At 42.4% G+C, this 284554-nt stretch overlaps 11 protein-coding genes and 1 non-coding gene across 22 annotated transcripts; 7 read left to right on the top strand and 5 right to left on the bottom strand.

Moving 5' to 3' along the window:
• Positions 1 to 10803: 10803 nt before the first annotated feature.
• On the bottom strand, positions 10804 to 35134 carry RRP12 (ribosomal RNA processing 12 homolog). The gene is made up of 34 exons (XM_074233220.1): positions 34895 to 35134; positions 31677 to 31906; positions 29853 to 29936; positions 29407 to 29483; positions 27693 to 27798; positions 27317 to 27433; positions 26647 to 26785; positions 26298 to 26425; positions 24844 to 24942; positions 23769 to 23860; positions 23040 to 23151; positions 22706 to 22803; positions 21836 to 21950; positions 21074 to 21216; positions 20688 to 20809; positions 20532 to 20596; positions 20275 to 20437; positions 19757 to 19911; positions 19370 to 19437; positions 18995 to 19088; positions 18203 to 18361; positions 17973 to 18053; positions 17756 to 17861; positions 17327 to 17434; positions 16897 to 17054; positions 15945 to 16036; positions 15625 to 15774; positions 15364 to 15530; positions 15007 to 15123; positions 14781 to 14830; positions 13840 to 13912; positions 12023 to 12084; positions 11552 to 11634; positions 10804 to 11365 (listed from the first exon to the last, which is right to left on the bottom strand). Exons 1-34 carry the CDS (start codon positions 35031 to 35033, stop codon positions 11263 to 11265), a joined length of 3855 nt encoding a protein of 1284 aa, XP_074089321.1. The 5' UTR covers positions 35034 to 35134; the 3' UTR covers positions 10804 to 11262.
• Positions 35135 to 59660: 24526 nt separating this feature from the next.
• On the top strand, positions 59661 to 59768 carry LOC141523112 (U6 spliceosomal RNA). Its single transcript, XR_012478329.1, has one exon. It is a non-coding gene; the product is annotated as a U6 spliceosomal RNA (small nuclear RNA).
• Positions 59769 to 74309: 14541 nt separating this feature from the next.
• On the top strand, positions 74310 to 82162 carry PGAM1 (phosphoglycerate mutase 1). The gene is made up of 4 exons (XM_074233214.1): positions 74310 to 74570; positions 78619 to 78893; positions 80220 to 80400; positions 81883 to 82162. The coding sequence occupies exons 1-4, from the start codon at positions 74432 to 74434 to the stop codon at positions 82050 to 82052; spliced, it is 765 nt and encodes a 254-aa protein (XP_074089315.1). The 5' UTR covers positions 74310 to 74431; the 3' UTR covers positions 82053 to 82162.
• A 3254-nt stretch (positions 82163 to 85416) lies between these two features.
• EXOSC1 (exosome component 1) lies at positions 85417 to 91046 on the bottom strand. 4 transcript variants are annotated; one of them, XM_074233216.1, is made up of 8 exons: positions 90825 to 91032; positions 90641 to 90756; positions 90407 to 90481; positions 88869 to 88957; positions 87815 to 87848; positions 86473 to 86523; positions 86232 to 86316; positions 85417 to 85854 (listed from the first exon to the last, which is right to left on the bottom strand). In XM_074233216.1, the coding sequence occupies exons 1-8, from the start codon at positions 90901 to 90903 to the stop codon at positions 85745 to 85747; spliced, it is 639 nt and encodes a 212-aa protein (XP_074089317.1). In that variant the 5' UTR covers positions 90904 to 91032; the 3' UTR covers positions 85417 to 85744. The 4 variants fall into 4 exon arrangements, with proteins under 4 accessions (XP_074089317.1, XP_074089318.1, XP_074089319.1 ...); XM_074233217.1 differs by having other exon boundaries at positions 85417 to 85851; positions 90825 to 91027; XM_074233218.1 differs by lacking the exon at positions 86473 to 86523 and having other exon boundaries at positions 90825 to 91046.
• Positions 90634 to 100494, top strand: ZDHHC16 (zDHHC palmitoyltransferase 16). Of its 3 annotated transcripts, XM_074233211.1 has the most exons (10): positions 90634 to 91230; positions 94412 to 94660; positions 94848 to 95131; positions 95301 to 95329; positions 96120 to 96253; positions 96436 to 96483; positions 97341 to 97426; positions 98624 to 98747; positions 98897 to 98967; positions 99488 to 100494. In XM_074233211.1, the coding sequence occupies exons 2-10, from the start codon at positions 94418 to 94420 to the stop codon at positions 99600 to 99602; spliced, it is 1134 nt and encodes a 377-aa protein (XP_074089312.1). In that variant the 5' UTR covers positions 90634 to 91230; positions 94412 to 94417; the 3' UTR covers positions 99603 to 100494. The 3 variants fall into 3 exon arrangements, with proteins under 3 accessions (XP_074089312.1, XP_074089314.1, XP_074089313.1); XM_074233213.1 differs by lacking the exon at positions 96436 to 96483 and having other exon boundaries at positions 99488 to 100134; XM_074233212.1 differs by lacking the exon at positions 90634 to 91230 and having other exon boundaries at positions 94387 to 94660.
• On the bottom strand, positions 100285 to 124076 carry MMS19 (MMS19 homolog, cytosolic iron-sulfur assembly component). Of its 2 annotated transcripts, XM_074233208.1 has the most exons (31): positions 123885 to 124076; positions 113895 to 113943; positions 112552 to 112652; positions 111654 to 111739; positions 111298 to 111372; positions 110601 to 110670; positions 110059 to 110187; positions 109623 to 109684; positions 108958 to 109044; positions 108472 to 108546; positions 108077 to 108154; positions 107263 to 107401; positions 106904 to 107058; positions 106658 to 106736; positions 106314 to 106439; positions 106108 to 106189; positions 105476 to 105573; positions 105145 to 105294; positions 104722 to 104874; positions 103837 to 103936; positions 103546 to 103648; positions 103372 to 103440; positions 103059 to 103185; positions 102368 to 102468; positions 102172 to 102228; positions 101882 to 102068; positions 101638 to 101720; positions 101374 to 101538; positions 101231 to 101290; positions 100815 to 100915; positions 100285 to 100719 (listed from the first exon to the last, which is right to left on the bottom strand). In XM_074233208.1, the coding sequence occupies exons 1-31, from the start codon at positions 123973 to 123975 to the stop codon at positions 100692 to 100694; spliced, it is 3066 nt and encodes a 1021-aa protein (XP_074089309.1). In that variant the 5' UTR covers positions 123976 to 124076; the 3' UTR covers positions 100285 to 100691. The 2 variants fall into 2 exon arrangements, with proteins under 2 accessions (XP_074089309.1, XP_074089310.1); XM_074233209.1 differs by lacking the exon at positions 123885 to 124076 and having other exon boundaries at positions 112592 to 112652.
• Positions 124077 to 124324: 248 nt separating this feature from the next.
• On the top strand, positions 124325 to 178743 carry UBTD1 (ubiquitin domain containing 1). Its single transcript, XM_074233215.1, has 3 exons — positions 124325 to 124861; positions 177110 to 177337; positions 177570 to 178743. The coding sequence occupies exons 1-3, from the start codon at positions 124792 to 124794 to the stop codon at positions 177953 to 177955; spliced, it is 684 nt and encodes a 227-aa protein (XP_074089316.1). The 5' UTR covers positions 124325 to 124791; the 3' UTR covers positions 177956 to 178743.
• An 88-nt stretch (positions 178744 to 178831) lies between these two features.
• ANKRD2 (ankyrin repeat domain 2) lies at positions 178832 to 190046 on the top strand. Its single transcript, XM_074233210.1, has 9 exons — positions 178832 to 179837; positions 184043 to 184153; positions 184868 to 185026; positions 185468 to 185575; positions 187394 to 187492; positions 187846 to 187944; positions 188668 to 188766; positions 189012 to 189110; positions 189617 to 190046. Exons 1-9 carry the CDS (start codon positions 179625 to 179627, stop codon positions 189794 to 189796), a joined length of 1167 nt encoding a protein of 388 aa, XP_074089311.1. The 5' UTR covers positions 178832 to 179624; the 3' UTR covers positions 189797 to 190046.
• A 2535-nt stretch (positions 190047 to 192581) lies between these two features.
• On the top strand, positions 192582 to 227863 carry HOGA1 (4-hydroxy-2-oxoglutarate aldolase 1). The gene is made up of 7 exons (XM_074233203.1): positions 192582 to 193242; positions 214985 to 215113; positions 215487 to 215614; positions 215920 to 216054; positions 216891 to 216987; positions 219703 to 219836; positions 222569 to 227863. The coding sequence occupies exons 1-7, from the start codon at positions 193023 to 193025 to the stop codon at positions 222716 to 222718; spliced, it is 993 nt and encodes a 330-aa protein (XP_074089304.1). The 5' UTR covers positions 192582 to 193022; the 3' UTR covers positions 222719 to 227863.
• Positions 223761 to 233644, bottom strand: MORN4 (MORN repeat containing 4). Of its 4 annotated transcripts, XM_074233205.1 has the most exons (6): positions 233498 to 233644; positions 232569 to 232676; positions 227455 to 227593; positions 226217 to 226331; positions 225704 to 225813; positions 223761 to 225416 (listed from the first exon to the last, which is right to left on the bottom strand). In XM_074233205.1, the coding sequence occupies exons 3-6, from the start codon at positions 227519 to 227521 to the stop codon at positions 225268 to 225270; spliced, it is 441 nt and encodes a 146-aa protein (XP_074089306.1). In that variant the 5' UTR covers positions 227522 to 227593; positions 232569 to 232676; positions 233498 to 233644; the 3' UTR covers positions 223761 to 225267. The 4 variants fall into 4 exon arrangements, with proteins under 4 accessions (XP_074089306.1, XP_074089305.1, XP_074089307.1 ...); XM_074233204.1 differs by lacking the exon at positions 232569 to 232676; XM_074233206.1 differs by lacking the exons at positions 232569 to 232676; positions 233498 to 233644 and adding an exon at positions 233298 to 233452.
• Positions 233645 to 239341: 5697 nt separating this feature from the next.
• On the top strand, positions 239342 to 261966 carry PI4K2A (phosphatidylinositol 4-kinase type 2 alpha). Its single transcript, XM_074233200.1, has 9 exons — positions 239342 to 239838; positions 245099 to 245299; positions 248513 to 248644; positions 249116 to 249269; positions 250149 to 250210; positions 252141 to 252240; positions 252789 to 252922; positions 253475 to 253534; positions 254977 to 261966. Exons 1-9 carry the CDS (start codon positions 239386 to 239388, stop codon positions 255136 to 255138), a joined length of 1458 nt encoding a protein of 485 aa, XP_074089301.1. The 5' UTR covers positions 239342 to 239385; the 3' UTR covers positions 255139 to 261966.
• AVPI1 (arginine vasopressin induced 1) lies at positions 256491 to 267847 on the bottom strand. Of its 2 annotated transcripts, XM_074233201.1 has the most exons (4): positions 267696 to 267847; positions 267061 to 267123; positions 260652 to 260939; positions 256492 to 259535 (listed from the first exon to the last, which is right to left on the bottom strand). In XM_074233201.1, the coding sequence occupies exons 3-4, from the start codon at positions 260927 to 260929 to the stop codon at positions 259379 to 259381; spliced, it is 435 nt and encodes a 144-aa protein (XP_074089302.1). In that variant the 5' UTR covers positions 260930 to 260939; positions 267061 to 267123; positions 267696 to 267847; the 3' UTR covers positions 256492 to 259378. The 2 variants fall into 2 exon arrangements, with proteins under 2 accessions (XP_074089303.1, XP_074089302.1); XM_074233202.1 differs by lacking the exons at positions 267061 to 267123; positions 267696 to 267847 and having other exon boundaries at positions 256491 to 259535; positions 260652 to 260935.
• Between the last annotated feature and the right edge of the window lie 16707 nt (positions 267848 to 284554).

Here is a 284554-nt window from a genome sequence, read left to right as displayed (position 1 = left end):
AAAATGATGATCAAATGAAATATTTGTAAAGCCTAGTTTAGCACAATGTCTGGCTTAACATTGTTCCCTCTCTGTTCCCCCTTCACCCAGATTCTGTGACCTTCCTAGAATCTCAAATCAGATTCAAATCCAGGTTTTCCTGAGGCTGAGCTCTCTGCTCAATTCACCTTCCCTCCACCAGCCTCTTAAATCTCCAAAGATAGTTGATATCTATGTTTTCACAGATATGGATAAAATTGATCTCCAGCTCCCTAGGAGCAATTAACAAATACATTTATATCCTAGGAAACTATGTCAACAGTTGAGGCCTTCACTCCCGAGTCAATTAAATCTCAAAGACAACGTTCATGCTTTTTCATGGAGAAAATAGCCTTGCCTATGGGAAAAAGGTAGTATTCCTACCACACAAAAGTGATTGTATTTTAGTAGGATCTTGCTAGAAGAAAATAACAAGAAAGTCCAAAAGCAGTCTCCAAAACTTCATTTAGACTTTCTCTATCAAGAGTCTGCTCCTTCTGAGTGGATATGACCACTTGGGAGGGGACAGCTGTCACTGAATTCCTTCCTTTAGGAGGCATCAAAGAGACAACTTCAATACATGTGCCAGAAAAGGGGCAGCTAGGGGTGCCTAGAATAAGTGTCTGGCCTCAGACACTATCTGTGTGATCCTGGACAAGTCATTTAACCTTGTTTACCTCAATATCCTCATCTGTAAAATAAGCTAGAGAAGAAAATGTCAAGAAAAGCCCACATCGGGTCACAAAGAATTGACATGACTGGAAAATGACTAAAGCAACAAATGTACCAGGAGCTGGGAATTTAAAGTCAGAAACTGAAATAGTTCCTGCCCTCAAGGAGCTTTCATTCAAATCAACAAATTTATCCGGAGCAGTCCCTAGTTACCAGAATCTTAACCAGATGTCTGGAAAACTTAATCTGATGACTTCATAGGCTTCTTAATAAGGGACCAGTGGACAGGTGCACTCTCCACAGAGCAAGTCATTCAAGTCTTAACTTAAAGTTCATCAGGTCCCAATTGAAAGTCTTCCTTCTCTCCAAGCTCATAAAGTTGATTTGGGAGGAATGTTCTCACTCAGACCTACTTATTAATCAATAAATACCTAATAATAGAAGAACTCCAAGTTATCATTATCAAAAATTTGCTAAATACTTCCCTAGATCCCTGATCTCATCAATGTGGGTATTACAAAAGAGCTTATCAAAACCCACTCACAGCCTCATCCTGTACAATTTTTATTCAGATTTCCTTGAAGTCCAGTAAAATGCTATATAGATGTCAGTCATTTTTTCTAAGATATTATACAAGGTGCTAGGAGTTCAAATTAAAAAAATTAACCAAAAAAAGATTATCTTCCTGCTCCAATTAGCTTAATTTAGAAGGGAGGATCAGACATTTTTACAAATAAGTCTGAACAGGATATAGAATGGGACAGAGACTACAGACAGATGCATATAAAATGCCTTAAGAAAAATGTGAGCAAAGAGAGACTATGCTCAAGCTGAGATTATCAGAGAAGAATTCAAGGAGGTGGCACCTGAACTGGGCCATTAAAAAGAAAGATTTTTTTCAAGGTAATGGGGTTAAGTGGCTTGCCCAAGGCCGCACAGCTAGGTAATTATTAAGTGTCTGAGGTCGGATTTGAACTCAGGAACTCCTGACTCCAGGGCCGGTGCTCTATTCACTGTGCCACCTAGCTGCCCCAAGAAAGAGATTTTAACAAGCACAGATGAGGTGGGAATGCAGTTTTGCAGAGAAGTTGACAGGCACAAATCTATTAGATGACGGAGGGGCAGGATGAAATAGGAGAGTACCCTGGTTGAGTTGGAAAATAAAGGTCAGGAGGGTGGGTCATTTGCATGGAAAACCAAGTCAAAAATAGAGCTGCCATTTTCAGAGGGGTACATGAAAAAGAATACTTGTGTGAAGTGTGGAGGTTAGATTAGAGACACATTGGACTGGAAGGAAACAAGACAGTTAAAAGTCTATTAGGTCACATTTATTTGAAATTTATTGTGGCATATGGTATAAGACAGATTTGGGTGTAGAATGGGGCATTACTGTCAGATGTGGTCACTTTTTCAGTTGGGTTTTGTTCAAATTTTTGTTAAAGAGGACATATTTTTCTTTTGTTAAAATTTTTCTTTGTTACAGAGAAGGATGGTAAATTGGTAAGTGGTTCTGAGTTTATACTAAATTTAAATAAATGTTCCTAATTGGGCGAGAGGATACTACTTTAATAATCTAGATAAGAAGAGAAGGATTGAACTAGAATGGTAGTATATTGATGGTGGGAAGAAGGGGATGGATGCCAGAGGGAGAACTGACAGGGCTTGGCAATCAATTAGATATGTGGGGGGCAGGGGGAAGTCAACTAAGGCTTGAATCTGGGAACTGGGGAAAAGAAAGTGGTACTATAAGCATTAATTAAGCATTAATGAATAAGCATTAATTAAGCACTTTTATTTTTGTAAAGCACTATGGTAATGACAGATAGAAAAAACTCTCATTCTTAAGGGGGAGATATGGGAAGTTTCACTGGCTATCACATGGTTATTAGTGCAGATAGGAAGGCCTCTTTTTTAATGTTGTTTCCATGGAAAAAATCACATTTGTCTCTGATATTGAATCATTTCACAGTGTCAAGGACTTTGATGATGAGGATTTTCTTTTCTGAGGCTTCCGTAACCATGAAGAAGCAATTGCTGGGTCACATCTCCATAGAGACCACTTCCTGGGAGGATGGTTGCCAGGGCTGAGCTGGGATTCAGGGTCCAAGGCTACTTCCGATGGGGTCTGAAGGGAAGTGGTGGAGGTGGTAAAATAGTTTGCCTGTCTAGTACACAAATGAATGAAGCATTTATTAATCACCATGTGCAAAAACACTGTACCAAATACTGAGACTGAATATTGGAAAAAGCCTCTGGTCTCACAAAGCTTATATCCTAAAGCTCCTATGGAAGATTCTGGTTATAAATTGGATGGAAAAATTCCCTAGTCCTTAGAGCACAATAAGCTAATGGTGAAGCTGCCTCTTTAATGTCATTATGACTAAGAAAACGATATCAGTGTTTGATTGAGCCATTTGACAATGCCAAAGACTTGGGGGACATAGGTACTGCCCCCTGACTTTTAGGGTACCCTTCTGCTTTTCAGTTACATCTTGACCACCTCTAGGATGTTGGCAGTCATGGGGCTGCTGGCCTCCTCGCAGTAATTGCCGATAACCAAGAGAGTCGAGCTGGGAGAGTTTGGGGGGCATTGGTGTAATTTGTGACTCTTTGGTTTACCTATTCATTTAGTGGCAGCTGATCAGTGGATGATGTTGGCGTTGGTGTAGAAGGTTGGCTCTTTCCCATCAGGGACTGCTCCTCACATTGTGATGGATGTGGAGGCTAGACTAGAAGCAATTGCATCATCCACAGAAATAGGAAGTTGGGAGGAAGGGCAGGTTTAAGGGACAGTCAAAAACCATAGTGTTGGGGCAGCTAGGTGGCACAGTGGATGAAGCACCGGCCTTGGAGTCAGGAGTACCTGGGTTCAAATCCGGTCTCAGACACTTAATGATTACTTAGCTGTGTGGCCTTGGGCAAGCCGCTTAACCCCATTTGCCTTGCAAAAAAAAAAAACCATAGTGTTTAAGCTTGGATTTTGTTCAGAAGCCTTCATGTATTTCTCTTTGCAATATTTAAAGGAAATGAGCTGTATAACTCATATCAATTTACTTACCTTCTCAAAGAGGAAGGGGAAGTGAGAAGGAAAAGAATTTGAAACTCAAAATTTTTTAAAAAATGTTAATATTGTTTTTACATGTAATTGGGAAAATAATAAGATATTAAATTTAAAGGAAATATATAAGTAGAAATGCTTTTTTTTGAGACAAGCACCACAGTACCAGGCTCAAAATTTGAGGAACACACCCAAATACTTTATTAAGCACAGGGGAGGGGCAGCTAGGTAGTGAAGTGGATAGAGCACCTGCCCTGGAGTCAGGAGTACCTGAGTTCAAATCCAGCCTCAGACAATTAATCATTACCTAGCTGTGTGGCCTTGGGCAAGCCACTTAACCCCACTGCCTTGCCAAAAAAACAAACAAACAAAAAAAAACCCTAAAAAAAAAGCATAGGGGAATGCTATGCCTTCTAAACTGTCAGTCACAATATACATAAAACACTAAATTTATTTGGTTGAAGGAGAGGAAGAATCTAAGACCTGAGTTCAAATTTTGCCTCAGATGCTTACTTGATATATGACCCTGGATCTCAGTTTCCTCATTTGTAAAAGAAGGGGTTTGGATGTGATGACCTTTAAGTTCCCTTTGAGCTCTACATCTGTGGTCACTGCTGCTTACCAGAGCTGGTAAATATTTCTCTAATTCACAAATGGGATAACGTACAGAAATCCCTTTGCAATCCTTAAAATATATCAGAACATCCACTATTTGGGATTATTGTTTTCGTTTTTCTACCTTTGATGATGGAACCAAAGGAAAAGATATCATCACAGCCTCAAGGTGAGGAAAGAATCAAGGAGGAGTTGGCACTTGAACTGGTCATCAAAAGAAACAGATTATAATTAACTGAGATGAGGTGACAATCTGTTTAAAGCATAGAAGTTGGCAGGCACAAATAGACTAGACACAAGAGGGGCAGGATGGGGGGTATGCCCTGGTTGAGTTGAAACCAGATAAATTTTTGCAGTTTTTTTGAGTTTGCAAAGCACCTTACATCAGCTTATCTCACTGGTCCACACAACAATCCTCTGAGGTAGGGATTGTTACTATTCTCACCCTACAGATGAAACATATTTAGAGGATATATGTCAATATATGTCAGAGGCAGAATTCAAGCTTAGGTCTTCCCGACTCCAAGTCCAGTATTCTTTCCACTGGATCACCTTGGGGTATCTAATTAAGTGCAATGTCATTTCAGTTGCCATATATTATCACCATTCTCATAAAACCACTATTTGGTAAATCTGACTTTTAAATAGAGTAGGCATCCAGGACCTGCTTGGATCTTTTGGAGAACATTTGACAACCAAATTTACTTAAAACCTTTTGTGATACTGGTATTAGGAGAGTTCCTTGTTACTCACCTTGGGCTCTGCTAGGCTTTTTCAGCAGGTTTCCCATTTTGAGCTTCCCAATACAAAAGTGTGAAAGCTGAGGCATGGAGTAATACTAGGCTGGATCTTCCAATAAACATGAACGTTTTGTCTTGGTTTGGCCTTTGGATGGTAGGATTTTTGAGCTGGTTAAGGATATCAGAAAACTATAGCTCTATTCTCTCATTTTCTGTGCCCAGAAGTAACAAAGTTGGGATTTGAACCCAGGTGCTTTGGGCTCTGATCTTGATACACCATGATGAACCCTAGCTAGCTAACCTAGTTAGCTAAAGGTCTGTAATCCGAACCTTTCAATAACAGTCTAGGCAGAGTCTAATGCGCTCAACCCTCACCTGTACAAGCCCTATATTAAGGGTCTTGTCAGTGTGGCCTTTATTATGAATAGCACTGTCAGTGATAATGATGTTTGTCCTTCATTTCCCAAGATTATGACTGCCATCAAAGGCAGATGAATTGGATTTGCGTGAAGGTGTGCTGTGCTGAGGCACCAGCCTCACTTTCTCCTCCAGAGCCAGATATGAATCAGGATGACTGGAGATGGATGCAAGGTCATCAAGGTTAAGTGACTTCCCCCAGGTCACACAGCTAGTAAGTTTCTGAGGCTGGATTTGAACTCAGGTTTTCCTGACTTCAGAGTCAGTGCTCTACCCATTGCACCATCTAGCTGACCAGATAACTGTCAAAATGATATCTAAGAGGGGCGGCTAGATGGCCCAGTGGATAAAGCACCAGTCCTGGAGTCAGGAGTCCCTGAGTTCAAATCTGCCCTCAAACACTTAATAATTACCTAGCTGTGTGGCCTTGGGCAAGCCACTTAACCCCATTTGCCTTGCAAAAACCTAAAAAAAAAATGATATCTAAGACCTTTGTTTAACACCATATTCTCACCCCTCTACTCTCTTCTCCAACCCTCACAATTTAGTTTCTGGCCCCCATATTCCCCCTGAAATTGCTCTTTCTCCAAGGTCACCATGGCTATTCAGGTTGCTAAGCCTAGTGGGCTTATTTTGTCCTCATCCTTTTTGACCCCTCTGTACCTTTCGACCACCACCTTTGTCTTCCTTTGTGGTTCTCTCACCGCCCCCCCATTTTCAAGCTGATAGCCAAGGCCTACCAATTTTACCTTCCCAACATTTCTTGAATAGACCACCTCCCCTTCTCTCCTCTTGACATTTCTATCACCCTGGTGCAAGACCCTCATCACCTGCTACCTGGACAATTGCCGGTGGAACTGCCTGCCTCAAGTCTCTCCCTGCTCTAAGCCATTTTTCCATTCAGCTACTAAAGTGATTTTCCTAAAGCACAGGCCTGCTTACATACATTACCTCTTCCACTTAAACTTTAGTGTCTATCTACTGCCTCTGGGATCAAACACATGTTATTTGGCATTCAGAGCCCTTCATAATCCAGCCCCCTCCTCCCTTTCCAATCCTCTTACAACCTTATTTCCCAATGCTACTTTCTGATCCAGTAACATTGGTCTCCTGGCTATTTCACAGACAAGAAACGCCATCTCTCAGTTCCAACTATTTTCTCTGGCTGTCCTCCAGTGTTCTCCCTCAAATCTTACTATTGACCTCCCTGACTTCCTTTAAGTGCCAACTAAAATCCCATCTTTTATAAGAAGCCTTCCCTATCCCCTCCTAATTCTAATGCCTTTCCTCTGATAATTATTTACTATGTATCTTGTATATAGCTTGCTTTGTCTGTATTTGTTTGCAAGTTGTCCTCCCCACTAGATAAGGGCAGGGACTGTCTTTTGTCTTTTTTTTTAAATCCAGCGCTTCACACAATACAGCTTAGTAAATACTGATTAGATGGTCCTTGTTTGACTCTTCCCTTTTTTTCTTTTGGTGGTGAATGTATGTTGTTCCTGTTCAGTTATTCCAGTCATCTCCAACTCTTCATGACCATTTGGGGTTTTCCTGGCAATGATACTGGAGTGATTTGCCATTTCTTTCTCTTGCTCATTTTACAGATGGGGAAACTGAGGCAAACGGGGTTAAGTGACTTGCCCAGGTCACACAGCTAGTAGGTGTTTGAGGCCCACCATGAGTCCATACCTGGTGTTCTGAAGAGCCACCCAGCTGTCCCTATTTCTATGCAGATGACACCCAAATCTACATATCTCACACTCATAAATAAACATTGATTAGGCTCCTCCCAAGGAGCTAGGCATTAAAGAGACAAAAGTAAATACAAGAGACAGAGTAGAACTGAATTTCATTGGGAGAACATGGGTAACTAGATGGATCAAGACTTTGGAGAGAAGTGCATTCTAGGTACCCGGGGCAGGCCTCGGTTAAGGCAGAGGTAAAATTGTGTATGGGGAATGATCCATAGGCCATTGGGCTAGAATACAGACTGGGTAAAGGACCGTAATATCTAATAATAGGTCTGGAGAGGTAAATTACGAGTTTGAATTTTACCTTATATCTAAGAGCAAGCTACAGAAACTTACTGAGGAGGGGTGTGACATGTCACAGGTGCATGAACAGGACAATTTGGAGGGGCAAATGAAGGTGCCTGATCTGGAGCTGGCTCAACCCTGTGCTATGGGAAGGGCAGCCCAGCCAGTCACGGAGGATCCTATGTGTCCTCTATCTATTCTCTTCATTGCCATTGTTTTGTCTCCTGTTTCAAGTTTTGTACCTATGGCTCTAGACTTTGTTCTTGCCCTGAGAAGATTCAGCTAGTTCCCAAAGGCTGAACAATCCTACCTAGATGAGGAGCATGGCTTGCTTTCACAGATGTACTCCACAAAAGCACTATGCTTAATAGAAAAGGAATAAAGGATTGTGTCCCAGCTGCCCTGGCTGCTAAACAGGCTTTGCACATGTGACAAGAATATACTGCCAGGGTAAAGAGCTCACAGCCAAATGACCAACATCCATGCCAACTACAATAATGTAACCGGAGACAACTTTAAACAACAAAACCTGGGGCAAATGAAAAGGATGATGTTGGTCCTAAGTTGTTAAAACTTCAAGCATACATCCTTCCTTCCTTCCTGTTAACAAACAGTTAACCTCAAAAGTGAAACGTGGTCTATCAGTCTATCATTTTCCCCCTTTTTTGTCTTGTCACAACAAAGACTTCCCAAAAAGTTCCCTTGTCAAAATACATTCTCAGACAAAAATTCTTATTGGAAACAAAGAGGAACATGTTCTTAGTAATAATAGAAACATTAACTACTTATCGCATGTGCTCTTGTTTTGTGGCCTCCTGAAAGTCCCTTCTCAATGATCTAGTGTCCAATAAAGCTGAAAACATAAATTACCTAGGAAAAAACTTCCCTTATGGTAAGAACTGCTGGGAAAAATGAAGCCTCATAGAAATCAGAAATCATCTTTTTTACACCAAATTCCACAAAATCAAAATATACATGACCTGAATATTGAGGATATTGTAAAACATTAAGAAGAGATGATCATATTACCTTTAACAGCTATAACTGTATTCTTAGCCAAAACAGGGACAGAGACAATTACAAAAGACAAAATAGATAATTTATTACACAAAACTTTAAAGGTTCTGCACAAATACAAATTTTAATAACCATAATTTCCTTCAGTATCCCTCTGCCATCCCCTCCCATAGCCATGTTCTGCAGAAGTAATCAACACATCAAAAAAAAAAAAAAGACCCCAAATACAATACTTGCTGAACTCTCACCTCTGCAAAGGGATAGGATGTCTTTTTATATCTCTTCTTTAAAACCATATTTATTCTTTTTCATTTTGCCACATTTAGCTTTGATTTCTTTTCATTTATGGTATTATTGTTGTTTATACTTTTTTTTTGGTGCTGGTCCCTTTCTTCAATCTGTATTTATTTATGTGGCTCTCCCCATGCTTCTCTGTACTTAACAGACATAGTTTCTTACAACACAGTAATATTCCATTACATTCATGCACTACTATTTATTTAGCCGTTCCCCAATCCATGGGCACCTTAACTTTGGGGGAAATTTTTTTTAACTTTCATCAGGAGGTGAGATCTTAGACAAATGGCAACAGAAATATAAAATATCAAGTCACTCCCAACAGATGAGTGGTCAAAGGATGTGAGCAGTTGTCAAAGAATTAATTATTAACAATTAATTATATGAAAGAATATTCCAAATCATATATTCAAACAAATCAATAAAGCATATGAAAAAATCTTGAAGTTTTACCTCACATGTCCATCACTCAGGCAAACAATAAAAGATGAGAATAGTTAACATTTGAGAGGTTATGGAAAGACAAGCGCATTGATACATTATTGATGGAATTGTAAATTAGTACAACCTATTCTGGAAATTAAGAATTCTGCAAATAAAGCTATTAAAATGTCTATATCCTTTGATCTAGAGACATCAGAAAGTCACTCAAAAAGGTCCCATAACCAGTAAATTATTTATAGTAGTGCTTTATGTGGTAGTAGTATGGTAGTATTGTGGTATATGAATAGAATATTACTGTACTGTAAGAAATGACAAACATGATAAATACACATAAGTACAGAAGATTTGTGACTGATAATCTAAGCAATGCAAAGACACTATAAAAAATTATGAATATTGCTATGAACATATTTATACATATATTTTACCACTGTCAATCCTTCCTTGTGACATAGTCCCTGTGGAACTTTTGCTCAAACAGCCTCGACAATTTTATAACATTCTTCCAGAATTCCAAAGTATCTACCAGAATAGCTGAACTATTTCATCAGCAACAAATCAGTGTACCCACCTTCCCAGAGGTACTCAATTTAGAGTCTGAAAGATCCAAGTTCAAATCTGGCCTCAGAACTTACTATTGATGTGTCCCTGGGCAAGTCATCTGACCTGTGTTTGCCTCGGTTTTGTCATCTGTAAAATGACAAAGTAGGCCCGACCCTCTGGGTGGTTTTAAGGATGGCACAGTGACTGGCATACCTGCAGCATTATATACATACTATCTGCTATTAGAGTTCACTGATCTAATGACCCTGATGAGGGGATTACAATTACTAGGATGTGCTCATCGGTTCTAATCTGTCCAGGCACCAGTGTTATTTTATGTCAGAGGACCAGACTGGCTAAGGCCAAGCCCTGCTTCTTTCTATTCTTTTGCTATTCTTGACCTTTTTAATCTTCCAAATGAATTTTTAAATTATTTTATCTAGGACGGCTAGGTGGCGCAGTGGATAAAGCACCAGCCCTGGAGTCAGAAGTACCTGGGTTCAAATCCGGTCTCAGACACTTAATATTAGCTAGAGCTGTGTGGCCTTGGGCAAGGCACTTAACCCCATTTGTCTTACAAAAAAAAAAACCTAAAAAAAAATAAAAAATAAATTATTTTATCTAATTCTAAAAATAATTCCCCTAGGAAGACTGGTACATACAGTACATACAAGTCTGAGTCTTTCTCTAGTTATCTACTATTTTTTATTGTTGTTCAGAACTGCTTTGTAGTTGTAGTTAAGACCATTCTTTATCTACATGGTTTAATTCCCAGATGCCTCATGTGTCCTTTCTTAAATGACTTTTTTCTTTCTTCCTCCTGCAATTCCTTCTAGATGGTTTTAACTGTCCTCTGAGAATGAAAGCACAGTTGGGCTGTATTTGCGTCAAAATAAACAAAAATATTCATGAATAAAAAAAAATGAAGCAATTCTTAACAAGGGTATTCAGCAAACCCAAGTTTAATGCACATCAGTGCAGGGGAATACACTCTTCTGGTCAATGAGTGACCAGCAAAGCAGATGTATGTGTACATGCACACAGATACAGACAGACAGACAGACAGACACACACACACACACACCAGCAAAGCAGATGTACACACACACACACACACACACACACAGCTGAGGCCTCCCTGGCATCATCTTCTGTAGCCAGGGTCCGTGGCTCTTTATATAATATAGAGTCCCCTAGGCAGAGAACACTCAGATGAGGATTCCTCCAGAGCTCACACCCTCACAGGTCCCAGGCCCCCTTAGGCCTTGGTAAATCTCTGAAACAGCCTCTAGTCCTGTAGATCACTCAAATCATTTTCCTGGTTCTTTGGCACTTTAAAGTCATGAGCACTCCGGCAGGCAGCTCAAAACAAGGATTGGGACAGCAACCCCTGGGATCTGGGACTTTAGGCTCGATGCTGCTTCTTCCGGTTCTTGTGCCCAGCCTGGGCCCCACGTTGGGCAGCTTTCACCAGGCCCTTAAACTGCCCTTGCATCTTTGCCTTCTTCCTGTAAAACCAACATTATATAAATAAGTTCCTCACTCTCTGCTGAAATAATCTGGTTGTTCCCTGTCTTCCTCCTATTACCAAAGTTTTTGGAGACAAAAGCAAAGACTCCACCCAGGGGCTTGAGCCATGATCTGCACTGCTCCATATCCTTACCTACTCACCCAATCTGGCTGCTGGGCCATACCTGTGATTGAGCTTGGCTCTGTTGAGGGGGATGTAGGCATAGGGGTCAAGGCGACCTTTCTTTTTCACATCACCTCTTCCTTTCTGCTCAGCCAGAGAAAAGTAGAAATTGAGGGTTAATCAGTCCACAGCCCCCTTTTAGCCTTGCCCTACCCTCCCACCCGCCTCCAGGACTTAGAAGGCACAGTCAATGTTTTACCTTTTGTCTGGAATGACCTCCTCAGCTAGACAAACAGGCCCTCTCTTTTTATTTGTTCCAGGATTCGAAAGCCCTTCTCCTCCCAGTCTCCCTCTACTCCTACTCACTGGTTAAGTAAACTGCTCTTAGGAAGCTGGTCCCAAAACAAAATCTGGCATTCCCCCTTTCCACTCTTGAACCCTGGTAAGTGCCTCTCTCCAAGCAAGGTAATAAAGGCCAATGATACAAGAAGATAAAAATCATTCCAAGAAAGGAATTTCACATGACTCTTACCTTAGCCTTAAAATCAGCCCCAGGTTTTTTGGCTAGTGGGCGGTGGATTCCAGAACCTCCAGCTAGAAAGAGAACAATAGCAGAAGCTTAGTTCAGGAGAAGGTGCCTATTGAGGGCTCAGCACAAGTAGCAGTGACCACTCTGCCCCTAAAAAGCAAGGATGAATAATATGGCTCAACAGGGGGAGAGGTAGGAGGTAGACAGTTGTTGGTTGACTTGGAACCACCATTTTCACAACTGGTTCTTTTCAACATCAACAAAAGCCAAAAACCCAAAACACCTGCCATTGATGGAGAAATTGATTTTTTGCCCTCTCCAATAATCTGAGTAATACCAGTAACTTGCATCTGTACGAAGCCTCGGTTTCAAAAGCACAGGCAGTCTAGAGAAAGAATTATGGACTATGTAATTTTACTATCTCATACTTTATTTTTCTTCCTTAAGGATATGATTTCTGTCATCACATTCAACTGAGATCAATGTACAACATGGAACCAATATAAAGACTAACAGAATGCCTTCTGTGGGAGTGGGAGGAGGGAAGCAAGAATGGGGGAAAAACTGTAAAACTCAAAATAAATAAAATATTTCTTAAAAAAAAAAAGCAGAGGCAGCTGGTGACACAGAGGATAAAGCATAAGGAGGGTCAGAGATCAAATCTGGCCTCTGAAGCTTACCAGCTGTGTGACCCTGGGCAAGTTACTGCCACCCATGTCCTCAGCTGAAACAGGCCCTCCCAGGCTGTGATCAGGCACAGTGCCAACCCCACCAAGTTCCTGCCTGGCCTGCCCCCTCCCATCAGAGGGCCTGGCTGTAGTCCTAGCTTGGCCTCAGCTTCTCCCATAATTATCCAGGGTCCGGTCACTGGCTCAGCACAGCTCATCTACTTTCTAAAAACTCAAGATCACTCTGCCATCCTACCTGCCCCGTCCCCACACGGGCACACACTTCCCAGAAGCCCTGCCATCACAGATTAGGAACCTCTGCTGATCATTCCTAAAGGGTCAGGAGTCAATCTCTAGCTTGCCTCTGAAAACATACCAGGGTCCTCAGTTGAGAGATTGTCCCTCATTCTGGTCCCAAGTCAACCTCACTTGACAAAAGGAAAAAAGTCCCAAGAAGGAGGTGACTCTAGTTTTCTTGACTCAGTAATAACTTTCTAATGGTTATTTTCAAGTCCTATTTCTGCTTTGCCATGAGGCTATTAAGAAACAAGAATAGGGACAGCTAGGTGGCACAATGGATAGAGCACCACCCTGGAGTCAGGAGTACCTGAGTTCAAATCCAGCCTCAGACACTTAATAATTACCTAGTTGTGTAGCCTTGGGCAAGCCACTTAATCCCATTACCTTGAAAAAAAAAACCTAAAAAGTAAAAAAAATAAGAAGAATAAAGCATCTGGAAATTCTAACTTCAGGTGGTGAGAAAGCAAAATGCAAACAATTACAATCACCAGTGCTCTCAACAGGCCTGCACCAGAGCTGGTGAGCTCTCACCCTGGGCCTCTTCCTCTAGAGTGGGTCTACAGCTGGAAGGGGACAACCTACTACCCAAAGGTGTGCCATGAAGGGTGGCTTTCACTCCTAGAAGCCTGGGTCATTAACAAGACATGGCAAGAATCAGCCCAACTCTTCCTAGGGTAGTCTAAGAATGCTGTGATCAACTTCAGCACGAACAGAGGGTTTGGTATGAAAAGTCCCCATCCTCTCCCTCTGTGTATCCTGCAGTCTTTCCCCTATCCCCAGTATCTGTGCCTCACTTCTCTCACTGGGGACCTGATCTTGTCCATGGTCGGGGCAGGGGCAGGATTTCCTCACCTTTGTACTGGGATGGGGACTCTGATTCTTCATCATCACGGTCCTGCCAGAGCTTGAGTTTTCGGGCTTTTTTCTGTGAAGAGATAAGATAACCAGAATAGGCACTTACCACAAGGGAACTAGGGTCTCTTGTCTGGTGGGCAACAAGCATTTCCTAGATGCTCCTGCTGGGCCTGGCCTGTGCTAAGCACTGGAAATACAAAGAAAGGAAAAATAGAGTCCCTACCTTCAGTCTGCTGGGAGATTAGGTGAACCCCCACTCACAACACAAGAATCTACCATGAAAAAGGAAGGGAACCTCAGAGAGGGGGAACTCTCAGGAAGAGAGGGGTTTTTGAAGTGTCTCTTACAGAGTGGTGGCTCCCAACTTTTGGGCTTGGAATCCAGAAAAAGCAAACATCTCCTGCAGACAATACACACACACACACACTTTCACATGTTATGCAGGTGCCTCTGTGATCTATCCATGTACAGGTATGGCTGAGTTTCAGCAGCCCCATCCCCACACAGGTGCACACTTCCCAGAAGCCCTGCCATCACTGGGGCTCTATGAGATTTTGACACCACAGATTAGGAACCTCTGCCGATCATTCCTAAAGGGTCAGGGGTCAATCTCTATCTTGCCTCTGAAAACACACCTCAGTTCGGAGGTTGTCCCTCCTTCCACAAGGCAGTTGATCCAAATGCTGAGAGGATTGTTCAGTGGAATGGGGATTGGATTGGGAGTCAGGGCCCTGGGTTTGAATCCCTGGTTCTCTGACATTCTCTTGGAGCAGCAGCCATCACAGGACTGAGTGTCATATGATGCTAAGCTGCTGCCCCTGGCTGATCCTGCTACAGACTCTTCCCCACTGAGCCAAGACCAAGCTTCAAAGCAGACCTTTTGCCCAAATATTAGGTAGAAATTCAAGGTGCCCTGATCCCCAGGGGGCAATACTCACACTCAAGGTGCACACTTCTTGCTTGAGGTCAGGCAACTCCTCCTCTACACCTGTGGCTCAGGAAACAAGCAGCATCTCAGGGCAGGGACGCCTTGAGGCCTTGCCCTGGCTGAGCAGCCCCCCCACCCCCGCACCATCCTGGTCTCCAGAGAACAGGGGCCTTCCCATGGGAAAGGATACTCAGTTGCCCATTCAGGAGGGGTGTTGGGGCGGATCTCCCACACACCTTTGGCACCGTCTCCCTCCTCCTGCTCTTCACCCTCAAGGATGATGAGGCGCCCATCTGCGCTGAGTTTAAAGTCATGGTCCTTCCTCCTCTTCAAGCTCACCTTTGGCTGTGTGGCTTAGGGGGGAGAAGGGGAGGCATGAAGAGAGAAGTCTCTTCCCAGGAATCACCACTTCACAACACACCTTCATTCCCCAGGTGAGGTATCACACAGGAGAGGTCCCTAGTCCACACGGCAGGATCTGCCCAGGGCTTTTCCAGCATTGTCAGGGGAGCGATGGACACCAGACAGGAAGTGCCTCCACTCAAGGACAGGGTCACCTCCTGAACCCCCCAGCAGCCAGGCCCTCTCCTTACCCAGGACTCGCTGGGACACTTTGGGATCCAAGAAGTTGAGAGGTTCATCCCCATCACCCTCTTTCAGCCATGCCCTGCTCTTCTGTCGTGCCAACTTCTGATCCTTGCCCCTGGCTGGCTTCTCAGTCTCCTCCTCTTCCTCTGAGTCAGCCAAAATCTCTTCGATGCTGGACAAAGAGGGAAGGAAGGAGTGCCCCACCTTCTACCTAGAGCTGGGGGCAGCATCCCAGGGAGGAGAGCAACGTTGGGGTGTGGGCTTACCTGTCTCCTCTGACCTGAGGAGATTCATCTTCCTCTCCCTCTAATGCCTGCTGCAAGGCCCGCTGTTTCTTGGAACGGGCTTCTGCTTTGCGGATGTTCACCAAGACTTTGTGATAGTCCTCAGGGAGCAACCCCTTCACCAGCTCAAATCTAAGGGTGTAAAGGAAGGAATATCAGCCAGTCTCCATCTGGAGGCAACAAGGGACCAGCCCAAAAGCAGAACCACATCTATTTCCCCCATCCTCAGATGTGGACAGCAAATCTACTTCCCAAGAAATCCCCTTTAAGTTTCTTCTTCCAACTCATCCATCTTTACTGACCCAAATTTGCGGATAAATTTAGTAAACAGGTTCCTGAGCTTCATTCGGAAATGGCGGCGCATGTCATCCATCAGGTTCCCGATAGCTTCCATCTGTTACAGTGGAAACATCAGGTTACAGGGCAGGCAGCAAGCCAAGAAGCTGTCTCTGACCAAAGCAGGGAAGACTGCAAGCAGATGCTTCTGGGCCACCCATGTTCCTAATTCTTGGACCCTTGCCCAATGGCCCAAATAATGGTGCCCTTTAATCTGCTGTTACACATCCATCGAAAACAGGCCCAATTAAGGATGACCTGCTGCCTCAGTGGGCTTGGAAGAGGCCCCAAGGCAGCCTCCAAAGAGTTTTCTTCCCATTTTCCCTGAAGAGTTCTCTCTCTCCTCCACGAAGACTGCCCCACAGCCAGCTTATCCTTTTTAGCATACCTATTGTGTCCAGGGGGCAGGGACTGTCTCATGCTTTTGCAACCCTTGTAGATGGTGCCTAGCACAAGGCTCAACACACCATGCCCACCTAGTAGGAATCTGGTGAACTGACTTGACTTAGCAAGGGTCCAGAGAGAAGACAGAAGTGAGTGAGTGAGATTCAGGAGAACCAAGGTCTAGGCCTGTGTTATTCAAACCAACCCTTGGGCCTGGCACACCCATTTCTAAGAGAAGATCAATTTGTTCTGGGCCTCATATTCTGCCATCTTGTGATGAGGTGGGGGCAGTGGAAGAAGGGGACATGAGATGCCTGATGAAGGCTGGGCAGTCCAGGGACCAAACACAGGATGATACTTCAGGATCTTCTCCAGCACCAGGAGGTGCTGGATACCTAGAGCAACTGTCTGGTGCTAGGGAGAGCAGAGTGACTTGAATGATCCCTTGGGGAGCTTTTAGGGAGGCCAGGACTCCAAGGCTGGGTTTATGGCTTGCCCCAAACAGACCACCATGATGCCTGGGCTGACACCTACCATTAGCTGCAGGTGCCTAGCCAGATGGGTCATATCCATAACCAGCAGCACCACCTTTATGAAGCCCAGAGCAGACTTGACCACATCACGGGTACGGGAGGCCAGAAGCAGGCAGACATTTTTCAGCAACTCCTCTACGGTGTCTGTTCCCATCAGACCTGCAGCGAAGGCACCATCTACATGTCAGTGATCTTTCCGACTCCCAAGCAGCTCCATTCCCCACTCTACCCATCATCCCCCACCTCTGCTATGGAGAGAATGGAGAAAAGAAAATGTGAACCATTTGGAAAAACAACAGGCAGAAGCCAGGCTCATTCTGAATGAAGCAGAGGTTACTGTGATAGACAAATTCTCCCCACCTCTCCCCTTTCCTTGCTTCTACTTGCTATTATATCTCTCAACAACACCCACCAGAAAGAAGAGCTCTTACCTTTAAACTCAAAAAGAAGGTGGGTGAGAGCCAGGATGCTGCAGCTGATCATGGTGACAGAGCCTGCGAGGCCAGGGTAGATCAGGAGCAAGTACCTCTGCAAAGCAGCTGTGCAACAGAAACCAGAGTGGAAGCATTCTCCATGGGAGGCCAGACTTTCCTCCTTCCTGTCCAGGTCTCACCATGGACCAAAAGGCAAGCCTTCAGATGAAGGAATTTGGGCAAGAAAATGGCCTTAGGTCAGGGAGGACACTCTGAGGGAATAGAGGGAAGAGGACACCTGGCTGCCCTGTTTTCCACAAGAGCTGGGAGTTCAGGTGAGTTTCCAAAAATGATATCCAAGGAAAAACGAAGATGCTTTTCAACTGCTCCCAGATGAGCCAATAAGCCCAGATCCCCTCTGGACCTAGCTAGTGGGGCCTTGCTCACCTTCTTGGTTAGAGTCAAATCGAAGGAAAGCACGTCCCATCTCTACCAGCAGCACAAAGGCATTCTTTCGAGCTCCAACTGACACCTCCTTGGTGCAGAGGATTACCTGCGGCAGACACCCCCAGATCAGTCCCCTGCCACCACATCGACCTGGGCCTAGCCTCCTACTAGTCCAGGCTCCAGGGTCAACCCTCCCCACAATTCTTCCCTGCCCTACCTCAGGAACCAGGGCAGTGATAAACTCTTCATGTTCCGCTGTCAGTTTCTTTATAATATGAATCAGGCACTTCAAACGGGGCTGGAGGGAGGCAATTTGTAGGGGGGGTGTGGGGGTTTGGTCTTGTCCCCAGTTTCCATACAATGGCTTCCTTTAAAGGAATGGCCCTCCCGCACCCCAACAGAACCTTGTCCCTTCCCATCTCTGCTGGATGCCCCTGACCATCTCACCCTCTTGGCGGGGGAGGCAGTATTCCGAAGGGAGTCCAGGAGGGTTTTCTTCAGGTCACCCAGGTGGCTCTGAACAAAGCTTTCTCCAGGACCTTCCGGGCTGGCACACACCTCCTCCAGCACCCTGTAGGCCTTTTTCTGCATCGTGTGCTCCTTACTCTAAGCAGAATGGATGAGAATCAGGAATAAGAAACATTCCCCAGTTTGTTCAGATAATGCGTTACTGGATCATAAATGTCAAGATGCAATAAATCCAGTAGAATAGTGGAATTCTAGTATGGAGTCGTGCAGAATAAAGAAAACGAGCCAAAAACATGAAACGACTATATTACTGAGGAAAAAAAGAAGAGAAGAAAATCTGGGTCAAATACAATGTACAATACTGACACCACTCTACCCCAAGTCTTCCTTTCTGCTAACAACCACTAACTGCTCAGTCTCCTGATGCCATCAGTCATAGTCATAGTAATCGGCAACATTATCGTCACTGTTTTCAGGAAACATACTTTTCAGGGGAATCTAAGCATTGCAAACGTCTACGGTGTCAAAACAGAGTAATGAAAAGGCCAGACTTCATGTTGACTCTATGGCACAGTTTAATTTGCTGCTCTCTTCCTTCTCATGGAAATTCTTCATCTCTCAAGACTCAAGCACAGTTGGGAAGGGGAGGGTGCTTGGATAGGAGGGTGTTTTCCAATACCTCATTTCCTGCCCAAGCATGGTCTAGGGGACTACTGCACCTCATCTCTCCTGACTCTACCATCTTTCATAAAGAATACTACAGAAGCTCACCTCTAGATAGGGACAGATTGTACGGTACAGCTTGCTGATAGAAGCTTCATCAGCATGGGGTGCCATGGCCACAATCAAGTCCAAGATAGAATGCCTGTCAGACAAGAAAAGATACATTTAGGCTTTAATTTGGGGGTAGCTGATGTGGTGGCAGAGGGAGGGAAGGAATGACCCATGACCACTTGACAGTGTTGGTCCACCATGGCTCCCAACCCAAGTGGCCCTGTCTCACTGCTTCAAATTGCAGGAAAAGCAACCCCAAGATACCTCCATAGAACAAGCCTCCTCTAGCTTCCACCTCCTGGAGACCCTGAGGAAGGAGATCCATTGCTATCACCCCAGACTAGCAAAGAGAATGCCTTTCAGTACAATTACCTGGTGAAGTCTGAGCTGGCAGGGTCAAGCACTTTCTCACTGGCTTTCTCCAGGAATCCATTCACCAGCTGCAGATCCATAGAGAAATAAAATATCGAGGGGTCAGGGTTTCTAACCCCCATCTCTAAACCCCAAGTCTAGACTTGAGTCTAGACTGAGATTATCTACTTGCAGCCTCTACCCCAAAAGCTTTGCAAGCAAAACACACTGAAGAGTCTAGCCTAGCAATGTCACTAACCTTCTCTGCCCATGGGGCAAGGGCCCCTACAGCATGACTACAGTTTCTGGCTTCTGAATTGCCCCCCTGCCTCTAGGCATTTCCCCTCTTCTCTTTCCTCCAGTTTGTCCACCCAGGCTTCCAAGGTCCATCCTTCACCCCAAGCTCACCTCTGGCTCTGTGACAGTGAGGTAAGTTTTAATGGTGTCCAGCACAGCCCGCCGGGGAGCAGTGCTTTCCCCATCTGCCAGTGGCTGCCCATATACATTAAATAGGATTGGTAGAAAATTCTTGGCAAAGCGTCTGACTTCAGCACGATCCACTTCTGCTCCAGAAAACATCACAAGCCCAAAAAGGGAAAAGGAGGAGCTTGGTTAACCTCAGAAACTTGTTAGATTAGTGCTGAAGTCCCTCCAAGTAGCCCAAGGCCCTCTCCTCCAGAGACAAAAAATAGTCCAAGGCAGGTTGACTAGCCATGAGCCCAAGTGCTCCATTACTCTGGTCACTGCATTTTGCTGATTACCCAAATATCAACAGACTGACTAAATGAACTGCTGGGGAGTGGTCAATCACATGTGGCAGACAGGGCACAAAGATACTAAGTCGACCTCAGGCCTTTCCCCTCTCCCCTACCCTGGGAGGAGAAGGGCCAGAAAGAGTCACTGGCTTTAGCAAGATAGCACCATACCTGCCTCACAGCCCTTGGTGATCAGTGTCCGTAATGCCTGGCACACTGTGAGCCGCAGATCTGGACGTTCACTGATGGCTGTGCCCAGAGTCTTTGCGATCCCTTTGAAAGAGGTAGCCACATCAGTGGGCTTTGTACAGAATCCAGGCAACAGGGTCCACATCTAGGGAGCAGAAAGGGAAACAGTGTGTCAGACTCGGAATGGCTCCTCTTGCCTCCCTGACCCCCCCAATCTGGCAGAAGTGCTTGCACCTCACCTGCCACTGAAGAGTCTCATAGATTTTGGACTCCATGGTTCTCCCCTCCTGAGCTAGTTCTGAAGCTGCAGCAGGAAACACGGAGACTGTGGTTCTGATTGGCCCTTCCAAACCTATCAGATAACCCAACCTGCCCTCAGAGAGAAGTCCTAGTACCTCTGTTCTTCAGTGTGGCAGCCAGGGGCAAGAAGTAGCTCGTGAAGAAGCCTAGCCGTGTGTTATGGACATGATCACGAATGACAGGCAGTAGCCAGCTCCGAGGAAATTCCAAATTCTCTCTAGGGAGAGAAAGACACCCCCCCCCCCCGACAATGACATGAAAGACTGCCAGGAAGTTGGCAGAAAATAGAACAGATACCTGGGTCTCCAGGTGAGACTGTCATGGCCAATGGCCAATTAATTAGTGTCTCTTTGAGGGAAAGGGTAGTAGGATGCCTAGAGACAGAGATGAGCATCTTCCCTTGCTAGGTACAGAGCCACCTCCCACAGAATGAGTGCCCTGCTCAACACCAGCCTCCTTTATTTCCAAGGTCCATACTTACTCAAAGCCATCGATCTCTAAAGGCACAGCTTGAAGAACAACCTCAGGGCCCATGCTGGTCACTGCTGCTCCCACGGCCTGATCCAGAGCCATTGTGTGAGGGAAGTGCGGGGACAGGCGCAAGTCGCATAGGGACTGAAGACACTTGAAAAAGAGGTAAATTAAAGGGAAGAGACCCATCACTAAGGCCGCCAAGAAAACCCTGCTCCAAGCAGCTGTGGAGAGGGTCACTGCCACGCCTACCCAGCCAAATACTGGCAGCCCATGCATGGGAACCTACGAGGGGGTGCTGCTGCCCACCAGGTTCCTTTTTTTCTTCTAACTGGTGCTTTATGGGGAGCTTGTCTCCTGGTAACTGGAATGGCCTAGATTAATATTACACACCTTAAAAAATCCACCCCATGATTCCCCAGAGAAACTGCCCCATGCAGATAGCTCTCAGAGGCCAGGTTCCCATTCCCCCTTACAAGGTTTTCCTGCAAGTTCCCTAAACTTTGATCCATATCAGGCAACCTGGTGGCAGTCAAGGTCCCCTGCCAAGCAACCTAATGAGTTTCCATACCCGAGGGACTCTGTTAGAACATCTGTTTTCTGAGACATGTCAAAGTCATCAGGTCAAAAACTCAAAGATAACATTCTTGATGTCTCTTCTCCTTTTGTGTCCTCATTATATGGACAAATGACCCAAGTCTCCCTATCTCCCACATATAATTGAAACACAGCAGCCCAGAGAGCCTTCTTGGTCTACATGTAGCCAACTCACTTTCCTCATGATGATGTGAGCCTGTTTCCCACAGGCCTCAAAGAAGACATGCAACAGTTGCAACACCAGATCCCATACCGCGTGAAACTTGTACGTCAGACCTTCTTCCACAGCCCTACCAATGAGAGAGCAACTTCTCAGGCAAGTGATCAGTAGGTATCACAGACAAGCTGGTCAGGATGAGGAGGGGCTCTCACAGGGTCCAGGAGATGGGCCCGAGAAGAAGACACCATTCAAAAGGAAAGCAACAACATCCATCCTGACCCACAATCTCTATCTATTCTACTAATGTTAAGTTCAGAATTTAAAAATACTAAGAGGCTATGTTCTGATTTCCAAAGCCTGTTTAAAGAAGGATTTAGGGTCAATGGCTTTATTGCCAGAGTGTCTTAGCAATGTGGCATTTTTTCCAGAAAAACTAGACTTAAGTTAGACCATCTGATGAAGTTAGAAGAAGGAAAGGAGAACACTTGAGAAAAATCTAATATAAATTAATCTCTGAGATGTCAATTAACCAAATGGACCAATGGTTAAAAAAAAAAAAGATTCTGAGGATCCTAAATCATGAAATGAAACACATCAAGTATCCCAATGTTCTGGATTTCCTCTCTCTCTTTGGCCAGTTTATGGCCAGGGTATTGAAAGAGGAGGGAGGATAGCCAATGTGGTTGCATGTACCATCAAATGTATGCTATCTCTAATGTTGAGGAAAGGGAGGGAGATGTGGTAAAAGGATAGATCCAGAGCCGGATGGGACAAACACTCCTTGAATAGTCCTGTGGGTTCACAGTTAAGACCCAAGTTGTAAAAAGTTTCTCTATAAAACATCCCTGTACTCTCAGGTGACCCCATTCTATCCTGTGTTCTCACCTGAACATCTTGGCAATGTACAGTGGGGACCCTGAGGCAGAAGAGGACACTGGGCCAATGTCAGCCATCTGGGGAGCAATACACTCTGTGAGGAGCACCTGGAGGAGGGGGAGTTAAGAAGTCAGTCAGCAGATATCTGTGAACAGAACTCTCCTTCCTTGCAATATGCCCACCTCCCTTGAAGGCAAACCTTCCATCCTAATGCTTCCCCAGCTTAGGCAGAAAGGTTATTACACATTATAGCCATGAACTACCCCAAAGTGGGCAGAGTCCTGACCAGAGCAGAGGGCTCTGGGTTACAGAGACTTCTTCCCTGGTCAGCAGCACAAAATACCTTGAGGCTCTGGGAGGCAGCTGTTGCCACCTGTGCATGTGGTGAAAGAAGACAATTCATGGCAGCCCCAAAAAATCGAGGTAAATGCCCCATACCAAGGTCCCGCTGCAACCTGAAAAGACAAAGTTTCTAAGTCCTCTAAGGATCCAGGATTCCTTAAGCAAAAAAAAAATCAGAGGATTGGAAGAAAAGTCAAGAAATTTTCTAAGCTAATGTAACTTCTTTCCTTCTTTTCCCCTTCTTGAATACTTGAAAAAAATCCTACATTTCCAGAACTTGAAACCTCAAAGGGACCTTAAACAATCCAACTCAACCCTTTCAATTCAATAAGTCAAGCAAATCGACATCCAGAAAGTAAGTAACTTTGTCAAAAGGTCCATCCTTCCTGGGTGACCCAAGCAGGTGCAGAACACCGTCTAGGCTCTTCTCACTGCCTCATTGTAAGCTGACTCTCCATTTCCCTAAGATATTTAGTGTGGAAGGTATCTGATACAGACAGAATGAGATTTGACAATTTGTCTCTTCCTCTTCAACTGCTGGACACCATTTAACTGATTTGTCTTTTCTTTGCTCCAACTGCTTCCTCCCAACCTCCCAAGGAAAAAAAACCAGAAAAGAAAAAAAGAACACATAAGCCATGAAGCCACCATGATTGTCTTTGGTCCAAGAGAGATAGTCAAATGTTCAACCTCCTGGGAAACATTCCTGGGTAGAAGTCCCCAAGCCTACCTGACCAGATTAGCATGGGCCTTCTCCATGACCATAAGCCAAGCAAGCAGAGGCTGTAAGTCATTCTCACTGGGAATGTAGTCATAAAGAGCCTAGAGGTGGAAAGATGAGGATAAAACCAAGGAAATAAGCCTCTGAGCACAAATTCAATACCAGCAAAAGCTACACCAAACTAATCCTCCTCTCCCTGAGCTAACAGTTGCTATTCTCGAGTATGGCTATGAACCAAAGCAAGTCCAAGGGCCTGCTGAAGACAACCTGGGGCTATTCTAGGTCTGGTCAAGTACCAACTGGCCACTGGGCACAGAGGGTTTCTTAATTAGATTGCACAAATTTTAGTCTCAGGAAACCAAACACAGGTCTGAATAAAACTAATAGATTACATTTATTTCTCTGTACATTACCCACTTTAAAGCATAACTTTAAATCTTTGGTTTGCAAAGAGAAGCTTCATTTAAAAGCTTTTTTTATGTATATAATTGACCAGATATCTTGAGGGAACTTTTCCAAGTAGAAACTCATTTTCTATTTTTTGTTATGGTCAGAATTTAACATCAATACAATGTCTTCGAGGTTCTTTTGGGTTCTGGCTATTGCAGTGTTCCTGCATGAAAATTAGGCTACCTCCAATTTAGTATACCACACAGAACTCCCAGATTCAAGAGGATCTCCTATATTTTCTCTTTCCATCTGAAGGTCTCATAACCAGGCTGGATACTCTAATCCTTCAGGAAAACATGCTGTCCATGTTTCTCTCTAAAGGGCTCTTTCTGGTCCTCTGATGACACCAGAGCTTCACTCCTAGTACAAGGCTGGCCCTGACTGTACCTTCTATGCCCTCTTCCCCTCCTCAAGAGGGTAGGGGATGTTTTGTGCTTCCTTGTGTGCCAGCCTTTTCCTGGATAGTTGGAACCAGTCAAATGTGCCTTTCACTCTTCAGGACTGGAAGACCCTCCACCACTTAGTTGTTCCTCTTCTCAATAATGCAATCTGCTGGGCAAGCCCCCTTTCTCTGCAGAACCCTTTCAGAGTGATAGTGCTCCCACCCACCCCACCACCTCCCCCCAAGCCTCACCGTGATAATCTGGGCATTGAGTTCTGCTGAAAGGGTGTCAGAACTGGGTTTGGCATGGAAGAGACCGTGAAAAGCTTGCATGGCACAGGCAGTCACCAGCTGGGGAGAACATACGAAGTCAATCTCCAATAGTCAGGGGACTATTGAGAAACAAGTAATACAAGAAAAGTAAGGGGTGGACAGGCAAATATAGGCCAGGCACAGATCTGGGACCTCACTCCAGCTAACTGACCCTTCCATTCAGCCCAAACACATACAATTTGGGCACATCAGTAGGACCAGTTTCCTGAACCCCCAGAGATGTTTTCCTTACAGACAGAGGAAGTCATTATAAAAATCATACAACTGAGTTACAGGGATATTTATGGCATTTTAGCATCACCAGCCTGACTTTTCCAATAATCCTACACAAAGAGATGAGAGAAATCAGTCTGAATTCTGTAATCAGAAATGAGGGGAAGCCTCAGGTCTACCAAGTTTGCATACTACTTTGAACAAGAATGTTTCCTGAACTCTGATTGTGAAGCAGAACCCCAAAATCTCAGGCCTGAAAGGCCCCCAGAGATACTGAGTAAGATCCATATTTCTGTGTCCTAGTAGTCGTGGAGTCTTTGCCCGACTACCTCCACTTCTTAATGATATGTTACTGTGGGTCAAAAAGAAGTCTAATTTGATCATTCCATCAGTACATCAATCAGGGACAGTTTTGGGCTATCTGAGATGGAGAATACCATCTGTATCCAGAGAAAGAATTGTGGAATTTGAACAAAGACCAAAGACCTTTAACTTAAAAAAAAAAAACCCGTTATCTTATGTAATTTTAATATATCTTATACTGTATTTTTCTTCCTTAAGGATATGATTTTTCTCTCATCACATTCAATTTAGATCAATGTATACCATGGAAACAATGTATAGACTGGCAAATTGCCTTGGGGGGTAGTGGGAAACAAGATTAGGGGAAAAATTGTAAAACTCAAAATAAATAAAATCTTTGGGGGGGAAAAAAGAAGTCTAATTACTTTCCACAATTTAAAACCTTGAATACCACTATGCTATTCCACTACCATCTCTTTCATTTCCAGGCATGATAATCCCAGAATTCCCTTAGTTGAACCTCCACTGGCACTACTGTCAAGGTTCTTCATTATTCTTGGTGAAGAAATCTTGGACAGAGACAGCTAGGTAGTGCAGTGGACAGAGCACTGGCCCTGGAGTCAGGAGGACCTGAATTCAAATCTAACCTCAGACACTTAAAAATTAGTTAGCTGTGTGACCTTGGGCAAGTCACTTAACCCCCACTGTCTTGCAAAAAAAAAAAAAAAAGAAGTAAAACAAGAAAGAAATCTTGGATAAGAAGTCAAAGACCAGAACCAGGGGATCCTGAGGGAACTCCACTCGGGCCAGTTCTTCTGGCCCCCTGACCTAGGTCCACCCTGGCTGGGTGTTCTTACCACATGGCTGAGAGTCATGACCCTCAGCAATGTTTCACTGCAACTCTTCACCATGGCCACTGGGAAACATGGCAGCAACTCAGTGAGCAGTGTGAGCACATGCAAGGTGGTGGTGGCTTCTTTGGAGCCTAGAAAAGAAAAAGTAGCATCACACACATTCACACTTATATACACAAGCTCCTTCTCTTGCTTTCTCTCTCCCTTCCACACATCCCCCCCCCCCACCCAGGTCACTCAATTCCCTGAATCCAAGCAGATAGAGAGACATGCTACAAAAGATGGCACTGCCTTGTCACCCAGGCCTCAGATCCCCTAGACACATGGCCTTTCCTAGATTTCGCTGCTCTACCTCCAGACTTCTCTATCTCCTGGATACAGAATTTGGCAGTGGAGAGAGCAGCTGGGTGATGTGTGGGGGGCTTATCTCCAAAGAGGAATTCACTGCCCTTGAGGACAGAGCACACCCCGTGCTGGGCTGCCTTCCGGACCTGTAAAACAGGAACAGTGTGGGGGAAGTAGATTAGTGTGCATGGTCCCTCCCTTCGAGAAGCTAACAACCTCAAAGTACACTGTACAAAAGGAATTCAGGGAAGGTGCTCTGAGAACCAGCATCATTTCAGCAGAGACACTACTCACAAATCCCTAGGAATACCCTACAGACATCTATAATGTCCCCACTGAACAATCTTTTCAGTTTTCATACTTCCCAAATTTCAAGTAGAACTAGTCCTCTGTGCATCCCTGGAGACTGCTTGGGTAATGCAATGGGTCCTGTTTCCATATCACAAAATATTAAATTGTCTCCCATTCTTATTTAATTAAAAAAAAAAAAGCCCAGCTCAATTAAACATGATCTCCAAAGGAGGTTCTAAAGATGCACAGAGAATTCTCCACTATTCCCAATTCTAATCAGTTGCACTTCCAAAAATCCCAAGCTCAAGTCCCAGTCCCATGCTTCTGAGACCAGGTGAACTTTGAGAGAATTTCCACATCACCACTTCCCATCCCAAGAGGCTCACCTTGGGTTTAGCATGAACAACAAAGCTCAGCAGCCCATGATACACCTGGTGGGTGACAGGGTAGCTCCAGGCTGTCAGGTCTTGCTTTCTTAAGAGAGTAGCCAGGCAGGACAGAATCTGGTAAAGATACAACATTAGTACCACCCAACCAGTCATATAAAAGAATACCCTAATCCACACAGAAAGTACTGCTCTAGGGCTCTTGAGAGACCCAAATAGGAAATGAATATCAAAGCTTTCAATCCCAGAGAAACAAAGGATCAAATTCCTCTCTTAAACTCCTCACACCTCTACTTTCATATTATACACACTCTATCTGCTATCTCCTCAAAGGCAAAATCCCCTATAGAGAATGAATGATAGCTGGAAAACTCACCCATCGGAGTGCTGCTGTAAAGCCAGCATTGGCCTGAGCTGACAGAACATCCATAAAAGCTTTGGAGGTATCAGAGAACTTCTTAATGAGCACAGGGCTGGGAACACTAAAGAGAGGGGAGCACAGAACAAGTGTTAGCTGAACCTTCTGAGTCCAAGGTCCATTCCATTCATAACCATTATAAATGTATATATGTATGTGTATGTGTGTGTGTGTGTGTATATTATCAATAAATCAACTAAATTTTATTAGCATCTAATTTAAATAAAATTGATTTCAATTAATAAAGTGTAACAATTTTTTAGTCACTAATGTCCACTGGATCTTGGCTTGTACATTTTCATTAACTTTTTCTCATACACTTACAATTAGTGTGGACTATATTTTTTGGCAGGGTTTCCTCACTTTGCAACACTAGTTCTTTACCTATTTTTGGTACTCATATTTGTGAGTTTTAATTGCATCACAATAGTTCATTACTTTTGGGTACCACAATTTATTTAACCACTCCCCTATTATTACCCATTTAACCAATCTCTAATTTTTATTACATACAATGTTACTAGGAATACTGTTGAACAAAGCTTTCTTTCTTCCTTTTTTTTTTTGGCTATGCTAACTTTTGATGTTTATATCCTAGCCTGAATTTAATTAGGTCAAATGGTATGGAGGTATGATTACTTTTGTAACTTTTACTGTGCACTAATGACTCCTCTACAAAAATATGCTGCACATTTTTAATTCCACCAGTAATAAATGACTTGGTCTGTTAGCTTTAATGATTTTTGCCAATTTGATGAGGTATAAGGAGATAACCCTCATTTGTATGGATTCGTATCTTTATTAGTGAAGATAAGCATTCTTTGGAGCCATCAATGACAATTTATCTCCTCTTTCAAAAATTGTCTATTCATATCCTTTGCCCATTTAATCAAGCTTAAGTGGCAGTTATTGCAATGCCTTTTCAAATTCCTTAAATCTGAAATGTCAGGTTTACAATCTGTCATATTTTGTTATATGTAATTTCCCTCAGTATCATTTTTCTCTTTTTTATGTTGTACACAAATTTAACATCATCAAATACATCAACCTTTTTCCTAATTCTTTCCATTTCTAGAATTTAAAAAAAAATTCATCTCCCCTCCACAACTAAAGTTATCATTATATTCGATTTCAATTCATTTTTTAAAAATCTATTTTCTGCTTATTTGTTAGTCAGCTGGAAATCACTAGAGTGAATGGTAATCATTTTCCCACTTATATGCCAATTACTTTTCCCAAGGACATTTGTTTGCTATTTTTCATTTTAATTCTGTTATTTCCTATTCACTTACCAAACCACTACTCTTGTGTATATATAATAATTTACCTAGCTACCTGGATCATCTATTCAATTCCATGTTCTGTTTCTGCTTTATTGTCTAAAACCAGGTAATTTTGATTATCACCTCCAGGCTTAATTCTTCATCTAACTTTAGGATTCTTAGTGGCAACAAAATGTTCCTCTTAGCCATCCCTGCCCCACCCCACCCCCATGCCATAGAGGTCTCATTTTGGAACCCAATCTTCACCCAAGCTACCAATATCCAATCTTCCCTACCCTAGAGTTCATGAAAGCACTGGACCCAACACTGTGATATGAGAAGTCTCCCTCAACCCATCTCTGCCTTCAGTCTCCAGAAATCTGAAGATTAGGAAAGGAGCTCAGACTCACCGCTTCAAAACCAGATTCAGCAAATAAACCACAGCAGCCAGAGATTCTGTTGACTCCACGGCTTCCATTGTTGTCATCTGAGGCACAAAGAAAAAAAGGAAATGGAATACACACACATATATGTATATGTATGGGGTGAGAAGGAATAGATGAAGAGAAAGCCATAACATGCCACAGTTAGTATTTAGCAGTTCTTATTCTTGGAGAGCTCCAGGGCTTAGTGGCATCCCAGCTTTGGGGAAGAGAGAATATGGCAAAAGGTTTTTATTTTTAAACAACCTGGTAAACACTATCAACTCCATTGGACAACACTGCCCTTTGTTGTTTTTATATTTCAAGACCTCTGCTAGACTACATCTTTTGAATCTGTTCTGTTAAGGAGTATGTGGGACTCAGCCAGGGCTGAAAATACAGCCAGAGCTTCTATTCCATTATCCTAAACTTACCAGTGCAGCAAAATATTCTGTTTCAGTTTCCTTTCCTCCCTGGGAACGAATCACTTCTGTGACAGCAGCCAGGACTGCACAGATCTAGGGGAGAGAGAAGGGATCTGTGAACCAGAAACCAGCATATCACATCAAAAACATTTCTCCCTCCTGAACTTAATAATTAACTTTTTCCCTTTCTAATAATATTTTATTATTTTCCCAATCGCCTGTCAAATCAATTTTTAGCATTCATTTTTACAATGAGTTCCAAATTTTTCTCCCTCCCTCTTCTCTTCAGAAAATGGTAAGCAATTTGATACAGGTTATACATGTGCTATCATGTAAAATATATTTCCATATGAGTCACAATTGTGAAAGAAGAGTAAAAGAAAAAACATGAAAAACAAAGTAAGTTGAAAACAGATGTTTTAATCTGCATTCAGAATCCATCACTTAGATATGGATAAGCACTTTCCTTTGTGAGTCCTTGTATTTGCCTTGGATCATTGTGTTGCTAAGAGCTGGGTCATTTTCACGTTTGCTGTTACAGTCTACAGTGTTTTCCTAGTTCTGCTCATTTCACTTTGCATAAGTTTGTACAAGATTTTTCAGGTTTTTCTGAAATCTGTCTATTCATCATTTCTTATTGCACACAAGTATTCTACTATATTCATATACCACAGTTTTTTTCAGTCTCAAATGACGGGCGTTCCCTCTATTTCCAATATTTTGCCACAATGAAAAGGGTTGCTACAAATATGTTTTCATATGTAGGTCTTTCCCCCTTTTTAAATATCTTTGGGATACAGACCAGTAGTAGTGGTGGTTGTTTGTCTCTCTTTCTCAAATAGGATCATGACATCAGGGAGATGGCGCCATGACATGCAAGTGAACAGGATTTAAGTGAGGAAGGACTGTGCAAAGTCAATGAGCCTCACTTTCTCCTCAGGTATCACCTGGGTTCAATGGCAAGATATAGATCAGGATGCCTGGAGATGGTTCTGAATGCAGTGAGAGAACTTTGTCTTTTTAAGCTAGGATCTTTACTAGGTCTCAGTTTGACTCAGGCAACTCCATTTAGTAATTAAGGTTAAGTAAGATATGAGCCAGAGAATGCCCTTTTTTACATAGAAAAAAAAATCAATCAGTGAGGGGAAGATCTGGATGATTCTGGTCAAAATATAAACAATTGCTATTTATATTTACTCTGAGCCAATCAGGGCCTCAAACAATGACCTAGATCTTAAAAGGGATGTATTGTTGTACACCTAGGTAGTGCACTGGAAAGAGCACCAGCCCTAGAGTCAGGAGGACCTGAGTTCAAATCTGACCTCAGACACCTGACATTTACTAGTTATGTGACCCTAAGGAAGTCACTTCATCTTGTCACATATCTAGAGTCATCTCTGGCCCTCCTAATCCTTTTATCTGGTCATCTGGTCACTGGACTCAAATGACTGTGAAGGAAAAAGTACAGCTGGTGACTTAGCCCAGTGTTCCCCCCTTCTCACTCAAATCTAATTCATTTGTCAAACCTGTCACCTTCATCTCCAGGATGTCAGGGTCTTTTTTGAGAATGAAGGACAAACTAATTGTTAGCCAATAAATAAGTATTATTGCTGGATCAAAAGGTATGCAGTTTAGATGCCCTATGGGAATAGCTCTGCTCCAAATTGTTTTATAGAATGATTGGATCAGTTCACAACTCCACCAGCAGTACATTAGTGTTGGACAAATCAATTTGTACCCAAGCTTAATAATCACTTGATATCAAGGTCTGGGGCTGAGTTTTAGAAATCAAACAAGGTCCACACAGCATCTCAAGAAGCCCTTAACTCATACCTCTTTGTGAGCAGCAGAGTTAGACTCCCAAAAGCGCTGCACCTTGCTGAAGGTGACATTGGTACAGTCAGAAAGGCCACTCAGGAAGGTGCCTGAAGATTTCTCAGAGAGTGTTGGACCAGCTTCATCTTCAATGAGGGACTGAGCCTTCTCTCCTCTGGCCATCGGCAGAGGTCCAGTTTGTAGCTCATTATGCAATTTGAGGGCATCAATGGTTAGATCACTTTTTTCTGAGAAAAACAGGCATAGAACTAATCCTCAGGACAGAGGTCATTGGGTTTTCTTTAATCTCTATCTATAAACATAATCCTATCTATAAACATAATTAAAAATGTTCCATCAACAATGCCAAAGTTACTGAGTTTCTCTTCTTTACCAAACTCTCTTCAAGTATGGCTCCATTTGCTGTGTCTATTTCCTCACTATTTACTTCTTCATTTCCTGAAACCTTAACTTCTTTTACCACTATCCTATTGAAACAGCTTGGAAGCCACTAATGAAAACTACACTAAAGTTATTCTTGTCTTGACAAATCCAATTAGTCTTACTCTAATCTTCCTCCTTTTTTTTTTAAAGTTTTTGCAAGGCAAACAGGGTTAAGTGGCTTGCCCAAGGCCACACAGCTAGGTAATTATTAAGTGTCTGAGACCAGATTTGAACCCAGGTACTCCTGACTCCAGGGCTGGTGTTTTATCTACTGCGACACCTAGCCGCCCCTAATCTTTCACTTTCTTAAGCTCTCAGAGGCATCTTGCTCAACTGATTGTTCTTCTGGAAAATGGCTCCTCTTTCCAGATATCCTACATATAGACAATTCCCTAAGATTTGCTTATGCTCCCCATTTCTTTTTATACTCTCTCCTTTGGAAATCCATTCAACTCCAATGGCTTCCATATACACTTCTATTCAGCTCTATCTCCATCCCCATTCTCTTCTGGATCCTGGATCCTACCTATCCTGTATCCAGTCTCTGCCTGGATGTCCCACATAGTCAACACTCAAAATTGAAAGCTACTCCTCCTCCCCGAACCAGCTGCTACAATTCCTTTTAATAAAGGGCATTGTTAAATTCCAAACTTAGGGATTATCCTTGACTTCCCTCCCCCTTCCCCTTGCCACCTATATCCAACCAGTCACCAAGTCTTGGCTAGTCTATCTCTAAAGCATCTCTTGTATAGGTCCCCATTTCACCTTGGCACTTCTTGCTTTTTGCACTAGGAAAAGTAATGAAGTCAACTCTCTTATTCATAAGAGGATGCTTCAAACAATCACTCTAATGCTCCCCTCACCATTCTGGTGACTCCCAGATCAAAACATCCCTCCTAGCCCCACTTCCCTATATGTTACCTTCCCCTATTAGAATGTAAGTCCCTAGAGGGCAGGAATTGTCCTGCTTTTTTTTTTTGTATTCCCAGCATTTTATTCATTCCACAGGTTTTCACAGGTTTTCCCCTGGCTTAGAAGCTATCATTTCCTGAACTGTACCTTCAAAAATGCCTCCAGTTATTAGAACCCTCCTTTCCCTTAAAATTACTTTGTAAAATTCTTATTTATCAATCTATGGCCCAGAAAGTAAATTATTTGAGAGCAGAGTTTTTGTTGTTTATCCAGGAAAGTTTAATGAATGACAGGCACAATTATTTCTTCAATCATCCAAGCTAAAAATTTTACCTTCAAGGAATTTTTGATTCTTCCAATCCCTAATTCAGGAGTTCTTAATCTGGAGTCCAATTATTTGTGTTTTTAAAAAGTATTGTAGGGGCAGCTAGGTGGCACAGTGGATAGAGCACTGGCCTTGGAGTCAGGAGTACCTGGGTTCAAATCCGGCCTCAGACACTTAATAATTACCTAGCTGTGGGGCCTTGGGCAAGCCACTTAATGCCATTTGCCATGGAAAAACCTAAAAACAGTATTGTGTGTTATTTTAACATAATCACTTTCCTTTGTAATCCTTAGTGCCTTAATCACTTTAAAATGTTATTAAGTTTCAGCAAATTGTCAATAGGTCCACATGACACAAACACAAAAAATTCAGATCCCTGGCTCAAATAAGTTGCCAGAATCCTGTCAATTCTATGTTTACATTTTCTATCCCTTTCTCCCTTTCCAGCTATTCTATGGGAGACCCTCATTAACTTAGCTGACCTATTCCAATAGGTTTCCCAGTCCCTAGTTTCCCCCTTTAATTCATTCACAACCAGATTATTTTTCTAAAGCACAGCTTTGATGGCACATACCATCCAACAACCGACTGCCTACCACCTCCCAAATAAATCCCAACTCCCTGACCTTGCCTTCAAAGCTCACTGTTCTCTGATCCCAGTTCACCTTTCCTGCCTTACTTCTCCATTATTATTGACCCTGTTCCTACTCTATGTGCTTCACTCAAACTGATCACTCCAAAATTTCCACTTTCCCCAATTTTATCTGGCCCAAAAGTTGTCATCTGCACTCCTCCTCTAATCTCCTCTCCACCACTCCAATACTTTCCTGCTGTCACGACATTGTTTAATAAAACAAAGCTGAAAATGCCCACTTTTCCTCCCCACCTTCCCGCATTGAATCCATTCAGAAGACTCAAGGGCCACTTCCCTCCAGGCAGAACAACCCCATCATTTCAAGCAATAACAGCACCAATCTGTAAAATGTCTACTGTCTGCAACAATCAGGGACAATCTGGGGCTGTCTGCAATGGAGAATACCATCTGTATCCAGATAAAGAACCGTGGAGTTTGAACAAATTTTAATTTAGGAAAAAACCCTGCTATCTTACTGTCTAATCTTGTTATCTCTTATGCTTCATTTTTCTTCCTTAAGGATGTGATTTCTCTCTCATCACACTCAATTTGGATCAATGTATACCATGGAAACAAGGTAAAGATTTACAGATTGCTTTCCGTGGGGGGGAGGGTAAGATGAGGAGTAAATTGTAAAACTCTAAATAAAATCTTTAATCAAAAAAAATTTCTACTGTCAAAAGAAATTCTTTACGTTTTTTTTAAAGCTCTTTCTTAAAAGCTTACACAGCTGCAACAGGCTATTGCTTACTTTCCTACTCTTCTTCCTCCCTCCATCCCCCTTTCTCGCTGCGTCACAGCTGAAGGCCTCCCGGGCTCCCCCGCGGGGTCCTCATCTTCCTCGGCCCCTCCTCAGAAGGAGCAAGTGAAAGCCCCCGCCTCCGGGTCACCCCTCCCCCGCCCGGCGGGCCGGGCCGCTACCTGAGGGCCGGCTGAAGAAGCGGCTGCGCGCGGCCTGCCGGTGCCGCCGGCCTTCGGGATTGGAATCGCTGCTGTGGCCCTTCTTCCAGCGCTTCAGCTTGGTGGAGGCGCCAGACGGCAGCTTCCCAGACCGCCCCATGGCTGGGGGCTGTCGGCGGCCGCGACCCCCCGATCCGCTCCCGCCGCTCGCGGCTCTCGGGGTCACCCGGCAGCGCACGCAGAACCCACGTGCGGCTCCGAGCGTCGCACTTCCGCTTCCGGCCAGTCACTTCCGGCTCCCTTTCCCCGGTTACCAAGGAGAAACTTGTCAACATCCGGTTTCTCTTAGGGAAGCCACGGAACGGAGATCTCCGACTCAGCGCGCACTTTTCGAAACTGGAAGATTCCAGGGAGTTTTTGTTCTTGTAATGTATATCTATCGAGACCGTGTTAGAAATGAAAAAAATGGTTTGTTGCTGTTGAGTCGTCCGCACCAATATTTGTGTACACTATTCACCTGACTTTTCACCTCTGAGGGGAGGGGGGTAGAAAGGGAAGGTGGAAGGAAATTACGTAACTTAAAAATATGCACATGCATGTGGATGAATGTTGAAAAACTTTCATGACATGTAATAGGAAAAATAAAATAATTTTAAAAAGATACCGGATTGGTTCGCCATTTTCTTCTCCAGTTTATTTTACTGATGAGGAGACTGAGACAAACTGAGTTAAGTGATTTATCCAGGGTCACACATCTGGGAAGTGTCCAGGGTCAGAATTGAACTCAGGAAGATGAGTCTTCCTATCCACAGTGCCACCTAGCTAGATAACATTGGGAGAGAGGGAAGGACTGGAAATCTAATTTTATTTAGTTAAATAATTACCAATTGCATGTAAAAATTTTTAATTTTGAATTCCAAATTCTCTCTCTATCTCTCCCTCCTACCCTTTCCCCAAACTTGAGAAGGCAGACAGTATGATGTTTATTATTATATATATATGTACATATATATATATAATTTTATTTTCTCTTAATTTTACCTTAAAAATAATTTTTGGGGGCGGCTAGGTGGCGCAGTGGATAGAGCACCGGCACTGGAGTCAAATCTGAGTTCAAATCTGGACTCAGACACTTAATAATGATCTAGCTGTGTGGCCTTGGGCAAGACACTTAACCCCATTTGCCTTGCAAAAACTAAAAAAAAAAAAAAATTAAAATTTTGTGCTCCAAATTCTCTTCTTGCCTCCTTCCTCTTCCTTAAGGAAGCAAACAATTTGCTGTAGATTATACAATGACATAAGGCTTTAATGGGGAAAAAAAGAGTGGCATTGTGTTTTTACTTAATTTTGCAAATCTATTTTTTCAAATATCTATATTCAATCTAGTTTCTTTATGTTGTTTTATTGGGTTTTTTTTTTAAGGTTTTTGCAAGGCAAATGGGATTAAGTGGCTTGCCCAAGGCCACACAGCTAGGTAATAAGTGTCTGAACTCAGGTACTCCTGACTCCAGGGCTGGTGCTCTATCTGCACCACCTAGCTGCCCTGTAACATAATATTTTAATGGGGGAAAAGAGTGGTATTGTTTTTTTTTTTTTACTTAATTTTACAAATCTTTTTTTTTTCAAATATCTATCTCTATATTCAATCTGGTTTCATTATGTTGTTTTAGTTGAAGTATGTGAAGAAAAACTGGCCTCACAAATAGGTAGTTGGAAATGGGAGGAATATTCCAATAGATGAATAACATCTTAGTATTATCATGAAGTAGTTTTGACCTTAGGGATTCCTTGAAAAGGGTGTCTGGGATTCAGAAGGAATCCTGGGACCACACTTTGAAAACTGTTGATTCTGGTAGCCTCCATTGCAATGTCTCCTACTACCCAATTAATCTTCCATATTTCCTTTTAGTAACTGCTAGCTATGGCAAGGTCCATTGAGTTTAGCTCCCTGAATCCCAGCAGTCTCCAAGACATAAAACCATTTAATGTCAGACCTGAAAGGAAGGATGTCGGACGCCATCATTTCACAAGTGAGAAACTGAGGCTCAGAGAACAAATGATTGGCCCCATATTTACACAGATACTTTGTAGCAGATTTAGGACTGAGGATAGTAACTTTACAATTTACTTCACAACAAGCCTATTTTATAGAAGGGGAAACAAATAAGGCAAAGTTGATTTGCTCAAGACAAGGAGTGAACCAAGTTTTCCTTTCCTTTTTTTTAAAGGCAATGGGGTTAAGTGACTTGCCCAAGGTCATACAGCTAAGTCATTATTAAGTGTCTGAGGTCACATTTGACTCAGGTCCTCCTGACTCCAGTGCTGGTGCTCTATCTTCGCCCCAGTTTTGTTTTAATTAATTTTTTTTCATTTAACAAGCATTTGCCCTTTCTCCCTATTCTTTCTTCCTTCCCACGAGGCAGGAAAATCCACTAGATTTTCTGACTCATTACACCCAATATATGAGTAGGAGGAGATCATCTACCTCACAGGATTGTTTCAAGGAAATGTGATCATGTTGTTTTGCAACCCTTAAAGCATTATATAAATATGAGCTATTATTTTCACCTCATTTGGATGCCACAACCTGGGAGTGTCCCTGATTGAGGGGACATTTGTTGGTGGAGTGAGATGTTGTAATATCAGAGCAAAGTACCAGATGGGTAGGTGTTGTGATACAGTGTAAAGAGCCCTGAACTCTAGTAACCAGGAACCTGGGTTCTTATTTTATCTCTGAGATTAACTATTAGCTTTATAACCTTAGGCAAGTCACTTAGATGCAGGTTTCAATTACTTCATGTGTAAAACTGTTTTGAAAATCTCCTGTTTCAAAATACATGTTAAAAAAATAGTCACAGAACTTTAAAGCTAGTTTCATCTTGGATAAGAAAGGAAAGAACCTTATGTTAGTCTCTTAAGCATAGTCACTCATCTTTTAAAGGCAATCCTTTAAAAAAAGGAGAGGAACCCAATTTTTAATATATTCAGTGCAAAATAAAGATAGCTTTGGTAAATTTTGGTAAATTTGGTAAAAACACGCTTGGTGCCAACTTTTTATTGTGTAACAAGCAAATTGTGAGATACTGTGATATAGTTTTTGGTATTGTTTGTCCTTCATTATCAAAGAGGACCCTGATATCAAAAAAGTGATGCTATTATGTGGGATAAGAATCCACTTAAAAAAAATAGAGACTTCTCTGAGCAAAAAGGAAAGTTTATTTTGACTTTTCTAGAGCAAAGGGCATACTCCAAGTCTCACAAAGGTAGTGAAGATCAAAGAGCTGCCCTGAGGTGACAGTTAAGCAAAATTATTTGGCCAAGCACAATTACCCCCTTCTTAGCCCCCTCTCTTCCAACCTGATTGGCTAAGGTTTTCAGAGTTACAATCTTTACACAAAAAATCTACCTAGCAACAGGGAAGGATAAAAGGTTTTCATAAAATATTACCTCACCATCCAGATGGCAAGGGTATCAGAAGAAGATTCCTAATGACCTTCTGTTAAATGAATTAATGTCGGAGCAGCTAGGTGGCGCAGTGGATAAAGCACAGGTCCTGGAGTCAGGAGTACCTGGGCTCAAATCCTACCTCAGACACTTAATAATTACCTAGCTGTGTGGCCTTGGGCAAGCCACTTAACCCCGTTTGCCTTGCAAAAACCTAAAAAAACAAACAAACAAATAAATGAATTAATGTCTGAGTATGTAAAGTGTTCTAAGGGACTCTACTAGCACTTATCAAATAAGAAAAGACAGGCTACTGTTCTCACAGTTCATTATCAAACAGGTGGCTAACTAAGACTGCAAGGTCTCTTCTCTGGAAGTATTCCACTATTTCCCTGCTTAACAGAATCAGGAGGATGTCTGACTGGGAATACAAGGCCTCTCTCCCTCTTCTAAGAATAGTCCCTGAGAGGACTTCATTGTGAATATTAACTCACCATGCTATGCACATGAATTGGATTTAAATGAGGAAGGGTTAGGCAAATTCACCAACCGTCACTTTCTCCTCCAGAGCCACTTGGGTTCAGTGGTCAGATATAAATGGGATGACTGGAGATGGCCATGGATGGGAAGCAATCTGGGTTAAGTGATTTGCCTAAGGTCACACAGCTAGTAAATGGCAAATGTCTGAGGTCAAATTTGAACTCAGGCCCTCCTGACTCCAGAGCTGGTAAACCATCCACTGCATCACCTAACTGCAAGATATAGATCAGAATGACTGGAGATGGCCCTGGATGCAGTGAGATACCTTGGCCTTTTTAAACTAAGGGTTTTTTTGAGGTCTCGGTTTGACTAAAGCAACTTCATTCAGTGATCAAAGCTAGGTAACAAATAAGGCCAAAAATGACCTTTTAACTAGTCAAAAAAATCAAATTTTTGGTAGAGATACAATAAAGGAATGCCTTGCTTTATATGATGGATGTATTTATATTCCTTTAAAAATTCTCTTATGTAAATTGAATCTTTTAAAATGTCATATGTTCCTTATAATTAGACATTTTAGATGAAACTTTTTGTAAAGTGAATACCAATGAATGTAACCTCTATAAAGATGATCAGAATTGTTCATTTAGCAGCTTCTGTATTTCCTCAACATGTTCATCAAACCCATCTTGGCATTTGTGAGTGTTCTGCCCCAGAGAAGCAAATGCAGTACACCAGATCTCTGAAAGCTGCCCACTCTTTTTCTGTTCCACTGTTGCCAACTCTGCATTGGCTCAGTTTTCCCTACAAGTTAGCAACAAACTGTTCCCTGATCAGAGAGACACACTATAACCTCTTGACACTGATTCTTCTAGTGGTCACTTTGCTTTCAGGAAAAATTGAATGTGAATATTTAACTTAGAGAGGATATGTCTGTGATCAGTCCTGTTCTCTGCACCACACATTGCCTTTGTCATTCTCACATCCTGTCTGTCTCTTCTCTTTACAATCACATAGTCTATTAGATGCTAATGAGGGTTTGACCAGGAAGTTTTATTGACTTTAGGTAAACAGAAGACAGTATTTGTGAAGAGAAAGTCATGAGATGCACAAGTCTTTGGTAGTAGATGACCATTACTGTTGCTGAACCCCATTCCTCCCAAGGACTCCCTGCCATGTCTGGTAATCTGAGCCTGCTCTGGCATTAAAGTCACCCAGAATTTGGTACATTGGTACATTGGTACATGTACTGTTGGTGCTTTTGGTACATTAATGATAAAGGGTCTCCAGGTCTTCATAAAATTTTTCTTTAACTTCATCAGTGTTTGTCATGGTGGGAGCATAGGCACTGATGATGGTGGCGTAGTATTCAATGAGGATGAAGAGGTCAGCTACTGCATTGTTGGCAAATTCTTTAACTTGAAGTCTACAAGCCAAGACCAGAGATGAGGGAGTGTTGGTTCATGATCTTCTGTTTGCAGATGATTGTGCACTTAGTGCAGCCTCTGAAGCTGAGAGACAACAAAACATGGATCGATTCTCTGCTGCTTATGCTAATTTTGGTCTAACAATACCAAGAGAACCCAGGTGTTCCATCAGCCATCATCACACCATCCATGTATGGAACCATCGATTACAGCAAATAGAGAAGTTTTAAGTACTGTGGACAAATTCACTTACTTTGGCAGTGTCCTTTCCAGGGAGGCACACATTGACAGTGAGGTTGACACATACATTGCCAGACCTAGCTCAGTATTTGGAAGGCTCCAAAAGAAAGTGTGGGAAAGAAGAGGTATTAGACTGACTGCCCAACTAAAGTCCACCAAACCACTGTACTGACCTCATTGCTATATGCCTGTGAAACCTGGACAGTCTACCAGTGCCACATAATGAATCACTTCCATTCAAATGTCTTGGGAAGATTCTGAAGATCACCTGGCAGGAAAGGATGCCAGACACTGAGGTTCTTTCTCAAGCTAAACTTGCCAAGCTTTCCAACAATACTACAGAGAGTGAAATTATGATGGGCTGGACACATTGTTAGAATGCCAGATTACTTGCCAAAAGCGTATTTTATAGAGAATTCACACAGGACAAGTATTTACATGAGGGTCAGAATAAGTGATACTGAGACACCCTGAAGGTCTCATTGAAGAACTTTAGAATTGATTGTGCAGCATGGGAGATACTGGCACAGGACCACCCAGTTTGGCATGTCCACATGTGAGAGGGGGCTGCACTTTATGAGGAAGGCAGAACTGAAGCAGCTCAAAGGAAACATGACATATGTAAGTTTAGAGTCCCCACCCCAGGTGTTCATGTGGACTATTTGTGCCCAACCTATGGTAGTACATTTCGAGCTCATATTGGTTTGATCAGCCACAATTGGACACACTGTAATTTGTCTCAAACCTAGTGATGTCATTTTGGATTTCTTTGATAACAAAGAACAAGAACTAATCAAATGGTGCCTTTCATGTAACTCTTTGGGGATAACAGAACATCTATGAGTAATTGGTCTCTTTGAAAGAAGAAATCAGTAGTCAGCTAGTTTTTGTAACTAACTTGAGATTACAACTGGTTACAGCATTGTCATCCTGCAGTTCACAAATGCAAGTATTTATTTCTACTTTATAGATGGGCAAAGAGGTTCATATATATCAGAGATATTAAAAACCTGTTTCCTTAAACCATATTGTAGCTTTATTGGACATCTGGGAAATAAAACAGACTATTTCTATCCATAACTCCAGTACTTTTAAATAACCCTGATAAATGTGTTTACTGAACGGGTTATTGCTTGTACAATGATACATCAATTAACACATTAGGTCATTCATCCCATAGGATTAAAGTGTCACTACCAGTTTTGTGTGGCAGCTAAGCCCATGGACCCTGAAGACTCAAAGAGCCCAGAGGAAGAGGAGGGGGTGGAATTTTGTCCTTCCAGTTATTCTTTATTTTGTTACAGAGCTCCTATAAGTAATGGTTTCCCACTTTTTTCACTTCTTGAACCCTTTATTTTTAGGTTTTTTCAAAGCAATGAGGTTAAGGGACTTGCCCAAAGTCACACAGCTAGGTAATTATTGTCTGAGGTCGGATTTGAACTCGGTCCTCCTGACTCCAGGACTGATGCTCTAGTCTCTGTGCTGCCCCTCACTGCATCACCTAGATGCCCCTTTCAACAACAGAAATGAGTTGTAAACCCTTTGGATAGCTTAATCTACATATAGGTTGCACAGTGGATAGAATACTGGATTTGAAATAAGAAAGATCTGAGTTCAAATGTCACTTACTGGGGTGACTAGGTGGTGAAGTGGATAAAGCACCAGCCTTGGAGTCAGGAGTACCTGGGTTCAAACCTGGTCTCAGACACTTAATAATTACCTAGCCATGTGGCCTTGGGCCACTTAACCCCATTTGCCTTGCAAAAACCTAAAAAAAAAATTGTCACTTACTAATTGTGTGACCTTGGACAAGTCACTTAACCTCTCTTTTGCTTGATTTCTTTAAATCTGGGTCATCTGTTACTCTCCCTATACCTAAGCTATTCTTAGAGAAAGGACATCATCATTTTGATTAAGATTTAAAACACATGATAGGAGCAGCTAGGTGGCACAGTGGATAGACCACAGGCCCTGGAGTCAGGAGTACCTGAGTTCAAATCCGACTTCAGACACTTAATAATTACTTAACTGTAATTAGTACCTAACCTTACTTACCTTGGGCAAGACCCCATTGCCTTAAAAAAACCTAAAATAAAATATACTGAGAACCATTTTCTGGTTTCCCTCTTAATTCTAGTGTCTTCTATCTGCTCATTATTTCTTATTTATCATGAATATCATTACATCTTATTTACAATATAATGATAGGTTAGACTATGACTGTCTCACTAATCATTTGGTGTTCAGTGTGCCTCGATGACTCATTTCCCCATTTCTCAAACCCTTATGGAGGTTTGGACAACCTGCTTCAGGACTAAGAAGCCCTTTGAAATACCTGAAATTGGGGGCAGCTAGGTGGCGTAGTGGATAAAACACAGGCCTTGGAGTCAGGAGTACCTGGGTTTAAATCTGGTCTCAGACACTTAATAATGACCTAGCTGTGTGGCCTTGGGCAAGCCACTTAACTCCATTTGCCTTGCAAAAAAAAAAAAAAAAGAAGAAATACCTGAAATACTGTTATTCCAGGGACTAACAATACCAGTCCACAAAACTTGTACTTCCAAAAATCGTTCTCTTTTTTTTGAAATTTCTTAAAATTTGCATTTTTAAAGTACCTTCTGTTTGTCCTCCTTCTTTCTGCATCCTGTTTTTCCTACCCCTTGATCCTTTTTCCCCCCTAAATTCCTAGTACTAGGTGGTGCAATTAGTAGAGTGTTGGACCTAGAATGAAGAAGACCTGAGTTCAAATTTAACCTCTGAGATATTCTCTGAATGATCCTGGGCAAATCTGTCTGCCTCAGTATCTTCAACTGTAAAATAGAAATGGTAATAACTGAACAACAGACCACCCAGTGGGGATGTTTTGAGGATCAAATGACATAATATTTTAAAGTGCTAGCACATAGTAGATGTTTAATAACTGCCTGTTTTGTTTCCTTCCTGTTTTGAGGCTTCAGAAGGCTGAAAGAACTGAGTCAAGAGTTTGCTCTTTTTCTCAACATAGTGTTTTCAGATTTGGAAAATACTGACCTTGTTTTTAGTTTTCTTTATATAGGCAACTCGATGGCTCAGTGCCAGCCCTGAAGTTTAGGAGAACCTAAGTCCAAATTCAGCTTCAGATTTACTTAATAGTTGTATGCCCCTGGGCATACACTTAACCCTGATTGCCTCATATCCAGGGTTGTCTTCATTCTTTCTAATTCATATCTGTCCACTGGAGCTAGATGACTCTAGAGGAGAAAGTGAAACTGGTGACTTAGCACAGTGCCCCCTCACTGAAATCCAGTTCACATGGTTGTCATGGCATCACCTCCCTGATATCATGGTTTTCTTTGAGGACAAAGGATAAACATCATCATCCTAGGTGTTTAGCACAGTCAGAACTCAATAAATGCCTGTGGACTAATTAATCTAGTACACATACCCCCTGTTTTTACAGAAGAGAATGTCCTGTGGCCAACCTTGAGGAAAGGGGAGGACCAGGGGTGTCCTCTTGTTTATTCCTGTTGATTAAAATAGAAAGTACAAGCTGTAATGGAGAAAAGTTCTAAAGAACAGACAGGAAAGAGCAGACAAACTTTTCCAGATGAAATGGAAATATTACTCTATAGCTTCAAGTGATAGAAAATGTGATACTTCCTTTTCCTGGTTTTAATTTACTGAAAATAGAAATATTAGAAATAATAGAAAATAACTATGAATGTGTTCAGGAAAATGTCAGGAAAGTAACTGAGCAAGAAGAACAATCAGCTATAATGGGGTAAACTTATTTAGGTCTCCAGGGGGTAGGGTGCCAAGTCCTAGTCTTCAATGTTGCCACTAGGATCTGAGAGGAGAAAATCTTGGATTTGACCAAGGATTGACATTAAAGCTCTTTACCTGTTGAGAGAAAAAGAAACATGCATACACTCGGGTGGGGGTACTAGCAGGACTAGCAGAGCCATTTATTGTAAGTATCAAAAAGTTCTTGAAGCAGAAAACCACAAAATTAGCATACAGGATAAAAACAATGATGTAACTATTTTGGGCAGGATGGAACTCAGGTCAAGAAGTTCTGGAACAGGGCTATCAAGAAGTTGAGGCTGTGAATGATGCAGTTATGTTATCAAATCCGAATTCCGTGGAAAGCCTTCAGGTTCTGGGGTGGCTAGGTGGCATAATGGATAAAGCACCGGCCTGGGAGTCAGGAGTACCTGGGTTCAAATCTGGTCTCAGACACTTAATAATGACCTAGCTGTGTGGCCTTGGGCAAGCCACTTAACCCCATTTGCCTTGCAAAAACCTAAAAAAAAATAGCCTTCAGATTCAAGGGTCACCAAAGCTTAGGTCATTTAGTCATAACTGACTTCTGACCCAGACTTGCTTGAGTAGCTCTCAACATTTACCTTCTGAACAAAGAAAACCAGGATATTGTTAATGCCATGTAAATGCTAAATAATCATAACCATATAGTGCTGTAATACCAGGATTCTGATGACAGGATGGATGGCATTTGTTCTCAGGAATCTGAGAAGGTTAAAAACCTGTGAGAAACTATTTGGTCTTCTCCAGTCCTATAGTTACATTGTCTTGTTGACAGGAACAGATAATCTCCATTTGGATGGTTAATTGAGTATAAGGAATTTTAGGACTATCACCCCTCATTAGTAGTATAATCCCAGAGTTTACTCTTTTTTGCTTTCCCTGGACTAGAATATAAAACTTCTGCTTTCAGTGGTTCTGTAAATAGGCAACCCAAATGGACAAAGGACAAATTTCAGGAAATGGAGCCCACTCTGCTACACACAGGTGATACCTGATAAGCAAGTCACATCAACTCTCTCCCTAAAATACTTTTAATTATAACTGATGATCTTCTGATCCTGTATATGGTTTCCATAAATTTGGCCAATTTATTTATGGAGCTATTTAGAGCTTTAAGCTGAGACATCAAGGAAATCCTTCTTTGTTCATAAAGCAGGAAGATTTATTGATATATATATATATATGTATAATTCATAGAACAACATTCACCCAAGTCAAAGAGAAAGTATTACAAGCAGCCAGAAGGACACAATTCAAATATCATGTAATTGCAGTCCAGTCAAGATCACACAGGACTTAGCAGCAACTACATTAAGGGCTTGTAGGGCTTGGAATAATATTCCGCAAGGCAAAAGAATTTGGAATGCAACTGAGAATCAACTACCCAGCAAAACTGAACATCTTTCAATGAACCAGGGGAATTTTATTTGTTTCTGTTGAAATGAACAGGGCTGAACAGAAAGTTTGACCTTCAAATACAGGACTCAGGTGAAGCATAAAGAGTGGAGGAGAAGGGTAAAATATGAGGGACTTAATGCATAAACTGCATGTATTCCTGCATAGAAAAATGATACTGATAATATTCATATGAAACTTCTCACCTAATAGAGCAGGTAGAAGGAGCTTATACAGATGAAACACAGGAGAGAGCTGAATTTGAAGATATAATATAGTGTAAAAATGGAGTAAATGGCTAAAAGGGAAATATACCAGGAGTGAGAGAAAGGAGAGGTGGAATCAGCTAAGATATTTCATATGAAAGTTTTTTTATTGCAATGATATGGAAGGGGGGAGGTGAGGAGGAATGAGGGAACCTTTGCTCTTATCAGAGGTGGGTAGGAGAGGAAACAGCATATATATATACTCAATGGGGTATAGACATCTAGAGTAAAAAGGAGAGAAGGGGGAAAGGGGGAAGGGGGGGATGGAGGTGATGGAGGAGAGGGTGGACCGTCGGGGAGAGTGGTCAGATATAACACATTTTCTTTTTTACTTCTTGCAAGGGGCTGGGATTGGGTGACCTGTCCAGGACCACAGGGTCTAGTGTTTGCTGAGTCTCAGGGGTCTCTTAGCCCCAGGGCCAGTGATCAGTCCACTGCACCACTCAGCTACCCTACAGCACATTTTAGAAGAAGGACAGAGTGAAAGGAGAGAGAAAATATAGTATATGGTAGTGGGGAGGTATGAATGGAGGGAGTTGTGATCGGCAATGGCAAGGGTGGAAAAATATGGAAGTAGCTTTTGTGATGGATTTATCATAAAGAAGGTGATCCACCTGAGACAGAGCTGGTGGTGTTGGAACACAGACTGAAGCACATTTTTTTCTCTTTTACTTTATTTCTCATGAGGGTCTATATTTTTTGGGGGGAGGGGTATTATGTTTACTCTTAAACAAGAATATTTAGTAATGTATAAAAAAAATCACCTGTACAAAAATAAAAAAAAAGAATAGCATTCACATGGTAATACATATATATATATATACATACATATACACACACACACACACACACACACACACACACACAAACACACTATTGCCATCACATTCATCATGACAACCACAACTCAAGTTAGCTCAAACGCATACAGCTCTTTGATGTTTTTTTGGTTTAGCCTCCTGAAATTGGTTTTATAGAGCACAGGAGCTAAAAGGACTTTGTAACTTTAAACCAGAGACTTGCTAGGTTTTTATTTACCTTTATTAGGACTTAAGAATTATAACCTCTGATATATCTAAAGAGTTGTCAAGAGAAAAGGTCATTGGATTTGATAATTTAGAGATCATTGCTAGCTTTGGAAAAAGCACTTTTAGTTGAATAATGAGGTCAGAAACCAGACTATAGATGAGAGGAAAGGAAGTGGAGGAATAAATTGACCTTCTCAAGGGCCAAAAAAGGGAGTAAAACAGTGGGACAAAAGATGGGAGGATGGCTCAGATGAGGGTTTTTTGAGATCAGGGGAGATATGGGCATGTTTTTAGGCAGTAGGGAAGCAAACAGTAGACAGGGAAGATATTGAAGTGATGGAGTGAACAATCTGCTTAAGAAGAAGGGATGAAATGAGATTACTTGTACATGTAGAACAGTTTACCTTGGGTAGGAGAAGGGCTACCTCACTGTGAAACAGGAGTAAAGGAATAGATAGTAGCAAAAAGCATCTAGATGTGAGATGAAGAAGAAAGTAAATGACCTCAATTTTTTCAATGAAATGGCAGCATTCTCGGCTCAGAAGGTAAGAGCAGAGGGAGCTATTTGTGATTCAAAGAGGGATGAAAAGATTTGGAAAAACCACTGAACTGAGTAAGATAGTAGGCCAATTAGAAGAGGACCCAGTTGAGAGTATGCACCTAAGTCTGAAATAGATTCACTCAGCATGATTTTGTGATTTCTCTTCCTCTTCATTTTGTAGCAAATGAATGGATGGCCAGAATAATCAAGAGCAGAATCTTGATAGGATGAGATCAGTGATAGGACAAGAATACAAGGGACTCAAGAGGGCAGTGTAGAGTTGAACTGGCTCACCAAGGAGTCAAAATGGGGAAGAGAGAAGAATATAGCCAATGCAATGATAGTTGCAGAGGCTGAGCTTGGAAGTAACAATGAGAAACAAAGAAAATCCCAACTTCCTCACTTTGGGGCAATCAGTGGAAGCATAATCAGTACCAGAAAGGGTAGTTAGAAAGTTGTGTCATCAGGAGGAAACCAATTCTCAGTGAGAATCAGAAGATGCAAGAGAGTCCAGTAGAAAGTGGGTAGCGTAGAGGGGCGGTTAGGTGGCGCAGTGGATAAAGCACTGGCCCTGGAGTCAGGAGTACCTGGGTTCAAATCCGGTCTCAGACAATTAATAATTACCTAGTTGTGTGGCCTTGGGCAAGCCACTTAACCACACTGCCTAGCAACCTAAAAAAAAAAAGAGTGGGTAGCTTTAGAGTGGGACCTTGATAGGGTTGGATAGTTGGATGGGGGTGGGGGGTGAGAATAAGAAAGTGGTTGCTGAGGGATAAATAATGACAGCTGGAAGTGCAGAAAGGATGAGATGAAGAGGCTATGACTGGGTGGGAGTTTGTTAATCATTGATTAATGGGTTCAGGCAGGATATTAATATTACTAGGGGTTCAGTCTCAGAGTACTCTCATGGTGATAGGCAACTGAGGGGAGAGTATACACTGAATGTATTTGTGAGAATTTGAAAAAGGTTAATGAGGGTAAGGGATGCCATATGATAATTGTTCTTATTCCACCACTTTATTACATGCCATTGCTTTGAGCTAAGTATCGTCTACTATCTGACTGTTAAAAGAAATTCTCTGGTGAGCTTTTAGGAATTTTAGAGGTGCTGATCCACATGGTATCCTAGATCCTATGAAAGTAGTCACTGAGCCTGCAAAACTGTGACTGCCAAGTTGAAAAGGAAGCTCAACAGGGGCTGCTATAGAGAATCACAACCCAGTGGGAAAATAGAACTGTTTATAAACAGTTATAACTACTAAAGAGAATAGGAAAAAATATTGTAGTAGATGATGATAAATGGCATGGTGACCTTAGATTCATGCAAGAATTGTGTAACACTCATATAATACATCCTGAGCTCATGACAAAGGTAAGACTAATGTTTCATTGATAAACAACAACACTGAGGCAGGTGCTACAGCTGCTTAGACCACGAGTGGTAGTCTAAGAAGTTCCAATTTGCTCACCAAGACATGTACTCAACTTCCTTTTAAATGAGAACACAAAGTCCAGGTTTTCAACTACTCTAGGATATGACATATAAAAATTTCTGACAATAATTCATATTATGTGCTGAATAAAGTGAACAGAACCAGGAGAACATTGTACACAATAACAGCAGACTTGTGTGATGATCTATGATAGACTCATTTCTTCTCAGTAATGTAGTGATCAAAGACAATTCTAAAAGACTTATGTTGGAAAATGCTATCCACATCCAGAGAAAGAACTATGGAGTCTAAATGCAAATCAAAGCCTCCCTTCACTTTTTTATTTATTTATGTATTTATAGGGGGTTTTTTTGCAAGGCAAATGGGGTTAAGTGGCTTGCCCAAGGCCACACAGCTAGGTAATTATTGTCTGAGGTCCCATTTGAACCCAGGTACTCCTGATTCCAGGGCCTATGCTCTATCCACTGCACCACCTAGCTGCCCCCTACATTCACTTTTTAAAATAATTATTTCTTGATTTTTCTTTCTCGTGGTTTTTCCCCTTTTCTGATTCTTCTTTCACAGCATGACTATGATCTAATATGCGAATTTGTTTAACCAAATTGTAAATGTATTGGGGCGGCTAGGTGGTACAGTGGATAAAGCATAGGCCCTGGAATCAGGAGTACCTGGGTTCAAATGGGACCTCAGACAATAATTACCTAGCTGTGTGGCCTTGGGCAAGCCACTTAACCCCATTTGCCTTGCCAAAAATCTAAAAAACAAAAAACAAATTATAAATGTATAATATATATTATAATACACATAATACAAATAATTATAATATACATTATAATAGAAATATAAAAATATAATGAAAAAATAATACTAACTTACATCATGATTTGCTTGGTTTCTCATTAAGATCCTAATCACTTTTTCATCTCTATGTGATTCCAAAGGACTGTTTATTCACTCATGGATTAAATGTACACTTGCTAAAGCTAACTTTGATATCTTTGAACAACTCACTTTACTAGTTTGTCTCTAGTTTTCTTCTCTGATAAATTTTATTAATTGTAAATAATCGAGTCTTCTGCTTTTCAGATAGTTTTAGTTCCTATAATAATAGGTTATTATTTCTCTGGGCACTTAGGACCAAGAAAAATAGATACCTTTGAAATCATTCAGTCTAATCTCTCATTTTACACTTAAGTAGATTCAATCTCAGAGCAGAGATATGATTTGCCCAATGCGTCAGTAAAGTCTCAGTCAGTAAAAATTTGAATTCCTGTCCTCTGACTCCAAACCCAACATACTTTCTGCTTTATAACAATGAACAAGGCTAATATTACCAGCTTTGATTCTAGAGACATTCTTCTGCTCTTAGATGGTCTGAAATCTCAACTCTTTCTACCCCACAATTTTCTATGCTAGTGTTTGAATCTACACATGGAAAAGGGGGGAGGAAGATGTTCCTAGAATCACTTGGGGGCCTGGCTGGCATGGTTTAATGAATAGTGTGATCTGGAGCCTCCTCTTCCCCATTCTCTGCACTTCAAAATACCTTTCTAACATCTCCTCCTCTTCTGTCTCTAATGAAAAGTTTAGCCTTCATTTTGCCAAGGTCAAATCATCTATTTGTACCCTTGATCTTATTCTTTACTGTTTTCTCCAGAAATTTCTCCCTTCTTATTCTGTCTCCCTTTCTAATCTTCCATTTCTTTTTATTCATTGGCTCCTTCACATCTATCTAAGAACCTGATCTCCCCCATCTTCAAGAATATTTTGCTTGGTCCAGCCATTTCTCTCAAGCTATCTTCCTATAACTCTTCTGAATGGTACAGTCAAACTCTTTGGAAGTAGAATGTGTACTTACTGTCCATTTCCTGGGCTATCAACTCCTTTTAGTTTGGTTTCTTATCTCATGATTTAACTGAAGCTGCTTTCTTCAAGGTTGTATCAGTATCTCTAGCATCTAATAGTAGGCACTAAACTAATTAATGTGGGTTGAGTTGAACTAATGAACTCTAGCTGTGAGATAAGAGTCTTATTACACAATCTCAAAGTGCCTGAAAGAGAGAAGATAGCTGATTGATGGAAAGCCAGATGCCATCAGATAATTAAAAGATTAAAAAAACTCTGAATCTAATAAGTTACACCAGAAATCGACTTGGACCCAACAAAGACAATGCATTGTCATCACTAGCAACCTCCAAGGGAACTGGTTGAACCACTGAGTGAACAAGTTCACAAAAATATACAAGACAAAGGAAATGGACCCAGGGAAGGTCTCATCATCTGATTACAGCCAGATACTTACTTTTGGAGAAGTTCCAATATGGAAATTCCAGTGAAGATAAGATAGAAAACCTAGATATACCACTAGAGAATGTGGAAATGCAGCAAAATTACACTGACCTGCAAAAAAACAGCTTCCTTGAACAGGAGAGACTAGGTCTGGGGGGTGGGGGGTGGCCACCTTTATAACTGCTCCACTGGAGACCTTGGGGAAAGAGGCCAAATATGGCGCCAACCCTTCATGTTGGGCAGATCCTATCCTTTGGAGCATTCATGGAAAGATATGCATAATCACAAGGAATAAGATGGTATCTAAACTAAATACAAGTGATTATGAATTCAATGAAGGAGGTATGTGTTGTAGCATCATTCTAAGAAGAAAACAAAGCCATCACCAGACCCCTTGTGCCCTAGTAACCTTTCGTTTCTATAGATATTTCTGTAGCTCAGTTATTTCATTATTTTAGGGCAATCTCATGAATTCTCACATAGGGGGAAAAAAGAAACTTATCTAACCAATGACAAGAGTAGACAGAGTCGTAGTTTTGAAGTCCAGGATTCAAATTCCACCCCCACCCTCTTATTAACTGTTTGACTTTAGACTAGTCATTGATTCTCTCTGGACCTCAGTCTCCTCATCTGTAAAATGAGGAAAGTCCTCCCGTATTCTTGTTAGAGCAGGGCAAATTGCCTTGGCAATTCTAAAAGTTGCAATGGCGCTTTCTTGTCACCAGAGGGCAATCTTTCTGCATTATAAATGTTCAGGAAATCATAAGTATTTAAAAGATTCCGAATTGTGGATGGTGACTTTGTAGCCAGAGGAGTTATCATGTGGGCTCTAATACAGCATCAATCTTTCGGTCCTTTTACCTGGCCCCAGGGATTGACTGCTCTCAAAATAAAAGTCTGTACCAACCTAGAAGATCCATTATCATGAATGGTTTAAACACACACAGAAATACACAGACACAAACACACCTGCACAAATGTACAAATATATAGGCCGGCATGGATATATATATATATATATATATATATATATATATGGAGAGAGAGACAGACAGACAGACATTGTTTCATTTGAAATTTAACAAAGGGGTAAACTGAGCAGCTCCCTGAGCTAGATATTATTTATTATTATTATTATAAATAGTATATATTAAATATATGATGATAAAGGATAGGTCTAATAGCCCTAACTCTGGCAAGAGACTTCCAATTGAGATTGCTATACATTTTTATAAGCGTAGAACAAAGAACAGAACAAATTATTTAATTAGCCAGCATCACATAGATGAAAAATCATTCTTACCTGCATCTAAGAAAGTGGATGTAACCCCTATGTGCCTTAAGAATCATTTCTCATTATCTCTGAGGGAATATTGTTCAGATGTCAGACTCTTCATGACTCTATTTGGGGTTTTCTTGGCAAAGATACTGGATGCCATTTCCTTCTCCAGTTCATTTTACAGATAAGGAAACTAAGGCAGAGTTAAATGGCTTGTCCAGAGCCACATAACTAGTAAGTTTCTCAGGTTTTAAAACCTTTTCTGTTTCATCTGCTAGCCTTCCTTTGTTGTCTACAGCTTCTGCAAAACTCTCAAAAAATTCCCATTTAATTTGTAATGCCAACCCATGATATATCGAAAACTTAATTGGGAAAGTCATAATGTGGAAGGGTTTATTGTACTGACGACTAGAGAAATTCAATAAAACTACCTGAATTGTTAAGGATGGGACAAGTTCAGGTTATCTGAGTCTGTTGGCCCTTGCCACAGACCCTGAAAAAGATGCTGAGATAATGTTTTATTGTTGTACTGAAGAAGGTTTTTTAAAATTTTATTTATTTAAGGCAATAGGATTAAGTGACTTGCCCTAGGTCACACAGCTAGGCAATTATTAACTGTCCGAGCTTGGATTTGACCTCAGGTACTCCTGACTCCAGGGTTGGTGCTTTATTCACTGAACCACCTAACTACCCTGAACAATTTTCTTTAACTAGTAGCACTGTACCCTTGGTACCTAACATTAGAGTGTGTGTAATGGGGTTTGGACTTTAGCACACCTGAGCTTCTCCTCCCAAATCTCAAAGAAGATTCTTCAGATTTAAAGTATAAAACCAAATATAAAATGGAGGATAACATAGCGACACACACACACACACACACACACACACACACACACACACACACACACACACACACCCCCCATATATTTTCACTGAACTCATAAAAATGTAGCTATCTTTTATTTTATTTTATTTTATTTTATACATAAAAACTTTCTTCTTTGAAGGGGTCCACAGGCTTCACCAGATTGCCAAAGGGATCCAGGTTACATAAGAAAAGGTGAATTGGTGCAGATGAAGAGCAGATCTCTCCTCTAGTGCAGACCTTTGGTTGACAGATATTGCCTGGTTTTACTATAAACTCAATGCTACGGAATGGAAATAAGAAGAATGCTAACTATGCCTGTCTACTTATCTCCTAGGTCTTTTTATTTTATTTTTTTAATTTTTGCAAGGCAATGGGATTAAGTGACTTTCCCAAGGTCAAATAGCTAGGTAATTATTAAGTATCTAAGACCAGATTTGAACTCAGGTCCTCTGTGCCACCTAACTGCACCCCCCCCCATCTTTCTTTCTCAGAGCTAGTCCACATCAAGAGTTCTTATTTGGTTAGTGAATAAATTTGGGAAGGTCACACTCTTAGATAAGAAAAAAAATTCATCTTTATTTTTACTAATCTCTAATTAAAATTTATCGTATCTTTCATTTATGATCATAGGTAACAAACATTCTTCTGAGAAGAGGGCCATGGTTGCCACTAGATTGCTGAAGGGATCTATCACATGTAAAGATTAAGAAACCCTTGTCTTTTTTTTTAATTAATTTTTTTCAAGAACCCCAAGTCTTAATCAAAGTCTTGGCAAGAAACACCTAGGAAAGGGAAGTTAGGTAGTGAAATGGATAGAGCACTGGCCCTGGAGGAAAGAAGGACCTGAGTTCAAATCTTACCTCAGACACTTAATAATTGCCTAGCTGTGTGACCAAAGTCACTCAACTCTACTACCTTGCAAAGAAAAAAAAAAAGAATAAGGTTCATAAAGAGAGTTTTATACATTCCAAGAGATTAAAAACCAGAAATAGCTTACAGAGAACAACCAGACAGGATATAATTCAGAGAGGTAAAGTTGCAGTTAATTCCTCTGAATTATTTAAGGCTTTCCAGATAAGTCACACTTTGCCTTTGTAGTTAAAACAAAGGAGTATTCCAAGCTTAAAATAACATTCCAAATTGCTAAAATCACTTTGCAGTCTTTTTCCAGGTATGACTTACTACTTTAATTAAGTATTGAGAATCAGATCTTTTTAGTTCTTTATCGTCCCTAAACCATTAGCCTTGCTTCCAGCCTGGCCCCTATGATTATCCTCAGTGAGATATTAGCCTAATGGAATATGGGTATCACTTCCTTGACCACCAACATTGTCTGCCAAGTGACTGCTTCCAGTGATCAAGACCTAAAAGCCTCATGGGCAGTAATGACCTCCCTCCCACAAACCTTTCTGTTAGTCCCGCACTATAAACATACTCCAGAGGATTAACCTTTGGGGAGTTGTGAGGCCTGTCAACGGCCTCTGCAGGTGCTGAAGCCCTGCCTCCTCACCAGCCCCAATTACTAAGGAAAAATGTTTTCATTACCAAAATCCTTGGCTTTTTCAAATAGTTCAGTGTAACAATTCTTTCATATATCTCTAACCCATAATATAGTTGGCCTGCATTGTTGAAAAATTGACCTGTGCCACTTAATTGTTCATAATATGTGGTGGCATTGGGACCTTGTGCATGCCTCAAAACCATCTGTCTACATTGTTTTATAAACTCTGTCATCCAAAAGACAGATTATCCAGGTGACAAACATGCCCTAATTATCTGCTTCCAATCATTAGGTGTTAATATAGAGTATGCAAGAGTATCCAATTGTAGCCGAACAACAGGTCATCTTGGCCCATACTCCCCCACTGCCTTCTTTAAATCTCTGACTGCTTTTATATCTAGTGGTTTAAGTCTTCTCCTAAAAGTTTCCTGGAAAAGTTTCCTGGATTTAAAAGGTTCTGGCTCCTCAATAACAGGATGTGACTGAAACTCAGTTCCTAGATCCATCAAACTGTCTCCCTGATCTCTTGCCCTTTCAATGGCCTTTTTGTAATACTGAAGTTTTTATTTCTTCTGCCTCAGGCCATAGAAGTGAATACACTTTCCCTTTATCTTCCCTTTCCTCCACATCTCCTAGTTTCAGCTTCCTTCATATCAGTCCCATCTGAAGTGTATCTGCTGGTCCTTATCCCAGACTCCACTCAGATAGCTCTGCCTTCCTGTCCCTGTTCAGGTGCCATTTGTTTTGTTCCTGTTAGACTAACTGCTCAGGATGTGTTAGGTTCCTGCCGGCTAGCCTATCCTTACCCAGAGGAACATTGAAGGGGTGGGAGACAAGGAAGATCTCCTAGAACTCCCTTTATTCACCAGAATACAAGTGCTTAAATATCCTTCTCAGTCCCTGGTCCACTCCCACTCCTGTGGCACTCTTCAATCAACCAGTAAAATAGTGCTCCAGTACTTGAGGACACCAGATGATGAAAGTTTACAGTACTACCACACACAGCAGTCCCTTACAACTCTATACAAAGGAACTCAATTATGTTGAAAACACTGGTCCTAGACCTGCTGTTTTTGTTGTACAGTCATTTCAGTTGTGTCCAACTCTTTTGTAACCCCATTTGGGATTTCTTTGACAAAGGTACTGGAATCATAGGCTATTTCCTTCTCCAACTCATTTAAAAGATGAGGAAACTGAATCAAAGTGACTTGCCCAGGGGTTACAGAGCTAGTGAGTGTCTGAGGTCAGATTTGAACTCAGGAAGATGAGTCTGGTGTTCTGTGCATTATGGCACCACCCATACTTATTGTAGTATTTTTCATTTCAACAAATTTTTCTAACTCTAATATTTGAGAAGGACATTGGTGCTGTTCTGACACAATTTTCTCAGGATAATGAAGCTTTTCTCCTCTGATATTCAAAGACTTATTTGTTTGATATAGTGGAGCTTATTGGATGAGTTAATATCTGAAGGCCTCATTTTGAAGACTTAGATTTCCCAATGAGTAGCTGTCTTGAAGAGGTTTCTGAATCTCTCTAAGCCTCAGTTTTCTTATCTATAAAAAGGAGAATCATGATATTCCTTCTGCTCACTGATTAGGTTATTGTGAAACTCAGAGGATCAGTTTGATCAACTTTTTTTTCTTTTTGGTTTTTGCAAGTCAGTGGGGTTAAGTGACTTGCCCATAGTCACACAACTAGGTAATTTATTTTCTGAGGCCGCATTTGAACTCAGATCCTCTTGACTCCAGGGTGGTGCTCTATTCATTTTGCCACCTAGCTGCCCCCAGTTTGATCGATTCTTGATCAAAAGCAGTAAACACTTTTTAAGTACCTTTTAAGTTTTAGGCCCTTTGAAAGCACTGAGGATAAAAAAAGAGGCAAAAGAAAGTTCCTGCCCTCAAGGAACTTACAATCTAAAGGGGGAGACAACATGAAGATATATGCAAAAATATTTTGTGACTATAAAACATTACATAGATGTAATTGCCATCATTCAATACACATACTACTTCCTCTTTGTTTGGGAGAAGAGGCTGTGGCTCAATTTCCTCTCCTTTTTCACAACAGCACCTGCTGCTGACAGCCCCAACCTCCCATCTTTATACTAAGAAAATTCTTTGTTGCCTTTTTTCATATTATTCCTAAATATCTTCTATTTGAACTTGTCAAATGATATTGTTAAAACTCTGGGGATGTTTTTCATCATTACATACATAAGAAACCTGAGACACAAAACACCAAGGCATATTTTAAAAAGTGACTTGTCCAAAGGTCTGCCTTAAGCTAAAGGAAAAAAGAAATGACACAGTTCAGTCCATTTCAAAGACTTACAAAAGATTCATTGTTATTGTTCATTTTCTTGTGTTCTTCAGTCAAATGAGTTCCAAAATCCTAATGGCCTATGTATTTCTTCCTTCAATTCCCTTTTGAATTCATGTCTTTCAATAGTATCCTTTTAAAAAAATGTCTAGGGTTTAGATTCCAGTACAAGACCAAGTTAAATTTCCCTAGCAGGTATTCTTAACCTTAAACTCCTTTCTTTCTTCCTTCCTTCCTTCCTTCCTTCCTTCCTTCCTTTCTTTCTTTCTTTTTGAAAAGCAGTAGCTAAGTGACTTGCCCAGGGTCACACAGGTAGGTAATTATTAAGTGTATTAGGTCAAATTTGAACTCAGGTCCTCTTGACTCCAGGACCGGTGCTTTGTCCACTGTGCCACCTAGCTACTCCCTTAAACTCCTTTTAAAAATATTTTATATCTATATATTATATAATTATTTTTCTTTATAATATTATTTATTTTATTTCATTTTATGTACTTAAGAACATTATTCTTAAAAAGGGTCCATAGATTCCCTCAGACTGCCAAACAGGGCTTGTGACTCAAGAAAAAAATGGTTAAAATCGGGGCAGCTAGGTGGCGCAGTGGCTAGAGCATCGGCCATGGAGTCAAGAGTACCTGAGTTCAAATGTGATCTCAGACACTTAATAATTACCTGGCTGTGTGGCCCTGGGCAAGCCACTTAACCCCATTGCCTTGCAAAAACTTAAAAAAAAATAATGTAAGGATTGGAAACAATCTCCCTCCCAAAGCAGGAATTCCTCACCTATGGTCGTCTAACCTTTGCCAGAACATTTCCAGTGATGGAGAGTTTACTACCCCAAACAGCAAACACTTTTTATCATTTTTTGATTGCAGTAACTGCTAGAAAATGCTTCCTAAGATTTATATGAAAAGCAAAACCAAGAGAACAATTTATGCAAGGACATAAGCATTGTAAACAGAAACAACTTTGAACAAATTAAGAACTCTGATAAATGTGATGATCAACCCCAATTTCTTTGGACCAATGAGGAAGGATTATTTTCTACATCCTGATAGAGACACATAGATTTTTAGACATAGTCCATGTGGGAATTTGTTTTGCTTTACTATACATATTTGTCACAAGAGTTTTATTATCCTTTTTTTTCCCATTGGAAGAGAGAAAGGAGGGAAAGAAAGTATATGCTTGTTAATTGAAAAAAAAAAGAAAAGAAAAGAGAGTATTTCCTTATATTGAGTTCAAACCTGCCTCCTAGTTCCAGTTCTGCTAATTGGAGCTCCACAGCATAAATCTTTTTTTACTTTTAGAGCATAACTATACAAGCATTTTTGATATACTCATTTTCCTTCATTAATCTTAAATAGTTTAAACATTCCCAATTCTTTCAACTATTCATATGATATTGTTTGAAGTCTTCCTGCCATCCTAGTTGTCTTTCTCGGCATGAATACCAGTTTGTTAATATCGCTTTAAAATACGGTCCCCCAAACTGAATGTAATACTATAAATGTGGACCAATGTAGTATACAACAGGACTATTATGCCCTTTTTTCTGAACACTAGTTCGGTCAATTCAGTTCAGGATTATATTAACTTTTTGAAGAAACAAAACATTTCATTGATCCATATTGAACTTACAATCATTAAAAATTAAATTTAAACCCCAAGTCTTTTTCCCTATGATCTTCTATTAAGATATATCTTCTTCATTATACCTATGCAGTTGATTAATTTTTTTATTTTATCTTAATTTTTTATTAAAGATTTTGTTTATTTTGACTTTTTTTAATTTTAAATGATTTAAAAATTTTTTTATTTAAGGGAATGGGGTGAAGTGACATGCCCAAGGTGACACAGCTAGACAATTATTAAGTATCTGAGGCTGGATTTGGGCTCAGATCCTCCTGACTTCAGGGCCAGTGCTCTGTTATACTACATAGCTGTCCCTGATTTCCTAAAAATAAATATAAAACTTTCTCTATCTATTGTTTTAAAATATAATTTGTTAGATTTGGATCATTTTTTTCCAGTCTCTTGAGAAGGTTTTGGATCTTGATTTTTGTCATATTAGTTAACCCTATTATCTTTGTGTTATTTATAAATTAAAAGAAATAACTTGGGGCCCCTAGGTGGTGCAGTAAACAGAACACCTGCCCTGGAGTCAGGAGTACCTGAGTTCAAATTTGACCTCAGACAATTAATGATTACCTAGCTGTGTGGCCTTGGGCAAACCACTTAACCCCACTTGCCTTGCAAAAACTTAAAAAAAAATAATGTAAGGACTGGAAGCAATCCCTCCCAAAGCAGGAATCCTTCACTTATGGTCATCTAACCTTTGCCAGAACATTTCCAGGGATGGAGAGTTTACTAGAAAAACAAAGAAGAAAAACAAACCAAAAAAAAAAAACAAAACTCAAATATCTCTAGTAGAATCATTGGTAAAGTACTTGCTTTGGCAGCACATACTAAAATTCGAAGGATACAGAGAAGATTAGCATGGCCCCTGAGCAAGGATGACACGCAAATTCGTGAAAAATCATTGGTAAAAATTTTTGATGTGAAACAAGCTTTAATTCTTCCAGGTTTTATATAAATCCATTAATATTATTTGGGTAATGGTTATTCAACTAGTTATGAATCCATCTAATTGGACTAGCATTCAGTCAACATTTCTCCATCTTATCTATAAGGATATCATGAGAAACATTGCAAAATAAGTGCCTCACTAAAATTAGATGTCTTGTGTTTATAACATTCCTCTGATCTCTTTGTTCAGTTCTTGGTGCCATATTTTAAGATGGATATTAGACGGATTCCAGAGGAAGGCAACTAGAATGGCAGGAGAACTTGAAGCAATATTACATTGAGCAGAATCAGGAGAATATTATACACAGTAGCAGCAACATTTTCAATGATCAACTATGATTGACTTAGCTCCTCTCAGCAATACAATTATCCTAGGCAATTCCAAAAAAAAAAAAGGAAACAAAAAATGAAGCAAAAACAAAAAACATATGTTGAAAACTATCTTTACATGTAATTGGAAAAATTAAAATTCTATTTACATGAAAAAATAAAGTTACATAAAGAATAGTTGAAGGAACTGGGAATGTTTAGCTTAGTAAGAGAAGACTTGGAGAGAGAGACATGTGATAGGTATTTTCTGACTAGGAGCAGCTACATGGTGCAGTGGATAGAGCACTGATCTTGGAATCAGGACAGGACTTTGAATTTAGTTTCAGATATTTACTAGCTGTGTAATCCTGGGCAAGTCACTTCACCCTGATTGCCTTTCCTCCAGGGCCATCTCTAGTCATCCTCATTCATATCTGACCACTGGACCCAGATGACTCTGGAGGAGAAAGTGAGGCTGGTGACCTAGCACAGCACCCCTTCACTCAAATCCAATTCATGGGCTTGTCATGGCATCACCTCCATGATGTTGTGGACTTCTTCAAAAATGAAGGACAAAGGGGCAGCTAGGTGGTGCAGTGGATAGAGCACTGGCCCTGGAGTCAGAAGTACCTGAGTTCAAATCCAACCTCAGACACAATAATTACCTAGCTGTGTGGCCTTGGGCAAACCACTTAACCCCATTGCCTTGCAAAACAAAAACAAAAAACAAACAAACAAAAAAATGAAGGACAACTAAAAAAAAGCTCAACCATTTCTGACTGAATTTGAGGCTAGTTTAGAATGACTATTTTCAAACTGTCCATTGGTCAATCAATAAACATTTATTAAGTGTCTACTATGTGCCAAAGTGTCAGTCTAACAATACCCTAGTCTTCCAAAGGAGGAGATTGACACCCCAGGGAAACGCAGTGATTTGACAGAGATGACACTAATACTAAATTTGTAAGATCCAGGAATCCTGTATGAAGTGGAAATCTTAATGCCAAGAATGAATAAAGAGAGAATCTTTCAAACTTCAAGACTCAGAGGTGAATATAGCACCTGTCCAGGAAATAGGAGAGTCAAGGAACTTAAGAGAACTCCTGGGAACTAAGACCAGAGAAAAATTAGAGTAGAGATGTTTATCAGTGGCCTGAGGAAAACCTTTGCATGGGGCTGTGAGATATGAGTAAAAATATTGGAGGATCTATTCAGGAGGCATCTAGCTGTGGACTTTAAGAAATAGCTAGAGGGAAAGCTAGGTGGCACAATGGAGTCAGGTAAACCTAAATTCAAATTCAACCTCTGTCAACTTAATACTTATTTAGCAGTGTAACCTTGGGCAAGTCACTTAACCCCATTGCTTTGCAAAAATAAAAAAAAAAAGAAAAGAAACAGCTGGAAAATTTCAAACATTCTAAGAACATCTTATCCTGACTTCAGAAAAAAATGAAGCAGTAGAATTCATTGAACCACATTGGTAACAAAGCACTGGAGTGCTAATGGAAAAAACGATGATTGAGAACTGGAGCAATAAATTAGAATTTCAGGACAGAGTCTATAGAGTGAGGATGGCTGGTGGGGGAGAAACAAGGAACAGAGTTATCTCTCAGGGAGGAAATGTGGGGGAGTAGCCATTGTAATGGCTTAAAAGAGGAAGTTAAGCCCTGTCAGGGTTCCCATCCAGAGTTACACTAGAAAACACATGGACTTGGACAAGTCTGGTCCACTGGAGAAAGAGGACTCTAGAACTCTCAAACTCAACAATTCCTGAATGATTTCGCTTTGCTGAGGGTCCCTCCAAAAATAAAAGTATAAAGAAAGAGTAATATCCAGACCTCTGGGCAGGATACAAAAGTCTACTAGAAAAGGGAGGGAGTTTCTTAACTGGTTGTCACAGTAGATTTCAAAAGGTGTACCCCTAGTTTTAACCAGGTATGCCTTAATTTATATAAAATTTATATTTGCAAATATTCAGGTATGCTTTTGTTCCTCATTATAGGGATTCATCCTTTACCATGAACAGAAAAAGTTTGAGAACCATTGTTCTACTGGCTTGGGGATAAGTCTTTTCTATGTTCTTGTTCTTTAGTGTTTAAGTAAAACCTATTCCATGCTGATGCCAAGGTGATAGGATCTACAGAGAGCTGTGATCAGTGCTTTCCTGGTTTGTGCTCTTTTCCACTCAGCTGATGGCCACCTACTGGGTTAGAGTCATAAGTTAATATTTCCAGGTTTCATTTGAATTGAAACAGAGGAGCCAGAGAGAAAAAACAGGTCTCCAAAGAGACTTTGGACATTTGTATTAGGAGAGAGCTTCTGATTCAAAGCTTATAAGGATAATAGCAGTCTAATTTATTATTAAAATTTCATATAATCACCATCTTATGCTATAATATTGCTCTAGTTAGTTTTTCAAATCTTGTAAAAAACCTTTTGTTTGTTGTTATTTGATTGAAAGAATGTATATTTTTAATCCTAGTCTTAAAATCCTGCAAAGAATGAGTTTTGAGGCATATAGGACAGTTTTGATATAACTCTACAAAAAAAAATATAATAGATTAGGTGACTGAGGTGGCCAAGAAAGTATCATCCAGAATTGGTAACACAGGAGATGCATAATGACAAGGGTGCCCCTAATTCTTTAAATTAAAATAAAAAAATAATTACTAAAAATTCATAAAACTGATGGAGCCAAGATGGCTGAATAAAGGTAGGGCCTTCCTTAAGCTCTCCCAAATTTTCCTCCAAGGAATTTTTTTTTTAGGTTTTTGCAAGGCAAAGGGGTTAAGTGGCTTGCCCAAGGCCACACAGCTAGGTAATTATTAAGTGTCAGACTGGACTTGAACCCAGGTACTCCTCACTCCAAGGACGTTGCTTTATCCATTAGCCACCTAGTCGCCCCTATAGGAGACCTTTTGCTGGCCCTGGGTGCAAGACTACTGTGTTGCTCATATGTTATTTGTAGTTATAGTCCCAGGGTTAGGAAGAGCACTAGCATATAGAGCAGGAGTATCTGATCTTTTAGCTCTCTAGGCTACTTTGACCAACAAAAACTTTACTACATACAGAATTCAATACTCATCATGAATAGAATGTAATCCACACCATCAAGGAGTACAAGAACTCAAGCTGTCCTGAATGGAACCAGAGGGCAGCTGAAGCCTGGGGCTGTAGATTGGACATACCTGAAGACAGTGTAAGGGAGCAGGGATCCTAATCACAGTTTCCTAGTGGAAAAGAGCACAGACCAGGAAAGCACTGATCACAGCTCTCTCTGTAGATCATATCACCTTGGAAATACTGAAAATTTACAGATCCCCAGAACTAGCTCTGAAAATAGCCGCATGAAAGACCTGAAGCTTGGGGCAATATCTCCTCTACTCTTAACAACAGAGTCCAACTTTAATTAACATAATGTTAAAAATCAAGAAATAGAATAGAAAAAAATGAGCAAACAAAATTAGAATGTGACCATAAAATGTTATTGTGGTGACAGGGAAGGTCAAAACACAAAGTCAGAAGACTACATAGTTTAAAAAAAGAATCGTGCAAAAGCTCAAAGAAAAATGTGAATTGATCTCAGGCTCAAAAAAATTCTTGGAAGAGCTCAAAAAGGATTTTACAAATCAAATAAGGCTAGAAGAAAGATTGGAGAAATAAATGAGAGTGGTGCATGAGAATCTTGAAAAAGTCAACAGCTGGGTAAAAAGAGGCACAAAAAATACTGAAGAAAATAACTTAGAACAGATAGTTAAAAAAAGGCACAGAAATCTACTGAAGAGAATTCCTTAAAAAGCAGAATTGACCAACTGGAAAAAGATGCACACAGATTCACCTAAGAAAAGAACTCCTTAAAGAGTAGAATTGGCCAAATGGAAAGGGAGGTACAAAATTGGAATGAAGAAAATAATTTCTTAAAAGTTAGAATTGGAGGAGTGGCTAGATGGCACAGTGAATAGAACACCAGCCCTGGAGTCAGGAGTACCTGGGTTCAAATCTGATCTCAGACACTTAATAATTACCTAGCTGTGTGGCCTTGGGCAAGCCACTTAACCCCATTTGCCTTGCAAAAACCTAAACAAACAAACAAACAAATAAATAAAGAATTGGACAAGTTGAAGCTAATGATTCCCTTAGCTTCTTAATTAATAAACAATAAAAGTAAAAATAATTTCAAAAAAAATTTTTTTTAGGTTTTGCAAGGCAAATAGGGTTAAGTGGCTTGTCCAAGGCCACACAGCTAGATCAAAAAATTTTAAAAATAGAAGATAATGTGAAACATCTCAGTGAAAAACAATTGTTCTGGAAATAGATTGAGAGATAATTTAAGAAGTATTGGACTACTACTGAAAATCATAATCAAAAAAGAACATAGATATCTTTCAAAAAATTATCAATGAGGATGGCTAGGTGGCGTAGTGGATAAAGCACCAGCCCTGGAGTCAGGAGTACCTGGGTTCAAATCTGGCCTCAGACACTTAATAATTACCTAGCTGTGTGGCCTTGGCCAAGCCACTTAACCCCATTTGCCTTGCAAAAAACAAACAAACAAAAAAACCTAAAAACCTAAAAAAAAAATTATCAATGAAAACTGCCCTGATATATTAGAACCAGAGCATAAAATAGTAATTCAAAGAACATAATAATCACCTACTGAAAGAGATTCCAAAATGAAAACTCCCAGGAATATTATAGTCAAATTTCAAAGCTTCCAGGTCAAGAAGAAAATATTTAAGCAGCCAGAAAGAAAATTGTCTCTCACACACATGAATTAAATACCAGTGTTCATCATTGATACCAATGTCCTGCTGAAGAATTGAGCATGTGCAAATTTGGAAATTAAAAGCAAATAGTCCCCAGGAGTCCAAAGAGCAATGTGTGCACAGGAAGAAGGCTGAGTTCAAAGGTCAGATGAAGAACTCTAAAGTGGAAGAGACATCTCTAGAGACTTCTTGTAGGAATGCTAAGGTTTATGACCTCAGGAATATTTGATTTTCTTTTCTGCTGCTTCACCTCTCTTCACATGACTCCTGTGAAAGGCTGGGTGGGTGGGAGGGTTTAATTTCTTAGGCAGATATCAGTCAAAACAAGGTTATTGCTTTTTTTTTTAATGAGTTTTACAAGATAGTTGAATAAATAAGGATCTGTAGACCCAGGGAGAAAATACGACTTGTTTGTTTTTGTGTTTCAATCAGGTTCTTCACTGCACACACTTGATAAAAGAGTTCTGTTGGGAAGGAAACAAAGAAAACCTCTAGAAATGAGACTGGCATATTAGAAAAGAGAGTGGGTAGACTTATCTTGCAGGAAGCCTTCATACATTCTTGTTTAAGTAACAGTTTATTCCACAGATCCCTTGTCTGCAAAACTTACTGTTGAAGGTTATCAGCTCTAAGGAGTCTTTCAGGAAATCCTAAAAACTTCCTGTTTAAAAAAAAAGTGAGAAGCCTGTAAGACTGTGGTTTGCTTAGGGGAAATCTTTCTGGCTTGGATCTCTAAGTTTAGCAATGGATGTCAGTGAAGGCTAGATATGGAGTCTGCTCCCTGAAACTTAATGCAATGAACTTCTGAGAAACCTTTTCCAAATCAACCTTGTTTATCTATTTCAAATAGACAATGCTTTCAGAAGACAGTGGTGGTGGTGGTGGTGGGGTGTAGTTCAGTCCTTTGGGGCTACCTGCCTTACACATTTCTGCTACTCCTCACAACCCCTGCCTTTGTCCACATTGCTCCCAGGACCTGGAATAATACCCTTTCTCCCTCTCTTCTGTTGAATTCCTGTCAATCCTTTAAAGATCAACTTGAGTGTGGCTTCCTCCAGTAAGTCTCCCTCAATCCCCTTAGTGAGAAACATCTTTTTACTTGAAATTTCATTCACTCACCACTTTGCCTTGTACCTTTCTGATTTGATGGTTTGCCCAAGGAATTGTTCCAGCCACACATTTCTAGAGGGCACATCCAGGATTATTCTCTGTTTGGGGAACAGCACTTCACCTGTATATGAATCTCAGCTCAGGTATCATCTCTTATGGGAAGATTTTTCTGATTCCTCTAGCTATTAATGTTCTTTCCTACAAGTTTTCTTAAATTTAATTATCTATGCACACATAGCCATTTGTATTGGAGTCTTATCACCATACCAAAGAGAAAGCTGCTTTGGGGCAGAGATTGCTATCACATCTAAACTTTGCATCTTCCCTAGCACTAAATATTAAATCAATATTGTTTGACCTTTGTTTTCAAAGAATGAATACTAATGACATCATGGAGATAGAGTTTCACAGTCTTCAGCCTCACTCTCTCTATTGAAGTCCAACAGCAAGACAAAAATCATCTTCATATCTGACTAAGTTCTAACTTCTCCACCTTCATAGCAACAGGAACAAATTATTCTTATACCCAGGGGTACCTTTCACCAGGGGCAGTCTTCACATGCTTGGGGTAGACACTTCAATTGAGTGAATGGAGTGATAGAAGAAAGTCAGCTGGACATATCATTGGGATACTTGAGTTCTAATTCTGGCTTTGTCACTAATTAACTAAATGGCCTTGGGCAAGTTACTTTTTGTCTTTGGATATCAGTATCCTTGACCAATTTAACAAGCATTTATTGATGATGATATTTATCCTTCATTCTTGAACAAGACCAGGACATCAGGGAGGTGATGCCATGACAAGCGTATGAATTGGATTTGAGTGAGGGAATGCTAGGCTAAGTCACCAGATTCACTTTCTCCTCTAGAGCAGATTGGGTCCCTTGACCAGCTATGAAATGGAATATTTGAATCTTTTTTTTGTTTGTTTGTTTTTTTAGGTTTTTGCAAGGCAAATGGAGTTAAGTGGCTTGCCCAAGGCTACACAGCTGGGTAATTATTAAGTGTTTGAGACTGGATTTGAACCCAGGTACTCCTGACTCCAGGGCTGGTGCTTTATCCACTGAGCCACCTAGACGCACCATGAAACAGAATGATTGAAGACAGCCCTGAATGAGAGGAAATCAGAGTTAAGTGACTTGCCCGAGGTCACACAATTAGTGTCTGAGGCTGGATGTGAACTCAGGGCTTCCTTATTTCAAGGCTGGAGCTCTAGCTTCCCTATGTGACCATGTGTACATAGCCAAAGAAAAAGAAACCTAGTTTTTTTCCTACTGGGGGAACAGGTTATAATGTGCATAAATAATTAAATTTAAGACTATTTGTGGGAAAGAAGATTACTAGCTAGGGAATCAGAAAAATCTTCCAGTAGGAGGTAACACCGGAGCTGAGACTCCTAAACAGGTAATGTGCTGCCCCCAAACAGAGAGGTAGTCCTAGATGTGCCCCCAGAAATGTGGGGCTGGTACAATTCCCTGGGCAAACCTTCAAATCAGCATTCCAAATTCTGAGCTATCAGCTCAAGTTATTGTGCATTCTTAAACAAGATCTGACATTCTCAGTACTGTTTTTTTGTTTTGTTTATTTGTTTTTCCTACTTGTATAAACTGGTTGGTCTCTGCTCTCCCCAAAGGTTTCATGTAAATTGTCTCTCAAGGAACTCCTAACACTATATTCATGTAAATTGTCTCTCAGGGAACTCCTAACACTATATTCCTATAGATTTCTAGAAGCTGGAGAATATCCAGCTTCCATCACAAGGACTATGGCAGGGAGAAAGCAGTTATCTAATAACTGTTTAAAGGTTCCCCCTTAACTAATTTTGATACATTCACTGAACCAATCTCTCTTCTCTCCCACTCTCTCGCTGGATCTTTGCTCTCAATGGTTACTAATTGCTATAGATCAGCTACAGTGTCTCTTGTTGTTGGTTTATTTTGTTATTCTGATTTTTCCATTCAAAGTCCTGTTCCACAGATAGACCAGGCATCCTTGGTATTTCTCCAGATGTCCTTGAGGCAGCTAGATCTCTCTTCCAGACAAAGAGGCAGCATAGACTCTTTGGCCCTTCATAAAAACTTAAAGCCTCAGCCTCCCATATCTTCTCTATAGGGGTGACATTTACTAGGGTTTTTGGGGAAAGCAATTAGCCCCATTTTGGAGGGGCAATTAGCCCCATTTCACTGTCTCTCTCAGATTTCTCCTCTTTGCCCCCCAGCAGGGAATTCTTCTCTCTACTTTCCAGCTCCTCCTTCTATGTTATCTTACTCTAGTAGGATATAAGCTCCCTGAGGGCAGGAGTGGTCTTGTTTATATCCCTGTGCTTAGAGCTTTATGTATCTGAAGATGATGATGATATTTATCCTTCATTCTTGAAGAATACCATGATGTCAGGGAGGTGATGCCTTGACATATGTGTGAATTGGATTTGAGCGAGGGATACAGTGCTAAGTCATGAGCCTCACTTTCTCCTCTGTAGTAATCTGGGTCTACTGGCTAGATATGGATCAGGATGACCAGAGATGGTCCTAGATGGGAGGCAAGCCAGGTTAAGTGATGTGCCTAAGGTTACAGAGCCAGTTAATATCTGAGATCAGATTGAATTTAGGGCTTCAGGGCTAGCACTCTACCCAACAAGCCCATCTAGCTGCCCTAAATCTAAATTTATGTATCTAACATTCTCAATAGAACTTCTAATATGCCCAGGAAAGCAAGCTTGAGGGTCTCTTCTGGTCAAAGAAGCACTAAGATTGGGGCACTTTAACTTTGTTCAGTGTACCAGCCAATTACAGGTAGGGAGTTAGAAGACCTAGGAGCCTCTCCTGGCTCTGCTCCCAGCTGTCTGTGTGACTTTGGACAAATTAATTTCAATTCCCTCACCTTTAAAATGAGATTATGTAGCCTCATCATTACCCCAGTTAATTTTCACCATGCCTCCTACCACTCTACCCTCCAATCCTGGACTTCAAGAAACCATAACTGGAAGAAGCTTAGCTATTATGCTGGGCACTCCTTGGGACCATGAAGCCTCATTTTCAGCCTGGTCATTTTCTGTCCCTCCTATCCCATGGCCTCCCCTTCTTTCCACTTTTCACCACTTGCTCTAGAAACTTATAAAATCAACACCTGCTTTGTTTCAAGAAAGGGCCTATAAATTGGCTACTTTATAGTTCAATTTACCATTTTTGTGACATATTAGATCATAATTCTCTGACCATCAATATGTTATCCCTCCTTGAGTGTAGGGAGTATCTTATTTTTGTTACTAGGTCCCCAGGGCTTATACATATTCCAAAATTCTAGAAGTTAGTTCTATGTTCTCAGTTAAGAATTTCAATTTTAGCTGTCCACAGCTGTACACACTGTCCACATTTTACTTATTAGTGCATGTGCCACCTCGTTTGAGCTGCTAGTAAGCATGACATAGCTGCTCATTATGCTTTTACTGAGGGGAGAAGAATGGGAATATTGAGGAAAACAAGAATCAAAAGGAAGGAGAAAGAAAAATGACCATAAAAATATTGGATGAACTTTAGTCAGAGTTAGAACAGGAATTCAAACCAATTCAATAAACACTTATGATTCCTTCCCCCACTCTTGCTCAAACTCAAGGTAGTTTTCCTGATGGACAGCCCTATGACTTGTATGCTTCCTACTTATGGACAATGATTGTTGATTGGCTGAAAGATACTTTGGGCATCTTTGAAGCTGGTCATAGATTGAGGAAAAGACTCATGGAAGAAGCAGAGAAGGAGGTCCCAGAAAGAGTTGCAGATGTTAGGTGAAGTTGTCTCTTTGATGTATCCCCTTGAATTGTAGTATATTTTTTTTAGGGTTTTTTTTTTGCAAGGCAATGGGGTTAAGTGGCTTGCCCAAGGCCACACAGCTAGGTAATTATTAAGTGTCTGAGGCCGGATTTGAACTCAGGCACTCCTGACTCCAGGGCCGGTGCTCTATCCACTTAGCCACCTAGCTGCCCCTTGTAGTGCATTTTTAATGATAAACACTGCTAAGAAAGGATTCTCTACTTCTGAGAATGTTTTTTTCTCCCAAAGAGCTCATGTGTTCTTGTTTATGTCATTCCTCTACTCTGATCTAGTATTTGCTTATTCTTATAAGGAGTAACCAGAATTAAGAGGGAAGGAGCCAAGTTGCAAAGTAAGCTAATTTTTACTTTCCTTTTGAGAGAGATCAATGAAAAATTCTTCTCAATCTGAACCTCTATCATACACCTATCATACAAAAAGACATTTAGAATTCTAACCCAATATCCTTTTTGTTCATAGGAGATTAAAGGAGAGATCATCTAATCACGGCAATCCTAGATTTTTCTCACTGCCTCCCCATCAGGCTATTGGTCATATACTCTTCACAAAGTTGAAATTTACAGTTTTCATGACAAACAAATCCCAGATAAGAGATTTAACCATGCTACATGCAGGTTAGCCATATCTTTATTTTTCATAGTCCAACCACATAAAGCCTATGTTATTGTAATTATTAAGTAGCTACTAAGTACAACTCACTATGAATGGAATTGGGGATCCTACGACAATACCATCATCCTAACTACTCCCTTTCTGTGGAGGGCACCATTATCCTTTCTCTCAGATGAAATGATAGTAGTAGATGTTTCACCCCTATGAGGAGTTAAGGAGGCAGAATTTCCTTGAGTAGGAAAGAAAATTTTGAGATTCTGGGAAGGAATGAGATCCTTGCATGGCTATAGAAATCCAAGGGTTCCCTTTTTCTTGTGTTCCTCTTGAAAGATTTCCTCCTGTACTACTTTGCAGGTGGAGCATAGGCAACAAGTAACTGTGGTGATAGGGCTGAGCTGTAGGGATTTGGGATTTCCTGGTTACCTTGCTGGGAATAGGTGTGGGGAGGGATCAGAGAGCTATTGCTGTTAGACTGAGGCTTCCTGATCAAGAATAAGAAAAATAGGGGCAGCTAGGTGGCATAGTGGATAGAGCACCGGCCCTGGAGTCAGGAGTGCCTGGGTTCAAATCCGGCCTCAGACACTTAATAATTACCTAGCTGTGTGGCCTTGGGCAAGCTACTTAACCTGTTTGCCTTGGAAAAACCTAAAAAAAAAGAATTAGAAAAATAAAAACTGAATTTGAGAGTAGGAATTTCAGGTGCAAGGCAGGTTGTAGGAGGGAGAATAGGTTTTGCCTCAATGATACACATAGGAGTCAAGTTGGGGAGGGGAGAAGGTGATCCCTCTGGCATTTTCTTTGAAATGTTTTTGAATTTTGAACTGAATTGTATTTGTCCACACACACACAGAGATGTCATTACTTTATGGTGTCTCACATTGTTTCCCTCTGAGTAAATTTTCAGGCCTCCTAGGTTCTCTATAGGAATGAAATAATAGGACAGAAACCCATGAAGACATAACTTAGTAGTTAAGTCAATCAATTAAACATTTATTTATTAAGTGCCTACTATGTGTAATCCTGCAAACATGAGGGAATACAAGAAAGACAATAAACAATTTTTGTTCTAAAGGAGCTCTACTAGGGGAGGAGATACCAATATGCAAGATAAATTGTATGTGTGTGTGTGTGTGTGTGTGTGGGTAATCTCAGAAGAAAGGCAGTAAGATTAAAGATGCTTGTAGGTGGGTCTTTAGCTAAGATTTGAAGGAAGTCAGTGAAGCCAGGAGGTGGAGATAAGGAAGAAGAGCTGTCTAAATATGGTGCCTGGGGAAAGTTATCTAGATAGTTATCTCTGGTCTCTTGCCTATTCCTTTCCAAAGGATACTTTGATTCCTACTTAGAGGGGAGCAGAAGGTGCAGAGAGACAGGGTTACAAGACTCAAATTATATCTGTCTCCTTCCACTTCTCTCCTTCATATATTATTGTACTAGGTTTATGTCTTTTGCCTTGTTGTTATTCTTTTTAATTTTTTTTTAAATTTAAGGCAATGGGGTTAAATGACTTGCCCAAGGTCACACTGCTAGGCAATTATTAAGTATCTGAGGCTGAATTTGAACTCAGGTTCTCCTGACTTCAGGGCTGTGCCCCTGGGGAGAAGGGTTACCCCAAGCATATATCTGCAAACTTGACTCCTGTCAAAAGTTATTACACAGCAACTTACCACATCTAATGGATAGGTAGTAAACTCATTTATCCAAGCAGAAATTGGAGAGGCAAGATATCCCAGTTATCTATTGAAATAAGTCCAATTTTTCCCAGGAGAAATTCCTCTTAAATCTCTTTTTTTTTTAGGTTTTTTTTTTTTTGGCAAGGCAATACTGTTAAGTGGCTTGCCCAAGGCCACACAGCTAGGTAATTATAAGTGTCTGAGGCTGGATTTGAACTCAGGTCCTACTGACTTCAGGGCTGGTGCTCTATCCACTGTGACACCTAGCCGCTCCTAAAATCTCTGTTCTTTTTTTTTGAAATTTCTTTTTTTATTAAAGATTTTATTTATTTTGAGTTTTACAATTTTCCCCCAATCTTACTTCCCTCCCCCCACCCCCCCACAGAAGGCAATTTGCCAGTCTTTACATTATTTCCATAGTATATATTGATTCAAATTGAATGTGATGAGAGAGAAATCATATCCTTAAGGAAAAAACATAAAGTATAAGAGATAGCAAGATCGGACAACAAGATATCAGTTTTTTTTCCTAAATTAAAGGCAATAGTCCTTGGTCTTTGTTCAAACTCCACTGTAGTTTCTCTGGATACAGATGGTATTCTCCATCGAAGAGAGTCCCAAAGTGTCCCTGATTGTTGCACTGATGGAATGAGCAAGTCCATCAAGGTTGAACATCTCACCCATGTTGCTTTTAGGGTGTATAGTGTTCTGTTTCTGCTTATCTCACTCAGCATCAGTTCATGCAAATCCCTCCAGGCTTCCCTGAATTCCCATCCCTCCTGGTTTTTAATAGAACAGTAGTGTTCCATTGACATACATATACCACAGTTTGCTAAGCCATTCCCCAATGGAAGGACATTTGCTTCATTTCCAATTTTTTGCCACCACAAACAGGGGTGCTATGAATATTTTTGTAAAAGTGATGTTTTTAGTCTTTTGCATCATCTCTTCAGGGTATAGACTCAGTAGTGGTAATTGCTGGATCAAAGGGTATGCACATTTTTGTTGCCCTTTGGGTGTAGTTCCAAATTTCTCTCCAGAAAGGTTGGACAGAGTCTACAGCCCCACCAACAATGTAATAGTGTCCCAGAAAAATCTCTCTTCTAAAAAACACTTTGATAACTCTATTTCATATAAATGAGGAAAAATTAAACTGTTTAAATGGAAGATTTTTGAAACTAGATAGGAAGTATGAGTTGGAGTCAGATCGTGGAGGTCTTGAAATGCCAGTTTGGGAAACTTCTACTGCTTGCCAGGAATAAGGCCCAGGAAGAAAGGAAGAGACTTGCTCCAAATTACTGTTAGAACAGCATGGATGTGGAATGAAGCTGTTCAGGGATGATTTAGAGTCCTCACTGTAGAAACCACCTCTATTCCTCGCCCATTAACTGACATTTATGTGCATAGTTTAATTTAGACCTTAAGAATAATCTTTTTGTTTTTTAGATTTTTGCAAGGCAAATGGGGTTAAGTGGCTTGCCCAAGGCCACACAACTAGGTCATTATTAAGTGTCCGAGGCCTGATTTGAACCCAGGGACTCGGGACTCCAAGGCCGGTGCTTTATCCACTGGCCACCTAGCCGCCCCAAGAATAATCTTTAATGTTGTTCAGTTGTGCCTGACTCTTTGTGACCCCATTTCGTGTGTGTGTGGTGTGTGTTCGTGTGTGTGTTCATGTGTGTGGTGTGTGTCTGTCTGTGATTCTTTCCGGATCCTCCACTTACAGGCTCGAACCCTCTGGGGCCCGCGGGCTCGTTTCACAGAGGACCCTGAGGCCCGGGAGACTCAAGGTCACGAGCAAAACGCCGGTCACGCGTGAAAAGGAGTTAAAAGGCCGGGCCGGGGGCCGCGCGGGCGCGGGGAGGGGAAGGGGCCGGGGGCCGCGCGGGCGCGGGGAGGGGAAGGGGCCGGGGGCGGGGTCGGGAAGGAGAGGCGACGCGAAGGGGCCGCCCCGCCCGGCGCCAGCCCGAAGGTGCCCTCGTCCTTCCCGAGCTTACGTGCGCTCCGTGACCCGGCTCCTCGCGCATGCGCGCCGGCGCCCTCCCAGGGCCGCGGCGGCGGGGCACGCATGCGCACAGCTGCCGGCTTTCGGCTTGGAGCCGAGAGAGCGGAAAGATTTGGGGAAGAGCGCGGCGGAAGGGGCCTCGGTGCGCAGGCGCGGGGGCGGGGCCGGGGCGGGGCCGGGGCGGGGCGCGCTGGGGCCGAGGAGCCGGCTGGGGACCGCCCCCTCCGGAATCTCAGTGCGCGCCCGCCGCCCCGGCCGTCTGTCCTGTGTCCTCCGCCCGCCGCGGCCGCCTGTCCGCCCTCCGCCCGCCGCTGTGCGCCCCGCGCCCCGCCATGGCCGCCTACAAGCTGGTGCTCATCAGGCACGGAGAGAGCGCCTGGAACCTGGAGAACCGCTTCAGCGGCTGGTACGACGCGGACCTGAGCCCCGCCGGGCACGAGGAGGCCAAGCGCGGCGGCCAGGCGCTGCGAGGTACCGGCCGGGCCCGGGCGGGCCCTGGGGACCCGGGCCGGGGCGGCGGGGAGGCCCGGGGTGCGCGGAGCCCCGCGCCCCTCCCGCTCCCCGCCGCTCCCCTGCATCCCGCCCCTCCCCCTGCATCCTGCCCCTCCCCCATCACCCCGGCCTTAGGGGGGCCGCCAGAGGGCTCCCCTCCCCTGCATCCCGCCCCTCCCCCATCACCCCGGCCTTAGGGGGGCCTCCAGAGGGCTCCCCTCCCCTGCATCCCGCCCCTCCCCCATCACCCCGGCCTTAGGGGGGCCGCCAGAGGGCTCCCCTCCCCCTGCATCCCGCCCCCTCCCCCATCCCCGCCGCCCCGGCCTTAGGGGGGCCGCCAGAGGGCTCCCCTCCCCTGCATCCCTCCCCATCCCCCACCACCCCGGCCTTAGAGGGGCCACCAGAGGGCTCCCCTCCTCCTCCATCCCCCTCCCCTCCCCCATCCCCCGCCACCCCGGCCTTAGAGGGGCCACCAGAGGGCTCCCCTCCCCCTCCATCCCCCTCCCCCATCCCCCGCCACCCCGGCCTTAGAGGGGCCACCAGAGGGCTCCCCTCCCCCCTCCATCCCCCTCCCATCCCCCACCACCCCGGCCTTAGGGGGGCCACCAGAGGGCTCCCCTCCTTCCCGCCCCCCATCCCCGGGCCTCCCCTGGCCTTAGAGAGGCAACCCAAGGGTTCTCATCCCCAACCACCCCCCTCCCTCCTTCATCCCAGGGCCTTCCCGGGCTATTGTACTGGTGGGGAAAGTCCCACCGCCCCTGCATCCCCTGGCTTTAGGGCTGTCCTTTGTGCTGGTGGGGAAATGGAGACTACAGAATGGCTCCTGCTATCCCCCCAGCCCCCTCTCCCGCAGTTCTCCTCCATGACCCTCATCTCACTTATATCCCAGCCCTCTGCTGAGTTATTAGGGAGGGGGTGCTCATTTTGCACATAGGGAGATGTTGGAAACTGAAGAGGGCCCCCCCCATCACTCCCCTGTTCTCCATTCACCCCCCCCCATCCCATATCCATGCCAGGGCCTCCCTTGGCCTATTTGTGGACCATTTTTTTTAACAGAAGCCAAAGGACTCCCACTCCCCACTACTCATGTTCCCATCCCCATCCTAACAGCTCCATGGTTTCATTTCATAGAAGGGGAAATGGAGGGAAAAAATCTGTTTGCCATTATCTGCATGTATCTGTGGTATGACTGGCCATGAGGCCACTTTCACTTCAGGACCTCTTTAGGACTGTTTCATTCATAGACAAGAAAATTGACCTCTTTCCTCCTCCATTCCATCTCCATCTTATGATCCCTCCTGAGTCATTGGGGGCTATTTCATTTTCAGGTGGAGAAACTGAGGAAACTAGAATCATCTCCCTCTCACTCTCGTTTTCCTAGGGCTTTCTGCATGTGATGTGCTGTTTCATATCTTCCTTCTCTCTCTTCCATGTATTAAGGGCTGTTTCCTTTGATGGTTGGGGCTGAGGAAAACTGAAGCCCCATAGCTCCCCTCCCCAACCTGGGTGCTCCTAAAGGTTAGACTTAAGAGATGGGCAAACAGATCCTGAAATGGAAGAGGTGCTGATTTTTCACCCTCCCCCCCAGAGCAGAACCCTTCATTTTGGGATCTGGTTTTCAGAGCCCCTTCTAGGTCTCCAGAGGCAGAGATTCTGGGATTTCATCATCACCATGTGGTGAGCAAATTTTGAGGGGGCCATGGAGGTTTGTGAAAAGGATAAAAGGTACCATACCTTCAGCCCTAGGAGATTTCTGATTAGTGTGATCTAATTCACTTTATTTTGCTTGTGAGGAAACAGGTCCAGAGAAAGGAGGTAGCAGTGCCCAAGGTCATAGATATTTCCTGATACAAGTGGGACTAGAGAACCCAAGTCCAGTCTAGTAGAATCCCTACTCCTCAGTACAAGCTCTTTGTTGAAAAGTAGTCCTAGGTCAAGGAAGGTGACCCAGGCTGTCAGCAGCAGCAGTAGTTGCTGCCTGACTTCCATTATCTGAGGGAGAAGGGGGGGCGGGTGTTAGGAAGAAGCTTTTGTCAAGGATAGTGGGTGGACGTGACTGGATTCTCTTTGCTTATATGGGTTTTTTCTCCTTCCAGAAGACTCCTAGTGTGTGACTTTGGGATACTACCATGTTCTTATGGCTCAGGAATCCAAAGCAAGGGTCCAAAAAAAGGGGCAAAAAATAGCCCCTGTTCTCAAAGAGTTTACAGTCTGATGAATGTAACTCCTGGACAAGACTGCCAGTGAGCACCTCTGTGCATCCATTGATGTTTGTCCTTATATCAGGGTCACTTCTTTCTCCATCTGAGAAGGGTACCATTCAAAAGGGTTATTGACAGATGGAGTATTTGGACCAATCTTTGGCTCTTTGATCTCTTAGTTCTTTTGAACTGGACCTTTTGAAAAGAACTAGAGCTCTGGAAAAATTTGGGAAATAATCCTGCTTTTGAAGTATGCATTAGGATGGGTCTCATATGACTTTCCCATCATTAAGCAAATGGGAGAGGTCCAAGGGTTTGCTGTAACAGTAAGAAATCCCAGGTACTGGTGAGGTTGGCACCATGTTCTTTAGCTTTGGCAGAGAGAACAGTATTGCTATGATTCATCATTAGTCTTGAATGTCTTAGACAGAATGGAACAGATTGTAGATTCCTCATTTTCATAATGAGGGTGGGGCCATCAAGAGCTGTGGGTTCCACCCAGAATGCAAAGTCTTCTTTCAACCAACCAACCAGCCAGCCAGCCAAGTTATCTATCCTTAGAAAGTTAGAGAATGGAATGAATGAAAGTCTAGCTTATTGTTCTTTAAGACTACTCCTCAGTGAGATCTTCACTTTAGCTGTATTTTGTATGATGGGGAATTTGTTGGGAAGGAAAATGGCTTTGTATAGATTCTTTTCAGAGTACCTCTTGGGTAACCTGTTTGCTTCTTGGGGGCTATTCCTTACCCTAGCTTTCACCTTCCGATTTTCTGTTCCTAGTAAAAATAACTAGGTAGGGGTGGGTGGCTAGGTGGTGCAGTGGATAGAGCACCAGCCCTGAAGTCAGGAGTACTTGAGTTCAAATCAGGCCTCAGACACTTAATAATTACTTAGCTGTATGGCCTTGGGCAAGCCACTTAACCCCATTGCCTTGCAAAAAAAAAACCCTAAAAAAAAAAATAACTGGGTAAAGGAAACCAGTAGCTTTGATTATGAAATACTGAGTCATTCTGGTAAGAACCAGAGACTGGGCTACCTTTTTCGTGGTAGAGAAGTTGAAGGTGTAGAATTGGAAAAGAATTTGTCCAAAGTTACTTTTATATGTTCCCCTTTCACTGGAAGGGAGGGGCTCAATGGTGACTCACTTTCCCCTTTATTTCTAGTTTTTATTGGTTCTACCCTCAGTTAATTCACTGGCAGGAAATTATATTTATTACCAACTCCGGTGTGAGGCAACATCCAGGATAGTTTTATATAATTCTTAAAGTGTCTTGCAACTTTACATTTTCTATTCTTCCCTTTGTCTACTGAAAGACTGGTTAGCAACCACTAGTGAGAGAATTTATTTTATTTGGGAAGGAGAGGAAGGAAAAGGTCAAACCTTTTTACTAGTAAAAAATGGATTGTATTGGGGAGAATTAGCTTCATATGATTGATAATAACTTGATTATTTGGCACACCATGTCCAAAAATTACTTTCTTCACAATAATCTCACTATTTAGGTAGAGCAAATATTATTAATTTATAGATGGAAATAGAGGGTCTTCCCTGTAATCACAAAGCTGGTAAATGTCAGGACTGGAATTGGGACTCCCAAGTCCATTACCCTTTCCATATAAGGGACAACTTTGGGATATTGATGCTATGTGTGATATCAATAGATTAAATATGTACTGTGTCCATAGCCCTCTACCCTTTGCAGTGAGTGAGTGTTGGGGATATGGAAGTCTTTGCCATTTATGCGTAATTCAGTGATCTCTGGAACAAAGCATAGGGGCTTTAAGGGCACTCTTTGTGATCAGCTTTTCACTTGGGACTCTTCCAGATGCTGGTTATGAATTTGATATCTGCTTCACCTCTGTCCAGAAGAGAGCAATTCGTACCCTTTGGACAATACTAGATGCCATTGACCAGATGTGGTTGCCGGTTGTGAGGACTTGGCGCCTCAATGAGCGGCACTATGGGGGTCTGACAGGCCTCAACAAAGCAGAGACAGCGGCTAAGCATGGTGAGGCCCAGGTGAAGATCTGGCGGCGGTCCTTCGACATCCCTCCACCTCCAATGGAGCCTGACCACCCCTTCTACAGCAACATCAGCAAGGTAGGGAGCCACTTAGGTTTGCTCTACTACAGACTAGATGAGGACAAGTCAGGTGACCAGAATGTGGGACTTGGAATTAGAAAAATAGACAATGTCCTCTTTGTTGATTTATTGATTTTGTGATTTCTGTTTATTTAGCTGAATCACATTGACCAGAACATACAACTTGAAAAGTCCAGGCGTTTTTTTTCATATTGGTCTGGATAAATGAAAACTAATGGGGATATTTTCTGTTGTAGTGGAGTATTAGCATTTATGCTCCACTTGTGTTTAGAAGTGACCAAAACAGTCAAATCTCTTGGCTGGCCTGGATTATTCTTTAACTGAACTTGGCCTTTCTTTTTAATATCTTTTTGCTTAGCTGTGACTCATCCTTTTTTAGAACTAGCATTATAAGAAGTAACAATTAATTCCTGTTTCCTGTCCTATTATTTTCTCCAATTTTAAACACATCTGTTACCTTGGGACCAGGCATCAGCCTTAACTGAGGTTTTATTCTAGATTACTATGTTTTATGGGAATTTCCTTCACAGAATGCACTCTGCAAATAATATGGACATTTATTTTCATTGGCTTATATCAGATGAAATAGTTGCCTGAAGCATTTTAAAGTGATACTCTTAGCTTTCAAAGACTGAGTTTGTAGCAGTCAGTTAATCTCAGAAGAATTAATACCTCTTTCCCAACAGTCTGGAATTTAATGTAGTACTTTGAGAAAATTCAACAGAAAACCAAATGCTTTTATGCAGGTTGGTAACAAAGAGGCTAGAAGAGAATTATTAGCCTCATGTGGGCCTAGGCTGGAAACCTAGAAGGAATGGGTTGATTTTTTTTTTTTTTTTTTTTTTTTTTTTTTTAGGAACCTCAAAGATTCCCTTTGCCTGCTAATAAATTTTAAATATATGGATTTTGCAGTCTGGGGTTGAGAAAAGGAGGATTAGGCATGAGAATTAAAGAAATGAAAAAATTGACTCCTTTTTGGCTTTACTTCACTTCTTCCTATGAGTCCCAGATCTTATTTTTTATTTTATTTTTTTAGGTTTTTGCAAGGCAAATGGGGTTTAAGTGGCTAGGTCATTATTAAGTATCTGAGACCGGATTTGAACCCAGGTACTCCTGACTCCCAAGGCTGGCGCTACGCCACTTAGCCACCCCACTCTTTATTCATTCATTTATTCATTCATTTATTTATTTTAGGCAGTTCTTTTCTTAAACACTTAAGTGACATTTGGAAATCAGTTTCAATGATAGCTCTTTGAAGTTAAACAGTCTTGGAATCATTTGAGTTTTTTGACCTTTCAGTGAGAAATTAATGTATGTTTCCAGGACCGTCGATATGCAGATCTTACTGAGGATCAGCTGCCCTCCTGTGAGAGCTTGAAAGACACCATTGCTCGGGCTCTACCCTTCTGGAATGAGGAAATCGTCCCTCAGATCAAGGAAGGAAAACGGGTTCTGATTGCAGCTCATGGCAATAGTCTTCGAGGGATTGTCAAGCATCTTGAGAGTATGTAGATTTGCAATATTGGGATTTGAGTTCTGGGTGCAGGTTGGAGAGATGATATAACTTGTTAAGGAGGAACTTGGCTAACACAAGGACTAGTAGACAAGGGCCCAAGTTAAATGAAACCTCTAAAGGAAGAGAGATGAAGGTTAGTAGCCTAAAAGAGATATATCCCAGTCTTTTAACAGTTTTTAAAAAAAAAAGCCAAAAGAACTTTCAGAACAACAAAGGACTAGATTTGCTATGGAATACTGAATTTAAATCTCAGCTACAGTCATGGGTAAGTCATTTCAGTTCTCTGGGTCTTTGTCCTTCATTTGTAAAATGAGAGGGTTCAGTGGTTTTCCTTCAGATTGACTGACCCATTGTTATTCTCTTCAAACTCCAGCTCCTCTGTTTTTGTCTTATAAAGACCCAGGTGCCCTAGTTGTGGCTCTTTTCTTCTGACTTTGTTTACCTTCTTAGCCTTCCTGCATTTTCAGCTGCCTTACTGGCCAACTTCTGTTCCTGATGTCCTCTTCCTCCTAGTCTCTTCTTTCCCCATCTAACTTTCCAACTTGTTTTGATATACTTGTGTGTATATCCTCCTGTGTGTATATCTGGTGTTTGCTTGTTGATTCTCATTACAATAGAGGGAATTCCCTGATTGTCCTTGTCCATCCAGCATGTAGTGTAGCTCCATACACAGTCAACATTTAACAGACACTTGCTGACTGATGGACTTCCCTGTCTCTAAGTACCTCAAGCACCATATTTTACACATAGTCTTTCCCAGGCCCTAGCCCACATGCTGGTTCCTTTTTTCCCTGATTCCTGTCTTAATTTGTCTAGCTATACCAGTGTTTGGGTTCAGTTAGAGACTGTCTCTCTCTCTCGTACTTATATTCCCCTGATTTAGCCCAGAATTGTAGTTTGTAGTAGCTGTTAAATAAATGCTACTTGTGGATTGAGTCATTGGTGTGCTAGGCCCAGAGAAGAGTTGTTCTCGAAGAACTCTTGAATTCTATTGGAGTGTGAGGTGGGGGCAGAGATTAGAAGGGATATTAAAGAGGGAGGAGGACTAATAACTAAGGACATCTTTACTATCTTTCTTCATTGAGGAGATGACATGAAAACAAGGATTAGGTCCTGGGGATACAAAAAGAGGCAAAAGATAGTCCCTGCTCTCAAGTTTACAATCTAAGGCTGATACAATACACAAATGAGCTATATATAAGCTAAATAGGAAAGAATTAAGAAAGTTAGGAAAGTCAAGGACTTGAAGGAAATCAGGCAAATCACTAGAGCTGAAGGAGAACATTCCAGATATGGGGGTCAGTCAGAATGCCTGCAACCAAGAAATGGAGTTAATGGTGGGATCACTTAGGTTTTTGAGGAAATTCTTGCATTGAAATGGGTCTGCTTCCTTTGCAAAACAAGAGGGGTTGGATTGAATGACTTGTTAAGATTCCTTTGAACCTAAGCTTGTATGGGGGCATTTTTTAGGTCTGTCTGAAGAAGCAATCATGGAGCTGAATCTGCCCACTGGTATTCCCATCGTGTATGAGTTAGACAAGAATCTGAAACCCATCAAACCGATGCAGTTCCTTGGAGATGAAGAGACTGTTCGCAAAGCCATGGAGGCTGTGGCAGCCCAGGGCAAGGCCAAGAAGTGAAAGTAGGCTGTCAGTACAGCAGTAGCCAGGTCCTTCCCTTCTCACTCTCTCCACCACTCGTCTCTCCCCTGCCTGTTCCACACACTGACCATCGCTTTAGGGATCACAACACGTAGCTGCAGGTGGGGGACCAATGGTTCCTTTTTTCATTTTCTGCCTCCCTATTTCAGACCAATTCTTTCTCTCCTGTTGCCCCTCCCTTCAACCACTTTAGTCAAAATGCCTCCTGGGTCGTTTGGCTCATTAAGGACCTGGTTAGGGATGGGGACCTAGTAAGAAATGACCAATGTGGGGAGTTAAAGAAGCAATTGTTAACAGTTATTCCTATGAGCCAATTGTGCCAGTAGGGCAGCCCTCTTGGGCTGTTGTAGGAAGCTGCCTATAACCCAGGTGGTTATTTAATGAATCATTAAAGTCTTGTTTACCCTCCCTAATTCAAGAAAATTTAATCTCGGAAGGTTGATCATGTCTTAATGTTTACTTGATGCATTTGCTTTCACAAAAGGCCCTTTTCGGACTAGTTATTAGTGACCTTTGAAATTAAACTGTCCACTTGGTCATCATCAGACATCTCAAGCAGCATCAGAGGAGAGTTCCTGGATTTCTAAGGGGTAAAGAAATACATTCCACTGTGTATTTTGTAACCCCTGCTCTGTTCTGTGGAAGTGAAATGCCCCTAGATTATGTTGAAATATGTCTCAGTGTCCCATTGCCTTTCACCTCATGTCCAGCCACCTGGGTCTTCATTAGTTTTAACATTAACTGTACTAACCTCTTCCCCTTTCCCCTTTTTGTTGTTCACTATAATAAAGGAGTGATGTGCAATACTTCTGTGTGCTATGTAATATTTCTTCTTCCAGGAAAGCAGGAGTAGCATGAATTAATCTTTTCATCATTCCAGGCTTCATTTTATGGCAGATTATGACCGACAGTTTCTGGAACTGGAAATCTCCTTAGCTTTCCCTTAAAGATTTGGTTTTTGGCTGGGCAGTGGAGTTAAGTGACTTGCCCAAGGCTACACAGCTAGGTAATTATTATTGTCTGAGGTCAGAGTTGAACTCAGGTACTCCTGACTCCAGGGCCAGTGCTCTATCCACTGCACCACCTAGCCGTTCTTCCCCATTAAATTATAAACCCCTCAAGAACAGACCTGTCTTGTCCCTTTGTCTCTCCAGGGTTTGCACAGTGCCAGGCAGACAGTAGTCACTTCATAAATACTTATGGGGTCTCTCGGACCACTGTGCTTGTAGTCTAAGGGTTCCCCTATAATTACAAAACTACTCCAATGTTAGGCCTTGTCAAATTGAACACCTGACTCATCTTGGTCAACTGCCTGCTTACATTCTAGAATTTATTTTAACTACTCTATTTTGGAAGTGGCAAATAGTAAATAAAGGGTGGAAGTGGACCCAGCTGGAGTCTCAAACTAAGAGAAAAGTTTCTCTCCTAAAAGAGAATGGGATGTCTGCCCATTCTCTGGGTTTGCCAACAAGAGCTGGATGACTGTCCATTTATCAAGATTAAACAGTGATTCTTTTGAAAGCTAGGAAACAATTTTTATGACCAGTGTTTCTGATAAAGACCTCATTTCTCAAATATATAAAGAACTGAGTCAAATTGGTAAAAATACAAGTCATTCTCAGACTGATAAATGGTCAAAGATATGAACAGTTTTCAGTTGAAAAAATTAAATCTATAATCAGTTTTTAAAATGCTTTAACTCATTGGTTAGAGAAATGCAAATTAAAACAACTCTTGAGGTACTACCTCATGCCAACCAGATTGTCTAATGACAGAAAAGGAAATGTTAAATATTGGAGGGGGAAAAGTGGGTAATTGATCCAACATTCTAGAGAGCAATTTGGAACCACCTAAAGGGCAATAAAATTCTAATACCCTTTGATCCAGCAACTGCTTTTAGGTCTATATCCCAGAGAGATCATTAAAAGGGGGAAAAAAACCCTACATGTTCTCAAATACTTAAAGCAGCTCTTTTGGTGATGGCAAAGAATTGGAAATTGAGGGGATGCTTATGAATTGGGGGAATGGCTGAACAAATTGTGTTCTAAAATGTACTGCTGTTTTGCTGAAATCATAAGCGGGAAGATTTCAGAAAAACTTGGACTTAAATAAATTGATGCTGAGTAGAGTGAGCAGAACCAGGAGAACATTGTACACAGTAACAGCAACATTGTGTAATGATCAACTATGATAGACTCAGCTCTTCTCAGCAAACCTTGATCGAAGACAATTCCAAAAGACTTATGATTAAAAAGAAATGCAGAGCAGCTAGTTGGCACAGTAGATGGAGCACCAGCCCTGGAGTCAGGAGGACTTGAGTTCAAATTTGGTCTCAGATACCTAATTGCCTAGCTGTGTGACCTTGGTTAAGTCACTTAACCCCACTGCCTTGTAAACATTTTTTAAAAATGCAATCTACATGCAGAGGATTGGTCTGAATGTAGATCAGCATTTTTACTTTGTTAAACTTTTGGTAGCTTTTATCCTTTTGTTCTAATCCTTTCACAACATGACAACACAGAAATGTTGAACATAACTGTACATGTATAACCTATATCGATTTAATTGCTGCCTTGGGGAAGATTCCATGCAAACAAATGTACTTTGTACAAATAGCATACCCAGGATAAATCTGAAATAACAGGTAGGCCATTGGAAATCAGGAACTGGGACCTGGGGGAAGGGAGGAGATAGAAGGAAACAGTGTTTCAGGCATGTGGGAATAACCAGGGAAAAAGCATGGAGTTGGGATGTACCTTGCTGGAGAAATAGACAAAAAAGCCAACTTCATTGGACTTAAGAGTATTTGAGGGGTCTAAATTAATAAGACTAGAAGGGTTTTGGAGGTTGAGGATGGAAGAGAGGCAAGAAAAAGCTTTAAAGGTACCAAACATCCAAAAGGATTTATATATGATCTGCAGATGATTCCAAGGGAGTCACTTGAGTTTTTTCTATAGAGAGGTGACATGGTCAGACCTGTGCTTTAGGAAGATTGCTTTGAAAGCTAGATGAAGGATGGACTGTAGCCAGTTCCAGTGATATGATGATGCCTCTCCATAAGGCAGTCCAATTCCACCATTAAGTCATTTGTTAACACTATCTCATAATTTTTTTTTTTGCTTTTTGTAAGGCAATGGAGTTAAGTGGCTTGCCCAAGGTCACACAGCTAGGCAATTATTACATGTCTGAGGCCAGATTTGAACTTAAGTCCTCCTGACTCCAGGGCAGGTGCTCCATCTACTGCGTTACCTAGCTGCTCCACTCACAATCTTTTAATGACTTATTTTCTACCAGATCAATCTAAATTCAATTAGATATTCAAAGCCTTCTGGGACTCCAGGGATCAAAAAGATCCTTTAGTAAAAATGCTTTATTTGTCTGAAGGAAAACAAACCACATTTACAGCACTATCAAAGGAGTAGAAAAAGAACAGGAAATCACTTTGTTGGCTACTTCCAACATCAGATAACTTTTTGCTGGCACCTCAAAGGGGGAAAGAAAGTTCATCTGTGGGATCTGTGATGAAAGGTCATAGGCATAGTCCTTTGTATGGAGTGAAGCTTCCGGTATTTCTTTCCCAGTGTGTTTTCTGGTTAGCCCAAAGACTTTTGATCATATGTGAACAGCAGGAAAGAGAGTAGTCCCCCAATATGGGGAAAGAATGGAGCTACCTATGTCTGCAGGAACTCAGGCTGGACTCTTGCTACTTTGCGGAATTCTTTGGTGTGTGTCCTGGGGCACTGCATCTCACACCAGCTGATGGGGACCATCTGGACACCTGCTGGAGAAAAGTTCACAGTCAGCTCAAAAACATCTCCATGGGGGTGGATGGGTGGTACAGTGGATAGAGCACTGGCCCTGAAGTCAGGAGTACCTGAGTTCAAATCCGGCCATGTGACCTTGGGCAAGCCACTTAACCCCATTTGCCTTGGGGAAAAAACCCTAAAAAACAAAAACATCTCCATGGCTTATTCCAGGGAATGGATCTTGTATCCTACTTTAACAGCAGGAGTTACCCCAATGCCCCCTGCTAGATAATTCAAAAGGCAGAGGTCTAAGGTCTAAACCTCTGTTCTGAGACAGAGAGAGAGAGAGAGAGAGAGAGAGAGAGAGAGAGAGAGAGAGAGAGAGAGAGAGAGAGAGAGAGAGCAGATTCACCTGATTCACTGTGGGCCACCACCACTCCCAGCTCATTTTCTGCCGTTGTTAGCAGGTAGTTGGACTGAGCATCACCTAGGGAGATCTAGTCAGAGGTTCTGGATTAAGGAAACTATATCAAGCTAAAAATTCTTTCCCACTCGGTAGGGAAAATGCTTCCCCTCTTGCCCCTCGAGTTCTCCTGACCATCTCTCCTCTTCCCTTTATAAATCATTGACATGTGTACAAAAAGAAAGGATACCACTTTGGCCAGCACGATGTCACCTGGGCGGAAACTCTTATATATTTCAACCTGAAGGGAGAGAAATGACTGACAACTTATTCAGTGCCTGTTTTATGTTGGGCTTTAGGGCTGCAAAGACAAAAATGACACAGCCCCTGCCCTTTAGGGGTTTAGATTCCAGGAGGTGGAATTGGGGGAACAATGCAGGAAAAGCTTCACATAGATTGCATTTTTGCTGAGGTTTTGAAGGCAATAGAGAATGCTCAGAGGTGGGGACAAAGTGGGAGGCATTCTGGGTACTATGGTGAGCCAGGGCAAGGATTCAGAGAGGGTTCCAAGAGTATTGTGATAAACAGCAAAGCCAGTCTGCAGGGACTGCAAGGACATCCTATCAGAGTGTGTGGGAAAGACAGAAACATCAGACAAAATTGGAAAGAGGCTGGGGCCAGGCTAAGGAAGGATTTTACAAGCCAAACAGAGATATTTATCCTAAGGGCAATAGGGAACCAACGAAGCTTACTAAATCAGAGAATGATGTGGTCAGACTTGACCTTTAGGAAACATTTAAATAGGGTGAGGGTGTATGTGTGTTGAGGCAAGGAGTAAGGGCATAGAGTAAGTGAGTAGAAAACAGTCAAAGTAAGAGATGCTCTTGGGGTATAAAATGCAAAAATATGGTCATGTAGAGTAAGGGCAAGGAGGGCATCTAGGACTGTACAGAAGCTATGAGGTTGGCTGACTTGTAGGAGATTTTAGCATAGCACAGAGCTCACTGAAATGAATAAATCTCATCATTGTACAGATTTCCCTAGCTCCAAGGGACCTCAAGTTCCATAGGGAGCTAGGACATGGATCTATTTGCCTTGCTTTGGAATTAACCAATTTATTTAAATTCAACTCAATTTCTCCCAGGGGTAGAAGTCACATCTGCTCATCTTAATCCCTTTTCCTCTTAAAGGAAAAAAGTATATATTTAGAAATTTCCAATGTTTAGCCTCCAGAGCCAGTATTCTAACTTAGCTACAAGCTCCCACATCTGGCTTAGAGTCAAATCCATAGTTAAGTTTGCAGAAATGTCAGTAAGTATTCTAGGAAGATGTGCCCAAATTGGAAGAAAGGACAAATTACAAATTATTTCTCTTTGGTCAATAAACAAAAAATTCACACAGAGAAAAGGATTGGGGGGGGAGGTGCAATGTGAGAATACAGGAAATCATAATAGTAGCAGAAAGATGACAACATTAGTATCACTATGGGCCTTTTTCTCTGACTCACTCCTCATACATGGTCTTTCAAATTAATTATGATAATAAGGTATGTTGAAATTCCCTATTTATAAGTTTTGTAAAAAAATCATTACCTTGTCTTTTTCAGTAGCTCGAACATCCTCCTTCCTAAAAGGAAATTTTTAAAAAATTAATTATTTAAGAGAAGTAACTGCTTGCTTTCTAGAACCCTGGCTGAGGAAGTCAGACAGCTGCAGGAGTTAGGATAAGCTGCCACCCAGAGGCACAAGATGAAAACACATCCTAAGGTAAGACCTTAAGCTAAGCTCTTTTAAATCAAAGGCCTGCATAGAATAGTGAGTAACTGTTCCCAAGGCTGGATCTGGGGAGAAGTTTCAGGGCAGCTAAGACACAGTTGATAAAAAATGACAGGAGATCTTTTCAACCATGGAATGATCAAAGACTTGTGATAGGAAATGCCATCCACATCTAGAGAAAGAACTATAGAGTCTGAATGCAAACCAAAGCATAGTTTCACCTTTTACAATCTGTTATTTCTCTTAGTTCCCCCCCCATTTTTCTGATTCTTCTTTCACAACATGATTAATATGGAAATATGTCTAACCTATATCAGATTACTTGCTGTCTTGAGGAGAGGGGGAGGAAAGAAAGGGAGAAAAATGTGGAATTCAAAATCTTACAAAAAATGAATATTAAAAACTATATCTGTAAATGAAAAAGTAAAATACAATTTTTTTTTAATGAAATAAAAATGAAAACCAAGGCATATAAAATCCTAGGATGGAAGAGACTTCCAGAGATCAAAGAAAAGAATTAACTTGTCTCCATGAAAAATTATTTGTCCCCTTTTTAATGGAAAACAACCTCCACTCACTAACTTGTTCCACTTCTAATTAGCACCAGAATGGATGTCTTTGGCTGCTGTTACATGAAAGTCTTTAAGGGAAAAAGTATCTAACATTCAAAACACTTCTGGTTGTGCACATTCTGATGCTCCAGTCAAATTTACTACACTACTTGAAACTTTTTTTCTGTGAAACAAAGGGAAGATCACAGAGAAAGAAAGGCAGAGATATGGAAAAGAAACATGGTGGATGTGCATTTGTAATATTTTGTTTAAAATCCCTGACTTGAAACAAAATAAAGGAAATTAAAAAAGCTTCCTACCTGATTGTTCCTCTAAAGGAATTCTTGAGTGGTGTGGATCCCACATATAAAATATGCACTTTGGCAAATCGAGAATTAATGCTGGAGACCTGTATCATAGAGAAGAGAGGGATGAATTCAAAATATTACCAGCTGTTAGATAAGAAATCTGGGTATATATGGCAGAGTCCTAAACTAGGAATTAAAAAGGTTAAGAGTTAGGATTTTTATATTAATAAGGTATGTCTAAAGAATTTAATAACAATAATTTAATTTCTAGAGATCCTTTTCCTAAGCAGATTCTGGACCTGGAAAACAGCAAAAGCAAAGTAATAATTTGTTTTAATCATGACAGGTCCTGCATTCTCTTGCCTGTGTTAAGTGAAGTGAATCAGTAACCTATTCTTTTTTTTAGGTATTTTTGGTTATTTTTTTAGCAAGGCAATGGGGTTAAGTGGCTTGCCCGAGGTCACACAGCTAGGTAATTATTATGAGTCTGAGGCCATATTTGAACTCAGGTACTCCTGACTCCAGGGCCTGTGCTCTATCAACTGTGCCACCTAAGCCACCCTTCTGTAACCTATTCTTTACTGTACAGTAACAATGCATCTCCAAACCTATAAAATCAACTTAGCCATTCCCACAGGATACCTGTGTTATACAGTCACATGTAATTGTTGTATTGTGCTGCATAGTAGGTTTTGTCCTGGGAAGATCACTCAAGCCCCAAAACTTCATGTAAGTATTATCTGTCCTGAACTTTAGCAAGGCAGTACTCTAAAGAAGAAGTAATACCATGATTTGCAAATTGGTTCCTTGGAAAGGAAGTAATTAATAAGCCACTAACTGGTTACCTGCACTCTGTCTGTGACCTGCTCTGTCACATCCAGGTTAGAGACAATTTTTAGCTATCCTAGAATTACTAACTACTTGAGTAAGTCACTTAATCTCTTTCAGCTTTCTCTTTAGTAATTTGGGAATCCAAGAGTCTTTTGGGACCCTCAAGGATATAGACTTAAAAAAAAAAAATCGAGGGGCGGCTAAGTGTGCAATGGTTTAGAGCATTAGCTCTGGAGTCAGGAGTACCTGGGTTCAAGTCCGATCTCAGACACTTAATAATGACCTAGCTGTGTGGCCTCGGGCAAGCCACTTCACCCCATTGCCTTGCAAAAAAAAAAAAAAATCTGAAATACGGTATGTTGCCTTTTCATTTGTAAAATTAAGACTGTGGTATCTGCACCCATTCATTCCCGAATTCTCCTCAAGATGCGAATAACAACGTATAGAAAATGTTTTGTACGCTGCAACGTACTACACACAGCCAAGTGGGGCTTTAAGTCAGCAGGGCCTTGCCCCGGCGTTAAGGAGAATTCCCCGCGCTGCGCGGGGAAAGCGACTTGGTTGCCCCGGCCTCAGGGCGGGCTCTGGCGACAGCTCGAGCTGGAGGCCTCCGACCGGCTCCGGCCTCTGAAGAGTTTCGGTTCGTCTCCACCTTTACGCCGGGGGGCCTGCCGAGCTCTGGATCCCGAAGGGGCCCCGGGGGGCCTGCCCGGCCGTACCTTGCAGGTCACGATGGTCCCCACGTCCGGCAGCAGCTGGGACTCGGTCTCCCTCGTCACCGACACCACCGGAAGCTGCGGAGGAGACCGAGGAGAAGCTCGCGAGCTCGGCCCGGCGGCGGGCCCCGGCGGGGAGGCCCGCGGCTGCACCCGCCCACCCGGGCCCGCGGGGTTTCCGCGCGCCGGCAGCGAGGCCCGGGAGGCCGGGGGGGGGGGGGGGGGGGCAGGCCTCACCTCGCCGTTGTCGCTCGTCTTCACCAGGCAGCCGGAGAGCGAGGAGAAGATGTAGCCGTGCCGGGTGTAGGTGCCGCTGCCCGGGCTGGCCTCCTCCAGGTTGCACAGCCGTTCTCCTGCGGCGGACAAAGGCGGTGACCCTCCTTCCCTCCGGGGCGGCCCCCTCCCCGGCCCGCTCACTCACCTGGGATGCAGTACCGCAGCGGCGGCGCCATAGCCATGACCTCCCAACAGCCATCGCAGGAGGCCGGCTGTAAATCCATTGGCGGAACGCGAGCCGAGGGCTTCAGTAACACAGCCGCCCATTGGCTGGCCCACCGCGGGGCTCCTCCGGGGCCGCCTCTGAGCCTTCCCTCTGCGGCCCGAACTCCAACCCCCAGGCTGCCCCGGGAGCGGAGGGGCGGGGCGCCGGGCCTCCCGCGCTTGCGCCGTAGGGGCGGCCGGGCAGTAGCGGTCCTGCGGCCGCTGCCCGTGGGGGTGGGGATGCCGCGCCTGCCGGACCGGGGCCGGGGGCCGCTGCGGCCGAGGCTGCCGTGAGCCGTGGAGACTTCGGGGCTCCACCGACCGGGTCGGTGCCCGGCAGGCAGGAGGTAAGGGGCCTTCGGGGGTCCCACTCTACTCCCCCTTTCCCTCCCGATCTCGGGCCCCCAGCCGCGGGGGGGGCGCCCGAGGGTGAGCGGGGCGAGGCGGGGGCTGGCTCTGGGCCCGGGAGGGGAGTGCGGCCGAGGAGCGCAGGGGCTTCTTCCCAACCCCCCCCCCCCCCCCTCCAGTGCACCTGCTGCCCCTACCTGGCAGGCGGCACGTGCACCCCGGGTCACCCCTGCCCACCCGCGGGCCCCCAACAAAGTTTTGCCTTTGGTCGGGATGCGCGGTCGCCTCCGGCGCCCCATTGCCCGGGGGCAGAGCCGGGCCCCGGCACCCACGGTGGCATGTCCACTCCGCCTCGCAGGGGTGCTGCCCTGGAAGGGGCACATGGGCGGGCAGCACCTCCTCCTCCTTGCCCGGCCCCTCTTTCCTAAATGGAAACCTTTCTAGCAAATGTAGAGAGATCGGGGAACAAGTCAGGGCCCGAGAAGGACCCTGTGGGTCCTGATCAGAAACTCAGTTAGGAGAGGACTTGACTGAGTTTGCCATGTGTGGAGGGGGCATCCGGGCCCTGCTTGTAGAGAATGGAGTTCTGGAGGAGTGCTATGTATTCTCCTTAAGCAGGTCGTCAGTGCTCTAAAAAACATTTTAAACAACATAGGCCATCTGTGATTATCTGTACCAATGAAAAGGAGCAGTAGTGTTTATAATCCAAAATGAGATTTAAGATTTTTGCTTAGTTTCAAAATGCAGGGAGTTTTTGTTCATTTTTTGTCTTTGAATATGCCTACCTGTTCTTTGGGAAATTCATATTTTAAACCACAATCAGCCTGGTCAGTAAGTATTAAGCATTTATATGCCAGGCACTATGTTGTGATGAGAATTCAGGGCAAAAACATAGTTCCAGCCCTCAAGGATCTCACATTCTGTGACAAGATCCATGTGTACAAATAAGACATCTATAAGATTTAAATAGAATAGGTATGAACAGGAAATATCAGAGGGAAAGCAGTTAATAGATGGGATTTGAGCTGTGTCTTGAAGGAACTTCAGTTCTTACATTTTCTATACTAGTATTTTATTTCTGATTGTCTGATGGACATTAGCAGTTTTGACTGCTTTGGGTTCTGGTAGGAGCAGCATTACTCTCTTAAACCTTTCTTTGGGTAAATGCCGGAAGTTGGAATTTTGGGTTTAAAGGCTTTTCTTTGGGGATAGGAAGGGATGCCGATCTAGTTACTGAACTGAAACTGTGCCTAGATAGATGTGTATTGATCTCCTCTAGTTTCTTCTGGGTTTCAGACTTCATTCTAAATAAATAAATCAACAGTTGAGAGCAAAGCAGCACCAGCCTGCCTCCCACATGATAAATCAGATTACCTGCTCTTTTGATAATACACTACCTTATTCACAAAATTGGTGAAGGTATCACACCACAGAGGTCTCTGGTTAAAAATATTGTTTAGCCATCCTTCCGCCTTCCATTTCTATTTTTTATTACACAGCCAGAAAAAAAGGAAGATATTTGAAGAATTTGGAGTGTTGGGGATATAAGCTAAAAAGAAGCCTGTGTGGGCAATCATCGCAGAGAAAACATTTCTGCCTGGGACAAAAGGGGTGCCTGACATAAGAGGATCATTAGGTTAGCTTCGAATTAGTACAGAGAAGCTTCACAAACTTCACAGACCAGATTATGTTCTCAAGAAGGATATGAGCCTGAGTAATGGGGCATAGGCAAACTTTAAATACATGGCATGGTCAGTATATGTCACTCCTAGGTTGAAATCTTATTACCTGGATCTTAGTGGTCCCTTAGTCTCTGCATGGGAGGTGAAAAGTGATTCTCATCACAGAGAAAGAAGCCTAAAACCTTAATTTGAACTTGGGGTCCTGTTACTTCCTAGCTGGGTGATGTTGGGGAAGTCCTTTAAACTGCCTCATTTGTAAAATGAGGATAATCATTTTTATTCCATATAACTCATAAGAGATGTTTTGAGGATCAAAAAAGATTTATCTTTGTAACCACAAAGTGCTGTATGAATCATTATAACATACATCATCATTTGATAGTTGGGAGGGACTGGCTGAGGAGGTTGAAAGGTGCAAAGCTTGGGAATTTCATGCGGCCTGTAATAGCAGTCCTGGAGATGAGCAGTGATGGTTCTCTCCAGGGATGCAGATGGTATCAAAGATCTAGGAACCAGACCGTCCCAGAGAGCATTCACATCATGATAGGACTAGTTTTAGCTAAAGGGGTCGGTTGTCCAGGAGTGGGAAGCCTGGAAGTTAGGAGTGGGAGAAGGTGGGCAGGAGAGCCCCCAGGTAATTTCAACAACTCTGCCGTAGCTGAGGCCAACATCTACTTGAAGTGGTAATGAACTTGAGTGGTTTTTGTTGTTGCTGTTGTTCTGTTTAAAGTTCCCTCTACCCTCTTGGTTCCTATTTTATAAATTCAGGTTTGCTTGGGGCCAGCCAATTCTTTTCTGTCCCTTTTTCTTTTCTGAATTTTCCGTGAGGCAGTCGAGTTGAAGTGACTTACCCGAGGTCACACAGCTGGGTAATTATTAAGTGTCTGAGTCCAGATTTGAACTTAGGTCTTCCTGATTCTTAGGCTGGTACTCTATCCACTGTGCCACCTAGCTGCCCCTCTTTTTTTTTGTTTTTTTTGCAAGGCAGATGAGGTTAAGTGGCTTGCCCAAGGCCACACAGCTAGGTAATTAAGTGTCTGAGACCGGATTTGAACCCAGGTACTCCTGACTCCAGGGCCGGTGCTTTATCCATTGCGCCAACTAGCTGCCCCTGCCCCTCCTTTTCTGTCCCTCTTGATGCTGAAGAGGTGACATTTAACAGACAGACACATCTTTGAGTAAGCATGATGTAATGTAAAAAATGCTGGACTTTAATCTGGATTCAAATCCTTAGATGTGATTAGATGTTACCATTTCTTTAAATGGAAAGTGATGCTATTTGTGTTAACTTAGATTTATCAAGAGTTTAGTGTTATGTGTAAAGAATGTGAACTACCATTATATTTGATTTTTCAGACTTAAGCCTAGGACCTAGATCTACCCTACCCTAGTTGGTAATAGGTACATCATGAGGAGCAGGCAGAGTGTAACCTAAGACACTTTTGTCTGGTGAGACCCAGGAGTTCTGGATATTCACTGGTTCTTTATCTTGCTCTAGGAGGCCATGCGAAGCCGCCGGTCCTTACTGCTGGGGCCAGCACGCCTCTGCTTTCGTTTGCTTCTTCTACTGGGCTACAGACGCCGATGCCCACCATTACTTCGGAATCTTGTACTTCGCTGGCGCTATGGAAAAGTTTGTCTTCGTTCTCTACTCTACAACTCCTTTGGGGGCAGTGACACTGCCATCGATTCTGCTTTTGAGCCTGTGTACTGGCTTGTTGACAATGTGATCCGCTGGTTCGGGGTGGTGAGTATTGTCAGGATCCTCCTGGGCTTTGTGTTGGATACTTTGACCTCTTGGGTGAAGGACTTTATTTGAAGACCACAAAAACAAAACAAACTTTACAAAATTAGTTTTTCTTTTCTTCTTGTACCTTGGTTGTGGGGTGCCATTTGTTCCCAACAGCTGAATGTTGACTTCCTACCATTGGCAGGTCTTCGTGGCCTTGGTGATTGTGCTGACAAGCTCCATTGTGGCTATTGCCTACCTGTGTGTCTTGCCCCTGATCCTCCATACTTATTCAGTGCCTCGGATCTGCTGGCATTTTGTCTACAGTCACTGGAATCTCATCCTCATCGTTTTCCACTACTACCAGGCCATCACCACACCTCCTGGATACCCACCCCAGGCTAAAACTGACCTGGCTACTGTATCTATCTGCAAGAAGTGTATTTATCCCAAACCAGCTCGAACACATCACTGCAGCATCTGTAACAGGTCGGCCTTTATCATCCAATTTCCTATTTCCTTGACTTCCTTTTGGCCTTTACCTAGTTTCAGGCAAGTTAGGGGTAAACTAATAAAATCTACTCTTATTGAGCACAAGTTGGGGGAGCCTCTCAGTATTTTGCTTCATAGTAATGCAAAGCCCTATTCTTCTTTACAGGTGTGTGCTGAAAATGGATCATCACTGCCGTATCCTTTTACCAAGATTCCTTGAATATAGGGATGCCCAGCCAGCCTCTCCCCTATCTTGATTCAGTGCCTAAGTAATAGGAGCTTTCCCAACCCCTCTCCACCCACCATTAATCATTATATTTTAAAACGCTTAAGAGAAAAACACAAGGAAGGCTAAATGATACTTTCTAGAGAAAATGGCCCTCATGTAAAGAATAGGTCAAGCTTGAGGCTTTAGGGCAAAACCCTGGCTGTTATCTCTGAAAATTTTAATCTTATAGGAGGAAAAAAAGGCTCACGTTATTTTCTACAGAACAGAAAATTTGTCCCAGGCTCTTTAGAAAGTTAAGCTGTAAAAACCAATGTAGTTAGAGGAAAAAAAAAATTGAAGAAAGGGTGCCTGTTCTCTTGTTTGGCTTGCTAGAACTCCAGGTCCCTTCCCTTCTTGCTATAGTTGCTCAGTATTGCACCCCATTGTAGACCTAAACAGGAGGCAATAGGAACATAAAAGTGAATGCCTTTCCTAAGAATCTTGATTTCTAGCATGCCATAATGGACTTATGTGAGTTTTGAGAGACTTAGGAGTTTTTTTTCACCACTTAGCATGTGGTTCCACAGCAAGCACTCTCATTGAGGGATTGGCCTTCAGAATTCAGATTCTTGTTCTGTGAGTGGCACACATAAGCCAAGGGGAACTAGGGAGCAGCATCCTCGGGCATCCTCAGGCTGGCCAGCTGCCCATATCCCCATATCCTAGGTATCCTCTGGAGGCTGCTGGCCAGGCTGATCCTTAAGTCCTCACTCCCAGCTTGGCTGAACAACTGTGTGGGCCACTACAACCACCGGTACTTTTTCTCCTTCTGCTTCTTCATGACCCTAGGCTGTGTCTACTGCAGCTTTGGCAGCTGGGATATGTTCCGGGAAGCTTATGCTGCACTTGAGGTGAGCAGTAGGGACGGGGGTGGGGGGGTGGGGTGGGTAGGGGAAGAGAGAGGAGGGAGGTGGATGATCCTTAGGGCAGGATGACAGTGGTACAGGAGAAGTCTATCCCTCTGGAATGGGGCTGGCAAAGCTCCCATCTCGAGGCCAGAGACTATAACTGGTACTATTTTCCATCCCCATAGAAAATGAAACAGCTGGACAGGAACAAACTACAGGTGGCTGCCAATCAGGTGGGCCGTCCCACTCACTGCCTCCTGCTGCTCAGGCCTGGGGTTATAGGACTAGAGGTAGCCCTGGCCTCACTAGCTCTAGGCCTCTGGAGGCTGTAGAGTGGTATGCTGTGGTGGCTGTCTGCAGTGGGGCTCTCGTCTCTGGGAGCAGTGCCAGTCCTAACAAATAACTTTTATGGGGGATAATACTTGACTGTCTTCAAATCACTTTCCTAACTATCCAGTCCTATTACTTCTTCCTCAAACCAAAAAAGGCTCTGCTTTGATGCTGGCCTGAGCAGCACGGAGTCTTTGTTAAGTCTGTGTAATGGGGTTCCAGGGTCCAGAGAATAGATAATCGACTGGCTTCCTTCGACCTACCCCTTAGGACTGTTTATTCTGAGCACATATCAAACTCCTTTTTATGACTAAGCCTCCCCAGTCCTGAACAAAGTTAAAAGCCTTCCTCTCCACTGTTTTTTCCCTTTCCCCACCCTAGTCTGCCAGGTAGGGTGTGGGTCATATCACCTCTTGGAAATGTAGTGTAGGAATCACATTGGGGAGAAAAGGGGGGGGCAGGGAATAGCTTCCCCTGGAGCCTCATCTGTGTCGTCTAAACGTTTTTGGCTGAGCCCAACTCTTTCCCTGTGCTTTGCCGTTTTGTTCGGAACTGCTCTGGCCAGTGTTTTGTCCATGTGATGTTGCTGGGCTCTCTCCACCCATCTGGCTGCTTTCTTGAATCATCTCGAGCTTCTAATTTCTGTCTCTTTCTGGCCTAAAACCTGGACCAGCACCATGCCTGTGGGTCCTGAGGCCTCTGTTGGCAACAGCATTAGGCTAAGGGACCAACACTCAGGTTCTGTTGCTATTTGTTTCAGACGTATCACCAGACCCCACCACCTACTTTCTCCTTCCGGGAAAGGATGACTCACAAAAGCCTGGTTTACCTATGGTTCCTGTGCAGGTAACTAATAACTTCCCTGTTCCCTGATAGAAGGAAGCCTTGATGGAAACATGGCTAATACCCCTAAACCATTTTCACCTCTCCTAGCTTAATCACAGCAGTGAATATAGTATGAGAATATGTTGCTAAGTCATGCTCAAACATGATTGTTTAAAGGAAAAAAGCAAATTCCCTAGAGCAAAAGAAGGGATTTGTGTTATGTAGTTGACTTATGCTGTCCTCAGGAACAAGCTAATGTTAGTCTCATCAGAAGCAGTTAGCTGAGCCAGGTAAAAATTAGAAGCAAGCCAAGGTCCATTCCTAACTCATTCAGGTAGGGACCTCCTTCACACCTTATATACCACAAAATTATGAGGAAAACATCCTTATTTACCAGAAGCAACCTCAGACATGGTACAAATAATCTTGGCTGTTCAGAATTCAGTTTTAGTCTATCTGCCCCCTTTCAGAATCCAGCCCATTCCATTTTTGAACAACTTAGACTTTAGAGAGCTTTTCCTTGTTTATAGCAAGCCAAAACCTGCCTTCCTCCAGTTTCCTTCCACTGATGATGCTATTTCTAGCACCTGAGGCTTAGAAGATTGCATCTGTATCTCTTCCACTGAGAGACTTTTACTTGGGCAGATGTATATCTACCCAAACTTCTCTTGTTCAGGCTAAATATGGTAAAGAAACAGTACTGATTTCACTGTAAATTTTCTAAAATTATGGTATGGAAGTTGGGTATAAAAAAAAAAAACAAACCTGCTACCAAATAAATAAGTCCAGGTTTGAGATGAGTTTATCTCCAATTGCTCACCACCACTAAAGGGTTTAAATAGCTCATAGGCAGATGAGAATCTGGCATACACAGTAGAATTCATTAATATCAATGTTCTGGGGCAGCTAGGTGGCTCAGTGGATAGAAACCGGCCATGGATTCAGGAGGACCTGAGTTCAAATGCAACCCTAGACACTTCATAATTGCCTAGCTGTGTGACTTTGAGGAAGTTACTTTAACCCCACTGCCTTGCAAAAAAAAAAAAAAAAAAGATCAATGCTCCCCAGGTTTTCCTTAATATAAGTGATTAACTTTGTCATTTCCTTCTGGAGTGGGAGGTAGTTAATTGGTCCTTTTAAATCCCTTTTTGATGGGTTTCTTGTGCCACCCTACAATGGGGCTAGGTCTTAACAGTTTTAAGTGTTCATCTCTCTTAGCTCTGTGGCCCTGGCCTTAGGGGCTCTGACAGTATGGCATGCTGTCCTCATCAGCCGTGGTGAAACCAGTATTGAGAGGCATATCAACAGGAAGGAGAGGCATCGGCTCTCACTGAAGGGCAAAGTGAGTACAGGGGCTGGGAGTTACTCAGCAGGAGAGACCAGTTTTATAAGGCTAAAGTCTTTACTTTTGCTCTGAGTCTAAAAAAGGGGGTGGGGGATGGGAGTTTCAGTAAAACGACCTCCTGGGCACACATCTTTCTTTTGCTACAGGTATTTAGGAATCCTTATAATTATGGCTGCTTAGACAACTGGAAGGTGTTCCTGGGTGTGAATACAAGAAGGTAAAAATGAGTGAAATATTACAAATCCTCATGGGTTGGGGTTTGGGGACTTTTGTTCACTGAGGTGTTGCCTATTATTATTAGATGAGGGTTATTAAAATTCACCTCTTAACCTTAGATATGGTCAAGTAGCTTCTTCCCAAGCTGTAAAAACTCGAGAATGGTTATGAATAAGTTTACACTATACTGAGAGAGAGTATGTACCAGACCTTGCTTAGTCCTAAGGGTTCAGAACTTAGATGGGGGCCCCCCCATGGGGACAAAGAAAGGAAGTCCCCTTCTCTTAACAATACCTCTCCCCGCCATTTGTTCTGTACACTGAGAAAAGACACTTCAAACCTTTTCTACTCTTTCCCTCCTATTAATCCTTTTACTTTTATTCTTGCCTATGACTAATACATCTGATGAGTAGTAAGAGTTTATGATCCATGTTTTTGGGAATGGGGAGGTATGGGAGCTTAAAACTTGATAATGAAAACCTAGAGTCCTTCTGAATAATTATTTTTGTCTTCTCTTGCAGGCACTGGCTCACTCGTGTCCTGCTCCCTTCCAGTCATCTGCCCTATGGGAATGGAATGACCTGGGACCCCCCTCCCAATGTGACAACAGTCCCAGAGTCTGTGATGGCTGTGTGAACTGGGCTGTGGGTAAATACAGCCTCCAAGGCTGGTTCTACCTCCTCTATGGTCTCAAAGGGCTGGAGATCTCTTTCAGCCTAGAACAAGGTCTGAGGAGGGAGATCTTCTTTGGAACCATGAAGCAAAAGTCATCATTTGGATTGGCTTCCCATACACAGAATGCTGTGGAATCAACCTTTGGGCATTAGGTGAGCTGTGCAACATGGAAAACTTCAGGGCTTGATCCCTTTTGCTCAGGCTAACCAAAGTTCCAGGATCCATGTTGCCAGGATTCTAGATGGGGGTAGAGCCTGTGCCCCAAACTGAAATTGTTACAGACCCAGTCTGGGTTTCAGCTTTGGTATTGTGTACCATTTCCCTGCTCTGACATGCAAGAAAAGAGCTTCAAGGTACAAGGGGACCCCTGGGCTCTCGGGGTAAAAGGGCCCCAGGGCTCTTACTGAGGTCACTGCCACTTTTCACACTCTGCTTATGCAGAAATAAAGGTATTTCATTTTGTAAAGACTGAACTCAATCCTGTTCTTCCCCTTTCTACTATATTTTGGCTCTAGATAACAGTACATGCCAGAGTTATCACCAGCACTCTGTTACAAAGTTCCTTATTTCTCTCCCCCACTTGCCTCAGAACTAGCTAGATTGTAGCTCCCAGACTGGGGGCGAGTTTTCTATACTGGCCAGATAACCAAAAGATGTCTTTATTCTCTAGCAGATACACACATACAACTTACAAAGTCTCTGTAGCCCTTAGGGCCAATCACTCACATTTGTTCCTTGGTAGGGTACCTGGGTATCTTCTTTACCCTTGTACAACTTTGCCTTCTTCATTCGGTAGCCTCCGCCCTGCCACCAGGGTCTCTTCTTGCCAAAACATTCCCATGGCCCCACATAGTCATATCACAATATCCGTTAGCAGTTGTAATACTGTGTTCCTTGTACAGCCATGCAGCACAGACTGAACCCACATCAGGAAGAGGGCCAATGGCTTCCCCTCCCTAGACAGGGCCCATTTGGTAGGAAGACGCCTTGACAGGTCAGTGACTCTGGATTAGATTGTCTGTCAGTGTTATCAGGCACAAGGTGGAGGCCTCAGCTGCCTGGGCTTCCTAGGAGGAACCTGGGGGGGGGGGGGGGAAAGAACAGGGGATGAGGCTGAAGCTCTATTAGGGAGCCCTACTTCTACCCCAAGTTTTCAGTTCCTCAGACACTCACCAGGCCCCCCTGGCAGTCACTGCTTCTCTGCGCACTAGCCTCTTCTTGTCATCCAATGGCTTAGCCAAGGCTCGGATCACTTGCATTTTGTAGGGCAGCAGCTATGGAAGGACAGGTGCCTGTCACCCAGGATCTAGCCCTCTTAGGAACAGATTTGGATAAGGAAGGGATTCTCGATTTTTCCTACCCACTGGGGCTGCAGGACTGGTTTCCTAGGAAGGTGAGGGTAAATCCTATTGCTTTTTAGAGATCACTGACTGCCCAGAGGAGATATCATGGGAAGCCTGCTCTAAGAGTTACTTGCTATTGTCAGATGTAGAGCTCAGGATCCTGGGTAGGTTCCATTTCCCCAAATCATCAGTGACCTAGGTCTATTATTGGTCACACCTTTGAAATAAGCTATCATAGACCCTTACCACAGGAGTTGGCAGCTTGGTGAGTGCATGTATACACTGTAATGCAGCAATCCGGACAGCCTGAAACACATACAGGGAGATATGGGGAATGATAAAAGAAGAAGAGGGCTCTCCACTAGAAAAGCCACTGCAAACATACTCACCATGGAAGGACTACAACTGAGGTTTAGGAACTTGGTGACAAGAGTGTCAATGTGAAGGCTCATGACTTGTGGGGCATCTAGGAGAAGAGGCTGAAGGCAGCTGAGGGTGGAGAGCTGTACCACGAAATCTGTGCAGGATAAAGCCTCGAGCAACAGGGAGAGTAACTAAAGGACAACAAGAACAGGTCAGAGGAGACCTATCCAGGCCTTTAGAACCTACCTCGGCTTTTTTTACCCTCCATTTTATAAGGCTAGAGGACTCACTGTTGGTAACTCTGGCAAAAGCACAGGTTTCGGCAGGCTGTTGAGGACATGAGACAAGCCCTTCAGGTAGTTTGGCTTCACATCTACAGGAAAAGTAAGAGTACTTGGGAATTCTTGGGATATAAGATCAGACCCAGTTCTCACCCCAAATGTATTCCAAGAGATACAAACTCCCCAGGGGGTCAAAGAAGCAAGGGTCCAGTGGCAGAAGTACCTAACCAGCAAGAGAGAACAAAGGACTCACTTTGGTGAGCAGCATGGAAACCCTGGACCAGGGCAGGCACACTATCCGTGAAGAAGCGCTGGCGGAACATGATGCGTATTTCAGCATGGCCAGCCCGATGCAGCACATCTGGGCAATCGGCCATCAGCAGGGAGAAGCCATCAGCTGCTGCAGGGCCCAATTCTGCATCACTCAAAAGGCCCATCAGCTAAAGAAACCAAAGTATTCAAGTCAAGAGTCAGGAAGATGTCAATCAGGGTTGTTGGTGAATGTGGCTGTTCAAGTAGAGAACAATTCTTGAAACTTCTTACCCGCTCTGTGAGGCTGGAGCTGAGAGGATGGTATCTGAGCACTAAAGCCTTGGTCACCTGTGAAGTGGAGAAATTCAGAGGGATTCCTCAAATGAAAACCCTCCTACCCAATTGTGGCCTTGCAAAAAACCCCACTTCAGTCTGACATAGACAAGCTGGCTCCCCACCCCAACACCAGGCCATTCTCTTCCCTTACCCAAAGGAGCAGTGTGAAGGCCTGAGGACGATAGGGACCTGGGCTCAGGCCAGCCTCCACTTTTTCCACAGCCTTCTGTAGGAATTCATCTAGCTGCTGCCCTAGAAAGGAGGGGGGAACGCTGAAGTGTGTGGCCACTTGGGTTACCCAAGTGGGAATGTGGATTCTTTATACAAATCCCCTCCATCAAGCTGCTAGTGCCCAGTACTAATGCCCAGCATCAGACTACTGAGGCTTCAGCCCAGGGTAGCTCCTAACTGGATTAGTTCTGAACTTGGAGTCCAAAGGGTCCGTGGATAAGGGGTGGTGGTCCATAGGGTATGAAACTTTGAATAAGGAAAAATTACACATTCTCTTTTTTCTTCTGACTTGCCCAAGGTCACATAGCTAGTAAGTATCAAGTGTCTGAGGCTGGATTTGAACTCAGGTGTGCCTGAGTCCAGGGCTGGTGCTCTATCCACAACGCCACCTAGCTGCCCACCTTTATTTCGATATACTTGGCTTCTTAGTAATCCTGGAGTTTTTGTTTTTTTGCATTTAAAAACATTCTTCTCAGGTGGGGTCCATAGGTTCTACTACCCTGCCCCAAGTGGTCCATGACAAAAAAAAAAAAAGCTAAAGGATTGAAGATTGAACCAGTGCTTGTGTCTGCATCTGCCTCAAGAAGGTTTTCACTCCTTGCCCTCAGTACCTGCTGGGTGTTTGTTGAGCAGCCCTGCCAAGCACTTGGCGGCAGCAGTGTAGGAGAAGAGCCCATCGTGGTGGCAGCTCAGAGTCAGCAGCTCCTGCATAAGCCTGTCCAACTGTGGGATCTCCACCTGCAGGAAGTAGGTCATGGGAAGCCCAGGAAGCACTTAGCAAGGAATGGCTCCAGAAGCCAAGATGAGGGAAGAGGATTCTGGACCAGCTTCAACTATAGCAACATTTCAGCCCCAAGGTCACTATGGGCTCCACTTCCCTGGACCAGGACCATATCCTTTGCCCCTAAGATCCCATTCACTTACATCCCTGGGCAGAGAGCAAACAAAGGCCATGAGAAGTGCAACCAGTCGCTTCTGTTCTGAAGAGCTATTCTATAAAGGAAGGAGAAACTCATCATCCTCATGCTGCAGAGCACCATGTATTCCCACTGTTAAACTTCCCATCAGCTCAGAAAGCGCACGCCCCATGTCCCTTACCTGGAATGGGAGGAACTTGCTGGGAAAGCTGTTTTCAGAAAGAAAGGATATGTTGCCATCCAGGAAAAGGGGCACAATGAGGGCAACGCTTTGAGCAGCTAGCCTGGGGACAGAAGGTTCATAGTATGGTTCACTAGTACCTAAATTACCCAAGTCAGTAAACCCTGGAGATCTCCCCTAAAATGCCTTCCCAAGATGATCAGATTTGAATTGTAGGCTGGACAGAAGGTTGTTGTAACACCCCTGCTGGGCTAAAGTCCATCCCTGCAGGATAAGTTATTTGTCACTCACTCAGGTTTCAGGTGGGTGCTGGCTGCGCTGATGACAGAGACCATGGCGGCCAAGACCTTCTCCTCCAACAGCAGCTTCCCGAGGTTGGGGAGATCTTTCTCTATAATAGCAACACTGTTAGAAATCATCACAGACTCAAGAGTGCAGATGGCACAGTAATATCTGGAATGGCCACTTTAGGCTATGACTCCACCTAGAATCCATAATCCTGGGAGCCAGGTAAGACTGCAGTTGCCCAATTTCAGTTGCAGCTTTTGAAGCAGTACAAGCTCTTGAAAAAACTGCCATCAATTATACTGTTATCACAACTAAGAATTTGCCATTAGGCTTAGAATGAATTTCTGAGATGATCTAGTCTTATCTCTTGGTTTTTTAGATTGGCAAGAAGCCTAGTAAAGGGAAGTTATGGCTGTTAATGGTCACAAACTACAGGTTCCTGAACTCTGTGGGACAAAATTAAGTAGAAATGGGGCCACCACCTCAGCAAAAACCCTGAGCACTGTTATCTCTATGGGTTATTCTAGGTGTATTCCTTTTGTTTCCTTGGACCCTCCCTGGGAGTGTTGCCAGCAGTACTGGTGATATCTCTCCTCTAACTATGCAGAACTAGAGGAAGTAAAACAATACCAGCTAAGTTTACACATTAATCACACCTGAAGACTAGTGCTGACTCTGCCCTTTCCTCTCTGGATGAGCCTGAGGAAATCACTGAAGCCCTGGGCCATGAGGAGGTTGGATTAGATGACTCTGAAGGTCTGGGATCCTGTCATGTGATATCAAGGGTATGATTGGCAATGGGGGGGGGCAGCATGAGGTCATACTATAGATCACACGAGGGTCAAAGGAGAAAAGTGCTACAGAGGGGGAAGGGGAAAGTTAGGTTACCTGGCATGGAAGCCTGAATCGCCAGGGCAAGCAGGCAAGGTACAGCTGTCTGATGGAAGTACCAGCAACTCTCAGGCTCTCGCTGGCACTGCCCAGCCACCAGGTGGAGACTCTGACAGACAGCAATAACCTCGCTAGAGTCTGCATTATTTCCTGTGGGGGGGGGGAATCAGGGTTCATTCTTTGAAAAGTCACCTTGTGTAGGGAAAACCAAGAACACTGTCAATTTATCGATTGTTTTTAAAGAGTAAAATGTTACTCCTTTACAAATAATTTAAAGGGTTTCTTTTCTATTTCCTCCCCTAGCCATTATTTTGAAGGCGATGTTCCTCCAGTCTAGAGTAGACAGAGACTGAGGGCTAGACAGGCCCCCCAGGCAGCAGGCCCCATCCATAACCTGCCTCTAGAGCTCCCCTTAGTTACCTCTGTGTACACGTCGGAGGTGCTGCAACAACACAGGCAGAGTCTCCCTGACAATGCTGGGGTGTGAGGAGACAGCTGACAGGGCCTGGAGACAGCGCAAGCGTCTGGCTGGATCAGAAGGTCCCTCCCCACCAGCCAACTCTGTGCCCCCTGTAAAACAGCAGCACATGGGACAAGGTTTTACTATCTGAATGGACATCCTTGAAGGCTTGGAGTTAGGGAGCAGAAAGACAGGACCCTCCTCTGTTATAACTTGCTGGTCCTCAAGACCCCCATTCTCTTTTGGTTTTCCTGCCCCCCTCCTTGGCCCAAGGGCCTGTGGACCACACACCTGTCTGGAGATCCTCCGAGAGCCGGGGGACCAGGTGGCTAATGAAGACTGAGGGATAGAGGGTGGCCAGTGTTCCTGATGCTTCCATTGCTGCCAAGCTGTCAGGGGCACAGAAGGAGGAACATCAGCCGAGGCTTGGCAATAAGGAGCAACCCATCTGCTGCTGGGTCAATGCCAGGACACTCTGTCCCCTCTGAGGACAATCACTCAGCAGGGTCTTCAGTGTGGGGCTTCCCTGGCAAGCTCTAGGAGCTGGATAAGCTAGAGGCGAGCAGAGAGATGACTCGCCGGCCCAGTCACAATCTCCAGAGCAGAGTCTACCTGGTTGCAAAGCCAAGTGACCATGCTTTACCCCTTTCAGCAGGCCACTGTCAAGTTCAAAGGTGAGCCCCACATGGACAGTGGTAAGCTGTCTGTTGGGCCTGGACCAGAAGACCCTGACTGAACTCAGTTTCTACAAGTTGGGGAAGATTTCTGTAGTTAGGATCAACCTTAGGCCTTTGATGAAAAGGATAACAGAAGGAGAGAGCCAGGGAGAAGAACTAAGGCTGCCTCTGTGGGCTCTCAGGCTTATCGCATTGGCAGCTTATGAGTGCCTCCTATGTAGGCGGGCCTGAGGTCCAATTTCTTACCAACTCTGGGAATCCTCCTCCAGGAAGCTGAGCCTGTAGAGGTGATCAACTGCCAATTCCAGGTCCTCAGGAGACAGTAGCCCTGCAATCCCAAGGGGACACTCACCTTACTAACAAAAACCTGAACTGAACTAGAGCTATGGTCAGCACGGAAGGACCCTGCTCTTTTCAAACCTCTAAGGGAGTCCCTTCTTTCTACCCTGTACCTGGCTGGGCTCCCAAGACTGTGAGGGCACGGATGCCAACAAGCTGGAGTTGTGTACTGGGGTCTGCCAGGGCCAAGGAGACCAAGGAGAACAGTGGGGTCTTGAAGCCACTCAGAGGTATTTCATCTGTGGAGAGAGAAGCAAAGACAGTTTAGCAGAAAAAACCTCAATAACCAAGGCAAAGGTCTTGAACCTTAAGCACATCCTTACTATAAGTATGGGGACAAAAATGACTGGGAATCCTAGAAACTCAAATGGAATAAAAACTTTGCCCAGAGCAGGTTAAATGTTCTCCCCTGCAGCTAGCCCCCATGGCAGGATGATGGTGTAAGGAGTAATCTCACCTTTGTCCTCATTTCCCCACTTTTGCTGTAGCTTTAAGAAACCCAAAAGCATTTCTAGAATTGTCCGCCTCTGGCTGCTCTACAAAGTAATAAAGGAAACTGAAGTCAAAGGTTATTTTTAAGGATCTAAAGTATTTACACTAGCTGCTGAGCAGAAGCTATTAGCTTTTCAGGAAAGAGAACAGGGAGTGAGGGGAAGATAACTAACCCCCACTCCCAACTAGTGTTCCCATCCCATTCCCTTACTTGGCTGTGCCGATTGAACTGATCCAGAAGCAAGGGTATCACAGTGCTGGTGATTCGGTCACAGGCCCGAGCAGATGCTCCTGCGGCTGCCTGCAGCAGCTTGGCACTAGGCCATACCAGCTTCATGTCAGGTTCACAAAGGTGGTGCCTGCAGTCTGTAGAGGAGGCATTTATCACAAAGGGCCAACAGGCTACACGCACCTCCTGTACTCCTAACACTGGAGGCTAACAGGTGGGTCCATGGACCCAAGGCAGTTTTCCAGTTATAAAGATGGGAGAGTCCATGGCCCCTACCCAAGGATCTCTCACCCTGGCTGCCCATCCATCTTAAAGTCCCTTCTGAGCCCAGGTCCAATTACCCTCTAGGATACTGCTGAGGAAGGAGTCCAGAAGGTCCTCTGCATCAGCCTCCAACACGGATCTAGACAGACACGCAGACAGGGAGTGCAGGGCGGCCAGTCCTTCTGCCTCAACCCGCTCACTGGATGTTTGAAATACCTGTCAGGGAAAGGGTCCTTCAGCTGCTCAGAGAACTCTGAACTAGAAACATCCCTCCTCAACCTTTGCCTTTCTTGAAGTCACACCAATTGAAATCAAGTCCAAAGGAACCCATTGTGTCATCCTCAGTCTCCAGCCCATTCTCACCTTCACCCCTGGTCGGAACACACCTCTTTCAAGTCAATTCAGCACCCTACCTAGGACTGAAGTGCCTGGATAAAGTGAGGCCCAGATGTGAATCAGTTGGCCCCAGGGTCACACAGAAAGTAGAAGAGGCAGGATTTAAACTCAGGTCCCCTGACTCCAAATGCAGCTACGTTTCCCACTGTTCCATCCAATGGACCCAATGGGTTCAGATCTGACTGGAAAGACCCACAACTCTACTATCATCAGGGCTTTTCTCGTTCTGTCTGATTGCTCAGAGAAAGAACCCAGGATTTCTCCTCAGGAGGATGGAGGTGGAGAGCACTGGTCTGGGAACCCCAGCTCCCACTGGAGCTCACTGGATACCTCCCGGTGCTGCTGGGGTTGGCCTACTGCCTTGTCCCCAAACAGCAGCAAGACTAAATAAACAAACCTCCTGGACCCAGCCTTCACATCATTACTCATCATTACTTCCTTTGATTCTGCTTGATAGCAGAGGTCACCCCCTCCCCTCCCCTGGGAATCAGGTACCTCTCTCCGGATGGAAGCCCATAGGCTAGGCAGGAAATCCTTTAGCTCCTTCTGCCCATACACAGTGCAGCAGGCATTCTGGGGGGGAGGGGACAGGAAGGCATGTGAGTTGAGCCAGGCCTATCTATTACGTTCCAAAGCGTAATAAGAAAATCTAGAATTTTCTCTCCTGTAAATTAAACTGCCAAAGGGTCCAATGCATGGAGAAGTAATCCAGGCCATGCTGCCTTCCCACTTCATCCCTTATTATGCCTGGTATCCACTCAGATCTCTGCCGGCTTGTCCAAACAAGCCAGAAACAAAAAAGAGTGATCCCTTCTCAAGTTCACTATCCTCTCACCCCTGACCCACTAAGAAAGAGCAGGAACATGCCAGCAGTAGAAGCATTCCCTTACCAGTGTCTGTAAGGAGTCCAGTTTGGCACTGAGCATCTCAGAATCCACTTTCTCTATCAACAGTGGCAGCAGGAACTGTGGAAGAAGGGTCAGAAGACTTCAGTACTCAAGAGTGAACCTCAGCTCTAGGAACTGTCCTGCTTTGTCCAGGGATTGGAGGCCCTATGTTATCATCCCGCCACCTCCTGGCACCTGGAACCCTATAAAAGTCTCATCTTCATCACTGAGGAAAGTGCTGGGCTACAGTAGGATCCTCAGGAAAAAAATCCCATGTAGGGGGATATTTTGAAAATTTCAGGAGAGGTATCAGGCCTTATGGGCCTATAGAATGTCACTAACCTCCTTAGCCCTCTCTCCTCTGCTCTAAGGCCTCAGGTCTTACTTTTCCATATAACGAGAAACCATTCTTCAGCTTAAAAGCGTTAAGTCAATCAGAGTGAAGTAGGAGGGTTCCTTCCAGAAAGCCCTCCCTTGGACTCAACCCACCTCAGCAAACCGAGGTGTGGAAGCCAGAACAGCTCGAAGGCTCAGGATGAGATCTTCTCTCTGGATACCATGGGGGTCATTAGGTGGCTAGGGGAGGGAGAAAGGGGGTAAGTTTGTACAACTTTTCCTCAGTCAAACACAATCCTAAGCCTCAAACTCTCTAGCCTGTCTTGATGAAACCCAGGACTTACCTTAGTATCTAAGGCACCAGCACATAGAAGATGGTCTACCCTTGGGTTCTTTTTTTTTTTAAAGGTTTTTGCAAGGCAAATGGGGTTAAGGGACTTGCCCAAGGCCACACAGCTAGGTAATTATTAAGTGTCTGAGGCCAGATTTGAACTTAGGCCCTCCTGACCCCAGGGCCAGTGCACCACCTAGCTGCCCCAGTCCTTTTTTTTTTTTAATTAGAATGAAATTTTAAAATTAAGAGATCTAAGAGCTGTACTGTTGGTGACATAACACTGCTCTATAGTATACAAGTCTGGAGGAAACCAAAGTTGATTTTGGACCTACCTACATCCCAGACTCACTTCACACCCCACCCACCCCTCCTGCCCAGTACTAAGCACAATGTTAAAACACACAGCAAATTTTTAATATATATTTATTGAATCAAAACTTCCTCCACTCTCAAATGTTTCCATAATTCCCTATAAGATACTCACCGGAGTAAAATCAACAGGAAAGTAACAGGATGTCACCTCAAAGAGTTCCTCTACAAAGGGTCCTAAGGGGACAAACACAGATCAAGCTAGCTTGCAATCTTCTTTTACAAAATTATTTGTCTCATTACATGTAGAAAAAATTTTCAATATTCATTTCTGTAAAGTTTTTTCCCTCCCCTCACTCTAGATTAGCAAGTAATCTTAATAGAAGTTATTCACATACAATCATTTTACACAGATTTCATATTAGTTCGTGCTGTGAAAGAAGAAATCAGAACAAAAAGATATGAAGGATAAAACAAAAATCAAGTTAAAAAGTGAAAACACTGCATTTGATCTGCATTCAGATTTCTTCCTTCTTTCTCTGACTGTGGACAGGACTTACACTCTTTCTCATCTTTTGGCCTTAACCTGACATAACAATTTAGGACCTTACCTAAGCTATAGTCCTTTGAGATGAGATCATAGACAATTCGGAATGCCACCAGAAGATTTCGAGGATCTTTCTCCCCATCCATTACCTGGATGAAGCCAAAGGTAAAATCGGCTCCTAGGCCCTTCAGCTCTGGGGAAGGAATGAACAAATACAACATTGTTCCCTATGAAACACAGGGCTGTAGGTTTTCTCCTGTTGTATATTCATTTTTTTGTTTTCTTTATTCCCAGAGTGCGTTTTACTTTTCTATTTCAAAGTAAAACATCCAATGCTAAAGAAGTTTATGTAGTTGTTTTGAAGATGGAAACACAAATAAACTTTTCCTTTCTGACTGCTTGGAAAATGGCTCCTCTACATCCCTCAAGAACCCAATCTTTCCTGTCTTGACCCTGGGTTTTCATATTGCCTATTTATACATATTTCATCCTCTTGCTTAGTCTCATGAGTGGGTAAGGATGAGGAAAGATGTGGTAGTGAGTAAAGCAGAAAGTGAGATGTGACGGCTGCTGCCCTGACTTCCCAGGCAGTCCTGCCTCCCTCACCTTCTTCTCGGGTACGCATGAAATTGGTAATGATGCTGTAGACTGTGTGTCGATCCATCTGTGCAAGAGACTGGGGGGGGATGGGGAGGTGGGCAAGTGGATGGTGAATAGAAAAGTGAATTAGTGATCAGTCAGCACAGCCCTCCTCCAACCCCATGGCTTCTAGAGACCTTCCTCCAGTGGCCAGGCCAATCCCTCATCCAGTACCTCCCTTCACTCTTCCCCAGTCCACTTTTTAGGCACATACAGGCAAAGGACAGTCCACCAGAGAGAAACATCTACACTTGCATGTAAGCATGGAACGCCCATGTACTCTGACTCTAGAACTATGTAATAAAAGTTGCTAGCCTTTACATAGCATTTTACCTTTTATCTAAGCTGATCCTCACAACAACCTTATAAAGTAGGTGCTACTGTTATCCCACACACCTGAGACTGACCAAAGATTCAATGCCTGGTCTGGCCTGGCCTCAGAGGCCAGATCTGAACTTAGATCATCCTAAATGCAGGCTGAATGCTCTCTTCCCTGAGTCCCTGGACTGTCCCCCAGGTTAGGGAATTCAGGCATGATCAAGGCCACAACAGGCTGCTGGGACTTTTGGGGTATCTGATTTCTTGGCTTACTCTTAGCCCCTCAGAGGCTTTTAGAGGTGATGGGGAAGAGCAAAGAGGTGGGCAAGTTGGTACACTCACTCACCTGTACATGTACTTCTTGGAAGATGGCTTTGAGCACAGAGACGGCCAGGCCTGGAGGGAGCACATCACACAGACTCTATGGGGAAAAGAAGACACATGCTTCCATGTCAGATAACCTTCAGACTTTGTCTCTGGCTGAGAACCCAGGGTGTCAAGGTTTCCTTAGCACTCAGTACTGATCTAAGATGCAAAGAGATAATCAGCTCCATCATTTGCCCTGACCTCAGTCAGTATTTTCAGAGCAGATGGAGCTGCTTTTAGCTGAGTTTTGATATCATATTCCTCTTGAGCTCTAAGGGGCAAAAGAAGAACTGCTTCTTTTGAGGGGAGGGGGAAGTGAAAGGAAAGGACACTTACCAATGCCCGAAGACCTTGCAGGACAGCCGGGATCACAAGGTGATGGTCCTTGAGCTGATTCTCATAGAACAAGGTCAGGTGCACCACTACACAAAACAGAGCCAGCATCAGTGGGCACCTGCTCAAAGGGGCACTGTCAGCTCCCCCATCCCCCCATCTGAAGGGTAGTCACTAAGGTATTGCTTGATGTTCTTATTTTACACAAATATTTCCCCTCATGAGGCCGTTCTGTCCCACGATTGTGATGTCATCAAGGGATGGCCAAAGTCAATTCCCTTGTCTCATTTCTCCAACAGCTGTCTATCATTTCGAGAACCTTCAGAGGTCTTTCTCAAGAGAGTAAAACTGTAAGGGCGATTTTCTTTCTAAAGATATCAAAGCACTTAAGACACTGTATTAATTTACCTATCTATCCCACAGAGATAATAATGGTAAACCACTATTCTTCCTGTTTCACAGAAAGGACTTGAAACAAGGAAGTGAGGGGAATAATGATAATACCTGGAAAGATTTAGAGATCATTTTCCAAACCCTTCATTCTACAGATGAAGAAATTTGGAGCTCAGAAAAGGTCACACAGGTAGTAAAGGTGACAAATCTGAGAAGTGGAGTCATGTGACTCCAAATCCAGTGTCCTTTCTAATCACCCAGGCCTCCACTGAGACTACAAGGAGATTTACAAGAACAGCTATAACTAGATTCCAAACATACAAACTGGATTCTCAATTCAGATATTCTGCCAAATGTATCATGTGGTAAGGAATGAAGACTAAAAGTAGACAGTCATACCCTTCTGGGATAACTTGGTTCCCCCAGTTCCTATAAGGACAGCTTAAATCTAGCTAAACAGCCCTGATGGAACAATCCAGGAAGAAGCCCACATTCATGAGAGCAATACCTTCCTTTTCTAGGAGCAAGGGATGACACTGAAGTAGCACCTGGGACAGAAGATGGATCCCTCGACCACGGGTCCGGGGCTCTGGATTTTCCAGGCAGGACCTGAATGAAAGAAGAGGGTGGAAGAAACCAGTCTGCTTGAGTGAAAAGTAAATCCCTTGAGTGAGCACCATTTTGATGTAGTTTATGTGTTGTTAATCCATGTCAGAGGGAGGATGGCAGAAGAGGATACAGTTCCATGGAATAGAGGTTCCAAGACAAACCAGGATTTCTAGAGGAAGTTGGAGCCTTTGTAGGATCTAGGGTTAGGTGAAGTTCAATGTATTTTCCTAGACACCCTTGGTTTGGTACCTAATGTACCTAGAAGTATTTTTGAAAATCTTAAATATTAATAATAGTAATAACAACAACAACAACAACAATAATTATTATTATTCACTGGCTTAGCCGAGATATACAACACAGTGTTGGATTCCCATTCTGGAGAACTGATGGGAACCTGATCAGATGTCAAATCCTTAAACATTTCTTGGAGAATGACCCCTTTCTAGCTTTTGCTAGGGCACAGAAACAACCCACAGGGTTTGACTTATAGAACAGAAACTGAGTCATGTGAAAAAGGTAATAAAAGCAAGACCAATGAATCACCAAGGTCTCAGTGAAGAGTAATTATCTTCAGGGCTTGATAGCATGATGAAGTGGTCAGAATAAAGATTTAAGTTAGCATTAGGATTAGAGGATAGTAAAATGATCCCCTGACAAATAATTCCATGGGAAACCTGCCTAGAAGAAGAAAGCAAACTGGAAAGTACTTATGTACAAACGACAGAGGGAACAACTGGAAAAGCTGAAGGTTTATGGGGTAAGTAAGTAAGAATTACTTGGTGGGTTCCCCCTCTGGCCTTTGCAATGCCTTCATTTCAGAGGCCATACCACTTTGTAATAATCCGAACTATCAATCAATCTAGTCCATGAAGTCTGAGGCAGAGAAGGCTTGTGGAATGTCACGTTGTATTTGTTTCCCCAAGTACTCCTACTACCTGTGCTTGAAGGTCGTGGACTGGATCCTGTGGCCTATAACTTAGAGGTTCCTAGGTTGACAGAACACAGCCTGTATTTGCTCCTTGATAATATAAAGTCAGCTTAAGAGAATCAGTCTTATCCACTGAGTTGATCTGAATGAGAGGTGTACAGAAGGGGCTGAATGAGTACAAGTAGGGGCCTAATATATTCCAGAATAGATAGAAAAACCCCCTCCATTTTCAAAGCAACAAAGAACAACTTTACAAAAGAAATCTAGGAAACAGGATGGTAAGATGAGCGTCTCAGAACAAGGTCTCTTACCCAAGGGCTTCCACCACTTGTAATATAGTACAGCGACCAGATTTCACATCTAGAGGGAGGGAAAAAAAAAGAACTGTGAAAAAATCTTCCACTGGACCCAAATGGTTCTACCCAAAAGTACATCAATTAATAAGCATGTATCAAGCACCTACTAAGTAGCAGGGATTGTGGATAAAAACAAAAAAAAAAAATCAATCAACTCCAACACTCAAGGAGCTTCTGGGAAACTATAGATCTTGGTATACAGAGAATCAATACAAAATAAACAATAAGTAGAGTTCAGGGAGGGAAAGCATTAGGATCTGGGGAGTGTCAGAAAAAGTTTCAAGTAGGTGGTATTTGAGTTGACTTTTTTGTAGTGAACATTTATAATTTTTGCTATTTGGTTCTTGATAGACACCAGCAAACAGGAACATTTCTGCATACAAATACAGGAAAAGGGGAGGGGATATGTAGTAGTACATCTACTTGCCATGATGTACATTAAGGAGTACTTGAAAATACGCATCTTTTGTATTTTGGCATCCTAACAGATGAACAAAAGAGAACTCTGTTCTCTTTGACTTCTAAGCATGAGCCCTGACCAGGAAATGGGAGCTGGAGCCAGTGTGATGAAGAGCACCAAGGTCTGTGAATTTGGAAAGCCAGAGCAGTTTTTTTTTATTCTAAAGACAGATGTGTGAAGATAGACTAGAGTGGGGAAAGAGACTTAGGCAGGGAGACAGGAAGGAGACCAGAACCAAAGGCTCAATCTCTGAGAGAGTCATAAGAGAGGGACATGGTTGAAAGATGCTGCAGAAGAAGAAATGGAAAGATAGAGCATTCCACTGGATATGTGGAATGAGCAAGAGCGAGAATAGTGTTAGGATTGGAAGACTGGAAGGATGGTGGTGGTCTCAGCAGCTCAGGAGAGTGACTGGGCTAGAGATTAGAGATCTAGGAGTCATCTGCAAAGAGATGAGATGATAATTAAATCCAAGGGAGCCAAGGCTACCAGGTAAATGGGGAAAAAGAAGAGGGATCACCTACTACACTTAGGGGGTGTGATGAATCATCAAAAGAGACTAAGATGGAAAATCATACTTAGTGCTAAAGAAGACACTCTGCCTTCAAAATATGCCTACTATCTCCTATAAAATCTGAATTTGTATAAAATGAATCTTCTAATTATCTGGAAATACTTTTCCTCAAAAGACAATTTTTTCCTTGGGTAATTTAAATATTTTATTAATAAAGCCAGCAGATTATTAATATAAGGAGGATCATTTGGTTATCTCTCTCAGACCAAAAACAATTATGGAAGTGGGGCTCACAGTTTGTTGTGCTGTTTGTTCAAGATCATGATATTAGGGAGGTGATGCCAGGACATGCAGAGTTTCTAAGAAAACAGTAGGTGGTCAATGGGGCAGAGTGTGACTCTCACACAGAGAAATTATCTCTACTCAGACCACCCCAGCTAAACCAGACCACTCCCAGCCTTCAATTACCCAGACAAAAGGAGCTGTCACCACCCAAGCTAGAGAAGAACAAAATAGATTTTCCCACCCTAAATTAAATTCCTGGCATTTGGTAGAGTCTGACCCAGATCAAGGAGATCCAAAGCAATCTCATTATTAGTAAAGTCCTTCAAAAGGAAACTTTATTATTTATTTATTTTTTTAAAAAAGGAAACTTTAAAATGAGGAATTTAGAAAAAAGGGGAGAACCTCTGAATCTCTCCAAGATGGGTTAATAATAATCCTCACTCTCCCATTTGATTCTCATGAAAAGTGAACTCCTCAGCGAATCACTAACTGATATGACAAAACACTTCATCAAGGGGTTTCTAACTGGACTTATGAAAGAAGACAGAATCGGGATGATGTAAGGCAAGTTTTTCCCCTTCCTGTTGCTGACTTTTGTTTCCCCTTCCTTATTTCTTATTTTTTGGGTTTTTTTTTTGCAAGGCAAAGTGACTTGCCCAAGGTCACACAGATAGTAAGTATCCAGTGACTGAGGTTGGATTTGAACTCCTGACCTCTGAACTTCAAGGCCAAAGCTTTATCCTCTGTGCCACTTAACTGCCCCCAAAATATGTGTATTTAAAGAAGGAGGGACCAAGTAAAGGAACAAGGGTGAGTATCCTAGTTCCAGGATCAATTGGTTTCTACAAGCAGTCAAATCAAGCAATAAGTACAACATTTGGGGTAAGGTGAGAAACAAAAAAGTTTGTGGAGATGGTAGACAGAAAGTCCCCAGAGAATTAAGGAATGGGTTTTTCTTTTCTATACAAGTTTGGTAAACAGGAGTCTGCCTGGCCTCAGATCTCAAGAGCATCAGAATTCAATTTCTGGGCCAAGATATGACGTGCTCTGGCTGCAGAATGGGGTAAAGTTCAATGAGGCAGAGGAGAAAGAGATTCCCTAGTTGGGATTCTCAGCTCGTGACTGGCACCAATTCAGCCATCAGGCACTCACATTCCTTCTTGTGCCAGGATGTGGATGAGCCAGCTGCTGCCCTTGCTAACCAAAGGGAAAACATGAGCAGGATGCAAAGTGGGGGAAGGGTGAGCTAACAGAAGGAAGCATTAAGTCTAGTTGATAGGATTGACAAACTAATGAAGTCTTAAACAGTCTATCATTATCTCCTCATCTACAAGTGGGAAGAAATGTTTATTTCTGAATTTTACATCATAAAAGAAACTGGAGCTCCCAAAGGAGCTGATTTTACTCTAGTCCTTATCCAGGAGAAGAAAAAGCTCAGCAAACTGTTAAAGCACACTACAGCAGCCTGAGAGGAACTTTCTATTTAACACCCATTCACAAAAAAGCTTGGGAACCAAGCACTATTGGTAGAAATCTTGGACATCACTGATCTGATTCATCCTAAGTCTTGCCACCCTCTTGTGGAGTCAGGACTAGGATTCATCCTGAGAGAAACTTAGTGGTTCAGTAAACCAAAAACCAAAGAGCAATGAGAACCCTGGACCTGGAGTCATGGAAGACTTGACTTTTAGATACTGCCTCTGATAAGGCAGGCAGCTTTGTGACTACTAGTGAGTTATTTAAAATCTCTTTGCTTCAGTTTCCTTCTAAATAAATGAACAAATTAATGAATGAATATAAAACTATGCAAACACTTTCATCCAGCAATACCACTGCTAGGATCCGTATCCTAAAAAGATTTTTTAAAAAAGGCCCTACTTGTACAAAAGAATTCATAACAGCTCTTTTTGAGATGACAAAGAAATGGAAACTGAAGAGAAGCCCATCAACTGGTCAACAGCTGAACAAGTGGTGCTATGTGATTTTTTTTTGGATGAAAATGTCACCTTTTAAATGCCGATTCTCCCCCCCCCTTTTTTACTCTTTCAAATTATATGTAAAGATAATTTTCAACATTCATTTTCTTGAGTTCCACATTTTTCTCCCCCCCCACCCCAAGACAGCATTATGAATGTACAATTGTGTTAAATATATTTCCAAATTAGTCAGGTTGTGAGAGAAGAATCAGAACAAAAGGGAAAAAAAAAACATGAGAAAGAAATAGCTTTCTTTTTTTTAAACCCATAGTTCTTTCTTTGGATATGGATGGCATTTTCCATCACAAGTCTTTTGGAATTGTCTTGGGGCATATGATTTTGATGAAATTCTTTTGTGATATTATAAGAAATGATAGGCAGGATGAATTTAGAAAAACCTGTAACTATCTTGATGGACTGATGTTGAGTGAAATGAGTAGAACCAAAAGAATACTGTATATAAGAACAGCAATATTGTACTATGATCAACTGTGAATGACTTAGTTTTTCCTCAGGAATACAATGATCTGAGACAATTCCAAAGGACTCATGATGAAAAATACTATCCACATCCAGAGTCTGGATAGAATGTTGAATACAGATCAAAGCATATCATTTTTTTCACTTCATTTTTTTTGGGGGGGGGGTCTGTTTTCTTTTTTCACATGACTAGTATATAAATGTTTTGCATGAATGCACATGTATAATATCTATCAGATTGCTTACTGTCTCAGGGAAGGGAGTGAAGGAAAGAATTCAGAATTCAAAATTTCAAAAAAGAATGTTAAAAATTTTTTCTCAAGTAAGTGGGAAAACATATTTTAAAAAGAGCAAACAATACTGATAGCAGTTGCCTCACAGGAATACTAGGAAGATTAAAAAGCATAACAGACGTGAAGTACTTTGCAAATCATAAAGTACTGCATAAATGTCAGTTATCATTTTCATTAGCTTATGAAAAAACTTGATGCAATTCCAAAAACCAAAGAGCAAGAGGTTGCCTAAAGGAACCCGGGTGCCTCTACAATTTGTGAATTAAAAAAATGTCTTTCCGGCTTTCAACTTGCCATCACCATTGAATGTGGCCTAGTTGTATTCAGGAATATGATATTTGTGTGGTTTTCCTGAATCCTAGTTTATAGATATCTCCCAATACTAAGATCTGCCTGATTCAGATACACCAGGACTGTCCAACCTTAGGTTATCTTAGGGTTGCATTAAAATAATTATTCGAGGTTCGCATCCAGAATAAAAAAATACAGAACATTAATATAATAGTTAATTTAGAGTCTTACCTTAACAATAACTATGAAAAGTCATGGCACTTTTAACATTTTAGAAAGTGTGGGAATGCACATCATCAATACAACAGGCAAAGGCACTAAGTGCAAAAGCAAACACAAAACAACAGAGCGACAACACAATAATATAAAGGTAGGTATATACTGACTAGTCTGTATCATTCATATGGAACACATCCCACAGATCAAGTGAAAATTTTGTGCAATGTTTCTTCTGGAATACTGTTTAAAAACACCAAAGAAAATTAATATCAATGAGATTATTAGTGATGGAATTAAAAAAATCTATTATGCAATCCATGCAAATTATTATTTTATTTTTTTTCCCTCATGAAAATTAAAACTCACAGAAAGGCCACATAAAATTGTTCTATGGGTTGCATGTGGCCTGCAGGCTGTATTTTGGAAAGCCCTGATATAAACAACCCTAAAAGAATAAAAGCTCAGAGTGCAGGGGTTGTTCATTTTTTGTATTTTTATGTGCAAAGCTTCAGCAGGTATATAATAAGTGTTTGTTAATTGTTTGCTTGATCAGCCATGAGAGTTCAAAATAGAATAAAAGCAATATTACAACAAATAAGAAAAAAGTTGCATAAATTCAGGAGAAAAGGAAGAAATTGGGTGGAGGGAGAGAAATGTTAATATATGTAAGAATGAAAGCAGTCATGTTAGAAGATTTTTTGAAATATACTATTTTAAAATCCAAATATTTTAAGGGAAAACATTTAAACTTTCAACAGCTTAGCTCAAAACAGCCTGGGAATGAACAAAGTCAAGAATCCTGAGTTTGGAGACAAACTAAACTATGACTAGACTTGTTACTTCTCAAGGTCTCGGTTTTGCCTATGTATAAATTTAGGAATACTATTCTCTTCTAAAAATATCTAAAAGTTTTTGTTATTGAAACATATGGGCTCTTAAACTGAAAGATGCCAGAAGAAGACAAAGTCTACTAGGTATGGACAGAGGCCCAGTGCTCTTCCAAGCTTAGTGGAAGATGGTCAGCTTGTAGACGGCTCTTCAAGTTAGGAAAGAAGCTCTGAATTGTTACCTTCTGGGATGTACACCACCAGAATTGTCCCTTTAAATATAGGCCATGCCTGGCTACCAACCACATTTTCTATAGCAGGACACAGAGATCCGAAATGGGGTCTTGAGATGGGGGGTTAAAGGAGCATTTAGGTGAGCAGATAAAGAATGCACAATCAGACTTCTGTCCAAACTGAGCTGCACCCCTCTCAAATTCACCAACTAGCAGAAAGCCTTGGCTTGGTCCTGCTCAGGCTCTTAGGCTGCCTTTCCTGCTTGGGATGCTCTAAGCATCTCTGAGAATCAAGGTAAAAATGATGTGTTTCATTCTTGGCTAATTCAATCTTTTCTGTTTCAGGAAAAGCATTTCCCTCAGAGAAATCTCAAGGGGATGAATACAGTACTAATATTTTTCTTATTAAAGACAAATAAAATAGGAACTAATTGCGTCTACTTTCTAAGAGGGAGTGTAACCAGACAACATGTAAATAGGCACTAAAAGATGAAGGTAATCTAAGCAAGAAAGGCTCTAGCAGCTGAGGTAACCAGGAAAGATGTTCACCTTGTCAAAGGTGGGAATTGAGCCTCACCTTCGAAGGAAACCAGGATTGCTCAGAGATGGGAATGATGGAGAGCATTTTCACACATGGAGAGGACCAGGGCAAAAGCAAGATGGCAGAGAGGTTGTATCATAGGAGAGGAGCAAAAGAGCTAAGTAGGACTGGATTGGGCCATGTATACACAAGAAAGGAAAAGGTAGACACATACCATGTTATGCAGAGCATTAAGTACTACATCTGATCTTGGTGGTGAAGGGGGCTGACAAAGTCAGACAACTTCAACAATATCACTTGGACAGCTGAGGGAAACATGGCCTGGAGTGGGGGAGGGACTGGACATCGGGATAACAGTCAGAAGACTATTTAAGCAGATCTGGTGGTTCATACCTGTAATCCCTGCTGTGGGAAGATTAAGGGTGCAGGATGGTTTGAGTTCATGGGTTCTGGGCTGTACTGGTTGAGTACCAGCATCAATCAAGTGTGGGGGAGGGGAAGCCAGGGGATGAGCCCATCAAAGGCTCCATTATTGCTTAGTGGTAGGACTGGGCCCATGGGAGGGAGGGAGGTATGAGGCGATGAGAACCTAAAGTAGTTGGTAGTGTGAGTCAAGAGGAGGGGTGTTATGTTTCGAAGAGAAAAATGGCAAAATTTTGGCAGCTGAATGGATATGTGGGGTGAGAGTATGGAGTTGAGAATAAGATGAAGACTGTGAATGTGGGTGACTTGAGTAATCTTTGGAGGTTTGTTGATTCTTCCTATCTTTGAACACCCTGTTCAAGGTGGAAACCAAGATTTATAAAATCTAACTGATGCCTGCCTTCCAGGAGCTTCTGACTGGATAAGAAGGGGTTAGGCACTACAATAAACTGAAACAAGATGACAAATAAATAATATATGAGTGGTCCAGAACATAAATATTATTAGATATCAGTGAAGGGAAGATAACTTGGAGGGGAGGGGGGGTTAAAGGGCAAATACTTTCATGTCTTGGATCTTGAAGAATGGGATAAGATTTTCTAAGGTAGAGATGGTAGAAGAAATACTACAGCCAAGGCACAGAAACCAGAAGGCCCAACAAAATGCTTGGAGACAAGTTTGGGTGGAATAGTTTTCTCAAGGAAAGAGTAACATGCTAAAAAAAAGGTAACATGGGACCAGACTAGGAGGACTGTGACTGCCATCCTACTGAACCAAAAGAGTGGACTGATACCCAGCCCCTTCTTTTCATCTGTTGCCTGTGGGCCTTTGCAAGGTAGTTCTCCAAGTCTGGAATGTCCTCCTTTCCCACCTCAGCCGCTTAAAATTCTACATACAAAGTTCAGCATATATTCCATTGTCCACAGAAGGTCTCTTTCATTCTTGACATTTTTTTTTCTGCACTTATCTGTATGTTATATCCCTCTTCCCCTAAGGAACCATAAGTGACCTGAAAGCAGTTACTATTTTGTTTTTTGTCTCTGAATCTCCACTGTCTGGCAGAGTAAGTCTTTAAAAATTTGTTGTATTAAATTTATTCTGTATGCAAAGGGAAACCACTGAAGATTCACACAAAAGCTGTTAAACAGCAAGATTTTTAACATGAAGGTGAACACTCAACCTTTTTTCACTTCAAAGCTAGTAAAGATTTGTTTCTACGAAATAAAATGAAATGAGGCCATAACTACTTAAAAACACCAAAAAAAACTCCACAAACAACTGTAATACATTCAATCATTATACTGGGGATGGAAAAATATAAAAAGATCCAGCCCTCAAGGAGCTTACATTCTCTTGGACATATCAAAAAAAAAATTCCAAATTGTATTCTTTCCTCTCTCTGGAATGTTCTCCAACTTATCCTGTATATATTTTACTTGGATTCAGTTAACTACATGTCATATCTCCCTATAGCCTGGGAGCTCCTAGGTTAAGACTGTTGTTTGTCTTTTGTGTTACTAGTTCACTATAAAGCAGGTGCCCCCACAAGGAGTAGAATAAAAGTTTTAAAAGATTTACTTATTGGCAGTTCTTCATTTAAATGTCTAAAGTCTAAACACATTTAAGGTCTCTTCCACATAAACATCCTAATTTTATATAAGTTTATCTTAAACTACTCACCCCCTCCAAAACTAACTCTAGATTTGGGTTAGTCTGAAGCCCTTATTCTATCACCTCTAAAGTTTTGTTCATTTATCTAACTAGAAAACATTAGGTTCACCCTCTCTCATAGTGCAGTCTCCCAAACAAGAAGGTGGGCTCCCAGGAGGAGTATTTAGTGGAATGCTAATAAGCACTTATTAAAAACTTTTTACTCATTCATCTCAGACTGCTCAAATTCATTTGCCTTACAAGGATGGGCTCAAGTTAGATCACACAATCAGAAAAATTTCTTAATGGCTACCCCAGAGCCAAGGACGCAGAAGATGCTAAACTGGAAAAGTCTTGAAGTCCAAATTGATTCTTTCCCCTTCTCAAGTTTTTAAGTACCTTGTTGTTAGAACCTCACAACTTAACCTAATTGTTTCTTTTATGTCCACGTCTGACTCTTCCTGATGCCATTTTGGGTCTTCTTGGCAAAGATGCTGGAGTGGTTTGCCATTTCCTTCACAGTTCATTTTACAGACACTGAGGCAAAGAGAGTTGAGTGACTTCCCCAGAGTCATACAGCTATTAAGTGTCTAAGGACATTTGAACTCAGAGATGAATTTATTGACTTCAGGCCCTGCAGTATACCCGCTGTGTCACTTAGTAGTCCTGATAATTATTATACTCTTGTATTATCTTCTAATTGGCTTATTTAGAATGTCCCCAAAATGATTAAACTCATGGACAAGGACCCCATTTCATAATCTGCAAGGAATTTTGGAGAAAAGAACGGCAGACACCTACAGATTATAATAGAAGTTTACATTAAGCACTCTCAATCTTCCAAAGCTGCTTGCTCATTAGAATATTATTATTATTATATTAGTATTATGCCCATTTTACATGCATGGGAATGAAAACTCAGAGGGATTAAATTAGTACAAGGTCACAGAGTTGGATAACTAAAACCCTGAACCCTTCAATAAATACCGAGCCCTCTCTACGACCCAGTCTCCCTCCAAAGAGGTTGTAAAGGCACTGAGGAAGACGAGGACCACCCAGATTAATATAATGTTTAGAACGAGAAAACAGCACAAATGTGGTCAGACCAGGGACTACAGAGGAAAACAGGACTAACGTTTAGGAGCTTGGTAATTCAAAAGGTTTTTCTAAAAATGCGCTACTTAGTTTCACCAGATTTACCACGCTCAATTTTACTTGGTCCTCTAGTCCCTAGCCAGACTTCCTGTGTCTCAAACACCCAAAGTCTGGTTTTCAGCATTCGCCAACTGGAGGAGTCAGAAATCATCAAGTACCGCCGCCCGGCAGGAGAGGGAAGCCTACGGGTAACTCATCCTCTTTGTGCCGGAGCCGGGCGTGGGGGGCTGACTGATGGCATCCCGAAGCGAGGCGGTCCCGGGGGGTCTGCCCCGCGGAGCCGCACCCACACGGTCCCGGGCCGGGCAGGCCAGCTTGGGGCGCCGCGGCCCGCGGGGCCGGCCCGGCCTCCCGCGGCCCCGGCCCGAGCCCGCCGCCGGCGCCCACGTGGCCCAAGTCGCCCCCGCCGCGCCGCACGCCGCCCCCCGGCCCGGCCCCGGCCTCTTCCTGCCCCCCGGCCCCGGGGCCGCAGCGGCCCCTCTCCGCTGCGGACCGCCCGGCCCCTCGTCGGCTTCCGTCCCCGGGCCCACCCCAGCGGCCCGGCTCCATCCCTCCGGCGCCGGCCGCTCCCGCCCCGCTGCTTGCAGCGCGGATGTACCTGCCGCCACCTCAGCCGCCGGGCCGTCCCGCTGCCCGACCACAAAGTCCTGGACCAGGCCCCCCAGGGCGCCCGCCGGGGCCGCGGCCATGATCGGAAATCGGGAGGGGGGGGGAAGAGGGGCGAGAGGCGGAGGAGCCAGCCCCACGGCGACGCCGGGGCCGCCTCGCGCATGCGCCCTCCCGCCAGTCACGTGGCGAGGGCCTGGGCGAGGGAAGGTGGCCCGGGTCACGTGTCGGCCCCCTCCCGGCCGGACCGTCCCGCGGCGGAGGGGAAGGGGGGCGGCGGCGCGGGGCGTTCCGTGGGTCCGCGGGGCGGGCGGCACGGAGCCGCGCCTCGGGCCGCGAACGGAACGGGGCGAGCGGAGGGGCCGGGCGCCGGGACGGGTACCTGGGCTGGGTGGGGCCCGAGCGGGACGCCCCCTCGGGGGAGCCCAATGAGAGAGCCGGGCCCGGGCCGGGGCGGGGCGGGGCCGACGGTCACATGCTCACCTGGGCCGGGGGGGCGGAGCCAGAGCCGGGCCGGGCCGGGGCGGGGCGGGGCTTGGCAGGTGAGTGACAGCCTCCGGGGCCGGAGCCCGAAGGGAGCCGGGAGCTGGGTCGGAGTCGCCTCGGCCGCGGTGGCCGCCCCGCTCGCGCTCCGTCCCGGACCTCTGCCCTCGGCCCGGGCCGGCCGCGGCGCCCCTGGCCCGGCCGCCGGGGCGGGCCCCCGAGCGCCGGGGGGGTGCCGCCCGCTCTCCCGCAAAGTTTGTGGCGGATCGGGCGGCGGGGGCCGAGCGCGCCCCGGGGAGCGAGGGGCAACGACCGATGCCGAACGGCCGGAGCAGTTGAGTCCGGCGTGACCCGGGGGCCGCTCGGGGCGTCGGAGCAGCCGCCGCCGGCGCATGGGGCCGGGCTGAGCCGCGGCCATGGGCAACTGCGTGGGGAGACAGCGCCGAGAGAGGCCGGCCGCGCCGGGGCACCCCCGCAAGCGAGCAGGTGAGGACCCGGGCCCGGGCCGGGGACCCCCGCGGAGCCGCACCAACACGCCCAACCGACGCCGGGGAGGGCCCGGGGGGCGACTCGGGCTGGGCTTCCCTGCCGCCTCCCCGGCTGCACCCTTGCGGGCCGCCCCAGGGCTCGCGCCGGGCTAAAGCCCTTGGCCCCGGGATGCGAGCCCCCCGCTTTCTGCCGTCCTCCTCCTCCTGCCCCTGCCCCCCGAATGTGGGCCAACCAGCCGGCCGGGTCGCCCGCGCCGGCCTCCCCTTCACGCCCCAAGCAGCCTCCGATTTGGGGGCGTCCGCCCGGCCCTCGCCTCCCCGCGCCGCCCCGGCGCAGCTGGGTCTTGTCTCCGCTGGCAGCCGGTCCCCGGGGCGGCCGGACCTGCCCGCGAGGCTGTCCCCCTCAGCTCCCCTCCACCTGCCTGCTCTCCAGCTCATTCCTCATCCCGCCCAGCCACCCTTCTTAGGAAACATTCCTGCATTTTTCACCGCCCCGAGTGAGAAGCGATCTTCCCCTTCCTTCCTCCTCTGAGTCTCTCTTGTCACTATTCTCTGCGCTGTTGATCTGGTGCTTCCCTTCAGTATCTTGTGTTAACTTTTATTTTCTGTTTGTGCCCCCGGTTGAGGGCAGGCATGGCTTTAGGAGACCACAGATTTAAAACTTAAAGGGATCTTGGATGCCATCTAGGCCCATGCCCTTATTTTGTGGAGGAAGAAAAATTAAGGCTCAGGATGTAAGAGACACTCTAAGAGTTATTCATTTAAATAGTTCTCCCATCCAGCGGGCTTCTGTACTTCACATGTAATTTTCCTTCAGCAAATTTCTATCAAGGATACACTGTGTGCATCCCTAAGTTTGGAATGATAGAAAGACAACAATGTAACATTCCTGCCATCAGAAAGCTTCCTTTGAGGGTGTGTGTGTGTGTGTGTGTGTGTGTGTGTGTGTGTGTGTCTGTCTCTTTGGGGGGGGGTTCAGAGAGAGACACAGAGTGTACCAAAGTATAATATAATTTATCTTGCTGAACAGAGTTGGCACAATGGGTTCTTAGTGGGAGGGTCACAAAGGGGACAATCTTTGCAACTTGGTCAAAGGGGGTATGTGTGGGGGAGATCCTTTTTTTCAGGCAAAGGTTTGAAATCATGGTAAATACTTGGCATTCCAGCAACATATCTGAAAACCTCACCCTGTGACACAGTTTAACTTATCGACTGTTCCTCCATTGAAGGATCCTCCCACAAGATCTTTACCATTCTCATCCTTTGAATTGGATGGAGTTCTTCATGAGAAGAATTTGATAATTTCCCTCCCTTTCATTACACTCCCTGAATAGATATCCTTCCCTGCCACAAAAATTACTTTTGACTAGACCAATGAGGTAGTTGAATGGTATGCTCTCACTTGTTAGACTTAGGTGACTAAATGGGAAGGTGATTTGCTTGATTCCATCCTATGTGTAGCACCTGAGACTGATGGAATTAGAGATATTTGTTGGCCTTGGGGATTCCTGGTCTCTATTTCTATTCCAGATGTTTGCTGCATTGGACCCAATGGGTGAGGATCAATGGACCCAATACACATAGTCACTATGGCTCTTCTTCTGCCTTCCCTCATCTGTTAACCCTTTTTCTTTCTGGGACTATGCCCTTCAACAACTGAGAAGGAAAACAGAAACTGAAGGTTTGTCCTTGGTGCCACAAGAAACCTTCTCTTGACTCCTTTGATTTGGGGAGTTCTTAAAATAGGAATCCTGCTAAGAATGCAGGGGCTGGAAGGCCTCTTGTCAGCGTCTTCCATTTACCCCAGTCAGAATGCTGATTGCCGAGCCCTTATCTTGGCTACACTGCCAGCTGGGATTTGTGAAGGTGAATCCAGGAGCTCAGATGGGGAGTGGTATGTGGTCTCTGTGTGTGCGCGCGTGTGTGTTTGTGTGTGTCTAGACTCTGGATGGTCTCTGCCTTGACTTATCATGCAAGATTTACAGTCATACTGGAAGAAAAGAGCTGATTCTATAGTGAGAACCTGGGTTCAAATTCTAGCTCTTCCACTTTTAGCTGAAGTCATTTCTCTCTTTGGACCTTGATTCTGTATAATGGAGTTCATGGCACCAGGTGATCCTAGGCTTCTTCACTCCTAAATCCTGCAAAATTTATACCTGCTCCTTGCCTGATTCCCAGAACTCTCTCCTATGCACAATATGTTCATATTGGTTCATGAGCTGAGATCTTGGTTTTAGTTACAGTTCTGCCTTAAAAAAGAGACTTAATCCTTAACTCCCCCTCCCCCTTTAGAGCTTCATAAGGTATATAATAATAACCAGACACCTTCAGACTTTAAAAGGCTTTTGTGGGAAGAAAAAGTAAGCTAGTCATTGTGATGTACATCCTTTGGAAAAGTTCTGAGCTTTGTACAAATATGAGATGGGAGAGTGTCTCGTTCATTTGACATTTGGAGGGAATGGGGAACAGACATTTAGCTTTGAAAATATCCAAACTTTTTTAAAAATCATTTTTTTAAATGAAAATTTTACTAAAATGAATTCATTGCTGTCTTTAAGGCTATTTCTCATGGTATGTCCTTTAGTCTTTTCTTGCTGAACCAGAGTCGTGGCCATCTAAGACTTGAATATGTGCCCTGATATTAAATCCCCCAGATTTTGGAATAGGTGCATGGGGGCCCAAAAGAATCCACACAGAAGTCATGTTCATGAACTTAAGTGTCAGGACAGGGTAGGTCAGACAGGTCTTGTATTTTTTTAAGTTTCTGGACTCTTGGTCACATTTTGAAAAGTCAAGGTTGTCTTTGTATCCCAGCTTGGGGTGCATTAAAGTGGGTGGGGCTGACCCTGCTGCCTGAATGGATCTGAAAAGCAGTTGATACTGTCTTGTTTCTTTTCATAATGTTGACTTGTTGTTCTTGTTTTTTATTATCCTCATTTCCCTCTGAGAGATGTAAGAATAATATGATCTGCCACAGAGATAGGGAAGCATAAAAACAGGAACAAGACTAAAAGCAGCAGGTAGAGTATTTGACAAGGCTCTGTCTGCACATATCCTGGGGCCAGGGCTGCAGATTGCTTCCCCCTTCTTCTGGAATGGAGTGATTGCCTGTTTGGGGGGGATCAGCTTGTACTGATCATCCTAACCCCATCTGAATTTCCTGTACTCTGGGCATCTTGAGGGAAAATAAGATTTGCCTACTGGGTTCTAGTCCCCTGGGGTACTCCAGCCCTCCTTCAGACCTGAGACACAGGTGTACCCCTTTGACTTTAGGCCTGATGCCAGCCTTATAAAATGATCTCCAGAGCAAAGCTAAGCAGTATTCTTTGGCAGTAACTAAAACCTAGGCAGAGGAAACTTGGCTAATACACAGACACTGAAATCCGGGTGCAGATCTCTGCTTTGAGCCAAGGCCCCGCCTCCTTACACCTTGTATTAAAGAGAGCCTCTTTCCTTATTGAGGGAAATACTTTTCTGATGGAAGTATCAGTCCTGATTTCCTAGTTTCGTAACTGAAGGAGGCACAGGTGCAGTACGGTCCTTAGAAAAGATTTAGAGACCTTTAAATTTTGTATGTTAAGAATAGGACAATTGAGGTGCAAATCCATGTTGGTATAGTTATCAATGACCCTCTGATAAGAATAATAACATTTACTAGTGTTTTCAGATAGTAAAGCACTTTCCTTTCTTATCTCTTTGGATCCTCTCAACCATCCAGCAAGATAAAGAAATTGGGATTTAAAAGTGACTTGCCAGAGGCACAGAACTAAGTAACAGGAACAAGATTTGAACTCCAGTCTTTGTGACTTCTATTCTATTCTCTATACCACTGAGCTGCTCTTTAGTATTAGAAGACCCTGCCAGGGCCACCACTGAATGCGGGAGATTCTGAAGCCTTCGTTCATAGCTGCCCCTTTGCCACCTCCTCACTTTTCAGCCTCATCCACTCCTACCAACATCACCACCACTGCTTCCCCCTACCAAAAAAAACAACACCAAAACAAATTATCTAGCTTAGGAGGGCACCTGAGGCTCCCATCTCTCCTGCTCCTTCTCCCTCCTAGGGAGGTACTCCCTAGGCCCATTAAATACTCTGCCCTGTAGTCGATCTGGCCCTGGTTTGGGTTCCTAGGAGCAACACAAATAGAAGGTAAACAAACACCTCTATCTCCTCAGGTTAATGGGCCAGCTTGGAAGCTTCCAAGTTCCAGAAACTCAGGCACTTGACAGTGGCCACTTGAGGGACTCTGGATTTGCTCCTGATTTCTCAAGGGAATTGATGAAATACAGATTTGTGTTAGGAAAGTACTTGTGCTGTATTATTTTTTTTCCTTTGTAATTGCTTATGTAGAAATAGCCACAGTATAAATAGAGAATGGGGGGAAGTTATCTACATAATTTTTTTTTTAGGTTTTTGCAAGGCAAATGGGGTTAAGTGGCTTGTCCAAGGCCACACAACTAGGTAATTATTAAGTGTCTGAGACCAGATTTGAACCCAGGTCCTCCTGACTCCAAGGCTGGTGCTTTATCCACTACGCTACCCAAGTTATCTACATAATTAAACCCCCTTTTTAACCCCAGATACCCAGGTGTTTGAAATAAACATATCTGTATTTGGGGGCTCCACCCCTTCCATAGCTAGGGAATCACTTCATTTTGTGTGTTTTGACACAGCCAATACAACCTTTTTGTATGATTGTGCCTCTATCTCTTTCAGTGTCTGTCACATGCACATGTGCACCCCCCCACTTGAAGTTTCCCTAAAGGTCTCCTGTGTCTCCTGTCTATAATCCCCTCCAGCCTTGCCTTCCTTAGCCTCTAGTCCCAGAGGGTAGTTGTCTTTGTGTGCCAAATAACAGTTTTTTAGCTTGGGTTGTTTGGAGCAGAAGAGCTGGGTACGAAGTACAGGGAAACAAGACCCTCTCTTCTTTATCCCCCTCTCCCTGTTTATAAGGTGTGTTTTAGAAACTGATGTTAGGAGGCTTCATGTCAAGCATGTTATTGTCTCCTTGCTTACTGCAGAATCAGCCCTTGCTGTAGGGTGGTCTCTTCTGGCTCCAAGTCTCTGAAGAGTCTGTTCTCCATTTTGTCCCTATACTTGCCTCTCATTGCTCACAGTATTTATCTGTGTTGTCTGTCACCAGAGCTTGGACTTCTAGATACTTTGCCCATCACTTTTTATAGGTTTTGTTTCCTGAAAACATTTTCTGAAGCTTCCAGGCAGGATGCCCGTGAATTTCTGTATCCAGATGCATTTTTCATGTTTCACAACTGAATTTCTGTACATTTTTGTCCGAGAGCCATCTGTCTAGCTAGGAGAGTGGCCGTTTTAAACTGATTAAAAACTTAAAATTGTACTGATGTTCTAAACTTGCTTGGTAACTTTTATACTTTGTTTCATTGCTATGCCTGATGTAGCTGAGGGTGACCACGTGATGTAGTGGAGGACTGGGCTGACCAGGAGACTTGCAGGCTGACATTTCAGCTCTTACATATCGCAGGAGCTTTGGGCCATGGACAAGTCGCTTAACCTGCCCTGCCCCAGCCTTCTTTGCAAGCTGGTTGCAACTTTGTGATGGATGTGTAGTTTCTACCTTGAGAGTTTCCTTTCAAGACAGCCTTTACAGATGTCTAAACCAAAAAGTAGAGGATTATAACAGTTTTTTTCAGCCATTCTTGGTAATCTTCATTAGGACTTTTTTGTCCATTCTACTCATTCTCATTCGCTTTTCCTTTTTTAAATAAAAGCCTTTTCTGATTTGTGTCCCTTGACTTTAATAGCATCACAATATTCCTTTATCACAATGTGTCACAATTTAACCATTATTGTATATTTAGGTTGCTTCTAATTTTTTGCTATTCCATACATAAAAATGACTGGAGAGGGGTGGCTAGGTGGCATAGTGGATAAAGCACCGGCCCTGGAGTCAGGAGTACCTGGGTTCAAATCCAGTCTCAGACACTTAATAATTACCTAGCTGTGTGGCCTTGGGCAAGCCACTTAACCCCATTGCCTTGCAAAAAACCTATAAATAAATAAATAAATAAATAAAAATGACTGGAGAGCAGAGGGCATTTACCCCATATTCATTTTTTCTTTTTTGCAGGGTGCTTTGCTGGAGTGTCCAATACCCTTTTCCTTTCTTCCTCCACTTGCTCTCATGGGCCCTACTCATTTAACCATCTTCCCCACCATCTTTTCAGCAGTTAGCTTGCCTTCCCCCAGCACCTTTGCTTTCTAATTCTGGAACCATAATTAGATCCATACTGCCATTATTCTTAGAAAGGATTTGTCAATCTGTGCTCCTAAGTCTCCTAACAAGAACCCTGGTAATTTTTTTTTTTTTTTGTGTTGGGGCATCAATCAGGGTTAAGTGACTTGTTGGGTCACACAACTTGAGTCAAGTATCTTAGGCTGGATATGAACTCAGGTCCTCCTGACTCCAAGGCATGTGCTCTGTTGTTTCACTATCTAGTGGCCCCACTGCTAACTTTTCCTAACCAGAATGCCTCCTGGGCCATACTCCTAAAAATACAGGTGGTTTTCTATGTTAGAATTTAAGCTTCTTGAGATCAGGAACTGCTTCTACTTCTTGTTTTATCTACCCAGTGCTTGACTTCTCTGTGCTCTTCCATTGCATCCTTAGGACTTCAGAGGCCTGCCCATCTGAACTGAAGCTGACATTTCTTACAGAAATTTCTCCCTCATAGAGTATGACAACCTTGAGAGTAGGTTGTCAAGATATTTCTTGTGTCCCAGTTTTTAGCAGCTTTTCATTCATTAATAAATATTTTAATTCAATTATACCCAATAAAATGGTATATTGTAGGCTGAATTCATACACAGTGAACTTACACACTGTGATTCATATTGGGCTAGGCCTTGTGCCCCTTTCAGAGACATTGTACAAAAAAGTGGACACTGCCTCACTTATAGAGATTACATTTCTTTGGGAACAGCTTCCCATTGTCTTAATATTTCCCTTCTTTTTCCATCTCTCCTGAACTTATGTTTGGTGCTTTGGTGGGCATGGTCTGTAGGAATAGAGGCAGCCCTCTAGAAAGGGGCAGCCTTCCAGGCTAGTCCCATAGACACTGGGGCAGGGTTCCAGAATCTCATTTTCTCTGCAGGAGGATTTACGTCCCAGGGTCTGCTCACTGTTTACTTTGTGCCCTTTTCCCATTTACCCTATCGGTTTCACTTTTGTACCTATTTGGTATCACTTTCTGGTGCTGAAGAAGGGGATATGAGACCATAAGTGGCCTTGGTGCTTTTTCTCATTTCAATAATTGGAAAAAGGTTTTTTTGCAAATCTTTCTTCCTTCCTCCTTTCCCCTCTTCCCCAACCAGAACCTACATAAATAGACAGTGGGAATCAGATTAAAGAAGATGAGGAGGGGGTGTGCTGGCCCTTTGATCTAGTCAGCACCTTCCATAATAGCAGAACAGAGCCCAGGACTGACAGCATGAGAGGTCAGTTGTGCCATTTTGGTTACAAAACTCTTTCCTACACTTAGGGAAATGGGCTTTGAGAGATTAGACTGACTAGTTCAGGATCACACCTCTTTTCACAAGTTGCGAGCCAGGATATAACCAAGTTCAGTTTTCCTCCCCTACCCCTTGGCCTCCTTCCTTGAGACTAGCCCAGTGAAGACAGATCTGCCTGGTTCTGGTGACAGAATCTTATTATGTCTGAGAAGAACAGGGACTTGTTGGACAGGTGGGAGAAGCGAGAGAGAGAGCAGTGTCACAGAAACAGACGTAATTGCAGAAGGCTGAGAATTGAGTGAAGGAGGAGAAGGTAAAGAACTAAATTTAGATTTTCTTTAAAAAAATTTTCTTTTTTAAAAACTTTAAACTTTTACATAAAAAAGAGCATATTCATACACAACAGCAAAACCCAAGAGAGAATTCTAGATGAAATTTTAAATGTTTTTACATTTCATATCATTTGCATTTTAAAAATATATGTAATAGATTTGATGCTTTACTTTTTTTTTTTGAGAGAGTTTATTTATTTTGAATTTTACAATTTTTCCCCTAATCTTCCTTCCCTCTCCCCACGCCCCCACAGAAGGCATTATGTTAGTCTTTACATTGTTTCCATGGTATACATTGATCTAAGTTGAATGTGATGAGAGAGAATTCATATCCTTAAGGAAGAAACAAAGTATAAGAGATAACAAAATTATATAATAAAATAATGATTTTTTAAAAATTAAAGGTAATAGTCTTTGGTCTTTGTTCAAATCCTACAATTCTTTCTCTGGATACAGATGGTAATCTCCATCATAGAGACTCCAAAATTGTCCCTGATTATTGCACTGATGGAATGAGCAAATCCATTAAGGTTGACCATCACCCCTATGTTGCTGTTAGGGTGTACAATGTTCTTCTGGTTCTGCTCATCTCTGATGCTTTACTTTCAAAATTATCTTGCTTTTTGGTTCTTTCTTCTAAACTTCTTTTGTTCTCTTCTGTGTAAAGTTACCATGGACTTTTAAATTTTTTAAAAATTTTTATTTATTTAAGGCAGTGGGGTTAAGTGACTTGCCCAAGGTCACACAGCTAAGCAATCATTACGTGTCTGAGGTCAGATTTGAACTCAGGTCTCCTGACTCCAGGGCCGGTGTTCTACCGACTATGCCACCTAGCTGCCCCTACCAGGGACTTTTGAGGGAGGTTCATTATTGCTAACCCACCTTCAATCCTGGATCCTTCCCTCCCTCCACCATATTAACTGAGGGAGAAAAGAAGAAAAGCCATGTAAAACATGGACATAGACAAACAAAAGCCATCTCTTTAATGACCATGTTCAGAAGGTTGTCTCTGTACCTTGTGCCCAATACCTCACTCTGGGGTGGTGAGTCCTTTGACTCATTAGAGAACCTGCATAGAAACAAACAATTAGTGTTTTGGCCAGAGGTTTTTTGGTTTTGTTTTTTTAGGTTTTTGCAAGGCAAATGGGGTTAAGTGGCTTGCCCAAGGCCACACAGCTAGGTAATTATTAAGTGTCTGAGACCAGATTTGAACCCAGGTACTCCTGACTCCAGGGACTGTGCTTTATTCACTGCGCCTTGTAGCTACCCCTTGGCCAGAGTTTTTAAGTCTTTCAAAGTTTTTTTCTTTGTAATGTTGTATAAATTTCTACTCACTTGAGTCTTTCTCAATTCATTCTATAAAGGATTCTCTGAAATTCATCTTTTCTTACAACATAATATTCTATTTCTCCTATATATTCTCAGCTGTGTAGGAGGAATCTTCCCTTTGATTCCCTGTCATTTTGCTTTTGACTCAAGATGCCCACCCTAGTATTGTCCTCCTATTATTCCCTCCACTCTTCCCCACCTTTGTGTGTTTATGTAGAATCACTCTTTTTGTCCATTCTAGAGAAGGGTGATGTTCATGTGATGCCCGATGTCCCAGTCCCTTCTTCTGTATTATCACTCATAAACCCCACTTATGACAAATACCTTCCTTCCTTTTACACTCCCTTTAAGGCTTCCCAATAGTCATTCTGCCCCTATCTCCACCCCCACCCCCATATTTTCTTTCTTCCTTTTTTTTTGCAAGGCAATGAGAAGTGACTTGCCCAAAGTCACACTGTTAGGTGATTATTAAGTGTCTAAGACTGGATTTGAACTCAAGTCCTCCTAACTCCAGGGTCAGTGCTCTATCCACTGCGCCACCTAGCCACCCCCGATTTCTTGAAATGCTCCTGTCTAGGCTTTAAAATTCCTTGATCTGTTCTCCAGGTCAGATATCCTTCTTTTTCTTTTTGTCTTGATTTTTTTTTTATCTCATTTGATTTCTATTGATCTGTCATAGTTTTCGGGAAGTTCATTTCTTGGATTAGATTTACTCTTTTTTTAAAGTTACCTTTTCTCTTAATTTTTTCCTCCAGAGGCTTTTTTATTCTCTTCAGTCTTATTTCTTCTAGGTATTTATATAGTCTGGAGAATTATTTTTTTCTTCTTTTAATTCTTTGCTTGCAGTTATTTCTACCTTGGTGGGCGATCTCTAGGGCTACAATAATTTTCAATACCAGTTAATGTTTTACTCATCTCTCCAGTTTTAGTTATTGAGCTGGGACTCTGTGCTAGGGCACTGCTTTTCTCCGTACCCCCTTCACAACTCATGAGTTAGTCAACCCTGTTTGGCATTGCTTTGGATCACTTGGTCCTTGTACTGATTTCCACCCCAGTGGTTTGGCTCCCTCTCTGCAGAGCCTCTGGCTGGTCCCATCTTAGGGTGCATTTTGTCAACTTTCTAGTCTTTGGGGGGCTTTCTAGTTCTCCATTCTGGGACTTTTTTTTTTTTTTTTGCATGGCAAATGGGGTTAAGTGGCTTGCCCAAGGCCACACAGCTAGGTAATTATTAAGTGTCTGAGACCAGATTTGGACCCAGGTACTCCTGACTCCAAGGCCAGTGCTTGCCACCTAGCCACCCCAATTCTAGGACTTTATTAGAAAAATTGCAACCAGACACAGAACAGAAGGATTGAACCTATCTTGGTCCTACCAGAAGGCTACCCAGGTTGACCCTGAGTCCTCTGAGGGGTCAAGGAGAAACCTAACTCTGTGTATGTTGGGGTAGAATATATAATTTAATATAGTTTCTGATTGTATTTCTTGATCATTATTTAGTATGGTTGGAACTTGTGTTTTGTTGAAGTAGATGTAGTAGCATTGCCCAGGCTACTAACTTGACTGAAAGTCTGGAATATTTTTCAAAGAGTTTAGCTGAGAAGGGGAGGAGAAAAATTAGAATTGCTAGAACGAGGCTAAGATTTTTTAGGAATGGAGACTTGGTGTGTTTGCAGGCAGTAGGGAAGAAACCGATGGTAGAGGGAGGTGTGGAAGGTTATAGAACGGGAAATGGGATCTAATCTCTGAAGATGATGGTCTGGGATTGGTATCAAGGTTTCACGTAGAGGAATTGATCTAGGTGATCTGTATTGGGTATATAAGGGTGGGCAGGGGAGGCAGATTGGGCTTTATTTTTTCCAAGGAGATAATAAGAGAGCAAGCAGCATGGGAAGGAAAGCTATGGGAGTGTGTGTGTGGGGGGGTGAATTGGAATTCTCCTAATAGCATGAGCAAAGGCCCACAAAGGCATAGATTCATTTTCATTCACTTTATGCCTATTATGTGCAAAGCCAAGGACAAAATAATAATGCCCTTTAGAGAGTACTTGTACATGGGTTATCTTATATGATCCTCACAACAACCCCAGAAGATAGGTGTGCCAACATTTCAAGTTTAGCTGAGCATCTAAGTGGTTTGCCAGGGTGCCAGTAGGAGCCCAGGCAGCTAGACAACCCTGAACACCACAGGATGAACTTACTGTAAATTAAAAAAGAAAATCAAAGCAAGTGTATACACTAGAGATCTGCACTATCATAGACATGCTTTTCTTTTTATCATGTGTATGGAAATGCATGTTTTATTTAGTATTTAAATTTGGAATATGAAAATTAAAGTACCTCTGAGGTCTTCCTAATTGTTAGCTCTCAGCCCTCTCCATTCTGCCCTTGAGAAGACAGAGACTGCAGCCTGGAACCCTTAGGTGCTCCAGGGTCTGGGCCTTGTCCATTTACCGGACATTAACAGTACTCCACTGTGAGATGTAGGGTGCCCTAAACAGGAAGGTGTCACCCCCTCCTTCCAGCTCACCCTTTGTGGGGGAGGGCAGGAGAAGCACTTCAGACTCTACTCATCTCTGATAATTCCTTTGAGACCCAAGAGGATCCAAAGAACTGGTCCAAGTCCAGGAATGTTCATAAAACAAACAAATAAATTCAGCAAAGCAAGATGTTCTGATACAGTTCTCTTAGTACCTGACTTTCTGCTGTCTTCATCCTAAAAGTCACCTAGAAGTGCACTGTGCTCAAACTGACATTTTAGAAGATTAACTATTCCTTTTCAATCACCCATTCTCTTTTAGCTATTATAATAGCTAAGTGTTGGTCCCTCTGCTACTTAGAACTTATTGTTCCCCTCCTCAGCACACACACAATGAGAAATCAAATAATTTAAACAGGGCAACTATACATCAGGCCCCAAGTAATGGCCATGTGTGGTCCTTTAAAGTGCAAGGAGAGCAGTGTGCTTGGGGGGAAATTGTGATTAGTTTAACTTCAATTCAAGAAATGAGACAGAGCAGTGGAGAGAAAATAAGAAGGGTGGGGTCTGATGAAAGGGGCCTTGTAACACTAAGCTAGATAGTCTAGATTGATGCTTTAGTCACCTTGGGAGCCATTTTGGAAAGTTCTTGCTATGATGGAAAATGTTTTAAGATAAATCTGGCAGTCCTTCAGGATAGATGGAAGGAGGAAGAGATCAGCCTTTGCATAGGGTGATAAGAACCTCAATTTAGGATTGTAAGGAAAGAGATAAATCTTAAGGGCACTTTAAAGGAAGAATTCAAAGAACTGTGACAGATTTGTTGTACCTGATAATAACAGGCTGTTGTGGATGAAAAATAATAATGATATAATTTTCAGAAATAAGAAATTTTTAGGGGGAATTGGTTTAGAGGAGATGAGAAGGTAACTAAAAGGAACAATTTAGAGCAAATAATTGGGGAGATTTTTTTTTTTTTAGATTTTGGAAGAACCTTTACATGGTTAAAAGTATCTGGTGAAAAGATGGGGTAGAGAGGAAGACTGTAGGTTTTAGAGGAGGAAGGATTGGTTTGAAAGCTCAGCCCTTTCAGTGGAATCTAATGTATAAGCCTTTTGAGAGGAGAAAATAACTTAGTTCTCAAAGACCAAAGGGAACTGATACAGCTGGTGTAATCAGGGAACATTTTAACTTAAGAAACCTTTCCTGATTGTCTAATGGGATTTTTAAAATGCTTAGCAGAGGTACATAATAAGCATCCTACAAATGCTGTTGTCATCATCATCATCATCATTATTATTATTATTATTATTATTATTATTATTATTATTATTATTATTATTATTATTATTATGGCTCAGGATGACCTAGAGCCTTGGGTTATCCTTGGCTTTTGAAAGGAAAGGGGTATCTTCCGTCTTGAACTTAAAGCCTTTTTTCTCTCACTCTCCTGGTTCAGACCCTTCCTTGGGATCTGGGGTGTAGGGGCCATCTCATATCCCTGAAGTAGACTCCTTTTCTGGTCATAACTTTGTTTCCTGACCCCTGCAAACAGGAATCTGAATCCTTTCCTGACATTCTTCCATTGTCCAGCATGGAGTCACCTAGCTCTCTCTCCAGCCAGCCTCTGCACAGCTCCTTCTTCCTTCCTTTTCCCATCATCAGTGGAACCTGTGCTTTCTTGGCTCATAGAATTAAGGGATAGCATTACCCCCTCTGAACACTTTTCCTTCCAACACTCATTACTGCTATTTTCTCCCCCTCAAGCTGCTGTTTTCCTAGAACCTTGGAGCTTTCTTGAATCTTCCCAAGAGTGAGGGTTTGGATTTGGTTAGGCCTCTTCAATCAGAACTCAGTTTTAGCCTAGATCATGCCCCTAGCTTCCTCTCGGCTATTACTATCTCCTGTGGCACATTCTCTCATGTTTTTTTTCCACTCCTTAATCAGCAATCATTTTGTCTACCTTCCATTCCCGATTTCTCTGCCCCAGAGTCTCTCTGTTTATGCATCCCACATTGAACTTTGTTTCAAGTATTTCTGTGTTTTATCCAATTCACTTTCTCTTGGAGATATTTTCTGTATTGACTGATACTGAATTGGAAATTCAAGGATAGTTAGAATTACAGGATACGTTGGAGAGAATCTCAGAGGCAGGGGGGAAAGAACACAGCTTGGTATTCAAATCCTGAATTTTTGTTTTGACCATGCTCCTTGCGGACACTTATATCTTTAAATCCCTAGTACATTGGATTGGATTGTGGCTGTGGAGCTTTTTGTTGTTTTAAACTAGACCCATGTGTTTTTAAATGTATGTGGAAAAGAATTGAAAACCAAGGGTTCCTCTTGTTAGGGGGACTAGTTGAACAAATTATGGTGTATGAATGCAATAGAATACTAATGACACTGTAGAAGCAAGCAGCTTTCAAAGAACTATCAATATAATGCCAGCCAGGATTCCAGAGGACCCACAGTGACAAAGCATAAACCTGACTAAGACTCCTCCTGACTCCAGACTTGGGATACAGAATGAAAGACATTTTGGGAATCTAGCCAGTAAGGGAATTTGTTTCCCTTACCTCTGCATATTTGTTATAAGGGCCTTGCTTTTTTTTTTGTTCATTTGTTGTTTTGCGTGTGATTGTTTTATTAAAATATTTTGTTTTTCCTACTACATGCAATGGTAGTTTTTCCAATTTTTTTTTTGCAAGGTTTTAAGTTTTACAGTTTTTCTCCCTCCCCTTGGCAAACAGCAATCTAATATAGACTTTACATTTGTAACTATGCTAAACATAGATCGAAATTGAATGTGTTGTAAGAAAAGAATCGGATCCAAAGAAGAAAGAAAACCTTAGAGAGAACAAGATGACATAATACATGTACAACTTTTAAAAATTGAAGATTATAAATTTTGTTCTTCATTTAAACTCCACAGGTCCTTCTCTGGATTCAGATGGTGTTCTCCATCACAGATCCCTTCAAATTGTCTTTGATTATTGTGCTGCTGAAATGAACAAGTCCATCATGGTTGATCTGACCCCATGATGTTTTTAGTGTGTATAATGGTTCTGCTCATCTCACTCAGCATCAATTCATGCAAGTCTTTCCAGCTTTCCAGTCTCTCATGATTTCTTATAGAACAATAGTACTCCATCACATACATATACCATAACTTGTTCAACCATTCCCAATTGATGGGCATCCCCTCACTTTCCAATTCTTTGCCACTACTAAAAAACCTGCTATGAATATTTTTGTACATGTGAGATTTTTTACCCTTTTTCATGATCTCTTCAAAATACAGACTCAGTAGTGGTATTGCTGGATCAAAGGGCATGCACATTTTTATTGACAAGGGCCTTGTTTTTTTTTTTTTGTATTGTTTTTCTAACTGAGGAGATGGGAGGGAAAGAATAGGGTGATATCCTTTGACTATTTGGGGAAATGGCCCCTATTCTTATAAATTTGAATGAGTTTCTTATATAACATATATCTTTATCAGAGAAACTTGCTTCAAAAAATCTCCTCTGCCTTTCTAGCCAATATTATTCAGTTTTTTGTGTTAGGTCTCAGTGCTTTTCTGTTTATATAGTCCTTTCAAAGTACTTTTTTTTTTACTTATAGAATATACATTTTTATTGTTGATCCATAACATCATTTGGGTCATACTATACACTTTGATTTCAGTCATTGTTTTCTACTAATCTTTCCTTAGATAGAAAGAACTAACTCATGTCTCTAATTATTTGTATTGCATTAAGTAAGGTAGCATGGCTATTTAATGGAGATTTTTATGATGATCATTATTTTGGTGAGAATAAGCTGAGATTTCCAGGTTTTTAGCATAGTCCTACCAAATACTAGTTTATAAACAATAACTCTGTGAGTTCAGCACTCAGCCCATTCCCTTATTTCACAGCTTAACCTAATTTAGACTTCTCTGCTTTATCTCATCTTACTATCCTAATCACTTTATTTTTTTGAAATTTTATTTATTTAAGGTAATGGGCAGTTATTAAGAGTCTGAAGTCGAATTTGAACTCTAGGGTCAGTGCTCTATTCACTGCGCCACCTAGCTGCCCTTTAATCACTATTTTTCTGCTACATTTCTGATCATACTCTTTTTTTTTTTTGGAAGGCAGTGGGGTTAAGTGGCTTGCCCAAGGCCACACAGCTAGGTAATTATTAAGTGTCTGAGACTGGATTTGAACTCAGGTACTCCTGACTCCAGGGCCGGTGCTCTATGCACTGCGCCACCTAGCTGCCCCCGGAACATACTCTTAATAGCCAAGATTTATATAATATTTAGAAAATTTGCAAAACAATATGTAAATGTAGTTCATTTACCCCAGATGCTAGCTCCTGAAGAGATTCAACAAACTAGTTATAGAGCTGCACAATTTATGAAAACTAAGTTGCCCCTGATTTTCTCTCATACAAAAGGAACACAGTGTCTGGAGCCAGATAGTGCACTGTGTACTCTGCCCTACCACCATTGGAGCACTGAGCTGCTTCATTCATCTGACCAATTTAGATAAACAAAATATGGGGAGCACTTGCTAGCATCTCCTGGGAAAAAGACAGGAAGAAGAAACTGCATGTAGCCCTGAAGAGAAAGGGAAAGACCCTTTTCCTGGAAGAGTGTGGGTGGAGAGCCCTCCCTGTTCTGTCTGAGATTCTGGCCTCAAGCTGAAGGTGTTCCATACTAGCCTAGGAGATGCTCTTCTGAATCAGCTTGCCTAACCTGTGGCCAAAGCTTCCCATCTTTTTGTCCCAGTTGGTGTTTTTTTTTTTTTTTGGTGGCCCCTCTGTTCTCTTTAAGAGCTAACTGTGTGGCATATGGTAACCTGACATCTTTAGTATACCTCTGAAAGTTAATTTGACAAAGATGTGAGCCCCTTTTTTGGCACTAAGCCCTATGTCAGACAGGCTCTGGAAGGTTGCAGGTTGGCATGGGGTTTTTTGATTAGGCAGTAAAAATCAGTGTTAATGCCATTCTATATGGAGTATATATAAATTGTATATAGCTAGAATTTCTGTGTCCTACCATCAATATTGTAGTTAGGCTTATTATTCTTGAACCTTCACTATCTGAATGGTGAGCACCCCCCCCTTTAGAAGTTGTTTCTGTTGTGCTTGAGAGAAAAGATTGGGTCCCCATTTTATAACTGAAGATGGTAAACTAGACCGAAGAGGAAAGAACTTAACCTCTGTCATGACTTAGTGATGGAGCCAAGATTATAACTCTGGGACTCTAGGACTCTGATTTAGTGCAGTAGTTACTGGAACACACTCTCCCTCCTGGTTTTCTAAGTGTTTTATGAGTAAGGTTCTGAAAGTACTTTTTAAATAGCTTGTTCAGGACTTTTACTTCCTTCCTCCTTGAAATGTACTCTTGGTTTGCTTCAGGAAAAGGACATAGAACCCATATAGCATGACAAAACATCTGTTAGTAGTAAGCTGAAGGCAAATAATTAGTCCATTGAAGGTGGTGATCAGGGAAGCATCATTTTATAAAGGGCTAAGTCTTAAATGAAGCCCCAGGACGGGGGTGGGGTGGGGGGGGTGGGGGGGGTGTCTTCACATTCTGCTTATCTCCTAGGCTACTGACTGTCCTGGACTAATGACTTGTTCAGGCCTCTCTGTTTCCTCAACTATAAAATAAATATTAGACTAGATGATCTCTCCTGATTGTCAAATGGACAACCTTGTTACCAGGTTAATGGAAGATTTGACTTGGGGGGTGGGGGTAGGGGTGGGTGTGGGAAGGAGAACAAGAGTTTTGGTTGGATGTGGCTAGATCTGTGACTCTTAAGATACCTCCTGAAGTAATCAGGCCAGTCCTAACTAGGAACCTTTTTTCCTAATTTGACTTAGAAAATGATGCAAGACTAGGAAGTGAAAAGAGCCCATAATTTTGTGGACTTTAAGACTGGCAAAAACCTTTTTCTCCTAATAAACCTGTGAGGGGCAGGTGTCATTATCCCCATTTACAGAGAAGAAAGTTGAGATTAGGAGAAGTTAAAGGAATTGCCCATGTTTATTCTAGTAAATGACCAAGCCAGGATTTAGATCAAGGTTTCTTGTCTCTTAAGTTCATGGTGTTAATTCACTGTGCTATGCTGCTCAGATTTATGTCTCCACTACTTTTCTGGAGTTGCTCTCCCTTGGAAACTATGCATGCTCTCTCTCTCCTTTTCTTACCACCCCTCACCTTCATGTTTACTCTCGAACTGGTCTGCACACAATCCTGGGCCAGAGGAATGAGAGAGTCCACAGAAGGTTAAGCAGGATGGGAAGGAGAAGCCAGAATAGCAAGAGCTCAGGCAGAAACACCTTGTGCTAGACCAGTGGTCATCAAACTTGTTGATTAATTGGACACTGGGAAATTTGACTTGTTCTCCTGCCCTGGTCTTTTGAGCACTTAGCATATTAATTCATTGGTCTCTGTGCAAGTGCCTGTTGGGGACTGTTCTTAAGGAACAGTAAACTCAATGGAGATTCAGACAAAGTACTCTGAGAAACTGGAGATGGTTAAGATTACTTTTTGGAAAGTGGGCTTGGAGGAAGGCTTTATGGAAGAATTGGCTGGGCTTTGAAGGGACCGGGCTTTCAAAAGGCAGGCAAAAGAAGTGCCCATTTAAGGCAGAAGGAAGAACAAGAAAATGGGGTGTTTGGATATGAGGTCGGTCAAGGCTGGAAATGTAGAGAGGAGATTGGAGAGGGGTCCCCAGCACCTGAAATTAATGCCAGAAGGAATGGGGATCCTTGGCTAAAGGTGCACATTAGAAAGATTCTATGAGAACTCGCCTCAGGAAGACCTAGATTGAAGTGCTCCTTCTTCCTTTTATGAGAACTGGCTCTGTGATCCTGAACAAGGTCTCTGGAATCTCTCCATGCCCCTGAGTGATTCTCCAAGATCTGTTTGTAGAGTAGCTCTGAATCTACTTTGGAGGAGAGAGGTTTTTCAGTGGGTATTCCCAACATGGATAAAATTTACAGATCCAGTCCTCTTCCCTCTCCCCTCCCCTAAAAACTGAGCAAGGAAAAGAGTGGAAGCAGGAAAACAGTTAAGAGATTGTTGTTGGAATCTAGGAGAAAAGATCTGCTCAGTGAGGGTTCCACACAGCAGGGTGCAGGTGGAGGTGTAGTTATCAGGTTGGAGTTTACTTCCCTTCTCTCCCTCCCTCCCTTCCCTTCCCTTCCTTCTTTCCTTCCTCTTCCTCTATTCTGCTGCCTTCTTGATTCATAGCTATGCTCTTAATGGATCTATGTTGATCATCTTATTAGGTTGAAAAACCTTTTCATAAGAGTAGAATAGCAACTACAACAATATACTTAGGTATTACTATATGGCAGGTACTATACTGAACATTTTGCAATTATCTCATTTGATCCTCATGACAACTGTAGGAGGGTAGGTATTATTATTATCACCCCATTTTACTGTTGAGGAAACTGAGACAGGTGGTACTTAAGTGACTTGCCTCGGGTTATTTGCCAGATCTCCCAGCCATCAGGACCTGGGCTCCTTCACTGTATCCACTTAGCTGAGGGAAGGGGTCAGTATTGAACATCAGACTATCCTTGGCTTCCAGAAGAGGCTTCATAAATGTTTGTTGAATTGAACATAGATGTTTGGGTAATCCTCCCTATAGCTCATGTATACTTGACTTCACTACCAGAGCCTTACTGTATGTGTGCACCCAGTACCAGCAGCTCCAGGAGAATCACCCAAGAATGCATGGACACAGTCAGGGAGCCCAGGTCAGGCATGCTTGGGGCTCCTGAACTGACAGTTGGTGAGATGCTGCAGAATTTCCTCGGACAGGAGGAGTCATTCTTAGGCTGATGGGCAGAGGAGGAATTTGAGCAGGGCCTTGAAGGATGGGCAGGTAGAGATGCCAGGCCCTGGGGAGTAGGAAGAGCAAGCTTGGCTGGAACACAGGTCTGAGACAAGAGTTGGCCAGAGCCATGGGACTGACGTGGTAATGGCAGCTAGCTTTTGTGGAGCACTTTAGGTTTGTAGTCTGCTTTCTGTGCAGGGTCTCCTCTGATCTTCACAACAACCCTCAGATTTTACAGATGAAGAAACTGAGTCTAGGAGTCAGTCTTCTCCTGCACCTCTCTCAGTCTTTGTCTCTAGCTTGTCTTTAGTTCACCCATCCAGCATTCTTTATGCCGTTCTCTTCCTCTACTTCTCCTTTTTCTGTCCTTTCACCTTCCTATATATTCCCTTTCCTCTTTGCTGGTGGTAGTTATTGTTTTTTTTTTTAATTTTTAAAATTTATTTAAGGCATTGGGATTAAATAAAATTGGAATTGAAAGGAAGCCATGGAAGTTAGGAGGAGGATTTGGAGAGGGACAGCCAGAGAAAATGCTCAAAGTCAGGAACTGAGTGGAGTGTTTTGAACCTAGACCTAGACCATCCAGGAACCTGGTGCCACTGAATTGAAGCATCCAGAAATTATCAGAGTGTTGTATTACATTGAATATTTTCAGAACAAGTCCCTATACTTTATTATACTTTAAAATTTTTTAATTGATCTTTTGGATTCTTATAGTCATTTCCCAAGATATACCTGTCTTTTAAAAAAAATTTTTTTTTCTTTTTAACAAATGTGTTAAGGAACACTGAGCTACATAATAAGCAGATGTACTTGTAGTCTATCAGAGCTGCTCTGTGGAGAAGAGCAGAGGCATAATTCATCCACCTCTCTACATATTTAATTCTGAGTTGATATACATTTGATTCCATGACTGTAGCCGGTATGTATTGGGGTCTTTTGGTCCTCCTTGGATCTGTATTAGTACATCCAAGATTTTTCTGTAGTTCTTTGGATTCTTCATAGTCTTCATTGGGAGGAGGGTGAAGGGTAGTGGCAATGGTGGTCCAGGTCTATAATGAAATTAGTTATTACCATTGAATTTGCATTTTGACTTACCCCCTCTTCCAGGGTGCTGCAACATTTCAGAGAGCTCCTTGAGGAAACTGAGAATTTAAGGGACTTGTTTATACAATTATTCTGTGTAATAGGAAGGACTTGCTTCCGGGTCTTCCTGGTGCCCTTAGTCCACTTTGCCCAACTGCTGTTCTGGTCCTTCTTTATCAAGGAATAACAAATGAGTTCAAGTCTATGAAATTCTGAGTGATTTTTCTGATTTTGTTGCCAGATTTTTGTTTTTTTTTTTCCCAGAATAGATGGACCAGTTAACAACTCCACTAATAACATGAGCATAGTGGGACTTTTTTCTTGTAGCCCACACAATATTAATTGTTGGTATCTTCTATCATTGCCATTTTTATGGGTGTGAATGGGTGTTTAAATTTTGCATTCTTTCAGTAGGGATTTGTTTGGAGCATTCTTTTATATAGTGGTTGATCTCCTATCTCAAGAACTTTGAAAGGGCATTAGAGGGGCGGCTAGGTGGCATAGTGGATAAAGTACTGGCCTTGGAGTCAGTAGTACCTGGGTTCAAATCCGGTCTCAGACACTTAATAATTACCTAGCTGTGTGGCCTTGGGCAAGCCACTTAACCCCATTGCCTTGCAAACTCCCCCCCCCCCCAAAAAAAAAAGAAAAGAAAGAAAGAAAAGAATACCAATTCTCCAGTTCCTCTGATTCCCCAATAACCTCCCCTCTCCACCTTTGGGGATAGGACAGCATGGTCATTAGTAGAGGGAGTCCCATATGTATTAGTAGGGGGAAGAAAATAAATTACATTTATTCATTCCACTTTAATCTTTTTTGAATTCCTGAGAAAGCAGCCTTGTTACACCTAACCACAACTTGGAAAAAGTGGACCTAAATTCATATCTTAGTCCTGCCATTTTATATGTATGTGACCATAGGTAGGTTAGTTAGCTTTCCTGGACCTTTCTTCTTAGCAGTAAATTATCTGTGATCCTATGATTCTGGGTGACATAGCATCTTCCTACAGCTTACAGGATATTTCTGCCTAGATATATCGATTACATCTCTAAACATCTCCTAAAACCTAACTCATTATTTTTTCCTTCCTAAATAGCTCCTCTTAGCTTAACCAATTTTATCAATGATTATTGTTCTTGGCTCAGTCTCTTCTTGTGAGAAACTTGATGTTACCTTTCCCTCTCCCCTTTATCTCTAGATGCTCTCTCTATAACATTTCTCAAATCTCTCAGCTCTACTTCCACAACCATCAGTTACTGTGCAAGGCTCTGGGAACTCAGTGACAAAAATGAGAAGCTATGACCCCTCCTTAAAGGAGCTTTCATTCTCTTGAGAGAGGTAACAAGGCACTGGCAGTTGGGGATCAGGAAAAGATTCGAGTTCTTGGGGTGAGTTTTGAAAGAAACAAGGGATTCAGAGGAGGCGGTGAGGAGGAATTCAATTGATGCACAGACAGTCAGGGCTGACTCCTGGAGACAGACGATGGGGTTTGAAGAACAGAAAGAAGGCCAGCCCATCCAGTGCAGTGAGTGCAGAGTGAGAAAGGTACCTTGGCACAGGCTTGGAAAGGATTTTAAAAGCCACCCAGAGGAAGGAGCTACATGGGCAATAACATGCATTTTAAGGATATCACCATTTAGTTATGTGGAGGATGCGTGGGAAAGGAGAAAGTCTTGAGGAAGAGGGATGATGAGGGTGGTGACCATGGACATTGGGAGGGGGTGTAGGGACAGGAGAGAGGAAGAAATGATTTGGCAATCAATGATATATGGGGTAACTCAAGATGAGGTTGAAGTTGCAGACCTGAATGACTAGAAGGATAGTGGTACCTTTTCAACATAATAGGAAGTTCAGAAGAAGGGTGGATTTGGAAGAAAAGAGAATGAACTCTTTTGGAGATGTTGAGTTTGAGGTGTCTACTGGACATCAGGTGATCAGTTGGTAATGTGGGACTGGAGCCCAAGAGAAGAACTAGTGCTTGATATACAGATCTAGGAGTCCCTTGAATAGAGATAAATATTAAATCCATAGAAGCTGATAAAATCAGCAATGAAAGAGAGAAGAAGCCCTGAACAGGAGCCTAGGGGCACTATAGTGAGGTGCCTTGGTATACAGGAAGAGCCAACCATAGAAACTGATAGGAGACATCAGAGAGTTTGAAGGAGAAGCGTCAGAGAACAGTGTAAGGAAAAATTCAAAGAAGAGACTATCCCTGTGCAGGAGAGGGGACAGTTGAAAAGGTGATCTGTTGGAGAGGAAGTGAGATCAGAGTACAAAGTTGGAGTAAAGAGAATGGAATCTTGGAATTAATAACAAAGAATGAAACGGCTCAAACTAGCAAAGAGCTTGCACTGTAATGGGAGAGATAACTAGTACATATCCACTATAAAGATAAAATGGATGAATACAAATATAAACAAAGGTATGTAGTATAAAGTAGTTTGGGAGCAAGAGCTCCAACAACTGAGGTAGGTAGGGGATCAAGAAAGGCTTCTGCAGAAAGAAAATGATTCTTGGGGGGCAGCTAGGTGGCGCAGTGGATAAAGCACCGGCCCTGTAGTCAGGAGTACCTGGGTTCAAGTCCGGTCTTAGACACTTAATAATCACCTAGCTGTGTGGCCTTGGGCAAGCCACTTAACCCCATTTGCCTTGCAAAAACCTTAAAAAAAATTAAATAAAAGAAAATGATTATTGATTGATTTTATTTTTAACATTTATTTTTTAAAATTTGAATTCCAATTTCTCTTCCTCCCTTCTGCCCCTCCTTCACCCATTGAGAAGGCAAGCAATAGGATAGCAATTATGCATGTGAAGTCATGCAGAACATTTCCATTTTAGCTGTGTTAAAAAACAAAAGCAAGAAAGTGAAAATTTATCTTTAATCTGCACTCAGAGTTCAGTTCTCTCTCTGGAAGTGGATAGCATTTTTCATCATGGGTCATTGGAATTAGTTTAGATCATTGTACAGCTAAGACATTTGCTATATGTCTATTATAGGAAAATATTGCTGTTACTGTGTATACTGTTTGCCTGGTTCTGCTCACTTCAGTTTGCATCAGTTCATATAAATGCCCTGGGTTTTTTTGAAATCATCCTACTCATCATAGTATTCCATCACAATCATACAACAGTTTGTTCAGCCATTCACCAATTGGTGGTATTCCTTCAATTTCTAATTCTAATTCTTTGCCACCACAGCTGCCAAAAATATTTTGGTACAAATTTTTTTTTCCCTTCTTTGATCTCTTTGAAATACAGACTGAGGAGTAGTATTTCTGATCAAAAGCATATGTGGTTTTTATTTTGTTTTATTTTATTTTATTTTATTTTTTTGCAAGGCAGTGGGGCTAAGTGATTTGCCCAGGGTCACATAACTAGGTATTAAGTGTCTGAGGTCAGATTTGAACTTATATCCTCCTGACTCCAGGGCTGGTACTCTATCTCCTCCACCACCTGACTGGGGTATGTGTGGTTTTATAGCACTTTGGGCATGGTTCCAAATTGTTCTGCAGAATGCTTGGAGAAGTTCACAACTGCACCCATCAGTGCATTATTAGTGTCCCTATTTTTCCACATTTCCATTTCCAGCACTTATCATTTTTCTTTTCTGTCTTGTGAGTCAATTTGAAAGGTATAATGTGGTACCTCAAAGTTATTTTAATTTGCTTTTTCCTAATCAATGGTGATTTGGAGCATTTTTTCATTTAACCATTGTTGAAAATTTCATGTTCATATCCATTTATCAGTGGGAGAATGACTTTTCTAAATTTGAATCAGTTTCCTATATATTTGGGAAGCTTTAGTTTTTGTACACTTTTAAATTTCATGTAATCAAAATTATCCTTTTACTTCCTGTGATATTTTCTTGTTTTCTTAAAACTCTTTCCTTATTCATAGATCTGACAGGTAGATTTTTTCCATACTTCCCCAATTCATTTATATCACCCTTTATGTCTCAATCATTTATCCATTTTGACCTTATTTTGGTATATAGTGTGAGATATTGAACTATGCCTAGTTTCTCCCAAATGACTTTTCAATTTTCCTCCCCAGTTTTTGTTCAAATGATGACTTCTTGCCCCACAAATTTGGATCTTTGGTTTATCACTAGATTTTTGTGGTAATCTGCTCCTGAGATTGGGGATTTATGTGCTCAATGTATTCCACTGATCCACCCCTCTTTTTCTTAGCTTGTATCAGATTGTTTGGATGAATGCTGCTTTGTATACAGCTTTAAATCTGGATCTGCTAGGACACAGGAGATGGTTCTTGAGCGGCATCCTCAGCATAGAGGACCCACAGTTTAGGTGAGGTAGTCAAAAGTCAATAGCAAAATCAGAGACAAGAGATGGAACTGAGAGAAGTCCCTGTATCAGAAAGGACGTTTGACTAAGGGAGGAGGAAGATAAGGAAAATAACTTGAGAGGATGTTTGTCTAGGGGGAAAAGGTCTTCAACTGGGAGAAGGGGAAGAGTGATACAAGGAGCCACATGGAGAGGAATAGGATTTCCTTGTGGTGGGGAGAGTCTACCCAAAATGAATTTGGGATGTCATTAGTATCCATTCTTCCAGCTGCATTCAGAGGCTTGGGCATAATCTGTGCTAAGGTTGAGCCAGAAAAGAGCTGCAGGAGGATAAAGGATTTGAGAGCACAGGTTAGGGCAGTTGAAATGGTTAACTGCTGGGTGATTGGAGGCTTTTAGGATGTAGAGAAGGGGAAAAACAGGGAACTTCTAGCAAGAAACACTATTTTCTTAATAAAGTATGAAGCTGAGGTGGGGGGAGGGTTTGTGTGGCCAGCTTTTTGGAGAGGATTGGAACAACCCTTATAGGAGAGTGGGGTAGAGAATCGGGGAGGAAAGAAAGCTTGCCTTGCTGAGGAGAGGAGGGGAGGAAGTGGCCCCAAGGTTCAGCAGGAAGGGTCTCTCCTTACTGCCCACCTGATTCTAAGGTCTTCATCTTGGTCCAGTCATAATCATTCAACCTTGATGTCAGTCCTCTGCTCAGAACCCTCTGAGAGGTTTCCTATTTCCTACACTGTAAAGGTCAAATTTCTTTGCTGGCATCCAACACACTCTGGCACCATGGGGACTTTTAAACCTTCATCTCATGTTCCTCCTTGTTGTGTACTCCTGCTCCAGCCAAACTGCACTCTCCTTTCCCCAAACCCACCCATTCCCACCCCCCGAAGCTACCCATGCTTCCTTACCTCCTTGTCCTGAAGCCTACTGTGACCTCCCCTCTTCTTTTTGGCGATGGACTTTCTACCCATCTGGGCATCTGGGTGGCACAGTGATAAGAGCATTTGATCTTGGAATCAGTTGGACAGTACTTTGAATCCAACCTCAAACATTTAACAATTACTAGCTGTGTAACCTTGGGCAAGTCCCTTAACCCTAATTGTATCCAGGGCTGTCTCCAGTCATCCTGATTCATATCTGGTCACTGGAGTCAGGTGGCTCTGGAGGAGGTGAGGCTGGTGACTTAACACAGCATTCCCCACTTAAATCCAATTCATGTGCATGTCATGGCATCACCTCCCTGTTGTTATGGTCTTCTTCAAGAATGAAGAACATGGGGCAGCTAGGTGGCACAGTGGATAGAGCACCAGTTGGGGAGTACCTGAGTTCAAATCCAGCCACAGACACTTAATAATTACCTAGCTGTGTGGCCTTGGGCAAGCCACTTAACCCCATTTGCCTTGCAAAAACCTTAAAAAAAAAAAGAATGAAAAACAAATATCATCCTCTAAAAACCTACCCAGATGTTTCAGTTTCTAGGAAATCTTTGCAGATTTATACCATTTGCCTTTCTCTCTCTCTCTTCTGGTTCAGATACATGCATGCATACATACATACATACATACAAATGGGCTTTCTAAACATGACATTCATGAACTTAAAAAATTATCTGATAACTGTATTTCAGTGTAATCTATTTCTTTCACAATCTTGTTTTTTTGTTTTCGAACTTGAGAAAGGGACTGTAGCCATCATCAGACTGACAATGTCCACAGCACAAAATGATAAGAATACCTTTCCTTCTGTTTTTCACCTCTTCTGCATGCGATAGGGTAAGCATCAGACTATGTGAAATTTTCTTTATTGTGCAATTTGTGATGTTGTATACATAGTGGTGCTTATTATAGGAAGATCATCTAAATGTATTTGGAAGAGATCTTAGAAATCATGTAGGCCATATATTTTTTTATTTGAGAAAAACTGAGGCTCAGTTAGGTTAAGTGACTTCCCCCAAGTTACACAACTCATTGGTAGCAAGAATGATTGTGCCATTCTTAGTTCAGAGTCAGAATCCATATCCAACCTATTCTGTTAGACCTCTTGACTGATTTATCTAAATCTTTTCCCCCAGGGGCCCAGCATACTGTTTTGCATTAGCAGAAATACTTAATAAAAGCTTAGATACTGAATTGAATTAGATTGTCTGGTTCAGAAACCCTTTCTTGGCTATCTTCTAATTACTGCTTAATTTCGTGATGGCTAGGTGAAGGGGATCAAATTGAGGGCCTTTTTTGAGGGTGATCAAATTCCCCATTTTCTGAAGTTTTGGAATATTTTTTAATCCATTGGTGTCTCCCATCCAAACAAAATTACCTATACACGATGACTTTCCAAAGAATTCCTTTTTCTCTAATTCTTTTTCACTTTCATTCTTTTTCTGACTCCATTGAGAAGCAGTGCCTCCTGAGCATTTTTATTGTAGAAAGGGTCAGAATTCAGATCTCAGTTCATATCTTGTCTCTAATATTTACAAGTCATGTGACCGCAGGCAGGACCAACAAAAGAACTTCAAGAAAAATACAACACAGAACAAGCCTTTTTAAAAGTCTGTGTAAGTTTTAAGAAGTTGAGGACCTTCTGATAATTCAGGTTTTGCATACTGATATAGAGGCATACTGAGTACTATCTGGAAATGCTGATCAGATTTGTCTTTGTCTTCTTAGTTTCAAATATGTAACAGGCACTTAAAACATTTATTGAATTGACCTGCATGGGAAAGAACTACTGGTTTGAAGGGTCAGGAGTTTTGGGCTCAAGTTGACTCTGACACTAACTAGTTATATGACTGAGGCAAATCACTTAACTTCTTTGAGCTTCAGTTTTCTTATCTGTAAAATAAGTATTTACTCAATTAATGTTAAAAGCCTTGATACAGCTTTTTTTTAGGTTTTTTTTTTGTAAGGCAAATGGGGTTAAGTGGCTTGCCTGAGGCCACACAACTAGGTAATTATTAAGTGTCTAAGACCGGATTTGAACCCAGGTACTCCTGACTCCAAGGGCAGTGCTTTATCTACTACGCCACCTAGCCCCCCCCATACAGCTTTTTCAACAAAAGCTTTTTAAAATTAAGAATAAAATTCTAAGAGGGAAGAATTTATTTCCTTACTATTAAAGGTATTCTTTACTCAAACCTCAATATGAGACTCCTAGGAGGGAGAAAGGGAAAGGAGAATAGGCCCATATCTAATCCTTCCCTTTCCCTTTCAGTGGTGGCTGATACATTCATTCATGGATCATTAAGGAGAAAAGTTAGAAGATATACAATTAGTGCACCTCCCAAGACGTTGCCTTTCTGGCTTAGTGAAAAATGGGGCATTCAGGGTTACAGTAGGTAAGCTAGAGAAATGAAGGCTCATTCATTAAATATTTATTGGCTGCTCTGAGAAGGCTACTACTCTGGGTACTGGAAAGATCCAAATTCAACTGGAGAAACATTATATGCAGACACTGAATGTGACTCTGGAAATGCTGGCTACAGAACAGGCTCCTTTAAAAGAAGTTTATGCTCTGGTGGCAGTGGGGGAGAGAAAGACAGTTGTGAGCACAAGTGAAAATGAGCACAAGTGAAAGTGCACACTTTGAGCAGAAGGAAAGGCTCCTGAGTCGAACCTTCATGAAGGAAGAGAGGTTGTGGAGGTGGGAGAAGGCAGATAGAGATTGGTGAATGGGGAGTGAGTTACACTAGAATGGTGTGGATATAAAGAGGAGTGATGTAAAAGTAAGAATGGAAAGGTGGGTTGGAGAGAGGCATTTGTATTTGATCCCATAGGCCATTGGGAGCCAAGGAGCAGGGCTTAGAAAGACTTCCAGTGAAGGATGAATGAGAGAGGAGGAGAGACTAGTGCTGATCATGAACATGACCAGCAAACTCCTGCTGTGTGAGCAAGACACTCCTTGGGCCAGAAGCTAGAAGCACAAAGGCAAAACTAAAACCAAGCTTCCACCTTACTGGACAGATTTAAGACATGGTTCACAAGGAGAATTGACAAGCTTTGCTAGCTTTTTGACTCTAGAGGAATGACAAATGATAAAACTGGATTTGTAGATTTGGGAATTATCATACCAGAGAGTATAGTTCTGACCCATAAGGAGTTTATTGTTTGATAAGAGATGTGGACACATTCTAATAAAATGGAAAAAAAGCACTTAATAGTACAGCAGTGCCATGAGGTAAGTTGAAAGAGAGGTCACTTCAAATGAAGGGATGTTTATTTAACAAATAACAGTAATCTTAGAAAAGCCACTCCATGAACCCTGTCAAAGCCAAGTTCTTGGTCACAGGTCTGGTGAGCTAGTGGATAGAGTCATAGACCTTCCATCAGAAAGTCTGAGATCTAATTCATGTCTCAAACTCTTAATAACTCTGTGACCCTTCACCTTAACTCCCTTAACTCCTGCCTCAGTTTCCTCAACTGTAAAAGAGAAATAATAGTATCTTTAAGTATTGTTGTAAGGATCAAATGAATTATTAAGCACTCAGCACCAGGCCTGGCCCATAGTAGATTCTAAATGTTTGTCTCCTTCCTTCCATCAGTTTTAGTTTGACTTAAGCCAGTTTGACTTGACCTGTTGTGGAGGGGCATGGTCACTGTCTTAGGGCCTCCTTTGAATGTTGAACCACAAGCAAGGTTTCCCTAGCATTAATATCGTCTTTCTACTTGCTTTCTGATTCCTACAGAGTGAAAGCTGAACTTGAAATTGTCTTTAGGGTCTAGCTGAGCACAGCCACCAGGCTACGATGCCTGGGTTCTCTCTCTCTCTCTTGCACTGTCCACTCCCTCTCTCTCTCCCTCTCATTTTTCTTACCACCCCCTCTTCCTTTCTCTCCTCTCTGCCTTTTTCTTCTCTCCCGAGATGGGTTTATGCTGAAAGCAGATACTTCTTATGTTCCAGCCTCCTGTCTCCTTTTCCCAACCCATTGACAGTTGTTGTCCTCTTGGACTCCTCTGACAAGCAGAAGGAAAGAGGGGTACCAACTGAACAGGTGGCTGCTCCAAGCAGATACCAGCTGGGACCTGCCTTCAGCAATCCCATCCAGGGACACTGACTTGTATTTCACTGTGTAATCCTGTTCTTATCTTTACACTATAGGGCGGGGTTGAGGAGGGGGCCTACAGCATACTTGGCAGAATGGGAACAACCTGTTGCCCTGCTGTCCATGAAGCCTATGTCACGTTGCCACCTGACTTACAGTTGTGCCCTTCCGAAACCCTTGTCAGACTGGTCCTGGAAAAGGTGGCTCAACTTGTTCATTCATTTTCTCTGCCAGATTTTTCTTTGTCATAGGACAGGCTTCTGAGTAAACAAACCCCTGGTCCCCTCTAGGACCCTGCTGTTGGAGCCTGGCCCCCTTTTTGGCTGGCAAGATTGCTTTGCTGCCTGTTTTTCCTCTCCAGCTGTCTGGCTGATCCCAACACGTAGTTCATTTATTTGTAGGCCTCCTTTACTGCCTCAGTTGCCCAACCTGGTCTCACAAGGAAAGTCTTTCATCCCAGGAATTAAATCTGATTGAGTTCCCCCTTTCCACATGGGCCACTAGCTTTTATAAAATAGATTAAATGATAATCTTGTCATTTGACCCAAATCAGACTGCTTTAGATATAACTTTTGACCATTAGGGATTTATTTTGGATGGATTCTCAATATAAATCTATAGACTTCAGGGCTCCTTATGTAGTTCATTAGCTCCTCTTGTACTATCAAAGACATTGGGATGCTGGATAGTGGGCCATAAAGGAAATGGTATCAAACCCCCTATCTTGTTCTACTACGTCCGATTCAGAAGCATTTCATTCCAAAGTATAATCCTCCTATTGTCTGGTCTGGAAGGGTTTTTTGTGATCTTTTTGATCCTTCTGCAACCCAGAATGTTATGCAAAATTGTCAGCATCTGTTGTGAGCATACTCAGCTAGCTCTGTCTCTGGATCACCTTTCCCTCACCCCCTCTCCCCAATCCTTTCTCTAATCATATCATTTTAGAAAAAGGGGGAAAGAAGCACAAAAGAAAGTAAATAATCGAAATGGGGAGGTTGACTGGTAAATGGGAAAGAACATCAGGCTTGGGCTGTAGACCTAACTTTGCCCCTGGACTCTTGGATGGCCCTTTCCTTGTTAAAGTTTTGATGATTACACCCTTGGAAACAAGGGAACTGAAGGAAGGAATGGGGAAGGGCAGGAAGCATTTATCTAGCTCCTGCTGTGTGCTAGGCACTGTGTTCATCACTCTCCCCAGTGTTCCCAATCATTTCCAGATTGTCTGGAATCTCATTTGATTCTCACAGTAACTTTAGCATGTAAGGCTTATCCTCATTTAAAGTTCCACTTTAGAATCATGGACATTTACCCTGTGAACTTGCACAAAGACAGTGCACGTATTACAAAACATAAGCTCTCAACATCTGACAAGTACCTTTTAAAGGCCTGCCCAAGACCACTGTCGTTTTCCAGCTGAGGGATCTTACTTTAGCAAATTGCAGTAATTCTGGGAAAGGGTCTCCAGAGTAGGTAGGACGCAGTCAGGACCCCACTAAAGCAAAGAGCTGCCATTTTTGGTCCCAATATAGGGCAATCTAGTCACTGGGGGTTTTATGGATAAGATCCTCTTTACCTAGCCTCAGTAAAAAGGGTTCAGTACTCCTGTACCTTCTCAAATTTCATTCTTCTTGATCTCTTTGCAGTTTTTGACAGTGTTAACTTACCCTTCCCTTACTCCTGGATAATCTCTCTTCTTACAGTTTTACCCCTCTGTTCTCTGTCTGCACTTCTTCCATGTTATACTCACTAACTCTGGAGCCAGCCAAGGTGCTGACCCCTTAACTGTCTCATTTGGTGACCTCAGTGAGCTTCCACAGAGGGGTTCATTTACATTTGTACAGATAATTCCCAGATCTTTGTCCAGCCCTAGTTTTACTCCTAAGCTACAGTCCCAAATCACCAGTTGCCTCTTGAATGTCCTAAACTGGATATCCCATAGACTCAATACTTAGTCTAAAATATAACTCATTAACTTCTCCCTCTCCTCCTTTATCCCCCATTCCCCTCCCCACCCCATTCCTCTCAGAACTTCCATGTTCTGAGTTGGGGGTACCACCTTCCTTAGGGTCACTCAGCCTCATAACCTTGTTCCCACCACATATTCACTCATCTACTAAATCTATTTTTCTCTTCATTCATATGGTTATCACTCTAATTCAATCCCATATTGCCTCTTGTAAGGACCATTTCAGTAGCCTTCTAATTGGTTTTCTTCTCTTGTCTCTCCCTATTCCAGTCCATGTTTCATTTGTCTATCTCCCCACCACCCCATATAAAAATAGCCACTTTCCAATGCCTCCCTTTTACCTCAAGAATCATATGAAGTCCCTTGTTCTTTATAATTCTTCCCAGCCTGACTTGTCCTAATTTCTTTCCTCTCTTTGCTCTATCTTCCATCCATTCTTTGTAAGCTAGCCACAAGACCTTCTCCCTTATCCTCCCCAGATTGCTCCTCTCTTTGTCTTCTATCTTTTTCACCACATAAGCTAGGTCTGCAATGCTTCCTTCTAATCTAACTCTCCTTTTTTAAAACTCCCAACCTCTGACTTTTAAAGTGATATCTGTCCATATATTTAAACCTTTATTTCTGTAAATAATTTTTGCTATATTTATTGTTGTTGTTCACTCATTTTAGTCATGTCCAACTCTTTTTGACCCCCTTTGGGCTTCTCTTGGCAGAGATACAGGAGAAGGTTATGCCATATCCTCTCCAACTCATTTTATAGTTGAGGAAACTGGGGCAGGGTCACACAGATAATGTCTGAGGCAATGGGGGGTTAAGTGACTTGCCCAAGGTCACACAGCTAGGTAATTATTAAGTGTCTGAGGCCGGATTTGGACTCAGTACTCCTGACTCCAGGTCCAGTGCTCTATTCACTGTGCCACCTAGCTGTCCCAGATGATTTCCTTTTGAGGCTCAGCTGAAGTGCTACTTCTCTGAGAGATTGTTCCAGATCTCTCCAGGTGCTAGTACCCTCCCCTGTAAGATTGCCTTCCTTCTACTTGGTATTTATCTAGGATGTCCTGAGTAATGTTTGTTGTTTGCTTTTTGCATCCCCAGCATTTTGCACGGTACCTGGGACCATCTAGTAAACAAAGCTCCATCCTCATGTTATTTTCTGAACCTACACAAATTGGGTTATTCTTCTATTGTATGGTGTTACAAAATGTTATAGTCACTTGAGACCAGAAACAGAGCAGTTAATCCAGCCTTGGTGCTATCTTTAATGTCATTTCATCCTTCGGAAGGAAAATTAAAATTGATTTGGACCTTATGCTCACTAAAAGGAACTGATGGGAAAGGCATAAGTGATAGCAGCCTTAGAATCATGATTTTATAGGATTCCATGGCCTAAAATCCTGCTGGTGAAGAAGTCAGCTACATTGTCCTCTTCTGAAACCAAAGAGAAACCATTCTAATGAAGAAGAAAAAGACGGATAATTCATACCCAACAACTTAGCTACTGACTAAAGACCAAGTCTTTGGATGCTTGGAGTCTAGTCCAACCCTTGTCTCCTCTATTTTATAGATGAGAACACTGAAGACCAAGATCACACAAGTGATAAAGTGGCTGGGTCATTTGACTCCAAATCCTAGAATCTATCTCCACATGATTCTAAATGCTGGGGAAAGTAGCATTTGGTTTATTAAAGCTCAGAATGAGTTGCATCAGCATCAGATGCTAAAGAAAACACAAAAGGGGCCTTAGATGTGTGGGCAAAAGAGATGCGAAAAGAAACTGGCCCTGCTTGGGTACAGGATTTCTTTTGTTAATTTTTTTTTATTCTACTCTCTTCTCAACCCTTTGCATTTGGGCTTCAACCCCCCATTTGACCACAGCTTCTCTCCTTAAGGTCACTAATCATCTTTTTATTATTGCTAAATCCAGTGGTCTTTTCTCAGTCTTCAGCTTTCTTGACTCTATATCAAGGCTGTCCAAAATGCAAGTGGCCCCCTGTGTGTTTATTAAATGCTTTAGTAAAGGAAAGCCACAGAGCTCTCACTAAAATAGCAAATCAAAATATACTGTCTATCGTTTCAATAAAAACTTTTAAAAGTAAGGTTGGACAGCCCTGCTCTACATCATTGCTGGCCCCCTTCTTCTAAATAGCTGCTTTCTCCTCTCTGGGTTTTCAGTACTCTCTGAACTATTTGTCCTCTTCCCTTCTCCAGTCCCTTGGCACATTTATCATCCATCTAGTGTGCTCTGTGTGAGTTGTGCTCCAGGACTTGGGCCCTTGTTTCTCTAGTTCTCTTGGATTTAACTATTTCTGTGCACATGACTATCAAGCTCAAGTATCTCTCCTGAGCATTGGGCCCTCATCTCCAACTGCCTGTTAGGCAGCTTTATTTGAATGTCCCTTAGGTAACTTAAACTCAACATGTCAAAACAGGAGGATAAAGTGAGACTGGGGACCATTCACAGTCCAATTTAAGTCCAGTTCACTTGCAAAGTAATGGCATCATGCTCTCTTTGAGAGCAAAGCACAAACAGCAGAAGCAGCAAAAACATTCTTTTCTCCTAAATCTATCTCTCATCTAGATTTTGTAACTTAGGAGTCATGCTTGATTTTTTTAACTCATTCCTCATGTCCAATCAGTTGCAAAATTGGTTTCTTCCTCTCTCTCTTATCCAATCCTTTCTTTTCCTACTCTGACCACAGCTACCCCAGTTAAAGCCCTCTTATTCACCTCTCACTTGGACAGTCTCCACTCTCCATCTCCACTCAGAGGCCAAATCGATTTCCTAAAGTGCAGATCTGACTGTGCCACTTGGCTCAAGAAGCTTCAGCAGCTCCCATTTCCTTTAAGATAAAGTGCCTACAATCCCTTCCAGCTTGGGCAGCATCACTGCCTTCATGTAGTTCACATTCCAGCCAGGCTGGGGTGCATTCCATCTTCTTGTTCTGCCACCCCACCTTTGCTTCTTCCTTTCAGGGCTTAACTCAAGGGTCACCTCCTCTCTGTTAATTTGTCATATTCCTATAGCAGAATGGCAATTCCTCGCTAGCAGGGAGGTCTCTTGTGTATTTATATCCCCAATATCTAGTGTATTGCCCAGAAAATAAATAATAAGTGCTTAATAAATCCTGCCCAATGATTGATAGAGATGTTTAAGATAGTTCTAGTAGTGGAGAGAAGTGAAACTACTCCTTTTATTCTTACTTTTCAGTTGATTTTTGATTTGCCAAGGACAGTAATCTTTGAGCTGTTAAGGATGGAACAAAATTTTTAATAAGTATTAGAAAGGTGAGAGAGAGAGAGAATAGATTAATCTTTCCCTCAAATGTTTGTGTCCATATTCGCAGGAAAAGGTGGCTTTTTTTTTTTTTTAGGTTTTTGCAAGGCAGTGGGGTTAAGTGGCTTGCCCAAGGCCACACAGTTAGGTGATTATTAAGTGTCTGAGGTCGGATTTGAACTCAGGTCCTCCTGACTCCAGGGCCGGTGCTCTATCCACTGTGCCACCTAGCCACCCCCAAGAGAGAGAATAGAGAGAGAAAGATCTTTAGAAATTTCTAAAGAAATAAGAACTTGATCTGCAATGGAGAATACCATTTATATCCAGAGAAAGAACTGTGGAGTTTAAACAAAGACTTTTACCTTCAATTTAAAAAAAAATTGTCAGGTGGCTAGGTGGTACAGTGGATAGAGCACCGGCCCTGGAGTCAGGAGGACCTGAGTTCAAATCCAGCCTCAAGACTCTTAATAATCACTTAGCTGTGTGGCCTTGGGCAATCCACTTAACCCAATTTGCCTTGCATAAACCTAAAAAAAAATTCTTATGTACTACATAATTTTACTATCTCTAATATTTTATTTTTTCCTCAAGGATATGATTTTTCTCTCCATACAGTCAATTTTGATCAATGTATAGCATGGAAACAATGTACGGATTATCAGACTGCCTTCTGTGGTGGGGATGGGGGAGGGAAGGGAGAGTGAGGGAAAAACTGTAAAATTCAAAAAATGATGGGTAGAAATTACTATGGTATATATAATTGGAAAACAAATAAAATATTTATATAAAAAAGAAATAACATGAATGAATATGGTGGCTGAGTTGTTTATGATCTCAGGAAGATCTTGGAGAACTGGAGATTCTTCTAGACAAAGATGGTCCTGATTTTCAAGAAAGGGAAGAAAATAGAAATCTTTTCTTCACTTCTATTATACTTTTATATTTATCAGCCCTACCATTTAGCAGTGGTCAATTTTCTTCTTTCAATCTCTCTTTCTTGATTTTTAACTTAATGTTAAAGTTGGATTCTGCTGGGGGGGGGGGAACAGCAACAACTTCATCTTTTTGGTGCTGCTGTCCTCCTATAGGGGGGTCTGTAAGTTTTCTGTTCTTCTTAGGTGGTATGTTCTAAGGAGAAGTGTGGTCACTGCTCTCCTGGCTTGTGCTCTGATCTGTGAGTGAACACAAAGCTCTCTTTTTCATCCTGAAATTGTGACAGGGTCTGCACTCCTGCCTTTGGACCCAGAACCCCATATAGGGAATGCAGAGTCCTTTTCTTACCATCTCTGAGCTGGAAACCACCACTGCTGATTCAGTTACCCTCAAGGCTGACTGCTGGCTTGCAAAGGGAGGCCTGTTGAACTGCATTCACTTTTATCCCTTTGAGAAAAATCTTTCATACAAAGACTTTATAAATTGTTTGGGACTAGAAAATTATTTCACCCTATCCTTTTGTTGGTTCTACACTCAAAATTTGCTTTGAGGCATTATTTTCTTTCTTTCTTTTTTCTTTTTTTTTTGCATGTTATTTTTTAATTACATGCAAAAATAATTTTCAGCATTCACCATTTTTTTACAATTTACAAAATTTTCACTCCACCCCCCCACAGAAGGCAGTCTGATAGTCTTTACATTATTTCCATGCTATACAGTGATCAAAATTGAATGTGTTGAGAGAAAAATCATATCCTCGAGGAAAAAATAAAATATAAGAGATAGCAAGCTTACATAATAAATAAGAATATTTTTTAAAATTAAAGGTGATAATCTTTGGTCTTTGTTTAAACTCCACAGTTATTTCTCTGGTATTCTCCATGGTATTCTCCATTGCAGATAACCTAAAATTGTCCCTGATTATTGCACTGATGGAATGAGCAAGTCATTAAGGTTGATCATCAACCCCATGTGGCCGGTATGGTGTACATTGTTCTTCTGGTTCTACTCATCTTGCTTTGAGGCATTATTTTCACATTGTTTGAAGGGGGATTTTGGAGAGCTCAGGCAAGTCCTTGACCTTACTCTGCTGTCTTGGCTCCTTTCCCCTGTGTATATCTTTGTTTCTTTAGCCGTTTCATTTCTGTCTTGTTTTTCCAAATAGACTATTAAGTTTCTCTAGGGAAGAAACAGACTTGCAACTTTTGGTCATGAGCCTGTCAAAACTTGCTGCTGCCACAGTCGTTGTCCAGGCCTCCTTCATCTTGTGGCTTATTTTCACAATCAACAATAGTTCTCTTGACTCCAGTCTTTTCTCTCTCTTATTACACACATTATTTCTAGATTTGAAAACTGCTCTTGTCATACTTCCCATAAGCTCAAGCATACAAAAGCTTGCCATTGCTATATGCATAAAATCTGTGTTCTTTTTTGACCTTCAGTATCCTCCTAAATGTCACATTGCTTCATCATCCAAGTTTTCTATCCTAGCCAAGGTGTTTCCTGACTGCCCGCTTCAGTTTAGTCCATATTTCTCATTTCTTTGGCACAAAAACATTCTATTTAATTATATACCACAATTTGTTCAGCCATTCTCCGCAAAGTTAACAGTAATTTTTTTCTTTTTCCCCATTTAATAGTATTTTATTTTTTCCAATTACATGTCAAGATAGTTTTCAAATTCACTTTTGTAAGATTTTTGAGTTCCAAATTTTTCTCCATCCTTAAGGGCAACAAGAAATCTGATAGGGGTTATAGATGCACAAATATATTAATCGTATTTCCACAGTAGTCCTGTTGTGAAAGAAGAATCAGATCAAAAAGAAAAAGCAACAAAAACTGAAAAGAGTGCTTTGATCTGCATTCATACTCCATAGTTCTTTCTCTGGATGTGAATGGCATTTTTCCAACATTAGTCTTTTGGAGTTCTTAGCAGTAATTTTTCTTTGACAGTGTGGAAAATTTGCTTCTTTCAAGACTCTGCTTGTAGTTCTACTCTCTCTTTGGGGGCAGACGGGGAATCTCTTGTTCTCTTTGTTTTACTTTTCTCTCTAGCACAGGCCACTTGGCCATACTTAGTCTTGCCCTGGGTCATCTGGTTTCCCAGGTCTACTTCTGCTTCTCAGGAGAGGCTCCTCCTGGATCTTTGAGGACTCTTCCCTAGTGTCCTGAAACTATAGAGTCCCTGGCTGTCCCAATCTGAGTCCCACCATGTTGTGCTGGTGGCTGCCCACTGTATTGCTGGGCAGAAACACTAACCTTATAGGCTTCCCTGTGTGTCCCTGGTATATCTCCTGTACTGGGAGGCTACTCTGAGCTGGACGGGTGCTGATCTTGCCATCATCCCCTTTTCCTATTCACCTCAGGCTTCCAACTGACCCCTTATGCATTTCTGAGATTGAAGAAGTCAACTATGTAGTTTTTCATTGAATTTCCTGTGAGAAATTCAGGCTTTGTTGTTATTTTTAATGTAGGAGTTGGGTGGTCTAGCTCTCATTCAGGCTAGATCTTGGTTTACCTGATCCTTCTGCCTAGAATGGTCTTTCTTCCATGCTTCATGTTGGGTCTTGTGACCTCGTGTATTAAACCAAGGACTTGAACGAGGTGGTCTTTAATATTTCTTTAGCTCCAATATGATCTTCATAAAATCTTCTGTAGTGCTCAGCTACAAGAACTACAGTGAGGTGGACTGGGATCTGGCCTCCTAGTTGGAGTGTTCTCACAAGACATTTTATTTCTCATCTTCAGGCAAAGGAAATTGTCCCAGTTTCTATTCATCCAAGTGTTTTCCCTCTGTTGATTATTTCCTCTTTCTCCTGTTCTGTCTTGTTTGTATGTAGCTGGGTGCATATTGTCTTCCCATTACTTTACAAGCCCTAGGGCACAGACTTGTCTTTTGCTTTTCCTTAGTGTTTAGGATTAGCACCCGTCACACAATAGGTTTAATCAATGCTTATTGAAGGACTGACAGAAGGGGGATAATAGCCGCTCTACTGCCTCTAGTAAATGAATTTATAGTGAAGAAAGTATTTTGTAAGCTTTTTTTTTGGTAAGGTTTTTGCAAGGGCAATGGATTAAGTGACTTGCCCAAGGCCATACAGCTAGGTAATTATTAAGTGTCTGCAGTCCTATTTGAACTCAGGTCCTCCTGACTCCAGGGCCAGTGCTCTATCCACTGTACCACCTAGCTGCTCTTAAGCTTTAAAATATTATATAAATAAGAGCTATTTTTATTACCACCAACACAATTTAGCATTTAGAAATCATCTTCCCAAGCTGAACTACAAACTCTCTTGCAAGGCAGGAACAACTATTTTTTGCTGACTCCAATAGTTGACTCCTTACTTATATCCAACTAGCTCACTAAGAAGGCTGTGTCCAACCCAGGCCCAGGGACAGTATCCAGGACTGAGTTCTAACTGTCCAGCACAAGGCATTCTCCAGCTCACTTCTGCAGATAGTGAGTTTGACTAAATTGATTAAATATGTGTAAAGAATAGGAAGTGGGCTACTGACAAAACCAAGCTGGCCTGGGGATGAAGGACCAGACAGACTGGCCACTCTAGTCTCCAGAATTATACTGGCCCTGATACAAGAAACAGTTGTTTTGTGGGACCTTTTCTGGACGATATTCTTGTTCTAAACAATGTAACCTAACTATAGACTGAAAATCCAGAGCATTGCTGCTGATAACTGTGTGAGATCAGTAAGCTTCCTCCCCTTCCTGAGACCAGACTGGTTGAACCTGAGGGTCCTCTGAGAAGAAAGGTAGTCAGAGCCTTTCAGTGCATGCAGCAAGCCATCATGTCATTCTATCAGGACTCTCTTGAGAAATGGACTTGCTTTTTTGACATGGTGAAATAAAGTGAAAGGAGAAAGATATAATGATTGTAATTATGGGTTTCAAGGAATTACAAAGGAAAAGCATCATCAAGGAAGTCTTCACTGTAGCATAGAAGTTGTTGATCCATGAAAAAGGATTGGATGGTAGCTTCCATACTTCTTAGGGTCCTCCCTGGGTCAGTGGATGGACAGAAAGCAATGATCTGGGAGGAGAAAGTGGCCAATAGCAGCACAAGGTGATTAAACAGGGTTGAATTGTCAGCTGCATTGGTGGAGGAGCTCTCTTGCCTGCCTGCCTGTCCCTAGTCCTTTATCTGGGGTCTCCTTCATTCACAAGGGAGCTCTTTGAAGGGAGGAATGGTTTTTGCCATTCTTTGTTGCTTAGCATAATGCCCTTATATGCAGTATGTGCTCGTTGACAGCCCACTCTTGCTGAAGCAGGCCATTCCACTTTGTTAAAAGTTCTCATAGTTAGGGATTGAGTCAGTAATGTGATGCAGCAGCCAAAAACCTGAATTTGATCATAGCTGGAGCATGACCTTCAGGGAGAAGGAAGTGATAGTTCCACTGTACTCATCAAACCTTGTCTGGAGCATTGTGTTCAGCCTTGAGCATAGCAGTGGGAGGACACTGGTAAGTGTCCAGATGAAGGCATGCTGGGACTGAACTTGTTTGTCTAGGAAAAGAAGACTTGGAAGTACCTGAAACTTTTCTTTGGGTCTTTGAAGGGCTTTGTTTTGGTAGCCCCAGAGTACCAAACCAGGAACAGTGGGTGGGAGCTGGAAAGAGGCAAACATCAGGAAGAACTTATGTCTGCCTTGAAGGAGGTCAGGCTCCCCTCCTTCAGCGGCCCCTGCTCAGCCAGGCTGGAGTAGGGATTCCTTTGGGAAGAGCTTGGGCCAAGTGGATTTTGAAGGCCCTTCCAATTCTCATGTATTCTATGATTTTGTGAAGTTTTTCCTTTGAAGCCTCAGTTTGCCTTTTGGCAGCTTCTATCTTGAAGCAGAATAGAACAAATCCTTCTTCCAATGGTTAACCCTTTCAAGTCCTTGAAGGCCCCTCTCATGTGTCCCCTGAGCCTTTCAGACTAAATAAATATCCCTGCTTCCTGCAGCAGACCCCCATGTGCCCCACCATGCTGGGGGTCCTCCTTAGGCCAGTGTCCTGCTTAGTGGAAAGTCTTCAGTGTGGTGCCCAGAATAGAGTGCTGCAGAGTACAGGAGGACTGGTTGTTATTTTCTTATCCATGGAAGTCACACCAAAGATAACGGAGCTTTTCTGCCTGCTACATCCCACAAACCCATAGAATTTGCAATCTATTAAAACCCCTAGCTCTTTTTCAGACAGGCAGTTTATAACCACAGCTCCCTCATCCTTAACATTTTTTAACTCCCCTGTAGTATTTTCCATTGATCATTATTGTATTTCATCTCATTTATTTTAGTTTGATTGACTAGCTTGGATTCATGGTGGTAGCTACCCCTCCCTGTTCTGTACCATCAGCAGATTTGATGAGCCATGTTATCTATGCTTTTTACCAAGCCATTGATAAAAAAGAGTTAGTCATTGATAAAAATATTAACCAGCACAAAGCCAAGCACAAATCCTTCTGCTTTTTACCCTGGAGATCTGTGAAGCTGGCATTGGCCTATTAACTGATCCAGTCATTCAGCCAGTTCTGAATCCTTATGATTATATCAAGGTACAGATGTTGACATCTTTTCCATGGAAATAGTATGTACGAAGTATTTATGATCTACTAGTTTTAGTAACCCTGTCAAACAAGAAAATGAAGTTAACTTGGCTTAGCTTGATCCTGGTGAAGTCAGGGTGACTTATCAACGTGCATGGTCTAGAATAGATGTTCAATAGTCTCTCTGCTATGAATTGTTCTATAACTTTCCCAGGAGCTAGAGTCAGGCTCACTGACCTGGAGTTTGAAAACTGTTCTTTTCCCTTTCTTGAACCTGAAGCTAATTAATTTCTGCCCTTTTCCAGACCTATGCAGCATCGTCACTACTGACTCTGTCTTATCTGCCAGTTCTTGGAATTCATCAGGGGCAACTAGATACTCTTACTATCTCCTTCCTTATCTTGGGTCAGCATTCTGCTAGCCATTTTGGTTCTCTCCCTTCCAGTAAGTACATTGGAAGTCAGTCCTCTTGGCAGAGAAATGCTTTCAAATGCTCCTAGCTCTGTAATCTTGGATTTTTGCTCCAGGGATTCTAATTGCAAACACTCTGTGCCTGTTTGTTTTGTTCCTCTTGTCTACCCTGTTGGGTCCATATACACTGGAGCCTGCCCTTATCTTCTTTTGACATTGAGGATTATAGGGTCATGATTTTAGAACTGAAGGGATCTTAACAACCATTGAATCCACCCCCCTCTTTTACAGATGAGGAAATGGAAGAACAGAGAAGGGTAAGAAGTAAGGAAGGAAGGAAGGCACAAAGCCTGGGGTCAACCAATAGGTATATCTAGAGCAGGACCTGAACCCTGCTCTCTATTGCTTGTATCAGTGGTACCAAATCAAATAGAAATGGATCCCCTGTAGGCTGCATATTGATTTAGAAAAATCACAAATGAACATTATCTAAGTTATATTTTTATTTATTTTGTTGAACATTTTCTAGTGACATTTTATTCTAGTTTGGGAGTTGACTCCTTGGGATCAACACCATGCTGCCTTAGGAAAAGCATACATGTTGTCCTGATTTCTCTCTAATGACATCTTTTTCTTCTTTTATTCCTCCAAGTTCCTTAGATTGCATGTATGATGCATAGCCCTTCACACACACTCCTTGTCATTTTGTGGGGTTTTTTTTTGGTTTTTTTTAGGTTTTTGCAAGGCAAATGGGGTTAAGTGGCTTGCCCAAGGCCACACAGCTAGGTAATTATTAAATGTCTGAGACTGGATTTGAATCCAGGTACTCCTGACTCCGAGGCCCGTGTTTTATCCACTACGCCACCTAGCCGCCCTCCCTTGTCATTTTGAAAAGATACCAAGGAGAAGCAGATAAATCAAACTGACCCACTCTCTCTGGGTTCATTTATCACCACAGTCCCTTGTGTTCTGCCCCCCAAGCAAGCAGCACCTCTGGCTCCTTTCTTGCTTTTTTTTTTTTAATCATGAACCCCACTGCTTCAACTGAGAAACTTTGCCTTAAAACTAGGAGAGAATTTAGGAAAAAAACACCACCCACCTTTCTGTCTCTTTATCTTTTTTTGTCTTCCCCCATATTACAGGGGAGGGAAACTGAGACCCTAGAAATGGAATTATTTTCCTGAGATTAAACATTAAGTCATTGGTAGAGCTGTCACCAGTACCCAGGCATCTGAACTCCCACTTCTGTAATGTGAAAAGCACCATTTCTAGCTCATCTCTGATCCTCAAAAGGGCTGTCATAAGCTGGGAGTTATTTGGAAGCTGGACTACCTGCCAAGCTGAGCCGGTAGAGAATCTGATGGGCCTCTGGCCAGGTAAGGCAGGTCTTGCCAGGTGAAAATGTTGACCATTACTGCAGGCCCTGAGGCACTGTTACCTACCTCTTTACTACCTTCTATCCCCTTTGAAACCCATTAAATTCATTAAGCACTTTGGCTGTTTTCAGTTAAAGACTAGGGTATTAGGGGTCTAGGTGAGTGCCTGAGTATGTGCAAGTAAGAACCTAATGGAATGTGTCCACTAAATACCTCTAACCCCACTACCAAAGGATATTAGCCTTGGCCAGATTACTAGGGTGTGAGGAAGAAAATGTTCATTTGAGAAATGGGGATACCCCAAGCCTACTCTGGCATGGTGCTTGATGAGGAGGTCACAGCAGGCACTGCCTACCTGGGAGCAGCTAATTCTCCCCACTTCAGGTGCTGGGAAAGAAGGGGCCTGAAGCTGTTTACAAGCCAAGGCTCTGACTGGCACTGTTCCCAGGGGAAAGAAGATGACTGTCCCCAGGAGCTGAGCAGGGCATAAGAGAGAAAGGAAATGTGGAGACACTAAGCCCTACAGAGCCTAAACCCCAGAGGACACCTCAGCATGAGAAGACAAGGTTTATTTGTCTTGGCATCATCAGGTGTCCTGAGAGGGAGGTGACAGAGATTCAAAGTGCCAATGGGTGGGTGTCTGGGGAGGCCTCCTCTTGACCCTTCTCCTGAGGCAAGAAAGGGACCCCTCAGCCTCCATACAGTTCCACTAACTTCCATTCATCTGTTCTTTCTCTTCTCCATCTAGAAAGAGCTAAAGTAAGGGAATAAATAACTGTAGAGATAAGAATCTAGAGTGTCCAGAGTAGGCCTAGGCAAGGGTGTAGCCTGGCAAACCAGCTTATCAACTCCAAGTTAAGTCCCTCTTTGAAGAAACAGCTCTCTTCACATCTTGTTGTCTTGAATTGCTTCTAGAAGCCAAAGGTCTCAGACCCTGGACCTGCCTAAGACCTGAGGGAGACTTGTGAAGATAAGGTAGAAAAAGTATTCAGAGAGTTTCCAAAGGTAATCTATATAATGAGCTACTGGAGCCATTTATCACAGCAAGAAGAGCCCCCCTTTTTTTTTTTTAGGTTTTTGCAAGGCAAATGGGCTTAAGTGACTTGCCCAAGGCCACACAGCTAGGTAGTTATTAAGTGTCTGAGACCAGATTTGAACCCAGGTACTCCTGACTCCAGGACCAGTGCTTTATCCACTGTGCCACTTAGCCGCCCTGCAAGACCCCTTCTTAGGAAAAATGAAAGGATTCCAGAGAAGTTCTTAGAAAAAAATGAAAAGGTTCAGAAAGTTTCCAGCCTGAGGAGTGATTGATTGAAGGCAGCCCCCTCTCTTAGGACCTCTAATGCAAAATTTCCAAATTCCCTCCCTCCCCATCCCCACATCTCTGAGCCTTTGCTCAGCTGCTGGGACAGCTTAGAAGAGCTGTTTGTGGCCCCAGCAGAAAGAACAGCCTAGCTTTATGTCAGAAGATCTGATGTTAGTCCCCCAGTCACAGCAGGGATGACTTTGTTCAAGCCCCTTCACTTTTCTGAGTTTGTTGGTCTTCATCTCTAAAATGAAAAAGCTGCATTCCAGATCTGACCACTAGCTTGATGAGACAGTCCTAGGCCTCTCTTGCTGATCTCCTCAGTTGTCTTGGGCTGAAAAGTTATGTCATCCCAACCTTTTGGGATTTGAGGCATTATTGTTAGGTGAATTCAGAGGAGCACCTGCCTCTACTCTGTCTTCCTGGCTTTGCCCCTCCTGTTTCTTTCTAAGACACAAGGGCAGGAGGCCCTGGTTCTTAGGATATCTGACCTTCTTCATCTCCTAGATGACCAAATAACTTTGTGAGGGCTTAGAACCTTTAGGTTTCAACACAAAACACTTTACCAAATCTTAATCTGACAAATGGAGCTAAAACAGGATATGTGAGTGGTTTGGAGCCCTGTTGTGGAGAAGAGTTGGAAATAATAAGTAAGCCTAGGGATGGGAAGGTTGTAGCTAGAGGCTGTAACAACTTTTCCCTTTGCTTTTTATCTTTTCCTTATCTGGTTTATGGTAAAAACAATTGTTTTCCACTTAAAGATAGCTGGTCTTGTGCTCTTAACTTTTTGGCCAACTCTCTGATTACACTTGGGAGCAAATGCAAGGTGAAAGAGAGAGAGAGGGGAAGAGAGAGATATAATGTGTAGAAAGAATAGTGCTACCATCAAGTGACATTTCAAAGGTATTTAAAGTTTGTCAAGGACTTTACATACTTTATCTCATGGGAACCTCACACAGCCTTGGATTGTAGGAACTATAAGTATTATAATCCACATTTTACAAGTGAAGAAACTGAGGCTGGGAGGGCTTACATAATTGGCCTATAATCACTCTGCTAAGTAACTTACCACATCCTGTACCTTGCTATGCAACACTGCCTCCATGACTAGGAATGGAACTGTGTTGAAACTTATATCATAGAAGAAAATAACTCCACAAACACCTAGAGTCTACCCTCACACTCACAAAATATCCCATGGAATCCCTGGAATTTTTCAGAATGTTATTAAAAAACTTTTTCTCCATTAGGAGCTCTGGAGTCCACAATCCTTCCTTGTGGTCCATGGGGTTCATGAACTTGGATGAGGGGAAAAATTACATCTTTATTTCACTAGTCCCTTACAGAAATTTAACATTCTACTCAATCTGAGAAGTAGATGTAGATACAATATTGGACTTGGAGTCAGGAAGACACATGCCTTCTGCCACTTTTGTAACAAGTCACAGTTTCCTCATCTGTAAAATACCAGTAGACTCTGCTTCATATAATTATTGTGATGTCAATGTGAGAGACTGTATAGGAAAAGTGCTTTGCAAGTTTTAAATCATATAAATGTCAGTTTTGTTGTCATCATAATTTAATAGTCAAGACAGTGACTTATCTCTGCCCAAATTCTTCAGCAATAATAGGAGTAAATTTTCTTATAGTGAAGAAATGAGGATAAATGAAGAAGCCTCTGTAAAGCAGGTTGAGGACTCTTAGTGAATATCAGGTGGTGTTGGTGCCACCATATTTCAAGAGCATCTATCATAAATGGTTTATACTAGGGACCATGGATAAACTGTTATATAATGAAGGAAAAAGAAGTCCATATAGATGAGTGAAAGGAAGTTTTGCTGCATATATTTGTATGGGCATGAGTATATTTAGATTAGTTTTCTCCCAATACTAATGCAGGTTCAAGACATTCTTTGCCTTAATGGTAGATAAGGAGGATATTGTAAATATAATTTACCTTGATTTTTCAGCAAAATGGACAAAGGTTCTCTTTCTGTCCTTATGGATATGATGGAGAGATATAGGCTAGATAACAGCAGATAAGATAGATTTAATATTTGTTAAATGATAACTCTAAAGAATAATCTTTAGGGGCAGCTAGGTGGTGCAGTGGATAGAGCACCGGTGCTGAAGTCAGGAGGACCAGAGTTCAAATTAGACCTCAGACACTTCATAATTACCTAGCTGTGTGGCCTTGGGCAAGCCACTTAAGCCCATTGCCTTGCAAAAGCTTAAAAAAGAAAAAGAATAACCTTTAGTGACTCTGAGTGTCTCTGGGATCATCCTTACCTTGGTGCTAATTAATGTTTTTATCAGGGACTTTGGTAAATGAATATCAGATTTGCAGATGATATCACTGGAATGTATAACTGACACATTGGATCCCAAAAGATTTTGGCAGACTAGAGTAATGAACTGAAAGATTAAAATTAAATATTCCACACTTGGATTTTTTAAAAAATTAGCTTCAGAGGGGCATCAGTGGTGCAGTGGATAGAGCACCAGCCCTGGAGTCAGGAGGACCTGAGTTCAAATTGGGCCTCAGATACTATAATTATCTAGCTGTGTGGCCTTGGGCAGGCCACTTAACCCCACTGCCTTGCAAAAACCTAAAAAAACAATTGGCTTCAGAGATACAGGCTAGAGAAGATAGTGGTTTGTTTGTTTGCAAAAGGCCTTTGACTTTTGGTAGACTACAGGCTCAATTAGTTCAGTGTAGATGTCAGAAAAGCTGATGTAATCAAACACTAGCCAGAGAGGAAGAATTTCCAAAGCAAAGATTTTTGGTAAGACCACCTCTGAAATACTCTGTCCAGTTCTAGATGTTGCATTTTAGGAAGGACATTTCTTAGCCTGGAGATTATCCAGAGCAGAGTGATGGGATGGTGAAAAGCCATCATTATTCCATGTGAAAATATGTCGACAGAAATGCGGATGTTTAGGATTGAAAAGAGAACATTTGGAGTATTCCTGCTAGCTGTCTCGAGTAAAGTATTTGAAGGTTGTCATATGAAAAGATTAAGCAAGCTTCCATTCTGCTGGGGACAACAGCAAGAACTTGTCTAAGTACAAAAGGAGGAAGTAAATAGGAGGAAGCTGGAGAAAGGACACTAGTGTCAGGAAGGACCCCATTGTGCTCCTGCAGCTTGGGATGAACTCTGCCTGCCCGAAGACCCCCAGCTCCCCATAGGGTGGCTTTTGGGCACCCCAGGCACGTGGGGAAGCCTAAAGCTCTGTGTGGTAAAGAAGTGATTCTCCACTGGGTCGGAGGTTTCTGAATATGGAACAGCTTGGGGGACTGTACAAATAATGAAACTAGAATTTGACTCCACTTTGCCAGAACTGACCACCCTTAAAGAAAGCTTAGCTCAGGGACATTTATGGTGAGGCAGGGTTGTGGTCATGGCCTTATCCCAGGAGCATGGGGTGTCCTGGGGCTGATGCTTGGTAACAGTGGAGCTTGGGGGCCAAGGGAGCAGTGCAGATATAAATAGGTATGATTTCCTGGCTTTGGTTAACTGTGATTTTGTCGTGATAGACAGCAATACTTGGTAGAGTGAGGTCTCTGGAAATTCCTTCCTTCCTTCCTTCCTTCCTAGTCAGCCCAGGCTCCTGCCCAAAGTGTTCTGATCACATTATTTTTTGAAAAGACTGCTCTGCTTTTTTTTTTTTTTAGGATTAGAATGAAAACCCTCCCTCAGCTTCAGAGGCCTTTCCACCTGCCCTTTCCTCCATGGGCCTGTCTGGCCCTGGGGTGCTGCTTCCAGCTCCCTCCTCTGTCTCAACACAGACAACTCAGGTGCGAGGTTACCAGTCCAGTTTATCCAGCTGTCTCCCCTTCGTCATTCTCTCAGGGGCCACCCCCAAGCAGAATTGGGAAGTCACCCCAAGGCCCTCCCCCGGCTTCTACAGCTCCCTTTTTGTGGCTCCACCAGACACCATTCATTAGTGATGTCTCACCACCCCTCTTAGCATCATTATCTGCCCTGAACCACAGGCTCCTGGAGCCCTCCTAGACTCCACCACCACCCACCCACACTTGGCAGACTGACTGCAAACCTGCTCTCAGTAAGCCATCACACAGAACTGATGGGATTAGCTGAATCACACCATATCAAGGCATGAAAATCTTTAAAAATTTTATTTATTCAGGGAATAGTTTCTTAAGCCAAAGGAACAAAAGTGCTCTAAAGAAAGAATTCCATAATAGTCCAGTGAGAAAAATCCTGATGCCCATTAAATTGTGCCAGCAGACAATTTTCTAAGGCTTATTTTCTGGCTTCTCTGTAATTCCTAGGTTGAATTTGCCCTTCCTCTATAATTCTCCCATTTCATTCTTCATTTCCTACCACACACTCAAAGCCTTTGCCACTGCTGTCTGTGCTTATGGGCCATCTTGGATTGTAGGTTTGACTGTCTCTCCTTATATCCATCCCATCCCTTTGTTACTTGGTCTATATTTCTGAGGTTTCATATTGCATACTTAAAAAAGTATGGGTCTGTTGTGTCTGTGTCCAGTCACCTCTACTTGTGACTGTATCCCTGGTGGGGTGGGGGGAGCCCCAGGCATCGCTCAGGCTTCTTAATCAGTAATCATTGATTAAACTCCTACTGTGCACTAAGAAGACCAAAGACAGCCCCTCCTCTTGAGGAGCTCACATATCCATACAGAAGATTTCATTTGATCAAGGGGGTATTTTAATTGGGACTGAAGGAAGCTGAGAGGTGGGGAAGAGAAAGAGGGAGAGTATTCGAGAGGGAGAGAACTGATGAAAAATACCAGAAGTCAGGAGATGGAATAGAGAAACAGTAAAGGTGGGAGAAGCCTGGAGATGGGGTGGGGTCTTTGAATGCCAGGGCTCTTGTAAAAGCCAACATTTAATCTTGCATAACTGCAGGAACACTTCATAGACTGGATCTCAATTCTGCCTAAATTAGATGAGCTGGGAGGGAGACTGCTAGCAGCCCTGAGGTGCAAGGGGCGCCCTCTGCCGGCACCCAGGCCTGGCTCTTACTGAAAATGAAATGGGTCTGTTTCCTGAATTACTCAGGATGCCTTTCTTCCACCAAGATTCTCCTTCTAAAAAGTGGGAGAGGGCAAGAATTGAAATATTTTGAAGCATCCTGTCCACTACTAGTCTTAGCCTTGGCCTTTAGGAAATACTTGAATTATAGGACATTTCTGTACAAGGACTTTATAAACAAGAAAGCACCATGGACCCTTAATTCTCTCACACACATTTGTGAGAGATATATAGCTCCAAAGGAATGTCATGTCCTATAAATGAATTCTGAAGACAGTTTCAATAGGAGAGTTAAAAAATTCTCCGACCTTGGGCAACCTCATTGCGAATGATGAGGTAGTGGGATGGTGGGGAGACAGCTCTGGGTCTGGAGTTGGGAAGGCCCAAGTTTAAATTACTTCTCAGACACTCAAATAGTTGTGCGATCCTAGGAAAGTTACTTCTCTTTCCTTCGCAGTTTTCTTTTTAGTTTTTTTTTTTCAGGGCAAAGGGGTTAAGTGGCTTGCCCAAGGCCACACAGCTAGGCAATCATTAAGTGTCTGAGGCCAGATTTGAACTCAGGTACTCCTGACTCCAGGGCCGGTGCTCCATCTACTGCGCCACCTAGCTGCCCCACATTCTCAGTTTTCTTATCTGTAAAAAGGGGTGGGGGGGGTGGGGGGTGGATTTGATAAACTCAAAGAGGCCTTTTGCCTCTAAATCTAAGCTCCTAGAAATGATTACTCAGTCTCTAAAGGTGACACTGTATTTGACATTGGTTGTGTGTATTTGAGTTGTGTTAAAAGTGGCCTTTGTAGTTCCACGATCTGATGTGATCCTCCCAACAAATCTGTGAGGTGGGGGAAAGACTTGGCTTAGGGGGAGATTCCTATGGTGTACCTTCACCACCAAGGACTAGAATACAAAACAAAATCCCTACCCTCAAGAAGGTCTGGGAAGGGGCTACCATGAAGCCATTTTCTTGGGGGGCCTGATAAGAGGAGCTGAAGTGGGGGACCAAAGGAAATGTGTCCTGGGGCCCTGTGGTCCTGAGATGTAATATCCTAAGGCTGGGCCAGTTTGCCTGGATGATAGAAGATAAGCAGAGACCTGGAAGGGTCCATTGGAGCAGATTAGAAGGCTTCAAGTGCGCAGCTGAGGAAACAGGAACCATGGAGCTTCCTGACCTGTGCTTGGCAGCTGTGGAGAGGGGAGATTGGAGGGAAGAGGGGAGGAGGCTTTGTGAATGGAGGGAAGGTTCAAATTGTAGAGGGAGGACTAACAGTATCACCACTGAGTCAATAGAGTGGGGTGAGGAAGTGGGAAAAATTGAGGTCGGACACTTGGGTGACAGGAAATGTGGTTATGCTTTCCACAGAAATAAAGAAGTTAGGAAGAAGGGAGAGCTGGGGTGGGGGGTAATGAGATGAGTTTAAGGTGTGTGTGAGACATCCCCTGGGAATGGTGAGATGGACCTTAGGCCAGAGATGAAGTAGAGCTGATCTTATGGGGCAGAGATTCCCAACGAGATGCTGCTGAGAGGGCCCAAGCCAGGATCTAGGCACACCTAAAGAGTGGGGATGATCTTGCAGATAACCAAGGAGGAGAGAGCAGCCAGCAGGAGGAGGCTGTCAAGGGGTTGAGAATGGTGAGGAGTGAGAAGCCAGATGGCCAGGGCCGAGAAGTTAAGGAGAAGCTCTAAGGCAGCAAATCTAGGCAGAAGGGAGATGGATAACCTGATGTAATGGTAAGGTCGAGCAAAGGAGAAACTTGCATGAGGTCCAAGTCATCAGAGAAGAAGCCAGTAGGCTAGGAAGAAATGGGAAACTAGAGAAAGGAGATGGCAGTGGAGGTGATGAGCTTTGTTCTAAGAGATCTTCCTCAGTCGCATTTCCTGTTGCACTAGACATTATTGAGGAGGTCTAGTTATCTCATTTCCCAACCTCAACAGATTAGAAACAAACAATATGATTTAGTGGGAGTTAGGTAGGGGTTAGGGGATGGATTGATTTATTGAGGGCCCTGGTCCTGTTTGCTCTTCCTAGTAATTTAACTCCATTTTTTTCTTCTTCTGGTGACAGCAGAGAACATTCTGCAGCTTAGAAGGGTTGCATCATGTATGGGGAATGTGCTGTAAGCTTTATCTGCAAGACTGACCAATATTCTGAGGAAACTTTATATACATCATTGCTCTTTCAAAGTTTTGAGGGCTGTGTAGCAATAAAAATGAGCCATATGTTGTTTTTCTTTTGGATACAATTTAAAAAAAATCGTATCTTAAGGTGAAGATCCAAGAAAACTACCTTTGAAACATTTAAAATTGGAGAGAAAAATGCCTGTACTTTTAAAATGTATGTCATTGGCTAGAAAATATATTTAAGTATGTAGGGATGTGACATTTTAAGTTTTAATTCTCATTCTGTGAAAGGGTTCCACAGACCTCAATGGCAACAGATGGCCCAGACTACATAAAACCAGACTTTCCCTGAGGACAGACTAGACTAAGCTCTGGGTATTGATGAGCACCTTCATCCCTCTTATCTTTGATAGGACGAAATGAGCCCTTGAAGAAGGAGAGACCCAAGTGGAAGAGTGACTATCCTATGACAGATGGGCAGTTGCGGAGCAAGCGAGATGAGTTCTGGGACACAGCACCAGCCTTTGAAGGCCGAAAGGAGATCTGGGACGCACTGAAGGCAGCCGCCTTTGCGGTGGAGGCCAACGACCATGAGCTGGCTCAGGCCATCTTGGATGGAGCTAGCATCACCCTGCCCCATGGTGAGTGGAGCGGGGAGCTGCTTGGGGAATGGATGGCCTGGGCTCTTTCTTTCCTGAGGCAGGACAGCCTCCGAGGAGGTGGGGGGAATCATCAGAGTGGTTGGGAGACTGAACTGAGGTAGCAGGGAAGCTAGTGGTCAGACATCAGGAGTCGAAAGGTTTGGAGTGGATCCCAGAGTAAAGAAGGGGAAAAGTTTCCCCTGGTTCTCTCAGTGTCTTGCTCTTCCCCTAGGTTCTCTGAGCGAGTGTTATGATGAGCTTGGTAATCGTTATCAGCTCCCTGTCTACTGCTTAGCACCACCAGTCAACTTGCTTCTGGAGCGCAGTGAGGACGATGGGGTGGAACCTCCAGAACCAGCCCCCAGTGCCCGACGTGAGTTCCCTCTTAAGGTGCGCCTGTCCAGTGGCAAGGATGTGAGGCTCAACACCAGCCTATCCGACACAATCGGGCAGCTCAAGAGGCAGCTGCACTCCCAGGAGGGCATCGAGCCCTCCTGGCAGCGCTGGTTCTTCTCGGGAAAGCTGCTCACAGACCGCATGCGACTCCAGGAGACCAAGATCCAGAAAGATTTTGTTATCCAAGTTATCATCAACCAGCCCCTGCCACCCCAGGACTGATACTCCCAGAGGGAGGGTGAGGAAAGGGGCTCCTTCTTCCCAGGGCAGTTCTTCCCCCTGGAACACCAGGCTTCCCCTCCTGCTGCCCTGGAGTTCTCCTGTCCTTTTCAGGTGATACCTTCCTTGTTGCGGCTTTGTTGGCAGTGAAGGAACACTGCCCAGGTGCATCTGGGGCCACTTGATAAAGGCCTCTGAGAAGCAGTGCTGCTACATACAATGCCCCAGTGCAGGGTTTTTTTTTTTTGTTGTTTTTTTTTTTGCTGACCCTGGTGCAGGAAATGCAGAGGATTGCTCATTTCTCCTGGGTTCACAAGGTGGCCTTCTAGCTACCCCTCTCTCAAGGCAGGATAGGGCAAATCACCTCTGGCTAAAGGGCCAGCAACCCATGGCCCCCTGGGGCCCAGATCTATCTAGTCTGGTGCTGTAGGCTGTGCTTACTACCAGCTTTTTCCTCAGGGTCGGAAGCAGCTTCTGCCTCCCCTCTACCCCGGCTCTGTTGTGGGCATAGTGCCAGTTCCCCATTGGTGAAGGGAACCAACAGTGAGTCCCAGGGAGCAGTGAGAGCTGGTGAGGGCCATCCCTCTTTCCCTGCCCCAGCACAATTGGCAAGGATGAGGTTGTATGGCAGGGATATAGTCTGAGCCGTTCCAGAATATTTCTGGACCAACTCATCTTCCCAGATGATACCCTGGCATAACTGTCTCCAGGCTGGTGTCTTTCCCATGGTGGGTCCTTGTGTACAGAAATATTTGCATATTTATCAATAAAGCCTTTTGCTCCTTCTCTCATGTCTGTTGCTTGATGTCTCCCTCTCATAGTTCTCTTCTCGAATGCTAACTCAGAGATTCCCTAGAATCCTCCACTACTAAATGTTAGTGTCAGACAAAACTTTTTAATGTGCCAAGAAACTTAAGGTGCAGCCCATGAGCCCAGGGTCCCACAGTTAGGAAACCAAGCCAGCACATGAACCCAGGCCCTCAGATTCCACCACAGCTTTCCTGCTATAGGACAGGTTTGGCAGGGGCTCCATGCTCTCCAGAGCCTGGGCCTCTCAGCCAGGAGCTTGACAGCAGGGGAGTTTTCCTGGGTCAAAGTTGCCCGAGTTTGACTTTGGGGTCCTGGCATGCCCTCTCGTAGGGTGGGCAATGAGGCCTCAGCAGCAAGCCCCTAGGATAGTTCACCTGGTTCTCAGAAGCTAAGAACCCACAGCTGCTGAGTTCTCTTCTTGAAGGCTGATTTTGCTGACTGACTCCAGCTGCCCAAGCTTACCCTTCCTGGAGCACTATCTATACCAAATCGTCTCCCAACTTCAAGAGGAAGCCTGCAGGCTGTGTCTGCCAGGAGATATAGGCCTAGGGAATCTTCCTCTGCCCAGAAGGTGGAGCTGTGAGCCCAGAGCTGGCCCCTGTTCCCTGGGGGGTAGAACTGGACTCCTTGGCCCTGCATTCCACACCGGGCTGGCACCCAGGAGCAGGCATGATAAGGGAGAGGTCACTGTCCCCAGAACCCCAGTGTTGACTCATAATGTGCCCCCCATGCCTCAGTCTACCCAGAACAACTTGTTTCTTCAACATCACAGCTCCCATATGCCACGTCTGTTCGCATAGCTGGGTTCCCTCCAAGCAATTGCCTGAGTTTGAAGGTGACCTAGGGTGAGGGGAGGCTGTTAATGAATTCAGCCAGTGAGCTCATGACAAAAGCTCCCAAGCCCTCCAGGGGGAGGGGGTCCAGCTCTATAAAGGCTCTGCCATCCTGTCAGGCCAGGCCAGCATTGTGGGGCTGGAAGCAGACACTCGGTTCTATGACCATGGCAGACTCAGAAGAGGTACAGAGGGCAACAGAGCTGATTGAGCAGCGGCTGGCAGAGGAAGAGGAGAATCAGGTACTGGGGTTTGGAGGGGAAGTGGAGGAATGGATGGTAGGAAGCTCTCTGGACCCACAGCCATATTGAGAAGATGCAGAAAGTCTTGGGACTCTAGTTAGTGAATTTGAAATAAAATGTTTAAAAGGTATACTATTCCCCCACTTGGGTTCCTAATAATTATTTATCCTGGAGGAAAGTGAGTCATTCCTAATCTTTTGTCTGACTCCCTTAGCGGTGATCTCCGGGCAGCTAGAGGCTGACTGCCAGTACCTGGGATCCATCCTAGAAGTGATGCCTTAAGCCTAGCCTACTGGTGATTGAGGGTCCCAGGAAAAAAAAAAAGCCCAGCCATGAGAGGAGCTGGACCTGGGAACCAAGACAGGGCAAAGACAGACCACTTAGCAGAACAGGGTCATTGCTTAAAAATACCTTCCAGCCGCAGACGACCCTGAATTGACAGTGGGTACAATTCAGTTTTCCATCCTCCATGTGCAATCACCAGCATAGAAGAGTAGGATACATATGTGGGAGAACCCAGTTCTGGACACTGGAGAAGATGACAGGTCAAAGGAAAGAAGAAAGGATAAAAAAGGAGGAAGTAAGAAGGAGGAACCAGTGGTTGCTATAGCTTGGGCCAGGTCTCACTGTGGCAGAGTGTGGGCACGAGGTTGAAATCTCTGTTTCCTCTCTCTCTTGTTTGTCACTATCTTGGTGTCTTCATCACTTTCTCTGTCTTCCTCTGTGGGTCTTAAATAAACACACACACACACACACACACACACACACACACAAACACAAACACACACTTAGGAATACCACTTTCCATTGCCCAGAAGTATGAAAGGGAATCGGTATCCCTCCCATTGTGGCTTCCTGCCACTGATTTCTGGCACATAAAGTCAAAGGACTCAGCCGTCCTCCCTCCATTCATTCAAAGCTCAGAGAGTTTAGGACAGATGACTGTCATAGGAGCAGGCTTTGTAGGAGGAGAGGGAAACAGCCCTGGCTGGTCAGGATATTTTAGTTTCTTGAGTCCCCAGAAAAGTAAGAAAATCTTAATTCTAAAAAACAAAGCCATCAAACACCCCTCAGGCTGGCAACATTTAGGGAATCAGTGATCAGGTGTCTTGGGGCAAATGACTTTAGAGGACAGTCTAGTTCCCCTGAAGTATTGCAGATTTAAATTAAGATGGGATTAAGTCATTTCTAGTCTAGAGGGTCCTCAAGAAGTCCAGAGAAGCTAGTTTGTTGAATAATTATGAAATCCCAAACTGAGTCTAAGCCATTTTCCTAAAACAATGGCCTAGTCAAGAACAAATGCCTCCGTCCCCCCACCCCCACCCCCAGTCTGCTAGATTCTGAACCTTGGGAGTGGGCTGGATCATTTGAGGGGGTGTGAGACACTAATTGTAGCAGAGCAGTAGGGAGTGGAAAGCAGGCACATACTGTTCAGCTCCCACAAGTTCAAGGTCATTTGGTCGTCTCATTCAAAATTGCCAAAACAAGAACTTGTTCCATGTCCAGAGAAATATCAAGAGAACAATGTATCAGGCCATAAATAATCCTATGGTAAAAGAAGGAACACAAATAAGACTTCTGTGAGAATGTGCAAGATGTGGACAATCTGCCTCATTTTTTAAAAAATTTGAATCTTTTAAACCTAGATTCTATCTTCTCTCCTTGATTTTTATTTTTTTTTTTAAGCTCACTTATGGAGTCTTAAGCTCTTTGTCTCTGTCCCATTTACTAGATAATAGTGCACATTCATACTAAGATCCCACTGTATACTTTCTAAATATAGAATGGGTTGCCTCAGTGGATGTATTCTCTATTACTAGAGGCTCTCCAGCAAGAATTGGATGACTGTGTAAGAGGAATGATGTGGAAACAAGTGTTCCTTAGATGCAGATTAGACTAGTCAACCTCCAAGTTCATTTCCAAATCAGATTTAAGAATGTGTGGCTTTCTTTGGCATTGGGTCATCCTGTTAAACTCACAGTAGTAAATGATCTTCCAAAAAACCAATGGTTGGGGGCGGCTAGGTGGCGAAGTGGATAAAGCACTGCCCTGGAGTCAGAAGTACCTGGGTTCAAATCCAGTCTCAGACACTTAATAATTACCTAGCTGTGTGGCCTTGGGCAAGCCACTTAACCCCATTTGCCTTGCAAAAACCTAAAAAAAAAAAAATCAATGGATGCATAGCTGATCCTGTAATGAATGTCTCTGTCCTTAGTAACTTCTTGAGTAATTCCTACTAAAGCTCAGTCTGTCCTCAGACAGCCTTTGAGAATCTAGGTTTACCTCTATGAGGCACCAGAGTAGGACGTCAGTGGAGGTAACATCTTCATTAATGACTACAAAACCTATTCTTCCACCCACAAAATTGATCTGAGTCAAAAAGTAGTTAATTAATAACTTCCTAATAATTCATTAATCATTACCCTGAGCTAGGAGAGGAAGTACAACAGAAAATTAGGAGTTCCAAAAATGACCCTCTCCAGTTTCCAGCTCCTTTGTTGTGGGTGGTAGTTCGGGATGTGATTCTCCCAGGCTAGGAACCTTCCATCTTTCCCTTTCCCCTCTAATTAACTTTATCTCCCTCCTATCCCCCTGCCCATAGTACTCCTGACCTTTAACTTGTCCCTGATTTTACTTATTTATTTTGGTTTTTGCAAGGCAATGGGGTTGAGTGACTTGGCCAAGTCACACAGCTAGTACCAAGTGTCTGAGGTCGAATTTGAACTTGAGTCCTCCTGACTCCAGGGCTGGTGTTTTAAACACTGTGCCACCTAGCTGCTCCCGGTCCCTGATTTTAGATTCCCTAATCTGTGACTTGAGAGTCCATTCTGAGAACAGTAGGGACCTAGGCACATGCTTCTGGATGGGATGAGAAGGGATGCCAATTCCAATGAAGGAGGCCTGATGGTGTCCAGATGACATGGGCAGCTATTCAAATCTGGCCTTAGGCATTTACTAGCCTCATGACCCTTTTTGATCTGCTTGCCTCAGTTTCTCCATCTATAAAATGAGAATAATAGTAGCATCTATCTCTCAGGGTTTTTGTGAGGATCAAATGAGATAATTCTAATTTATATAGCACATAATTCTATTATAAATGTTATCATTATCTTCATCACCACCAAGACCATCATCTTTCTTCTCATTCTCCTTTTTTATTCTTCTTCCTATTCCTTAAATTCTTGTTCTTCATTATTCCTGGAAACAGATGGGATTGTTTGGAATAATAATGATGATGATGATGATAACTAATATAGTTATAATATAGTGCTTTAAGTTTGCAAATCGCTTTATAAATCTCTCAATGTTCACAACAACTCTGGAAGGTAGATGTTATCATTACATTATATGTATGTCACAAATGAGGCCGAGGTGCAGAGAGGTTAATGACTTTCCTGGGGCTACACAGCTAAGTAAATGTCTTGAGGCAGGATTCAAACTCAGATCTTCCTTACTCCTAGGGTAGGACCATCCACTGTACCACTTGGTTGCCCAAGAAGGAATATTAAAGGAGAGGGAGTTTGAAATCTCCAGCAGTTTTGAAGATGAAAAGGCAGAGCAGAAAAAAGGAAAGGGAAATCCGGGATGCAGAGTTTGTCTGGGGAGTTTACCAATTAGAGACTGGGTTTTTCATTTGCTGACATTAGAAATGAGATTTGTCCAACCTTGTCTAGTGGAAAGAGTACTACTGTAGTACGGGGATAGGAGATCCAAATTCTGACCCTTCCTGCCCTATTCATTGGGACAATGGGACATTGAGACATTGGTAAATTCACTTAACCTCGAAAGACTGAAATGACCTGGGAATGATGCTTGGGTCTAAAATTCTTTTTTTGAATTGAAAAATTCATCTTTTGCCCCAAAGCTGAATTTGGAGTTAGAAGACCCCCAAGCTCTACCACATTTCCCCCATTTCATTTCAATCTTTGTTTGTCTTAGTTTCTTCATCTGTAAAATGAGCATAATAATAGCATTTAATGCTCCAGGCTTATTGTGAGGATAAAATGAGATAATATTTGCAATGTGCTTAGTATAGTGCCTGCTTAGCTTATTATGATGTCCCCAAGTGAAAAATATATCCAAAGCATTTAAGTCATAAAAGCAACGTTGTGTTACAAATCCGTCACTGGGCCAGGGAAGAGATGAAACTCCAGGGAAAGTTACTTTGCCAAGAGTTCAGTCTGAGCTTAGGTTTCCTTTGCCAGAAACTCCATGCTACCTCCAACATGAAGCCCAGGCTGATGCAGATGAACATGCTGGTGCTAGAGAATGAGAAACACCAGGGGACCCAGAATCAGGTGCTACAAAAAGTCAAGGTAAGAGCCAGGAATAGCCCAAGAACCAAATTCTACTCTGGAGTTTAGGCCTTGGAACTAGGTAAGTAGTCCTGGAGACCACTCCCTATCCCAAGTGCCTCTCCAATCCTGAGCCCTTGCTTTTTGTTCCCCAAAGATGACAAGGACCTCTTCTCAAATAGTTCAGAACTTCTTTGTCTCTATGGCTTACTGAAGACCCATCTGCTTTTTCTAAACCTAAGAGAGAGGGGGATGACATGGGGATTATTCCCTTTTGAGGGAGTTCAGTGTGGTGGAAAGATGACTGACTTTAGAGTCCAGGGACCTGAGATTTAAGTAGTGGCTCTGTCACTTGCTACTTTTGTGACCTTGGGCAAGTCACATCATATTTTACTCTGGGTAACCTGTAAAATGAACAGGTTGGACTAGATCAGTCCCTAATATTCTTACCAGCTCTGTCTGCCATTCTGTAAGAGGATAAAAGGAATGAACTCTTCAGGGCTACTGGCTACCCTAGGCTTCCCTAAACTCAAAGTCTTAGACTCAAGTGTTGTCCCCTGATGAGAAACTGGAGTGGAACTGTAAGTAAGAGTGGGGAGAGAGGAACAGTCTGAAGCTAAGAGTCTTCTCCAAAGAAGCAGTCAGAAGGTAGCTTGCTTCTACCTCACTTCTCACCTCAACACCCCCATCTCATTTCCTATAGCACTTAGTACACAAGATCTGTACTCCGAACAGGGCCAAGAGAGAGTGCGAAAGACATCATTGGATCTTCGCCGAGAGATCATCGATGTGGGTGGAATCCAGAACCTCATTGAGCTTCGAAAGAAACGGAAGCAAAAGAAGAGAGAGGCATTAACCCGGACCCCAGAGCCTCCACCTGAACCGCAGGAAATCGTAAGGAAGAATCTGCAGGTCTTGGGGAGGAGAGGCACAGTGAGAATGGGAGACATGGGGAAAGGAAATGCACCATTCAGATGGGAAGGGACTGAGGACTGGGGAAAGAATGATTCTTTCCAGCCTAACTCAGATTTCAGTTGCAAAACATTTTCATAAGACTCTCCCCATTGGGAGAAGGAAACTCAAAGATGATTGTGTTAGGGGCAGAACTGGTACAAGGAGCTCTGGAGAGAAGAGTTAGCCTCTTTCTGCTTTAAGAGAAGGCACTTGAAGTTGTAGGTTTCGTGGAGTCATCATTCTTTCTAACAATGAGGAGGGCCTTTTTGCAGGTGTCTCAGGCTTGAAATCTAAGTAACACAACTAGCTTGGGGAGGACAGCAGAGATCTACTTCTGCTGATGGGTGAGGTGGACTCTGGTGACTGGGATCTTCCTCTTAGACTGGACCCATAGAAGGGGAGATGTTCCTGAAAGCGGCTGTGGAGGGGAAAATGAATATCATTGAGAAATTCCTGGCAGATGGGGGTTCTGCTGATACCTGTGATGAGGTAATGGCCCCTCAAATCCCATCATAAAAGCATTAAAAGCACCATTAGTCTCCATTTCTTCAAGGTCAAGCTTCTGTTTCTGACAGATGTATCATGGGAGAAATCTAGCTTTTTGAAGGAAAACATGATGGTCTTTGAATCACAGGACTTCAGGGTTGGAAGGAATTGTAAAAAGTTTAGGAGTATAACCCAATATAATATCATCACCATTTTTGAAACTCAGGCTGAATGTATATTCTATAAACTGATTTTATAGGGAATAATTTTTATTCAGTAGAGTGTCAAGCCAAGAAGACCTGAATTCAAATTCAATTTCAGACATTTCCTAGCTATATGACCCTGGACAAATCACTTCACCCTGTTTGCTTCGGTTTCCTCATTTATAAAATGAGCTGGAGAAGGAAATGACAAACCACTCCAGTGTCTTTGCCAAAAAACTCCAAATAAGGTGACTGTAGTTACACAACAACAAATAATAAAAAGTCTCAATGTAGTGTAGTACATAAGAGTGGTGAAGCCCGAAGGACCCAAATTTAGACTTCTGAGGCTCCTTAGTGTGGAACCACAGGCAAATCACTTAACCTCTTCCTCAGTTTCCTCACCCATAAAATGGGGCACTAATACCCACAATGCCTAATTCATTGGGTAGTTATGTGACTCAAATGAGATAATGTAAAGAATTCTTCAAATTTTAAATCATTAAATGATATCTCTTACTATTGCTACTGGGCTAGAATGAGGCACCTGCCATATTTGATAGAGAACTAGCCTTGCAACCAGGAAGATTTAGAAGTTTTGCTTTTGCCACACACTGGGAAGTCATCTAACCTCTCATGCTTGAGACCAGAGGTGTCAAACAGGCTACTCCAGCTACACTGGAGTGTTGCCCAATCAGATTCAAATGTAATTGGGAAATGTGGAGCAAAATAAAAATATTATAGATTGATTTTCTATGTCAGTCTCTGGTCCTATTTACATTGGACATCACCACTTTGGGCAATTCTTTTAAAATTATATATAGTTACAGAACTGAAGTTGGAAAAGGAGGTTCTCTTTACCCATGAAATTCCATTCTCTTTTCTGTCTACCTCTGCATAAGCTGCTAATTAATCATACAACCTTGAACAAGATAAGATACCTAACCTCTTTTTGCCTTGGTTTCTTAATGTATAAAACTTAATATTTTTCCAGCCTAGTTCACAAGAAAGGAATTAGTAGTGAAAAGTGTTAATTGATGGATTTTTTAAAAACCAAACACTGTAAGGGTTATCATGATTTTTTAATTTTTTAGGTTTTTGCAAGGCAAATGGGGTTAAGTGGTTTGCCCAAGGCCACACAGCTAGGTAATTATTAAGTGTCTGAGACCAGATTTGGACCCAGGTACTCCTGACTCCAGGGCTGGTGCTTTATCCACTACGCCACCTAGCTGCCCCTGCTATCATGATTTCTTCTTGTATATTTTGAAAATACTTTTGTCTTTTATCTACCTTTTTCAAGCCTCCTTCACCATACACAAAGCCCTATGGTCTGTTCAAGGATTCAGTTTCTACAGTGGAAACTGAAGGGCATTGAGGAAGGAGTAAAGGAGTGGGAGGAAAGTGGGATTGAAGGCACTAAACTCTAGAAACCAGAATAGAGTAAGTTTATGGTGCCGATGAAATTTCACTTCTCTAGGGTGTGTTGGGGTTGAATAAAGTAGATGGAAGACTGGGCAGTGTCTTCCAACTGACACAAGGCCTGGCCTTCAGTTCACCAACAAAGCAGAGCTAAGAACTGGTGCCTAAGCTCTGGGTCATGTGTGTTCTCTTGGGTGGACAGTTTCGCCGGACAGCCCTTCACCGGGCCTCCCTGGAGGGTCATATGGAAATCCTACAGAAGCTATTGGACAGTGGAGCTACTGTGGACTTCCAGGACCGGGTGAGTAAAAAGATTCCTGTCTTGGGCAAAGGTCACCTAATATCGTCCCTGTGCTGGGTTTCTTGAGTCCCTAGTGGAACCAGTCTAGCCCAAACCCAAACACTGATTCTGATGCCATTTTAGAGAAGACATTGATCTGCCACTCTGGCATTGACCTTACAGGCAGGAAGCTTCTTGCTTCTGCTCCCTTGACTACCCCAGGGTTATCTATCCTCTCCATTGACCAAGTTCCATTGTTACCTTGTTTGCCTGGACTTGACCCGCCCCTCCAAAACCCTCTTTTGGAAAGGAATGGGGACTCTTGGGACCTGCCATTTTAATTCCCCTTTCTCTTGGGACCTGTGACCACCTAGCTAGACTGCACAGCTGTACACTGGGCTTGTCGTGGAGGCCACCTGGAAGTGGTGAAGCTTCTGCAGAGCCATGGGGCAGACATCAATGTGCGCGACAAGGTGAAGGGTCACTGTTGGGCAGCTGTTGGGGGTGGTTGTGAGGGGAACTGGGATGATGTGAGACTGACATGGAAAGAATCTCCCAAAGTGAAGGACACTGGGCTTTCCTAGCCCTTCAAAACACCCTCTGCCATTGTTTCTAAGCCCAGAATCCAGAAAAATAAGTAGATTTTTTTCATTTGGGACAAAAGTAGCTTGAAGGTGGGGAAGATAGTCTAACCACCAGGATAAACACAATTGATTGGTTTCCATGCCCAGAAGGGCTGGGGAGGAAGAATGGTCCCAGACCATCATAGTAGTTCATGTAGGATCCTGGGTTGGACAAAGAAGTAGATTTGTATCACAGGTGGGCAGAAGACTTGTGGAGCAGGTTTGCTCTCCCTGAATGTCAGCTCCCTTGGGGCAAAGCCTTAGTCACCTATCTTAGTTATGCCTGGGCTTCCCTAGCAACAACATCCTAGAGTGAAGAGGATTGTAGGTAAGCATTCAGCATCCTTTGGGGGCTATCCAAATATATCCAGAATGATGTATTAGAAAATGATAGAATGTCATCCTGTGTCATTGCCCCAAACCTTGGTCATCAAACTAATGAGTGAAGAGCAGAGACTCTCAGTAACCAGTATTGTACCCCTTTAGCAAGGAACCATCCACAGAGTTAGGAGAGGGCAGAGCCGGAGCTCTGGTCTCTCTTCAACCAGTGACTCCTATTTCTTTCCCACACAGCTCCTGAGCACTCCCCTCCATGTGGCAGCCCGGACGGGGCAAGTGGAGATTGTGGAATACTTTCTCTCCATGGGAGTGGATATCAATTCTAAGGACAGGGTGTGTGCCCCCTAACTTCCCTGTTGTTTCTCAGGTCTATGACCAGGGCCTGTGACCCATTTTTGAAATAGAAGAACCTTGTTCCCAGAGACCTGTACTTTCTTTTCTCCAATACCCTTCTACTGTCCAAGTCCTCTGTGACTTGGGTTATGCCCCTTGAGACTTAGACATGACCCTGACTCCTCTCTTGTGAGCTATTTTCTCTCCACTTCCACACCCCAATTGCTTTTATGAACTTGCTATAGGAAGGAGACAGTGCCCTTCATGATGCTGTACGCCTTAACCGCTACAAGATTATCAAGATGCTGCTTCTGCATGGGGCTGACATGATGGCCAAGAATATGGTAAGCATTCATGAGACCCATATACCTGGACTACTCATCACCAAAGGATTGTCTTCTCTCTATGGCCACCTCTCAAAAGCCCATTTTCCAGAAGCTCTGTAGTCTGTGCAAGTCCCATCCCTGTCTTCCAAGGATAGGAGACCCACACCTAGAGGAAAACCAGAACTTCTCAGAAGATCTGGGATGAGGCAGGTGAAATTTTTACAATACCTTCAACAGGAACAGAGCTCCAAGAGATGAGGGAATGAGACGGCCCCACTAGGCCTGGGGAGGCCTGGGGAAGCAGAGATTTAGGATCATACTGTCCTAGAGCTATAGCTAGAAGGGACCCTCTGGTCCAGCACCCTCATTTTACAGATCAGGAAACAAGCTGCTGAGGGACATAACATAGCTTGCCCAAGCATCAGAGACAGGATTTAAATCCACATTTCATCCAGTTCTTTCCTCCTACCTGAGGTGCCCCTCTGGTGCCAGGCATCTAAACAAGTCTTCTCTGTTCCCTTTAGGCAGGGAAGACCCCGACAGACCTTGTACAACTCTGGCAAGCTGATACCCGCCATGCCCTGGAACACCCGGAACCAGAGCCCTCCCAGAGCCAAAATGGTCTGGAGGGCTCTGGTGAGAGCAGGGCTGAGACCCCACAGCCTGAGGCCTCCCCTGAATCTCACTCACCAGCTGAAGCCTGACCCAAGGAAGGGTGACCATGGAGACTCAAATGTCACTTTGCCTTTTCTGTCTGGATGACTCGTCTAATCTCCAACCAGCGTGTGAAACCAGGCTAGATTGTACATAGGTGAACCATGCAGACAAAGCCCTGTAACACTCAAGCAGTGTAGGATAGAGGAAACACACAGGTCTAGTATCAAGAGTATACACATTTCTTCCCCTCATACCTCCCCCTCCCAAAACCCGCCCCCCCCCCCAACAAAACAACAGAGTATTAGGAATTTGCTCATAATAAAATATCTATTTATATAGATTTTTTTGCTATCTGAAGTGATATTTTTATTTTCCTTCAACAGAAAGGAAAACATTAAGGAGGGAATGAGGGAGTGGGGAAAAAGGTTGTAGGGAGGAGGAAGAAGGGGAAAATAAAAATGGGGCTATTGTCCTTTCTTTGAATCTTCTCTGCAGTAGTTGACACTATTGATCTTCTTCTTCTGGATGCTTCCTCTCAGAATTTTCTTGAATACTGCTTTCTCTTAAATTTTTTTAAAAATTTGTTTCTTAATATTTCCCATTTACATATAAAACAATTTTAACATTTAAAAAAAATTGAATTCCAAATTCTCTTCCCCTCTCTGGTTCCTCCTTCATCCCTTGAGCAACAAGCAGTATGATAAAAATTATACATATGAAGTTATACAAAACATATTTCCACATTAACCATACAAAAAAACCCTAAAAATTTAAAGAAGACTCTTTAATCTCTACTCAGAGTTGGCAGATAGCAGTTTTCATCATGGAGCCTTTGAGATTGTCTTGGATCTTTGTCTTGATCAGAGTAGCCAAATCACATTTGAGCATCCTTCCAATTTTGCTGTTACTGTGTACAATGTTTTCCTGGTTCTGCTACTTTAATCTCCTGACTCACTGCTTCTTGTTTGGGTGGAATGGATCTATTATGGTGCTAAGCACTTGCTTAGCTCATTTGCTGGATCAGCATCCATTGACATTGCCTCAGTCTCCTAGAGTTCCTCAAGGCCCTACTCCATTTTCTCTCTATACTCTTGATTGGGGATCTCAGTAGTTCTCATAGATGTAATTATTCTCTATCCTGATGCCTCCTCAGTCTATATATCTAGTCCTAGTCTTTCCTAAGCTCCACTCTCTCATCACCAGATGCCTCTTGGACATTAGGCATCTATCTTAAAATCAACATCTTCAAAACAACTCTTTCTCTCCAAACCCACTGTTTTTATGAAAGTTGCTTGCCAGTTCTGTCCTTCTGCCATATCAAGATCATCCTTTTTGGATCTGTCTCTATCCCCTTATTCACAGAGCCACCCTCTCATTCTGTCTCTGTCTTCTCTCCTCCTCTGGACATTTGTTATAACCTCATTGACTTCCCTGCCTCAGGTCCAATCCATCCTCTACATGGCCACCAAGACTGAATGTGTCATTCTCATTCCCCACTCTCAAGCTCCAGTGTTCCTATCTTGACTCTGAAATCATCCATAAACATTGAAAGTTCTTCACAAACTGAGCCCATCCACTGTATCTTACTTCAGTACAAATTATCCCATGGATTCTAGTCCTTTGTGTAGTTTCTCATACTCACTGTTCTGCCACCTTCCCCTCCATCGTCGTACTTTGCACTGACTGTTTCGTATCTTGGAAGCCCTAGTTTCCTTAAGGCCTCAGTTCAAGTGTGGCCTTTTATGAGAGACCTTAGAAGGTTCAGTCATTTTTTTCAGTCACATCAGACTCTTTGTTACCCAACTTGGGGTTTTCTTGGCAGAGATACTGGAGTGGTTTGCCATTTCCTTCTCCAGTTCATTTTATAGATAAGGAAACTGAGGCAAACAGGGTGAAGTGACTTGTCCAGGGTCACACAGGTAGTTGATGTTTCTTCCTGACTCCAGACAAGGCACTTTATCCACCTTGCCCCTCAGTTGCTCTAGACCTTCCTTGATCTGCCCTCCAGCCCCCCAACCCCTCTCCCTAGATCCCCCTTTCTGTAGTATGTGTGGACACAGGTAGGTATATATGTACATATGTGTATAGAAACATATGTTGCTTTCCCTGTTAGAGTGTAAGCTTGAAGGCAGGAACTGTTACTTTTGTCTTTGTCTTCCCTTTGCCTAGCTGTATATCTGGTGTCTAAGAAAGAAAAATAAATGTTGATTCCCTCCAGAGCTTACGAAATCCTGATCCCACCATCAGGATGTCCCTCCCCCTGCCCATTCACTCCTATTTCCCCTTCCACTCTGTTTCTTTTTGTTTTGCTTTGCAAGGCAATGGGGTAAAGTGACTTGCCCAAGGTCACACAAGCAGTATTTATGTTTGAACTCAGGTCCTCAGACTCCGGACTGTTGTCCTAGCCACTACTCCACCTAGGTGCCCCTTTACTATCAGCCTGGCTCTTCGTCCCCCTTCACCCCATGACTTCCTTTTGTCCCCTTCCTTAGCGCCTGCCCCATTTCAGAGTGGGTCCTTGCAGGGGGCTTCAGCGAGCCCTCTCCCTGTTCCCCACGGCTCTGCCTTGGCAGTTCTTCTCCTAAGTCATCACTTGTGACTCGAGACAAAGAATCACAAAGACACTTTGGGGCTGGGAGGGAAGGAGACAGCGCGGGGCAAGCCCTTCCTGGCGTGGGCAGAAAACTCAATGGGAGCAGAGGGAGGAGTACCAGAGAAGACAGCTCTCAGCCAATCAGAGACCCAGGAGCAGCCCCGGTGCCCCTGCCCCCTTCCCAGAGCCAGAGACCGGAAGATACCAAGCTCTGCCAACCCCTCCCACTTAGGGCTGCGATTCCTCGCTCTGGAAAGGGAGGCAGGAAGGCAAGTTCAGCCTAGTCGGGGAGGTTGTGCCCCCGAGTCACTGGACCCCCTCCTTTGCCAAGGGACAAGAGAAACTTGTGCGTGGCTCTTGGGGCAACTGCTGGAGACAGGCTCCAAATGGGCGGGGTGAGGCGTGGAAAGAGGCCCGAGTCTAGAGAGGCTTAGGCCCTGGGTTTGAATCCCAGCCTCAGTTTCCTGCACCATAAAATGAGAGAATTGGGCTAAGTGATCTCCAAGCTCACTGACCCTAACGATCACCTTACCACATCCCCCCCTCCTAGCCTGGACCCTGGAGTCAGGGGGGCAGCAGCAAATTTTTAACTAGAGCTATTGATTATTAACAGAAGGAGAAAGCTCAGGCTTGACTCCAGGGCAAGGGCAGAGAGCAACCAAATCAACCTTCCTAGGGATATGCTGGTACCCCAAGTTTGGTCCCCTGTGAGGCTGGGGGCAAAAGGGCTAGGCAGATGCCTAATGCGGAGTCTGACAGGGTGGACCCCTGGAGAGGGGAGAAAGGTGGACATCGGGGGCATCTACCCTCCAGTGACCACCCCATTCACCACCACAGCAGAGGTGGACTATGGGAAACTGGAGGAGAATCTATACAAACTTGGCACCATCCCCTTCAAAGGTAAGGTGGATCCTGGAAGTGGGTGAGGGATCTAATCTAGCTAGCTTCCTTCCCTTTCTCAGGGTTTCAGTGTCTTCATCCATGAAATGGGCAGGTTATATTAGCTGATTCCTCATGTCCCATCTGGAACCAAGGTTCTGTGATTCAGTGATTGGTGGGGAACAGGGGTGCTTATGAGGATAACTTGCAGTGGTTTAGCGTCTTTTCACTTCTGAGGGGAGGCAGGCGCAGCTCTCCAGAGGCAGAGAGGAGTTAATTCTTCCTTTGCATAAGAAATAGAGAGTCCCCTCCCTCCCCCCTAGACAGTGACCTCTGAGTTCCTGACAGCCCCCTTTCTGGACTGTCTTCTCTCAGCAGTCTCTACCTCCAGCCATCTGGATCTGAGGAGGAAATTTCAGGGTAATTCTCTTCTCCGGTTCTTCCTCTCCTTCCCTATTACTTTATGAGGCCCAAAGGCAGGGACTGTTTTTTGTCTCATGTATTTCTTCCCCCCCTCCCCACTCTGTACTTACTATGCTATCTGGGACACAGCAGGTCCTTAGGAAAGGTTGACTAACTCCTTCAGTTGTCTACTTTGACCCCCCTCACTTATTATATTTTTTTATTTATAACTTTTTTTTTTTTAGGTTTTTTTGCAAGGCAAATGGGGTTAAGTGGCTTGCCCAAGGCCACACAGCTAGGTAATTATTACGTGTCTGAGGGCCGATTCGAACCCAGGTACTCCTGACTCCAGGGTCCGTGCTTTATCCACTATGCCACCTAGCCACCCCCACCCCTCATTTATTATTAACTGAATTTTTCTTTTTTTCTTACTTTTTACTGATCAATATTTAGAGAAGGCCCCGGACTACTTTGTCCCCTTTATTATTATTATTTTTTTAAATATTTTTTTAGGTTTTTGCAAGACAAACGGGGTTAAGTGGCTTGCCCAAAGCCACACAGCTAGGTAATTATTAAGTGTCTGAGGCTGGATTTGCACCCAGGTACTCCTGACTCCAGGGCTGGTGCTTTATCCACTGCACCACCTAGCCGCCCTAGCCCCACCTTTATTATTAACTGGCTTTTTTATTTTTTCTCATTTTTACTGGCCAATATTTAGAGAAGGCCCCTTAAGGAGTTTGATAGACAAGAGCAGTAGTTTATTATCATCATCACAGCAGGGCTGATGATATAGCCCCCACCCCCTTGGGAAAGGTTAGTGCTTGCTCATATCCTTAGCTCCCTGGGCCTCTAGTACTCTGCAGAATTTTCCTTTCAGTGTAGCTCTAATATGACACTGTGGCTGTTTGCTAAAGGAAGAGGTCCGTCAAGGCAGGAGGTCTAATCTTTTTTTTCACGCCATGGATCAAGTTTGGCAGTGAAGTGTATGGGCTCCTCTTCAGATGGGCAAAATAAAATATGTAGGACTACAAAGGAAACCAATTCTATTGAAATATATGCATTTTTATAAAGCCCCTGTCCTCAGAGACCTTAGTCTAAGCTAGACATGAACCCAACAAGTTTGGAAAGGCATTCCAGCCTTGCATGAGCAGTATATCTGACAGATGCCCCACCTAATGGCATTGCCACTGGCCATTGGTGGGTGCCCTGGGTGTTTATAGAAGCCTTGGGCCGATGGTTGAGGTGTATGGGTTTGCCCAGGTGGACTCCCTGGCTTACACCAGCTGCCTCTAAGTGGACAGAGGGGAGCAGGTTGGGAAATGCACAGGGTATAAACCTTGCCTCCTATTGCCTATTTCCACAAAATGGTCCCATTAGACTCAAGCCCAAAGTTTCCTAGCATGGCGGGTCCCCTCATGAGGCCTGGCCAGCCTTTTTGAGGCAGCAGTTAACATTCCAATTGAAAAAAAAAGCAAGCTCTAACTTAGGAAGCCTGTTGGTTGGTTGGTTTTTGTCCATTATTGAAGAAGACCAAAATGACATCACTAGGTTTGAGACAAATTACAGTGTGTCCGAATGTGACTGATCAGACTAATACAAACTTGGAATATTCTACCATAGGCTGGGCACACATAGTCCTTGTGAACATCTGCGGTGGGTACTCTGAACTTACCGATGTCACCTTTCCTGTAGGGTCTTTGAGAAGTGAGTTTTGTAGAAGGAGCTGCCTGCTAAAAGAATGAGTTCAGTGATGATTCAGGGGCACCTGGGCCCTTGGCGTGGACTTTGCTTCCAGGAGTTACAGGACAACTAAGAGAATATGTAGTTGGCTTACAGGCCTTCCTCCTCCTCCTCCTTTTTTTAGGTTTTTGCAAGGCAATGGGATTAAGTGGCTTGCCCAAGGCCACACAGCTAGGTAATTATGAAGTGTCTGAGGTGGATTTGAACTCAGGTACTCCTGACTCCTGAGCCGATGCTCCACTGCGCCACCTAGCTACTCCCACTCCCTTCTAAAAGCTTCTACACCTTACCTATATTAAGAAATATTGACAGGTGGAGCAGTGGATAGAGTATCAGCTCCGGAGTCAGAAGGACCTGAGTTCAAATTTGACTCAGACACTTGACACTAACTGACCAACCTTGGACAAGTCACTTAACCCTGATTACCTCACATTCAGGGTCATCTCCATTCATCCCAATTCATTTCTGGCCACTGGACTCAGATGGCTCTGGAGGAGAAAGTGAGGCTGGTGACTTAGCACAGCCCTCCCTCACTCAGATCTAATTCACATGTTTGTCATGGCATCACCTCCCTGATATCGTGGTAGTCTTCAAGAAAGGTCAGACAAGAAACATGAGGATGAGTGCACTGATTAACATGCATAAAAATCTGCAGTTACCAATTTAAGACAGAGTGTCCAGAATGGAATAACCTTCCTACCTCTTCCCTTCACTTCAAGGTTTTGATGAGTATGTGGGAAGGGGTCCTCAAGAGCATGATAATTACATTTTAAATGCTAAGACTAGACCAGCTGACTTTGACTCAGTTCCCAAGCAAGTCAAGGGGATCTGTCTGCTACCTCTCAGCTACCCTACAGCACATCTTAGAAGAGGGACAGAGTGAAAGGGGAGAGAGAATATGGTATATGGTAGTGGGGAAGTACGAATGGAGGGAGTTGTGATCAGCAATTGTAACAGTGGAAAAATATGGAAGTAGCTTTTGTGATGGACTTATCCTAAAGAATGCGATCCGCCTGCAACAGAGCTGATGGTGTTGGAACACAGACTGAAATACATGTATTATTATTATTGTTGTTGTTGTTGTTGTTGTTATTATTATTATTATTATTCTTTGGGGGGGGTTGTGGGGCGAAGGGGGTTGGGTGGCTTGCCCAGGGCCACACGGCTGGGTGGTTGTTGGGTGTCTGAGGTGGGATTTGAACCCTGGTGCTCCTGACTCCAGGGCCGGTGCTCTGTCCACTGCGTCACCTAGCTGCCCCTATTATTTTTTTAATTTTAATTTTAATTTTTTTCCTCTTTCCTTTACTTTATTACTCATGAGAGTCTATATTTTTTGGGGGAGGGGGTATTATGTTTACTCTTAAACAAGAATATTTTAGTAATGTATAAAACTCATTTGTACAAAAATAAAATAAATTTAATAAAGAAAAAATAATTAAAAAAGTAAAAACCAAATATTTAGTCAAGAAAAACAAATTCCCCCTATCAGCCATGTCTCCCAAAATGGATGCCTCATTTTTGCATCTTGAGTTTTTTGCTTCTGTGTCAGTGAGATGCTTCATCATAGGTCTTCTTACAATCATGGTGATCCGGATAGTTTTCCAGTGCTGCCCCTGTGCTGAGCTAATCTCTTGTACTTCCTTCCTCCCTCCCAATTGTGACCTAACACCATTCCAAAATGCTCTTCTTGCCCTTTCCTTCTTCCCTTCTTGTTCTCAAGACTAATTTCTCTTCTGTGACTGGAGAAGTCAAGGACAGAGACAATGCTAAATGAACTAGGAGCAAAAGGACATTGTTAGATAAAGAGTGGTCCGAGTTCTGACTGCTGGGGAGGGAATGACAGACTCAGCCAATAAGTAGCTTTTCATAATGCTTAAGGTAGAGAGAGGGTTCAGGGAATAGAGTGGGAATCCGGAAGACTCATTTTTCTGAGTTAAAAACTGGCCCCAGATACATACTGGCTAAGTGACCCTGGGCAAGTCACTTAACTATTTGCCTCATTTTCTTTATCTGTAAAATGAACTACAGAAGGAAACGGTAAACCACTCCAGTATCTGTGTCAAGAAAATCATGAATAGGGTTTTGAAAAGTCAGACCCAACTGAAATGATTTAGCCATGACAGCAAACAATAATTAGTAACCTCTGTTTTGTGGAAGAATAACCAAACTGTAGACTGAGTCTTATGCAGAAGTAGTGGTGGAGAAGGTCTCTAGTTTGACTGAGTTACCCTTCCAGTAAACTTGAGGGGGGGAAAGTCTGGCTTAGAGCAACAGACCCCAACTCCCTCTGTTGGATACTCAAGAACGGCCCCAAGCCTTGTTGGGACCATCTGCCCAGCCCTCCCAACTGTCTCCCTCACAATGGGGTTCATTGCTGAGGTGGGGGAGGGAGTGGAGGAGCAGGGATCCAGCCCACAGACACCCTCTGGTGTGCCTTTCAGCATGAGCTAGGTTATCTGGGCTCCTCGTTCCCTCTCATCTCTTCTCTCCCCATGCTTTCTTCTCTCAGACTGATTGGCTCAGGGTCCTGGAGAGCCTGGTAATCCTTATCCAGCAACCATCATGCAAGGTGGTGCTGGCAGTTGGCCTGCTGCTTGGGGCTGGAGGCCTCTATCTCTGCTTTCAACGGAAAAAGAAGTCCGTCAAATCCCAGGAGGGTTGTAAGAATGAACTCGCAGGGTCCCCTGCCAAAGTGTGTAAGAGTGATCCCTGGATCAAATCCCACTTCAGTCGCCTTTCAGATGAAAGGTGTCCCGTGATGCAAGAAGGTGGGTATGGGGAGGCCAATTGTCCAAATGCCAACGTTCAAGTGGAAACCTGTCCCTCCAGGCTTAAAGATAGGAAAAATGCTGATGTCTGCAAGGAATCCTGTATCAGCAAGCAGAAGGCAGTAGGAAACAAAGTGGTCAAGGACTGCTGCAGAGAGGTGGCCAAGCCGAGTCCATCAGAGAACAGAACATGGGCCTCGGTAGCTGCATGTGTGCGGGATATCAACATTGCTGGGCAGCAGTTGGCGGATTCCATGCTTCAGCGGGCCAAGGATTGTGAGAAATCTGGCCATTTGGAAACTAAGGATATAAAGAAAGAGGACTTCAAGGCCCTGGAGGATGTAGAGTTGAAAATCAAAGGGAATTTCCTGACCTGTCAGGAAAACAATACAGTTGGGTCAAAGGATATCTGTCAATGCCATGGCAAAGGTAGCCAGCCACCTTGTGGCCACCAGGTAGCCTATGATTATTTTGAAGTTAGCTAATCAGGTTGGCATCATCTCGTTCTCCCAACTGGGATAACACAATTGCACCACTGGAAGACTGTCCTACCACCTCCCCTAGCCTGCCTCTGGTCTGAAGAGAGTTTTAAATGTTGGTCAAAGGGATTTCTAATGTGTCTCAGGGCCCATCAACTTCAACTGGGTCAGCAAAACATCTGGATCTTTAACAATGCCTACAGGATGTCACAGGTGGAAAATCAAATAGAGGGAGCCATGTGACCTGCTAAGGAAGAGACCACCTAGGGAAAGTGGTACCTTCAGAACAGACTTTGCCCCTCCTAGATGACCAATGAGGAAGAAATCCACAGAAAGGAAGTCAATTCATTAGCTCCTCAGGAAAGGTACCAGGAACATCCTTTAGTATAACAGAGGGAAGTGCTCAATACCCCAGGACCTGCACCCTGCCCCAAAAGCATGGGGTGTGACTGAAAGAAAAAGGACTGCAAATGAGCCCAATAAAATCTTGCAATATTGTGACTCAGTGTCTGAGGACTTCTGTAGGAGCTGGAGTTTAATTGAAGAATATAGCTGATGTTGAATTCCTTAATCAGTTGAGATCTGGGTGGGGAGTATTGTTCCTTTTCCAGAATCTCCATATTTAGATCATGGTTGAGTAAGGTGCTATTTTGTGGGACCGAACTTATGTCCCAGGGAGCAGGCTTATGTGCCATTTAGCATTCTAAAGGAGGGGAAGTTGCTAGGTGGTGTTGAAGAGTTGGACAAAACTCAACAACAAATGAGGGCTTTTGTTGAGAAAAGTCATCAAATTCAAGCTAGTTATTTCTGGAAAATACTGTCTGTAACATAGGTAGCAGAAGACTTTCCCCACCCCTCCCACTGATTCTCCCCCCCCCCCCCCCAAGTGATCATTGAAATGAACAGACAAGACATTCTCTTCCTATCCCCTCTAATAGTCTTGTAGCCCTTGCCATCCCGATCTGATGTCTTTTATCCTTTCTTACTGATAGCCTTTTATCTTAGAAGCACCAACTAGGTGTCAGATGCTTGTACTGAATACTGAACACTAAACAAGAAAGATAATCCCTGCTCCCAAGGAGCTTCTGTTCTAATATGGGAAAATAGCACACAGAGGGGAGTGGCGGCCAGGCAGGAGTATTTTGAATGGAGAAGTTCCAGGGATGGTAAATGAAGTTGATTGACGGTATTTTCCAGAAATAACTAGCTTGGATTTGATGACTTTTCTCAACAAAAGCCCTCATTTGTTGTTGATTTTTGTCCAACTCTTCATGACCACATTTGGAATTTTCTTGGGATTTTCAAGTTACTGGAGTGCTTTGTCATAGCACATTTGACAGATGAAGTAACTAAGGCAAACAGAATTAAGTGACTTGCCCAGAGTCACACAGCTAAGAATCATCTGAGAACAGATTTGAACTTAGGAAGATGAACCTTCCTGACTTCAAGTCCAGTACTCTAGTGAGTCTTGCCACCTGGCCACCCTCCATCCTTGTACAAATACTTGTCCTGTTTCTGTTATATCTGTCTTACTCCCACTTTAATACCTTTAATACACAGTAAATTGTTCATATGCTTCCATTTCTTCTAGAGTTAATGGAGATAGGATCTACCTCTAGCTGGATCTACCTCTAGCTGGATCTACCTCTCTTCTGCCATTTCAATTTGTTTATACTCATCCTTTATCTTCTCTAAATCCTCCCTTAGCACACACTTAGTTCAGCATGGACCTTTCTCTTCTCAATCCCCAGGTTACCAAGATGTAATAGAAATATGACATCTCCCTAGGAGGATGTGGCTAAGACCCAGTCAGACAACAACTATGTATTAGGCACTGTTCTGATAGAATGATTAGAAAGTTTTTTCACCCATTGCAACAACCACAAACTATGCCCAGGGCACTCCAGCTCACCATCTGGTGGCTTCCTATTTTAATTATCCTTACTAATTTTTCTGAGCTACTGTAGAACTGCAAGCACTGTTAATATCCTCTAAACTTTTGATGCCCTCCAAATTCATTGCTCTGGAGAACAAATTCCAATCATACTTAGTCATTGCTCTGTTGGGAATTCTTTTCCTTGTACTCTGAATTACTAACTCTATGTCTAATCAGATGTGTTTAATTCAAGCTGAACATCATCAAAAAGTCGTCCTATATGGGATCCTGTAGAGTCAATAATAGACCATGTTACTGTTATTTCTTTAATTGGTAAAAGGTGATGTAAATGAGAAAGATCACTCACCATATAAGTACCTTGATGAGGCCACCACCATAGGTTCAGGTGTGACCTTCAACATCATAGTTTTATAAATTCAAATTTATGTAGGAGGGGATGTGGGAAAACTGGATCACTAATGCACTGTAGGTAGAATTGTGAATTGATCCAACCATTCCTTTTTTTTTTTAAGGTTTTTTGCAAGGCAAATGGGGTTAAGTGGCTTGCCCAAGGCCACAAGGCTAGGTAATTATTAAGTGTCTGAGGTCAGATTTGAACCCAGGTACTCCTGACTCCAGGGCCGGTGCTTTATCCACTACGCCACCTAGCTGCCCCTATTCTTTTTTTTTTAAAGAAAGATTTTATTTATTTTGAGTTTTACAATTTTTCCCCTGGTCTTGCTTCCCACCCCTCACAGAAGATAGTCTGTTAGTCTTTACATTGTTTCCATGGTATACATTGATCTAAGTTGAATGCGATGAGAGAGAAATCATATCCTTAAGGAAGAAAAATAAAGTATAATAAGATAACAGGGTTTTTTCCTAAATTGAAGGTAATAGTCTTTGGTCTTTGTTCAAACACCACAGTTCTTTCTCTGGCTACAGATAGTATTCTTCATTGCAGACAGCCCCAAATTGTCCCTGATTGTTGCACTGATGGAATGAGCAAGTCCATCAAGGCTGATTATCATCCCCATGTTGCTGTTAAGTTGTTCTGCTGGTTCTGCTCATCTCGATCAGCATCAGTTCATGCAAATTCTTCCAGGTTTCCCTGAATTCCCATTCCTCCTGGTTTCTAATAGAACAATACTGTTCCATGACATACATATACCACAGTTTGTTAAGCCATTCCCCAATTGAAGGACATTCACCCAATTTCCATTTGCTACCACAAACAGGGCTGCTATGAATATTTTTGTACAAGTGATGTTTTTACCCTTTTTCATAATCTCTTCAGGGTATAGACCCAGTTAGTGGTATTTCTAGATCAAAGGGTAGGCACATTTTTGTTGTCCTTTGGGCATAATTCCAAATTGCTCTCCAGAAATGTTGAATGAGTGCACAGCTCCACTCAATATGCACAGCATTAGTGTCTCAGATTTCCCATATCCCTTCCAGTGTTGATCATTGTCCTTTCTGATTCAACCATTCTTGAGAGCAATTTGGAACTTTGCATATGCTTTGATTCAGCAATACCACTACTAGGTATGTATCCCAAAGAGAGAATAAAAAAGAGGGAAAGACCCACATGTACAAAAATATTCATAGCAGCTCTTTTTGTGGTGGCAAAGAATTGAAAATGTAGAGGATACCCATCAATTCAGGAATGGCTGAACAAATTGTGGTAGATGAATATGATGGAATACTACTTTTTTCTATAAGAAATATGTAGTCAAATTTTAGAAAACCTGGAAAGACTTAAATGACCTGATGCTAAGTGAAATAAGCAGAACAAGAACATTGTACATAGAAACAGTACCATTGTGTGATGATCAGCTGTGATAACTTAGCTCTTCTCAGCAATACAGTGATCAAAGACAATTCTAAAAGACTTGTGATAGAAAGTGCCATCCACATCCAGAGAACTATGAAGTGAATACAGATTGAAAGCAGTGTTTTCATTTTTCAATTTTTAAAAATTTGTTTCTTGTTTTTCCCTTTTGTTCCAATTTTTCTTTCACAACATGACTAATATGGAAATATGTTTAATATAATTGTGCAAATATAACCTGTAACAGATTCCTGTTCCTTTTCCTGGGAGGGGATAGAGGAGGGAGGGAGGGAGAAAATTTTACAAAAATTTACAAAAAAAAAGCTATATATGTAATTGGGAAAAAAATAAAAACAGATGAAAGAAGAAAAATTTTTATCCCCCAAATTCAATTGGTAGAATCCTATCAAATTGCCTTCCTCTCCTTTAGGGATTTTTCGTTGTTCAGTTGTCTGACTTTTCATGACTCCATGGACCACAGTACACCGGGCCCATCTGTCCTCTACTGTCTCCTGAAGTCTGTCCAAGCTTGTGTTTGTTACTTTTGTGACATTATATCCATCTCATCCTCTGCTGCTTCCTTCTCCTTTTGCCTTAAATGTTTCTTACCATCAAGGTTTTTTTCCAATGAATTCTGTCTTCTCATTATGTGATCAAAATATTTAAGCTTCAGCTTCAATATTTTTCTTTCCAATGAGAAGTTTTTGCAATTGGGAAAAACATGTCTTTGACTATATGGACCTTTGTAAGCAAGGTAATGTCTCTGCTTTTAGTATCCTGTACAGATTTGCCATTGCCTTCCAAGGAGAAAGCATTTTTTTAAATTTCATGGCTGCAAGCTACTGTCTATGGAGATCTTTGAACCCCCAAATATGAAATTTTTGCACAATTTCCATTTTTTTCCTCCTCTGCTAAGAAGTGATGGGACCAAGTTGCCAAGATCTTAGTTTTTTTGATGTTAAACTTCAAGCCAGCTTTTATACTCCCCTCTTTTACCTTTTAATTCTAATTTACTTTCTGCCATCAAATTCATATTGTCTGCAAATCTGAGATTATTGATATTTCTCCTAAAAACCTTAATTCTGGCTTTTGAATTATCCAGTCTGGAATTTCACATGATATATGCTATATATATATGTTAAACAAGGTGACAACATACAATCTCCTGATACTACTTTTCTAATCTTAAATTCATCAGTTGTTCCATGCTCAATTCTGTTGCTAGTTGGCCCACATTCCTTAGGAGTCAATAAGATGATCTGGTACTTCCATCTTTTTGAGGATTTGCCATTGTTTTTGTGATCCACACAGAAAAGACTTTAATGTACTTAATAAAATGAATGAATGAATGTTTTCTGGGACCCCCTCAATTAGTAAATGTTAGCAATTTGATTTCCAGTTCTTCTGACCCTATGAAAATCAGCCTGGTGATCTGGTGATTCTCAGTTCACAAGTTGCTGAAGTCTAGTTTGCAGAATCTTAAACATAAACTTATTGGCATGTGAAGTGAATGTAATTGTTCCATAATTTGTACATTCCTTGACTTTGCCCTTTTTTTTAAAGATTGGAATGTAAACTGAACTTTTCCAATTCAGTGACTGTTACTGACTTTTCCAAATTTGCTAGCATATTGAGTGTAGCACAACATCTTTTAGAGTTTTAAATAGCTCAGCTGAAATTCTGTCTTCTCTACTAGCCCTATTGTTAGCAATGCTACCTAAGGCCCACTTCATTCTCCAGAATGTCTGGCTCTAGAAAAATAAACACACCATTGTGGCTATCAGTGATATTAACATCTTTTTTTTATAGTTCTTTTGTATATTATTGCCACCTCCTCTTAATCATTTCTGCTTATGTTAAGTCCTACTATGTTTGTCTTTTTTATACCAATTTTTTACATGAAATGCTTCTTTGATAAATATTAATTTACAAGAGATTTCCACTCTTTTCTATTTGGTTGTTTTCTTCTATTTATTTTCATTGCTCATGTAAGAAAATCTCATTCTCTCTCCTTATTCTTCTCTGAAATTCTGCATTCAGCAAGATTTGAACAGATATCATTTGCTTATTTTTTAAAAAAATTTTATTTAAGGCAATGGGGTTAAGTGACTTGCCCAAGGTCACATAGCTAGGTGATTATTAAGTGTCTGAGGTCAGATTTGAGGTCAGATTTGAACTCAGGTACTCCTAACTCCAGGGCCGGTGCTCTATCCACTACAACACCTAGCTGCCCCCAAAATAGCCAAAATTCTAACAGCATAAGTATATGTTGAATAAATAGAAAATGACTATAGAGTCTTTTAAAATAAGTTTAAGAAGAGAACACTAGCAGGAGAATTCAGGAAAAAAAGCTGCTGATAGGTGATGGATCACCAATCAAGAAGGAATAGAAGGATTATCTGAGGTAAGTAAAAAGGGAGTATGTTCTAAGCAGGGGGAATGATGAATGCAAGGGCAGAGCATTCAGTGTGTGGAACTAAAAGTTAGATTGGGGAACAGAAGAAGAATGCATAATGAGACCCAAAAGCTGGCCTGGGGTAGGGGTAAGCCTAGCTCTACTCTGAAGAAAATGTTCACAAGACACACTTTCTAAATTTAATCTGTACTATTAACCCTTTTCTCCACTTTTTTTAAGCTTAGACTATTGACAAAACAATAAATCAAGGCTTGATTTGAAGTGTTTACCAGTTTCCATAGTAAATGCTCACATTGAAAATTTAACTATTGGCTTAGACAATTTGAGCTTTAAAAGCTAAACAGGAATTTGCCTTTTATCCTGGAAACAATGGGAAGCCACTACACTAGAGTCTATTTGATGTGGACAGATCTGAACTTAAGGAAAACCACCAGAAACAATGAGGCAGCACTAGCATGTTGAGAGGCTTGGAAACTCAAAGACTTTTGCAATAATCCAGGTGCTGGTGGATGATGTCTAAACCAAGGTAGTAGCTCTGTTAATGGGGGGGGGAAAGGTCACAAGTGAGAGATGTTTTTAAGGTAGAAACCACAAGATTGGCAATTGATTGGATTTGTGAGGTGAAAGGGAATAAAGAGTGGTAGATAAGCCCTAGGTTATGAATCTGGGAGACTCTTAAAAAGAGTGATGCCCTTCATAGAAATAGAGAGGTTTGGGAAAGGGCTGCATTTGGGGGGGGAAAGAATGAGTTCTGTTTTGGACATGTTGAGTTGGGGATATCTCTAGAACATTCCGTTTGAAATGTCTAATGGATAACTGATGTGAGTAAATCTCAAAAGAAAGATTAGGGATGATTTTAGATATCAAAATAGAGATGATAAAGACATGGGAGAGCTGAAGATAATTAGTGAAAGAGTAAAGAAAGGGAGTAGGGGGTTGGGACAGAACTTTGACTAACACCCACAGGTGTTAGCATGACATGAATAGCCATATAAAGCAAAAGAAGATAAAAAGGACCTAAAGTAAATAAACAGGAAAGAGGAGAGCCAAGTAGTTTTTTTTTTTTTTTTAGGTTTTTGCAAGGCAAATGGGGTTAAGTGGCTTGCCCAAGGCCACCCAGCTAGGTAATTATTAAGTGTCTGAGACCAGATTTGAACCCAGGTACTCCTGACTCCAAGGCTGGTGCTTTATCCACTATGCCACCTAGCCACCCCCAAGTAGTTTTACAAATGCTGGAAAGGATGAAATATCTAGGAGAAAAGAACTGCCTTCAGTGTCAAATGCAACAGATATATCAACTAAAAAAAATAGTGTGTAAAGGACTATTAAAAGCAGCTGTTATCATTGACAAGTTATCACTGAGATTATCTTTTTTCCCCTTGACTTTCCATTCAGACCAAAAGCTGTCTACTTTATCTTTCTGCTAGTTAACAATTTCCAAAGCTTCCATTTACTTTGACCTAGTTCCCTTTCAATTTTTATAATTGGAGAGACACCTAATTTCACCCCATCTCTTAGGGTGAGATGGCAGGTAAGATGGTACAGTGGGGAGAAACTGGTTTGAAATTAAGAAGATCTGAGTTCAAATTGAACCTCCAGGTGAATCACTTTATCTCAGTTTCTTCAACAATAAAATGGGGATAATAACATCTACCTCTCAAGGTTGTGGTGAGGATTAAATGAGAAAATATTGCCCTTAGGAGAGTTTCTGGCCCATAATAGCATTACATTCCCCACTTCAGTAGCTAACTTACTTTGTTTTAGACTTAGCTGGATTTCAGAAGGTAATATTTTCTGACTTTGTCCTCAAATGCTTGAATCTTCCTAAAGGGAAAAAAAGGTCAGAAAGACCTCTTTATTGAATGTAGAGAGGCAGCTAGACCATGCAGTCAATAAACCTGGAGTCAGGAAAACCTGAATTCAAATCCAGCCTCTGACACTTAAAAAGCAGTATGATCCTGAATAAGTCACTTAACCTCTGCCTAAATTTCCTCATCTGTAAAATGGGGATTACAGAATCTACCTCCCAGAGTAGTTTTGATGATAAAATCAAATATTTATAAAAAGTTTTGAAAATATTAAAGTGATATGTAAATGTTAGTTGCTATTTATCATTATTAATGATCATCATATACTTATAACTATGTACTAGGAATCTGCTTGAGTTCACTTTCATTGGCTTGTTACTCAGATTAGTTTATAAGATACTCTGGCCCTGAAGGGGATTCTATAGAATCATATAACAGACCTCCCACCCATATACCTAATCCCCCAGCAAATAGTCCTCCCTCCAAGAGCAGCTAGGTGACACAGAGGCTAGAGCACTGACCTTGGAATAAGGAGGACATGAGGTCAAATGTAACCTCAGACACTTGACACTCTGTTTGACCTTGGACAAGTCACTTAACCTTGATTGCCCTACATCCAGGGCCATCTCCAGTCATCCTGATTCATATCTGGTCACTGGACCCAGCTGGTTCTGGAGGAGAAAGTGAGGCTGGTGACTTAGCACAGCCCCCGACAAAAAATCCAATTTATGTGCTTATCATGGCATCCTTCAAAAACCAAGGACAAACATCATCATCAGTCCTCCATCCTCCCCATGAATACCTCTAACTGTGGGGTACTCAGTACTTCCTGAGGCAACCAATTTCCAGTCTTGGAACAGCTCTAATCATTAGGAAGTTTCTCCCTCATATTGATCTGAAAATTACATCTCACTAATTTTCACCCATTTGCTTTTCCATTTACCTTGAATATCTCTTGTATGTACATAGCTGTTTGCATATTAGACTTTTAAACTGTAAGCTCCTCAAAGGAAGGTAATATGTTCTTTTTTTTTCTTTTTTGTTCCCAGTGATTTAGCACAGTTAACTGAGCAAAACAAATATGATAATCCCTCTTCTACTAGGCAGTCCTTTCCACATATTGAAGGCTGCTGTCATGACTCTCCTTATTTCTTTGGACATGAATTAGAGTTCTTTAAGCATCTCAGAGATTTATTTCTGGATATTCTGGATGGTTTCTTAATGAGCTTCCTAAAATGTGACACCCACCACTGAGCAAGATCCTTCAGATTTGGTCTAACTGGGGCAGAGTACATCAATATTGTCTAGATATGTTGGGTACTAGTGTTATATCTTGGGCTTAGTTTCTAGACTTTGATCCAAGATACCAAAGTTGGAGGGGGTCATTTTCACTTATAGTTAGTTCTAAGATAAAATGATGGAGCTCAATACCTAATAAGCATGGATAGTTAAAGTAGGAAGCTATCAGATGATAGGAAGATGTGAATTCTACACCTAGCACCATCCTCTTCATCTCTGGCCTCCTATTGATGTCTTCCCAGTCTCTGTCTCCCACTACTGGGAGGTTTCTCAGTTCAGCAGGTTTTGCTGCATTCCATTTGCCACAAGTCCCAGTTTGTGTTATTTACCCCAAGAAAACCCCACAGATATTTTGCTATGGTCCATTATAAATGTGTTATCTAATCTCAAACTGGCCTTTTTCTGATGAAGAGTACTTTTATTGAGAATCGAGATGCACAATGGATACAGTATTGGGCCTGGGCTTGGGAAGATCTGTGTTCAAATCTGCTTTCAGATACTTATTGTGTAACCCTGGGTGAGTCACTTAACTCTGTTTGCCTCACTTACTCAAGGACCTGGAAAAGGAAATGGCAAACCATTCTAGTATCTCTGCCAAGAAAACCAACTCAGAGTTGAACACAGATGAATAGCCATGGATTCTTTATTTCTCCCTAGTTAATTTCTTCTTTTTTATTTTAAATTTCTCAATAAATTTATTTTTCAATTAAAAAGCATTTATTTGGGGGTGGCTAGGTGGCACAATGGATAGAGCACCTGCCCTGGAGTCAGGAGTACCTGAGTTCAAATCCAGCTTCAGATACTTAATAATTATCTAGCTGTGTGACCTTGGGCAAGCCACTTAACCCCATTGCCTTGCAAAAGAAACCTAAAAAAAAAAAGCATTTATTTTCTTTCCCCAAAGAAAAATAAAATTCTTTTAAGTAAACTGCAGAGTCAAATAAAATAAATTGCTACATTGTCCCTAATATCAAAATATGTCTCATTCTGCATCCTGAGTTCATCAGCTCACTGACAGGAAGTGAGTTCATCTTCAGTTCTCTTTAATTATGGAAAGTTATTACATTGATCAGATCCTGACTCTATTCAGCTCCCCATAGGTTTTCAAGCCTTCTCCCCCCCACCACCACCAACAAGTCACCTACACTATCTTCTCAGCTGCCTTACAATCCTGCTTTACCAAGAAAAAAAGGCCATCTATTCTGAGCTCCCTTTTCTTCCTAATCTATATATCAAAGCCCATCCTCCATTGCTGTGGCTTTGCTCTCTGATGAAGAGATGACCCTTATCATCAAGGCAACTCCTAGGATACTTGTGACCTTAATATCCTCTCTTCCTATTTTCTACAGCAACTTGCTCCCTATTTATTCCCTCTCACTCTTTTATCTTCCATTTCCCCCTATCTATTGTCCCCTTTCTTGCTATGTATAAACATGTGCAGGTATATGAAGGGAAGTAATCTATAGGATTTTATTTTATTATGTCATCCTGTCAAGGTAGTTTCTTTCTTGTTTTCATAGCCAACCTTTTAGAAAAAAATTTTTAAAAAAAAAATCCAACTATTTGTGTGTCTCCAGATTTAGCCATTCACTTTTCAATCTCTTGCAATTTAATTTCCAACCTCAGTCCCAGGTGAAGCTAATCTCTCCAGCATAGTCAATGATCATTTTCCTGAATCAAATGGCCTTTCTCCTTTCTCATGCCTGTTACCATCTTTATGGTATTTGACACTGTTAAACCATATCTTTTTTCCATTTGCCCTTCCTGCCTTGTGACTGACTGTCTCTTTTGCTAGATCATCATCTATGTCTTACCCTCTATGTAGCCTCCAGGGTTATTTCCTGGGCTGGTTTCCCTCTTTCATTTTTTTTCTTTTCTCTCTTTTGTTATTTATTTTTAAATTCTGGGAATGGGGCAGCTAGGTCAGGTAGTAGACAGAGCACAGACCCTGTATCAGGAGGACCTGAGTTTAAATGTGACCTCAGACACTTAATAATTACCTAGGTGTGTGATCTTGGGCAGGTCACTTAACCCCATTGCCTTAAATAAAATTTTTTGGAATAAAACAAGCATTTCCATAACATAGTAAAATAAAAAAGATGACTGCATATGAAACTTCAAATCTATTATCTTGCTATTTTAAATATATAATAAAATTATCATGTAAATTTATTTTTTTCTTCCCTTCCCACCACCACTTAGAAATGGCTACCATTAGACACAAATATGTATGTGAATATATATATATATATATGTACATATATGTGGTACATTTATAATTTTTCTATTAGTTCTTTCTCTGTATACAAAGAGCATCTTCATGTTTCCTTTTTATTTAATTTGATTATTTATTATAGCTAAAAGACTTATTCACTCAAGGTTGTTCTTAAGATAATATTGCTATTACGGTATACAATGTTCTCAGCTCCCATGAAGTCAGTTGCTATTGCTCTGCAGATGATTCCCAAATCTAAATTTCAAGCCCTAGTTTTTCTCCTGAGTGTAAGTCTGACATCACCACTTGTCTGTTAACATCTTCAACCAGAGGTCTATAGATGTCTCAAATTAAATATATCCAAAACAGACAAATATTCATCTCTAAACTGACCCCTCTTCCCAACTTCTCTATTTCTGTTGAAGGTATTGCTATTCTACCTGCCATCTAGGTTTGCAGCCTTGGAGTCATTCCCAACTCTTCCCTTGCCCTCATCTCTGCTCCACCATATTCAGTTTCCAAGATCTGTCAATGCTACCTCCACATCTCTTGTATTCATTCTTTTCTTTCCAGACATATGGCCGCCATCCCAATTCCAGGTTATTGTCCTAATCTTCTTATTGAATTCTCAGCTTTTAGTCTCCAAGCCATCCTCCACTCAGCTGTCAAAAGAATCTTCCTTAGACTGGTCTGACCAAATTACTCCAGTAATCAAGAATCCAATCACATTTCCTTCAGTTTTTGTTGCCATTTATTTTTATTATTATATTTGATTTTTCAGACTGATCCAACCCAACATTTTACCCTTTTTAAGGTCTTTTGGTGTCCTAATTCCCTCTACAACATTATTATTATTAACATTAGCTACTATATTAACATTATATTATATTATATTAATTATTATACCAATATATAATATTGTGATTGATACTATATTGTATATACTATAACTATACTAACATGTTATTCCTCCCAACCTTGTGTCTTCTGTAAAATTGATAAATGTTTCAAACTATGCCTTTATCTAAGTCATTCATATATTAAGTATCAGAGATTCATTCTGCATCCCTGAGACATCATACTCCTAAATTGACAGTGAACCATTGATGACATTAGGTTTCAATCTACCTAATTGTAATATTGTCTAGCTTCTTTTAATCATTTCCACAAAATCTCATGAGATATGTTTTTAATTCTTTTCTAAAATCTGGGCAAACTACAGTTACAATTTCCCCCTAACATACCAATAGAATAACCCTGTTCAAAGAAAAAGAAAAGGTAAAGGAAATGAGGTTAGCTCAGCAAAATCTGTTCCTGATGAAGTCAGGCTGATTCTTTGTGATCACTGTTTCTCTAACTGTTAAGTATCCCTTTGATTCCTTTGGGTGTTCTCAAAAATTTTCTAGTAAACAAAAGTCAAGTTCACTAGTTTATGGTTTCCTGACCCTTTTGTGAAAATTGAGACATACCTTCAATTCCCTTCTTCTCCTGAGTCAGTTTTATTATGTGTTCCGTCTTTAAGTCTCTGTTTCTCATTCTGTCCAGGTCATCTGTGTATACTCTTATGACAATATTGCTTCTATTTCTGTTTATTGTTTCTCTACTCTGGTTCCACGATTTCTTTACATGAGAATACTTTATAATATGATTTTTACTTTGTCCCTCACTTTACCCCTTTTATCTAAAGATCTATTTTTCAGAAATTTATTCTTCTCCTAGATTTTTCCCACACATTTGAGATGAAATTTACTTCTTTGCATTAAGATCTCTAATCAGTCTTGCTTGTTTCCCATGTTCTTTTGCATTTGTAGTTCCTCTGATTTTTCTATTTTTCCTTCTGTTATTTTTGTAAGTCTATTTTGCATTCTTTTTTTTTTTTGCTATTTTATTTTTATCTTTCCAGCTAAAGGTCATGAAAGTCTTTCAACATTCATCCACATGCATAATCATAAGTTACACATTTTTCCACTGCTCTCTTTTCCAGCCCCATCCCCTCAGTGGAAAAACAGTCTGATAAAAATCATACCTGTACACTCATGTTCAACATGCTCACATATTAGTTATTTCCAGTATGAGGTATTAGAGCCAAGGGAAAAGAAAGAAAACCAAGGAATAGAAAGGAAAAATACAAGATAAGTTTTTAAGAAAATGATCATAATATCTATTCTGATTCTGATTTTTTCCCATTAGGTGTAGATGGTATTGTCCATAAGAGGTCTCCCAGGGTTGTCCTTGATCTCTGAACTACTGAGAGGAGCTGCATCCATCATAGTTGATCTATTCACAATGTTGATGTCAATGTGTACAATGTTCTCTTGGTTCTGTTATAAATGGTTTGTGAATACTTGGTCCAGAGTGATTAAAATAGTTTTTTAAATTAAGATATCTTAATAAAATGGCACAGCTCCCTCATGGTGGGAGAGAGGGGCAGGGTAATCCCAAAATATAAGGTCTCTTATGCACTTTGAGAGGCCTTGTTCCTGCCCTCTCAAGCCAATCATAGGCTGGGGTCACAATCTTTCCATTTTCCCCCTCTCTGCTCATTATACTAATGAGCAAGAACAGCTAGATCTCCTTGAACACTATTTTGTATTTTACTTTACTGAATTTCTATTATTTATCTGGATTTGTTGCTTTAATGATCCTCTGGGGTTTTCTAAGAAAACCATGATGTTCTCAACAAATGGGAATGATTTATGTCACCTTTACCTATAGTTATACCTTGAATTTCTCACTTTTATTTTATTTCTATCCCTAGTAGTTTTAGAACTATGACTAGCAACAGTGAGAAAAGGTAGTACCTTTGTTTTACTACTATATTTACTGGGAAAGTTTCTAGTATTTCTACACTGCAATTAATACTAATTTTTTTATTTTAGTTATTTATCAAACTAAAAATTGTTCTGTGCCTATGCTTTACAGATTTTTTTTGGCATAAATGAATGTTATGCTTTTGTCAAAATTTTTTCTGCATCTATTGTTAGAATCAAGTGGTTTGTTTTTAATATGACTGAGTATATTATTTTTTCCCTATCATTTAAGCATCCTTACATCCCTAGAATAAATCTAACTTGATCATAGTAGATAATTTTTTGCCCATATTGCTGTGGTCAGCAAATATATTCTTAATAGCTCTTGGTAGACACAATCATTGTTCCTGTCCATGAGTTGATTTGTCGTTCTAATATTTGAAGTTACTATTAATATAGGAGAATGTTTAAATATATGGTACTGATCATGCTGAATGATCTGGTGATATCATGGGTATATTGAGGACAGACCCTGTCTGAGGATGGGCAAACCATTTGAAATCTGGGTCTCTAGGGACAATGAAGAATGGGGCAGGAAAGATAAACAATAAAGATAATTTTTGTCTATTTCACAGTTTTGCCTACTATGGCCTTAAGATAGCTAGGCCTTTGTTGGCCAGCTTCCTATAGTTCTTATTTATGGAAGAGAGATTATAACTCCAAGGTTTCGATCTATTCAATTTCTAGCCCCTTCTGCATATTTGGTACATGGTAGATCCCACAATTGCTTATGCATCCTTTCCTTGCCAACATACACAACACAATTAGGGCAGCTAGGTAGTTCAGTGGATAGAATCAGGAAGACCTGAGTTAAAATCAGGCCTAGACACTGACATTTACTAGCCATGTGACCTTGGCAAATCATTTAACCTTGATTGCCTCACATCTAGGGACATCTATAATTATCCTGATCCATATCTGGTCACTGGACCCAGTTGGCTCTGCAGGAGAAAATGAGGCTGATGACTTAGCACAGCACCCCTCACTCAACTCCAGTTCATGTGTTTGTCATGGAATCACCTCTCTGATGTCATGGTCTTCCTTGAAAACGAAGAATAGACATCATCTACATAACTCATACACACATTCATGCACTTGTACACACCTCTCCTTATCTGCAGCCTTCGTAGCTGCAATTTTGAAATGAACGAATATCACTGGGAGTCTGATGGTCCTATCCCTGGTTGAAGTGAATGTCTACTGTGTTACTGCCCAGGCCAATCTAAGTGGGATCACTCATTTGAGCAGAATAATGTCCCTAGGTGGGCAGTTAGGTGGTGTTGGACCTGGAGTCAGTAGGACTCATCTCTATAAGTTCAAATATGACCTCAGACATTTACTAGGGCAAATCACTTAACCCTGTTCCCTTCAGTTTCCTCATGCAAAATGAATTGGAGAAGTAGACACTCTAGTGTTTCTGCCAAAAAACCCCCAAATGGATCATGAAAAGTTGAACATGACTGAAACAATACAACAACACTGATGATAACAATATTTCTACCAACAACAATAAAAATGTCCCTAGTACTGGGTATCCAAAATCAGAAGACTAAGTAGATCAGCCATAGTTGTAACAATGACTATTTAGATTTTCACTGTTTGGGGTGGATTGTAAGTAGAGTGTCAGTTTCTTGGTGGCAGAATTTATTTCATTTTTTTATCTTTGCCTAATGTGGTACCTTATACAGATCAGGTGCTTCATAAATGTTTCTTAAACCGACTTGAATTAAACTAAGAAAATCCCTCATTAAAGTCCTTGTCAGATTTTATAAGAAATAATATACAATAGAAAATGTGCTAAATTTGGGGTCAGGAGCCTGGGTTCATATACATATTCTACCATTTATTTCTTGTGTGACCTTGGACCAGTCCCTTATTATCTCTGAGCTGGAAGGAACTGGATTAGGTGACCTCTGAGATCTCTTCCAGTAATAAAGCGGATTCTATATTTATTTTAAAGAAGAAATGGAGTCTCAGAGACTTAAAATGACTTGCTGAGGGTTGTATAATTACGAAGTGTTGGGTCTAGAGCTTGAACTCGTCTGCTAGCTCCAAGGTCTTCACTCTTCCCCCTTCACCATGCTGATTCCCTCAAGTTTTAATGGGTTCTTTCTTGCAGGTTTTGTGGTACAGGGATCCAATGGCGAGTTCCCCTTTCTGACGAGCAGTGAGCGACTGGAGGTGGTCAGCCGAGTCCGACAAGTGATGCCCAAGGATAAGCTCCTATTAGCTGGCTCAGGCTGCGAGTGTAAGAAACCACTGTTTGGGTAATCCTTGGGTGGGGGCAGAGGTTAAGCCAGCGAGACATAAGTCCTATTCCTTCAGGTTTAGAGTTCTGTTAACTCTGAGATATCTAAGTTCTTTGTCTCAAAACTATACTTGCTCCAAAGCCTTGCTTCAGGAACAGGAAAATGGAAAGAATACTGGATTCCAGTTTGAATCTTATCAGCTATTCACTAGTTTCATACATAACCTTGTGAAAGTTTTTTATCTTCTCTAGATCCTAGTTTCTTCATCATGATGAAGTTCTTTCAGTGTATAAGAGCTTACCAGGTATGAATCTGTGATCCTACCACATCTTTCTTTAGCTAACCCCCCAAATTGCCCTTCTTATCCTACAGCTACTCAAGCCACAGTAGAGATGACTGTCAACATGGCCCAGGTCGGAGCTGATGCTGCTCTAGTGGTGACACCATGCTACTATCGAGGCAGGATGACCAGTACAGCCCTGATCCATCACTACACTAAGGTGTTTCAAATCTCAGGGCAGGATGGTAAAAAAAAAAATGATAGGTTCAGAGGATGGGGAAAAGACTAGATTGGAAAGGAGAAAATGGGAGAATTAAATTTAAAAAATTGATCATTAGATGGGTTTTTTCAGAGAAAGATGAAGATGTCCTAAGGGTGCTTCCAGGGGAATGAGTAGAATGACTACTGATATAGGTAATGTAGCTCAGGTTACTGAGGCAGAAGGCAAGAGGACTCAATGTAGCTTGGGTTCCGCAGATCTGGGATAGGTGCTTGCTTACATCCTCTCCTTTTTGTACCTTTCAGGTGGCTGATCTGTCTCCTATTCCAGTGGTACTGTATAGTGTCCCAGCTAACACAGGACTAGATCTGCCTGTAGATGCTGTGGTCACCTTATCTCAGCACCCAAACATTGTGGGTATTAAGGACAGTGGAGGAGATGTGAGTCACAGTCAATTCCTAGGGTATCTTGGACAACTATCTTCTCTTTGCCTGTTGAATTTTTAAAAGTATAACTCACATGCCATTTCTGTTCCCCCAATGTCCTCATTCCTCCATCCCCACTCCCAGGTCACTTAAGGCTTTTATTTCTTCAAATATATCAAATTATACTTCTCTTGATTATCATACATCCTTTTGTTCAGTACTTATTCATATACAGACTCCCCTAGTAGACTGTAAGTTCTAGGAGGGGCTAATCTTTCTATTTTAGCACCAAGTACTGTGCTTTCTACCCAGAAGATTTATAATAAATGAATTGAATTGGATTCCCATGGATCACACCCATTCATACCCTACTGATTGTATTTTGTTATTGGAAGGCCACTTAATTTGGAATCAGGGACCCATGTTCAAGTCCTATTTCTGTTACTGTGTAATCTTAGGCAAATCACTGACCTTTTCTGGGTCATAGTTTGCTCATTTGCAAAATGGAGAGTGGAAACTAGATACAAAGTCCCTTCTAGTTCTAAATTTGTGGTCCTATGACTCCCTAAAGGTTAAGTGCCCCAGGCCCACATTCCTCCCAATCCCATTCCTGGGTTTCTCTGGTTCTATCTCTCTTACTTTGTCAAAGCTCTTGTGCCATTCTTTGGTCTTCAGGTAATGCTTTCCTAGCCCTAGCCCTAGCTCTAGCCCTAGCCCTAGCTCTAGCCCTAGCCCTAGCTCTAGCCCTAGCCCTAGCTCTAGCCCTAGCCCTAGCCCTAACCCTAGCCCTAGCCCTGTTTGTGTTCAGAGCCTTTCTAGTCTCTGATCTGATGCTGTATCTAATATTGCAGGTGACTCGAATGGGACTGATCATTCACAAAACCAAGAAGCAGGATTTTCAGGTGTTGGCAGGATCTGCTGGCTTCCTGTTGGCCAGTTATGCCATAGGTGGGTCAGCCCCTCCAGACTCTGGGATTTCCCTTTGATATTTTGGAGTATATTTGGAATTTACATAGAGACAAACAGGCAAGCAGAAAGCAAGCATCAATTTATTAAATGCAGATGTTTTATAAATATTTTCTCATTTCATCCTCACAACAACATATAACAGCTGAAGAAACTGAGACAAGCAGCTGGACTTAAACTCAGATATTCCTGACTCTAACCCCAGAATGCAATGTGCCCTGAGATACTTCTAGGAAAAAAGATAGGGTCAGAAAAGTGACAACTAGAGATTGTTGGAAGTGACCAAACATGGATGAGCAGGTCTGAAAATGGATCAGAGAAGGTAAAGATGGAGTAACCAGCCTAGTCACTCTGAAACCTCAGGAAAGTTGCCAGGGGATTGGCCTTTGTGAATATTTGGCACCTAATTTTGTTTGACTGCCTTGTATGTTGTGGGGACACCTAGGGCCTGTTCTAATGTCCCAGGCTCCCTGTTTTGATACAGATTTAGCTCCTCTAATCTCACCTTATAAATCATTCACACTGGACAGTGGCCCTTCCCCTCCAAGTCACCTTCTTCTTCCTATCTTTGAGTATAGAATAACTAATACAGAGGCAATTGAATTGACTCAGATTGAATAGAAAGGGATTTGGGGTTGCTTGCTCTGTGTTATGTTTTGGGGGCCAAACTCCCTCAAATAGTCAAATAAGTTGTTGATTGGACTCGAAGTAAGGAAAATCTCAATTCAAATTTCTGACTCTCCCTTCTAACACTAGCTTAGGCAAACTGATTAACCTCTTTTCAAGTCCATTTCTTCATTTGTAAAATGAAGATAATAGGGGCAGCTAGGTTGTGCAGTGGACAGAGCACCGGCCCTGGAGTGAGGAGTACCTGAGTTCAAATCCAACCTCAGACACTTAATAATTACCTAACTGTGTGGCCTTGGGCAAGCCACTTAAGCCCATTTGACTTGTAAAAACCTTAAAAGAAATGAAGATAATAAAACCTTCATACTTACCATTGATATAGTGGATACAGTGCTAGACCTAGAGTCAGGAAGACCTGAGTTCAAATCCAGCTTTAGACAATTTACTAGCTAAATGATCTTGAGTACTTAATTTCTGCCTCAGTTTCCTTAATTGTAAAATAGATGTAAAAAGCATCTTCCTCGCAGGATTTTTGTGAGTGTTAAATGAGATATTTGTTAAAGACTTAGCACAATGCCTGAAAAATAAGTGCAGTATAAATGTTTATTCCCATCAACCTTTCCCTCTTACCTCATGGAGAAGTCTTGAGGCTCAAATGTAATTTTATATTTAAAAATTATTTATAGACTTGAAAAGAACTACATAAAGGATAGTTATTCTTCCAGGTCAATAATAATAATAATAGAAATAGTTCACCTTTGTACAGACTTGAGAGTTTCAAAGTACATAAGACATCTTCACATTTGAGCCATTTAATATTATTGCTGTATACTTATCTTCCCATTTTACAGAAACGGAGGCTTCAAGAGGTCCATTGACTCACTCAGGGTCACCCACTAGTCTTCCCACCTGGAAGTGCAACTCTTTATCAACTATATCTCAGTGTCTCTGTCATGATCCCTGAAAGACAGAGACACGTGGAAGATGATGGGTCCATCTCCAACCATGTGGCCCAGGGTTCTAGATTCCAAGAGCTTATAGAAAAATTGACCTGGTCTCTAGCCTTAAGTCACTTTAGTTCTCTGTGGGCTTTCATTGGATCATGATTTAGCAATTCTTACCAATTCCTAAAGCAAAGGGAAATGTAGCAGGAAATTAGACCTATATAATTAGACCTATATAATCTATAAGGCCTCTTCTTGTTCTCAGAAATGAGACTTGTCCCCAGATACCTCAATCCCAAGATTATACTGTTCTTTCTCCCTAGGCCTAGACCCAGTTTCTGCCCATTCCTCAGTTTATTCTCTAAATAGTTTAGATTTCTGTGGGAACTAAATGATAAGAGAACAAGGCTTCTTGTTTGTGGCTGATCCTGTGGTCTCCTGGGGTTGGGGTCATAAGAAAGGAACCTTAGCTGGCAGATGGGATCATGATTCATCCGAATCATCCTTCCCAGCTCCCCTGGGTACGGGAAGGGAGTGAGACTTCTGACCAGTCAGCATCATAGCTCCAATTTCTTGCTGCCCACCAAACTCCTCTAAATAGCACTTGGCTCTTTGAAATCTGCTTCCCTCATGCATGATAACTTTTCTCCTTGGTAATCTATATTCTGTGGTCACAAAGTTCCTATTTTTCCTGGGCTCAATGATCAATACTAGAATGACTCTACTTTCTCATCATGCATAGCTGCATTGGGGTGACTTGAGTTCCAAGGCAGAGTCTCTATAAGTACTGGTTGGCTACAACATGATTTAGGGACAAGCTCACTGGGAATTTGGAGACCTGGGTTCTAGGCTCTGCTTTACTAAGAATTAGTCTGGTGTGCCCTTCAGGCAAGGTCACTTTGCCTCTTCAGGCCTCAGTATTCTCTTCTGTAAAATCAGGTGGTACTAATGATCTCTAGGGTCCCTTCCAGATCCAAAGTGCTAGGATTCTAAGTCTCCTAGGAGAATGGAAGCTCTCCATTTCAGGATTCAGGGCTTCTCTGGACAATGTATATGGGGAATGGAGGGCAAGGGGAGCTCTCAGACTCTATTTTGCTTTAAGTTTTGTTTCTGGCTGTGGTGGCAGGAGCTGTTGGGGGCATATGTGCTTTGGCCAATGTTCTGGGAGCACAGGTGTGCCAGCTGGAGCGACTCTGCCTCACCGGACAATGGGAAGATGCCCAGGCCTTGCAGCATCGCCTCATCGAACCCAATACTGCGGTGAGCTCTGTGAAGGGATCCTCCTCCCTTAATGTCTGTTTACAGCTGTTCTAGGCATCTGGATGTGACAGACTACAGGAACTTAAACAGCTTCCCAATTGATCTCTTTATTGTCAGAAAGAACCCTACAAGGATGGCATCTTAACTCTATGATCAGATGGTATAGAAGGTGACTGAGAATATGCCCAGGCTGGTCCTGGAATTACTGTGCCTATGTCTGGGGCTGACGTAGGAGACAAGGGAATCTCCTGTGAGGCAGGAGGTGGGGTGTTGGCAGTGCCAGCGAACCCAGAATTGAGATGGCAGGCAGGAGCTCTTCCCTTCCTAATAATGTCAATCAGAGAAGCAATCTGATTCCTCTCCATTGTCATTTTCCCCGCCCCCAAATGTACCTCCTTAACAGAGACATAATAAGCTTCAACATAAATGTTTAGTTGATATATAGAATAAATTGTGGTGTCATTAGATAAGCTTTTGGAGGAACAGATAGGTCTCATATATAGACCTGAGGTGTGATTAGAAGTAGCATTAAGATGATCTCCACAGGCTAAGGGGATAGTTTCATTCTCGAGTCCATTCCCCCTGCATGCCCCTTCCTTTGGATCTAGGGGATGTGAGGGCCTGGTTTCTCTTGGCTTTTTTTCTCCTTATATAGTAGGACACAAAGGAGGAAAAGAATCTAGATTTAAGGAAGTAACAGCTGGGGAGACAAATCTGGGCCTCCCAGGATACAAAACTTCTGAGGGGCTATATATAGGCTGTGATGGTTTGTAAGATGAAGCCCCTTCAGCTAAGCCCCAGCAGTGTACACACTGCCCCAGTACATTAGACATTCCTCTGTGAGACTGGGTGACCTGCCTGTAGCCCCCACTCACCCAAACATCCCTTCTGTGGAAAAAGAATAGACACAGAGTAATTGATAGAAATGAGCAGACAGAATAAGAGACAGGCAGAAAGACTGACAAAAATCCAGACAGGCAAAGACAGAGGCTTAAAACAAAAACATTCTTTCAGAGCTTCTGAGTTACACAATGAAGAAGAAACAGATTGTGTCTCTATTACAATTAGGGGCAACTAGGATCCAGTGGATAGATCACTAGCCCTGGAATCAGAAGGATCTGAGTTTGAATTTGACCTCAGACACTTGAAGCTTACTAACAGTCTGATCTTGGGCAAGTCAATTAACCCTGATTACCTCACATCCAGAGCCATCTCCAGTCATCCTGATTCGTATCTGGCCACTGAACCCAGATGCCTCTGGAGGAGAAAGTGGGACTGGTGACTTAGCACAGCATCCCCTCACTCAAATGCAGTTCACTTGCTTGTTTTGGCATCACTCTCTGATATTGTGGTCTTCTTGGAGAGTGAAGGGTAAACAACAACAACAAAAGGAGAAGAACTTGCCTCACTATCATCCCAATTTTGGGTGTGCTGGCACTGCCAACTTTCTGCTTCACAGGAGATTCCCTCTCTCCTATGTCAGTCCCAGACATAGGCACAGGAATTCCAGAGCCACCTGTCTGAAGCCTGGGCTGTGGTCTCAGCTACCCTAAGTGCAGTTTGATCTCAGCAGATTGCCCTGCCCCATTGTACACAATGTCCTCCCTCCTTCCCCCCACCAGACTTCTGCCCTACAGCTATATTTAGGAGTTTCCATGGCCTTCACTAACCAAGCATCTAACCTATACTCTTCCCAAGTCCCTTAGGGGTTCTGTAGGATGTCTTCAAGAGTTCTCCAGTGACTCATGGACTTCAGAGACAGGCTTATAAATTTTCTAGGTCTTTCCCTCCTTCTAACTGCCCAACTCTGTCATCCTGCCCCAGAAAGAGTATAAAGAGCTAACCTCTTTCCTTAAGAACACTGGGACTAGGGTGAGAATGTCACCTCCATGATTGTTAAGGAATGCTGGCCTCTGATGGATGGTTGCTCATGACAAGATTTTGTTTTTGATTTTAACCTCTTACAGAAAATGTTTTCAAGATGCCCCAAAGGCTTGGAGTGGAGGTCATAGACTGGGGAGAAGCTGGAGGGGTTGAGGGTGGTGGGGAGAAAAAGGGGAAGTTGGGTCTTAGGAAGTGGCTTGAGGTTATTGAAGTAGGAAACCTTCGGCCAGTGAATTTTCTCCTGGGATCTATATCCCTAGCTCTACCTCAGAAGGCCCTCTTCTTCCTTGCTTCAGCCCTCCTGGACTGACTATTGCCCTCACCCAGAGCCCCAGCCATTAAGGGAGATTTCAAAGCTGGGACCTAGAAAACCAGTCCAAGAGTCTGGATACTTATTCCCTTTCACTCCTCTCCTAGCTGGGCTTTTGTTCATCCTAGAACTATGGTCTTCAGAAGTACTGTCTGGTCAGGGGAAAGCTATAGGGTTAGGAATGAGAGAAACTTAGTTCTCATTCCTACTTATCACATATTCTGCTGTGAGACCTCAGATAAATCACTTAATTTTCTTAGGCCTTTTCCCCCATCAATATAAGAGGTTAGACTAAAGGATTCCTAGTCTCTTCCAGATTAAAAAAAAAATTCTCCATCTTTTCTTGTTCAATGGATTCGATCCTTACACACTACCAAATTACTTGGTGTCCCAGGATACCCGATTACCCCCTTGGTGTCAGAGGCTTGGAAAATTTTTTATTTTATACTTAGGAGAGTTGGGAACCCTAATTTGGAAAGGTGAGTGTGTGTGTCTGTCTGGTCCCAGATAAAGGTAGAAACTACTTCTGACATTTCAGGTAACCCGACGCTTTGGGGTCCCAGGGCTGAAGAAAACCATGGACTGGTTTGGCTATTATGGAGGTCCTTGTCGTGCTCCAATGCGTGAGCTGAGCCCTGATGAAGAGGAGAAATTACGCTTGGATTTTACTACTAATGGCTGGCTATGAAGAGCTAGGTGAAGGGCAAGGCCATCCCAGCCAGATCTCTAGTTGTCTTTTATGCCCTATACCCATAGCCTTAAGGATACGGGGAGATTGGGGGGAAATATGGGGCTACTACCTTTTGCCTACTCCCATTCTTTCCCATACCCCAGCCCCTAAAGGATGTGACTCAGCCTTTCTCAACCTCAACCTCAATTTTTCTCATCTGTGAAATAGGGACAAAATCACCTACCTCACAGGGTTGTTGTGAGGACCCAATAACACACACACACACACACACACACACACACAAGCAGATTTTATATTTCTAAGCCCTTCTTCCTTCACCAGACATTACTGACAGGCAGGTGGTAACATCAAGACCACTTATTTTTCCCCAGACTATAAATCTTATCTGTTTCACAAATGCATATCCTTCAGTCCCCAGTTGGGAAAAGTTGCTGCTTTGATCTCTACTCTAGCTTTTTTCCTATGACCCCAGGATCCAAAGGAGGGAAAAGGCGGGAGCAATAGAAATATCATATTCTGAACTAGAATATTGGATATCCAAGAGGATGAAATAGAGGCTGCTCAGCCTTGGGAGTATAAACCTTAGCTCCAGTCTCTGTTGCTTGGTTCTGATCATAGGTATGGTGGTGAATATGGGAAGAAAATCTAGAGTTGAAAAGCTGAGAGACTGGATCATTATTTGTCAAGCTTTAAAGACCCAAAACAAATTCTCCTTTCCTCCCCCATAGCATCCATAACTGAACAGCACCCATCTATTCTGCTCATTTCCTGCTTTGGTGGGGGGGATGAGGGTGTGATCTTGAGTATGGTCCAGAGGCCCTTCGACCTCACCAACTGCAAGCATGCAGCACCACCTAGTGGACAAATGATACTAAAGCTGCCTAAGGACTCCTCAGAGAGGAATTGCAAACTGAGGCTCGGCCAGTCTTCTGTCTGGCATCACCTGTGATTGGTGAAACCACTGCTTTATAACTTCAACAATGCCCCCTGCTCCAAAACATGTGATGCTATTAATAAAGATTACTAAGGGGTCTTAGTAGAAGCAGATTGGGTCCTGATCTGACCTTAACCTCAAGCCCCACAGGTTCCTTCCAAGAGGCCTAGGCTCAGTTGTGCCCACCATGCCAGTTCTTGAGGTCCATTGTTTCAGCACTTAACAGACTCTAATGATAGCATAAAGGAGAAAGCCCTAAGTATTCTTAAGATCAGATGAGAGGATCAATGGAAAGCACAAACAAAACTGGTGAGAACTAGGCCAAGAGGCTTAATTTGGGGCATCTTGAATTTCAATTTATTACTGGCCCTATGATCTAGTCCTGGCTATAAAGAAAAAGGATCAAAAATAAGAAAACTAAATATCGGCAGTTTGGGAAATACGTTGATTCTTTATAAACACTTTTATTTCAACAGTACAATCCAAATGATAGAGGCACACAGCTAGTATTTCTACCAAAATCTGCTGCAGATGAAACATTCATTGTTGAGAATAATGTGGAGTATGGTGTAATCAAAACTCTGAAGGAGCTGCGTGATGCTGATGAGTAAATTTTTCATCTCTAGGCCTACTGTCCAGGGCTGGTGGTGAATGAATTACGGTGACCTGGACACAGTCCCCCAAATAGTTTTAGCTTAATATATTTCTGATCCCTCTTTATCTAAATTGCAGAGAACTGGTAGTGGTCTAGCCAGGCAGTCCATCAGGAGAATTCCAATCTAGCCAGTTCTTTTCCAGTCTTAAGGAAGAAGAGATCAATCCTGGCCTTCACACATTGTTAGTGGGCCTGGAGATCCCGTCCTCCACTCTACACTTAAGTTTTAAGATTATGGTTTTGTATCACTTTCTTATTCATATCAGAACAGCAATGAAGGTACATAAAGACAAGATACAAAAATGGAGTCTTTTGGTGTAATGTGGTTACACTGTTAATTAAGTAAGGACATATGAAGACCCATCAAGCACCCAAAGATCAAGAAAGAGGAGTTCAAGATCAGCCTGGTCAATTCACGTGATAGACCTGTAGCCCTAATTCCAAACAATAATGAAACAAGAAAGTCTCCCACTGAGGCTTTTCAATGCCTGCAGCAGACCTCCTCTCCCTGTCCCCCAGGAAGCCCACGGCTTGGCCACTGCCAAGGGGCAGCTTTTGGGTCATCTCCCCCAAATAGAGGCACGGTGCTAACCACTCTGTCAGTGACCATGGACCCCGGTTGGAGGAGAAGGCAGCAAGGCTGGGGGCAGTGCAGGGATTCAGGGATGGACAGCCCCAGGAGTAGAAAAGGCAGTTTGTCTGAGCAGACAAGGGGCAGGGCCAAGGCAAAAATGAATTCAGCTGCTCCCTGTTTGGCAAGTCCCAGCTGCTAGAGGACCTACCTGTAAAGAGCCCCCAGTCTAACTCTGGACTGGTAGGCAAGGGATGTGTCAGAAGGCAACTGTTTGGTGTTTGTAACTCAAAGAATCTGGGTCTAGTTCATTCCTTCACCTGCAGTGAATGAACAGGGGTGGCCAGGCTGCCCAATCACTCCTCCTGGCAGAGTCATGGTACCCTTCAGGCTGGCAGGGTCCGGGCAGACTCGGAAGCCCTTTGTGCCCGCTGGATCACTGCAGGACACTTTTCTCGCCGTAGCAACTTATTATTCTCAAAGAGACCTTCATTTCGAGGAACTCCATGAGAACCATCAGGAAAAGTTAGCAGGCCTATGGGTTGAGATAAAGGAGAAAAAAACAACTGGAGAATTATTATATGGTACTACTCAAAGGTCTTGGTTCAAATCCAATTCAGAGAAGTTGAAAAGTGCTTTAAAGGTCTCTAAGAGATTGGTATCTTCACCTTGATGCAGTTCATGGAGGGAAAAGATGGGGCTCTTTAAGCATCAACAGATGGCCTCTCACCTATTCATGCTCAACAATCAACTGCTTGGGATCAAGGGGAAGACACAGCCCTGATGAACTGAAAAAATAATCCAGCAGTGGTTATTACTTACCAAAGCCATCTACTCGGCCACTCTTGAATTCTCCCTCAAACGTCATGTTATCATGGCGAATGAAAACTCCAACACCATTGAATTTTCCTTGGGCAAACTCCCCCTCATATCTGCAGAGAGAGAGACAACAAGATATTAGCCTTTTGGGGAGAGTCTCCAAATGGGCTGTTATCCTCAGATGATTCCACCTGTTTCAGAGCTCTAACCATACTCAACCAAAGTAAGTGACTGTAACATAGCCCAAGATGGGAAAGAAGGGAACGTAAGAGGAAAATGTGGGATGGAAAGTAATGGAGAGTAAGAGTCAAAAGGTCACTTCCCTCCTGGCCACTTCAGAAAAGCTTCAAGATCTTGAAGTGTTTTAAGATCAGTCAAGATTGCTGCACACTCTATGCCAGTAGGATCTGCAGGGACAGGGACTGGCTCAGAGTTAGCAAGCTGTTTATCTTTATCCCATTTGTAGACTGGAGCCTCCCCAGTTGAAGCTGAGAGGGGAGAGAACCAAGTACCCACCTTGAGCCATCTGAGAAAGTCAGGACCCCGAAGCCATTAAAGAGCCCATTCTCAAAGTGACCCAGGTAGGTGCCACCATCTGCAAACATCAGTTGACCAATGCCATGCCTGCGGCCTAAGCAAAGAAAAGGACACAGGTGTCAGGCTGGAAAAGGGCAGCTCCTGGACACCTTCTCAAGAACCTATCATCCTTTTCCCTATAGACCTCCAAGTCAAAAAAAAAAAAAAAAAAGAGTCATCCTAAAAATATAAAAATAGGAGAAGTTAGTGACATCAGTAAGCTTAGCATTCTTGTGCTCAAAGGGTTGGTATCACAAAGCACCAAAGCTTCCTGGGACTTCCCCTCCTTAACTTACAATCAACTGGTCTGGATTCTCTCCACATGAGAAAGTGACTAGAAAAACCCAGAAAGAACCTCTGGCTAAAAACCCTGCTCCTCAGCAATGTGAAAGATGCAGGACAAAAAAAGATGGACTCTTACACCACTGGCTAAGATTTTTTATCTTCCATAGTGCTCTATTCGCCCACTGAATTGGCCAGGAAACAAAGCAAGATGCTGGGTGAACAAATAATGCTCTTGAGATAACAGAGAATGGAATTTATTTTAGCACAAAGAAACTGCAGTTCCCTGTAACTACCCAGAAGTTGCTGGTCAGTTCTTGGAAGACATGAAGATGGGCAGAAGAACTTGGAAGAGAAGGAAAAAGGCTTGGAATGAGATGAGGCAAGGAAGGTGACATCCCTCCTCCAGGTCATGTACTCAGTCAAGCTTCCATAATGGAATGCTTCGTTTGAAGTAACATGAAATCAATCCTAACTGCCATAAAAGGAATGAGGTCAAACAAGGGTAAAAGTATAAGCTATTCTTTTTGTAGTATGCTACCAGAGTAATTAAGGTTGAATGGATGATATCCTTAATTCTTGTGCTTTTAAGATACTTGGGTATTGTTTTACTCATATAGAAACAAAGGTATCCTGTTCATTAACATTAAAAATATTCCTAAGTAGCATCAGTGAAAGAAATTGAATCAATTCAAATTTTGCAAAGAGACTAGGATGTAGGTTCATGATGGGAGACTAATATTACATGTTTCCCCTTTTAATCATACTGATAATAAGTGCATGAGAAAAATACTAGGGAGAACAAATGACCCAAAGTTGATTCAAAGACCCTAATATATTTTCCCTTCACCCAGAAAGGAGTTCTCATCCCTGGAGACCTCTAATGCCTTTCTCACCCTCCTTCCACTCGCCACGATATTCTTCCCCGCTGGAGTAGGTGAAGGAGCCTTTTGTCAGGGTCATGATGACAGCTTACAGAAGAGCAGGGTGACAACCACAGGAAACAGGTAGAGGTTTGCTATCGTCATAGGATAGCTAGAGGAAAAGAAAGCAGCTTTGCAGATATGTTTGAAAAAGTTTATCAGCCCCACCCAAATTTTCACAAATTCAAATGGGATCCTATGAAATGGATCAAATGGATCCTTTTCCCCAGCCACCACTAGCTATTCCTTTTTAATTACTCTCACCTTCTAACCAACTCCTTTATCTTATTTTAAAAATGTGAGCTACATTCTATTTTCTAAGGTTCCAGGGGGGAAAAAAGGAGAAACAATAAAATGACTGTGTTTATTAAGTATAAAAGAACTTCCCTCAAGTAGCTGACAATTTATTTTTTGATTTAAGACTTACACAAAATGAAACAAAAGTGAACAGTGTAAGAAACAATTAAATCTGAAACTATGGTCCAATCAAAAGTATTGTCAATCTATTAAGGAAAGGGAGACTAATTAAGGTGGAGTGCATGTGAACAACTTCATAAAAATAGGAGTGAGGGTAAAAAAAATATTTACTATCACAGAAAATTTAGGGACTATATGCCCTAAATATTGGATTCTGTCACCTGAAAATTAGGAGTGTGTGTGTGTGTGTGTGTGTGTGTGTGTGTAAATGCTATGACTGGGGAGTCAGAATCAAAGAGCTAGTAGGACCTCAGGTATTACCTAGTCCAACCCAAAACCAAGTAGAAATCCCTTCTAGAACATCCTTGACAGGTAGTCATTCAGCTTCCTTTCAAAGACCTTCAATCTTGGCACACTGACTTGGCACCTTGGGATGGGGGCCACCTATTCTGCTCTTATAGTTTTTCATCATTAGAAAATTCTCCTTAGAATGAGTCTAAATGGATTTTTCTGCTACTTCTACCTTGACTGCTAGTTTTGTCTTCTACGAGTAAACAAACCTAAACCTTATGTCTCATGACTGACCTTCAAATATTATGATGACCACAACCATTTTCCCCTGAAGTTTTCTCCAAGTTAAATTTTCCAGATTCCTCCCACTAATCCTCATAGGGAACAGTAGCTTATCTATCTCCTCACCCCAATGATTGTTCTCCTCTAAATGCACTTTGGCTTGTCAACATCCTTCCTAAAATGTGATGCATATACCTGAAGCAGTCTTTCACTCCCCATATGCTGTAATCAGGGCCAGGCCCAGCAAGACTATATAAAGCCTTCTCATTCTGAGGAATAATACTTCCATTGACACATAATGATAAAACTCTCAGACACTAAAAGAACACTTGAAGGTCTACAGAGTCTGGCATATGAATCATCTCATTGCTCACCACATCCCTCTGTTGCAGGCATGACTGTAGCTCAGAGGTCCAGTGACTTGTCCATGCTCACACAGCTTTGTATCAGAAATGGAATTTGAGGGGCAGCTAGGTGGCGCAGTAGATAGAGCACCGGCCCTGGAGTCAGGAGTACCTGAGTTCAAATCCAGCCTCAGACAATTAATAATTACCTAGCTGTGTGGCCTTGGGCAAGCCACTTAACCCCATTTGCCTTGAAAAATCCTAAAAAAACCCAAACAAACCAGAAATGGAATTTGAACAAAAGGCATTTCTGATATGAAATATGATACCCTCTCCATGATGCCATATAGTTCTATAACAATGTATCACACCACCGATTCATTTTGAATTGTGGTTGCCTTCTAAATATCACTTAGGCTTTTTTCATAAGAATTGTTTAATCACAGATTTCCCCCTCCTCCACCCCCAAGTATTTACCCTTTAAGGTTTCATCTCAATAGGTTTTGGCTCTTCATTCTACGTTAATATCATTTTAACTATTTAGCTATCCCTACCAGGACTTTTATCAACAAATTTTAATGAACACACCATCTATGCCTTCATTCAAATAACTGATTAAAATAAATAGAATCAGGATAAGGGCAGAACCCTGTGGTATTCCACCAGAGATGTCCTTGAAGTATATCATGGGTCTATTAATCATCATTCTTTAGGATTGATCATTCACTTCCAAATCTACCCCCACACTTCTCCAGCCTGACCACATTGATATCATGAAACACTCTGAAATGCCTCACTGAAACCTGAATGTGCTATATATGTAGAGTTCTCTTCATCTATCAATTTAATAACTGTCAAAAAAGAAAGTGAGGGAAGTCTGGTATGACTTGTTCATGATGAACTTCTGCTGGTTCATGGCAGTTACTTGACAGTAGGCCATTCTATGCCAATGCTGAGATGGGTTGATTTCTCCATTTGTTACCTACTGGCCCCTAATATCCTGACCTGTTTTTCCTCCAAACAAATGCAGAGCCTGGTGCCTAGCATGTATTCTCATCCAGCAGTATTCCAGGTCTTCAGCTCTGGTTTCATACTCACAAGGCCCTTATCTCAGCAACTTAGCATCAGACAACGTCTGGGGGCAGGTCAACTTGACTCCATTGCAAATACAACATTAATGAGAGTAAGAGGAATGGTTTTCCATCAGAACTCTAGGGGATAACTCTTTCCAGTTCAGATAGTCGTTCTGATAAATAAGGACTAAAGATGGTTCTTCTCAGAGATAACAAGCCGATCCATTAAAGGCAGCCTAATCTATGACCATCTTTCCACTTATTCAAAATCAATCAGGATTTGTGGATATAGTGCTGTATATTCTATCTCTGAAAAAGTCATTTCAAATGAAAAGTCAGGAGTTACTATTTTCATAGGAAGGCTATATTTAAGCAATCCCTTTACAAGTTCAGGTGAAATGAATAATATTGCTGTGTCTCAATGATCTGCAAGGGCCAGTTGGGGGGGTGTCAGGTCGAAGGGACAAGGGTGAGGTCAGCCCCCCCCCCCCCCTTCACGTCCCTCTCCAGAGTTACACAGAAGTTCTAGTCAGTTACCTGGGAAGCTTCCAAGGAACCTGCCGGAGACTGGGAGAAAGGAAATGAGGCCTTAGCTTTATCCATCGAGAAGTACTGAACTACTTCTTGTTAATGAAGCAAGCACATTGTGGCCCTGCTCTTTGGTGGTCCTTTGGGAATAAACCCCAATATATTAAGAAAACTAATGAAATGTTATGGATTACTTTCTTCTTATTAAGCCTCAATTCAGGACACTCCACCTTGCCACTCCCTTTCATTTGGTTTCAGAGTATAAACTACAAAGTCCCCAGGGAATTGTGGCTTATCTTCCTGGCGTTGTTTATTTGATAGAGATTTTGTACAATGCCCCTCCCCCCAACACACACACACACACACACACACACACACACACACACACACACGTCAAAGTAGGAATGCTATTGAAAAAAACATTTGAGATCAATGAATCTCAGTCAATGGCTGTTCTTTAGTTGGAGAAGCAGCTGCGACAAGTGTCTATATCTTATTGCTGCTGTTTGGGGCAATAGAGAGATTTACTGCTTTGACTTCCATAATTATTCAAACTGATTAATGAATAGTTGCACTGCTAATAGCTCCAAAATGGAATTTCATACTAGTTTAAAAAAAAAGTAAACTCTATTAACAAAGACTGGAGCTTCATTAGTATATAACAAAAGATGTCAGAACACAGATTACTTTAGATAATGATGAACTCAAACCAGTACTTGAACAAGTTCTTAAAATTACCAATGTAATTACCTTTAATTACCTTTTCTGTACTATGGATTAATAAATGAATTCTAAAGCTACAAAACCCATGTCAAAAATTTGCCCAAAAAGAAATGACTACTCTCTCAGAGAATGGATGAACTGGCATGCTACTCCATCCTCACAATGGAATTACCATTTTATGGGTACAAAGTAACCTGTTCCCAAATAAAGAAGCTTGTTTTATATGGGGCAGAGTCTTCTAAGCTAAAGCATGTTTTTTATTACCTTACTTATCTACCTTATTTATTTATGTATTGTTTATACTATTCCCCATTCGTATCATTTCTAGATAATGTCACTCACTTAGATTTTAACAAAGCTCTCTCCCTGATTAAAAATGATACTGGTACTTAGGATTTAAGAATCAGCTTGACCTTGAAATTCAACTTGAATACTTTGATGACTCTTTGATTCTAATGTTGTGGGTACTTTCTCCAGGCACTGCACATCTAACCCCATCCAAACTTCCCATCCTATCTTGTATAATTCCTATCCGGATTCCCCTGTAAATAAATTCTCCATAGCAGAATCAATTCAAACTGGTAGGGAGAGGGAGGGAAAAAGAAAGGAGTTCTTAACATTGTATGAGTAACCACAAAAACTGTGGGCTATCCATCAGTTCTCCCTACCTCTTGCTATGTAATCACCTAATCTTTTTTCTATTCATAAATCCTTTTGATGATATTCTATTTTACAATATTTCTGAGTAAATTCTTCACTGGTAATGTTAGTCAGCTCATACCCAACATATACCTTCTCTGTTGTCCTTTGGATAACATCAATAGGAAAATATTGTTAAAAAGCAGGGAAATAATTTTGAGGAGAAGCTCAGGATTACTACATTGTATGGTTTCCCCAAAGGCAATCCTGTCTGCACTACTCCTGTCCACTTCTTGGGCATAGTTCACAGTCAATTTGCAATGTTTGTATGAGATAGATATACTGATGGCCAAGCTTTGTTGATTGTTCATTGTATAACATAACGTAGTCTGAATAATTTTTTAAATTTTAATTTAATTTTTTAAATAATGGGAATTCTACCACTGAGATTTCTTCTGCAGATAACTGGGATGAAAACTTTTTTTTTTTTTAGTTTTTTGCAAGGCAAGGGGTTAAGTGGCTTGCCCAAGGCCACACGGCTAGGTAATTATTGAGTGTCTGAGGCCAGATTTGAACTCGGGTACTCCTGACTCCAGGGCTGGTGTCCATTGTGCCACCTAGCTGCCCTAAATATGCCCTTATGGCATATGTGGATTATCACTATAAAAATGTTGTAGAGAGGAAACACGGGTCAATGGGTCAGTATTTATTGATAGTCTCCCAATTTTGTATGTGTACATGTGTTAAAATTAATCATCTAAGACTTTTTGACATATCTTTGGTATCTTACCCTCATTCTGATGCCCTGAGAATCGTTTCCTTAAGACTATCACCTTCACAGGGGCCTACTTCAGACACTCCTCTCACATCGAAGCTTTTCTCAGGTACTGAGATTGTCCTAAATGAAATATGCTAGCTCTATCACTGTTATTAAGGATGAACTTTTTAAATAAATAAATAAATAACAAATAAATAAATAAATGAATTCTTTACTGATACTACATCTTCTATGATGATCCTAGAACCCGATTCTTAGACTTGATCATACACTTTCAATATTTCATCACCCTCTCCCCAACTAGACCCCAAAGGTCCATGTGAACTCATGATGAACTACTCTGTGGATAATCATAAAAGTAAGAGTTCATACGATCAGTGATTTAGAGCTGGAAGGGAGTGAATGGTCTCAGCCTATGAGGCGATCGGACCTACGAGGTTCATCTTCGCCCTAGTTCGTATAGGTAGACAAACGGCAACACTAGCTCGGAACTGAAACTTAATCCACTTTTCACAGGCCAAGAGCTCACAGTTTGGAACAAGATCAAGAAATGTATCTGAGATGCGTGGAGAGGCAGCCGATAAAATGGCAACTATGTATCCATCGCCGTGCCCGCGTCCCAGCTAGGGAGCCGAGCGGCGGGCCAGGACCGGAGGAGCTGGCCCAAGCCTGGGGGCTCCGTGGTCCAGGCCGCCCCCTGACCTCCCTGAACCTCCTCATCTGTAAAACGGGGGGCTTTACCTCCATCGGGGTGTCGTGAGGCTGCGGGGGGCGCGCTCGCAAGCAAACAAGGCAGCGCGGGTTTGTGTTATTCCCGTCCCCCCCGCTCAGCTCCGGGCCGGGGCCGGGGCGGCCCGGCCCACCCGCGCTCCGGGGGCCGGGCCTGGCTCCCGGGCTCCGCTCAGCATCCCCGCCACACCCACCCGCGCCCGCCAGCTGACCTGGGCTCCCCCCGAGAACCCTGGGCTCGGGTGCCGAGTCCCCCGACTCCGCCTGGTCAGTCCCGGCTGCCCGCGGCTCCAGCGCCTCCTCCGGGACCCGGCGCGGCACCGAGCAGAGTCCCCGCCGCCCGTTGGTTGTTACCCGGGCAACCGGCAACAACGCCTCTTTCCATTGGCCGTTCCGACGTCGCCGGCGCCATCTTTGTGCGGGGCGAAGAGTGTAACGAAGAAATGAGTCTTGGAGGGAGAGGGTCGGAGTACGAGAGTTCCGGACAGGGTTGGACCCGGCCAACCCCATTCTCCAGATACGAGTCACCCGGGAATCACTGATAGCTGGTGCAAGACTCTTAGGCAAGAAGCATAGCCATCGCGACCCCAACTTTTATAAGCCTCTCTGCACCCTTCTCCTGCCTCACAATTGTGGAGCCCTTAGTTGTTCCATATATGAATTTACATAGTTCATATGCCAATATATCTAAAATACTTGGCCTTCCCTCTTTTCATTGCAGAAGTGAAGACTGTGAACATCGTATATATTATCACACTTGATTAGTGTGTTGCTTGATTTCGTTGAACTATTTCCTTGCTCCCACCAAACATCCCCCTCCCTTTCTAAATCTACAATGTTCTTATAGTTTGGATGAGTTGGGAACCCTAAGCTCTATTTCATCTCCCTACTCTAGTCATTTTTTTTTTTTCTGGCTATCTTGGATGGAATGAATGCTCTCCCTCCTCATCGCTGCAAATCCGAAATGCTTTGCTGCTCGATTGGCCTGGATGAGTTGTCACCAACCCTATTTCATCTCCCTACTCAAGACTTTTTTTTTTCCCTGACTGTTCTGATACCTAGAATGCTGTCCCTCCTTATTTCTGCCTCTTGACCTCTCTGCCTTCAGCAGAAAAAAGAGGTAAATGAAACATTAGACCTGGACTTCTATTATCTTGTAACAAAAATCAGAAAATGCCCATAGGTTCACATTTCAGTAGTTTTATACATTTAATAGGGATGGATTGGCACCTGAGGGTCCATCTTTGGAGCAGGCATGGATATTCCCTCCCTAGTTTCAGTTTAAGCAACCATGTGATACCTGGGGGGGAAGCCTATGTCCATTTATTCATGATTGAGAGGTTTGAATGTTAACAAAAAGACTTCTGATTGACTCATGGGGTACAGAAAATGAGCATATAAAAGGGGAATGCCTCTTCCTTTATTTTTTCTTTTCTTTTGCAGCTTGGAGGAGACAAGAGTACTTTAAGCAGTCTCAGAAAGGTAGGCACTGGACCAGGGAGATTTGAGTTCAAATCTGTTTCAGATACTTAATAGCTTTGTGACCTTGGGCAAGTCAAGTACTTAAGTTCTCTGTGTCTCAGTTTCCTTATCTGTAAAAATGGGGCCTAAATACTGGAACCTATTTCACAGAGTTGTTATGAGGATCAAATGAGTTAACATATGTAAAGATCTTTGAAAACCTTAAAGTGTCCCAAAGGGCAATAAAAATGTGTATACCTTTTGATCCAGCAATACCACTACTGGGTTTATACCTTGAAGAGAAGATGAAAAAGGGTAAAAACATCACATGTACAAAGATATTCATAGCGGCTGTATTTGTGGTAGCAGAGAATTGGAAATCGAGTGAACGTCCATCAACTGGGGAATGGCTTACTTAATAAATTGTGTTATACGTATGTGATGGAACACTTTTGTTCTATTAGAAACCAGGAGGGATGGGATTTCAGAGAAGCCTGGAAAGACTTGCATGAACTGATGTTGAGTGAGATGAACAGAACCAGAAGAACATTGTACACTGTAACAGCAACATGGGGGTGATGATCAACCTTAACACACTTGCTCATTCCATCAGTGCGATAATCAGGGACAATTTTAGGGTATCTGCGATGGAGAAAAATATCTGTGTCCAGAGAAAGAACTGTGGAGTTTAAAAAGAGATCAGACTATTACCTTCAATTAAAAAAAAAAGTTGTCATATGTACTACACAATTTTGCTATCGCTGATATTTTTTTCCCCTCAAGGATATGCATTTTCTCTCAACACATTCAATCTTGATCAATTTATAGCATGGAAACAATGTAAAGATTATCTGATTGCCTTCTGTGGGGGGTAGGGGGAGGGAAGGGAGGGTGGGGAAAAACTAAAATTCAAAACATCACAAAAAATGATAGAAACTACTATTATATATAATTGAAAACAAATAAAATATTTATAAAAAAAGAAAAAGAAAACAAAGTGATATTTAAATACAAGCTGCTATGGTATATGTGAGCATATGGCCTTCTCGGTCACTGATATTTTTCTTCTTTGTGTGAATGAGTATGGTGAAGTGAACATGTTTAGGCAGTAATTTTATAAATTCAGGAGAGCCAGAGATGAATTGGTGGCAGTGATGCTAGGGGAAAAATTGGAACCAAATAAAGATTTAGGCAGAACATGAAAGAATTCATCTAAAAGACCTACTCTGGCCTAGAAGAAATTTTAAGGATCTAAAGGTTTATTTCAGTATTGCTGCAATTAGTAAAAACTCAGGCAGGAAACCACTGATCTCTAAGCAACCTAAACAACCTAAGTCACCTAAGTCTGTGAGTCACCTGAGCAGTGAGGAATTATGATCCCTAAGAGATTAGCCTCAATAGAAGACATGCAATCAGGGGTTAACTAGGAAAGAAGTGAATAGAGACATGAGAGATTATTTTGGTGGATCATACTCCCCCAGAGTGGGCTGCTCTTCAAAGGGAGACAAGCAAAATAAGTGAGTTTTTAAAGGGGCAGGAAGATGAGGTAATGGAGGGTTATATTGATGGTAGCTGCTGCTCAGAGAGCAGAACTGAGGTAACTAGGGATATATAGATGAGGGGTGGTAGCACAAAGACAATCTTTTCAGCCAAAGGTAGGGATCTATTTTTTGTTGTTAGCAGTTGTCTTGTTCCCAAGGACAAAGATTTACCTTGAATCCTTGCCAGGGAGAAGCATGGCACTTTACTAACAGTTTATTGACCTCATCTTATTGGTTGGACAATGGGATGGGGTTGGTAGCATCAGTGTTAATGTAAGATACGTGGTCAGTGCAGAGGGAATAGGTTAATTATAAAATATATTTTTCTATTCAATATTTCTCCTACTTCAGAAGTAGCAATGATCACAGGTGTCCTAGTGACTACAGATGGATGTAAAAACAGTCATCTGAAAATAACTGTAGCTTTAGGCAGCATGACCCCCCCCCCCCCCCAAAGCAGCTAGAAGGAACTGCCTTTGGACTCTAGAAAAACATTGATCCTCAGGGGCCAACCAAGAGCTTCATCTAAGGGAAACTTGTGACGATTCTATGAAGGGAGAAAAGGAATCTCAGTGCAGAGTTACAAGTATCTTTCTGCCTCATAGGGGGTAGAAGATTGTTGGACTTGGAATCAGGAAGATCTGAGTTCAAATGTAACTTCAGATGGAAGGGCTTTTAACAAAGAGAAGATTTTATAATTTAATTTTAGAGGTAATGGAAAAGCACTGGAGTTTCTTGAGAAGGGATGTATGTAACAAAATAAGATATGAATTTTACCATTAGTTTTATAGCTTAGTAGAAGAACTGGAGTATGGAAGTACTTAAGGCAAGGGATCAACCAACAGACTGTTGAAATAGTTTAGATATGAGGCAATGAAGATCTGTAGTAAGTGTGGCAGAGGAGAGTAGGGTACATACACAGAAGGTGTGATGAAGGTAGAATGGACCAGATGAAAGGTCAAAAGGTGGACTCAGATGTCTGCAGTTTAGGGGGATAGTAATGGAGGCAAATGGAATGTAAAGCTGTTTATTGAAGGAAGGAACTGAGAACTGGGTTGGAGTAGACGGGAAGTCGGAGAGCATAATTTTTATAGGATATAGGTTATAGGAAGCAGGGTGGTATGATTTTCATAGGGATTGAGAATTGTTTGGGATCTCCATGGAGGATGTGATTTGTTTAGTGGGGGGGGGGTCTCCCTGAAGATTGAAAGTTGTTTGAAGTTTCTATGGTAGTTAGCTTTCAATCATACTCAACAAGACTCAACTGAGTAAGAGTGAAACCCAGGCCTGGATCCAACACCAGACTTGGCAACTGATAAGATATGGAGGGGGGGGAAGAAGAAGAGAAGGGGAATGAGGAAGCCATCTAGGTAGTAAACCGGGATGGTTAGGAGGATGGTGATATCCTTTATAGTAACAGGGAATGAAGGAAGAGGAATGGGTTTGGACATGAAGAAATGCTGAGTTTAGTTGTCTGTGGCACATTCAGCTGAGATGCCCAAATGGCATTTGGAGATATGAAACTGGAAGGTAGAGAGATGTTAGGGATGCATAAGTAAATCTGAGAAGCATTTGCTTAGAGATGATAATTGAATCCATGGGAACTAATGAGATCACCACAGTGCACTGTAGAAGGCCAAAAAACAAATCTCGATTCAACAAATATTTACTTTGGCCTCCAAGCTAAGAAATTGTGGGAAGAGTTGGATACTAGATTTAATCAATTAATCAATGGAGCAGAAAGCACTTACAGTATTTACAACTATATGATTGATGGGGCAGGTAGATGGTACAACTCTAGTGTTAAGTCTAAAATCAGGAAGATAAGAGTTCAAATCCAACCTCAGATACTTATTAGCTGTGTGACCCTGGCTAAGTCACTTAACCTCTGCTTGCCTCAATTTCCACTGGAGAAGGAAATAGCAAACTATTCCAGGATCTTTGCCAAGAAAACCCATGGACAGTCTGTTCTATGAGCTCATAGAAAATGAGACTAAACAATAACATATACCTGATACTGTGTTAGATGCTGAGGAAGCTGCTTTCAAGAACTTATTTTTTTATACAGGGGAACAACATATACACATATAAATAAATAAATACAAAATATAATCAGATTGAATACAAGGTAATTTTGGAGAGAGGTTTGGAGATGGGTAGGTGGGAAGGTGGCAAGAGAGTTGGGGGAAGACCATTTGTGCAAAAGGATGATACTTGAAATGGAATTCTGTGTGTAAGATCCAGCAGGCCAAACCTGTTTAGCTGGACTGTAGAGTAGGGAGTCTCCAGGGGAGAAGCTTGCAGGAGGCTTGGAGCCAGGTGGTGAAGAGATTTAAATGCCCAAGAAGTTTGCAGGTGATCCTGATTACCAGATGGACTTATCGATCGAGAAGGCGAATGACAGTGAAGCCAACTGGGTGATCTATTGAAGAAGGGTGAAAGGTTGAACCTTTCAACCAAGAAGTATATAATCCGGATAGAGCACCGGTCCTGGAGTCAGGAGGACCTGAGTTCAAATCCGACCTCAGACACTTGATAATTCCCTAGCTGTGCGGCTTTGGGCAAGCCGCTTAACTCCATTTGCCTTGCAAAAAAAACTAAAAAAGAGAGTATACAATCAATGGCTAACCAATCAATTCAGCGCCTATGGTGCCTGGGAATACCCCCAAATTGGGAAAGGGCAGTTTCAGCGTTCAAGGAGCTGGTGAGCAATAATGATAATGACGATAAAATGATAATAGTGAATGTGGACGGTTCGAACAGCTGGTGATCGATACAGACGATGCTCGCGCGAGAGCCACCAGGGAGCTCAGGGAGGGCTTTTGAAAAAGTGTGGCTGAGGGGCTGAAGCGGCGCACATGCGCAGCTCCATCCGAGGGGGCGGGAAGCCGGCCGGACGTGGGGGGGAGTCGCGTCGGAGCGCGCCTTGATTGGCCAGCGTCGGCGCGAGGGGCCGTCCCTTCTCGTCACCATGTAAACAGGGCCCGGGGGGGCGGGGCTTCCGGGGGGCGGGCCCGGCCGGCCGGGCAGTGACGCGGATTGGTCCGGCGCCGGGGCTTCGCTGCGCCCAGCGCGTCCGGGAGCCGGCCGCCTCCGGGATGGACGAGACGAGCCCCCTGGTGTCCCCGGAGCGGGCCCACCCCCCGGACTACACGTTCCCGTCGGGCCCGGGCCCGGGCGCGCACTTCCCGCAGGTGCCGGGCGCCGTGGTGCGGGTGGTGCCGCCGTCCGGCCTGGGGCCGTCGCCGCCGGGCTCCCCGGGCCGGGACCGGGAGCGGCAGCCTCTGCTGGAGCGGGGCCCGGGCGGGGCGCGGGGCGCGGCGGTCCAGGCGCAGGCCCAGGCCGTGGCGGCCCAGGCGCAGGCCCTGGCGGCCCAGGCCCACGCGGCGGCGCAGGCGGCGCAGGCCCAGCGGGAGCGGAACGAGTTCCCGGACGACCCCGAGTTCGCCGAAGTGGTGCGGCAGGCCGAGCTGGCGAGCGAGCGCGGCATCTACCCGGAGCGCATCTACCAGGGCTCCAGCGGCAGCTACTTCGTCAAGGACCCGCAGGGGGTGAGCCTGGGCCCGGGAGAGGAAGCGGGGCTGGGGGCGGCCGCCACCCTGGAAGGGGGGCCGCCCGCGCTTGTGCGGCGGTGCCCTTTGCGAGCAGTCCGCGAGCTGGGAGCACGGGGCTTGGCAGCTCGGGGCCGTCAGCCGCTTTCCTCCCCCAGTTCTCTCCCCGAGTCACAGGGCAGCTTCTTTGTGCCCCCTTGGGCAAGATCCAGATTTTACTTAAGTCTCAGAGAGAGAGTGTTTGTATGTGTGTAGGAGGAGAAGACTCTGTGCATCACGCTTGCTTTTATGCTTTTAGCTCTTGATTTAAAGCAAAACCGTGTCCAACTCTTTCCTTGAAAACCTCCCAAGAATTCATTCAAAATGACTATCTTTGTTATTAATAAAGCCATGGCTAGTCAGTCCATTTTAAGGCCCTCTGCCCACAGGTACTTCTGAGCTCTTTTCTTCTGAGTCTCAGGATGACGGGGTCAGTCCATGATGTAAATATGTGTAGACGACAGCTACTTTTTTGATGGCCTTGTTATTCTGGCCTTTTATCCAACCCAAGGAGAGCTGGTGGAGGCCCTGCCCAAGCATTCCCTTGTAATTTAGGTGGGAGAGTAATAACCAAGAATATTAGAATCTGAGGTAGCAGCATTGATAGTAATAATCCTCACCTTCCCTTGGGTGGACATTGAAGAATGGTGGTCATTTTTGAATAATTTTTTTGGTTGGAAGCAGGGGACACATCAAAGTGCTTGACCTCTCCAAAATATACCGTTTTACTGCTTTGGGAAATGAGCATCAACCCATATGCTAGTCTCTGTGCTGGGTATGAACAAGAAGGGAACAAGCGATTATATAGTGCCAGGCTGTGGAAAGGGCCCTACCAACATTATCTCTCTTTTTTTTTTTTAATTAAAAATTTCATTTATTTTGAGTTTTACAACTTTTCCCTCAATCTTACTTTTCCTCCCCCATCCCCCCACAGAAAGCAATTTGTCAGTCTTTACATTCTTTCCTCGTTGTACATTGATCCAAATTGAGCAACATTATCTCTTGATGCTCACTACAACCCCAGAGGTAGGTTCTTTACCCTATTTTACAGTGGAGAAAAGTGAGGCAGACAGAAGTAAAGTGACTTGCCCAGGGTCATACAGTTAGTAAGGGGCTGAGGTCACATTTGAATTCTTCTGACTTTGAGATCTAGGATTCTTTCATTCCATTGTAACACCTAGTTGTCACTACAATAGCTGAGAACATAAATGCAAAGAGTAAATGAGCTTACATTCTAAAGGAGATATCTCATAACATTGGTGGTAGTAAGAAACTATATCTTTAATTTATTTTCATCTAGACCTGTGTTCTTCCCTTGTGGGACTTTCCTATGTGGAAGACATAGTTGCCCAGATCACTTAAATGACTAAGGTAAAGAGTAGAATGGGACCTCCTAGGTCCTTTACACTTAGGCTAACCTGTTTCAAGTTCCTCTATTCTAGTGTAATCTTCTGAAGAACTCAGAACTGTGTTGTTCTTAGTTTCGAATGACTAGGTCAGACTGTGATGTAAATATATATGACTGCTACTTTGGTTGCCCTATTTATTCTGATGAGGAATCTGAGGCCCAGGGAACTTGCATATAGAAACAGCACTCAAACCCATATCTTCCTGTTTCTGGTGCTGGTCCTCAGCTCCCTGTGCCTTTCCACCTTCCCTATAATACTTTCATGTCTTTGGCATTTAGAAAACAGATTGGGATCTAAGAGTTGGTAAATTATTTTTTAGGATTTTTTTATATTCCTTTTTGTCACTTGTGAGAGGGAACTGGAAGGCAGAGGAAGAAGGTGAAAGATTTTGTTTTGTTTTTTAACACTGTTATAGTTCTAATGGAAATGAGGCAGGTCAGCTGAGAAAATGATCCAGTGCTCTGACAGAGGAGGTAGCAGTAATGTGATCTATTTATTTGGTCTAAGAGATAAATGGAGCACCACCTTTGTACCTGAAGTACAGGGTTTAGAGACCTTGTCTGAGAAGGCTGTTCATGATGACATAGAATAACTGTGAATATTCTTATACTCTTTATGAAGGGAATGTCAAAGTATACATACATTACATATATACATATATAGACACATATGTATATGTATATATGTTAACAAATTAATATCATTCCATCTTTACAAAATAAATGTTACATAAACCAAGTGATACATCTCAGTTGCATGTTGGTCAGTTTTTTTTTTTTTTTTAGCTTTTGCAAGGCAATGGGGTTAAGTGATTTGCCCAAAATCACACAGCTAGGTAATTATTACATATCTGAGGCTAGATTTGAACTCAGGTCCTCCTGACTCCAGGGCCAGTGCTCTATCCACTGTACCACTTAGCTGCCCTGGTCAGTCTTGATAGTCTGCAAATCTGAGGAGGCATCATGGTGCAGTAGAAAATGCTAGATTTGTAGTCAAAGGACCTGAGTTTGAAATCTTACCTCTGCTACTTGACAACTGTATGACCTTCAACAAATCACTTGATTTCGGTAGGCCTCAATTTCCCTTATCTGTAAAATTAAAGCTTTGGACAAGATGATCTCCAAGGTCCCTTTTAGTAATAATTCTATGATCCTGTGATTTGTTTTCACTTATCCATATTGGAAATATTTTGTGTGTGTGTGTGTGCATGTGAGATGTAGCTTAGTAACAAATAGTATTAATTCTTTGAAACTCATGATAGTTGTTCTTTTTTTCTTTTTAGTTTTTTTTTTTTCTGCAAGGCAGTGGGGTTAAGTAGCTTGCCCAAGGCCACAAAGCTAGGTAATTATTAAATGTCTGAAGCCAGATTTGAACCCAGGTACTCCTGACATCAGGGCTGGTGCTCTATCCACTGCCCCACCTAAGCTGCCCTGATAGTTGTTTTTATCAATGGAAGGATAATAACCCTGGCATGGTAGAGTTGTTGACTCTGATGATCTATTTTCTTTAAGTAGAAATGTTTAGACCTTAATAGCTCCAGTTTTCTGGTTTTTTTGGTCCTCAATTCTTAGAGGACTAAGCTTAATGGTTCCTTGTATCCCAGACAAATTGGTAGAATGATCATTAGGCCATTCCTTCCCTGAGCAAGCAGGTTCTGAACTTTCAGCTTTCCAGATGAAATCAGAGTAGCTCAAGATGGGTCTAGAGATACTTAGAAGCCACACCAGAGGATCACTGTAAAGTCCTGGCCAGCTTCTGACCCAGAGGACTTGGGAGCATGTGGGGTATTGAACTGGCAAAATGAGGAAGGAGTTTTTCCTATGGCAAGGGAGTGCTAATGAGTTTCTGTTCCTTATATCATTTTTTTTTTTTTTTTGCAAGGCACTGGGGTTAAGTGGCTTGCCCAAAGCCACACAGCTAGGTAATTATTAAGTGAATGAGGCCGGATTTGAACTCGGGTACTCCTGACTCCAGGGCTGATGCTCTATCTATCCACTGTGCCACCTAGCTGCCCCATGTTCCTTGTATCTTAATTTGGTGACCTTCTCTGGATACACAGTTAATTCTAAGGAGTTATGCTGTGAATTCAGTTAAATGCAAACACCTAAGTGATGGGATCTCTGCTGGATGATAGTTACAAAGACAGAAATGAAAAAAAAAACAGTCCTGCCTTCAAGTAGCTTACATTCTACTGAAAGGAGTGAAAAGTACCCAGATGAATAAATGCAAAATATCTACAAAGTAAATACAAACTTCTGAGGGAAGAGAGAGGAAGGCAATGCTAAAGGAGATCATGAGAAGTCTTTAGCAGGAAGCTGAACTGAATCTGAGCCTTGAATGGAGCTAGGGAATTTAGGAGGTGGAGATGAGGAGGGAGAACATTCCAGGCATGGGGGATAGAATATGTAAAGGCATGGAAACAAGAAAAATGTCATGTGAAAGGAACAGTAAGTAGGCCAATTTGGCTTGAAAGGGAATAATGTGAAATCAGCTTGGAAAGATTGGTTGCAGCCAGATTGGGGATGGCTATAAATGAAAGAGGGATTTGTATATGAAGTTATGTGTTTCCTACCAGTAAATGGTTTTAGAAATGATGAATTTTTTGGAGGACAGAAAAGCTCTCTGCTCCTCCTATCTTCCCAAATTCTGGATTAATTTAGTTTTCTGCAGAATTTTCTCCTATGATTGAGTAGCCTTTGATGGAATTTGGAACCTTGCCAACTCTAAAGTGAGTGGTTGTCTATTCCATTGTCTATATGTGTTCTACTATCTGCTCAGGAAATGACACAGTCTTGAAAAAATCCTGTGACCTAGACTATCTTGAGTTAGTTGGGAGGGTGAGGAGAAGAGAAGGAATCATATGATTTGATGGTGAATCATTGTGTTAGAAGGCTAAGTCATCACATTTACCCCCCCCCCCCCCTAAGGCTTTTGAGGAAGAAGGATTGAAGTAAATGAAAAAAAAAGACTTCAGAATATTGACTGATCTATAGGGTCATCCACAATGAGAGAAACTGCATGATAGCATGGAATACAAGTAGCTGCCACGGGGTAGATTTTAGCAAAAAGGACTCTGAGGTACCACGGCCCTGGAGCACAGTTGGGCCCTAAGCAGAGCTTCCACAGGTCTGTAAGAAGCAAGATTTTATCTTCATTGGGACCTAGTCATAGGTTCCTTCAGATGCAGATTTCCTCTTTGGATTTTTTTTTGGTTGTGTTTTTAAAGGTTTTTGTTTTAAATTTCAAAGGAAAATTAATATCCTTAGTAGGGAATGGTAAAAAAGGAAATTAGCAACTAAGAGAGGGATTTTATTCTTCTCATTAAAAGATGCCTTGATTATTATTGATTTAATAAACTCTCAGTTCAGACCCAATTGATAATAATCGCTATAAGATTTAGAAGTTGGAGCTTGATAATGTTAGTGTGATCATCTACCTTTGCTGTGAAGGAGCTACACTGGATTGCCAAAATAGAGTCACTGTCGCCTAAAGATATACTTGGTTACCATATAACATGACTTCATACTTTGTAGACCTTGCACCCTGGCCTTCTATGGAGGTATACAACTTTGCTCTGTGGCATACAGACTGTAGACAAAGGTAATGAATGAATGTGTTAAAAATAGATCTAGGGTACGGATGTAGAAAGTAAGAAAATTCTTTCCAAATTCTAGTTACATGCATAAAATTGCCCATTTTGCTTTAGAGACAGAGTTGTTAGTTTCTCTGTAAGGAATGTGTGGGGCTATTCCCCATACCTTTTTATTACTTTTTTTTCCCTCCTCCATCACTTGTCTTTCTTTTCCATGTAGAAAATCATTGGTGTCTTCAAACCCAAGAATGAGGAGCCATATGGGCATCTTAACCCTAAATGGACCAAATGGCTACAGAAGCTGTGCTGTCCCTGCTGCTTTGGCCGTGATTGTCTTGTCCTCAATCAGGGCTATCTCTCAGAGGCAGGGGCCAGTTTGGTGGACCAAAAACTGGAACTCAATATCGTACCCCGTACTAAGGTAAGTTAGTTATTCCTTGGAAGTATCTAAACCTTTGTTTATAATATTAAGTGCAGGAAGGTCATTAGGCTTTGTGTGAGGGCTATCTATTTACTAAGTTGAATATGACCCCAGAAATTTCTATGGCACATTAGTCTCCTTCCTGGGAGATTCTAGGAGAATAGAACTTGTAGACATTTCAGAAATTCAGATGCAGAGCAGAATGTACTGGTTAATTGAGCTGTCAGTGGTATGCTTAAGTTAGACTATGATCTAGGGGACTTTAAGGACAAAGGAATTGGAGGCAAGGTTTAGTTTATAATATTGCCTGAAATTCCTTCCAAATTCATTAGGATCCTGGGTAAAGAGATGAGTCAAAGATTAAGAGTTTGAGAATTGTCTAGATTTAAAAGGAATTTCCAAGGACAGTTGCAGATCAAAACAAATTCACTAGATCCCCATCTATTCTCTTAAAATGTTTAACAAAATTTTAATATAAACTTATTAATTATCTCAATAAAAGTAAATAAAATAAAGAATTAACCAAAAATGAAACTACAAACTTTCATTTTCCAAAAGAAGATGTGCATGTGTGTGTACATGACTATGTATAAAATTGGCAAACTAATAACAACATCTTGTTTGCTATAGATGTCCCTTTGCAGTATCTTTTCCATCTATTTACTGGTCAAATTTTATTGCTGTTGCTTCTTTTAGTACAATCATAGTCACTGTGTATGTAAATATCCTTCCATATTTCTTTGTATTTTTCACATTTGTCCACATTCAGACTGCAATGTTCTCATGAATCCATTAGACTTCTTAGGGTTAAAAAGGCTGAATGGCATCTCAAGATGAATGTGTGACTTCTAGTAAGGAAGCTTTGGGGAAGGACAAAAACAGTTTATAACTCAGTTTGAGTTATGATCACTGATTACTAGGGAAATTCAGTAGCTATTGAAAGGAGAAAACTCTTCTAGTGCCTTGAGGTGAGTGAGGAATAAATGGCTATCTCTGAACCCTTCCATCACCTACACAAATTAAGGACAGTTTGGAATGCAAGGCAGGGACATTTATTTTAAGATTTTCCTTGAAATTTTATGAAGCCAAGAACAACAAAGCATTACAACCTGGCCATAGTGTGGAGCCCCTTCATCTGGGAACACACAGCATGGTCCAGGCTTTGCTTCAGGCATCCAAGATTCACTCTTTCCAATGAGCCATGCCCTGTGGTCAGGGAGACCAAAACAACTATCAACCATCCTCAGACCATGAAACATCTAATGTCTGTCTGAACAACACCATTAGGTCTCATTGTAATGCCAATAACCAACTCTCCATGATGATGATCATCCCTTCCATTTGTGTAAAGTTTTACAGTTTTTAAGATACTTTCTCATTAAGACCTTAATATGTCCGAGGCACTGAGAATTTAAAGATAAAGACCGTTGACTTTTGAAGAGCTCTCATTCTTTCACTTGACTTTCAAATGCTTGTGTGTTCTCCTTAGTATCTAGCACTATTATTTACAATGTCAGTACCCATCTTTTTCTTCCTTCTTGTTTCATAGGAATAATTAATCTAGGGCTAGCAAATTTCCACTTGTATCTTCAGTTTTATGCCTATTCCCTCTTGTCCCTTTGGTCTGACAATCAACCTTTTGTTTTAATACACCATCAGTGTTCCCCTCCACCTATAAACATTCTTCTCTCAATTGTAAAAATCAAGCCTTTTCCCTTGACCTCTGTAACCCCACAATCTTTTCTCTGTCTCTATTTCCTTACCAAAATTATGGTGACTAGTCTATTCTCACTGCCTCCCATCCTGCTGCTTCTTTTTTTTGGGGGGGGCAAGGCAATGGGGTTAAGTGATTTGCCCAAGATCACACAGCTAGGTAATTATTAAGTATCTGAAGCTGGATTTGAACTCAGATCCTTTTGACTCCAGAGCCGTGCCACCTAGCTGCCCCTCCTGCTTCTTTTTGAGTCCATCAGTCCATCAGCAGCTCTGATTAATTCTTCTATTTTTTTTCCATTTAAACCACGTATCCTAATGGCTGTTGCAGCCCCTAATTGAATTCCTTTTTCAATTCATCCTTAATATAGTTGTCTCAAATAATCTTCCATGTATGGACTCTGATCACATCATCATCTAATCAGAAACCTTAATTTTCTCCCTGATCCAGGCATTCAAGGCCTTCCTTAATCAAGTTCAACCTACTTTTCCAATCTTATTTCATATTACTTACTTTCTCATACTTTATGTTCTAGCTAAAACAAATTACTCTCCATTCTCTGCAGCTGCTGAAAGCAGAGACTGGAGGAGCCCTCAGTCACAAGAGCCCTTGCTAGGAGTCTTTGTTGATCAGAACATATTAGGATGGAGATGGCCTGGATGGTTGAATCTTCAATAATAACCTTTTGTTTGAGGTCTCAGAGCCCACGGCAGAGCTGGAATTTGAATGAAGGCCCCTTCATGCTGCTCCTTACTTTCAGATTATAATAGTTATTATTCCTGTTACTCATAGAAAAGGGAATGGTGTGCCTTGAAGAGGGATCAAAAATAAAGCTATTGAAGGAGAAGATTGGCAGGGTCTTGAGAGGTGAAGACTAGACCAAATCATTGCCAAGTAATGACTGTAGCTTTAGATTAAACCATTCTTCTATTCATTTGCCACAGTTTTCTAATCTTCAGGGCAAAGAAACTTAGAATTATTTTGATTTTTAAATACCTACTGACATGGAGAAGAGCAGCAGAATATTTTCAATGTACTTTAAAGACTTTGAGGGAAAATTTTTTATCATTAATCTGGACTCAGATATTTATATTGAAAAATTCATTTGCTGTGATTTTTTTTTCCCTTAGAACTATTATATCCGGGGCAGCTAGGTGGCGCATAAAGCACCGGCCCTGGAGTCAGGAGGACCTGGGTTCAAATCTGCTCTCAGACACTTAATAATTACCTAGCTATGTGGCCTTGGGCAAGCCACTTAACCCCATTTGCCTTGCAAAAAAACTAAAAAAAAAAACCCCAAAACTATTATATCTGATATTGGAGAACTAGATATTGCAATGATATCTTATTATAAATGCTAGTTTGCTGATCTGTATATAGAAAGATGCTGTTCTTCTCTGATATAAAATTTTATGGGATGATTTTGAACTATTATCAATATCCAAGGAGTCTCTGGGATCAGGAGTCTTTTCAGTTGATCTCTTGTTTTTCTACTTTAGGTAGTATACCTGGCTAGCGAGACCTTCAATTACAGTGCCATTGACCGAGTGAAGTCCAGAGGGAAGCGACTCGCCCTAGAGAAAGTGCCAAAAGTTGGACAGCGGTTTAACCGAATTGGGCTGCCACCCAAGGTAGAGGAGCAGATTTAGCAACCTTTGTTATGTGTCAGAAATGGTCTGTAGGTGAAATGCTTTTTGGTGCCCCTACTGCTGGCTTCCTGCAGAGAGGTGTGTTCAGAATGGGGAATAGGGGTGTTTGGTAGGGGAGGGATTCTGTTTTGTCCTCATTTTAGTATTGGACAGCTTGAAACTTGGGGAAGTGTTCACCTTGGGGTGTCTGAGTTGTGCTTCTGCCAACAAACTCAGCCAGGCCATCTGGGTAGGCTTTGGTTATTTTCTTTAGTGGACTACTCCCATAATTTCCTTCTTCTACATTTTTAAAGAAATAAAAGACTGAAAAAAGACAATAGTATTTTGGAAAGGTTGGCACTTTCTGGTGTATCGATATTTCAAGACCTCACTGGACATTTGCTCTTCCTCAATTCAATCTGGAATTGAGCTTCGGAGGAACGCTATTCTGATCTCTGCCTTCTCTTCTTCCAGGTTGGTTCTTTCCAGCTCTTTGTTGAAGGCTACAAAGATGCTGACTATTGGCTGCGACGATTTGAAGCAGATTCACTGCCTGAGAACACTAATCGGCAGCTGCTATTGCAATTTGAGCGGTTGGTGGTACTAGATTACATCATCCGAAACACTGGTGAGTTTCTGTGGGAGCCATACTTCAGCAGTCTGTATTATGAAGACCCACTGAAATGTGTAGGGGTTGAGAACTCAATTATCTGATTAACTTATTCATATGGTTGTGGGTTACTGAGTGTATTTCTCCCTAAATGAGAGATCCTTGTCTTGAACCATATTCTTCACTAGAATGAGCCAAGTATCTTTCCAATGAGATATGTTTAGGTTATTTTTAAACTGACAAGGAACCCTATAGCTGAACAATCTCACTCCTGGTGTTGGGATTTGTGAAGTGGGGAGCTGGGTGATCAGATCATAACTTGGGAGAGAAAGAGAATTTCTGCCTTTTCCATTTATGGATGGTAACCTATTATACAACTGATACAGACTTCTGCCTTTACTAAGGCTAAATTGTACTTTTTCTCTATCCTCTTCTGGAGCTTATAAATTACTGCATTTTTAGCAGAGCCCTTAAGTGATACCAGAATGCTGTATTAGCTATCAGGGATAGATAGGTTCATAATCAGTAATAGAATTCTTTTTTTTTAAAGTTTTTAAATTTTTATTTGGTTTTTGCAAGACAATGGGGTTAAGGTCAAGGTCATATAGCTAGGTAATTATTAAGTATATGAGGTCAGATTTGAACTCAGGTCCTCCTGATTCCAGGACTGATGCTGTATCCACTGTGCCACCTAGCTGCCCCTAGTTTTAGAACTCTTTATCCAAGCCAGCTTCCCTCCCCAGACAGAAGATGCTTGCTTCCTTGTCCCTGGCTTCAGATTATTGGTGTCAGTCTGATGAATTCTGAGCAGTGCCTTTAACCTTTGCCCATTCCTACCACATTAGAATTTGCCAGCTTACAGTTTTCCCTGCTGATCTTTGATGTTTCTATCTGCAGATAGAGGCAATGACAATTGGCTGATCAAATATGATTGTCCGATGGATAATTCCAGCTACCGGGTAAGATTCTGAGAAGGCCTGGTGGAGAAAGGATTCTTGAAGAGTATTCTTTTTTGTTTTTTTTGAGGTTTTAATTATGCATTTTTTTATTTTGAGTTTTATAATTTTCCCCCGATCTTGCTTCCCTCCCCTCACCCCTCACAGAAGGCAATTTGCCAGTCTTTACATTGGTTCCATGATATATATTGATCCAAATTGAATGTGATGAGAGAGAAATCATATCCTTAAGGAAGAAACATATAGTATAAGAGATAGCAAGATTACATAATAAGATATCAGTTTTTTTTTCTAAATTAAAGGTAATAATCCTTGGTCTTTGTTCAAATCGCACAGTTGTTTCTCTGGATACAGATGGTATTCTCCATTGCAGACAGCCCCAAATTGTCCCTGATTGTTGCACTGATGGAATGAGCAAGTCCATCAAGGTTGATTATCACCCCTATGTTGCTGTTAGGGTGTACAGTATTTTTCTGGTTCTGCTCATCTCACTCAGCATCAATTCATGCAAATCCCTCCAGGTTTCTAATAGAACAATAGTGTTCCATGATATACATATACCACAGTTTGCTAAGCCATTCTCCAATTGAAGGACATTTACTTGATTTCCAATTCTTTGCCACCACAAACAGGGCTGCTGTGAATATTTTTGTACAAGGGATTTTTTACCCTTTTTCATCATCTTTGAAGAGTATTCTTAAAGCATGATATATAATCCTATAAATGTGCTGTTCCCATAATAAATTAGTCATTGGATCTTTAAATCCACTTGTGAAGATTAGATGACTAGGGATCTGGGTCAGACTGGGCAGAAGAGAGCAGGATAGGGTAACTGCCCTAATGCATTCTTTAAAGCTTTGATAGCAGAGTTCAGCACTTGGAACTTGTTTCCCCAATCACACATCTTCCATCCGGGATCTTCATCCTAGTTGCCTGTCTACACCAGAACTCATGTCTTGGGTAAGCTGCTCAGAATGAAGATAGAAGGTTGTTGTGACTTGCTGCCTTGCTTATCTTCCCATCGAGGCTCAGGTGCTTCGACTCCCACAGACTGTTCAGAACACTATGTTGGCATCAGCTGTTACACCCTGAAAGCAGGTGTACTCCAGTGAGCTCATAGAGTAGAAATTCTATGAAAGAGCAGCTGGTTCTGGGATTCTGTACCCAGGTTGGAAATCAGCAGTGCCTTTGGTGCCAGCCTTGCACAATAGGAACTTGAAATGTAGCCAAAATTTCTTTCTCCTCTCCATACTTTGAAGATTCTCATTTCCTTTACTTTGGCACTTCTCATTTTAGAAGCATTAATCCTATTTTCTTTATATCTTCTTTTTAAAATTTATTTATTTATTTTGAATTTTACAATTTTTCCCCTAATCTTGCTTCCTTCCCCCCCCCTACCCCCCCACAGAAGGCAGTCTATTAGTTTTTACATTGTTTCCATGGTATTCATTGGTTCTTTATCTCTTTTTGAAGAGATTGTGTGACATTTTGAAAAGAGCACTAGCTTGTGGAACTATAGACCTGGAAGCTTACCCTAGCACTACCACTAATGAACTCAGGCAGATCACTTGCCTATTGAGGACCCTAGTTTCCTCACCTGTAAAATGAGTATGTTGGATTAATATGAATTCTAAGGTTCCTTCTCACTATAATTCTCCTGGGTTTACATCATTAGTCCCCCTTTTTTGAGAGAAGAGTAGTTCTTAGATTGGAAAGCTTTTCTAATATGGAAAAAGCCTTTGAACCTTAATAGAGTGAGAGGGGAAATGTTGCAAGAGTTTAGAGCCACAGGAGAAATAAATTGAAGAGGAAGGGTGATATCTAGGATAATAGACTTGATAAGGTGAGAAAACCACTTTTACAATGTAAGGGGGATAAGACTGGATTTTGTTAATGGACATCCCCGTGTAATAAGCCTTCCCTTCCCCTCCAGGACACAGACTGGGTAATGGTGAAGGAGCCCATTATCAAACTGGCTGCCATAGACAATGGGCTGGCTTTCCCTCTGAAGCATCCTGACTCCTGGAGGGCGTGTAAGTCCCAAGCCTGCAGTGGTTCAGACTTTTCTTCTTGGAAACCATAAATTAGAGTTATAATCTTCCTTTTCTAGACCAGCATGACTTTACTATACTATGGAAGCTCTGCTTTCCTAGTTATCCATACTCCCTTATTGTAATCTCTCATCAGTCCAGATTTTGAATTCCCTGAAAGGCCTATAATTCTCTGTGATAACTGTGACATGCCACACTTTCTTTCCCTCCTTGAGCCTCCTAAGGTAATACCTGTCCAATCATAATTGATAATTCTCTGAGAGGGTGGAAAATATTAAGTTGGGTCCCTACCCTACATTTTTATGAGACTCATATCCATGTTTGATGGATGAGAAACATACTTTTAGTTGGAATCTTCTCCTTTGAAGTTAATTGTGCATTTTGCTTTTATGCTATAAGAATTATAGAAGGGAAATATGGAAATAATTTCTTATGAGTGTTCTTTTGGAAGAGAACACATATGAGCTATAATTTTCCCAATGTTGGGTTTTTTGTTGTTTTTTTTTTTTTTTTTTTTTTTTTCCTTTCAGATCCCTTTTATTGGGCTTGGCTACCCCAAGCCAAAATTCCATTTTCCCAGGAAATCAAAGACCTGATCCTTCCAAAGATATCTGATCCTAACTTCATCAAGGACCTGGAAGAGGACCTGTATGAGCTCTTCAAGGTCAGCCTTAGGAATTTCAGTCTTATTTAGCAAGTGGAAAGGAAACAAATATGTCCCATTCAACTTCAGTCCAAGTAAAGAGGGTGGAGCTGACATCTACTAAATGTGATTTTTTTTTTTTTTCGGTATTTTACTACTTCAGTCCATCTCCATCCCTGGCTTCAAGTATTAGAACTCAAGAAGACTACAGAGGGTGGGAGTAAGAATTGGGAGGCCTAGACTGCAACTCTTTTCAGAGTCAAAAAAATTCAGAGTGTTGCAGTGAACAGCACTGAGGGGATCCTGTGCTTCTCCTTAGCCTTTGGAACTCCCTCAGCATTTTTTTTTTTGAGAGGAAGTATCAGGGACCCTGAGATCTATGTTCACTAACTGTGGGACCAGATAAGTCATCTACCCTCTCATTTGTGAATCAGAGAGGATGTTAATCTTGAGTTATGATGTGACTTTACCTTAATATATAAAGCCAGGGGTGGGTTTTTATTAGGAAGAACTTTCTAATTAGGGAAGGAGCTTTGCTACAGGAGGTTTCATCTCATTCTGTTTGTCTTTCAGAAAGATCCTGGTTTTGACAGGGGCCAGTTTCACAAGCAAATTGCTGTTATGCGGGGACAGGTAGGCCTAGAATTCACTTTCTGGGGTCCACTTTAGGCTCTCTTTGGGATGATTAGCCAATCTGTCATGCTGAGCGAATGAATCTAGCAAGTATCTTCTAGCATTTTTTGGATTCGTGTTAATATACCAAACAATGTAGGAGGGGACCTTTGTGATCCACAAAGCCCAGTCATCATTCCATCAACACTCCTTAGCCCTGGTGTCACACACCCCAGCCATTCTCTGTCTTTCTCTTTTGCTTATAGCTAGCTTCACTTTCTACATCCTGGTCTGAATAGTCAAAGATAGCTGAAGAAACACAGGGGGCATCACCATCACGCCAAGTCTTTTTCAACTCAGCAAAGTGACTAGAAGATAATTTTGAAGTTTTTGAGAAGCTTGCTCCTTTATTTATAGAAAGATCAGATACTCAGCTTTGTGTAGCATAATAGGCTTTCTAGCTGCACTGATAACTATCCATACAGATACTTCTAAGCCTTTGGTATCTCAGGTGAAATAAAGACTTGGTTTTACTGGTAGCTGCTTTTCCTTGAGAAAAAGGTAGGTTAAAAGGATTGTGGTTGAGGTTAGTTAAAATTATGTAGGGTCTTTATAAGTTCCCAAGCAAATTAGGAAAATTAATTCATTCCTATTAAGAGTTAACATTGCTTCAGGAGAAAAGTTAATACTTTGTAGAGCCTGCCTTAGTCTTGGAAGTAGCATATGGCTTTTCCCTTGTTCTTTGATCTCACCTATAGAAGCAGAAATGTTCCAAGAAAGGAAATTTAAGAGATCTCACTCTTAGGTTTCTCAGTTCAAATTCTTAAAAGATTAGGCACCTCTCTGTCAAAAATCTAGCCCCCCCCCCCCCCAATTTGGTTTAAAGAAATGACTGGAGCCTTCCTTCTAACCATCCCACCAGAGAAGAGGAATAGTAGTAATTCTGTGTGGAACAAGAGTGAAAATATGTGCTCATGACAGCAAATCCAAGCTATGCTTTTAGGCTGAATATGCTTGGGAGCTTTCTTGTTTGCTCTTGTTCCTCCAGGATATGTCTGCTGGTGCCCCTGGCCCAGATCTCTACCTCTATGAATTGAAATCAAGTGTTGCTCTAGAAGGGTGCAAAGCCTATGATGAGAAAGCACAGATTTTGTTGCTTTTTTTTTCTCTTTGTGGCCACAATGCTTGGTGTACTCTTTAAGTGCTCAATAAATGCATTTTCGTTCATTTATTCATTCAATATTCATAAAAGGGGAGGTTCCAAATAGAGAGTGAAGTAGCCTTTCTTTACCCATGTTAAGATAGTGTTGTAACCCAATGGAAAAATAAGGGTTTTTTTCCCCTCTTTTTCTAGTTGGCTTTTATACATCTAGATGGACCAGTTGATCTGATATTCCCCTTTAGATGAAAGCTAAAGTAATCCCTCAACTTTCCCTTTACCTAGTTCCTTTTTTTTCTTACAGATCTTGAATTTAAGCCAAGCCCTGAAAGACAATAAGAGCCCACTTCATCTAGTCCAGATGCCACCTGTGATTGTGGAGACAGCCCGGTCCCACCAACGGAGCTCCAGCGAGTCTTACACACAGAGCTTTCAGAGCCGGAAGCCCTTCTTCTCCTGGTGGTAGCCCTACAGGCGAATGAGATGCTGTCTCAGACTTGGGGCCTGGGAGGGAGCCTGGGGAGCAGCTTTTGAGATGAGCCAGCAAAGCAGGTGGAATCATACCTGAGAGCCCTTCCCCTCTGGTAGAGCCAAAGAGCTTTGCAAAATATGGGGAGAACCACCACTAGACTTCCTAGGGCAATCTTAGGCCCTGGTGTTGCCTTTTACATTCTGGGTAAGATCAGAATTCTGCAGGGGAATGTTTGGGGTACTAGGGAGTGAGCACCTCATTTAGCTTCACCAGCTGTAGGTTTTGAAATGTACCATCCCAGATACTCTGTTGCAGTTCCCTGTCTCTTGTTATATTCTGCATCAGAAAAAAAAAACACCCTAAAACATTAAACCTTAGCAGCAATATCCTGGCAGAACATTATCTCCCAAAAACATTCACAGCATGATACCAGTTCAGAAATAACCTTGGGTGAACCTCAAGTGACCTGGGTACTCTACTCCTTTCCTGGGTACCATGGAGGTGAGGGATCATGTCACAGTGCATCAAAGTGGTTAATACTTCTGAGACTTTGAGCTGAAAAGTCATACCTTTCCTTTTCTTGCTCTTTTCCTGCCCACCATGACCCACTGGAAAGTCCTCTGTGTTCCCTTTCCTCCTCACCAGTGGCATCTAATCTATTTCAAAATCTGCTGGCACGTTTGTTGTTTTGTTTTTACAAAGTCTTATTTTAACTGTAGGCCCCAAGACAGCTTTGCCTAAGCCCTCATGGCCCTTTTGACTCAACCCTGCTGTAGACCCGGCCTCTCCAGTTCATGCCTGCTGTGCAACTGTGATTCAAGCAGAGGCAGTGATGGCTAGACTTATTATTTTAATAGGGAGGTAACATTCCCAGCATTCAGTTCTCCATATGACCTAATGTGTATCCTGGGAATTTTAGTCATTTTGTCCTTATGACTGCTGAAACCTAAGGGACCTTGCTTTGATTGGTCTGTCATCCTTCCCCATATTTCTTTCCCAACCTCACTTTCTTGTGTGTTCAGTTCTAGCAACTAAAATTTACTTTTTCCCTTGAGAAAACTATTAGTCTCAACTCTCTGATAGGTTCTTAGACTTTTAAAGTCTTTCCCACTCTTTTCTTAGAGGAGTCCAGTCCTTGAGAAAGCTTCTTATCCTGCCATTTGTTTCACTTTGTCTACATTTCATGTTTGGCCTTGACTGTTAGCATAAGGGTTTAAGTTCCTCCTTTTCTTGACTGTTAGTGTCTTGTCCACCCCATTGTTCTGCTCCTATTATCTCTTCCTAAGGAGAAGGTATGGAAGTACAAGAAAGAAAATATGAATTTTATTTTAATCCTTCATTGTTTTCATTGCGATATGCTTTCAGAGTGGGAAGGCAGGAAGTGTTGGCAATATTCTTTCTTTCCATCTCTCTCTCTCTATAGGATGGTTTTTCTCTTTGCTTTTTAAGAAACTAGGCCCCAAAAGAAGGAGTCTTTCATTGCCTTCCCCAATTCACCCTTCCTAATTAATGCTTCTAGCGGTCTGCCTTCATGTGGCCATTCTCCCAAATGCTGTCAGATTCCTTTCCACACAAAAGCTCTTGGATCATTGGTATGGTGGAGTATCCCCTGCAATTGTTGACTTCTTTTTTTGAGGATGGCACACCATACTACTACAATTCTTTGGGTTCCAGCACCCTCCTGTTATGAAGAGTGGAATTAGCTTTGCAAAGAAATTCTCTTGATGGTTTGACCAGTAACCAAAGAAAGGATTACCCTCAGCCTGTCCAGTTTCTTCTTCCTTAGAGACAAGGCTTGGTCTTCGTGCTTTAGGAAGAACCAATCTGCCATAGAAATTTTGTTTTCTGTTAGGAAGTTCATCTGCATGGCCCCAAGGACAGGGACAGCCTAGCTCTCTAGCACTGACAATCCCAATCAGCAATCCTGTCCTGATTCTTAGGCTGGATGACAACACATTTGAAAATAAGTGACCTATACTGCAAAGGTGGGTGATTCCATAGAGACTAGAGGTCTCTATTGCTGACTTGCCCAATTCTATGGAAACTAGAACCAAGCTCCAAACTCTCTACAGGTAAAAAGACCTTTTGGAGGAAAAAGACCTTTGCTTATGTGTGTATTTATTTATAAATACACATGCATATGTAAAGTTCCCTTTCCATCCACCCCCATTTACCTCCCCTAGGAGAATGGGGAGAGCCCTTGAAGTTTTAAAATGGGGATGGTTAAATCCTTCTGTTCAAGATGGATAGGATCAGAAGACAATTGAGACAGGGGAGGGTGTTAGTTCCTGTCCCCTAGCAGTGATATAAATATAGGGTCTCTTCCCAGCCCCTAGCAATTATAAGTCTTAGAGGCTTGGATTCAGGTTGCCCTGAATGGACCGGAAGGAACCAGAGATCCATCAGCAGTCTTCTGAATAAAATGGAGCAAACTGACCCTTTGCTGGCTAGGGGCTTCCCCCCTGCCCAGCACTAAGGAGAAAAGAATTGAAGTCCTGGTTACTGTGATTGCTGCTGCCCCCATGTATTGTTCTAATGCACTGTAGAAACTGTATGTAATATATTTATAACAATGCAAATGTACAAAATAACATGAATTCAGTTCCAGCCTTCCTCGCCTGGCCTTCTTAATAAGAGGGAAAGTGATGCTTTTAGGGCAAAGAGAAAAGAGGAATTTTTCTTGAACTTGACCTATTTTTTTTAGCCAGGATCAGTTTTTAAAGTAGAAGTGAAACACCCAAGACTGAAAGAACAAAATGCTAAAGGCTCCTTTCAACTTTGTTCCTGGTCATTCAAGGGTAGCCTGACACAGGTAGGGACCCTTCCATACCTGATAGGCTGTGAATGGGAGGGTGTGATTATTAGCAGATCCTTCAACTAATAAAGAGCTAAGTGTTCTCCCATGGAAGCTATTATGGCAGACAGCATGGGGGTGACCTGGCTGGAAATGGGAATGGTCTTTGTTGGAGAGAGCTGATAACAAGCCCTTACCTCTTATGTGGGGGAAGTGCAGATCTCTGAGATAGTGATCTCACCATTCCAGTGGTCAGCCACAGAAAGCGCTTCCTGGTCAGGAGCTATACTTTACTGTACTCTTGCTTGTCTGAACTGAAATAGCCCCCCACTTGTCATTGGTCACATCAGTTTGATATTTCATTCACCTGATCATGTTTAATCTAAAAGCTCCTACCAAGGCCTCAGGGTTTTATGTTTCTCTTAAGACCTCTCACCTCTGTGAAATGGAAAAGAAAGATGAATTGGGCAGAGTGGGGGGTCCCTAAGAGTGCCAGCTTGCCTGAAAGGCCAGGTTTGCTTGTTAGAATCTTTGTCCCACATCCCTCCAAGTCTAATCTCCCATCAGTACTTAGCCTGTGTCATGACAAATACACTGTGCTTTATTGAGAAGTTTTTATTATTAAATATTCCCATCCACTCAAGGGAAGTCTAGCCAGAGTATTCTCTTTGCCCCTGTCTTTTTAGCAGTAGGCAAAGAAAGAGGCAGCTTGGTGCAGTGGAAAGAGTGCTGAACCCAGAGCTACATTCTGGGTTTAAATCCTAGTTCTGACACCACCTAGCTGTATGACCATGAGCAAGTCTATTAACCTTGCTGACTTTGTTTCCTCATCTATTAAGTGGAGAAAATAATGCTTGCACTACCTACCTCAAAGGGTTGTTGTAAGTAAAGTGCTTTGTAAACCTTAAAGTGCTATGAATTATTATTGACATCCTGGGATGAGCCTGGGTCCATCAGAAATCTTGAGGAATGTCTATAGTGTTGAGTGGAAGGGGGGCAGCTAGGTGGCGTAGTGGATAAAGCACCGGCCCTGGAGTCAGGAGTACCTGGGTTCAAATCCGGTCTCAGACACTTAATTATCACCTAGCTGTGTGGCCTTGGGCAAGCCACTTAACCCCGTTTGCCGTGCAAAAAAAAAAACCTAAAAAAAAAAAAGAGTGGAAGGAATGGGGTTGTTTAATGACGGGCTATTAATGTTCTCACTCATTCTGGGGAAGAAAAAGTTCCCAGACAATGAAGAGATCAGTAGAAGCTCCCCACCTATTCCTTAACTGAGAATTTAGGCAGGAATTGCCCCTTCATCTAGAGCCTTTGTCTGCTCTGATATGGCTGGCTGATTCAGGCCTTGCTTCTCTCTCTGCCTCCCCACATCTCTTCAGAGGGTTCCCTTCAGGGGATAGCTGGATTCCTGGGGAGGGTAATCCAGCCACTCTCAGCAGGTCAGTGTCTAATCTGGTGGAGATAGCTTGTGGGGCTTGTCTTTTTCCAGCTCCGTCGGTTCCTGGCACTTGTTCTTGTGTTCAGGTGTTGCTGCCCATTGGTCAACTCCACAGAACTGCTTGATGGGTCAGCAGGGGGAGACTCATCCTCTGGTGCTCTGTAAGGAACAAGTATATACAGTAGCTGAGTCATCCCACTAGCAGGGAAGACATTTCAAGTTCTTCAAAAACACCAAGGTCATGCTGGCTCCAGAAGAGCTTTGCTGCCCACACCACAACCTGTGGTTACCCACTTAAGGCATCTGGTTCCTCTCTGGCTGATAGGGGATCTCTAGTTCTTGGCTCACGAGATACCCTCTGTTGAGATCTGCTGAGAAATCTGTTCACTGGATAGGCTGGGGCCGTGGTTAGATTGAACTTGCCCAGCGACCAGAGCTGAAATGTGGCAGCTATATGGTATAGTACAAGAAGCCTCAGAAAGAAGTTAGTGCCAGGAAAACCTGAGTTCAAATCCTGCCTCATATAACTTGATAGTTTGATAACTTAGACTCAGTTTCTTCATCTATAAAATGGAGGCAATGCACCTTTCTCAGAGTTGTGAAACTCAAACATGAACACTCACATATACTATATATTCCCCCCCATATATATATATATATATATATATATACACACACACACACACACACGTGCGCGCGCACACACACACACACACACACACACACACACACACACACACACACATAGGGTGGGGGTTAGAGGGCAGCTAGGTAGTGCAGCAATTAGAGCACCAGCCCTGGACTCAGGAGGACCTGAGTTCAAATCCAGCCTCAGACAATTACTAGCTGTGTGACCTTGGGCAAGTCACTTTGCCCTGATTGCCTCACATCCAGGGCTATCTCTACTTATCCTGACCCAAATCTGATCACTGGACCCAGATGGCTCTGGAGAAGAAAGTGAGACTGGTGACTTAGCACAGCTCTCCCTCACTCAAATCTAACTCATGTGATGTCATGGCATCAACTCCCTGATGTCATAGCATTCTTTGAGAATAAGGACAAAAAAACAGCATATGTGCTTTGCAGCCCTTAAAGCTGCTTCATTTTAAAAATTATTTTTATTAAACAATATACAGAAACCTGTTCCATGTCTTTCCCAAATCTTAAGGCAGTGTCATTGTGGGGTGAGGTTCAAGACTGTGACTTATAAAGACGAGGATTTTCATTTTCCACAAATGCCCCTCCATCATTCGTTACCCATGTTCAGAGACCTACCTACGTCGACTGCAGTGCTGTGGTGAATGGCCCAGGGGCCGTCTTTTCTTCCTTCGCAGCTGCCTCAAGGCTTCAGCCACCTTCTGATCCCCAGCACACTCCCAGACTATCTGTGCCCGTTCCTCAGCCTGTATGTCACCACTGCGCTGAAATAAGCCCCGAATTTGTAGTAGCTCCGCATCCTGAAAGATGTTGGCAGACGCTTGCTTTCGTCCCCGGACTCCTGCCGGTGCCTGCCCTGGGGATGGCTCGCTAACCACAGAAGCTGGCGTGCCCATCTTAGGCTCTCTAGGAGAAAAACAAGGTTTCTGTCAGCTTTGGGTGGCAGTGAAAAGAAGATGGGGCTTCAGAGTCTAGACCTGAATCATCTGATCACCTGTCAGTAAACATTTATTGAACACCTGCCAAACATCATGCCAAGCATGAGGATACAAAGAAAAGAACCTGCTGTCAAGAACTCACAGTCTAATGTGAAAGATAACATGAAAACTACAGACAAGCTTTAAGTAGAATAAATAGGAAAGAACAGAGAAGGCATTAGATTTAAGGGGGATTGGGAAAGACTGCCTGTAGAATAGGGGATTTTAGTTGAGACATGGAGGAAGCTAGGTGAAGATGAGGAGAGAGGGCATATCTGGCATGGGGAACAGCCAGTGAAAATGCCCAGAGTTGGGAGATGAGTGACTTGTTCAGGAAACAGCATGAAGGCCAGTGTATTACCTTGCAGAGTGAGAGGGTTGGATGGAGGGAGGCAAGGTCTAAAGTATTAGAAGACTGCAATGGGAGAGAGAATGCCAAATAAGAGGATTTTATATTTGATCTTAGAGGTAACAGGGTGAGTCAGGAGGCATAACAGACCTTCAGCAGGATGGAGGATGGAAGAGAGGGGAGAGAAAAACTCTTTAAAAAAATTCTATTTGTTTCACTTGGAAAAATCTTCATTATTAGCCTTCCTCCCCTTCCCCTATCAATTAAGAACTAAGAAAAGCTGAGACCCATCACAAACGTGTTTGGTTAAGTAAGACAAATTTCCACATTGACCATATCCAGAAAGTATTTTGTCTCATTCTGCACTCTGAGACTTCCATCCCTTCCAGGAGGTGGAAGAGTGGGAAGAGTCCCTAATTCTTTCAAAGTGTTTGCTTTGGCCATATTGTAGTCATTGTATAAATTGTTCTCCTGATTCTGTTCACTTCATTCTCCATCAGTCATATAACTTCTTTGGTTTCTCCACAACTCTCGCCATCATTTCTTTTTCTTTTTTTTTTAGGTTTTTTTTTTTTTTGCAAGGCAAATGGGGTTAAGTGGCTTGCCCAAGGCCACACAGCTAGGTAATTATTAAGTGTCTGATTTGAACCCAGGTACTCCTGACTCCAAGGCCGGTGCTTTATCCACTATGCCACCTAGCTGCCCCCATCATTTCTTATAATGATATTCAGTCACATTTATATACTGTAACCTATTCACCCATTTCCCAGTTTATGATTGCCCTCAGATTCCCATTCTTTGCCACCTCAAAAGAAAGCTTTATATATTTTTTTATATATCTTTAGAGTCTGTTTTACTTAAATCCTGAGCCCTTCTTTAAACTTCCTACCTCTTAGTTTCTCCCCACCTCTCCACCCCTTCTCCCTTTTCCTTCTTATTTCCCTACTGCATGGGGTCTGTTGACTGAAATGTATTTCTATACCCAAATCTCTTTGTGTGTGTGTGTGTGTGTGTGTGTGTGTTCCAGCTCTAGGGAGAGTGAGATTGAATTATCAGCTGATTTCCTCAACCCTCCCCCTCTTCATTTGTATAGATGTCTACTTGGGCACTTTGATTATATTGGATAATTTCCCCTAAAATTCCTTTCCCTTCTGTCCCAACATCTTCTAGTCTTAAGATTATCAGGACAAAAAGAATCATTGCCAGGCCTTGTATCCTTAGTTTCCATCTAAGATTCTTGATGATGATGATAAAGTTCAGAGGGAATACATACATAATCTCCAAATAGGAAGAAACTTAGGGCAGAGGGAGCAGCTATTGCAGTAGACTAGGTATGAAGGAATGAGGACATGAACTAGAGTCACAGGGTCACAGTGTCAGTGTTACAGATTGGCAAAATGAAGTGGAAGCTTTGTGTGCCTAGGTATTCGGGAAGATGAATGCTGGTACCTTCAATAGGAATAGGTAAGTCAGAAAGGGGAAGGTTGGGAAAGGGGGAAAATAATGAGTTTAGTTTTGAACACATTGTTTAAGATGTCTATGGGCAGCTCATTCAAGATGTTCAGTGGGCAGATGAAGAGATGATAGTGGAAGTCAGCAGAAAGGTTAGGGCTGTATATAAGTAGATTGGAGAATCACTAGCATAGATAAGACAATTGAATCCATGGGAGTTTGGAAGAATCTCCAAGTAAAATAGTATAGAGGGGGAAGAGGAAAAGGATCCATGACACAAGCAAAAGGAGCCTGAGAAGGATAAGAACCAGGAGAGAATAGTGCCATAAAAACCTAGAGAAGAGTACATCAAGAGGAAGGTGATCAACAGTATTAAAGCCTTCAGAGTGGTCAAAAAGGTTGAAGACTTGGAAAAAAAAGAAGTGGATCCGACAACTCAGAGGCTGTGAGTAAATCTGGAGAGAGAAGTTTCTGTTGAATGAGGACAGAAGTCAAAGAGTAGAGTTAAAAGAGTAAAAAGGAAGTGAAGGCACATATGGTAGATGATGATCTCAAGGACTTTAGCTAAAACAGAGGAAAGATATAAGAAAATAACTATCTGGGATATATAGATTAAATGATTTTTTTGAGAATGGGGAGATATAGGCAGTAGGGAGTAAGCAGTAGAAAAGGGGAGATTGAATATAAATGAGAAAGGGGAGCAGTCTATTAGAGAAATGATGGAATGGGATCATTAGTAGGATTTGCCTTGGGAAGGAGGAGAATCTCATTTGAGATGGGGTAAAGGAGGATATAATGTTGGAAGTCATTTAGGTGACATAAAATGAATAAAAGAGATGAGGGAACTCTTGGCAAAGGGTGGGGAGAAGGGATGGCATTCTATCCACTGAGACACCTAGCTACCCTTGTGGCAGTGAAAATCCAGTTGAGGTTACATTAACAAATCTGTAGTGGACCCAGTCAACATGGTTTTGTGATTTTCTCTATTCAGTGTGTAGGAACAAAGGCAGTGACTGGAAGATGTGCTCAAAGGTTGAAGCATAGCAGGGCAAGATCTTTAATACAGTAAGTAAACAAGAAACTCAAAGGACAGTGTAGAACTATTTCATGAAGAAGTCAAAATTTGGAAAGATGGAGAATGTAGCTAGAGCACAGGGAATGGCCTAGGAAAGGAAGTTGAGGGATTGGCAGTCAAGGTGAAGAGCAAAGAATAGGGTTTGGAGTGAAAATTAGAGGGAAAAGGCAGATTATGATCAGAGAAGGCACTTTCTGAGTTTATGGAAGTGGCTCATTTGTGGTGATGACAGGATCAAGGGTATGACTATCTATGCAGCTCTTTATTTAATTCCAAATCTGATCCAACTCTTTTCCTATTTCTAAATTTAATTCTAATAATTTTTTAATCCTAACATAGGCAAGACACTTCAAATTATCTGTAGAGTAGACCTGCCCTTCCTTTTTCACACTTGCTGTTAAGAAATTGTGTTGCAAACTTTAAAAGTGCCTAAAAAAGTATCTAGTGAGCTACTATTATTAACTGTAAAGATCACCTGAGGTCAGAAATAACTTCCCGGGCTGTCTACATTCTAGATCTCTAGGAGGAAAAGTGAAAACAAGTTCTTACAGAAGATTTTCGGGTTAGTTTTGCTTTATTCCTACTGAGGTCTTATTTATGGCCTTTTCCAAGGTTATTGCTGACAAAGCACTGTTAGTCTAGAGAGAAACTGTTTGAACCCACCCAACTGTGGCTAAAGAGACTCATTATCACCATCAGCTGGCCATAGTAGATTATGACCTTTTGGTCATAATGGTCATATGACTGTTCTTTGGTCTCTGAGAGCTTTACCTCTCTCCCACTGTCACTTGTGAAAGAAGTGCCAGGCCTAGCATCTCTGTTCTTCAGAAATCCCATTATCATCAATAATAAGCATTGATTCATTGCCTGCTATCTATCTACAGAGTACTATGATAGGTTACTGCTTAGCCTCAGGGACTGTTGAGGAAATGCTCAAATCTTGTCCTAGGGAATGAAAATAAGACCCACCAAATGCTTTTAATAGCTAACCTTCTTCCAAGGAAGGTAAGAACTAAATCAATAAGTGAAATGGAAAGCAGATTCTTTTTTTCCCTCCTTTCCCTTTTTTTTTTTAAAGGCAAGGAAATCAGGGTCACAGTAAGTGTCTGAGACCACATTTGAACGTGGGTCCTCTTGACTCCAAGACTGGTGCTGCCCTTAAAGGGAATCAGCATTCCTGAATATTCGCTTGCCATAAATTATTATTTGTTTTGAATGTGTCTGTTTGCAAGATGAAAACTACCAGCAGTTTCTTTCAGATTCTTCAGAATAAGGGAACAGTGTTATGTTTAGAAGGGGACTGAGAAGCAGGAGGCTTAGCTTCCAGTGCTCCACTTCTTTCTCAAAAGCCCTTGGCCAGGTCAGATGCTAGCAGGGTGTTCTTTAGCTATAAAATGGGGGTATTTAAATTTATCTTTGACATGGTTTATTATTATTATTATTATTTATTTGTATTTTTTCTCTCCCCCAATTTAATTTTGAACTCTAAGGAAGAAACTGGTTATTTTTTTGGGGGGGGTGTTGGCCTTTTTTAGGTACCTCCAGCATTTAAGACACAGAGTGGTGCCTAATAAATGCTTGCTTCCCTAGCAGTAGTTTGTATCATGAAAATTCAGTTTATTCACAAAGAAGTTTACATTCTGATAACTTAGGAGATTCATTCTCTTTACTTTTTTGATTTTTGCAAGGCAGTGGGATTAAGTGACTTGCCCAGGGTCACAGAACTAGGTAATTATTGTCTAAGGTTGAATTTCAACTCAGGTTCTCCTGACTCCAGGCCCGGTGTTCTATCCACTGTGCCACCTAGCTACCCTGAGATACATACTCTTTACTACTGACTAAATAGCAAATGGTTTGAATAAAAAAAAATCTTTCATATCTCCTTTTTCTTTATAACAATCTCCTATAAACCTCAGAGTTTGTTTCTGAATCTAACATGCTATGAAATAGATAACATTTCCCCAAAGTGGAAATGGAAAAACACTAGGAAAGAAGGGAAATAATCATCCATTAGTCAGGAGGCCTTTGATGGCTCATACAACAAATGGTTACTGCATAATAAGCAGTGTCTGTTTTGAACCTGGGTATCTGTCTACAGCAAGTCAACAAACTGAATTTGGAAGGTGAGAGTGGTTTTAGGGAGAGAACCTAGGTTTGGCCATTAGTTAGCTACATGGCCTTGGGCAAGTCATTTAATTTCTCTGTCTGTTTCTTCTGTAAAATGAAATTGGAATGAAATTCCTTTGGAGGAACCTCAGAAGATTATATTTCTTGGGATCCTGAATACCAAGGATGGGCAACTTGGGAGTCATTACCTACAAGTGGCCTGTATGAACAAGCCTCTTAGCCCAGATTTTAGGCACACCCTTCCTAACCATATACTCCCCACTTCCACCCTCAAATAAAAGATTACATCTAGACCCAAAACAGTATGACTCAGATTTCTACTAAAACTAAGAGTGCTGGATTTGAGATTATGCCATTAGCTACCTGTGAGATTTTAGGGAAGTTAAACTTCTAAAAAAGAGGGAGGGGAGCTTAAATAGAAGATTCCTAAGGTCCTTTCCAACTCTGTATCTCTGTATGAGCTCTAATTTGGTAAGTATAAATGTGACCCTTCTGACTCTAGTGGTATTGTGGATTGTGGTGTTTATCTAGAGGGATGAGAAGGTCATTAGATCCTTTTATTTGGAACTCCATAAAATTCTTACTTCCTGTGATGGCTATAACTTCTCTAAGGGCAAGGAGCAGGGCCAGAGGGTAGAAAATGCTTCTGGATCGATGCCAGAACTAGACAATCCCAGCAGCCTCCAGAGTTCTCCAAGTCCCTGGCTTCACAAATGCTGGGGTGTTCCCAGTAGGCCCCTCCGGTCAACCTGGACAACCAGGGTACAAACTATGGGGAGATTCCTTTGTCAATGCCATTGGGGAAACTAGGACAAAGAATAGGTTATCAGTTTATCTGTGCCTCAGTAAGAGGAGCCACCGGCCTGAAGGGGTCAAGGAGGTTTGATAGACATTCAGATGAGAGGCTCAATCACTCAAGAATTCAGAATCTGCCAGGTTCGACCCTGGGCTACGAACCGCAGCGGGACCAGATTGTTTCCACTAACACGTAGGGCTTGAGATTTAAAGCGGAGTAGAAAGGGAGACCAGGAAAACTGATTCATCTACCTTAGGACCTCCTTGTTTCTGAGTCCGGGCTTGTATGGGTTCCAAGTCCCTCTTCAAAAGACTCTAGAAGGGAAGTTAAGGAAGAGCTTTGAAATCTTTCGGGAAATCGATTAGCGGTCTCTGTTGATCGGCTCCAGATGGAGCCAGGGAGGAACGGTCAGAAATCCCAGCAGGATGCCCACGGGCTCCGCTCCGGTGCTCTCATGAGACTGGCATAGAACTAAGGGGATGGGGGGATGGGGCCCACCTCTCCCTGGCGGCCGGGGCTGGAGCCCCCCCCCCCCGCACTGGCCGGCTTCTCAGCCCTCAGCGGGGTGTGCGGGCCAGCCCAGGCTCCCCGTTTTCATCCCGCCGCAATCTGCGGGTTCCGCGCGGCGCCTGCGCGCCGGCTCCGGAGCCTCAGGGTTCAGAAGACCCGGGGGGGGTCCTGACAATCGCTGGGGTCCGACCTCCCCGGCCCGCGCCCAGCTGCGCCCCTCGGCAGCGCACAAAGCCGCGCCCGCCGGCGCCCGGCTCCGCGGACTCTGGAGCGCGAGAGCGGGCCGGAAGGCGCCGGAGGGACCCTTCCCTTTGGGGGCTCCGGAGGATCCGGGGCTCCTCCCTCTCCCGACCCCCCCCAGGCATCTGCCTCTTACTCGTCCGCCGACGCGGCTCCGCCAGAGGGGGGCCCCGAGCCCCGGCGCTGTGGGACGCGGCGGCCCGGCTCACTCGCAGTGTCCCATTGAAAGCCGCGGCTCGGCCGGAGGAGCAGGCCGGCCCCCAGCCCGCCGCGGCCCGGCTCCGGGGAGAGAGGGCCAGCCAATCAGAGCGCCAAGGGCCCGGGGGCGTGCCCCGCCCCGCCCCGGCCGCGCCCCGCCCCGCCCCGGCCGCGTCCCCCCCCCCCCCCCCAGCCGGGCCGCGGGCTGCGCTGACGTCAATGCTCGGGGCGCAGCCCGGCGGGGCCGGCCCCGGGAGTCCGGGCGGAGCCGCATTCCTGGCCCCGGGGGGCGGCGGCGGCGGGGGCCCGGCCCCGGGCCTCAGGGCTTCCTCTGCCTGCCGGCCGGGCCGCAGGGCCCAGGGGTCCCCGGGGCTGCCAGGGGCCCCTCGGCGGCCCCCCAACACACACGCGCACACACAGATACAGACACAGACACAGACACAGACATACACAACACACAGATACAGAGACAGACACACACAGACACACACAGATACAGACACAGACATACACAACACACGTACACACACAGATACAGACACAGACACAACACACACGTACACACACAGATACAGACACACACAGACACAGACATACACAATACAGACACAGACATACACAACACACGCACACACACAGATACAGACACACGTACACACAACAGATACAGACACACAGACACAGACATACACAACACACACAGATACAGACACAGACATACACAGCACACACATACACACAGAGATACAGATACAGACATACACAACACACATACACACACAGATACAGACACAGACACACACAGACACAGACATACACAACACACATGTACACACACAGACACAGACATACACAGCACATACAGTCACACACAGACACACACACATACACAACACACATAGATACAGACACAGACATACACAATACACACACACACACACACACACACACACACAGGAGTACCCTCCCTCTCCTCCCCGCGCTTACTAGGGGGCTGTCTGACGGGTTGGCCTGCTGTCCCAGCTGTCTGTTCCCAGGGATGGTGTGTTCTAGCAGAGAGAGAGAGAGTGTGTCTATTTTGAGACTCTTGTAATTGTAAAACCCTAATTCTCTCCAAAATCAGGGGTCTAATATGCAACAAGAATATGGAGTCTCCTGGCTTTTAGGACTGTGTGTGTGTGTGTGTGTGTGTGTGTGTGTGTGTGTGTGTGTGTATTTGCACTCATAGTGGGGAGGTGATTGGAGGGTCGGGGAGGGGACAAACTTTGCTGGTATGTAGACCCTTGGAGGGGTAGGGATTTTGGGCAGCTTTTGGAGGGGAGAAGGAGGAGGTTGCCTCCCCCAAGAGTTAAAAATGAACAGAGGCACCTATCTGTATAGATACAAGGTGTCCCAAAAATCATAGGGTGATCTTGAGCTTTTAAAATTGAACTAAGTTTAAAACACTCAGATTTTTGGGCCCCTCTGGGTGGTTTTGTATCTACATGCATGTAGATACAAACATATACCACACACACATTCTCATATACACATTTGTATAGAACATATAGAACACATAGAACATACACTCATGTACATACATGTTTGTATGAGTGTGTTTATATATAGAGATACAGATATATAGATATAGCCAGCCGTTCCATAAATACAGCAGATCCCATTATAAAGGCCAAAGCTTTTACACCATGCTCCCTCAGCCTGCTTGCCTTCTTTGCCTCTTCACCTACAGACACACTAAAAACTGGAAAAATCCTTAGCTCAAAGAGACCTCCCACCTCATCTGGGGTCATTGCCAGTGTCCTGATCTGTCTTGCCACTTGTACTCTGATGACTCTAGACAAGAGAGTGAGGCTGAAGATTTTGCACACCCCATCAAGCCACCACCCTCCCAATGTCATTGGTCCTTTTCAAGCATGAAGAAAAACAACATCGAGTCCCTAGGTGTGTGGTTTGAGAACCCTGTAATTTACCCCACCCCCACTTTCCCAGGAATAGGCCTGGGCTGCCTCTTTCCTGTGGCCAGGGTTATGTGAGCCACTTCTCTACAAGTTATTGAGTCTGAGTCTGCCCCTCCATTTATCAGCCCTTTCAGGCCAAGGGTCATGCAGAAAAAACGTTTGCCAGAGTGACAAACACTGAAAATGCAACTTTCCTTTGATCTGCCTGGAGAGTTCTGAGAAAGAAATTAGAAGGAAACCAGCTGCTGAAATCAGGGCCAAGGTGTTCTCAGACACTCACTACTTAGACAAGTGCTCCAGCTTAAGCCTCTTAACCAGTAGTGTTTGCATAAAAAGCATCTGCTTCATTCGTAGCCTAAAAAAGAGGATCTTTGAGCTGTGGGCCAGACAGAGGTACTCTCCAGAACCTGTAAAGAAAAAAAAATAATGAAGCAAGATTCATTCAGTGAAGAATAAATAGGATCTGAGATTCAGTACCTGGGTATCACTAGGGGCTAATCTATGGACCTCAGTTTCCTCATTTGTAAAGTTAGGGGTTTGTACTTGACCTCTAGGTTTCTCTCCAGCCTAAAGTCTATGAATTTAGGCTCCAATTAGATCGGACTGTAAACAGCTTTGAGACCCTCAGTAATCCTTTATCTCCAAAATCAGGGGCATAATATTCAACAAGAATATGGAATCTCCTGACTTCTAGGACAGTTGCAACTACTTCCTGGAAACCAGCACTATATTTACAATACAGTAAAAGGACATCTAAATTTTTTTTGCCCCTTGATAATAGTTTATTATTCTCCAGGTACATGTAAAGAGAGTTTTCAATATTCATTTTTGTAAAATTTTGACTTTCAAAAGTCTCTCTCCAAGAAGGCAAATAATCTGATATGTTATATATATATGTGCAGTCACAACAAATATATTTTCATATTCATCATTTTGTGAAAGAAGTATCAAAGAGAAAAAATGAGAAAGGAAAAAAATTACTAAATTTAAAAAAAGTAAAAATAGTATTCTTTGGTCTGCATTTGAACTCCATAGTTCTTTCTCTGGTTTTGGATGGCAGAAAATGCATCTAATGTTGTAGTGTCATGTCAATATTTTTGTCAAGAAAATGGGGAGCACAAATCTTGGTACTGACAATCTTGGTATTGCAGAATGATAGTGTGGTTTTTTTACTTCAAAGCCCAACTCCTGAGAAGGCTGTTGCTAAAGAGTGAGGCAGAACCAGTTGCAAATTATAGTTTATAAAGGCCTTATATTTATAAAACATTTTAGAATTGAAAATGTTTTCACATTCATTGGAGTCTGAAGACTTGAATTCTCTGATACCTGTGGGATGTTAGAAAACCCACTTATACTTATGTCTTACTACTGAAAGCTACCTTCTGATTATTATTATTATTATTATTATTTTTTGTTTTTTGCAAGGCAAATGGAGTTAAGTTGGCTTGCCCAAGGCCACACAGCTAGGTAATAATTAAGTGTCTGAGACCGGATTTGAACCCAGGTACTCCTGACTCCAGGGCCAGTGCTTTATCCACTACGCCACCTAGCCTCCCCCTGATTATTTTAAAACTTGTTTGGATCTAAGAACTTATATTTTCTCTCTGTATCTTCACCAGAAACAGTTCACATTCACATTTATTTGATTCCCATGATTTGATTCCCAGCTATTATCAGCCTCATTTTACATTTGAATGAGATACCATTCTACTTGAGTCTCTGTTAAGTATCACCAGTGAAAATGCCACCAGAACATTGACTCTGATGGGAGGCTAGGTGGATATGATTTAAAAGAAGAGGACACAGGAAACATGGAGAAGGAGGAAAAGGGGAGGGGAAAAAATAGTCATGGAACCAGGGCCAGGCCCTAAAGCTACCTTTCTTCCTTACTGGCAATTACTAGAGAATCCAGAGAACTCACAGGACCAGTGTGAACAATTACACTCCACCTTTTGTGTTTATCCACTGGGCACCGTATCACTTACACACCTGTTACAGATCTTCTGGAATGGTGATTTGGCAACTTGGGCTAAATAAGAGTTTTGCTCACAGACTTTTTACCAGTGAAGGTGGGAAGAAAGTTTAATGAGAATTGATGAGTATGTTTCTTCTTTTTGTCGAGATATTCTTGTGCCTTATCTTGCATTTTTATTTTAAGCAAATGTTCTTTTGTGCCATTAACCTTGTATGGGGCAGCTAGGTGGCGTAGTGGATAAAGCACTGGCCCTGGAGTCAGGAGTACCTGGGTTCAAATCCGGTCTCAGACACTTAATAATTACCTAGCTGTGTGGCCTTGGGCAAGCCACTTGACCCCATTTACCTGCAAAAACCTAAAAAAAAAAAGAACCTTGTATGTTTATAATTCTGACTGGTGAAGATCCAGTGAGAAAATGGGCGTACTTGGATCCAAAGACGTTTTGAAATAACCTAAAAGTAGCATTTAGTACTAAGGCATAAGTATAAGTGGATTTTCCAGCAACCCACAGGTATCAGAGATTCAAGTCTGCAGCCCCCAAATCTAGCCCTCTTTGGTTCTACTCCAGGGGAATGTCTAATCAAAGTGGAAAGACCCCAGAGTATCTTGATTTCTTATTACTTGATGTTACAAATTATTTGATGCAATTTGACCTTGAATTCCCTGGTACCGTTGGTGGTGGAAGCTGGGTAATTATTCATGATTCCTAGCAGCGAGGCTAGGACTTGGTCCAAACTAGTGGGTTTGGAGAACATGAACAATTGCCTTTGAGTGTCCTTGGTTAATAGGATATAGAAATGTACTTGTTCTCTTGAAGTTCCTCATGAAAGCCCTAGGCAACAGGGTGTTGACATCTGAGTCAACTGTGTTCTTCCTGTTCAATGAATCATAAGCATTTATTAAGCATCCACCTACTCACCAATAGTACATTATTATGCTAAGCCAGCCAGTCAAAGTCCGTCATCTTATACTTTGGATGGTTAGACCATCCAAACCAGATGGTTAGCTCTATTTCAGGGCCATTAGGTTTGATGTACATCTTGATGTTTGTCCTTCCTCAAAGACAGCCATTACGTCATTGTTGCCATGACAAGAATGTGAATTGGATTTGAGTGAGGGGTGCTGTGCTAAGTCACCAGCTTCACTTTTTCCTCCAGTGTCATTTGGATCCAGTGACCAGATATGAATCAGGATGAATAGAGACAGCGCTGAATATGAGACAATCAGGGTTAAGTAACTTGTTCAAAGTCATACAGATATTATCAAATGTCTGAGGTCAGATTTGGACCCCTGTCCTCCTGACTCCAAGACCAGTACTCTATCCATTGCACCACCTAGCTGCCCTATCTAGGGGCTAGTCAGAGTGATGAATGAATAGCCAAAAGAGACAATTCCTGACTCCAAAGGAATTTGATCAATTCCTGTGTTTATCGTCATTTGCTTAAAAGGTTCTAACCAGAGTTAGAAATAGAACTTCAGGCACTTGGGTGTATTGGAAGGGGGGAGAGGGGATATTAGGTAGTTGAATGGAGAATAGGATGTTGAACCTGGAGTCAGGAAGATCTCAATTCAAATTCAGCCTCAGACTCTTATTAGCATTGTAACTTTTAGCCTCAATTTCCTCCCTATAAAATGATTTTTAATAATAGCAACTGCATCACAGGGTTGTTGTTCAAGTGATATAATATTTATAGTTGAGCACAGTGGCCGAAGCATTGTATATGCTATATAATTATTAGCTATTATTATCTTTCCTCCCTACCCGAAGCCTCTCTAGTACTCCCCAAGTGCACACTTGTATTAGGGTGTGTTCAAGGAAGACTAGTACCTCTGATGTGAGGATGCCAAGTCCTTTTCAGGGCTTCTTTCCACCTGAACCACCTAACTCTCACCAGTGACTATACCCCAGTAAACCATTTCGACAGGGAGGCTAAAATATGTTGAGGGTAACCAAAGGAGTCTCAAACTCAGAGGTGAGTTGTGGGGGAATGTCTATCCCAAGCACGTGAAATCTGGTGAAGTGGGCGGAAGAGAATACTTCATTCCAAGGGCCATGAAGCCAGCTGAAGTAGGTGCTGTGGAGGGCTTAGAGGTTAGACATTGAAGATGCCAAGGTCTTCCGCTGCATCTTGAGTCATCACCAGTTGTCTTGACTCTGTCTTGTTACTGGATCATGATGATTTTGGAAGAGAGAGTGAGGCTAATGACTTTGTGCAACTCTACCTCACCTAAATCCAATTTATGCAGGCATCCAAAGACATCACCCATATCACTTTATCATTCCTCAAAGTCCTGTGGCCACAGGCAAGTGATAAGCAGCAGGTGTAGATACATTGGAGCTGAAGTCACAATCTTGCACCCAGGCAGCCCAGGTCTTAGGGCTGTTTCCCCACTGAAAGCATCAGTGAGATTAGGAAGCCCCCTGGGTGACTGAGTAGCCCTTTTAAGTATCACACTGCTTACCTCCTGATATGAGGAAGGTACTAGAAAAGGTGCCCTAAAAATTGCCAGCTTATTCAGCTCATGCCTCTGGGGGGTTGTCTTCTCCCAGGAAAAAAGGAAAGAGGGCAAAAAGAGAGAACAAAATGTAGGTGGAAGGGCTGATTAAATTTTTTTTTTTTTTAGGTTTTTGCAAGGCAAATGGGGTTAAGTGGCTTGCCCAAGGCCACACAGCTAGGTAATTATTAAGTGTCTGATTTGAACCCAGGTACTCCTGACTCCAGGGCCGGTGCTTTATCCACTGTGCCACCTAGCTGCCCCTGATTAAATATTCTAAAGGAAAAGGAAGCATGGGAAAAAAATCAGATAATGTATTTATATAGTGCATTAGCCCTTTGCAGTCACAAAACACTGATTTTATTCATTTCTCAATTATTAAGGGCCCATTATATACTGAGGCCTTTGGGTAACCTTGGTAAGTCACTTAACCTCTCTTAGCCTCAGTTTATTCATCTGTAAACTCAGGTTTTTGCCCCTTCCAGCTCTATACCAATGGTCTTATTGGTAAAACAGAAGGAAGACACTCCATGGATAGGAAACAATGTGGACAAAGAGATGAAGTTAATAAAGCAAAGGGTATGTTTGTAAGATAATGTTAGCCAATTTGGTTAGTATTTAGGAGAGAGAGAGAGAGAGAGAGAGAGAGAGAGAGAGAGAGTTGAGGAGAAAGGAGAGAAAAGACTGAAAAGGCAGGGTGATATCCAATTATGGAGAACCTCAAACAACAGGTAAAAATAACTTTTCTCTGTACACAATTCAGAAAGCCTGAAGCCTTTGTTTTTTTAGCAGCAATCTGCGCATAAGAAAAATTAGTTTGGCCAAATGAAGACTGGAGGAAAAAGAGGAGGTGGGAAAACCTGTTTGAAGATTATTTGAAATAGTTTGGGGGCATGGAAATAAAGGTCAGGGATAGTTGGAATGCTGTGGGAGCAAAGAAGGGAACAAGTGTAAGACATGGTATGGAGTTATCACCACAGCTCCAGGCCCCATCGCCAACTGACTTTTCAGGTATCTCAATCTATATACTCCAAAGGTGTCTTAAATTCAACAAATGCCCCAAAGAACTTATCTTTTTTTTTTTTTTTTAGGTTTTTGCAAGGCAAATGGAGTTAAGTGGCTTGCCCAAGGCCACACAGCTAGGTAATTATTAAGGGTCTGAGACCAGATTTGAACCCAGGTACTCCTGACTCCAGGGCCGGTGCTTTATCCACTGCGCCACCTAGCCGCCCCAAACTTATCTTTTCTGATCAAATCCATGCCTCTCCCCATTACTGTTGAGGGTACCACAGTTCTTCCAGTTAGAGGCAGCTAGTAGTGAAGTAGACAGAGTAGTGGACCTAGATTCAGAGAGACCTGAGTTCAAATTCTGCTTGCAGACCCTTATTAGCCGTGTTATCTTTATTGACTCTCTGCTATCTTCATATCTTCTCCTGTAAACAGGAGCACCTACTCCCTAGTGTTGTTGTGAAGATTAAATGAGATAATTTTTGTAAAGCCTTTTAACACTGGATCTGACACCTTGTTATTTTGTTGATTAATTGGGTCCGACTCTTTGTGACCCCATTTGGAGTTTTCTTGGCAAAGATATTGGGATGATTTGTCATTTCTTTCTCAATCTTATTTCATGGGTGAGGAAACTGAGGCAAACAGTGTTAAGTGACTTGCTCAGAGTTACAAGCCACTATCCGAAAGTCAGATTTGAACACAGAAAGATAAATCTTCCTGACCCCACCCCTGGCACTCTATCCCCTGTGTCACCTAACTGCCCCACCTATTAAGAGACACATGATAAATGCTGGTTCCTTTTCCTTTTTGGTTCCAAGTCCCATGAAGTTTAATCCTCAGTGTCATCCTTCATTTAACTCCTCCCTCCTCTCACATATATAATTTTTCATCAAATCTTGTCATTTTTGTCTTCACAACATCTTCCATGTATATCCCTTTCCTTCCACTACCAGGGTCATTACCCTGTCTGGGTGATGTCTGGTCTATTATTATAACCTTCTAATTGATTTTCTGTCAAATCTATCCTTGTTCTAATCCATTCTCCCTTCACCTAGCAAAGTGATTTCCCTAAAGTCCAGATCTGATCATATCACTCCCCTCCCTCTCAATTAATCCAATGGCTCCCCATTACTTCAATGATGAACTATAAGATTATCTATTGGACATTTAAAACCCTTTAAAGCCAAACCCATTCCTATCTTTCTAGCTTTCTTACCTGTCATCCTTCCACATACTCTATGATCTTCTTACACTGGTCTGTTCTGTTATTCACTCATAACTCTCCATCTCCTATCTCATGCATTTGCATTGTTTGTCCTCCATTTCTGGAATATTCTTGATTCTCATCCCTGACTCTGACATTCCTTGACTTTCTTTAAGACTCAGCTCAAAATCCACTTTCTCCAGGATGCCTTTCCTACCTAGCCATCTCCTGTTCCTTCGTCTTAGATTATCTTTTGTTTACACTGTATCTCTCTTAAATGTTCATAGGACTTTTGTTTGTTTTTGGTTTTGTTTTTGCATTTGTCTCCTCCATTAGACAGTGAACTCCTTGAAATCAAGGACTATTTTTTTTATTCTTTGTATTTCTAGTACCTAGCATAGTATCTGACATATAGTCAATACATTATCAACTGACTAATAAATAGAAACAGGAAACAAATCTGAGAAACTAAAAAAAAAGTCAGTGGAAGGTAGATTTTTGAGCTAGAAGGAACTTAATAAGCCTTTTAGTCCTCTTCATTTTACAGAAAAGGAAACTAAGCCCCAAAGAAATTAACTGACTTTCCCTCAAAGTCACACAGATAATAGGTAGCAGAGTCAAGAATATACCCATATTCTTTAAACCAGTTCTTTTTTTTTTTTTTTTACTGAATATTCAATTCTACCTACAAAGGTATCAATGAAATTTCAGACATTGGAGACTATAGAAGTGAATATTCCAACACTGACAAAAACAGGTGAAAGGGGAGAAAGGGAAATGAAAAGGGAAAAGAAAGGAAGAGAAGAAAGAGGAGGGGAAGGAAAGGGAAAAATGAAGGAAAGAGAAGGGAAGACAAGGAAAAGAAAGGAAGAGTAGGGAAGGGAATAAGGGGAAAGAAGGAAAGGGAAGGAAAAGAAGGAAAATGAAGAGAAGGAGCAGTTTTAGGAGGAATGATAGTAAACTTGACTTGGGTCATGTTGGATTTGAGGTGACAGTGAGACATTCAGGTGGAGATGTCCTGTAAACCCACACAGATGAATGATCGTTGGAATCATGGAACTGAATGAATTTTCCAATAGGGAAGAGTAAAGAACCAAAGATGGACCCTTAGGCAATACTCACTTTAAGGGCATCAATGAAAGAGATAAAGGACTGGATCCAGAGCCTGGGAAATATCCTTTATTACCTATGATAATCATTATAACTCTATTAGTTGTAACTTTATTAGTAGTTAGCATATCTCTTTAATAGTTGAAAATGAAGCTTGGATAATTTAAATAACAACAATAATTATTATTGTCATCATTTTAAATAAGTATTGAGGCTTAGGAGAATAAATGACATATCTGAGGTTGCGTCCAAGTTAAACTCATTCCAAGTTGAGTCTTCTTTTCACCACATTATGCCATTTGAGCTGAAAATTAAGGCTCTGAGATAGGGGAGTTAGAAGGAAAGGAGAAACAACGTCTTTGGACTTTAATGCCTATTGAAAGAAGTATTGTAGCAAAGTAGATGGAAAAGTTCTCTCATAGTCAAAAAGACCGTAATTCAATTATCTTTTCTGGAAGTCAATGAAACTTTGAGCATCAGCTTCCTTCTTTGGAAAATGAGAAGTTGGACCTTTGAGGTCTTTCTGGTTCTAAAACTATGATCTTATGATTAAAAACAGAGACTGAAGACAAGATCAGCCTAGCTATGCAAAATGAAAGACAATGAAGTCTTCCCTGTGTTTGAAACTTTATATCTTGTGATATTAGTGAGATAGGGTTATTAGCCAGTGTTAAGGTATTGGTGACCCTGCTGAGTCTGGGGCCAGCTGCACTTTCCCTGAGTCTCACTTCTGTGATCACTTTGGTAAATGGTAATGGGACTGTAGGTGCTTGAGAGCCCTCCCCCCAGCTTGGTATTTTGGGTGACCAAATGCTCTAGACAAGAACAGACTTTTTTTCTCCCAGTGAAAATGTTAAGATAAGTAATATAAGAACCTCTCTTGATCTGTCCTCTTCCACTCTCACCTGCTCTGCATAGTGAACCCCTCACCCTCCAGGAATGACTCTAGAGGCCTAAGATCCCTGTATTGACCATCTCTTTTCCCTTCTCCCCAATTTCTCCCCCTCCATTTTTAGACATCATCTAAGAAAAAGTTCCTAACAATTATTAGAATTCAAAAGTATAATGACTTGCCTTAGGAGGTAGGATATTCTCTTTTCCTATATATTTTCAACTCAGACTTTGCCCTGAGTACAGGAATTTATTATTAGTGAGATTTTGCATTCCTGCAAAAATAATGAGTTATAGTTAGAAGTCACCAGATGGCACACTTCTCCAATAGCCATCCCCATAGTGGCCTTGTAGGAGTCTAGGATCTTTGCCCATAGGGATTAAAAGTGACTCCCACCTGAGAAGCTTTTTTCTCTCAACACATTCAATTTTGGTCAATGTATAGCATGGAAATAATGTAAAGATTAGCAGGCTGCCTTCTGTTGGGGGGATGGGGGAGGGAAGGGAGGGTGAGGGAAAAATTGTAAAATTCAAAACCTTACAAAATGATAGATAGAAATTACTATTGTATATAACTGGAAAACTAATAAAATATTTTAAAAAATGACTCCCTCCCACACTCACTGAATGAGTAAAATTTAAAAAGCAAAACAAAAAATTGAGAGAGTTAAGTCCTGCTTATTCTAGTTTTGTGTCAAAGCACATCTGGTAACACAATTGTCAAATTATAGCTTAACTTCAAGCAAAGAATGTATCATCATTCTAGGTGTAGAGTAAAGGACAAACTACCTGTTGGACTCAATGATCTCCAAAATCCCTTCTAATTCATAGATTCTATGATTTTTCAAGGGAAATAGAACAAATTGAAATAGTTCATGTTTTAGGTCATTACAGAAGAAAGGACCCTAGGATCTGCCTATGTAATCATTAAGTGTAGCAGTGCCATAAAAATCTGACAGGCTTTATTTAACCTGACCCAAAATAAACAAATATAAAACAAAAAGGACTTGAACTTGAGCCCATAAATAATCAGGTCAATTATCCTTCCCTTTCAGGTGAACCTTGTTTTTACAAAGGAACTACAAACTCACTTTCAGGGTATTAAATATTCCTGTAATGGAGGCTTTCCTTTCTTGTAGGGGAAAACATTCCTTGGAGTTGATAACTGACTCCATTCCTCCCCCTGGACTTGTACAGTCTGCATAAATCACAACATCAGTGAAGATCTCCCAGTTTTGCCCCTCCTCAGTGTAGCTTTGTCTCTTGCTAGTCCTTGGCTCTACCTCTTGTTTGTTCTAAGAATTCAGTGTTGTCCATGAGCTTTTGCTTCTTCTATCCAGGAGACTTGCCAGGAACTTAGTACTGTCTAGGAACCACGAGCCTGATCCAGGAGCTTCTCATTTCAACCACTGTCATTTCATTGCTGCTGGGTTACTTTTCTGCACCTCTCAATGTGACCTAGGAGCCCCTTAATGCTTCCCAGCTACCTCCATTAGCTACCATCCATTTGTGGACCCACTTAGTTCATTCCTTTTTTGGAGGCAAGTGGTTTCCTAACACATTTGGTCCCCTGGAGGGATAGGCATGCTTCATTCCTCTCCTGGCTGAACTTCTGACTCTCCTCCATCAAATTTACACAGGTATCTTCCTTCTTTCTTTGCTTTTCAGCTTCCTTTTTAGTGTTAGAATGTAAACTCCTTGAGGGGAGGGACTATTTTTTTGATTATTTTTTTTTAATCCCTAGAGCTTCACATAGCTGCACATAGTAAACACTAAATGAGTCTTTCTTGTCTATCTGCCAAGAACTCAAATCTCCATTCTAAATATTGTATCTCTGCTCTTCCTTTGAAGTTCAAGGTCTTGGTTTAGGTGTTTGACAAGTCTAATTCCTTTGTTAGCAGGAATATTTACACCTTGTATTTTCAGTGTCAGAACAAAGGCTTTATTACTGGATGGCAATGAAGACCTTGGAAAATGTTTCACATAATATAAAATTGTATGAGAACCTGTTCCCCAGGTTAAACATCAAGGTGGCAAATAGAGGGCTACACCTAGAGTCAGGAGAACTTGAGTACAAATCCAATCTCAGACACAGTTTACTAGCTATGTGACCCTGGGCAAATCACTTAAAACCACACTGCTTGTTCAATTTCTCATTTGTAAAATGAGCTGAAGATGTAAATTGCAAACCTCTCTGATATCTCTGCCAAGAAAACCCCAAATGGAGTCATGAAGAGTTGGACACCATTAATGAACTAAACAACAATGTCCGGGTTTCTCGAATTGGGGAGAATTCCAGATTGAATGAGGTTTCTAAGCATAACAAGCAAGTAGAGTCCTTGAAGCTTCCTGTATCCCTAAGCCGGGGTTCTGCTGGGTATTTTTAGTTCTTTCATACTTTTTAGAACATGAGACATCAGGGTGTGTGTATGTGTGTGTGTGTATGTGTGTGTGCGTGTGTGTGTGTGTATGTATATATATATATATATATATATATATATATACATATATATAAAACTGAAGGACAATGATTAACTGTTCCTCTCTCAAGATTTGAGTAGGTGCTGGTATGGGGCAGCTAGGTGGCACAGTCGATAGAGCACCAGCCCTGGAGTCAGGAGGACCTGAGTTCAAATAGCCCCTCAGACAATACTTGCTTAGCTGTGTGACCTTGGCCAATTCACTGAAACCCATTGCCTTGCAAAAATAAAAAAAAAATTGAGTTGGTGATATCTTGTTCAGAGAAAGATAAAACTTAAGAATAAAGTTTAGTAGTAGTTTTGTGTTGGTTGTACAACTTATATAGCATTAAGCCCAAAGAGCGAGATGGAGACCAGAATTTGATAAGTTTGGAAATCTTTAATTTCCTGGGGACTGCTTGGGGATGAAGAGTACCTAAATCAAACAGTACCTGAGTGTTCAGGGGATAGGGTTTTTATAGTGTTTTGGGGTGGGGTACTGAGAGCAAGCAGGATACAGAAGCAAAGACAGCAGTCAGATATATTGTCTTGTCATACTAATACAAACATATGTAAACATATGGCTCAGTATAGATATGGGGCTAGACAGAGTAGGAAAAGGGTCAAGGTCTTTGTGTTATGTCTGAACACATTTCCTGAGACAGAGGGAGTCACATATTCACAGGATTCCCACAAATTTGATGGAGTGAAATTTACTATCTCATGGTTCCAGCTGCATCTGGGGAAGGGGGAGGCAGTCCTGGAATTTAACAGATACAGCAAGATAATTAGGCTAGCAAGGGTGCTTTGTAAATCTTAACCAAATTTATGGTATATCTGTGACCCCCAGGGTCAAGAGCTTGGGTCCTATCAGACAATTTTCAGACTCAAAGGTGCCCAGCCAAAGTTATATTTCTTTTTTTCTTTTTTAGTTTTTTTCCAAGGCAAATGGGGTTAAGTGGCTTGCCCAAGGCCACACAGCTAGGTAATTATTAAGTGCCTGAGGCTGGATTTGAACTCAGGTACTCCTGACTCCAGGGCCAGTGATCTGTCCACTGGGCCACCTAGCCGCACCCAAAGTTATATTTCTGGGGAGTTTCTTGGGGCCCAGGAGGGTATCAAGGACTCCTTCCATACAGGGATTACACAAATATTGATATTGCATATTTATGGAATATCTGTGACCCCTAGGGTCAAGCATTTGAGTCCTGTCCAGTTTCAGACCCAAAGGCACCCCTCCAAATTCATATTTCTAAGGAGTTTCTCAGGGCCCAGAAGAAGGTCAGGGACCCCTTTCTATACAGGAATTTCACAAACATTGATATTGTACTTTAGTAGTAAGAAGAGACAGATGTTAAGATAGACACAGTCCAAACCAGAGACTTTCTTTAGGCTACTTATTTTAGATTTATTTAAAATAATTATAATCATGATGAGAGGGAGGGGGTTGTGGCAGTCATAGTGATAGTTTACTCTTTTAGTGGTTGTTTTATTGTTCAATATTAGATTTTCAAGAAAATTTTAAATTAAAAAAAAAGAAATGACTCTTGAGATGAAACTCTGAATGCATATTTGCCTAGTTACACTTGCTCAAAGAGTTTTGGGGAAAGTCCTTTGAAATGACTGCAAAGTTCTACCAAACTAAAAATAGCATCCCTGGGAGAACAAACTCATGAATAATTCCTTATAAGATCAACTTCATTCTTTTCAGAATTATGCTCACTGGGTGGTGAAACAACAGGGAGCTAGTTTGAATTGCCTGAAATGATTGTCAAATTTTTGGTGTGGAATTTTATGGCTTGGAAATTGGCAAACATTTAAAGTCAAGGTCTGATTTGTTTTGTTGATGATTTACAGTAGACTAAAGAAAGTTATGAAGAAAATGTTAATAATGCAGATTGATATTAAAAGTGTGATTTTCTACATATTTATCTACATATCTATTTATCTGAAAGCTGGTTAAGTATTTGCTCATTTTTTAAAGAAACTAATCATTAAACATACACCAGCACATATGGATATCTAAGTAGATGCTACTCACCTAGGTTCTCAAGACCTTTTCTAGATAACTGGAAAGATTCCCTCTCCTTTCCTCAATTTCTCCTAACCTTCCTTTCTCTTGTTTTGTTCAGGTCTTCATGTTTTGTTGTTTGGTACTTGATCTGTTCTTCATGTGCTATCCAAGGATCATTCTAGCTAGGCATGGAGAGACTCATCAGTAAATTGGCCACTAGATGGCAAATGCTTTTAGTCATGATGACTTACCTAGTTCAGAAATCTTCTGACTATATCTTTTTCCCCTGGTTCCCTTAATAGACATCTCATTTTCTGACATTACGATGTTTCAGGCCAATGAATGAGTGCATGAACAAAACTTTGATTAGACACTTTGTGTCTTATGCTAAGCAGTGGCATATGCTTACATTCTAACACAAGAAGGAAACACATATATTTATTTATTTATTCTTATTTTGTACAAATAATGTTTTTTTATACATTACAAAAATATTCTTATTTAAAAGTAAGCATAATACCCCCTCCCCCCAAAAAATATAGACCCGCATGAGTCATAAAGGGGAGAGAAAAAATTAAAATTAAAATTAAAAAAATAATAATAGTAGGTATGGCCAGGTGGCACAGTGGATGGAACACCGGCCCTGGAGCCAGGAGCACTTGAGCCCAAATCCAGCCCCAGACACCCAACAATCACCCAGCTGTGTGACCCTGTGCAAGTCACTCCAACCCCATTGCCCTGCAAAAATAAAAAAAAAAGACCCCAAATAATATAAAATAGTAATAATAATAATAGTAGGGTGGCTAGGTGGCAGACAGAGCACTGGCTCTTGAGCCAGGAGCACCCAGGTCCAAATCTGGCCTCAGACACCCAACAATCACCCAGCTGTGCAGCCCAAGGCAGGCTACCCAGCCCCATTTGCCCTGTAACCCCCCCAAAAAATAATAATAATAAAAAATGTGCTTCAGTCTCTGTTCCAACACTACCAGCTCTGTGGCGGGTGAATCACATTCTTTATGATAAGTCCATCACAAAAGTTACTTCCATATTTTTCCACCATTGCCATTGCTGATCACAACTCCATTTGTACTTCTCCACTACCATGTACTATATTTTCTCTCTCCTTTCACTCTGACTGTGCAGTAGGGTAGCTGAGTGGTGCAGCAGACAGATCCCTGGCCCTGGGGCCAAGAGGCTCCAAGCTCACATACCACCCCTTAGGCCAGCATCCACCCAGCCCTATGGTTCCAGACAGGCCATCCAATCCCAGCCCCTTACAAGAAGTAAAAAAGAAAATGTGTTATATCTGACCACTCTCCCCCCATGGTCCATCCTCTCCTCCATCACTCACATTCCTCCCCTTCCTCCTGTCCCCGCCTTCTCTCCTTCTTACTCCAGATGTCTATACCCCATTGAGTATATATGCTGTTTCCTCTCCTAGCCACCTCTGATGAGAGTGAAGATTCCCTCATTTCCCCTTGAAGAAGGCAACATATAGAGGAATAGTGACCAGGAAAAGGAATTTTGGTGTCCAGCCTAAGAAGTGGAAAGCAGTTAAGTATGTGACCTCAGACACTTACTAGATGTGTAACCCTGGGCCTCCAATCTCCAGTCAACCTGATTCAGATCTGGCTACTGGCTACTGACTCCAGAGGAGAAGGTGAGGCTAGTGATTTAGCAAA

The sequence above is a fragment of the Macrotis lagotis genome, chromosome 4 (assembly GCF_037893015.1).
Source record: "Macrotis lagotis isolate mMagLag1 chromosome 4, bilby.v1.9.chrom.fasta, whole genome shotgun sequence".
Classification (NCBI taxonomy): domain Eukaryota; kingdom Metazoa; phylum Chordata; class Mammalia; order Peramelemorphia; family Peramelidae; genus Macrotis; species Macrotis lagotis.
The sequence above is the reverse complement of the archived record's forward strand: the minus strand, read 5'-3'. Positions and strand labels throughout refer to the sequence as shown.

Excerpts from the sequence above, each read along its gene's own strand:
- RRP12 (XM_074233220.1), bottom strand. The coding sequence starts at position 35,033 with ATGGGGCGGTCTGGGAAGCTGCCGTCTGGCGCCTCCACCAAGCTGAAG. Across the intron at positions 26,426-26,646 it reads GGAGATAGAGAAGTCTGGAG|GCTCCAAAGAAGCCACCACC; the intron begins GTAGAGCAGCGA and ends TTTCTTTTCTAG. Across the intron at positions 13,913-14,780 it reads AAGAAGTGTGCACCTTGAGT|AAAAAAGCCCGAAAACTCAA; the intron begins GTGAGTATTGCC and ends ATCTCTTCACAG.
- PGAM1 (XM_074233214.1), top strand. The coding sequence starts at position 74,432 with ATGGCCGCCTACAAGCTGGTGCTCATCAGGCACGGAGAGAGCGCCTGG. Across the intron at positions 78,894-80,219 it reads TCTACAGCAACATCAGCAAG|GACCGTCGATATGCAGATCT; the intron begins GTAGGGAGCCAC and ends GTATGTTTCCAG. Across the intron at positions 80,401-81,882 it reads GATTGTCAAGCATCTTGAGA|GTCTGTCTGAAGAAGCAATC; the intron begins GTATGTAGATTT and ends GGCATTTTTTAG.
- MORN4 (XM_074233205.1), bottom strand. The coding sequence starts at position 227,521 with ATGACCCTGACAAAAGGCTCCTTCACCTACTCCAGCGGGGAAGAATAT. Across the intron at positions 225,814-226,216 it reads ACTTTCTCAGATGGCTCAAG|ATATGAGGGGGAGTTTGCCC; the intron begins GTGGGTACTTGG and ends CTCTCTCTGCAG. Across the intron at positions 225,417-225,703 it reads TGGCCGAGTAGATGGCTTTG|GCCTGCTAACTTTTCCTGAT; the intron begins GTAAGTAATAAC and ends CTCAACCCATAG.
- HOGA1 (XM_074233203.1), top strand. The coding sequence starts at position 193,023 with ATGCTGGTACCCCAAGTTTGGTCCCCTGTGAGGCTGGGGGCAAAAGGG. Across the intron at positions 215,114-215,486 it reads AGCTGGCTCAGGCTGCGAGT|CTACTCAAGCCACAGTAGAG; the intron begins GTAAGAAACCAC and ends CTTATCCTACAG. Across the intron at positions 215,615-215,919 it reads TGATCCATCACTACACTAAG|GTGGCTGATCTGTCTCCTAT; the intron begins GTGTTTCAAATC and ends TGTACCTTTCAG.
- UBTD1 (XM_074233215.1), top strand. The coding sequence starts at position 124,792 with ATGGGCAACTGCGTGGGGAGACAGCGCCGAGAGAGGCCGGCCGCGCCG. Across the intron at positions 124,862-177,109 it reads GCACCCCCGCAAGCGAGCAG|GACGAAATGAGCCCTTGAAG; the intron begins GTGAGGACCCGG and ends TATCTTTGATAG. Across the intron at positions 177,338-177,569 it reads TAGCATCACCCTGCCCCATG|GTTCTCTGAGCGAGTGTTAT; the intron begins GTGAGTGGAGCG and ends CTCTTCCCCTAG.
- ZDHHC16 (XM_074233211.1), top strand. The coding sequence starts at position 94,418 with ATGCGAAGCCGCCGGTCCTTACTGCTGGGGCCAGCACGCCTCTGCTTT. Across the intron at positions 95,132-95,300 it reads CACTGCAGCATCTGTAACAG|GTGTGTGCTGAAAATGGATC; the intron begins GTCGGCCTTTAT and ends TCTTCTTTACAG. Across the intron at positions 96,254-96,435 it reads AAGCTTATGCTGCACTTGAG|AAAATGAAACAGCTGGACAG; the intron begins GTGAGCAGTAGG and ends CCATCCCCATAG.
- EXOSC1 (XM_074233216.1), bottom strand. The coding sequence starts at position 90,903 with ATGGATTTACAGCCGGCCTCCTGCGATGGCTGTTGGGAGGTCATGGCT. Across the intron at positions 90,482-90,640 it reads AGACGAGCGACAACGGCGAG|CTTCCGGTGGTGTCGGTGAC; the intron begins GTGAGGCCTGCC and ends TCTCCTCCGCAG. Across the intron at positions 87,849-88,868 it reads TCCTTTAGAGGAACAATCAG|GAAGGAGGATGTTCGAGCTA; the intron begins GTAGGAAGCTTT and ends ATTTCCTTTTAG.
- ANKRD2 (XM_074233210.1), top strand. The coding sequence starts at position 179,625 with ATGAATTCAGCCAGTGAGCTCATGACAAAAGCTCCCAAGCCCTCCAGG. Across the intron at positions 179,838-184,042 it reads CAGAGGAAGAGGAGAATCAG|AAACTCCATGCTACCTCCAA; the intron begins GTACTGGGGTTT and ends TTCCTTTGCCAG. Across the intron at positions 188,767-189,011 it reads ATATCAATTCTAAGGACAGG|GAAGGAGACAGTGCCCTTCA; the intron begins GTGTGTGCCCCC and ends AACTTGCTATAG.
- MMS19 (XM_074233208.1), bottom strand. The coding sequence starts at position 123,975 with ATGGCCGCGGCCCCGGCGGGCGCCCTGGGGGGCCTGGTCCAGGACTTT. Across the intron at positions 112,653-113,894 it reads CAAGTGGTGGAAGCCCTTGG|GTCCTGCCTGGAAAATCCAG; the intron begins GTAAGAGACCTT and ends TCTTTCATTCAG. Across the intron at positions 108,547-108,957 it reads CCACACCTCGGTTTGCTGAG|TTCCTGCTGCCACTGTTGAT; the intron begins GTGGGTTGAGTC and ends CTTCTTCCACAG.
- PI4K2A (XM_074233200.1), top strand. The coding sequence starts at position 239,386 with ATGGACGAGACGAGCCCCCTGGTGTCCCCGGAGCGGGCCCACCCCCCG. Across the intron at positions 250,211-252,140 it reads TGGATAATTCCAGCTACCGG|GACACAGACTGGGTAATGGT; the intron begins GTAAGATTCTGA and ends CTTCCCCTCCAG. Across the intron at positions 252,241-252,788 it reads TCCTGACTCCTGGAGGGCGT|ATCCCTTTTATTGGGCTTGG; the intron begins GTAAGTCCCAAG and ends TTTTCCTTTCAG.
- AVPI1 (XM_074233201.1), bottom strand. The coding sequence starts at position 260,929 with ATGGGCACGCCAGCTTCTGTGGTTAGCGAGCCATCCCCAGGGCAGGCA. Across the intron at positions 259,536-260,651 it reads CAGCACTGCAGTCGACGTAG|AGCACCAGAGGATGAGTCTC; the intron begins GTAGGTCTCTGA and ends TGTTCCTTACAG.